Raw genomic sequence first — 244,152 nt, 5'->3', positions numbered from 1 at the left:
AAGAAACACGGCCATACTCGAAGACACAATCCACTGTTGTGTCGAGGAACAAGTGGCCATTTTCTTACAAATACTTGGTCACAGCGATAGGAACCGCCGTGTTAGGGCAGTAATTAGACGGTCATGGGCGACGGTTTCGAAGTATTTTAACAAGGTTTTGGATGCCGTGCTAAATATCCGCAACTTGTTCATCTTACCTCCTTCAACGAAGACACCACATCAAATTGCTGGAAATCAGAACTGGATGCCCTACTTTAAGGTAGCAAGCATTACCTCTGTATTTCTTAGTAATTGATTATGGCCTTAGGTTCATATGCTGACGTATCCTGATGTTTAATGTGTACATCGGGACTCACATACATGCAAGAGTAAGTGCAGAGTTGAATGTCAGATTTTGGTGTCGTAAGGGATACCCATCTCAGAATGTGCTCGCTGCATGTGACTTGGACATGAAGTTCACTTATGTGTTAGCTGGGTGGGAGGGGAATGTTGATAATCTCTGTGGAAATTAACATGGTCTTGACTTTTAGTACATGATTATAAGCTTGGCTGAGTTTTAGGCCTCAAAGTTGAGGATCTCATATCAACTTATTCAAGCATGCTTCTCACTATTCATTGTCCTTGCATTCACCTTTAGATCCAGTTCTCTCTTTAGTCTCTGGGCCTGCAGACTTGACATTACTGATTAATCCGAAGGGTGGTTATTGCTGTGAATGTGTATAAGCATAGCTATGATAACAACTTCAGAATCAGAAGGAAAACTTGTAATTCATACAGTTATTCTGTGATCAAATTTCTAATTTGAATTAATTGAAGCCATGCCCATGCTTTTAAAAAAGGTTCTATAGATTTACTGAATTATGAATGCAAGTGTACTCTGTTTTAATTTTCCTTTTATTCTGCCTCAACAAATGGGCTTCTCTGCCTCTTGAGAGGAGTGAGTGGGAGACATTTGGTTTATATGGCTCTAAAGGCCAAGGCATTGGAAACATATTGGGGCCCAAGAATATCAAGAAACAGAAGTGAAGTTGTTTGATCCAAATCCAATAGCTAAGACCATAACTTCCATGGGAGATCTGAGAATTGTATTTTTGAACTTGAAAATTGGGGATCTGCAACTTTGGTCGGAGGGAGGTTTTCTTTTGAAGAAAATTCTCTTAAGAGTTCGTATAAAGAGGAGGAGATTGTGGCTTATTTTTCAAGCTTTTCTTCTTTCTTCAGCAAATTCCTCATTGTTTGCAAGGACTTCTAGAAACGATTCAGGAAAATTATTGTTGTGTGGTTGATTTCCTCATTGATGCTGCTGTTCTTCTTTTGAGTATGTGCGTCAAAATCTTCCATTGTTGCACGACTAATCTGGTGACGATTCTTTGATCGAAAAGCTGCGTAGCATTTCAGTAATTCCAATTTACAATTTATTGGAAGCTAGCTCAAGAGATTCCTTCTGAAATGGTTCTGTAAGTGAAACACTCCCATTACTTACCTTGAATTTCATTCCATGTATTCTGTTCTATAATGCTTCTGAGACTTAATCTCCTACTTCATCCATATTGGATCTGTTTCTGAGGTCCAAAACAAGGAGAATTTCTAACATGTTTCTCTTCTGGCACATGCACGCCATCTGTTTGTGTTGTGAACATTTACTAGGCTATTTGATTTTATCCACCTGAGACTAGTTGGCATTCTAATTTTGATGATGGGAATTGAGTATTACTATGATTCTATTATGCTTGTTTGATGGGGTAGTAGTTAGCCTGCACTCTAAAATCTCTCTCCTCCCATCCTACCTACCTCTCAAATCTTTTTCTTTCTCTCACCCGCCCTACTCTCTCACCACTCACCACTTGGAGGCACTAATTTATCATTTTGGTCTAAGTGCCATAATCTATATTTGATTTTAAGTTTGGAAATGATAGGGATACTGGGTTCCAAAACAGGTCTTAAAGGTCTCTTTGGATACCTCTTAGAATCATTTACATATCTCACATGTAAATGATTTTGGAGTTTAATTCCCCTCCTTCGTGACTGAGTGTGTTGCCCGAGACAATATATTCGCCCATTTTCTTCCCCAGGCCACTCCCCTTCTACTGTAAAAAGATAGTCATAAATATACTACAGGGGGTGGCTTGGCTAAGAAATGGGTGCGAATAAATCACTTCTCTGTACATGATTTTATTGTGGGCTAGGCAATTTCGAAAAAAGTAATTTGATAAGCGCTCTTTTTACAGGAGAGGGTGCCAACTCGTATGAATTATTAGAATAAGACAATTTTATTATGATTATCACTCTTCTACCATGAAAAAGTGGAGCCACGAAATTGCTTACTATCTTGAAAAACAGCTCGTTAATTAAGGCAAAAATAAGGTGACTTCGTTCGATTGTCAAAACATGGTAGCTCTATCCATAGGAAAAGATGTAATATGGCTACTCCAATTTTAAGATTATTGTGCACGTTCTGTTAAAATAACATTGTCAAAATAATTAAAATATTTAAAATGATTTTTTATGTTTAGGTTTCCCACCAATGTTTAATTGGCAAGTGAGCAGGCGTGGGAAACTTTTTCCTGCGCAATTTTTCGGAATTTCCTGTGCAAGTGAACAGGTGTGGATACCTTTTCCTGCACAGTTTCTCGGAATTTCTTTTTCTTTTGCCACGTCAGATTATCGGGAAACCTTTTCTTTTCCTTTCCCGGGAAAACAAGTGAACAGAGCCAACGAGATTTCATATTTCCAGAGAAAATACAAGCAACTTTCCTTTCCATCCCTTTCTCGAGAAGGCAACTGAAGAGAGCCTAACGTTTTTTTCACTTTAGAGCGGTGCGAATTATCCTGCAGGGAGTGCGAATTTATCATCGACGGAAAAATATCTTATGTGTGATATATATACACATAGGGAGATGATATTTTCACCCCTCTACAGTACGCATTCGCCCCCTGTCAGACGTCAAAAAGCGTTAAAGTTGCCCACGGTTCACGTTATAAGGGGGCGAATGCGTACTGCAGAGGGGTGAAAATATCATCTCCTATATATATTGTTCTTCTTATTTCCATCACTGAAAGGGTACGGTCGGTTTGTTGCTTGTGCTCAGATCGAGGAAGGAGTTGTTCGAACAATACATCGCCTTTGGATAAAGCAATGGTTTGTTATTTGTCCCTTGCTCCACTTGTACAAGGCCCAATTGGCCATTTTTTCTTATTTGGGCTTGTACTGTGGATAAAAAATTACCATTTCCTTCTCAAGCATGTTTTCCCCCCCTACTCTCCGCTCACATCTTGTTTGATGAAATGCTTGAGAAGGAAACGGTTTGTTTCTTTGTTTGATTGTGGTCATGCTCAATTATGCCAAGGGTTTGAGGTATCTAGTAATTTACGTAGCACTTTTTGAATTTGAAGTTTTTCACTTGCTGATTGGGACTTTGAATGAAAATTCTCTCATCACAAAGAAATTCTTTGTATTTGAACTTGTTTTTTTGAATGAAATGAACTAGACCTTACAGAGTGCTTCTTTTACTGCAAATTGCTGCTACTGCTTCTCAAGGCAGTGGATAAACTACATTTTCCTTCGTTCTAGATAACCAATTTTTTTTCTAGTTAAATAACCCATCCTCTAATGTTTTTATGTGTAAAGTCCCCAGGTGACTCCTATACTACTAAATATTCCCAAACAAAATAAAATAAATGACAGCAACTGAACTACCCTTCACCTGACTGAAACTGAAATAATTAGAATGGACTATTTCTGAGGACTAGAACCCTTGGGCCTCTGCTGATATGTTTTTTTCTAAAAAACTGATCCTGCTCCTACATCAACTCCTACCACTCCATTTTGTGTGAATATAGTCTATGCATCAAGACTACTTTCAATCTATTCTGCAGGCCCTTTAAGAAACTGAACAGCCCATGAATCTTCTCCTCCATTAGACCCTTCCTCATCATGTCCCAGTTAATCATATAAATCAGCAACATAGAAAATAGGACCGATGTTGAGTTCAAATGGCAACTCCAACAAATAGGCATTTGGGCCCACCATTTGTAATTTTGTGCAAGGTTCAAACGTCTTCACTTTCAATTTCTGATATATATACCTTGTGGAAATCTCCCTTCCCCCAAGTACACCATTACCTGATCCCCCATTTCTTACTTCTTAGTTCGTCTTCACATATCTGCTCCCTTGTACTTGCCATTGTGGGTTTCAATCATTTTCCTACCTTCTTCATGCAATTGCTTTATATGTTTGGTCGGCTTTATGATTAATCTAAGAAATAAAACAAGTAGCATAGCAAAGAAAAACCTAGCTGAGTTTTTTTCCGAACAACGACTTTCAGTCTCCATTCTAACTGCCTATAAAGGTCATTTAACTACATTTGTGCATCACCTTCAATCTTTAGCTCGCATGAAAGAGAACTGTGAAAACAAAATGCCTATTTATTGAGTGTTCGCCTGCCATTGTTGAGCTGGTAGTCTTCAAACGAATTATGCTGTATATATTGTAATGCTTACTTTCTCATCAGTCCATTTGACTTGACTTGGTTGTGTTAGCTTTCAAATTAATACCTCTTTAGCCTAATAATGATTTCAAATCCTGAGCCACCAGTGATTATTTTCTAGTTATACTAATGATTGATTTCTGATTGGTCTAATGATGTTCTTTCCTTTTTTTTAGCTCATGGCCTGTAGCATGGGAGTGATGATGGTGCAGCCAAACATGCCGTTGATAGAGCGTGAAAGCTTTGAAAAGTTATTTATAGTTTTCACAACTTGTGGTAAAATGCAGAGATGGAACCTCAAACAAAGTTTCAGGAGAGGAAGTACAAAGTTTGGCATAAATACTGCATCAATTCTTGGAAAGAGGTCTGCTTCTTATTTTCTGAACAGTAAATTTTAAAATCTCATACACTGGGCTGCCCTTTTTTTATCTGGAATGTTGGTTAGTGGGAATCATATGTTCCATCGATTGATATCTAAAATACAGTGGGAATGTGTCATATACAAACATTTTGGCCTCATTTGCACCTCTTGGTTTGATGTGTATATCCAGGTTTTGAATATCAAACAGGATTAATGTGTTATCTCACAAGTCAAGGACTAATTTTCTTGACCCATATTCATGCATTGACTTTTTGTACTTCTCACACCAGTTATCTAAGAACCATGAATCATGGTTACTTTGGTACTTGCAACATACTCTACCATGGATTTCGTTTTTCTATTTTTTCTTACTTACATTCCATCCAATGCCTTCTAGTATGTTACCTAACCATGTGAACAAATTGGGCCGATGCATATGTTTCAGCCCTTGTCTGGTGTAAGATGGATAAGGGAAGACAATTGGATTTATAGCTCTGATACCAAATTGATGTAAATCTAGGGTTCACAGACTTAATTTCTCAGCCAAAGTCATCTAGCTCCAGGGGGTATCAAAGAGGGGAGAGAGAAGCTAGAGAGGGAGAAAGGAGGGGATGTTCACAGCCAAGACAAAGAGAGAAAAGAATAGAGAATAAAAATCAAGAAAGGAATCAGGATCAAGACAAAATCAAGACTAAGAAAGAAAGTAAGATCAAGAAATGAGAAAAATAAGGGTAGAAGGGGGCTTATGTATCCAACCATGGGGGTGAGAGAGAGGAGTAGAAGGAGGCGGCTTATGAACACAACCGTGAGGGGGTTAGAGAAAGGAAGGGTGAAAAGGATGTGAGAAGGGAGAATCATAGAGAGAGAGAGAGAGAGAGAGAGAGAGAGAGAGAGAGAGAGAGAGAGAGAGAGAGAGAGAGAGAGAGAGAGGTGAGAGGGTGTACCTTTAGGTGGGCCTCATAACTGGCCAATAGGATATAAGTTTAGGTTCACTTAAGGGTTGGAGGTTTTAGCCAATAGAAAATAAGGTATGTGGGTCATTGGTAAAAAGTCAATAAGCGTAAGTTGGTCATGGGGACAAAGGATATGGTGGGCCATAGACTGATGTGGACATCCCCGCGTCTAGGCTAAATAAATACCTCTAAATCAAAGTAAATCCTATATAAAAAATAACACGTGTCTTATAGAAAAATAAAAGACTAAATGTAATGACTAAGATAGCTAGATCACATCAATTTCCCCCTTGTGTGAAGAACTCGACTTCGTCGAGTAGAAGTTAATAGGGTTCTTGGCAGATAACTAATGGTACAGAGGAAGGGGATTAGATTTATAACATAGGATGGTTATAAAGTAATGTTTTGGGAGGATGTAGGGTTTAGCAGGGAAGCATTCTTTCAGTGTGTTCGGATTTTTTCGACATTATGTATGGGTAAAGGATGATTGTTTATTCTAGTGATTTTGCCTTTATTCCTGTATTTGTATTTGAGTGCTAGATTTCTGAAAAGGCGAGTCATATCTTCTCTACCTTTATTGTTGTAAGTATCCATGTCCTATAGAGGTGTCATAGATTTTTAAGGTGTATATTCCTCATGGTAGGGCTCAATAGAAGTTTGAATTTTGGGAAGTATGGGTGCTTTTCTGTGTGATTTTTCTTTCAGATGCTGATTAGTTGATGACCCTGGTTTCTTTATGACTAGTCTTTGCAATCCCTCTTCACTGATCAAACTTTATGCTCCACTAGTTATTCTTATTCATTACAGTTGCAATACAGAGTCTTTCCATTTGTAATTGGCATATTTTTATTTTTTCCTTTTCATTTGTCCCTACCAAATTGCTACTAAAGTCAATAATCTCTGATGCAGTACAGATTATAGCTGATTAATCTGTTTTGATCGATATTGCTCGAAAACAATACAACTGAACCAGTACAGATTATAGCTGATTAATCTGTTTTGATCGATATTGCTCAAAAACAATACAACTCAACCAGTTCAATCCTGAACTGAGTTTTTATAGCTTTCAGAAATTTCAGTTTTTCTTTTAATTTTTAATGCATGAAATCTAAGAAAAAAAGTGCCTCAGTCTGTTTCTCTCTTAATCTCTTAATGACATGCATATTGTTGTAATGAAGCTTCGTTAATTTTTACTTGTTATAACACACCTTAAATGGTCTCTCTGACCATATCTTGTACTGCGTAGTCTTACGTGAGCATCGTGTGTTTTGTTTTGTTTTGTTTTTGTTTCTTTTTTGTCTTATGCTGGTGTAAATTGAATGGAGTGGAGAGGATACAATCATATTGATGTCAAATTTATTGTCTCTATGTACATCGTGTAGTTATCAGACGAGAAGACATGGTCAGAGCATAGCCTTTGCTTTAGACACAGGTGAAGCTCCCGATAGTGGCAGCCAAGAGAGCCCTGATGGAGACAATGTGGGGCTCGGCAGCACTCGGTTAGGCAGAATAGTCCGTGCCGGCAGCAAACTACTTTTGGAGAAACTAAATGCAGCTAGAAGGAACTTCCCCATGAAAATATTTCTCCTCCTCTTGGGTTTCTACACAGCCAACGCATTGGCAACGATATTAGGACAGACTGGCGACTGGGATGTCTTGGTTGCAGGTGTTGTGGTTGCTGCCATTGAAGGAATTGGTGCGCTTATGTACAGGAAACCACTCTTTGTATCTTCTAGGAGATTACAGTCCTTGATAGTGATGATAAACTACTGGAAAGCTGGTGTTTGCTTGGGTCTCTTTGTGGATGCCTTCAAACTTGGGAGCTAACAACTCTACTGATTATTGGGTTTAATAAAGATTTTTTTTTTCTTTCAGCTGAATGTGGGCTAGTTTTGATTCTTTTGGGTGGGTCAAGCTTAGCGAATGATCGAAATTTGAGGCAAGTAGGATCTTATGTGGCCTTAAAAGATTAATTCCTTTGGATTTGATATTCGCATCCACTTGTTTTGGTAGATAACTGGTCACAAGTATGTCTTGAATGACCCTGAACCACCTCTATGATTTAAAGGCAAGGAAACCAGAGTTGATATATGCCCTCGCTTGATTTGATATTGGCATTCCTCTCTTTTCTTTTCTTTTTCTCTCTTATTTTTTTCTCTTTGATGGCACTCCTCTCGTTGTTGTTTTTTTCTTTGAATGGCACTCCGCTCTTTATTTGACACTTTTCTTGTTGGCTGATACAATATCTGATAAACCATAAATTGTCAATTGAGAAGCTCAAAATAAGAAAAACTTATTGTGATAGTACTTGTGGACATGCCATTGTTACCATGTATATAGATGTGGCAAGTGGTGAAAGAAATCAAGAACTCTAAATTATCAGTTGGGTGATAAACTAAAAAGTAACTTTATTACACTAATCAAAGTTTTCTTCTCTACATTACATTCACATCCATGACATCTCTTATATAAAAGGATTCTTGGTTTACTCCTCAAGTAATCCAACTTTCTAAATGAAAAAACCACTATAAATAAAGCTTCTAATAATCAATTCCTTAAAATAAAATGAACATAGCTTCTGATAAAAGACTCCTAGACAAAAAAAACTCTTTAACAATTAAACAAACTACTTCTAACATGAGCAACAAGACTTGTTTAAATAGAGTTTCAATTTTCTATCAAACTCCCATAAACCAAGTTCTTCTAGCTTCATCATGTTCATCATCTTCTTCAACTTGATAAATATTTCAGTTTTAGTAGTTTTGTTAAGATGTTAGCAAGTTGATCTTCGGAACAATAAAACCAGAGCAAGATCTCATTGTCATCCATTAATTCACCGTTGTAGTGAAACTTGATATTAATGCGCTTGCTTCTATCAAGAAATATTGAATTCTTTGTCAACATGATCGATGGCTTGTTGTCACACATGATCTTCGTCCGTAGTAAGTAATAACTTGTTTGAGATGCAAATCACCAAGGACACGATTCTCTGTATAGTTTAATAAAATTAGGTTTTAGTTTGGGAAATGATATCAGCACAACCATGTTTTAATAGTTGCACAGACCCAGCTTGTGTTTTTTTAATTGGCTTGTGAGAGCTTTTTGGGAACTGTAATAACCTTTTTCACAGCACTTCAAATACTAAAAGACAAGATGCATTAGTGAAAATATCAAAACATGGTTGTGCTGATATCATTTTCCTTTAGTTTAGACCATCTTCTCTCTTTTCAATTTATGTGTATTGCGTTTGCACTCTCTATTGAGTTTGTTCTTGATTTCTTTCCCATTTTTATTTTTTTTTTATCGAATTGGGAGGTGGGAATACTCGAAAGTAAGTTCTGCTAGCAAACTTGTACAAGTTTCTGCTGGGAGATGGGATAGCTTGCTGTAACAAGACAGATTATTAAAAAGAGAAAAATGCAGGTGGATATAGAGGACAGAGATCAGGTTCATGCCTTTCTTGCCAATGATAGATATTGTTGAGAAATCATCCGGGCAAAATTCGATCTGTTCATGTGGAAAGAAACAAAAAAGGAAAAAAAAAACAAATCACAAAATCGCAAGAGTTTTTATGTGCTTCAGCCAAGATGCCTACATCTTTTTATGTGCTTCAGCCAAGATGCCTACATCTACGTGCAAGAACACTAACTTCCACTATGAGAAAGAAATAAAAAGATTACATTGGATTAAGCCAATCTTACAGCCCATGAATTGTACCCTCTCTCTACTTGAAGATCGCATACGAAAAATTCATGAATTTGAAATTCCCATTCAATTTAGAAAGAGACATAATTTCGATCCAGAAAATGCAATCAACATTTTTTTAAGCACCTACACAATTTACAACAAAGGCAAATGAGATGAACAAATTACAATATCATGTCAATCCCTTAAAAGAGTTATTAAAGCTCCAAGGACTCCACCACCCTACGAGCTTGGATACGAAGGGCCATTTGTCTCTGCTCTGGGTCGAGGGTAGACCCAAACTGGCTTGCTGCCCGTACCAGTGACGCACATTTCTCACCCAGAAGTCGCCTTATATCCTTGTGTATAGTCTCCATGGGAGGCCCATCTCTTCCATTTACATGACCAATGAGCAGCAGCAAAAATTCCCCACATTTTAACCTGAATAAAAAAAAATGAAACCATAGTCAGATGTAATCCACACGCAGTTGATGTATTAAACTTCAAATACCCTTTTCTACATAACTAAGTCCTATGTGATTGATATATCAGGATAGAACAGAAGAACCAATCATGTCCAAGAGATGCAAATCCAGGCAATAAATTTTTTAGGCTTTTAAGTTTTATTTAAGCCTTCCACAGTAAGCTTTAAAATCTGTTTGTGACATATTCGAACGAAGCTGAAGTTAGAGCCGCATATTAAGGCATTTTGCTTTTATGGAGTGAGAGGGTGGCGAGCACTATCGTGGAAGGAGACTCCTTAAATGTCATTAGGTGGCTTAAGGGTTCAGTGGTTCCTCCTTGGAGATTTCTTCGTTTTTTCGATGAAATAAAGGATATAACGGTTGGGTGCTCTATGGCGCTCCAAAATGTAAGGAGATCAGCTAATGAAGAGCTGACAAGTTGGCTAAAGCGGGTGCTGTCAAGCAGGCTTTGGAGCTTTACGACTTTCTGCCCCCTTAATTTCTTATTGTATTGTTTTTCTTTTTCCTTTTCTCTTTTGTGTAATTCTGTTTTAGTGAGGGGGGGGGGGGGACTTTTTCGGTCTCTCCCTTTTTAATATTCTAAGTTACCATTCAAAAACAAAAAATATTTAAGATGTGCCACAATTGTCACAACTAAGTCCCTGTTTGTTTTGGAATTTGAGAACAGATTGTGACTCCAAAACTGATTATTGGACTCAAATCGGTTCTCAAAATCCAAAACAAACAGGGCCTAACAAATTATCTTCCCACCCCCACCACCCCCTCTTTTGAAAGGTAACAGTTGAAAATGAAGATGAGTGAAATAAAAGCTGGGAGAACGTCCCCCGACACATGAAAGAGAGAAAAAAAAATACTCTAAAAGTTACTATAAAAGAGGAAAAGAGCACCCAATAGAAAGAGCTACTCGATCAAAACCTTTTCTTGCCAAGGTATCCACTTTTTCATTGGCACGTCTCCTTGCATGCTTTAAGGACTGAAACAACTCTTTGCAAAGATCAATGATTTCTAATACAGCATTGCCTAACTTTGACGGGCCAGACCCCTTAACCGAAGGAATCATACAGGTATGGTCCCCTTGCACAAGCAAACTATCCACCAATTCACTCTTAAAAATTCAAAGGCTCGCGGAAAGCACCCATCACTTCGCTTTATTGGAATCTAATACCAATAGGACAGTAGAAAACCTCTAAGATCATCCTTAGATGATTCTCAAGCACCCCTTGAACACTATCTGGACCCGGAATACCTTTTAGAGCTTTCGCCAAAGTTAAAGAGTTTGATGCAATTGGTGAGAGGTCACTGATTTTCTCTAAGCAGATGAAACTAGATGCAATTAATCCTCAATCTGGAAACATGTATCCTACCGAAAAGGCCCAAATTTCTTTCACAGCCAACTATGAATTCGGATAAACCATGCAGTAATTACTCCGTCCAATGTTCAGGCAGCTTTACAAAGCTATGGTTTTTTGTGTGCAGTAATTACTCCATCCAACCTAAGTTACGGAGACATTGGATACTATGGGAGAAACATCAGTTCAAAAACATCAAGTGAGAGCAACACTAGAAGATTATATAGTAATTGTTATTAAGTAAACATAAAAATAACAAAGTAATAAAACATAGAGTACATGAGAGAACAAATATATCTGCCATTCCATTCATTTTTCTTTTTGAGAATGGTAACCAGATTCATTAAAGAAGAGCAACATACGAAAGGTAGAAACAGCCCATGAAATTTAATTACAGAATTACAATCGGGGCAAAGATTGCTCCTCAATGAGTGACTCCTGACTACCACCGTCTTCGGCCAACAAGTCAGCGACCACATTGGCCTCCCTAACAGTATGGGAAATGAGAAAGGTATAGTTGCCCTCCCTCACAATGTTGACATCTCAAACATGATGGTCCTTTGATCATCTCGGCTACGCAACAAACTGTGTTTTGAGTCCCCTTGACCACTGGAGGACCCTCAAATCTCAATGGCCCATGTTAACGGTGCCTTTGCTTCAACAACAATAAGTCAGTGGTACCAATAGGTCTAGAATACCCCCATGTCATCGTGTAGTTTCTGCCAAAAGGCCCAAACACTATGCCAATCCCAGCTGGTCTGGGGTAACCCAAAGAGGATTCATCAAAGTTTCGTTTGATGGGGCAGGAAGGGGGTGGAGCCCATGAAGGTAACCTCTTATTTCTACTTTTCTGTCTGCTAGAACCTCATATCATTTCCTGAAAAGATCAGAAGTAGAGATGCATCCAAAGACCTCATTGCCGAGAGCCCAATTAGCCACCAAAAATTTAGTTTCCCATAGAAGTCGCCTTATGGATCATCGAACACCTGCTGATTTCTGTCAGATCATATGGTCCAAAAGATCGCACAAAGGGACCAAATTTAAAATGAAAGCAGTCTGAGAGGAGAGCTTGGGTCTTCACCAACTTGAGAAGAGCCCTTTGAGAGTTGACTACAACCTACTAGCTAAAGGGCAATAGAGGAAAAGGTGTTTTCCCATCTACTCTTTCAGGTTGTGATGGGCACATCTATTGGCTAGACGAATCCCTTCTTCTTGAGGATATCTAGGGTATTTGATCCTCTCGAACATTGTTGTGCACACGAAAAACTGAATTTGAAAAGGATGCCTGACTTCCACATCCACTTCTAGAACACCTCCCATCCTCTTCCACAGGAGTAGAAAAGAGAGGTCTCACCGAATAATCACCATTAGTTTTGGCTGCCCAAACCCTACAATCATTTTCTCTCTTCTTTTTTTGGTATCTCCTCCATAAACAATTTGCCCGGGAACTGACGATATTCCTTGATTTCCATTCCCTTACCTAACACTTTAAAACCATTTTGTTTTTGTTTTACCCATCTCATCTCATCTTAAACCCTAAGCCACTCAATCTTGCCAAAACCTTTGCCTGCACCTTTCCGGCATACGTCTCCACCTTCACGACATTCATCTACACCCCTCTAAACCTACAACAAACCGTATAGAAATATTTTCCCAATCTAATCACATATTTTAGGATCCAAAACCCTAATATTCACTCATCATTTTCATCCCTATTCCCTACTACAACAATCTACTCATGAAAAAAAAAATTCAGATCCCTACGGCCTGGATAGCCTATTTCCTTTGCACATACCTTATTCTTCACCCTAGCCGACTAAAACTTGAGCCTAGTCCCTTCCACAGATCGTCCTGTGTCACCTCACCCCATTCCCCCTACCTAACCGAAACCTAACGCTCGACAAGACCACCTTTTCTAACTTGACAAACGGATTGCCATGCTCTCGACCCTTTGTTTTGACCTAACTCTCTAGACTCCCACCCTCCCCATATCTCCCTCATATTTACAATTCATATGGAAAGGGGGAGGGAGAATTCGTGAGTTACAATAAATATGTCCCTCATATTTACAATAAGAAGCATTTTAAGTTTTTTTTTTTTTTTCGAATGATAAAATATGCAAGCGATGAAAGGAAAATTAGGGGGTCGAATCTAAGTATTTAGTTTTTGTTAATAGCTAAATATACACGGTAAACAATATTATCTAATTGAGCATCATGTGCTAAAATAATTCTACTAAAATGTACACATTTTACATCAAATATATCCAAGTCATGTCTTGAAGGGGGAACACACAACATTTCTACAAAAATAGTGGGTTCCCAATCATAGTACCTTCTAACAGATTATAATAGAAAGATCTTGCAATGCCACATAAATGGAAATTATGAACTTGAAAAAACAGTTGATTGTCATGCCATGTCTAATAATAGGAGAAAAAATTGAAGTTCTACAATATGCTAAAACAAAATGAGTGAATAGAACAGATGGACCTTATACTTTCATCCGCCTTTTTGTCTTTTATAAGCTCTGTAATTTTCTCGATACCCTGACATGCCTCAAAATCCTGGATAAACAGCTAAACCAATCCATAAACCCTTGAAATAGAAAGGAAAGACAAAAGAAATAATCACCATCATTGCAGCACTGACTGGATTGTTATATAAATAGACATATCTAGACAAAAGTACACATTCACTTAATCTCATTGGAAAAAAATGGTTCATTCAAAGGACTTAAACATCACGAGAGACGCTACAGATATCTACACGACCATGTTTTGATAATGGGGCAAACTCAAGTTGTTTTACATTGTTTAACCAGCTGTCAAAGGCTATTACAATTCCCAAAAAGCTCTCAGCATCCAATTAAAAGTGTAGAAGAAGGTGAGTTCGCTCCATTAACAAAATAGGTTGTGCAGATATCAGTGGCCTTTCACATATGTTATTAACACCCCCATAAAGTTAGGCATTTGAACCATGTCAGTCTGTTTATTTGATTTGCCTTTACATTTTAACGTAGGACAATGTGACATGGTTCAACCCAGTTTTGTCTCATTTCATGAAGACTATTCTCATCATTTGATGGCCGGGTCAGCTTGGATCCTATAGGAGACTAAACATTATCAGGCACAAATGTTTTTCTGTCAAGCTTTAAGGGAAACATAAGATCTGGCCTTTAAAAACGCGTAGCTTTGAGGTTACAGCAGAATACTGACATCAAAAGATACTTAGCTGTTACCCTGTTACAAATATTCAAAAATTGATTTGAAACTTCCACCAGAGTATATTACACATCCAACAAAGAGACTGTAAGGACTAAGGACTCATTGTAACAATTCCTCTAATTTGAGCACATTCTTAAGTCCATCTAACGAAGGAGGAAAAACACACTGCAATTCGCATGAATCAGACATTTACTAAACCACAGAAGGCATAATGTGAAAACCAGAGCATGCATAACTAGTAGTTCATTAGGACTTGGGAGATACACCATACCATCTGATTGGCTGATGAGTCCAACATTATTGAGATAAAAGCATCTAAGCATGCACCTTGCTCTAGTACTCCCCGAGTTGATAATATATTTAATAGTACCTGCATGGATCAAACTGTTTACAGACTGCTCCACTTTACAGTGTTAACTTCAAAGCTGAAATAATTGAAAAATAGAACATACCAAAAAAGTGGGTAGTATTTTACAGATTCTGATTTGGAAGGGTGTGCAAATGCTGATTATGTGACTGTATAATTGAACACCAATCTTATGTTTCCTTTTATCCATTACATAAGTCTCTCTTCGAGCAAAAAGAAGCAAATTATTGCAGCTTGATCAAGGATACAACAAAAATATTCATGCAATAGTAGCAGCATCTACAAAATAACATGGCCAAACAAATTTTGAGGAATGGATTTTACATTTTATAGACAGCAAAGTAACAGCTACATTCTCTGATAATTACAAAACACTACAAACATTTGGTCAATCTAATGTATCAAATGAGAAAAGAACACATACTAATAGATGAAAACACTTATAAGTTCCAGCTGCAAAGTTATTTACGAATCTAAAGGAGGGAAAGTATGCTTCCCTGATGATCAAAAACATTTCCCTAGGATAATTAGAAGTGTGATGTTATGAAAGAGAACTTCTGGTAAGTTTATTTACATGATTTTATGCTATAGGAGAATATGAAAGTACCCTAACTAATGGATGCTACAGTATAATTTCTAGCTAGAAATGAAAACGAACTAAATGCAAAGCAAACATTAGAGTCAAACACTCAAACCTAAAACGACAGAACAATTAAAAATATGGAGAAAATGAAAAAAAATAAAAAATTATCCAGCATTTACCACTTACCAAACTATGCCCCTATTTTTCTTCTTGATTTTAGATCACCTAGGTTGTTGATATGAAATCTTTAGTCTTCTCCTTATGCACATCGAAACCATGGCTGGGCTTGGAGTTAAATAGCTGATAAGGATTCTCAAAATCATCTCAATAGCTGCCCCAGAATCATGACCTCAACCTAAGGTATTGTCCTAGAGATAAAAGCTTCTTAGAATAGCACAAATACTTATTCACGCCCTAAACTAGTGAAGCTGTAGTGGATATTGAAATCCTAGAAGACTAGAGAACACATGACATGTCTCAAATTGAACTGAACTTCTCAAATAATGTCTCAGTAAAACCATTTGTTTTTTGGCTGGTCTCACTGCTCTCAGCAAAACAATTTTTTTAGAGACTAAGCCAATATCCCTCTAATTTCTCCTCAAATCAGCACTCAATTGAAGAAATTAGCTAACAGCTGATTGAATGAAACAAAATGGGAAACTCCACTTGGATTTCTAGCACATGAAGACGCATATATCTGCTGTAATATTGTAGGTTATGCCTGAAAACCATCAAACTGAAATTTCAACAGCAGTCAATGTATTTGATTTTAAGTGCCATGTTATTGCATGGGAAACACTCAAGTACACCGAAACTCCTATGATACTGAGGTTGCATATAAGGTTATGTATTGAAGAAATCTCAGTAGAAAAAATCAAATAAAAAAAATGAGTAGCCATTGTTAAAGTATAAAAGATAAATAACGCCTTTCTCCAACAGCTTAAGCTTTTGGAGAAGTTGGTAAGTTAACACGGTATCAGAGCCAAAGGTCTCGAGTTCAAACCTCCCGGATAGCAAAAATCCACATGCGTTGGTCGGCACCAACCCAAAGTGGGAGTGCGGGGGAGTGTTAAAGTATAAAAGATAAATAACGCCTTTCTCCAACAGCTTAAGCTTCTGGAGAAGTTGGTAAGTTAACAGCCATTAAAAGGAATACCTTTATTGCATTATGCTGATGAGCCAAAATCGTGTTCTCCCTGTCAAGAAGACAACAGCCTTCCAAAACTCTAAGAGCAAGAGCAATTTCAGAGTCTGTAGCAGGACTAGATATCTGCATAGGCTCTACACTGAATATATGATTCATATTCAAAACGGGGTCACCTTTCGATTGCCTCAATGAAGTCTGAAAGAGAACAGGAACCACTGTCACAAAGCATAAATTTATTTTTGGTCAGCCATCTAAATTCCAAATTAGAAAGATTCCATAATACATAATAAAAGAAGAAGAAGAAGAAGATCCTTCCAAATGTAGAGAGGAATGATAGGAAAAAAAAACCTAAATTGAAATAGAATAAGAAGTAGAAAGCCTAGAATCCCAAAAGTAGTAGTTAAAAACCCTAGATCTGGGACAAAATAGAAGGAGGGAGATGGAGAGACCTTGGAATTGAGGAAGAGATTGGGTTTCGCGAAAGAGGCGAATGGTGGTGTCGGACTCGGCAACTGATCGGAGGAATTTCAAGATGTTGCGAAGACCTCGGAGTCTGAGGAAGGAGAAATCGGCGGTGGCGTCTCTGAGGCCGGTGCGGAGGGCGAGGGTTATCTCTCTGTAGAGCCTCTGCCTGTTGAGAGAAGAGACCAGATCTGCCACAGCAGGAGATGGAGTTCCCAAACCCTCGCCCCATTGAGCCTTCTTCAAATACATCTCTCTGTGATTTCAGTTTTAGGGTATTGCCGTTGTCCTTCTGTTCTCTGAGATTGGGATTGAGATTCTCCTTTCCCAACAGCAGCTCCTCTCTAGTAGCTGTTGGGAGGAATGCTTCCTCTGTAGGGCGCGACCGGTTTTACATAGTGGGACCCACATCTTGGTGAATCTAGAACGTCCATTAGTTCCATTTTTCATTTTGGAATTGATACAATCGAGTTTTTATTTTTATGGCCTTATAGGCTTATAGCCCATTATTTTTTCAAAAAGTACGGGCCCACATCACAGGATGATCCAAACCGTCCATAAGATGGGACTTGTAATGTCCAGTCCCTCTATAGATCAGAGGTTAGGATCAACATATGGAAATGATTTTTAGGGCACAACTTATTTAGATTGTGTCTCATTTAACGGACGGTTTGGATCATCCTATAGTGTGGGCCGTACGGTGCTTTTTGAAAAAAATGGACTATAAGGCCTTTCATCGTATAAAAACTCGTTCTGTTTTATATGCTGTGTGCCCGTAAAATCCAGTATTTTTGAAAAAGTATCACAGGTCCCACTATCACAGGTCTTGTATGATGACTCGAATGTTTTAGCATTGAAATAAGTAAATAACCGTCGCTGAAAGATGCGAAACAGTGAAGGAGCTTATTCGCTCCGCACCACGGCCAATTTCAATGGCTCCTCTATCCAAGCTATTTTCACTCCCCATCCTCCTCCTACTTGCACTCTCCTCAGCCGCTCTCCTCCTCTTCCTCTTCCTATCCTCCCTCTCCAATCCCTGTTCCTGCCCCACCATCAAACTCCAAAATCAAATCCCATCGACGGCTCAGATCTCCCCAACCCCAGAAGATCTTGCCTGGCTCAAATCCCAGCTCCAAAACAACCAACTCCGCGACCCTCCCACCACTCCAGATGCCTGGCATTCCCTCCGCAAGGGCATTAACCCCCGCACCAGGGCACACCAGCTTGAAGATCTCCTCAGGTTTGGTTTCTCGCTCTCTCTCTCTCTCTCCTAGGGTTTGTCTCTTTACTCTTCCTGCGTTTTATTGAAATCTTGGGTTTTTTTTTTCTCTTTTTTTGTTTTCCTCTCTTTACTTTTCCTGGATTGTTTTGAAGTCTAGGGTTTGGCTTCTTCTTTTTTAATCTCAGATTCAAAGGGATTTCTCTCTCCTAGTGTTTCTCTTTGTTATTTTCCCGCATTGTCTTGAAATCAAGGCTTTTGCAGTTTTTTTTGTTTATCTCAGCTTCAAAGGCATTTCTCTCTCCTAGGGTTTCTCTTTACTTTCCCTGAATTTTCTTGAAATCTAGGGTTTTGCTCTTTTTTGTTTATCTTCGATTCAAAGCCATTCCTCTCTCCTATGCTCAGTTCTCTCGTCGGGAAAGGAAAGGAAAGGGAAGTGAAGGGAAGTAAACCAAGGAAGCAGGATTCTTCCCTGGGAGCCTTCGATTCCCGCTTTCGATTCTCACTCTGGCAACCTTTAGTAGGATTCTTCCCAGGGAGCCTTTGATTCCCGCTTTCGATTCCCGCTCTGGCAACCTTGAAGTAAACTGATGTGGCAGAGGAAAGTGAAGGAAAAGTGACCTGACAGAAAACCTGTCAGATGAGCGTTTCGTTGCACAGGAACCTCACAGAAACTACAGAAATATGCGTTTTGTTGCTGGGAAACTCAATAGAAACCTGTTAAACAAAAACTGTGATAAGCTGACATGCAGAATGATGCCAACATAGAATCTAGTCTAAAATAAGTGGGTCCAACCCTCTGAAGTCAATCAAAATAAGAATAACAATAACAATTGGTACAAGCCCCAGACACGATATGGAAATGGGCTTGTAACACATAAGAGGAATAACAATATAACAATTAAACTGATAAATTGAGAGCAGAAAAATGACGGAAACAACCCAAGATCAAAACACAACACATTGTATTTAGAGATATACAAAATCAAATGCAAACAAACATATCCTTCTTGGAAAATCCTATTTCACATAAACAAGAATCAAATAAAAAAAAAACAAACAGACCATTGTTGGAAAAATCAAACAAACCCTTGTTGGAAATTCCATTTCCATTTCTGGTTTCATTCACAAAAATCTGAGTTGAACTCCATTTCGGGTTTCAATCAGAAAAACCCTATTTCACAGAAACGAAATAGGGTTTCAATAAATAAAAAATCTGAAACACAAATAATCTGTACCACCAAAACCCTATTTCACAGAAACGAAATAGGGTTTCAATCAGAAAAAACCAGTACCACAAAAACACCAACCCTATTTCACAGAAAACGAAATAAGGGTTTCAATCATAAGTTGTTTGTATAGAGAAGAAAAACGAAAAAGCAAAAATGGAACAGAGAGAGAGAGAGAGAGAGAGAGAGAGAGAGATTACCTGGTTTGCTTTTGAAGCTTGAAGATGATGAAGTTGAAGGTTGAGAGGGTACCAAATGCTACATCCAGACTTGCAAATGGTTGGTGGAGAGAGGTTGAAAACGCGAGGCTTTTTTTTTCTCTCAAACCCACGCGATGTCGGGGGAAACTCGGGAGAAAAGAGGAGTTTCCGATATTAGGGCTAGCAAAAGAGCCCCGAGTGAAGGGAAGGAAAGTCATTTTACCCGTATTTTTATTTTTATTTTACACGTTGGATTAAAAAGTTTCCAGGGAAAGTAAAAGAACACCCAAAAGCAGAGTTTCCGCTGAAAAAAACCCATGTTTCCGCGGAAAACTGGGGGAAAAGAAATAAGAGAACTGAGCACTAGGGTTTTCCTCTCTTTACTTTCCCTGAATTTTCTTGAAATCTAGGGTTTTGCTCTCTTTTGTTTATCTCCGATTCAAAGCCATTCCTCTCTCCTAGGGTTCTTCTCTCTTTACTTTTCCTGCATTGTCTTGAAATCTAAGGTTTTGCTGTTTTTTTGAAGCGACACTTTTTTCTCTCCTATGTGAAGGCCATAAAGCTGGTGATGGAGATTGTTGGAGTCGATTGATTGTGTATTCAGTGGCAATTTTGGGGCTTGCTCCACTGTGTAATTGTTGATTTATGGATTTCTTTGGAATTTTCACTTCTGGAGTTGAATGGATGCAAAGGTGAGATAGCTAACATTTACATCTGGAATGTTTCTTCTAGTGTAGCAAACTTTATTCCACTTGCTAATTGCAGTTTAATGGATTTGCATTCCTTTTTTCCGGTCCTTGTGTTAAGCTGATAATGTTGTTGTATTGTATTTCATGTTAAAACTTTTGGGGATTGATGGGGAAGTTTGGAGTTTCCGACATATAATCCATGTGTTTTCATTGATTGACTGATGAGGCTTTATAGTTATGTAGATCTCATTTTTAGGAAGATCTTTATTCTCTGAAGCCCTTACGACACTTGTGATGTGATAACAGCTCATGGAATAAGTCCAAGGAAAACTATTTAGGGTCTACCAGAACTCCTTCTCAGTGCATACAAATGAACATTTAGATCATGGTTATCATTTACGTTTGAGGGAGTAGTCTCCTTATGACCCAGGAGGTGGAGTTGTCTCCTTTGCTGAGTAGCTTGCCTGATTAGCCGAAGTCTGTGGTTTGAAATGCTGATCGTAGAAACAATCAACTGTATCATCATTTAAATAACAATGTGTACACGTAAGTTTCTCATATATACCACGACCACTGCCTCTCCCACAAACTTCATATGCCCTGTGGCCACCAAGTTGACCACTAGTCAGAAAACTACGTCTAGTAGGTGAACCGCCATGTCCCTGACTGGAGCCCCTACAGACCCAACCAACATGACTACGGCCAACCGAAATAGCCAAAGCTGAGGTCTCCATAGCAATAAGAGAATCTATAGATGAAGCAACATAGGTCTGGTGGTCTCTAGAATAAACACTATCAATGGAGGGCAAACCACTTACCTGCTAGAATTTGTCTTCAGATGGCTTGGAAAGGAGGATCTAGCCCAGACAAGAATTTAGCAGATTGAAACTCTGCAAGTTGTTTCTCCATAACCTTAGTATTTGAAGAAATCTGATGAAACAAGTTCAGCTCCTACATACCCATAAGAGTTCTTAAGTACTTGCTTCAGTGTTTACCATCATGTTTAGTCTAAAAGATCTTCTCGTACAAGTGTACAACTCATTTATTTTCGACACATTGCGTTCATTGTCATACCAACCTCTAACTTTGTCCCAAACACCCTTGACTGTATCCATAAACGTGCAATCAACACTAATGTTTGACTCCAGTCTGTTCCACACCCATTTTTCTTTTTTATAAATTAACTATTCATTCCATGAAAAATTGATTACAATATGGTAGGGACAAGATGTCCCACCATCGATCTTACATCGATTATATCAAAATAGTAAAAACAAGCCCCTACAATCCTATCCGGGAAGCGTCAATAATGACAGATGGTTCTGCCAGATTAACCCCCGCCTTGGCAAAACCGTCAGCATCGGTGTTTGTGGATCTCCGCATTTGTACCAATTTTGGGCGGAGAAGTGTCACGAGATCCCTGATTTCATCGAGGATGTCCCCAAGCCAGTCGCCAAGGGCCCGGGCATCGGTTGGAAGCCCAAGAGATGGCATTAGTGGAGTCACCTTCGATAATCAAGGGTCCCACGTTATGCACGTCACACCACTTCAGTCTGAATAGGAGTGTTCTTGCCTCAGCTTCGTTTGCATCACAGTTACAAAGGATCAAACAATATATATTTCAATATAATTACCTTTCATCCAATCAATATAGGAGGTATCTGTTAAATACAGAGGATCAAACAATATATATTTCAATTTTCTTATCGGACTCAAATATACGTTCATTGCTTGAGCCCATAACAAAATCATTTTTTCCATTTAATTTGACTGAAGTATACTTTATACCAACTCTATCATTGGGCACAGTGGAAACAATTTTCATCTCACTGGAAGTCGTCTATTATCTTTCGCACAATCTATTACAAACACTGTCATAATGTTGGCCAAACACAATAAGTATAGCCTACACAAGGCTGTCACAATACCAAACAAGGATAAGGGAATCACAACCAAACAGTCCCTTAAGGGCAACTTAACACAAAAGAGGGCCATAAGGGATTGCCATATGCAAACAGTGGCCTTCTTAGCCAAGCCGAACCACAAAAGGGGGCTATAACTCTACTAAAACAGTCAAAAAAAAAAAAAAACTCTACGAAAAACACTTCAAAATCCCACCACAGCACCTAGGATATATTCCCAAGGTAATAACGCACCCCATGGAAGAGATCCTATTCAGAAAATCAAATTGAATAGAATCCGATTTGAAAGCAACTTTGTCAAAAATCTTAATGAAAGTGCAACCAAATGAAACGATGAATGATGAAACAAGGACTACGACATCCATCCGGGCTTTGAGTCTTCAAACAAAACAGCCAAAAGGCATCACCTCCTCTGGGCACACCATCTGGCGTGACTCGACCTCCCAACGAAGCCCTATTGCTGATGTCATCAGTGGGAAGCTGATGTTGGCATGAAACAAATCACACCCCATCACGCCCCTCCTTCCCTTTTTCCCTTTCCTTTTCTTTTTTGGGTTTTATTTGATTTGAAATAGAAGAAGAGAATGAACAAGATGAAGAAATTAGATCACGAAGCCTAGGGCTCTTATACCATGCCAATGCCAGAGAAGAGAGTGAGAAATCGTTAGATATATGTGAGAATAAAAGAGACAGATAAATATGTCTAATAGAAAGAGGAGGAAAATTTTAAAAAAATACACCTAGCTAATGCTGTTATTTATAACAGTATTTGTCAATTCTTATACATATAATACATGTTTATATAATTTCTTTTATTTTGGTATTATATATATCTTGTATAGATAATTTTTTTATATTTTGGTACTATATATTTTTTATTTTTTATTTTCTACCATAATTTTCCAATCTAGATAAAAATATGAAACATACGTCGATAATTTCTCAAGAAAAATGTTTGTCTTTGTGCTTGGAGGTGACAGTTATGATTCAAATAATCTTGAGGAAGCCACATCTGACTAAAGTTCCTATGAAGGCTTTCGAAGCCCAATTAGTAACATTATAAGGGTTTTTTTTTTTGAATGGTAATTAGAAGGGTTATTGTTTGAAACGAAATAAAATAAAATAACATTAGAAGACTCCCTTCAACAAGTAGTCGTCTCCCACTTAAACTACAACTATAAGCCTTGAGCCTTCTGGTCAAGGTTTTAAATTTCGGTTTCGGAATGCGTTTCGGTCCTCACCGAAATAAAAAATTAGACGAAACCAATAAAATAATATTTTATCATTTCCTAACATTTCGTCCAAAATTTCAGAAATTTTGGTAATTTCGCCCGAAATTTTGGTAATTTCACCCGAAATTTTGGAAGGATATTAAATAAATGAGGAAAGTGTTAGTGCGCTCGAGCATACCAAGCTTAGGTGCGCTCGAGTGCCCCAAACTCATGTGGGCCCACTTTGTTAGGATGATCCAAAGCATTCATTTGAAAGGCCCTTACATAGATGGGGTATGTACCAAAAATTAGCTCCATAGGATCATCCTAACCTATCCATTTGTGGAGGTCAAAATGGACAGACTCTGTTTGTCCACAAATCTGCCCATTCTTGCCCTCCACTTTTGGAGGGGTTAGGATGTTTCAATGGACCTGATTTTTGGTACACACCCTAAGTATCATCGGGCCTTGGAAATGAATGGTTTGGATCACCACAAAAATTATGAGACCCATGTGATTTGGCACTTGAGCGCACCTAAGCTTAGATGCGCTCGAGCCCACCAATACTTTCCTCTAAATAAATTTAAAATTCCAGATTTTTTGGGATTTCCTTGAATTTCAGACCGAAATTTCGATCGAAATTTTGTAGGGTTTCGGGTTTATACAATTTTGGTTTCGTTCTCCATTGAAACCCGGCCGAAATTTCGGATTTCGGTCGAAATTTAAAACCTTGCTTCCGGTAGGGGATGTTCTTTTTCTTCATTAGAATCTTCTGCGCTTAAATGTCAAAATAGTGAATTTTTCATCTCCTCTATACTATCCACGCACACCCTCACACTATTGACCTAGTTTCCTCTCAATTCAATGTTTAAAACTCTACGTGTCAATGGTTATAAATTAGCCACGCACTACCTTCAAACGAAAGTGGCAAGACTTTGGAAGCGGGAGTTAAGTTCCAAGTTGTAGATCTCAATGGTGAACCCTTTTTTTTTGGGAATGGATCTCAATGGTGAACTTTTATCTCTTTCTTTTTAGTTGAGTGTTTTCGAACAGCTAGAGCTGGTGATCCACGGAGAATAGACGACTAATACCTGCTTGCAAAGCTTTGATCTCCGAATCTCCACACATGTTAGGAACGAATTGCAGTTGTACCAGTGTGGGTGCAGTTTCCTGGTCTTCCACTCACATTGGCATGCAGTGATTATGATTGTCATGGTTGCGAGATTGGAAGATCACTTAGAATCCATTTAAAAAAAAAGATCACTTAGAATTTTTCCTTCCACACTTCACATTTAACAGCCCAAATAAATATGGAAATCCAAACATCAACCTCCTCGCCTCTCACAACCAAAAGATGCTACAAACCCATCCCAAATACTCCCTCTTTCACAATAACAAATTCACAAGAAGATTCAGGCAAATGCTGCACAAAAACTACCTGCAATTTCCTCCTTGTTCCACCGCCACCTGAATCTCCATTTACAATCTCATCGTTCCTCGACAAGAACAACCTCGAATTAACGCAATTAGCCCATGAAACAGATGATCATAGAATTCCAGTTCCACAACAGATATGCAAGAATTTCAAGAATTTGTTCCTAAAAATCTACATCAGTATGTGCTATGTATACATATTTATATGAATTACATATGAAATGTGGTGTGCACTGAATTATCAGACATGCACAACAATGCATGTCACTAGGTGTTTTTGATGTCATTAAACCATTATGGATGGATGTCTTGTTTATATGATGGTTTCTAAGCCTATATTTGTTTTTATTCTAGAAATTCCTCGTGTGTCATCTTAAAATTCTATCATTTGCATGTTGCCATACGTTTCCTTGATTTTACAGGATTTCACCGAAATTTCCAGTTGAAATAGCAATGTTTCTGTTGACCACTATGAGTACCATATGCAGCTTGCAGCAACCAGAGGATGGGATGAAACATGGAAATTTTGCTGGGGTTTATACTGGAGTAGACCTAGAAAAACCTCTAGCAATGGGCACTTTCCTAGGCTCAAATGCAAGCGTAGATTGAAAATTTTCATGTATGAATCTATGCCCATCATCTGGTTTTGTGTGGTAAAGTTGGACGTAGAAAATATTCATGTCCTCGGTTAAGGTTCCATGGACCAGAGCCCAGCGGTGCGAAAAGCCACATCAGCGGAGAAAGATGTTTTTGGGTGCTGGATTCATATTCCATCCCTCAGAAAACGTCATGCAAAATCGAGCATGATAATGAGCAACAGAGGTAAGGAGTTGGTGCAAGTTGACACAAACATCCAAGAGGGGAGATGGCAAGTAGTTCACAGAATGAAACAAAACTACAAACCACTTTCCTGTAGGTTCATTATAACCAGATGAAGAATCAGTATGGTGAGACGCCAGAAACAAATGTTGCAGGAGATCTTCAAGATCGCCCGGAAATTTACCACACAACAACATGATTTTTTCCATTCTCTAACCTGAGGATGAAGTCACATTGGAGAATGAAAACCTGCAAGACATCATGCACAAAACATCAAAAATCATGCAGATGACATCTCAGCTGCCTCAACAAATCCACTTCCAATGGATCCAATTGGGTAAGGGATGAGGTAAAGCATGTGCTAACTGAGTTGTGCCAATTGCTCCTCATGGGGGAAGCCTACTGGAAACAACAGACATTAATACAATTACTCAAAGAAGGTGACCAGAACACTAGATATTCTTACACCACCACCATCTATAGAATCCACACAACTATCAAACTGAAATTCAAAATATGGCCCTCCAATTTTTCCAGAACCCATTCAAATCTCAAAGAACTAACCCGGACATTCTAGACATTATCTCAGTCAGTTGTCTCTAATACATAAACAAGAAACTTCTATCCAAGATTTCCAATGAGGAGATTTGGGGGTCATTAGGACAATGAACTGTTTAAAAGCTTGATCCTAAAGGTTTTCAGGCATGCTTCTATGAAGCTTTTAGGCATATTATGGGACCAGATATCATTAAATGGTTTGGAACTTCTTTGAATCAAGAGTGATGCTACCTAATCTTAATATATCTAATCCGCATCCCTAAAGTTTCTACTGAATCAGATAAATTAATGTTGACCCATTAGTCTATGTATTGTCATGCATATGTTCATATATAGACCTCACCTCCGATCCTTAAATCTCCCCATATCCCAAACGTCATCACATATAACATTTTAATACCCCCAATTGATCTCGAGAAAGCATAAGACTTACCATAATAGAATTTTATCCACAAAGTTATGGGGAAATTTGGTATCATAGCCATTGGATCAAGATAGTTGAGACTTGTTAATGCAGTGGTGTTGGCAGAAGGATGATGAAACAGGTAGGGGTGAAACCTCTGGCCAATGAATTAGCTAAAATGGACCTGATGCTATTTCACAAAGTTCAGAATTTCTGAACTAACTGTCAATTACCTTCTCTGTTATAAGTGTTTTCCAAAACTCCTTTTCAGACATTTTTTGTTTGTTTGTTTGTTTTTTTTTTTTTTTTGAATGGCTCCTTGTCAGATGGTTTATGTAAACAACTACCATTAAAAAAGGGGGGGGGGGGGGGGGGGGGGGGGGGAATATGGTTTAGGTAAACAACCCCTTTCCATCCACCTCAGCCAGGCAAGTGTTGATTTTTACCTACACAATGGTCAGCGTTTAAGTCAACATCCAAATCCGAACAGCCTTGCAGAACGCTGTCAACTCACTGTACAAAACAAGAGGATATGGAGCTCATTGAATAAAACTTGGCAATTGAGTAGGGGTGTAAATGGATATTCGAAAATTCGATTACCGTCCGCATCCGAATCAGTTTAAAGCGAATAATATCCGGATCCGTTTCAAGCGGATATTATCCGAATCTGTTTATGAGATATCCGGCTCTTAGCGGATGTGAATCTGGTAAATGGTATATCTGATCCGGTTAACATCCGAATCCGAGAAGTAAATCATTTTTATTTATTATTAATAATATCATTAATATTTATTTTTAGTAATGACACACTATCTTTTGTTTCTAAAAGAAAAGTGAATTTTCTTTTTAGAAAAAAAAAAAAGTGTTTTGGGTAGGAAATGAAGTAATCTCTCATTTTAAGGGCATTATTGGAGTTTGACATAACTTCTTTATGAAGCAACAAATGTGGCCTGTAGGATGAAAGAGACAAATGGATGATGATGATTGAAAGAATATGTCATAGTTTCTAGAGAATTCTAAAGCAAAAAGGCAATCTAGGTCATTGATGATAAATTGACGGCTCGTATCAATTTTCCAACTTAGGGTTATATAAAAATTCAAAATGTAATTAAAAGAAGGGACTTCTAAGGTTTGCAAGGAGAAACAAGAGAGAGGAGAAATGAGGAGGTTGAGACACCATCTTAGGCATTCTTGGTGCCTCCAACCCCACAAAAATACACCGCCGCCCGTCTCCACCTTCTCACCGCCAGTCACCTTCATCTCTAACCCAATCCCCATCTCCATCCCTATTTCTCTTCATCTTTCACAATCAGCACCCCCACTTCCCCTGTTCAAAATAGGCCAACCCATTCCATCATATACACACACAAAAAAGAAAGAAAAAACCCAACGACCACTACGAACACCATCATCCATTCCGACCGCCTCTCTTTCTGCCTTTGTTTTAAAAGGAAGAAGAGGATCTCATATATTTTAGGGTTTGAGAGTTAATTTTGTGAAGAGAAGGTAGAGGTCTGCTTTTAGGATTTGAAAAATTCATTTGAGGAGTAAAAAGGAGAAGAAAGATAAAGTGTTGCAATAAAATGTTCGAATTTACAGGATAAACGGATATGGATAATATCCGAATCCAAACAATATCCGGCGGATACGAATTCGGTAATAGATATTAAATATCCGTCAAATTCGAATCAGAATCCGAATTCGGATAGTGTATACGGTAATCGAATTCGGATATAGCCATATCTGATTCGAATTCGATCCGTTTACACCCCTACAATTGAGTGCCAATCCAATTGAAATGGCTCTTTAGGACCTTGACACGAGCCTCAACTATGCGTCCTCTGTAAGGATTTCAGCTTATACTCTTGTGCTAGACAGCCTTTTTAATTCAGACAAATAAAAAACTAAACAACTTGATGCAATAACCCATGCCTTATACTTCCAGTAAAGAAATTCCACTCAAGGCTTCAAGTTCCATAAGAGCACATTAAGACTGTAATTCGGCTTGCTTGTTTAGCAACCAAGGAATAGCACACTGTCTTGTACAAGTAAACCTCTCGGTTCAATTGAGTAAGAGAGAGATAATGTAACACAGTAATCTCAAATTTGAGGCTTCATTTTCATTCAAAACAACTGTTAACTTACCAAACTTCTCCAAAAGCTTAAGCTGTTGGAGAAAGGCGTTATTTATCTTTTATACTTTAACACGCCCCACTTGGTCCACTTGGCAAACACGTGGCACATGTGGTCCCACTTTGGGCCGAACATCGCATGTGAATTTTTGCTATCCGGGAGGTTTGAACAATCATGTTAACTTACCAACTTCTCCAAAAGCTTGAGCTGTTAGAGAAAGGCGTTATTTATCTTTTATACTTTATCAACAACAAATTCCTTCTAGAAATACCAAGCCCAATTAAGTCTTCAAATTTAAGCCACTCTTTCACTAAAGGACTAATGAGGACAAAAGCGCACAAAAATGATATTAATTTCACTTACCCCCTAATGAAACAAGAACAAACCTTAACTAAAGAGAAAGGAGAGGCTGATGTGAAGACTCCAAGGGAATGCTCTAACATCGCTTCTATTACCATGATCCAAATGGCTATGCTGATCAATGGAACTCTAACAGCTGTTTATTACATCTACCTCTAGAGGAATTAGACAAGGAGATCCCAGAGCAACTTTGAAATCGGCTGATCAAGAGGACTGGTTAGGGGAAATGCCGGATTCTGTTTCCCTCCCCGAGATTTACGGCCTGTAGTAGATGGCAAGTGTGAATAGTAAATGACAACTAAGGTAATTTTATCATTTACTATGCCCTCAAGATCACCAACAGTGCCATCCAGGCCGTCCATCCATCCATGGAAGAAACAAAAGCAAAAAGGTCCAAAACAAAGTGGCTTTTCTGCCTTGCTGATTACGTTCCATCGCATCATCAACATGCGCCTAATGATAGCGCCTTCCATAGAGATATCCACGTGGCAGAAGGATACGATGTGGGACCACCTGTGATTCGAGTGGTCCCCATTTCAGTGGTCGTTTCGACAGATGATCTTGAGGACTGAACCGGCCGGGTTCTTGTCTCCTTTACTAAATACACGAGAGACCGACTGCTGACACTTGTAAGTTACCTTCGACGTGTCATATTCCAATTGGTTTGACTGTGGTGACTGGACGAGCGAATTTTTGGGAGAAACATTTCGTGTACATGTGTACTGTTGACGTGGATAGTTGAAATTTCAAGAGCAGACATTCTCTGTCATGTTTCCGTTTTGCTTCATGGGGTAAATGATGTTTTTCTTTACTCTCTTGTTGGGCCCACGTGGTCCTTCGCCGGCCCCACCGCCTCGGCAGCCGTGAAGGGATTGCTGACGTCATCCGCAGAAATGTAAGGCTCCTGTTGGGAAATTTATTCGCCTATTCGCCCGCCCCCCCACATTTCTTCCTTGGGCCACGCCCTTTTAGTGTAAATTACACTAGCGCCTGGTAAAAGGCTGAAAGTGGTATAACTTATCGTCCATATAATTTCTCATCTTTCAAAGCCTAGAATACCCTCTTGACCTTTCAGACAGGAAAAATATGAGAAGAAATGTACAAATTACTTAGATAATGTGTTTTAATCATAATAATTTCAAGGAAATTAACTAAATCATGAGTATATGTTGCCGATTTTATTTTTTCCCGCACATGCGAGTAAAATGTTATAATTAAATGTAAAAGTTTGAAATTTCCAATCAATGGGTGGGGGGCACTCCAAGAATGAATAGTATAAAAGCCTAGGATACCCTCTTACCTCTTAGTTAGGAAAAAAATGAGAAGAAATGGACAAATTAGTTAGATCATGTGTTTAAATCATAATAATTTCAAGGAAATTACTTAAATCATGCATAAAGGTTTGCTGATTTTTTTCTTTTCTTTTCACTATTCTCTTCGCTTTCTCTTTGGCCTCTTTACCTGACTTAGAAATCGGCTATTATAACCCGAATCCTGGAATAGTTATTCCCATGCTGAATAACCTCAATAATAATAATAATAATAAGGGATTTGATAGGCAATTTCGCAGAAAGCCATTTCGCAGTTGGCTTTTGAATGAGAGAACGGCCACCTCATATGAATTAAATGACTGAGACAAAATCTGCTAAAAAGTGAGCCTATGTGGCTCTTCTCTCATGCAAAAGTCAGTGGACCTATGGAATTTCAAACCTCGTCAGAGTATAAGTATCTCGTAGTTCCCATGTTGCTTGTGCAGGGAGATTGTTGGGGGTTCCACGTGAAAGAAAAGATTTCACATCAGAAAAGTGAATGGATGTGAAAGGGCTTCTAGGGACTAGGCACCCGTTAGGGGTAAAATCGAAACACACCCTCAAGTTCATGACACGTGTCATATAGTCATCTAACGGCTCACACGGCATCACCTTTCGCTTTTTCCAGATAACAGACTCCACGATATGGCCTACCACGTCACCAGCAGCCATTAGAACTCAGGCCTCACGAGCACGCGCCGGACTTATACAATATATGGTCATAATCACCTCCCAACCAATCTCCGGGGGACATGTAAGAATTACACCAAACCAGAGAATAAGCCACCGTAGAAAAGGGATTCGCTCCGCTCAAGTTGGGGAACCGGAACTTCTTTCTCCGAGAAGGAGTTAGCTAGAAACTCCCCACCACCACCACAATACGCCATTGGTATACGGTGATCCATTGGTAACTGGACTTTAACCGTTATCATTCCAATTACTTCATCTTTGCTTGTAATTATCCTGTGATGCCTATTTACTGACCTGAGCGTCGGAGTGGCCCCCCCGAACCAAAATTCCGGGGCTCCTAACGCTTTTCTGTGAGGCAGGTCATAGACGGTGTACCTCTACCAGCCATGCGATCAAAGAGACAGGATAGAGCGCCGCCATCAGCACCTTCTCCTTAATGGCTAGCTTTTAAGGGTGAGTTGTACCCGGGGTCCCCACATGTTGGTCATAGACTTCATGACTAACAAAGAGATGGAGAATATAAAGTCGTAAGTTGGTATGTGGACTTGCATTAAAATCAAGGAAAATATGGTAAAAAAAAATATCATTTTAGAAACATATGAGCCAAATTTTATTCTTAAACCCTCTTTGACTGTAACATTTAGGCAAGAGCTTAACCCTGTATTAAAGACGAAAATTGATACTATGAAAAGCTCTTGATACCAGAAACACGGATGGGGTTTTCTCCTTCATCCGCATGCTCCCTCACAATGAGGGGACAACATGGACAACTGGTGAAAGGTAGGTTCACTAATACAAATCTACACTACAAAACAAGTTAGGCTACAATATTAGCCATGAGTCTGCATCTTGAGATCTTCAAAATTGTGGCAGATGACTTTTTTTTCTCTCTCTCTAGTTGTCCTTTTCTTCTTTTTCAGAATGGGCTCGGGGAATGTACTCGGCACTTTGGGCATGCTTGAAAACAGTGAAAAATATATTCCATGGAATATTTGTGGGGCCAGTTAATTGTGAGTCTTATGTGAATGTGAGAAATCGACAGGAGAGGGTGGGTGTGAGGGGAGCATGAAAAATCACTAGAAAATAGGAAAAAAAACCAATTTTAACTAGCGTCCTTTTTTTTTTTCCCACTGTTTTTAGGGATTTTTCATGGTCCCTCCACTCGTACCCTCTCATCACTGCAAGAAAAAACCCTTATAGCAATGGAGAAAAGGTTTTTGTACCAAATATCATACTCATAAACAGGTGGAAATATCATTTATCGTTTCATATAAACGGCTTTTCTTTCTCTTCCGTTCATAGATGTGCCAGCCCTCCCTTTCAGTAGGGGCCTTTAGTCTTTTGAATCTATTAGAGTAGGGGTCGCAAGAGAGCAGAGCATTAATTAATTTTGAATAAGGGTGCAACTTGGGTCAGGTCCGGTTGAGGTTTTGCTAAAAAAATGAATAGGAATCAACCCGAACCCGACCCGATTTTAAGGTAAAAGCTTAACCCGAATTCCCAAAAATCGACCCAGTTGCACCCCTAATTTTTGAACTCTTTGTAGGTCACTAGACGATGAAAATTTAATTTGAAGTTAATCTGTTGCCATGGACCCCACTCGATCAAATGATCCTAGCTACTTGATTTACCAGGCGTGGTTTGTCGTTCTGTCAAGAAAAGGTATACTGTTGATTTTTTTTTTCATAAGCCCTAATCTTACAGATGAAATTTGCATTTTACACAAGACGAGGACCATGTAGGCCACCTCATGATCAACGGTCTCAATTACACACGCATGGCTTCCTGCGGGACCTAAAATTTTGGTTGTTAAGATTGATCCGAACCATACTATTCATGTTGAAAATCACATAGCGGATTCTATAGCTACTGCTAACAATTATTTGCATATTATCTTATATATGCACATGGTTTGGAAGTTAAATATGACTATTTGCAAAGAATATGCTATGATAGTTTAAAGAGGAATGCTAAAGTGAAGGACACCTTTGCTGTGAAGTGAATCTAATGGGGACACATTGCCGCTGGTTGTTTGAAAAGGTGCCCTTCACTTTAGCATTCCAATATTTTATTTTCTTGGTAGGTGATTAAGCTGGGATTGAATTGTTTGGGGCTCCACTCAAAAGCAATATATCCTACATCAGAAAAGAAAAGTGAATGGATGTGGATGGGCATTTGGCCGGGCACCCTCCCGGCCTGCCCTAAATGGCTAGTTTTGAAGGGTGAGTTCTACCCGGGTCCCAACACGAACCTACAACCTCGAGATACAAAGCCTCAACCATTGAGCTACAGGACCAATTCCAGTATTTTAAAAAATGATGTACATGTCACATTAGTCATGGGTCTGGTAGTTTTGCTAGCAATCTTCTTTACAACTAAAATCATTTTTGGTGACATCCAAAGAGGCCCAAAGACAAAAGTTTATATGACTTTGTTGATTCTGACGTGGCAACCAAAGTGCACAGTCAGCTTTTCATTTTATTCCTTTTTATAATACTTTCATTAACGACAAAATTCACTTGGAGCTCTCCTTTCAAAGGATCATGCGCGAAAAATTGCACAAAATTGACAATATTTTACGTGATTCGGCGAATCAAAAGAAACAAGAAAATTACAAGGAAATTATAATATTTTCTCCTCAATATACATGGTGGTACAGGAAAAACAAGGAAATTATAATATTTTCTCCTCAATATACATCTAAATCAAATTCAAAACCTCTGAGGTATTCTTTTGTCAAACCTTTTTACTCACTATTGAATTCTAGCAAGAGACCATTCTCACTCTACAATCACACCCCTTAAGAATGTATACAACATTATTTACTGAAGCCTACCAGGTGGGAAACAAGGCAACTTTCCCAATGATCTCCACCTTGGCTTGTTTTCTAGCTACTTGAAGATTTTTTGCTAATGTCGTCACTGATCCGTTGTCGTCGCAAACCAGCATTGGCCTTTCAAAGTACCAACTGCACACCATTGAATCAGCGAAGAATAAGGCAAACAAAAACTCTATTTTGTGTAATTTTTTCCGTTCTCTATTTTCCAGTTACTTCTCACATACCCTCTCCTCACTCACGTCCTCTCAACTCTCTCCCCTTCCCACTCTCCTTGCCCCTTCCTCACCACTTATGAACAAATATTTCATAGAAAAAACTTTCATGGATACCAAACATAGCCTAAAGGTTGATTTTATATCAAAATTTCGTATTTTCTCCATAATCTATGTGGATCCAATCCTAACCATCCATTCCCTTGTCATATAAGAGATTTTATAAAGAAATTCTTATCAAATTAGGAAAATAATTTACAAGGGAAAATAAACATGTGGGTTATAAATTTACCATTTATGCAATGGAAATACACTTTCATATCTCATAACCATTTGGCTATACCCTTTTTATTTCCTTTTTAGTGAAAATTTATCCTAAGAAAAAGAAAGAAACACGGCTATAACATGGGTTATTTTTTTCAAGGTTGGGTTACCATGCTTTGGAAATTTTGATTTTTTTTGAGGATTTTTTTTTTCAGTGTAGCCCAACCAAGGTTTAAAATTTCGGTTTCGGTACTGGTTTCGGACCCTGAAATTTCTAAATTTCGGTCGAAATCCGGTACCACAAAGAAAATGGTATTTTATTTAATATTAAATTTCTGTACAATATTAAAATAAAATAAAAAAACTGGTATTTTGTGTGAAATTTTGGAAAAAACGAAATTTCGGCCGGATTCGGTCGAAATTTAAAACCATGAGCCCAACATGCCCTTAAGTCCAAACAGCTGGTCTGCAAGGCTCGACCTGACCCGACAATAGTAGGAAAGGAAAGATTTCAGTGGGATTTGTTTTACCAGTTTTGGTAGCCATTGTTGGGAAGAGTGGTGGGTGCATGGAGTTCAGACGCTGAGACGATAATCATGGCCCTGCTCCAAAGGCGACAAGAAAATCACCAAAATTATAGCATACAACTAGTGGAATAAGTGCATCTATTTCATTCATTAATCAGCTAGCAAAAAAACACATAATTTCCTAGTAATCATATGAAATTATGGCCATTTTCTCAAATATGCTATTCTAATTAGGATTTCCAGTCCTAACCCATCATACATCTCTTTTCTCATATGCATTAGAAGAAGAAAAAAACAAGATTCTTAACAAGCAATATCTTCCTTTTTTCCTTCTCTTGATCTCTTTTCTACAAGACAAAACTGAAAGAAGGGCTACTTTTGGATGCCATTGACTTAGGTGAAATCTTGTGTTGTCTTAGGAGACAAAATCATAAACTTTTCCTATGTAGAAATAAAGAGGGTGTGATGCTAAGAGTAATGGGAACAGCTTTGTGTTTGTGGGTAGTGATGGGCCCCTTTTTGGCCTTTCATGCAATCACAGCTTTACCAACCCACTAACTGGGGATGGGTTTCAAAGGCCTTCTGAAATTACTACGTAAATCAGCTAATTATTAACAAACAAACAAACAAATCAACCTCAGTAAAAATTCATCTGATGGTTTAATTTCCCAATCATAAGCACACAAGGATGATTGGATTAGCTGAATAAGAAAAAATAAACATAATAATCAAAAAAAAAAAAAAAAAAACGTGAACGATGAATTGCTGTAATTACCGCTGTTTGATCATGATTAGATATCCATCATGGCGGGTCCTACCGTTTACCTAGGTGCGTGTTCGATCCTGCCTGGTGGTGGGTTCCACACTTGATAACCGGTCCGCATCAAGATCAAGCACTGTTGATTTTGGAAATGATAGCGAAAATTCGATTAGGTTTACTTGCATTATAACATCATTACTGAGAAAAAGAAGATTAGGGGCCGCTTTTGTTTGAAAGCATTCAATTCAGGCAAAGGCACTTTGTTGTGGGGCCAAGTGACTAGATGAAAGTTGCAAAAGATGAACCAACTGTTGGTGGGTCCAATCGGAGATCCCGATTGGGTTTCGTGTGTCATGTGGATCTGGCTTTATCCTATTTGCCTGCTGAGATCAAGGAAAATCCGAAAAGGGGAGGCATGAGGTGTAAAGAGGGGATTTGGGTTTTGATAGAGAAATGTTAAGGCCCTGTTTGTTTTGGATCTTGAGAATCGATTTTGAGTCCAAAAGCGATTATCAGACTCAAATTAACTTTAATCTCGAGTGTAATAATCATTTTTGGACTCAAAATAGATTATCAAAATTCAAAACAAATAGGGCCTATCAATATTCTCATAGTAGAGAGAGAGAGAGAGGTGGCGGGGTGTTGGTAGGGGCTTACTTGGGTGGTGTCAACATCCTCTCCATGCATTATGAAGAATGATGGGTGCTCCCTAAGCTTTAGGGCATGGTCCTTGGATACCCTACACACATGTACATTCTAAGCTTTAGGGCATGTGATTCTTGGATACCCTATACACACTAGCATTCTAACTAGAGGATGGTTTGCAGGATTCTTAGTCATGGATACCCTATACACACTAGCATTCTAACTAGAGGATGGTTTGCAGGATTCTTACGATAGTAGGGAGCCACGTGAGCCACATTAAGGCTGTAAGTCATATGCTTGATGATAGTTTTGTAAATAGGAGGGGAAAAATCTTAGGATTTCCTTGCATTAAAGTTTATTGATTGGGTCCCATTAGATCATTGTTAGCTAGGATTGAATTATAATTATAAATACCTACGTCCCACCTATTGATCGTGCGAGTAGACCATTACGAACCTGGCCGCACTCTAAAGCCCTGTTCGTTTCAGATTTCAAGAATTGATTTTGAGTCCAAAACTGATTATTGGATAATCAATGCCTACAAAAATCAATGCTTTAGTTTATGTTGGCATAAGCTAGTAACAAGGTCTTATTAATCTAGTGGCTACGTTCATCTAATCAAGATGGGGCCAAAGGTAATTAACACAACATATTGATGGTGTAAAAAGCCTATAATTTCAATCCTATTGCTTTAATTTGGACTCTGAAAATCTAAAAAAGATCGGAAACAACTCTATTATAATGATTTAGGCTTTGTTTTACAAGTTTCAGTGGGAGTCTACGATCTTTAACCTTTCTTGGCAGTGCTTTTGTGCTTTGTTTCGTTGCATGAAAGAAACATATAATGGTGTTCTTCAACACCGACCCGTTCCACCCATTTCTTTTCTTTCCAACACTTGAACGAAAATTCACAGTATTTCCGACAACTTATGAAAGCAAAGCAGTCGCTTCACCGGATTCTCTTCCCCCCGTTTAGCCCTATCTGAAAAAAGAAAAATTAGTAGCGTCGAAGAATATACCTTAGGTCACCAACGACATGTTTGGCAATCATAAAAAAATTTCCGAACATTTTTTCTTTCGAAAACTATTTTCACCATGTGTAAATGTGAAACGAGAAGGCGTTATTTAATCTTTTATATTTTAACACTTGCCCTCACTTGTGGTCCCTCTTTCTTAGGGTTGGCCTACGTGTGGAACATGTGACCCTTCTTTTGGGTTCACCATTACATGTGAATTTTTAATATCAAAAAGCTTTTGACCCATGACAATTGCTCTGGTACCATTATGGAAACATCGTTTTATTTCATGGCTACCAAACACGTCCTCATCTTCCACATACCATGTGGTACACGAACCCATTGTGTCCTTATCTTCTAGAAAAATATACAAGATTTTATTCCATATACTCCGAATCCTCAAAATCAAGAAAATATCTAAGCAAAAATCTATTATCATATGACCCATGTAGGTCCGGTACCACATTTTTCTCCATTAAAGAAGATTTGATGCAATCCTCCAATATCTATGTTCGAAATATGTAGTTTCCCGAGGGGTAGATTAGGAAATAAAATTTACCCAGAAATATCATTGAAGAACATGGAAAAGGTATATAAAATATGATGTTAGGAATTGATATCCACACCCATTGTTCGAGTTGGGAGGCATCTGTGGTCAGAGACTGATCCCTACAGACCCCACACCCTCTGATAATCCGTAGGACCACTTGCTGCAAAGCGCTTCTCGAGGCTTCCCGAGGATAACGCCTCTTCGCATTGCCGGCGGTATATCGGCGCGGCCGGCGCAAGTTAGTTTTACCTTTTTGTATTCAATGTATGCGTACTTGTGTTGTAATAATTGTGAGCCGAGATAATGCTTCATACATCTCGTTCAAAATCTCGAGGAGACGTACTTCTCGCGAGGGGTTGGTATCATTGAAATAACGAAGATATTAAGAAAAATGATGAGAAATGATTTCTGCGCTCCAGTGTTCTGATAAACATGCGCTCAAAAAAATATTTAATTCAAATAATGTTGAATGCCGAGATTTTGCCGCTACGATTTATTAATAACCCATTTCTCCCGAGACGACAAACAGGAGAGAAAATGACCGTCTTTAGCCGGTAAAAACGAGTGTAGTAACCGGTCGATCCTCGCCCAAAATATTTACCTGTAAATGTGGAAGATTTGCAGTTCCCTCTTCATTTTTGGAGCATCAGATTTCTTTCGCAAACGGAAACTGCTTCTCCCCTCTTCCCTCTCCCCAAACCCTATTCTCGCATCGGAAAACCGCCTTTTTCTCTTCCCTCAAAACAATAATCTGTTAGCCATTTGGAAACTGATTGCCGGAAAACCACTTTACAGTGTAAAATACCGCTTGCTTTGAACTAGCTGAGCAAAACTACCTTTTATTTGTTTAAAGAGACCACAAAATCTGTTGAAAATCTCTTTTCTTTGTTGCATGCTCTGAAAATCTTCTGCTTTGAAGTGTGTAATACTTTGAATCATCTAGTTCTTGCCTCCTCAAATTGCCTTGTGTTCGATTTATTGTCTATTCTCGACCACAAAAAACACTCTTTTTGAGATTCCAGCTGCCTAAAACCACCTTTCATCAGTGTAAAATCGGTTTCAAACTAGAGATCTGATTCCAGCAGTTACAGAATCGATTTTGTGGTTCATTTTTTACGGATCTCATTATTAGCTTCGAGATCTCTTCTTTTTTTCTGTTCATGGAGAAAGGAAACTGTGTTTTGAGACAAAAACAAGTAGGCAAGGGATCTTGCCGCGGAAGCTAGAACTCTCTCTTCAAATTACTGATTTTTTCCCCCTTCAGTTCATGAGATTTGCAAACTAGAAATGGATCTGCAACTTAAAGACACGCTTAGAAATCTCTGTTGCAACAATGGATGGTCTTATGCCGTTCTCTGGCGTGTTAAATGCCCTGATTCCATGTAAGATTGAGCTGCATTTGTGTTTTTTCCCTTTTTCTATGATTCTGTTTGTTGATAGTTAGTGATAGTTTTTGGCTTGTTCTGTTGTCATGTTTTTTTAACAGATTTGTTTTTTCTTCTTCTTTATTGATTTTGTTTTCTTCTTTTTACCATGATTTGGTGGAGAGAGTGGTTGAGAATTCTAAAACATGTTTTTTTTTTTTTTTTGTCGTATTTTACTTCTTATTTGGCTGATGATACTGATGTTTTGGGTAGGTGGGGTTTAACCACAAAACTATGGTTTGTAGTTTAATCAGCAGTTCTACTCTGCAGTATCTTACTTCAAGTGTTGTTCTGTTTTTCATTTTGTTAAGAATCTTTGACCTCATCTTCTTGTTGCTACTCATTTATTTTTGTGGTATCTTTGCACATTTTGATATCACCTGTATCTTTTTTAAGTGAAACCTTTAACCTGTACACACACATATAATGTATATTTACCTATTGAATAACATGTATTTATATGTATAGTTACCTATCTGTTATCATGGGGACATCACATTTTTTATGGTGAGCATCAGAAGTATAATTTTCTGCATCAGGTCATATCCATTTATTTTGAGTTAGTTTTGAAAAGCTTAATTTTACCATGGCAGAGAAGGCCTGCCCTATTTTTATTAATGGCATAGGTAATGGTTTGAGTGTAACTAGGAATTGGATTTTATGCTTGTATGTGAAGGTTTTTCCTGCTGATCTGGAGTGATGTTCTGTATACCAGGTTGCTAATTTCGGAAGATGCTTATTATGAAGAGCAATTTGGGATGGTCATTGATAAGATGCTTCATCAGGTTCATGTGATGGGAGAGGGGTAGGTTACCGCTTCAGCTTGGTGATGGCTTTATTGGATTTAGCTCTTTACCATTCTAGATTTTTTTTTTGGAAGGGTTTATGCACAAATAAGTATGTAATATTGATACATATATATAGTAGAATCATAAATTTCACACTCATTATCTGCCAAATAATATCATCTCTTACAAACGAAGTCTTGTAGTAGGATCATAAATTATGTACCTAATTTTATCGTCTCTTACCCAAGAAGTCTCGAGTTAACAGGGCCTATGCCTTTTGATAATCATTTTTGTCTTGAGTTCATTATTAACACTGATTTTTTTCGGATGTGTTTTTTATATTCATTGTCTTCTAGATAATCATGTTTCTAACTCTTCTGTTCTGTAGATGATGCTTGTGAAGGCATATGCATGTGCTTCATGATTGATAGAATAATATTAGAAGTAATACCTCACCAGGCTAATTTTATCATGTTATTTTTATTAGAATCATTGGACAAGTTGCTTTTACGGGGAAGCATCGCTGGATTTTCTCAGATATTTGCTATGGAGAGTTGAGTCCAATAGGGCCTTTTGACAATCAAGCTGCATTCCAGGTACTTCAATAGTGACTGCTCATGTGTTCTCCCTATGTGATATTGGGTAGACTTTGGTGTCACTAGTAATGCAGTTGATCTGGTGGAAATGAGAGATGCTAAGCTTCATTTCAAAAAGAAAAAGAAAAAAAAGTGATGCTAAGCTTATTATACGCCTATTTGGCTGAATTCATAATGTTTTTCATTTCTTTCCCCAACTATTTATATACTGCCTTTATTCAGTTTTTTGAAAATATCATCATTGCCTTTTGATGACTTCTTTTTCGTGTTGGAAGCATTGGGAGTACACACATTGATTTGGTTTTATCCACTTGTGGACTTTTCTTTATCTTGTAACAGGATACAGCTGAGTCGTGCCATCAATTTTCGGCTGGAATAAAGGTCTGTGCTTATTCCTTGGATCATTTTTCTTGGTTTGATGCATGACATCTTTACCACATAGCTATTCAATTCGATATTTGAGCCTCAACGTTTGGTTTCGAATATCCTTCTACCACTATTTGTCACATTACATTTTGCATTCAAGTTGTATGACCTGGCTTCTGATCACTGGTCTCCATTTTGCAGACAATTGCGATCATTCCTGTATCATCGCAAGGCGTGATTCAGTTTGGTTCCAATCAGAAGGTTAGTATTAGGAAATGCATGAACCTCACTGCTTATAAATAAGCTCATATAGAGCTATTCCATGAACTTTCTCATACATTTAAAACTTGTTACTGTTCTCCGGTTTAGAATGTGTATGATTCTTTCACCTTCAGTTGTCAATGCAAGCGGTTTGGAATGCAATTATGCAGATAAAATTATGATTTTGAGTGAACTATACTTGACAGTATATTGGAGAGTAATATTGTTAGCTAATTGATTTCAAACATGGTATTCTTAATCTTTAATATGCCATGGTCTTTCTACCATTTTATAGTAACCTTTTAATGTTTGTTGTTTAAATCATGTAAGTATACACCACTTACAAATATGTTGTAAGAGAGGTCCGAAGTGATGATTTGGTTAGCATGTAAGTATTACTTATGTGTTGGCAAATATCATTTCGGAAATCTATGATCTTTGCTTGACTGTTCGCCCGGAGTCCATTCATATGTAGCGGCCAGCAAATGATCAAGCGGAAGCTATCGTAAGGAGGTGAAAAGGAAGCGGTGACGATTTATGCCTCTAAATGAAGGCTGTTTTTTTTTTTTTTTGTGTGAGGTTGGGTTGGTGTAAGATAGGCGGATAGGGATGTTTGGGGGGGTGCCACTTAATAGCTTTGTGGGATGTCTTGTCCCCATTGGATGTATTATGGCCGCTGTTTCATTACTGTAGTGTGAGAATTACCTGGGCATTTAGACCGTCTTATGTCCCCAGTATTTGTTTGCTTTAATTCTAAAGATGGTGTGAGGATTTTAGTTTCATACAAGTAGAACTGTACGGGTACTTCATGCATACAAGCATATTGAATTTCTTTTCAATCAATGTCTTTTATTGAGTTCACATGCATACAGTTTCAGGTCGGGGTTTCATTGCAAGAGAATTTCCTTAACTGTATATCCTTTTCTAAGGACGGAAATATTTAATTGGATTTCTATTGTATTGGCTTTAGCTTCATGTTTGGTATACTCCAAGCATGCAACATGTAAACTGTATGTCTCTGAGGAATTACTGGTATATTTTACATTTCTGGGCCACGATTCTGTATATAGGATGTTGTGTTTGTTTCCTATGCTTTCTACATGTCTATGAGGACATTGTGGATGTGGAGATATCATGGAAGTAGTCCTTATGATCACTTCAAGTAAATTTGGAGATCATGTCGTTGATTGAATTGAAATGGATAACCAAATAATATAACTCACAATTTCTCTCAACTCTCAACAACTTGGTTTATTTATCATCATGTATGTTCGAGAAAATCCTTACAACTAAGACTACAGTGATTCTCAAGTTATTTAGGTTACTTCTTACTTTTTTATATTTATTTATTCACAATTGTTCGTCTTTATTGGTTCACAAAGATTCTATATCAATTTAAATATTTTTGAGGGATACTATAGTTCTCATTGCGACTTATTTTTTGATGGTTACCTGTTTCTAGTACAGATTGTAGAGAGGTTGGAGTTTGTAGGTCACATTCGAAGTTTGTTTCGGCACCTGGAAAGTAGACCTGAGCCTTTCCTATATGGAACTGAACAGAGAGTTTTTAATAGTGAAATTTACGATCCACGTGGGACTTTTGCTTCTGTCATTTCATCTATCAATACTTGTTCCAATCATGTCAACGTCAAACCCTTGCCTGACAAAAGCTACAAAGAGCTTCCTTTAAGTTCAGGGTTGAACCATGGATGCCTGCAGCCTCAGACATTTGCTGTGCCACTATTCTCTAGTTCGACTCATGCAGACAAATATTCTAGTGGCTTACTTCAGGAAGGGAATCGGGATGTCTCTGCTTTGACACCAGGGGAGCAACAGCTGATGTCGGGAATTGGGACTGAAGGGCTTCCAAATATGTTCCCCCCAAGTTCACGTACCATTGGTCCTTGTGGGAACAAATTTCCAAATTTTCAAGGGGACTCGATCTTAACTCCATTATACCTCACATCTCAATCGCTGGATATAACTTATGCAATAACTAACACAAGGTATGGGGCAGGCAAGATGGTGGATAACCAGAATCCTTCATTATTTAATGTTAGTGATGGTGAACCATCTACTTGTAAATCATATTCTAGGGGGGCTTGTTTTGTTCCACAACTTCCAAAAGAATCACCTAGCTTTCAGATGCTACCTGGGGAGTTTAGGCCAGTAAATACTACATTGGCCCTTCCTAATCCAAACCCAGAAAATAATTTGACCCAGCGGACTGCTCCTCAACTAGAACAGGTGAATAATGGCATGGACATGCCACCAAATGGTGATCTGTTACAAGCTCTAGGTTTTGCCCCATTGCCATCCAGTTTTGTTGGATGTGATGTTACTAGCAGTGCCCTGGTCAATGATGTGGCTAGGCCTTTCCATAATCCTATCAGCTGTAGCATAAAATCTCTTGGTGCAATTTGTGATGGGAAAGAGAATTCTTTGAATGCACCCGAGCAACTGCCTACAGTTGATGGCTTCTTTGACAGTTTGGGTCTGGATCTTAGACAGAGCCAGGGCAAGGAATCTTGGGATGACATTATATTGCCAGTTGGGAGTGGTAACCACTCGAACTTGAGTAACAGTGTTTCAGAGTGCATCTCAGAGTTGGATATGGGTTCTCTAACTGGTAACGAGAATGGGTTCCTCTCGGGACTTGAACTTGAACAGCTATTAGACGCTTTTGTTAGTAATGTTAGCTCTGTTACTAATCTTAATTCGGATGATCAATCATCCACAACTACAATCAGAAGACCAGGAAGTACCTCAGAGTACAGTAATCAAGTACAGTTAACAGGTCTTTCTTGCTTGAGTGGGACTACGGATGCTTTGCTGCCTCCATGTAATTCAGAGAAGACTAGGCTTAGATCTGAAAAGAACATGCTCTCCAAATCCCTGGTCAGTTCATGGTTTGATGACAGCTATAGTATCAATGCTGAGAGTGCTATTACTGTGCAGCCGAAGAGGACTGATGAACAGACAAAAGTCACTAGGAAAAGAGCTAGACCTGGGGAAAGCACTCGGCCAAGACCAAAAGATCGTCAGCAGATCCAGGACCGAGTGAAAGAGTTACGAGAGATTGTACCTAATGGTGTAAAGGTACTTGCTCTAGCTCTTGATTTAATGCTTGCTTAGGTTATTGAATGGGAATTAATATTTTTTTTGGATTTATTGAATGAAACAGTGTAGCATTGATTCTCTGTTGGACCGCACCATCAAACATATGCTCTTCTTGCAAGGTGTGACAAAATATGCGGACAAACTTAAACAAGTTGATGAGCCAAAGGTGAGAAAAGTGTCAGCAATTTACTTCTCTTTTATCTTTAAAAACATTTTCAATGAATATTTAATCAGTTATGGTTGAGGTTTGGTCTAATGCAACTTGTTTAACGTATGATTGTATAGATGGTTGGCAAGGAGAGTGCTGGGGTCATAAAAGACAACTCAAATGGAAATATTGGTGGTGCTACCTGGGCATATGAAGTTGGGGGTCAAAACGTGGTTTGTCCAATTATAGTTGAGGACCTCAACCCCCCTGGGCAGATGCTTGTTGAGGTAAAATTTGTTTCCATACAAGCCAACATGTTTACAAGAAAGTATGACCCTTGTTTTGTTGCTTAAAGAACTCCCAAATATCCATCGTATTGAAATCTGTCTGGTCTCCTCTATCACAGATGCTCTGTCAAGAACAGGGATTCTTTCTCGAACTAGCAGACATAATTCGAGGATTTGGCCTCACTATCTTGAAAGGAGTATTGGAAGTTAGAGATGATAAGATCTGGGCACGGTTTGTGGTCGAGGTAAAATCTCCAAAGACTTGATTTTTTATGCAGAATCCTACTTGTGCTTGTTTTCTTTCATTTTATCAGAATCACAAGTGCTGTTAATTCTTCTCCAGGCAAACAGGGATGTTACGCGGATGGATATATTCCTTTCTCTAGTTCAATTTCTACATCAAAAGCAATGAGTAGTATCAGTGCCAGGCCTTTAAGCTGTCAGCCGACGAAGGTTATTGATAGTGTGGTTCCTGTATTTGCCGATTATCAACAAGCTCCTATGCCACTTCCAATCAGTTTACCTGATAGGTTGCAGTGATTGGTGACAGAGATCTGGTCTGGTACTTCCATGAGTGGGCGAAATGTTGAATGCCTGCCATGACTGGTAGTCCAGATTCCGAGCTCGAACGGCCCGTGTCAAGCTTTCAGATGATGCAAGTCTCTCTCTCTCTCTCTCTGACAAAGTGGGGATGTACATAGTCTCAGTTGTGTTTGAAAATGGTTCATGTGGATGAGAGAAACAGGTGGGAGACATGGATTTGGTTTAGGGAAATATTTCCAAAGGAATTGCTGGGGCTTTTCTTTTGAGCAGTTTCCCAAGAGAGGGAGATGGATAATGGATATCTGTGTGGGAACTGAAGGAGAGGAAATGGGGTCTGTAATTGTGTCACTGCAATTGAGGGAGGCTGTGATCTTGGAAAGGTGTAGGTAGTGTTGTGAAAATGGATGTTTGCTCATATGGGGTAAAAAGAACGGGAAATAGAGAGATATACATGGAGGATGTGGAGCTTGTTGTGGTTTTGTTCTTTTGATAACTTGTTTACAGGAAAAGCCGGTGGTGTTTACCTAATTCTACTCAGATTTGTTCTTAATAGTTCTACTTTTTAATGTTATAAATATAGTGAACCTCTCCATCTCTCCCATCTTTTAATGAACACAGACATTCATGAGACATTCAAGGCGTATCGTTAAGATAGACAGATAAGAACTTGTTATCATTTCTAGCAAAACAAAAGTTGGGATTGTTGTCTTGTTTCACGCAAGTGGAGAAGAGGTCATTTTCTAACCTAATGGCCAATGGGATTAGGAAATAGAGGGAGACTGAATTCGGACGCTTTTTATAAAACCATGGGATTTCTCTCTGGGTTTCCTAGTTAGACTAGGAGAGTGAGAGATAGACTTAGGTTTATGAGACCTAAATTAAACAAGATACTGTTGTACATCATCACAAGTGAGTGAAGAAGAAAGAGAACCGGTGGGAAGTGATTGTGGTTTCGTTTGGTCACTGGGTGTCTTTGGTTGGAATTTTCAAGCTGTGAAGATTGAGCGTTTGAGAATTGGCTTAAAAGATTGGCGATTATCTTCTTCTAATCTCTTGTGCTTGTTACCCATAGAAGGGAAGATATTTTCTTCTCTTAGATGTAAGCAATCTTGATGAACTATATGAACTTGTGTCTTCACTCTTGTCATTGGCGTCCTTTTTGTCTGGTGCTCTCACCGGCTCCATGCCATCTTGGCAACCAGGGAGACCAGCTTACCCAATTGCCTATTTTGATTTCTTCAATTTTAAAATGACCAAGGAATCAATGAAATAATATTTTTTTCTCACGTTTCTACATCTCTCCTTCGATTCGATCACTTGCTCCCCTGCCCGCCATGAACCTCTTTGTATGCATATATCTTTATTCTCATCACTTTTGCCAAGTGGTTTTCTGCTTTCATACTGTGAGGATTTCTACTCCTACAAGAAGAAGGTAGTGTTTCTTTTCATCCAAATATCTATGTACATGGATATATGTTTTTGATATCCTACGAAATAAGTAGTCCTATTTGTGATGTGGTGCAATACTTAACATCAATCCAGTCACAAGACCTTACCCCTCTTTTGTTTTGTTTGATTCGAGGGATAAGGTCTTTTGAGTTCTTACTTTGTCATGTCCACAATCTGGCATCCCGCATCCCAAAGAGTAACTAGGACCAATTCAATCATGTTTTTTTTCCCAGAGCCTCTGGTAGCACAGTCGTGACAGCGACAAAAGTCTTCGTGCCTTGTTGCCACTAAAATCTGGACTGATTCCCAGATCATAGTCCGCCCCGTTGAGTTGGCTATGGAGGAATGACCTGCGAACATAGAAATACGTTGGAAAGAGGGCAGGAATTGAACTCTAGGGGACTCTATGAAGATTTGGGATTAGTCCAATAACTGTATCCTCCTCAATACAGACCACAATATGATTCAATTAGAAACGTATCATGTACAAGAAAAAAAACAAGATAAACCAACCCCCCCCCCTCTATATTAGAGTACAAGGCATTATTGCATTCTCAAGCATTCTTTGGGTAAGTATTCACAATGGAGAAGAGAAGAGAAGGGAGGGGGGGCAAGATTTTAAATGGCTGGTAAAGCAAAGCAAAGAGTAAGTAAAATTCCTATTTGGATGCAAAGTTGACCGGTGGAGAGAAGAAGAGATAGAGAGAGAAAGTTAGAGCGAGAGGAAGGAAGGAGGATTACCTATCTCTTCCTTTTTTAGGTTTTTCATATGAAAGAGATATAGAGAGAAAGTTGACCCCCGCGGGGGGGAGGGGGGGGGGGGGGGGGGGGGGCGCAAGATTTTAAATGGCTGGTAAAGCAGAGCAAAGAGTAAGTAAAATTCCTATTTGGATGCAAAGTTGACCCGTGGAGACGAGAGAGAGAGAGAGAGAGAGGATTACCGAAAAGTCTCTTCCTTTTTTAGATTTTTCATATGGAAAGAGAAGTGATGGTGCGTCACTGGATGCATTAATTGCACCTTTTTCTTGTCTAGTAAGGATTTGAGTGTTACTAGTGTAAGTATACCACAAGTAAAGCAAAAAGTGTTTTTTTTTTGCTCGAGAGTACCTTTAATTTGGCATCCAAATATAGCCTTCATGGAATCTTGCTTGATCGCAATTTTCCTATTTGTTTCCAAGTTTATCCGGCTAAGGTTGCTTGCAGTTTCTAAGGTTTCGGTAGTGAAATTATCCTTCTGTCGCTGCTGCATTTAAGACTCATTGCCACGTGTCAGCATCCCATTGGTTGGTGAATTTTATCCCAACATGCCCAAATCCAAACTCTCCACTAAATTCAGAAACAACAAGTATGTTCAACTAGAACAAGCGTTGAGTGCAACCTAAGAGTACCGATAAATTGTTGAGCAAAGTTGGACAAGAGACTTTAGGCTGGATGAGCTTGCTTACACTGAACAGCCAGTTGGATCTAGCATACTTTAACAACAGCTAGGCCTGTAAATTGACATTTGAAAATCCGATTACCGTCCGCATCCGAATCCGTTTAAAGTGAATAATATCCGAATCTGTTTCAAGCGGATATTATCTGAATCCGTTTATGAGATATTCGGCTTTTAGCGGATACGAATTTGGTAAATGGTACATCCGATTCGTTTAACATCTGAATCCGAGAAGTACATCCGTTTATCCCGAATATCCGGATCCGAATCCGTATCTGTATCCGAATATCCTGAATATCCGTATATCCGAATCTGTATCCGGAATCATTTTATTTATATTTATTATTAATAATGTCATCAAATAAGATTCATATTTTTGCCTGAGGAACACCTCAAATATAATTAGATTTACATTTTTGCCATCGATGTATATATATATATATATATATATATATATATATATATATATATATATATATATATATATATAGAGAGAGAGAGAGAGAGAGAGAGAGAGAATAGAGTTCCTAAGGTGTCACCTCATATAGCTTATATAAGGTGGCGCTTAAAAACATAAGGGGGCCACTTTGTTTGGATGATCCAAAGCATTCATTTGATAGGCCCTCACATAGATAGGGTGTGCCCAAAAAATCAACTTCATAGGATCATCCTAACCCTTCCATTTGTGGAGGTTGAAATGGATGGGTATAGACCTCCATAAATCTGCCCATTTTTAACCTATATAAATGGAAGGGTTATGATAATCCTATGGACCTGATTTTTTGTAGGCACCATATCCATCTAAGGGCCTTTCAAATGAGTGGTTTGGATCGCCCTAAAAATGTGGGCCTCTTTTGTTTTGTGAGCGCCACCTCATATAAGCTATATGAGGTGACACCTTAGGAACTCTATTCTCATATATATATATATATATATGAGGAAAATGATTGTGAGCTTGAAGCTCATATAGCTTATATGAGCTTGAGGGCCCAAACACATGGGTCCCACATTTTTTGTGGTGATCCAAACCATTCATTTGCAAGGCCCCATCATAGATAGGGTGTGTACCAAAAATCAGCTCCATTGGATCATCCTAACCCCTCCAAAAGCGGAGGGGGGAAATGGGCAGATTTGTGGCAAACGGTGTTTGTCCATTTTGCCGTCCACTTTTGGATGGGTTAGGATGATCCTATGGAGCTGATTTTTTGTACACACCCTATCTATGTAAAGGCCTTTCAAATGAATGCTTTGGATCATCCTAACAATGTGGGCCCACATGTGTTTGGGCCCTCAAGCTCATATAAGCTATATGAGCTTCAAGCTCACAATCATTTTCCTCTATATATATATATATATATATATATAAGGAAAGTGTTGGTGAGCTTAACCGCCCAATCACATTGGATCCTACTTTGTTAGGATGATCCAAAGCATTCATTTGAAAGGCCCTTACATAGATGGGGTGTGTACCAAAAATCAGCTCCATAGGATCATCCTAACCCATCCATTTGTGGAGGTCAAAATGGACAGACATTATTTGTCCACAAATCTGCCTATTTTTGTCCTCCACAACTGGAGGGGTTAGGATGATCCTATGGAGCTGATTTTTGGTACACACCCTATCTATGATAGGGCCTTACAAATGAATGGTTTGGATCACCACAGAAAATGTGGGACCCATGTGATTGGGGCGCTTAAGCTCACCATAAGCTTGGTGAGCTTAAGGTCACCAACACTTTCCTCTCTCTCTCTCTCTATATATATATATATATATATATATATATATATATATATATATATATATATATATATATATATATAGAGAGAGAGGAAAATGATTGTGAGCTTGAAGCTCATATAGCTTATATGAGCTTGAGGGCCCAAACACATGTGGGCCCACATTGTTAGGATGATCCAAAGCATTCATTTGAAAGGCCTTTACATAGATAGGGTGTGTATAAAAAATCAGCTCCATAGGATCATCCTAACCCATCCAAAAGTTGAGGGCAAAATGGACAGACACCGTTTGCTACAAATCTGCCCATTTTTCCCCTCCACTTATGGAGTGGTTAGGATGATCCAATGGAGCTGATTTTTTGTACACACCCTATCTATGATGGGGCCTTGCAAATGAATGGTTTGGATCACCACAAAAAATGTGGGACCCATGTGTTTGGGCCCTCAAGCTCATATAAGCTATATGAGCTTCAAGCTCACAATCATTTTCCTCATATATATAGAGGATATATATATATGAGGAAACTGTTGGTGAGCTTAAGCTCACCAAACTTATGGTGAGCTAGCTTGCCCAATCACATGGGGGCCCACTTTGTTAGGATGATCCAAACCATTCATTTGAAAGTCCCTTACATAGATGGGGGGTGTACCAAAAATCAGCTCCATAGGATCATCCTAACCCCTCCATTTGTGGAGGACAAAAATGGACAGACACAAATCTGCCCCATTTTTGTCCTCCACAAATGGAGGGGTTAGGATGATCCTATGGAGCTGATTTTTGGTACACCCCTATCTATGATAAGGCCTTGCAAATGAATGGTTTGGATCACTCCCCAAAATGTGGGACCCATGTGATTGGGCAAGCTAGCTCACCATAAGTTTGGTGAGCTTAAGCTCACCAACAGTTTCCTTTATATATATATATATATATATATATATATATATATATATATATATATATATATGAGGAAAGTGAAGCTACACCGCCGGTGTAGCTAACTTAGCTACACCGCCGGCTTAAAATACAATGGGCCCACATTGTTTTGGTGATCCAAACCATTCATTTGATTGGCCCTCACATAGATAGGGTGTCCACCAAAAATCAGCTCTATAGGATCATCCCAACCCTTCAAACTGTAGAGGCAAAAATGGACAAATTTGTGAAGGTTTTTACACGTTCATTTTTGCCTCCACAAATCGTAGGGTTGGGATGATCCTATGGAGCTGATTTTTGGTGGACACCCTATCTATGTGAGGGCCAATCAAATGAATGGTTTGGATCACCAAAACAATGTGGGCCCATTGTATTTTAAGCCGGCGGTGTAGCTAAGTTAGCTACACCGGTAGTGTAGCTTCACTTTCCTCTCTCTCTCTCTCTCTCTATATAAATATATATATAAATATATATATATATATATAAATATATATATATATATATATATATATATATATATATATATATATATATATATATATATCCATAGATCATCCCAACCCTTCAAACTGTGGAGGCAAAAATGGACAAATTTGTGAAGGTTTTTACACGTTCATTTTTGCCTCCACAAATCGTAGGGTTGGGATGATCCTATGGAGCTGATTTTTGGTGGACACCCTATCTATGTGAGGGCCAATCAAATGAATGGTTTAGATCACCAAAACAATGTGGGCCCATTGTATTTTAAGCCGGCGGTGGGTGTAGCTTCACTTTCCTCTATATATATATATATATATATATATATATATATATATATATATATATATATATATAGATATAGAGGAAAGTGTTGGTGACCTTAAGCTCACCAAGCTTATGGTGCATTTAAGCGCCCAATCACATGTGGCCCTACTTTGTTAGGATGATCCAAACCATTCATTTGAAAGGCCCTTACATAGATGGGGGGTGTACCAAAAATCAGCTCCATAGAATCATCCTAACCAATCCATTTTTGGAGAATCATCCTAACCCATCAACAAATCTGCCCAGTTTTGTCCTCCACAAATGGAGGAGTTAGGATGATCCTAAGGAGCTGATTTTTGGTACACTCCCTATCTACGATAATACCTTGCAAATGAATGGTTTGGATCACCACATAAAATATGGGACCTATGTGATTGGGCGCTTAAGCGCACCATAAGCTTGGTGAGCTTAAGCGCACCAACAGTTTCCTCATACATATATATATATATATATATATATATATGCATTTTAATATTTATTTAATATAACTCCCTAGTTTGCAAAATAATTGGTAAATAGTCCTTAAGAATCACATAATATCCAATGAGTCCAGTTTTATTAAAATAGTTGCTAAGAAGTCCCTTTAACAAATGTGACGAGTGTTTTTCCTTTCCAAACTCTTCTACAAAATTACAAGTTTATAACAATCCAAACAGGAAGTTAACTTTAGATAGAAGCAATTTTCTTGGAAGTAATTCTGATAGAAATAATTTTCTTAGAAATAAATCCAAAATAACTACAATAGAAACAATTTTTGTGAAAATTATTTTCTCTTCACATTCTAGAGGGAAATTAAATAAATATGGTTACTTGGAGGGCTAATTATTTAATTTATTTCTATCTAAAGTTAACTAGCTTGGCCCTGTTGGATTGTTGTAAACTTGTAACTTTGTGGAAAAGTGTATAAAGAAAATATAAAATGAGCTTTTATATGGTGTAAGCCCGTAGTTTTCAAAAAGTACTGTACGGACCACATCTAGGATGATCCAAACCTTACATGTGATGGAACACAACATAAATAGGTTGTTCCCCCAAATTTAGGATGATGTAAGCCCTTTGATCTATGAAGGTTTCCATAATAAAGTGAGCCTTTACAGTCCCGTAAATACTGGAAGATCGTGTTTCTCCGGCTAGTGTTATATGGTGTAAGCCTTTATAGTCCTATATTTTCTATAAGTACTGTACGAACCACAACATAGGATGATCCAAACCGTCCGTGTGATGGGACACAAGGTAAATAGGTTGTTCCCCAAAAATCATTTCGATAGGATGATCCTATAGATCGGAGGGCTTGGATCACCATATGGAAATATTTTTGTATACATAATACATGTAACACAATGTTGTTATGTTTACATATGTATAAAAGGATAAATTATATGGTGTAAGGGCTTACAACAATAAGGCCTTTGTACGATGGAAGTACCATCCTTGATGTCTAATCCAACAACAGCTCCTCAAAAAGTGAGCTGTTGTTGGATCAAATATCAAGGGCGGTACCCCTGCTGTATTATTGTAAAACCCTTACACCATATAAAATCTCGTATAAAAGAAAGAATTTATTCTTCCCTCTCTCATTTGCTAAGACCCACTTCCCTATTGTAGACACCTCATTTTGACCTGACCCCAAATTCCCAAAATCAAATAAAATTCTGAAATCGAATCGAGTCCCTAAATTTTCAAAAACCTAATTCTGAATGCAAAAGAACCCGAAAAGTCAAAAATTCCCTCGTTTGCAAAACATTCTTGAAAATCCAGATAGCCTAGATGTTCCTTGGACCCTACTTGTACCCTTTGTTTGAAAGCCCTAAGCTTCCCTTGCATTTTCCCAAAATTTAAAAAATTAAGAAATACACCTGAGCTTTTGGTATCGACACTCCTTTATTTGCACCCATAAGGCCCTAAGTTTCAAATGATTTACCATAACCTTATGTTGATATTTTCGCCAACTCGCTCCGTCTTTTAGTGTGAGAAAAGCTGCTAGGAGAATGTAGCCATTCTTAAGATCATTCTTGCAAAATTTCAAATAGAAAGGATGAGCTGAGTTTGTGCCATTATCAAAACTGGGTTTGGGCCAAAATCAGTTCCTAAATGAGAGAGAAAGGAGGGTGAATTTGGAAAACATGGGTATGCTGATATCAACATTTGTTTCATTTGAAGAGACATGCTAGGTTTGTGTAATAATTAACATGGGAAATGAGTTGGTGCAACAATCAAAATATGGTTGTGCTGATATCACTTTGAAAGGAAATGTATTTCTCCCCCTATTCTTATCTGGACTACCCATTTTGCAAATAGCCATGTTGAACACATTTAAATGGGCTATCCTTGGAAGAATGAGGGTGTGAATTTAACTCCGTTTGGATGCCAGAATTATTTTGGTTCTTGGGACTTTTGTGGAACAAAAAACTTCCTAAGAGATTGGTGGGAAAAAAAACTGTCTGGAAGTATCCCGGTAAAATAAAAATCCCATGTTTGGTTGACCGGACTATGGTAGGAAAAAAAAATCCCTGTAAAATAAAAATCCCTGCTTTGTTTGGTTGCTTGAACTGTTGGGAAGAAAAAAGTTCTTCTTTTGGTTCCTCGGATTTCGTGCGGGATTATTTTGGTTCCTGGTTTTTTTTTTTTTTCAACTTTGGGTTTCGTGCGGGGGTTATTTTGGTTCGTGGGATTTTTTTTGGCCACTGTATAACTAGCAACCAAACGTGGGTGCTGCGGAAATTCCACAAAAGTCCCAGGAACCAGAAAAAAATTCTGGCATCCAAACGGAGTTGGGCATTTGAGCGGTGGGAGCCTCTTCATTTCTCTGCTCCCAACAGAAAGCTAAGAGAGAGAGAGAGAAGGTGTGGCCTTCTCCGGCAACTCCGATCACCGTCGGCCATCGCATTCCTCACCCCCAGATCTGTCACCATCGGCCTCAACCTCCACCAACTTTTCCCCACAGCCACCTTCTTCCCTATTACCTCTACCATCAAAACCCTCTTCTCAGACCCCATCTATTCAGCCACCTCTTCGATCTACTCCGCCACCATCAGATTCGTGCCTTTCCTCCACCATTTTCACCTTGATCCACCAACAGATCCCACTTCCATTAACCCAAATCCTTCAGACCCTCTTAAGCCCTTGCATTCCACCACTTAATCGACCACTCTATTCAGCCCAAGCCAGCACTCAGTTCAGTAAAACCCGGAATCCGGCAACAACCCCGCAAAATCCAAACCTCTTCACGGCCCTCCTCTACCTCACCATCATCGGACCCTCTTTTTCTAACCATTTACCTCTACGGCAATATGGCAACCCTCATTGTTCACGTCCATTTTCTCTCCTAAATCCGATCACAATCATCTCTGTTTTGGACAAAGTGTTGAGCTGCAATTAACCCTAGCCCAACTTGAGATAGCATTCACTCAACCCAAACCTGAGCTTACGGTCGAGGTTAACCTGACCCGGTCGAGGATTCTCAACCCTAACCCAACTCATCTCTTGTGTTCTTTTGATTCCATTTCCCCCGGTTTTCCGAGGAAACACCGGTTTTTTTCCGCGGAAACCTCGTTTTTGTGTGTTCTTTTAGTTTCTGCCTAAACTTTTTGAAATTACGTGGAAAAGAAAAATAAATACGTGAAAAATACCTTTCCCCGACTTTGATCGAGGTTCGTTTCGGAGCACTAATATCGGAAACACCTCTTTTCCTTCACCTTCCCCCGACTCTTGCTGTGCGTAAAAAACAAACAGGCGACTTCGTCTTCAACCTCCGAACGCTTGTCTCCACGCATCCTCGTCATCTCCACCCTCTCCAAGCTTCTTACCAGGTACGAATCTCTCTCTCTATTTCTCTTCTTTCTTCTCAATGTTTTTTTTTTCCCTTTTTTCATCTTCTAAAATCTCAGAAAATAGGGTTTATAAAAACCTGAACTAGGGATTGTTCTTCTTGTGTCTTTTATTGGGTTGATTTTGTGGTTCTCATGCTCTGATGGGTTTTCATATAACTCTTTGATTCGATCGGTTTCTTCAATACCCATTTGTGGATTGTTGCTGTTTGTGGATTGTAGGGTTTATCATTTTCGTTTTTAGAGTGGGTTTCGGGTATCATTTTCGTTTTTAGGGTTGGGGTTTCTGTGAACAGAGTAGTGGGTTTTTATGGGTGAGATTCTCGGGTCACGATTTCGTGTTTAGGGTTTTGAGTATCTTTTTCGCGTTTAATGCTCAACAGTAATTGTAAGCAAATAGATATATTTTTGTTGTTGTCAATTTTTGGGAGAAATTTGCTATTGTGTTTCTCATCTCTGAAATTTGGTGAGATTCTTGGGTTTTTGTTATTGTTATTGTTAACTCATGATTAATGTTTTAATTGGGTTTTGACCGTTCATGTTTTAATTGTTATTGTTAACTCATGATTTGTTTTCAGTACTATCTACTTGTTGTTAGATGGACGATAGGAGACTTAGAACCGAGGATGGTCGCCCCATAAAGTGGGCAAAGTGTGGCAACTCTATATTTGTGACAATTTGATTGGCATTGTTATTGTTCAACTTCTGTTTGTCATGGTTTTCTTATTTTGATCGACTTCAGAGGGTTGGACCCATTTATATTAGACTAGATTCTATGTTGGCATCATTCTGCATATCAGTTTGTCACAGTTTCTATTTAACAGGTTTCTATTGAGTTTTCCTGCAACGAAACACATATTTCTGTAGTTTCTGTGAGGTTTCTGTGCAACGAAACGCTCATCTGACAGGTTTCTTTTCCTTCACTTTCCTTTCTGCCACATCAGTTTACTTCCCTTCACTTCCCTTTCCTTTCCTTTCCCGACGAGAGAACAGAAATCTCTCAACCCTTACCCAATCCAACTAACCTGCTTTTTCCAAATCAGGTTGGGTTGATTTTGGTTAAATACAAAAAAAACAGGACAAAATTTGAGGACGGAGGTGGGGTCACGTGCCCAAGGCCTCAACCCTAACCGAACCTGAAATTAAATCGGGTTGGCTTTTCCCAACCCAACCCCAAAACGGGTTGAACCATCGGGCGTAAGTAGCTTGTACTCCCTCAACATTTACTCCCATAGCAGGGGAATTATGCGCATCTTCTAGTAAGTCTTTAAACGGGAACTTTCTCTCCCACCCTGGAAATATCATTCTCTTGCTCTCTCGGAGGTTCCCTATCTGGTAAGTCTACAGTCTACCCAACCTTCTTATTGCTATGTTTTCTAAAATTACATATTTGAAGAACAATCAAACATCCCCAACAGTTCAAATTAGGTTATTCGCAAATAACCAGAGTTCCTCCAAACCAGTCAAGCACAGTTTTTGTTAATCCCCAGTTTTATGCTCATTACAGATTGCTTTTTGCAGTTTTAATTAATTGAAGATTTGCATTATATATAAATTTAGATCAAACACGCTCTTAGCTGTTTGGATACATGAATTTTATAATCCAGGATTTTAGGATCTAAAACCTGGATTTTACAATCATGAAAATGTACAATCTAGGTTTTAGCTTATAAAATCGAGGTTTTAGCTTGTAAAATCCCAGATTCTACAATCCTGGATAATAAAATTCTTGTATCCAGACAGAATGAATTGAAGCTTAGATTTGCACACTCTGAAATTCTAGTAAACTTTAACAGGATTGCAAGACTCCACCATTTTGAAAATTCAAGGAATGTGTTCCTGGTGACCTAAAAATTCCATGTTGAAGAGGTAGCCTTTATTTTTAATCGTCAAGTTGTTGAGGATGGTGGAGACTGTGGTGACATCAGAGAAATCCTCACCGTTCCTTGTGACACAAGAGACCAGAATAATCTGTCATGTGTAAGTTCTCCTGATCTTCCAATCTTTCTTTTTTGTTTTTGAATGGTTATCTTCCAATATTTCATCATTTTCTTCTCCTATTGGTTCTTGATTTAAATGAGGTCAAAAACTGTTTGGTTAATGTCTTGTTTTTGTAATTGATTCTTCGTTTGAGACCTTAAGGAATGTAAGGGTGCAAACACTTTTCACTTTACCAGAGGCTGTTCTACCAGCTATCAAGTTGATGCTTCTTGTTTGATGTTATGCATATTAGAAAGAGAACAATGACACTACAGGAGAATTCAACTTTGCACTCTCCCACTTCTTAGGCACATGAATGTTGGAAATTGACATCCTTTCTTTAGAGGATGTAGGTAGTACTTGCTTCTAGCAGCTTTAGATTGCAAGTTTCATCCCAGCTTACATATCAAATTAACAAATAAATAAAGAGATACAGGCATGGGAATTGACAGCTGTTGCTGAAGCATCTTTGGAAACTTTTGCACTTGAATTTTGAACCAGATTAGGGATTGTTGAAACTTGTCATTGGACAAACCAACAAATGGTGACATTGTAAAGCAAAAATGTTGAATGGAATTCACACTGGTATCACATGGCCAGATGTAACTATACCACCCTAAGATCCGCTACTATAAGATGTATTGTTGTGAGAGCATATGAGCTCCACAAGGAGAACCATGAGGAAGTAGGGAGTGGGGAGAAGGGTTTCTTACTTTATTGTAGACGAGAGAATATATGGATGTATCTCCTTTGCTTTCTTAGCCAAAAGAAACCACTCAACCCGAAGAGACCAAACTATCCTGTTTACATGACTTACTCATGCTTATATTTACAGCTATTGCAAATGATAGTATAATGGCAACTGTTATATTTCATTTATTTAATTAATAATCTTCTAGAAGCTTCTTCTGCATACCTCACAAGCAACATCACTAAGCTCTCACACATTAATAGGCATACTCTTTCTGCTTTTTTTTTTCTTGCATAGGTGCCCCTTGATGCTTTCCCCCCTTGATACCTTAGGCCCCTAGAGTAAAAAATATCCTTTAAATATAACATATGATTAAGTATTTAAACCCAGATCTAGGGTATTTCATTAGGACAGGAGGATATTGGATGACCTGATATCTCTTCAGAAACTTCGCGCCTTGTTTCTGTGGGAAAGCGGTCGGATACCTGATAGTCCTAGAGACTTCACTCGTCGCCTCTAGGTCAGGAAGAGATTGGATGACCTTATATCCCTTCAGAAAATTCCCGCCTCGTTTCTGTGGGAAAGCGGTCGGATACCTGATAGTCCTGGAGACTTCACTCTTTGCGTCTAGGTCAGGAAGAGATTGGATGACCTGATATCCCTTAAGAAACTTTGCGCCTCGTTTCTATGAAAATGGAATGTGCAACAGGTGAGAGAATTTGACATTAATAGAGGCTCGAGGGCATGGTGGTCGATTTGCCCGGTCAGGAGTGAGTTTTCATCCTTGATTCGGTTTAGGTTGGGAATGTATGGGGAGATTATATTTTGGGATGATGTGTGGTTGGCTTGAGTTAGTCTCTATCATGCTTACCCAAGAATTTGTAGTTCATCTAGGGAGAAAGGATCTCGTGTTGTGGATTGTTATGAGAGAGTGGAGAGTAGGTTCATGTGGTGATGACAATTTAGGCGTAACCTTAAAGAGGATGAGATTGAGTTCATAGTCTCCTTGTTGGGTGTCCTGGAGAACGTGCATGTGTCAACTACCATTCGGATTCTAGATTTAGAGTCTAGATCCTCGAGGGGCCGTACAAAATTATGGTGAACATGCACTTGTATATACTCCTCTATATAAATTTTGGATTGTTCTATCTCACTGTGATTGTTGTCATTCATCAACCAATTTGTTCCCTGTACGTATTTTTGAGCAAATGTATTTATTATTGTTTATTTCTTGCAGATGCCAGAAGCAATTCTCACAATACACTTGCCCTCGATGCAATTCTCGGTACTGTTCCCTTCAGTGCTACAAGGTTAGTTGATATGTCTAGTAAAGAGCAGTTATGGAGAGTTGGAATCAATGATACCATTATGATTGTGTTGTTAAACCTTGGTGTTTGTCAGTTTGTGGACTATCTCATATCACTTAGGACATCATCATAATTGATTTAATCTTTCAGTTAACCTTCTTGGTTTTCTACTTTTCTTATTATATGATCATACCACCAGTTAATAGATTTTAGAGTTCTAAAATGTTTCCCATCAGTTTTTTTTCTTAGATTATTTCATTTCCATTTTGGGTTCTTATTTGGTTGGTTTTTCGAAATGTGTGCTTGCACGCTTGTCTGATAAGAGTAGCTCAGCAATTTCATTAATAATCTCATGGGTAGTTCATGTAAATTAATCAACTACTTATGTATTCAAATATTAGCAGTGAAAATTATCATCAGTATTACTGTAGTACTATTATTTGTAGAAGGTTTTTGGCGTTTACTATTTGTTTATTTATTTGTTTCCAACAGACGCACAGCATTCGCTGTACTGAATCTTTCATGCGGGAAAATGTTATGGAGGAGCTTCGGCAAATGCTACCAGAAGATGAAACAAAACAAAAAATGATTGACATACTCAAACGATTCCACTCAGAAGAAGAGATGGATTCTGTTGATGAAGATGGTAGGTTATCTGAACTAAAATTTGTACTTGGAGTTTTTGTCCATTTTATTTAAAGTGGAAACATTTTATAAAACTTCTGGTATCTTGACAACTGTCTGGAGAATCTTGGAGACTTTTCTTGTAGTTACTTTATTATGTTTTTTTTTTTTCAATCCATTGTTTTTTTATTTTTTTGAATGGTCAAGAATTGCATTAATAAAAAACCGAGATGGTCCAATAGAAATACAAAGACGAGAATAAACATAAAAGACAACAGATAAGCACAAGAAATAGAAGAGCCAAAACAATATGAAGCTCAAGGTGGAAGGAAATCATAATACTCCAAAGCCTCCGACTGAACTTCTCTCCTAGCTAGATTATCCGCCACCCCATTTGCTGATCTTCTAACATGGAAACAAATCATCGAGGAACGTACAATATCATGTATCTCATTGAGCAAACCACCATGGACAAACTTGAGTACCACACAACCAACGGATCACATTAAATCTTTGTTGATTAAATCTTTTATACATTGGCAGGGTGATGCTGTGTTAGCCAGAAACTTATTTTGATTAAATAAATGCCAGTTATCGGATATGAAAGTGCCGTTGAACATGTTACTGGATGGATGATTTAATGAAATCTTTTACCATAAAAAAAAACATGTTACTGGATGAGGTCAGCCAGAAGATAGTGTAATGCAGAAAAAAAAATGATGACATGCCACTTCTAATTTCTATTTTTTTAAAGATAATAATTTATTAATAAAAATAAAAGGGTCTCATGGGGGGCAGAGGATGCCCCTTACAAAAACCACTTCTTATCTTCTGATTAATTAATTGCTCAATCATTTCAAGAACTTGTATAGACACATCCATTTAAAAAAAAGGAACTTGTATAGTCATACCCTCCATGAGAAGTTGATGTACTAACATCCAATTAGATTGCTTGCTCTTTCGCCTTCTAGATGCATTCACTGTCAAGTGTCAGGTAATATCATAACTCATTTTCTAAACTGTTATCAGAAGTCACTCTCCTGTCTGAGCAGTACAGTTGAAGTGCCTGGTTGTAGGGACTATCCAACTTACCGACTTGATATCTTTGATCCGTTTTCTTGTATAGTCCATTGAAGAAGTATGCATTTATGGTCTTAATACAAGAGTATTTAGTATTGTTTTTGATTGTTAGTGGTTAAAAGAACTTCTGTGAGGTCGACCACTAGTTGCCGGACTTCTCTAGGAAAAGAATTAAAGATTTGAACTCAATGTAATAAATACAATGTTACATTGCAGAGGCAATACTCTTCTAACTCATCAGATGATGACTTAAGAGTGACCAAGATCAAAGAGATAATTGTTGTAATAAGGCACGGTGGAATATGGATGCATTCATTTTGTTACTGTAGATGTGCTTCATGCTAGCGCCACTTGTTTGTAAGCTTGAGCAGCTTTTTTTCCGACTATAAATTTGAGTGCATAACTTTTAAGCATTTGAATAAAGATGCTTGAACATTGTGGGAATAATTTATTCTTTTCTGTTTCCGACAGAAGAAGAGAAAACATATTGAATATAATTTATTCTTTTATGTTTCAGTAAATACCACAATTCACACATAATTCATATAAATATTTATAATTAATACATATAAATATGCATGGGAAGTGGTTGGAGAACAACCTAGAGGGAATACATTAGATTCTAGACTTTATTACATTTTGAGATGTGGTCGATGTTTGAAGGTTAGATTTTATTCTTAAATGAATGATGATTTATGCTTTGGAATGAAGCACATCTAGATGTTTTTTCTTAAATGAGGCTTGTAACTTTCCCCAAAAAAAAAGAAAAAAGCTTGAGGCTTATGCCTCATAACCTAAGAGGGCTAAACGCCTCACTTCACACTTGCTCTAGAAGTGGATTTCCAAAAGAAGAATTAACAATTATAAATGAGCTAGAGAAGTCAATGGTCATGCACTTCTCTTAATTTTTGAAATGGAAAGAACTGAACTTTTGCTGTCTAGTCTCTGGAAGAATAGAACTGTGGGTCGGGAGCTGTGTTTAGTTAATGAAAGATGTGGGTAAAGTTTGGTCTGAGGACCATATAGAAACAAGTTTTTTTTTTTTTTTGAAAAAATGAAAAATACTGATTTTGAGAACAAAATTCTGTGAGATTTATTCCATTAACTTCTTTGGACTAAAGACATGATTACATCAATGAAGATAAATATTTGGTGGGTCCTTGGTCCTAGACAAAAACATGCAAATGCACATTATACACAACTGTCCTGATTTCTTGTACCATATCTAAAGTGATTTCCATCAATGTTGTGTGAGATCAATCAAAGTATATAATTAACTTGGTACTAAGCTGTTACTGTGGCTATACTTTACCGCAGGAAAGAGAGACCACACCTATTGTTTCTCAAAAAGTATAAAAATGAAGAAATAAAAGAACGATGAAATAATGTACCCATTGCGATGTGTGAGTATAGCGGTTACGGTATAGGATGGATCAGTGTTTGTGATCCCTTGAATGGCAAGAAATGATTCCACTCAAAAAAATATTTCTTGATGTTGAGTACTTTCTATTATTTTGATGGATGTTTCTGTTCTCAGTTCTTTCATCCCATTTATCCATCTCAAAACACATTCATTTACTTGGAAGTTTTGTGTATGAAAGAAATTTATGGTACTGCTACTTCTGTATCATAGGCTAAAAACGGATCTCGCCTGGAAACATTGTTGGTTTTTGGTCATTGCTGAATCTAGTTATTTGTTATTGATTTTTTTTTTCTGCAGATTCCATGCTATCTGAGGAGACTATTCAGAAGTTTTTGTCTGGTACGTTACAGTTCTTTTCTTGGATTATACAGGAATTCAAATTGTGGGCATCCTTCGTTCATCCTGACATAATCATGATGTTGATTATCGTGATGAGATAACTAGGAAAGATCGTTTATACAAATAAGGAATTTCTAACCAAGCTAACAAACAAAGATATAATCCAAGGAAAGGTAATGTTAGCAATTGGAAACATCATGAAAGAAAGATCTATTTTATATATTAGTTCCTTATTGTATTTCATATAACTAATCTTAGATATCATACTCCAAAATGGTGGCAGCCAAACTGCTGATTAATATGTCAGCAAAGGGAGGCTAGTATTTTTATTTTTATTTTTGAAAATTGACAAATATATTCATACCAGCAAAATTTACAATGGGGACCATCCACCAGTAGTCCCACCAGATTTACATAGTATGAATTGCCCAGGAGCATTCTCCTTGGCCCAAAAGAAAACCCCGTTACCCCTTGTATTACCCAATAGCCTCAATTGTATCGAATCCAACAAAAAGTGCCATATTGTGGGGCCCACCAAGTCAAGGTCATGACCGCCACGTCACACAGACTTCTCCACCACATTTCGATTTTCAAAAATCCCGCTTGAAAGCCCAGAGCTATTGTGCGCCCCTAACCGTGCATGATAGCCAACCACCCAACAACACCGTCGGATCTCCGGCGGCCTCCACCTCGTACCACCACCGGCGGGTCATCCTCCCCGCCAACGACCACCTCCTTCTCCATGGTCACCACCTCTAGCCCTCCTACATCTCCTCCACCAAAATTATCTCCGTCGGGGGGATCTCAGCCACCACCACCGTCATCAAGAAATCAGCAAACTCCATTGCCACTGGCCATCACGCCCATCCTCAGGTCACCACCCACACCACCCACGTTCTTGATTCCGAAGACCACAGCCTCCTACGGCCAAACCCATTAACCCTATTGCTAAATTCGGCGATCCACAGCCTCCTACGGCCAAACTCAGTAACCCTATTGCTAAATCCGGCGATCTACAGCCTCCCAGATCCCCTACGGCCTCCAAATTCGATAATCCACGGCCTCGCCCTGCCTATAGCCAGCCTTCCATGGCTCCAGGTCCAGCAACCCACGGCCTTCGGCAACCTCCACGGATTTCCTCGGCTCTAGATCCAGCTTCACGGCCTCCATGGCTTCAGATCCGGTTTCCATGGCTCCCTATCCAGCCTCCATGGCCCCATATTCTGCCTCCACAACCCTAGATCTAGCGACCACAAAAGAGCCATTATTTGCACCCTCTTGATATATTAAACTTCTTTAATTAGCTGTTGCAGCTCCTAGGGAATTGTAATAGCCACTAAGAAAACTTCAGAATTAAGTACAGGTTATGAATATCAATTCCCGAAATACTTTTTTGAGGTGGAAGAAAGGGGATATTGGGTTTAGTAATTTAGTTTTACTTGCAGATGCTATCATGTCACCATTTTGGTTCATCTAAACTCATTCTGCTTGTTCTGTAACCTATGCCAAATCCTATCTCAGTTGTGTGGTTTTTCAGGAAATCAAGTCAGTTTGGATGACCTTTCTCCTGAGGAAATGAAGCAATTCCAAAGAGCAGTGGCATCTGGAGAGTTAGGCAAAATGATTGAGCCGTGGAACCCATGGTGGTTGAAGCCCTCTGCAAGAACTATCTCCCTCAGTCACAAAGGAACACAACTTGTCAGTCCATTTCTTGATGGGCAAGAAATGGCACAATTGAGCGAAATCCCACCTGGGCCTGCATCTCCTCCACAGCCTGTTAGCAAGCTCATTTCCACAGAGCCCTCACCACTTTTGTCTTTTCACTTGATCGACATTGTATATAGTTACTGTTTTACCCTTCGTCTATATAACGGGGATTGGCAATCTGATGCCTTGGGTGCAGCCATAGTGGCACTTAGCATGTCATCTGTCTTGGGCGAAGGTCCCCAGCCAGAGACCGTGGCAGAGGCTCTGGTTGGTTGCTTGGAACGGACGTGCTCACCTACTTACAAACACGCAGGTGGCTTGCGATTTGGGTTGGGTCTTATTGATGATACTGTGAGCCTTTTTTCTCTAGGAGGAGCTGCTTTGGTTTGCTTGCTTTGTGATCTACAGAGGTTGTTACAAAGTGGAGAAAGGGAGCTCAAGTCTGATAAACAGAGGAAAGTCAAGAAGGGCGAAAGAAGTAAACTTAGGCTTGCAGATCGAAAAGTGTACTTTATGATGTGTTGGGCTTATGAGCAACCAGCTGATGTTTGGTCTTCATTGTCTGCAATTGTGGGTATTGAAAAAGCTTCTTTTGCGACATTGGAGCTTGGAGGTAAACCTGTGAAAATGGAAGGGGAGGGAGAATGTAAAGGCAAGGGTCTGATTGAAGAGGTTTAGTAAGTTCTTTGTGTATTATACACACAAGATAATGCTTCTGATTTGTCGTCATGAAATGCTAATATGATTTGGCAGATGGGAGAAGGGTTTGCTCTTAACAATATCAACTGATGCTCAGTGCAGTGTTTGTATCAGTTTACTGATCACCTAATCTTTGAAACACTAAGGTATGCCTGGTCTAAATCAACCTTATAACTAGTCTTGTTGTACTATATAAAGTAAATTTTATTTTATTATGGAGAATGGTTTATTTTTTGCAATTCAATTACACATTTGGGAAAAGTATTGACTTCATGTTTTAAAATTGAGTCATTTTATTAATATTTTGAAGTGGAAGTTATCCAAGTAATCAACCCAATGTATAAGAAACCTGACCCCACCCGACCAGAGATTGTGTCGGGTTTTTTCAAACTGAAAACCAATCCAACCCAAGACCCATGATTTTTTAACCGGGCTTAGGTGTTTTCGGGTAGGGTCGATGTTTCCTGATCTCGATGCGGGTGAAGTAAAACCCAACCCAACTTGCAACATTGTTTCCACCACATTTAGATGATTCTAAGCCATTGATCAATATCTTGATCATACCATCCAATGAATGTGAGGCCAAAGACGATGGACTAGAATAGTGGTGGCCCACTAGATCAACAGAAATGATCACTACAAGGTGTCACATGGAAGGTGCATAGGACAATGTTATGAAAAAAATGGTACTTTGATACGGTCTTTCTAAGTTCTAACAACTACCTTAAATAATTATGATATTTTATTATCATGCTCACCCACCTATTCTGAAAATACTCCTGACCATTCATCTGGTAGACCTCACCATAGACATGCTATATCCTAATACTTGTCCTCACAAAAGAATATATGCTGATTTTAGCACTCCACTGCTTTGATAAGTCACGAAAGCTTCTTGTCTTTTAGTGTTTAAAGGACCTATAAATAGCTACCTACCTATAAACTGAATCCCCCCACTACTTACGTTTTAAGAGGGCTAATTAAACTCGGTTTTTCTAAGTTGGGTTGCAGAGGGACGAACCGACCAGCTCTGTCGCCTCTTAACTAGGGGGGGGGAGGGGGGCAATAGAAACCTGAATGGATAGGATTTGGGCACAAGAGTTGAATTTGAACCGTGTGTATTGGATCCATATCCTTAGGTTAAAAATAATTTGGTATCATGAGCCAGAGGTAGGCTCAAAATCCATTAGAGCTTCCTACGTCCGAATAGAAGATGCTGATGTACAAAAATATGTTCATATTTTCCTTCATTTTCCATCATCTACTACTTTTTTTCCCTCGTTCATCTCTTAATCACAAATCCCAATTATTAATAGGACACTCCGATGGACGGCTGAAATTGAAATGGATATTGACTTAAATTCAATTTAAACAGAAATGAGTACCGAGGGTATTGAGGGTTGCGAAATCACAACTCTGGTCTCTTGATCATTATCATATGATTGTGGGCCCCAAAAGTGTCCAATAATCGGGGGTTTGGGGCCCACAATCCGTTGTAACAATCTAAAACGAACAGGGCCTTCATCTCTATCTCTCATCGACTTATCCATCCATCCATCCATCCATCTTTTTCTATTTTTAACCGCAACGAGATATTCATCATTTTGCTAAAAATATCCATGGCATTTTCGTAAATCGAGCATACCACAGAGACCCGTATGACAAAAGGGAGAACGGTGTAGTCAACAAACAAGGGTTTCGAGAAAAAAGCGAAATCCCCCACTTCTTCAACTTCTTGTTTTTCCAAATTACACTCCAATCAGAACCAAAACCCCCATTTTCATTCCCTCCTATCTCTCCCTCTGCTTCTTCAGCTTCAACTAGGAAAGAGAGAGAGAGAGAGAGAGAAAGAAATACATAAAAATGGGGGATTCTGTGGGAGGTTCAAACGACAAATTATCGTATTTCCAAGCAATCACAGGCCTCGAAGATCCTGATCTCTGCACAGAAATTCTCGCCGCTCATGGATGGGATCTCGAACTCGCAATCTCCTCTTTCACAAACCCTAATCCCTCCCAAAACCCTAATTCCGATTCCTGGCAACCCTCCGAATTCCCTCCGGAAACCACTACACGCCAAGATTCTGATTCCAATCCGGTCGTTGCTGACGTGGCGCCCCCTCCCGGATTGGCATGGAAACTCATAACCCTCCCCTTCTCCGTGATCTCTGGCAGTCTAGGGTTGATTTCCGGCGCGATCGGTCTTGGACTCTGGGTCGCCGGCAGCGTCTTTTCTCAATCTCGCAACATGATCGGGTGGGGCCGCGGTGGAGCCGCCGAGGAAGGTGTTTCTTCTCCTCTTGTTTCCCTCTCGGCCGCGGCATCGGAGGCTTTGGATTTTGTCTCAGGGTTTGAGAGGAATTACGGAGCGGTTCATCCGAATTTCGTTACGCAAGGGTTTATGGACTCATTGCAATTGTCTAGACAGGCGTTTAAGTTGTTGTTTGTTTACTTGCATTCGCCTGATCATCCTGATACGCCGGTGTTTTGCGAGGGTACTCTGTGTTCGGAGGCGGTGGTCGCGTTTATTAATGAGAATTTTGTGTCGTGGGGAGGGAGTATTAGGTCTAGTGAAGGGTTCAAGATGAGTAATAGTTTGAAGGCGTCGAGGTACCCGTTCTGCGCTGTGGTTATGGCGGCTTCGGATCAGAGGATTGCACTTCTTGAGCAGGTAATTTGTAGAAGAGATTTTGTGTGGTTTGTGATTTGAGGGTGTTTATTTGGCTGTTTTGGTTATTGATTCTAATTTATATGCTTTTAGAAGAGATGGGTTTAGGATGTTTGAGAATTCTTATATGTTTGCCATGTAATAGATGATAAGGATATGGTGGGAAGAATTGGTGTTGATTTCATTTGAAGTGAGAAAATAGTGTGATCAAACTAGATGGGTTATATCCTGAGAGTCATATTAGGCTCAATTAGGTTGGTTGGGATTGGAGGGACTTTACTTTAGCTATTTTTATTCTTATAGAGTGAAAAAAAAGTGTCTTCTACATGGGTACTTGAAGGGCTTGGATTTGTCAATGGTCAGCTTTTTCCTTTTTGGTGCCATTTATCTTCACACCAAGTTCCAAGTTCATGTATATGTGCTTAGGGTGGGTGATGCCCTAGACTGATACACTTAACTATTTGGTTACTATATAGAGAACGAGGTGATGCAATTGTGGGCAAGAAGCATCGGACTTATGGGGAGCTGTCACAAGAGGTCATGAGAAAATGCAAATAACAGGTTAAGCCTAGAGGTGGTGTTATGTAGACCACACACTGTAGTTGTAGAAAGGTTTTAGGTTTTGGTTTCAGTGTGTGTTTCGGTCATGAATGAAATGAAAACATGTCGGTTTTGGATAAAAAAAATTCAGTGGAAATCCTTTAAAATTCATGAAAATGTGCGAAAACATATGCAAGTGATGGACGTTTAAGATGACACTTCTGGAAATGTTAGAATAAACGCAAATATACACAAAAAAAACCATCAAATACGTAATAAAACAAATCATACTGGTTTAACAACATCAAACACCTAGTGACATGTGTTGTTGCGTATGTATGATAATTCAGTATATACCACATTTCACATGTAATTCATATAACTTTTTGAATATATGACATACACCGCATTTCACATGTAGTTCCTAGGCGTTCTGTTCTCCCAAAAATGCTGACTGGGAAGTTAAATAGGAGCGTAGGGGTATTGAGACGCTAGCCATTGACGATTTGATGAGTGTGATCATACCTCCTATAGAGATGCAAAAAGTGAGCCAAGATAAGAGGAAGGAAGATGGCCCCACCTACACCTTGGCACAAAGATCAACTCTCCCTGACTCCTCGTTAACCTTCATATGCATCATCGCCGATTTTGTGAAATTTATCCTGTATGACACCACCTTAAAACATCTTAGAATTTCTTTCAAGTGATTAGCCTGCTCAATGGAATTGTCACAGAAGAGGACGGTATCATTGACGAATTGAAGATGCAATAATCGTTGTTTGGAATTATCCACTTTGAAGCCCTCAATCAGGCCAGGATTTGAGATTCTTTCCACCAGTCTACTTTGCGCTTTCGCCACCAACGTGAACAAGAAGAGCATGAAAAGGTAGGGATATGGGATCCCCTTGACGGAGGCCTCTAGTACTCCTAAGGAATCCTTCGGGTGACATTTTCACCTGAAGTATTATATGTATATTGATGACTAATCCACAATGTCATAAGCTTTCTCCATATCTAGCTTGCACACCAGGCTTGGTTTACCGCTTTTGTGTCTTGAGTTGATGCATTCGCTATCAATGTTCCATCACAATTTGACGACCACGGATAAAAACCTCTTGGTTCGTGTTTACATTGAAAAATGATACCCCCAGTAGTGCCATGCGCCATTAACTGCATGGCCATGTGTCATTTTTTAGTATTGCGATGTGTTACTATTGTAAAACTACTTTATTAGCTATCACGTAAAAGAAATATTTAGATGGTTGATGTAAGTACCATGTGAAAGAAAAGATCAAGTGGTTGATGTATTTACAATGTGAAGGAAAACTAAAATCATTGATGTAATTGTTACCATGTGAGGAAAAAGGATAAAGGAAAATCATCATGTTTGGCTATAAATAGGATGGAAAAAAAAGGATAAAGGAAAACTATCATGGTTGGCTATAAATAGGATGTACACTGTCTGGTCTAAAACAGTGACTGCCAATAGACCTCTTCTGCAAAAAGACATATTTTACTATAGACATTTTCTTTTCTTAAAATTTCTTTCGAGATCCTTTTAGAAAGCTCTTCTCTTTAAAGGCCCTTTGGAATCTTTGGCAATTCACTTTTGAAAGCCTTCCATTGGAATTTTATGTGTATTTCTTTCTCTGCCACTTTCTGCCATCTTTTCTATTTATTTCTTTCTTGGTCTTGTATTGGTCTAACCAACAGCATTTATTTGAAGTTTTCAACTGGATTGTTTTTGTTGGACCGGACATACTCTTAATGATTTATTGAATGACCTATAAATCATTATCATTTGGTTTAGGGAAGCATTTGTATCTCGGACTATCTATGATATCTCAAACATTCTATTTGGGTCTGTGGAATGGTTTTCTTTTAATTTCTACCAAGTTTAGACCAAACATAATCTTAATGATATATTGAATGACCTATCGTTTGTTCTCAAATATCATAATCATTTGGCTTAGGAAAGCAATTATTGGGTTAGGGAAATCATGTCTATCTTGGACTATCTATTTGATATCTCAAACATTCTATTTTCATATTTTGGGTCTATGGACTGGTTTTCTTTCAATTTCTACCTAGTTTAGACCAAAAAGGCCCTTTAGAATCTTTGGCAAATCACTTTTGAAAGCCTTCCATTAGAATTTTTTGTGTATTTCTTTCTCTGCAATTTTCTATCATCTCCTCTATTCCTTTCTTTCTGGGCCCTGTGTTCGTCTAACCAACAATATTTGTTTGAAGTTTTCAAATGGATTTTTTTTGGACCAGACATACTCGTAATGATACATTGAATGACCTATCATTTGTTCTCAAATATCATTATCATTTGGTTTAGGAAAGCATTTCTATCTCATACTACTCTTAATGATATATTGAACGACCTATCATTTGTTCTCAAATATCATAATCATTTGGCTTAGCGAAGCATTTCTATTTCTGACTATCTATTTGATATCTCTAACATTCTGATTTTGGTCTATAGACTTTTAGGGCACGTTTGGCTACCTTGAATTTTGTTTTTCATGATAAATCGGTGTCTCCAAGTGGAGATGGGGGTAAAGTGAATAAAAATCAGGAAACAAAAAATAGGAAACTAGTGTCTACAAGTGATGAGAAGTGGCAACAAATCAGGAAACAAAAAACTCTACTCAAAATTGGATTGAATTTTTCCTTATTTTTAGCCACTTCCCAAGCTCATGTCAATCGTGCCCCCTTCTCATCTCCCACTGACCTACCCCTCTCACCACTTGGGCCATGTTTGGCCACTAGGAATTTTTTTTTTCATGATAAATCAGTGGAATCTAATCATTAGTTCTTCCCTGCCTTTGAGAAGCGGGTTATCTTCTTAGAGTATGCAAGCGATTATTTTGTCCCTACGAACAAACCAATCAAGCTATGAACAACGTCAACCATAACATAGGAGGAATGGTTAGCCTATCCCTCGGTATGAAATTTTCTTGTCCTTCCCGAATGAAAAGGAGAAAAAAAAGATTGGGCCAAGGGAAAATGCCATTTTGGAGACCTAACGATTTTCCACAAAGTGGTGACGAAACGTATAACTTGTATAAATCCTTTTATGTTGCCCCTGTATTCCTTCTGTACTTTCAATTCTTTCTATGATGTATGTATAGCCCTCCACGGTCTTTGTTTTCTTTTAATGAAATTTCTCACCAATAAAAAAAAAAAAAAAAATGATGATGAAAGACAACAACCTGTCCCAAACCATAGGGCGACTACTAGGGCTGCATTAGGGAGGAATGAGGTGCCTCAAATCACTAGGAGTGATGAGGTGTTTGATGTTTGAACATGACAGATATGAATATATGGATTCCATGGGAGATATCACAAAGGAATTATGTAGATGTCCACGATTTTGGTGGGTACAGACATCCTGAACTAATTGTTTATTTGCTTTCTGCGAATGAGGAGTAATTTGATTAGAGGGTCAGATTATGGTTTAAACTTTATATCCATAATTTGTCAGGAGATGCATCTCCTTCTGGGTCGATTCTCTTATATACATGCTTTAAATCTTTAGATCAAACAACCTGCCCTCTATAAAGCGAGTGGAAGGAAATGCCTAATAATTTTGGAACTAATATGTTTTCAATGTGAGTGTAGTATTGAGTGATTCTCTAGCAGGGCAATAATTCATTAATTTTTTCACTTTATAAAACTTTATTCTTTTGTCTTTAATCTTGTTTGAAATTAGGTTTTTATGTTTTTGGTACCAAAATGATCTTAATTTGTTTACTTTCTCTTCACTTCAATCTATATTTTCATACAAGAAAAGATAAAAATTCCATCTCTATGCGTACTTATTGTCTTTGTTGTCTCTGTATCATGCCCTACAGATCGAGGGACCAAGGTCTCCTGAGCAAATGCTCTCAATCCTACAAAGGGTGCATGAAGAGAGTGCTACTGTTCTTGTCACCGCTCGGCTTGATGCAGAAGAAAGAAGGAACGCCGTGCATTTAAGGGAGGAGCAAGATGCTGCATACCGGGCAGCACTTGAAGCTGATCAAGTATGTTGTTTTTTGAGCATTAGTATTTGTTGCTTTGAGTACTTGGTACTTTGGTAGTTTTCCTAACCAATCTGTATCTCCTTCTAATGCTTCTAGAAAGAACAATGTCGATATTGTTGAGATCCTTATGAGACATTGATGTATCAAATTTTTTAAAAACTAGGCTAGGGAACGCCAAAGAAAAGAAGAGCAAGAGAGGTTGGAAAGGGAAGCTGCGGAAGCTGAGAGGAAACGAAAGGAGGAAGAAGAGGCTCGAGAAAGAGCAGCTCGTGAAGTGGCAGAGAAAGAAGCTGCGCTAGCTAGAAGGCGGCAAGAGAAAGCAATGGCTCTCGGAGCTGAACCTGAAAAGGGACCCAATGTTACACATGTAATCCCTCTAGAACTTGAACTTTGTTATTTTTTACTGGAAGTATGTGCAATTTTTTTTTTCCTTTGAGCTACTTTGGGATTTTTGCAAACTTTTCCTGCTTTTGATATATTTTGGTCTTATTTGATTTTGTTAATGTTGATGATAAATTTCTCCCTAAATGTTATCCATGAATTTTATTTTTTATTTTTTTGGTATTGTTAAAGAATATGCAAGATCCTCTTATTAATGACAAAAGATAGTCTGTTGAGGGTATCTTCTTGTGAAACTATAGCTATAAAAATACATAAAACATGTTGTATTTTAACTTCCAAGGTATGTCCTTTGAATATATGTAGCTTTGCTGTAGATGCATGCAAATTGAGCTGTATTAGTGCTTGTTTTACATTCCTTCTAATTTGATTTTGCTAATTTTGATGATAAATTGCTCCCTAAATGTTATCCATGAAAAAAATTATTGGTACTGTTAAATATATGCAAGATGCCTCTTCTAATTTGCTTTCTTCCAAGGGACGTCCTTTGAGTATATGTAGTTTAGCTGTAGATGCATGCAAATTGAGCTGTATTAGTGCTTACTATACATTATTTCTAATTTATATTGTTATTTATTCATTGCGAGACCCAAAGCCAATTTTCAGTATTTACATCACCTTGTATTACAGCTACATGCTCATGTAGAGAGCGTGACTAAACTGTCTAAGCCACATTGAAGAATAGGCTACTCCTACATGCTTGTGTAGGGAGTGCAACTGTGTCATGCTGTGGGACCCAATCGAGCCACTGGTCCCACACATGCTAATGTAAGGAGTGTGCGGAAATATGTCTAAACCAATTTTCAGAAATTACAATTTCAGTTTTTAAATTTGTTGGGTAAATAACTGAGGTATACAATGAACTAGTTCTCTAAAATTTGATTATCCATCTTTAACTCATGAACTACCATATGTAGTGTAGCTTGTGCCTAGTGACTATTGCATACGTAGTGGGACTGATTACTTGTAAATTTTTAATTTCTTGTGCAGTTGTGTACTTGTTAGTGACTATTGTGACTATTGCATACCTAGTGGGACGTATTACTCTTGAAGTTTTAATTTTTTATGCAACGGTAAGGTTGCTCCAACGGTAAGGTTGAGCGGCGGTAAGGTTGCTCCATTGTGACCTTGGTGGTCACGGGTTCGAGTCACGGAAACAGCCTCTCTGCTAAGTAGGGGTAAGGCTGCGTCCATCTAGCTCTCCCCAGACCCCGCAATGGCGAGAGCCTCGTGCACTGGGCCGCCCTTTTTTAGTTGTGTGCTTGTTAGCACTTAAGTATATTTATTGTTTATTTGATCATTTCATCAGTTAAAATACTTTTTTGTACACTTATAGTTCAAATTGTAACAAAACATTTTTTTTTTTTTTTTAAAGTGACATATTTCATTAATATTCAGATAGCATTTGGGACCAGGAGTCCCAGCCTGCAATACAAAATATTAAGGTGAATTGGCACAGGCATACCCAAGACCAATTTAAAAAGTAACCAAAATAACCAAAAATTATAGTAGGAACCAACATTCCTTTCCTCTATTCTACAGAATGTGAACTTTACATCTTCTATAACCATATTTTAAAACTATCCCCCGTATCTTTTCGAGACTGCGAATAGTTACGTACTCCTAAACAAAACCTCTTGAAACTTCAAACTGATTGGATCATCTGAAACTACCAAAACCTGCCTCCGGGATCTCTAGGATTCCAGATGAAAAGAGAAACTTCCAAGAAGATATAGCAAAGTTAAAATATCCAGATAGGAAAGCCTAAGCGAAAGAACGAATCTCTCAAGCTATAACTATGGAAAAATGACAATTTATGGATAGTGACAGACAATTCACAGTGCAATTAAACGATAGAAATCCTGGAAGAATATGAGACAGATTTAACCCTAGAAGACCTATAGACCCTATTTGAAACTCACTGATGAGAAACGAACCTGTAGCAAAACATTTTTGACAAGCAAATAAATAGACAGGTATGCCGATACACTCGTCAACGCAATAAAAGTATCCAATGATTTTTTTTGAAAGATGACAAATTTCATTAATATCCATGAAGCATTCGAGACCAGTAGTCCCATCCTGCGATACAAAATATTAGTTTGTACTGGGCTGGGCACACCCAGACCCAGGATAAAGTGGAAAATTAAGATACATGACCCAATCATTCCTATCCTCAATTCTACGACAAATGATTCTGGAGCAACCCGTGGTCCTATTCTGGCCCTAAATCATCCCTCTGGTCCCCCATCTATTCCTTCTTGAGTAACAACAATATGAAGATCTCCCTGGCCAAAAAACCTCAACTAGCGGAAAGACCATGGGCTCTCAAGCTAAGGAGAAATAAAGGCTACTCTCAATACACATAGGGTCTGGGATTACGTCCTTAGAAGCAGGAACCTCCTCTCGGGGTGCCGCTCCCACCTCGGAACCTCGATTCCACGCTCCTTAGGAAGGAGCTTCCAGGGAGCGCGACCCCAGAGAGACAGGAACTGCTCTAATGACGCTCACAGCTTGCTTCTATTACTCTATAAGTCCCACGATCACCAACTTCCTTATATCAAACTCCTCCAACTCTTCAAAGTAATTCGTTGGAGAAAGCACAAAGGCTTGTGCATCTTCAGAAGGCACGAGGAACGAGTGCACACAAATGAAGATGGTGAAGATGGTTAGAAATTAGCTTTTAGATGTACTTAAATTTTGAAAGATACATATGAAAATGGTTAGAAACTATTATTTTTTGATGTGCTTGAATTTTGAAATATTACATACACGCTCCCATGGCGCTCCCAAACTTAGACTTTTCTAGAACCCACGCTTCCCCGCCCCCGCCCCCGCTCCCGCCCCCGCCCCCGCTTCGTGCTTCTAAGATTACGTCACCCAAATTAACCAATGCACCACAATCCTTTCAGCAAGCTTCCTTTCCCCGAACCTATAAGAATGGTACCGACATCATACGTTCCTCCCCCATACTAAATACCCAACTTCCTGTGGCCCACTTCTTCCAATTTGGCTCTGATGCTGATATCAAACAAAAATTTCATGACTAAATACATTCCCTGAGAAATCAGATAAACAAATCCACAACTTACGGTTTAGCCTTACTTAGGATCTTTACTCGGCACTGCAAGCTACATAAAGCATCAGATCGAAGCAACATCTCAAGAAATTCCTCTAACTCTTCACAATTTAGGTTCTATTTCATTCGCCTTTTCTCTAACTGTCTGCGACTCTGGATTGCGCTCCAAGGAACATCTCTCTGGTCTTGCCTAAATCCTCCTAATACGAGATCCCAAGAACATCTCCCATCACTAAGAAATCGTTAAAACCCTCCGGCTCCAAGCACCCAGGATCATCAGAAGCTGGCGGTAACAAATACCCTTACCCTTATCATGATTACCATTAAGCTGCATTATTCACTACGTGTCTTCCATTGTTGGGGAACCCTCACTCCCGATCCTAGCCCGAGCCCAGAGGTTCACGCCTAATTTACAATGATGAGATCGCTGATTGCTTATCCTCCTCCCCCAGGCGCCTTCGAGTTTGCCTCTCCTTTTCTAGGATCTTATTAAAGATAGGCAAATTACGAAGGGTGGTGTGAAGTTCCTCCTCACTATTCAAAGTGGTCTGGGAAGGAGACATCCCCGAATTTCGAGCACCTGCAATGCTTTCTTTCAGCCATTGTTTCTTAAGAGGGGAGAGCAAAACCTCAGCCGGTGTAGGCGATTCCTTCCTTGCCAACTTTTCGTTATATTTAAGATTTTTTAGAAGCTCTAGATCTTCATTTACCAGGGTAATTACCCCATTGGCTACTATGCTTGAGTCTTCAAGATGATCGTTGCTAGACATACTTGGACTAGGCGATTTTTTAAAGTTTCGAAGGTGGAGTTGACTATCGAGACCACGTTTCTTCATTCTGATTTCCTTTTTTCTATACAGGCACTTAATCTTTCTATTGAGTACTAATAAGCCTCCACGTGTCGCCAAGAGACGAATATCCTTCCCTGGGCCTTTCCTGAATTTACCTTTACTCGAGCGTGTGCTTTTCACATCGTCACTTTTCCCATCCGCAAGAAACCTATTTTTTAATTTTAAAACCTTTAATCCTTTGCCGACTTTATGCCAAAAGTATCGACAGCCTCTTTTCCTGAATTTACCTTTACCCGATCGTGTGCTTTTCACATCATCACTTTTCCCATCTGTGAGAAACCTATTTTTTAATTTTAAAACCTTTAAATCCTTTGCCGATTTTATGCCAAAAGTATCGACATCCTATTTTCTACCCGCCTTCCTTTTAGTGCCACGTGGATGTGCCAAAACTGATTTTCTTACAGTTGGCAGACTCGCAGGACCCCTAACCTTGGCCTCCCTACTTTCTGACGAAACATGAGCGATCACAGAGTGGGTAGGTGGGGAATTCAAAATTTGAACTGGGAACCACCGCCGGCTTCGATCCACATTCACAGGCCTCTGCCACCTTTTCCGGTGGAGAAACCGCCGCCGATGAGCCTATATCATCAGGAATCTGAACGGATCCCTCAAAAAGTGGCAAATTGTCTTTACTACTGGCCTCGCCCACCACCGGAAATGCCGGAGAATTCATACTGTCCTCAGAAACCACCTTAACTCTCACTGAATAAATGTTAGAATCTACCTTTAAGTTAATGGACTGAGGAATAGATTTCCACAAAGGGGATATAACCAAGGCAGAGGCAAAAGCCAAATAGTGAGCCAAACAGTGAGAATGATTCCCAAAAAGCTGGGATTCTAGGACCTGGCCCAGGTGTGATCCCAGAATCTCCACCGTGGTAGCAAACCATGCATGAAGAGGAATATTATAAAACCTCAACCGAACCGTTCTAGCACCCGTATTGTAAGCAAGGGAACCAGGGTTGGAGGGAAGAAAGATAACCCCCAAAAGCCTCACCTCCACGACGAAGGATAGAGGTGGCCTGAAATTCAGAGTCGAACCAGAATAAAATATCCACGGTACTAATGGCAAAAGGCTTTTCCAACTCTAGCAGACCCTAGAAATGTTTAGCCCAAGCCCAAACATCTTCCAAAAGCCAAGAACCAGATTTTAAGGATCCAAGAAGACAGCTCTTAAGGTTTTTCTTTCTATCTTCTACTACAGAATCTGGTACATCCAAACATCGATCATCATCACAAGGTGCAACTTGGATCATTTTAGGTCTCCAAACTAAGGTAGTGTTCTCTCTATGTCAAGATTCGGAGCACTTCCTGCACCAGGTGCGAGAACCAAAATTTCTGTAATTGCATTTTAAGCACATCCAATCGCTCCCATTCGGTAATGGTCTTCGATTTGATTCCACTGCTCTATGACCAGGAGTTTTCCTAGCTCCGAATTCCAAACTTCTCTCCCTGGAGTCCCAATCTTCCAAACTCCCCAGAGAGCCAGCATGCGAACGCGGAGGGGGCCAATGAGACCAAAGAGGTCTTTCTGCCATGGCTCCTTGCCCAAGAGAGCTCTTTTGCAGCAGAGATTAAAAATCCCGAGGGATTCAAAAATTTCCAAGGTGGAGTAGCCTCCATCTAAGCAAGACAGATAAGGATCTGAAAGTCGCTCAAGGTTTGTACCACAAACGCAGAGAAAATCCAGCGATTGGGAACCTCCCATTGGGATGTTCCGGCGGCTTCTAAAAACATCCCTGATAGTCTTCACTCCTCCTCGATTTGTTTCTTAGTTTGATATTTTCATGAAACTCCCATCCCTAATAAAACCTTTTCAAAATGGATTTCCAAAAGTATCCAATGATAGTTCTTGCTTGAATTAAATATTCCATAATCATTAAAATAAATGTAAACTACGACGATCAGCTAAAAAACTTCAGGAAAAAAACAACAATGACCAACTTTCTAAGCATTCCAATGGATACATGGGTTCATGTTGTGAGTTGTCTTGAGGGACAATCAATTATGGTGACTTACAATGATACTATAAAGTATAAAGTCAGCTTTGGCCATTTAGGGAAGACTAGTGGTATTGTGCATTGGCTCACGGTATGACCACGTGCCTTGAGTGGCCAAGTCAAAGGACTTGGCAGATTGAAACACGACATGAGTAGCTCATGTCCAACTGGGGGTTCAATTTGGGCAAGTCCAGAGGGCTTTGCATAATTGCATCGACTAGCTCTTGATGTAGGATGATCACAAGTTTTGAGCTTATTGTTAGGCATGATAGGGTGGGCTAGTAGCAAGATAGTGTTTGATGGGTTCACAATTTTTCATTATTGGATTGGGGCACAGGAGGTTTCAAGTGTGGAGGGCCTTAAGGAGCCTTGTACTTGAGATTATTGGCCTCGTCATACAGGTATGTGGGGGTGAAGCATGGGGTTATCACAATGAAAACAGTGAAATCTTATGAAAATCAGCATCAAATCGTAAATATGGGCATAGTGATACCTAGACTTCGGATGTCATGTGAGTTGGTTGTTACAATGGTGGCCGTTAACATGATTGGTTAAAGGAATTGAACATGGTTGCAATGGTGGACATGACCATGGTTAATGCATCCTCTAGGGTGTGGAAGTTGAAGATGGACATGATCACGGTATAGTTGGATTGGAGCTGAAATATTTGCTTGCTAGAACAGTTTGTCCACATAAAGTAGTGATGTTGAATGGTTCAATGCATAAGCAATTAGAGATCTGATGATTGAATTGTATGTGAAACATGGGGAAGTTTCCATTTGAAGCATAGGGGCATGATTTTCTTGATATTGAGAGTCAATATCAAGCCGTGTTTGCAACGTGAGCTGCTTTGAAAGCGAGGCAGCAATGAGCTGAAATGTGAAGTTGTATTATGCATGTTTATTGATTACTTTGAATCTGTCATGGCTATTGTCTGTAGGGCATGTGTTACTTTGAGTACATGGTAGCAAAGAGGAAGCTTAGTGATGTGAACTCCTTGTGCCAAGTGGGCTAGCACTAGAGTGTGTGATCCTATATTTGAATACTGCACTTCTTGCTAATTTCTATCAGTGTTGATGTAAACATTTTTAGGAGGATTTGCTAAGATCTTGTCATTCTTTATGTTGAAGTGAAGAACTTCAACCATATAGGTCAGGTTGGCCCAACCCAATGACCATGAGTTCCGAAACTTGGATATAGTCCTTAACAATGTTGTATAAGAGACTGATAGAATTGTGCTGCCAGAGAGCTAATAGCTAAATGAGTGGGGTGGCTTTGTGGTGAAGCTTCCCAAAGAGATCTATGCCATAAACAAGTTGGCACTCAACTCAAGAGAAAGCAATAAAAAAACCATGTAGCCTCGAGCTGGTGGCCCAAATAGCATGTGCACCAAACAAATTGGCACTGGAGAAATTTGAACAATGGGGATTGCAAGCGGATGACTCTCATGGATTGGAGTACCAAGTCCATGTCTAAAGTGAATTTACCCTCTTTGAATCCTTCATGAAAAACTTAGCCAATATCTTTTTCAATATTAGTCTGCTTAGTGCCATTCGAAAAAAAAAAAATAGTCTGCTTAGAGAATCTAAGCACTACATTCTTTCATTCTCTAAATAATTTGAGATGTAGAATGTAAGATGCTTCTCCCAAGTCCTTCATACCAAAGAGACTCTAAAACCAAATCCTCGTATTTGACAACATTCTTACATCACTCCCTTATCATCGAAATACAAGAAAGGGTACTGCACTCACACCTTTTTGTAAACACACGCTTCGTCCTGTTTTTGTAAGAAGCCGAAATCTACGACTACCTCATCAAAAAGGGAGGGATGGAGAGGAAGGAGGAGAGGAGAGGAGAGGGGGGGGGGGGGGGGGGGGTGTTGGTTTGAGTACATGTTTTTTTTTTTTTTGGAAAGATAGTAATTTATTTCAGATAAAGATAATTAGAAGCGAAAGGGACAAGATGTCCCTGTGCAGTACAATTGATCACGGGAGTCTCGCTCCAGGATCATTAAATACAACATTCGTATCCAGTAGACCAACTCCCTACTTCTCCAACCAATCTCCCAAAGTGTTAGCCGAATACCATCGATGTACCAATGACGGCTGTATAATGCGAATGAGATCGCGTATCTCATTGATCAAATTTGTGAGACGCCCAAACGATAACGTTAGCGGAATCGCCTTCCACAATTAGGAGCCCCATATTATGTGTAAGAAACCAACGAAGTCCAAAAAGTAATGCTGGCTGGTATGGGAAGCCACAATGGGCTCTGTGTGCTACAATTTAGTTGAGGTAGTAGTGCGCAAGATGACCAAATGACCATACAATCTGAGAGTGATTCTCGTGGGCAGCGATGCCTGGAAGAGCATTGATGGATCACAACAAGTGTCCCGAGTGATGGACTTTAAAAGTTGCAGTGTCAACTAAAACTCAAGTAGACCAATAGTGTTTATTGGTATGTCCCATGTGAGTAGGTTGGCAATAGTGATGATTGGTGCAATGCCATGTGTGAGGGTTGTGTATTCAACGAAGGAACTCTCTTGCTGTGAGTAAGTGAGTCTCTCAACTGGTTCCTTGTTGCACGAAGGGACAAATGGAACGGTTGAAAGTTATAGGGCAAATTACCCATTGGAGATTCTGAGTTTAAAAGCATGTGGCTGGTGGCATGAGTTGGGGACGAAATTGGGTAGATTTTGAAAGTTATAGGGCAAATTACCCATTGGAGATTCTGCCAGAGAATCAGCCCATGTATCCGTATATTTTTTTTGAAAGATGACATATTTCATTGATATTAGAATTACAGCGGGGACCAGAAATCCCGCCCTGTATTACAAAATATCAAACTGGATCGGGCATATCCTTTACCAGGAAATAGTAAGACGGGAAGAACAAAGCAAAATACAGTGACTTTTCTTCCTTCATCCTTTACAATCTAAAATTTACAACCACCAGGTATGCCACACCTGCTCTTACTTCCAAGCCTCCGGTGAACAAATCGTAAAGTAGAAAGATCCAAACAAAAATACAGTCTTAATGAAAAAACTAATCTTTCAAACCAACCTCGATCGTGGATATAGCCCATATCCAGGACACCTAAGCCGCACACTTCTCCAATTCGTCCAAGATATGTTGAATTAAAAAGTCCAGCATTTTCGATGAGAAGCTCCTCCGGAACCCGCTCCAAGCGACTTGGGATTTTTCTGTCAGCAATCCTCTCTTCCACTTGTCTATACCAACCACCTTATTGGCTTCCCAATTTAGCCTCCTATTAGTCCTTTCTTCAGCCAATAGGAATTTAATGAAAGGATAACCTCCTATTTATCCGTATATTTTTGCACATTTTAAGGGACAAAAATGAGATTTGATGTACAATCCATGCTGGAATGGTGAGACTGCAATGTGGTCTTGCGTTCAAATATATTGACAGCTGCATCAAAGGTGTTTGATTTTCTCTTCCACAGGTTCCCTACTAAAAAATTCAAATGATATGGAAATGATTTCATGCGTTGGAATGTTTTTTTCTTCTCGTCCCTTGTTTTTTCTCTTCGCGAATTTTCATTTATTAGATTCTGTTGAAAAACCTATCACCAAATTACTAACAAATACAATTCTGTGTTTTTTGAACTAGTAATATATTAGAGAAATTAGAACATGCAAATCAACCCCAAACCGGCTAGCTAAAAGCAAACGACAAGAGGAAAACAAGACACTGCTCCAAGGCTACCTACAAATAGGCCAGCTAGCTAAAGGCAAACAACAAGAGTAAAACAAGACACTGCTCCAAGGCTACCTACAAATAGGGCATCTCAACCCACACTTTTAGATTAGTACAACCAGCCCTATAAGTTGTTATAGTTTTATCAGCTCCAAAGTTTACTTCATGGTGGATATGGGACAAATACTACTGTGTTTTAAAGAATAGTCTTCACAGATTTTTCCTGGTTTTAGTTATAAATTGTATGGTGGGAATTCTATCACTGAGGTTCGCAGTTCTTATATGTACTTTTTATGCTATTAATAGAAGGGAAATGTTATCAGCACTATTGTATTTTGATGAGGGCACTCCTCACTTTATTAAAAGTACGGTATGGCCCGCACCATAGGATGATCCAAACCGTCCATTAGATGGGCCACAGCCTAAATAAGTTGTGCCCCGAAAATTATTTCCATAGGTTAATCCCAACCCTCCGATCCTATAAAGGGTTAGGATCAACCCTCTAACATTCAGATCGGAGGGTTAGGATCAACCTATGTAAATGATTTTTGGGGCACAACCTATTTAGGCTGTGGCCCATTTAATGGACGGTTTGGATCATCCTGTGGAGCGGGCCATACCTTACTTTTAATAAATTGAGGAGTGCCATAGTGCTGATAACATTTCCCTAATAGAATATTTTCGACATGTCCACTTTATGCCAACTGCCTCTGTTCTCAGCAGGCATTTCCATGGCCAGCACTGCGTTAGTCTACTACACACTCTTTTGAAGTCCAAAGCTAATCCATGAATATCTCAATTTTTTTAAAAATAAATGCTGCTGTTCTTAAAAAAACATTTAAATTGTTTTCAGGTACTTGTGAGGTTCCCAACTGGAGAGCGCAAAGAAAGGAGGTTCCATAGTTCAGCTACCATCCAATCTCTCTATGACTATGTTGATTCTTTGGAGTGCTTGAAAGCTGAGAAGTATAGCCTGGTATCAAACTTTCCCCGGGTCATCTATGGCCTCGAAAAGCACTCCTTGTCGTTGAAGGAAGCGGGATTGCATCCCCAGGCGAGCCTTTTTATTGAGCTGGACTCATAATCTGATCATCCTAGTGATCTGATCTAACAATATCCCGTGTTGGGAACAGGAAATGAAAATTTCATTCAGTATTTTTTGTCTATTTCTCAGTAGGATGAAATTGATCTCTGCATTGTCTTAAGGTTACTTGGATCTACTTTTCTTTTTCAGCAACCCAACTCTAAGGTCATGTTCTTTTTGGATATTCAGAATTGATTTCAATTACGAAACTGATTATTGTACGTAGAATTAAATGCAACCATGGCAGATTTGAGGTCTGTGCAACTGCAAATCCCTCCTATCATTTTTGGGTTTTCCTTCTTCGCCATTCTGAACATACACAAACAAACATATTACACAGCAAGGAAAAACCAGACATGTATACGAGAAAATCAATTTATTAACATTAATCCATTCCTTATCAATAACCTAACCGGGCACATGCCCACACACAACTACAGCGATGCCCACGTGCGAATCCATGTTAACTGGATGTTTGTTCCAGAAGCCCACTCTTGGGGGCTTGCCCTTGCCCATCAGAAACCTCTGATTCCTTGTGAGCTTGCTCTGGAGGCTCCACCCACCCAAGATTTACAGCCACGTCTTCCACTGCCACCTTGATCACATCTGTTCTAACTCCAATATCGGTCGCATACCTGCTCACACAGTACATCCCTGCAGTAACAGTGGCTACCCCAACAGGACCAGCCATGAAAAGATTCAAAGGAGATGATAAAAGGGCTGCTAGAGGGGCGCCAATGAGCGAAGAAGCTTGGCCACTCCTTCCCATGCTTGAATTTTCGATGATCAAAAGTCCCGTCTTGCAGTAGAGAGCAAAATCCTCGCAGTTGTTCTGGAACACATCATAGTTCCCAAACCCATTCTGGAGGAGATACATAGCTCTATGGATTACTGTTTCCGGTGGGTCCGATGTCGCAGTGGTGCATGTTCCTCCCCGAACTTTGGCGAGAAAAACCGATGGTGCTACTCCATATTCGAAGTAGTAGAGGGATCCATTGCCGAGGAAACAGTCCAAGCAAGATAGGACCACCCCACTGTTAGGCTGCCTGAATCCGCAGTCAGGGAAGGTCAAACAGCCCGACGGTAGCTTCGAACCAAAACTGGAGGAGTCAGGTGATGTATCTGTGTTTGAAGATGTATCTCTCTCACGTGTAAAGTGCACCACTTTGTTGCCTCCAACATAAATGCCTGTATTGTTTGCAATCGAATGAATGCAGAACATTAAAACGTTGCTTCTGTGTTTTGAGAGTGGGACTAGAGGAAACAATGTGCTGTGAAGAGGTTTCTTGATGCTACAATCTAAAGGTCTAAAGACAAGATATTTTACGAAAAAGGCCGCCAAGAGATTGGTAGAGGAAACAACGGAAAATTGCAGGCACATATGAGTCATTCAGGCCCAAGACAAACCAAATTCCAGTTCCAAATGAATTAGTCAAGAAAATGCATTAACTTATTATTCCAAATTAGATTGTTTTTGGTGATCCCATTGCAACTAAGGCAGTCCTTCAACAATCCATGAAAGAGAAATTTGATGCTCTATATTGTCAGAGTAATGATTTGAGATAACAAATCATGAGGTAGGTCAACAGACTATCCATGTATAGTGGGAGATTATCCACATGATGTCTATTTTTTGTTTATTTTCTTTTGGATGGTCCCCATTGTATGTCTATAGATGGGTCTCACCAGGTCATTTACTATGTTTCTCGTGCACATGAGAATCTGTTGTTTTAGCATCATAGCCACAGGTAACAAAAACAGCTCTCTTTTTGTATCCATCACAAGCACCATGTTTTTCAACAACATAAATCCTTAAATTTTAAGTTTTTGGGTAAAGGAGATGATATCTCCACTCCCCTGTATTGATATTGACAGTTATTTTATTCTATGCTCTTCTTATTGGCTCTTAGAATTCCAAAGAAGTTATCAGCAGCCAATCACTAAAGCTTAAAGTAAAAGTGTGGCATTCCTAGATAAATTCCGGGTTAAAAAACGGAGATACGTTCCAATATCAAAATAAGACACTGGTGATATCATCTCCCTTCTGATTGCTTATGCATGGTTTTCCAAGGAGGATCAAATGCAAAAAGCTACCTGGCTACTTTCTACAAGAAAATAATCAGCAGATTTACTCAAAGGTGTCTAATGGTCAACGAGCTCCAAATTAAAACTTTCATGTATTGGATATCCAAATAACATTAATAATCACTAAGTACAAACCCAATCATATCACGAACTAAGGTATCAACATCCAATCAGAAACAGAGTAATGCTATGGATACTATATGACATCATCATAACACTGTCCAAATGAAAGTATGAAACAAAACAAGTTCAGAGATGATAACTTCATGTTTGAGTTGGGAGCAAGCCAATCATATCACGAACTAGTCGAATCCATATATACCTAAACTTGACAAACTTTTAGGATACAAAATTGTTAATCAAGCAAAACAATGGACAAGTAATGTCACTTGAGGATGACACTTGTAGAACCAACAGATATATTGCAAAAGATGGTTTCAATTTACATATGGGAAGAGATAGCATGGAGGCAACGCTCCCAAGCCACTTGGCTTGAGGGGGATAGAAACACTGCTTTCTTACATCGTATGGCTAATGGAAAGAGGAACAACCATATCAGATGTCTTATAATTAGGGGGAATCCTATGGAGGACCAAAAGGAGGTAGATGATGCTACTGTGGAATTTTACAAGAAGTTGTATGCAAAGGAGGATGAAAGAGTTCTCTCACTACTCTATTCAAGATCTCTATCAAAAGTGGGATGAAATAGCTGAGATGCAGTAGGAAAAGGGAAAAGTAAGATGAAATGGTCCCCTCCTATCGATACTATAAAATTCAATTTTAATGGTGGCGCTATTGGTAATCCAGGTCTTGTGGGGATCAGAGGACTTTTTAAAAAGCATGTGGGAGATATCTTGCTAGCTTTCACTAGCGAATTGGTAGGAGGGACTCAAATAAGGCCCTGTTCACTAGAGACACCTCTTGAGGGGGATACTACCCAAAACTCTCATCCACTACCTGAGATACATTGTCCAATCCTGCAAGCCATTCGGCAATGAACTTACCCCCAAGTCCTAAGAGATGAAATGCAATCTCACATGGGCAGTTAAACACATGAAATTCAATCAGGAGCTACAGTGCTAAGGGTGCTTAATTCCCAACCATTCAGTGAACAAAACTGAAAAAAAAACTATGCGACTAGAAAGTCTAGACACACAATTCTAACCAATGCAGGCAAAATCAAACCGAGAACAACAAACATCTAGTCATAGGAGCAGTCTCAAGAGCCTAAATTTCAATTCTATTAGTGGTAGTGGACTCCAGAGGATGCCAATTGTTCTGCTTGACTGTCAATTGTTCTCAATATTAACAAATGCACCATGAAAAAAATGGAACATGACTTGAATGGCAACTAAAATTAATTTATATAAAACTTGGGTTCAAATTTTACACAATTGCCACGAATTTTACACAATTTGTGTTTTTCCCTAATCAAAACATCATCATGCATTTTGGACAAAGCCCAAATTAGAATCTCCCAAATTGAGGCCAACCCAAAACCAAAAGATCATAAAAATTGCCAACTTGGCCAGGTTTGATTAGTCTTGGGGGCGAAAACTTCAGGGTTTATTCTTTAGATTATTGAGAGCTTTAATCAAGGAATCAACTCCAGATACTCTCAAATAAGACAAGCCAAGAAAGGCATCACCATCAAAACACTAAACAAAGAATTGAAACACAAGAAAACCACAGTACCCAAATCTTCCCAAAACACGTCAACAACCCAAAAAATCTGAAGACAATTGAACAGAAAACGGGAAGAAAAAAAAATGCAACCCCAAATTAGAATTCATCCAATTGGAAAATCCGAAGAAACCCAATTTTTTCTTAAGATATAAGAAGAAAAAAAATAAGTCAAAGCAACTGAACATGGAATTAAGAAAAAAAAAAAAAAACCCTAGTACCAAATACCACAACAAGAAGACTGCATTGCAAAGTTCTGGGGAAATTGGGGTAAAAGAAGGAATTGAATTACCGTGGTGGGAGTATGTATAAATGGCTCTCCATGAGTAAATGTGATCACCTGCCTTAATTTGGGATTTCTCCACTTTGTTAGAGAGAAGACCCATCATCTTATTATTCCCCTTTTCAACCTCCTCTGCCAAAAAAAAACAATAGCAAGAGAGCAAGTGAAGAACAGGAGGAAATAACCCAGAAACTTTCTTTATAAATAAACAAATCCCAAATGAAAAGAAGAGGAATAAAAGAGAAAATAAAAGACCATAAAGTCTCAATCCTAACGCACCTGTTAAACAACTACCAACACACCTTGCAGCAGTCCCATGTGGCCTTTTTTCAAGACGTGAAATGATGATTGGGTAGAGGTCCTTTTTCTTTTTCCACCGTGGCTCATTGACTAGCATATAAAGTCTTGTGTTTGGATTCTTGTGGCTTTGTTTACTTGGTTTTCAAGTTTAGTTGAACACGATAGGAATCATATTAAGGCTGTGACGGACCTGACAGTAACAATAGGGTGGTTGTTTAGATAGACCAAAGACGGAGACTTTTATAGTTTAATGTGCTTTCTTCTCTCTTTGTACATCATTACCTTCCATGGTGCTATTTATTCCATGGATTTGGTATTCTCTTTGCACTTCCTCACAGGTGTAGAGGGTTTATTTCTCTCTTTTGTACTCTTCGGTTTCCTTAGCTGATAAAAAACAACTAATTAGATGGCTGCTCTCTCATGCAACAGCCTGTCTGCGATGGTCCCTAGCAAATCCCTAGAGAAAGATATAATTAGATTATTTGAATGAGTTAAGAGTATCTAATTACAAAGAACACCATTGAGATCCTTTGTCCATGTGAATGGTCTAATAATATTATAAAGATTTTAATTTATTATTTATACTTTTGTCACATGATGAGGAATAGATGAATTATGGGTGAACTAAACACAACTACACCAACATAATTATGAACTCAACACAATTACACCAAATCTCTCCACAATTTATGCCAAAGCAAAACTTGCAATCATGAATTAGTTGACTGCTATGACCACTCACCCCAGTGGAGAGGGAAATCCACTGCATACATCATGGGAATCCACATTTATACAAGCCAATGACGATATCACCCCTCCTTCTGCTCATGAGAGTGGAACTAGCATTCACAAATAATACTTTTCAAATGGTGCCTGTTCACCACGGGAATAGAAATCCTTTCATAAGCTGTTCCTATCATTGACTATCCTGCTTGGATAAGTTTATCTTAAAATTTGTCTTTCTCCACTCTGTTTTCATAATATTTTATCCAAGAACAAAGGTCGACTTGAGCAGAGGATAGCAAATCTATCCAAGGTTAGAATGAACCCCAGCTTGCTATCCCTATGGTGAACAGCCCCAATAGTGAGTATTGTTCTAGGACACCATCAAAGTTCAATGATGTCCCTGTTGCCCCCATATCTTTGATCACGATCAGGCAGTAGCCCAATCATGCCTGACATTTATATCGCTTATACTTAGTGTTCGTCGCTCATATGTGCTGAGCCTTGGTTCTCCCTCTCTCGCATGTTCCGAGTTAGGGTAGCTTTTGTGCCTTATATTATATATATATGAGGAAAATGATAGTACGCTCGAGTGCACAATCACATGTGGGCCCACTTTGTTAGGATGATCCAAAGCATCCATTTGAAAGACCCTTACATAGATGGGATGTGTACCAAAAATCAGCTCCATAGGATCATCCTAACCCATCCATTTGTGGAGGTCAAAATGGACAGACACTGTTTGTCAACAAATCTGCCCATTTTTTCCCTTCACTTTTGGAGGGGTTAGGATGATTCAATGGAGCTGATTTTTGGTACATACCCTATCTATGATAGGGCCTTGCAAATGACTGTTTTGGATCACCACAAAAAATGTGGGACCCATGTGATTGGGCACTCAAGCGTACCATAAGCTTGGTACGCTCGAGCGTACAATCCTTTTCCTGTGTGTGTGTGTGTGTATATATATATATATTCCCTTTCATTTTTTGAAAATTAACGATTATATTGCATGAAACAACAAAGTAGGTACAGGGGACAAGACGTCCCGCAGAATGAGAATGTCGGTACATGCAAGAAACAAGAAAAAAAAAACCCTACTAAAGGGAATTCTCTACAATGCAGAGGGAATCACGATCTACGCCCTCCTTGGCCAGATTGTCGGCACAGAAATTGGCAGTCCGCTGCCTATGAGTGATCGATGGACGTAGCAAGGACACCAGATCACGGATTTCGTCGATCTTATTGGCCATCCTCCATGGCCCACCATTCTTGTTGAGGGCCCAAGCAATCGCATTGGTCGAATCACCTTCGACAATTAACAGGCCAATGTTGTGATTTACATACCATCTCAGTCCCTGAAGTAGCGCCGATACCTCAGCCTCGTTTGCATCACACACCCTGGCCGGGCCGGAGAAGGACATGAGCACAGCGCCATTGTGGTCACGAACGAGACCGCCAACACCCGCTTTCCCCGGATTTCCACGGCGCTTCCATCGAAATTTAGTTTGAACCACCCTTCAGGTGGTGACTGCCATTCTGGAGAGACATTCGATTTGGCATTTTTCTCCTTGACAACCGCGGTTCAGTTACGTAGAATTTCGCCCACAGAGTAAGAGATTTTTTCCAGGTGCTAGGTACCATTTAATCATTGAAAGCTTAATTTCCAGGAGAATATGTGGCCTGCCGCGCTTTTTGTCACAGAAAATGCAGTCGTTACGCTCGCGCCATACATGCCAGGTGATCGCGTAGGGGGGCGGATCTCCAGAGCGACTCTCCGTAGCATCCGAAGAAGGCTCCAGACCAATTTAAGAGAAGATCAGATATTCTCCGGGGGAGCACCCAGGAAATTCCAAAAAGTTTCATGACGCTCATCCATACCTGAACAGTGAAAGGGCAATGGAGAAACAGGTGGTCAATAGTTTCCTCAGATTTTCTGCACAAAACGCACCAGCTTGCTAGCGGGAAGCCACACCTTTTTAACCGGTCGCAGGTATTGATGCCACGCCGGGCCAGAGTCCAGAGGAAAGCTGAGACCTGTGGTGGGGCGAGAGTTTTCCAGATGCTGGAAAATATGGATGCTTCACACCTTCCATCATTTAAACTCCTGAAGAACGACCGGACCAAGAAGCCCCCTTGGCTATCTGGCTTCCATACCCATTGGTCTTCCACGTTATTGGACAAATAACATGAGGAGAGTTTGCTAATGAGTGCATTAAATAGGGAAAGCTCAGAATCTTTTAAATTCTGCCTCAATCTAATGTCCCAGAAGTTATTGCCAAAAACCTCATTGCGAATTAAGTCTTCAGCAATAGTAGACCCCTGATTTTGAGCTAAGCGGAAGAGGGCAGGATACTCTTCTGCGAGGCACTTCTCACCTAGCCATACATCAAGCCAAAAACGAACTGCATCTCCCTTCCCTGGTCGAAGTCTCACAAGGGTAAGAACAGCCTGCGAGATGTGGAGACAGATTTCCATACCCCTGATCCTTTGTTGGATGAAGAGTTGCAAACCCATTCCCCCCATCCTTTTCCGTATTTATCACCGATGATATTTCACCATAGAGCGTCTTTCTCCGTCCCAAAATGCCACCACCATTTACCCATTACTGCCAAGTCCCAGAGTCTGATTTTACCAATGCCGAGTCTGCCTCTTCGCTTTGATTTGCATACCTTCTTCCATGCAATTAGGTGTTCTAGCTTTTTCCCCTCCTCTTTACCTTCCCATAGGAAATCCCTTCGGAGTTTTTTGATACGATTTGCAATGCTAGCAGGTACTTTGAATAGTAACATGTAGTACACTGGCATATTTGCAAGGGTGGATTTTATGAGTGTAATTCGCCCCCCAAGAGACAAGTATTTTTTTTCCACGATGCCAGTTTTCTTTCAATTCGTTCAACCACCAGATCCTAGAGTGAGGCTTTTGGAATTCCATAATCTAATGGGAGTCCGGGGTACTTGATAGGAAACAATGCAACTTGACACCCCAAGGTTTGAGCATACCCGGCAACTTTGTGCGGTTCCAGGTTGACTCCTACCACGACACTCTTGTGCAAATTGATTTTGAGTCCAGAGATAATTTCAAACCATTGGAATAGCCTCTTCACATTGGCAATGTAATCCATTCCATCAGCTAGAAAAAGGATGGTGTTGTCAGGGGTCCAACCAAACCCCAGCTTATATTATATCATCTTTCTCTTTATCAAATAAACCGGCAGGGGTCCAACCAAACCCCAGCTTACCCATAAAAAAAAAATGTAACTTCCAATTTGAGTCATGCTACTCTTCTTTTGCTAATCCCTGCAAATGCTGGTACAATTACAAATACTTGAAAATGGCCATGTCTAGATTTTTCAGATTTTTTTTTTTTTTTGAAATGATAATATATTAAAAGGGGCCGAGATGGACCACACGAGATAAACAGAGATTCAAGAAATAATAAAACAAAACAGCAAAAATACATCAACAAATCGCACACTTCTCACGGAGGAAGGAAATCGAACCACTCCAACCCTTCCTTAAAAACTCCAGATCGAGCGAGGGAGTCCGCTTCCCCATTTGCTTCGCGACGAACATGCTTACAAACGATGGAGGATTCCTCAATAAGATCATGAATTTCCTCAAAGTAGTTTAAAAATCGCCACGGAGGAACCACTTGCCCCGATAACCAACCGATGACATTTGAAGAGTCTCCTTCCACAATTGTCCTATCATAAGAATCCAAACTGAGACGCTTAATCCCCTGATATGCTGCCCTTACTTCCACTTCAGTCGAATCAGATATTCCAATTGGTCCTGCGAAAGCCCACGACACTACTCCTCGGGAGTCCCTACAAAGGCCTCCGACCCCCGCTGGACCCGGATTCCCAAGACAGGACCCATCAAAATTCAATTTAATATGACCATCAGGAGGGGCTTCCCACTTTAGGCTTGGCTTCTCTCTTTGCAGACCTTCAAGGCACACAATGTGCCACCCCTCCCAAAGATCGATTATATCCTTATCTGAGCTACTAGAATTACAAATAGTTGAAAAATGGCCACGACTAGATTTTTCAGATAACATTCAGGCCAAGAATATAAAATCAATGAAATAAAATAATTAATAACACACAATGCTTACTCTATCTACGAAGCTTTAATCTGAATAGACGCGCCAGTTGTATACTTTAACGTCGAAATCTGAAGCTTCTTCAAGCAAATGTCTTAGCTCCTTCGCAGAGTCGACATCCTTGGCAAGGAGCAAAGCGAATCCGCCGCCACCAGCACCCACAAGCTTGTAGCCACAGCAGAACCGATCAGCAAACCCAAAGAGCCTGTCAACGAATTCGTTACTGCAGTAAGGGTCTAATTCCTGATGCAGTGTCCAAGCCTCTAACATAATCTCTCCAAGTTCATCCAAGTCACAATTCATCAGAGCCTCTCGCCCAATTTTTGCAAGTTCGGTGAGCCGCTTGATACTAGAGATAAGTAGGTTGTCACGTTGGAGATAGCGTGTTACCACCTTTTGTAGAACTTCATTCGCAAGCCGAACCTGCACATGAGTAATTGTAATTGGTTTTAAGAGGTAATTAGAGAAGGTATAAGAGAGAGAAGTGCCCCTGTTAAAACAAGGTAGCGTGGATATCATCTCCTTGAATACATGATACATATACATTGGAGAGAGAGAGAGAGAGAGAGAGAGAGAGAGAGAGAGACGCTCTCGCTGTATGGATCGATTCCTCTTTACATGGTTGTCCTTCACAAGGTAATAAAATTGGAAATTGTTACCAGCTAATCGTTTCAGAACTGCTTAATCGACAAGATGTAGTTAATGGAAAAGCCTCTTTTCAAGAATTTTTTAACAAATTAGAGGAATAATTACAACTGGAATTGGAAACTACTCAGTGAACAAACAAGTGGATAAAACAGTAGCTTGCTTATATGAGACAATAAAATGAAAAAAATAGAAATATAACATTTTTGAAATACTAATTTCTTGGCTTATTTTGATGCATCATATCAAAAACTGATGATATGAATTCCAATTCATACAGAATTGGATGCATCTGAATCAAATTGATCAAAGACATTAAGACCCTGTTCGCTTAAGATTATGACAACCGATTGTGAGTGCCAACAGGGTCTTGATGTCTTTGATCAGTTTGGCACTCACAATCTGTTATCATAATCTTAAACGAACAATGCCTATTGCCCTGTTTGTTTGAGATTGTTGCAACGATTGCCACCCCCCAATAATCGGATTGGGGGGTGGCAATCGGTTGTCATAATCCCAAACAAACAGGGTGTAAGTCTAAGTGGATCACATCAAAGTTTCAGTGACAGCTAATGATGAATTTTTAGGTTTCAGTGCTTCCACGTGATGATCCAAAGAAATGGAAAGCTTCGGCAGGGAATGAAATGCCAGTGATCCTAATTTAATTAGTACGAATAGTACTCTAGTTATTTTCTGCATGAAATGCTACTTGAGTTGATTTCCAACATCCAGGGACACTTTAGTCCTAGGAGAGAGATTGGCTCGCCACATTGCCAAATTGTTTGACAAGGCAGAAGGATGGGAGAAACAAATAGCTCGCCAACATCAAAAACAAGAAAGATACTCACTTGCCCAGTAAATGCCACCAGTAGACGTTGCTCTAGCTGTGACACCAACTGAGGTGAAGCCGCAAGGGGAATGACCTGTAGCCGTAACGGTTTTCCAGGAAAACTGGACGTACATTTAATTCCAGGGTACAATCCTCCAATTTGATCTTGCCAGCCTCCTCCAGTACCCATGATCTGTTCCAAGACTAAAACAAGTCTAGCCACATTTTCGTTACTTTCATCTTCCTCCATTATATGGAGAAGTCCTTTCACAATAGCTGCTGCTAAGATGCTGGAAGTCCCTAAACCACTACCACGGGGAACATTTGCCCATGTCTTGATTTGTAAGCCTGCGGAAGATAAGAGCTTATCCTGAATAATACCAGTCACAAGCAGGGCCGATTTGACTAGTCGAAACACATCATCTTTATCAAAGGGCGTAGTGATTGAGGTAGGATCTTCAATGTATAGATGATTTTTGGCATCATCAGAAATCAATATTCCTTGAGTTGCAGTTGTCTCTATTATGGTGCCAATTGGAAGAGAACCTTCCAAACTTATTGCCATATTTAAAACACAGCCCGAACGCTCCAAGCTCCAAGGAGGGGTATCACTCCAACCCCCGACAAAATCCAAACGGACTGGCAACTCTACTCTTGCCTTCCTAAGGTGAATAGGATGGTGACTTATGCTGCCATCAAGATTTTTCTCCTCAGTTGCTGAAAGAAAAACACCATCGGGGGAGTCCAATAAGTAGTCTGATGCAGAAACACAGAAACAAGGTAAATGGAGCACAAAAGCAATAATCATAACTGATAGAATCTGAATTTAAAATGGAAAATATATAATATGTTGAAGTATAAATAACACCAACTCTAATGGCTTAAGCTTTCGGAGTAATTGGTTGTTTCACATGGTATCAGGGCTATTGCCTCACGGCAGGTCCTGGGTTCAAAACCCAACAACCCCTTGATGTTGAAAATACACATGTACGGCCAACCCAAAAAAGAGGGGCCACACGTGAGGGGGAGTGTGGGAGTATAAATGATTAAATAACACCAACTCTAACTGCTTAAGCTTTTGGAGTAATTAGTTGCTTGTTTCACATAATAAATATTGAATTGCATGTTCCCCTAAAATATTAATATTAAAAGGAAAATAACATAGAAAAAATAGAATAAATAAATAGAAACACAATTTGAAATTCAATAATTACGAGGATTTCCAAATATGAACAAAAGCATGGTTGCCAACAGAGTCTGAATTACCTCCAAACCCATATTTTACCGCTGAGGAAGTTTCATTCGCTACCGCAGACCATACTCTCTGCTCCATTGTGTATGCATTTGTTTCATCTCCGCATGCCTTAAGAAGGTCAGCATGCACCTGATAAGCCCTGCTTTTGGGAAGAATCCCCGAGTTTTGAGACTCAAGGTTAGGACAAAGTGTAAGAAAGTTTTTGCAAATTTTAATTCCTGATATTTCTTTTTGCAGAATTTCATCACACAACCGAGACAAATTGCGCCCTAGCAAGCCATAGCTAATGCAAGCCTTAGCAATTCCAGCAGCAAGATCGGCCTGATGATTGCTGGACCCCACGCAGAGGTTCGGAAAGTCTATTGATCTATGTAACTCCTCCAAACTGAGACGGTTAGAACTTCTCCACAAGGAAAGCATAGATTCATTGATGTGTTCACTCACGCCCATGAGCCACATAGCTAAGCTAAGCATCTCAAAAGGAGGCAGAACAGGAAATATCTTCGCATTCCATAAGCATTTCTCTTGGGTGACAGGGGAACTCCATAATTCGCTTTGTTGAATGCCTAGGTCGTGCAAGACATTCTTCCATGGTTTCCCACAAAAAGTCCCATCCTTTGAAAATGGACTTTTTGGGTTATCGCGCAGCCCACAATAGATAAGCACTCTCCCCTTATGGCCTACTAAAGGAACTTCCCAAAGACAATGACGATCGGGTAGAATGAACTGAACATAATTTCCTGTGGCCCCACATTCACCTTCTACTTGAATATTAACCCCAACAACAATGGATTGGGAACCAATCTGTAATCCACCTGAAAGCGATGAATCATAAATCAAAGAATCTTCTCCAATTGAAACCCCAGGTGCAACTTTGCTTGACAGAATAGTAGCAGAAGCTGCTATGTCACACACAGTGGTTGCTGGAATGGAACACAGATGCCTGCGACCCACAAGCACTGAATGAGATCCATTTAAGTGATCCAAAACTTCACTAGAGGTGCCAAAATGTAAGAATGACAAGTCATCTGCAGGAAAACCAAGAAAATTAAGAGTGATAATTTGGCGCACCATCTCTAACAACCCTAATATACATGTGATGCACATCTTATCAGTATGCGTCCAAAGAAGAAAACTAAACAAAATAAATCACAAATTAAATATAAATATGTAACTGCTGAAAAAAATACATGGAATAGAAGCTAAATAAGATATCAAAGAACAGCTACAGGAAGAACAAGCCTGATAAATAAACGGACATGAGATAACCAACACTATTCGTGGATAATGTTTTAATAGCTAATTTCAGCAACTTCTCACCCATGAAAGAATTGAGGCATGTCAAGTAAAGAAAAAATTAATAAGTTCTACCATTCTTAGTTACTTCGAAGTTCAGATCTAGTAAGAAGAACCAAAAATACCCAAGAAAAAGCCTAAGAAGTTTCAAGACCAAAATTTCGAAGTGTACTTCATGGCATATTGCCAAAACCCTAGCTCGGTAAACAATTCTAAGTTGACATGTATCAGACATTGATTTTTTTAATGCCTGTATCAGACTGACAAATACTAATAGTTACATAACAGTTCAATTAGAAAACAAATACTACTAGTTACACAATAGTTCAAGTAGATGAGAATTGGAGACCATAATTCAGGCGAAAAAGCTACGCCAACAATTAAAGCATGAAATATGCCAGGATCTGTTAATTACTGTCATCTTAAAAGTACATCAGAATATGGCTGGAAAAGCTGTAATAGAAAATTGCCAGATAACTCATTGCCAAATGAAACATACAAACACAATAGCTGAACATCCTCTGATTCCCCAATCCATTGATAAGTTCTTTCCCTAAAGGGCGAGACTTCAACCATTCATGTTTTGCAGGTACCCAAGCCGCCACTAGATCTTCATATAAACTCATCTGTGCAGGTCAAAAGAAATTTAGTGCAAAATTAAAAAAGTCAGCACCTAAAAAGCGTTGCAAAAAGTGTTAAAAAATATAACAGAATCATGTAGAATCATGTATAGTACGAATTCAGGACAGTGAGAATATGGCATTTGATGTTAAAAGATGTGTTTTATGGGCATCACAACATGCACAATACCGTATAGTTTCCGGTCATCATTTCACTTCGATCCTATTCCAGTCATTATTTCACTTCGATCCTATCCCAATGTGCTTAGTTCTTTAAGATATTGGAAAGAAGAAGAAAAAAATGATATGGATGATATGCTAGTAAAACTGATAAGAAACAAAGACATTGGGAAAATAATTTAGTGGATTGGGCGGAGGTACAAGTCGTCCAGGAATAATGAAATTCCAAGCCGGCCTTGGGTTTTAGCACACCCCCTTGGCGGTAAATGCATCTTCTTAGACCATGATGTCAGGAGGCGGAGTGGCTATTAAGCACGTCGTAAAAAGTCCCTCATGCCCACTACCTATAGACGAGGGTAGTAGAACGTATTGGGGGCGTGACAACAAGCTAAGGGAACTTGATTGTCTTGGGTGAGTCGTCTCATGCATTAATAATGATAATAACAAAAATATAAAATTTTCACTTGTAAAACGTTGTTGTGTTGTTAGAATAGTAGTTTTAAATTGATTTATGCCGTAACATGTCCCCTATTACTGTTCATGATTTCTTTATAAATAAATTGTGTTACATATTCACCTATAGAATTAAGTTGTATGCCTTTAAATTCAAAAGTTGTTTAATTGTATTTGTTTAGGTACCGGATGAATCTACATAGTTCTTTGAACTAACACCAAAAATCCCCACAGGTTTTACTACAATTGATGACATTGAGACAAATGCTAATGAAGAAATCGATAAAAGGGGGTGTGCAAGAGCGAGGATAGAGTAATTGGTGTGGCCGTTCCAGGTTTATTTTAAGTAAATCTGGTTGTGGAACATGCTAGGGTTTGTTCTTGAGCTCAAATAAGAAGCACTTCCGTCTTTAGATGAGTGCCACATAATCAATATCCCTCTGCATTCCAGTGCAAGATATTTTCTAGAAATATTTTGGATTATTGCTCAACATAATTACATAATTTTAGGGAAATGATATACCCTCCCCCCCCCCGCCCCCCCCTCTCTCTTCGGATAAAATCCCCCCTATAACGTTATCCGTTAACTTTCAAAGGTAAGGAAGAACGTTAAAGGGGGTGAATTTATCGTCAAGCAGTGAACCATCCTCACGGAAAACGTTAACGGGGGGATTATTCCCCTAATTTTATCATCAACATTCTGCCAACTACAATCAATATAGCATACACATTTGAAATATCAGTTCCACATGGCACATATTGAAGATTCATCTTGGCCCTGAAGGATAACACCATGGACATCCATCCTGGAATGATTAATTCCCCCATTTTATTTTATTTTCTATATAAGCATTATTTTCAGGAATTTCTTCAGTAGATTAATGTATTGTACGTCAAATGCTTGTAGTGAGTTGGATTGATTAAGGAACATTTTGCATATAAAAAATTTCTACTTTTTAGGTATCAGCATTTCTAATTATAATCTCAGATAGCACTGAGCACGTTGAACAGTGTCTCCTACATAATTGCTGTTGAAGATAATAAGTTAGATAAAGCCCACTATACTAAATGCGTGTATATTCATTAGAGTGAAGTAGTTTGTGTTTATTTGATAAAGACCATCACAGGATGGCCATAATGGCACACGTGTAATGGTGTTTAGTGAGGAATTATACATATGATGAATTTGAGTGGTGGCAGCTTAACCCACAAGAGTTATTTCCTCCACTTTTCATTTCTTCTTCCTCTTTCTTTCTTCCACTTCTTCTACCTTTGAACGTTCATGCAAAAATGAACTTTTTTCTACATTATACGGTAGGAGCTGCACTTTAAGATACAGTATAGCCTAATAATATCTGCTTTTCAATAATCAAAAGATGGTAGCTCAGTTAAGATACATAATAGCCAAATAATATATGCTTTAAATAATCAAAAGATAGTAGCTTGCCTCTTTTCTGCTTTTCAGGAGTTCCACAATCATTGTTTGACTTGAACTTGCAAGCATAAGAAGCTCATCCCAAGCTTTACCTCTGACTGCTATAACACCTGTATCTAGCAGTGTTCTACCATCATGTTGAATGGCCTGGTTCTCCATGAGCTCCTTTAAACTGGGCTTCTGTAGGAGATTCTCAACCAAATTCAGGGTATAGATTTTATCCCGACTTCCAGTTTGTGACGCCACAATAACACCATGATTTGAAGCGATATCTAGGGTGATAGGAACCGTGATGATGCATGACATGTCATCAGGAAGAACAAGAGTGGAGGTGTCAAAACACGGAAGAACATCCCCAGTCATGATGAAGATACCGCCTGCCAAGACACAAAATTTCTATAATTTAAATTTATAAATTTAAGAAGGCACATTCTATGACACATTAAACAGTAACTTTATCATGTGAATGGGTAAGCAGCCAACAATTTAGCAGTGATACCAAAGAAGGCACATTCCATGACACATTAAACAATAACTCTATTGTGTAAATGGGTAAGCAGCCAACAGTTTAGCATTAATACCAAATCAAATATTTTGTATGCATCTCATGAACAGTCCCATTGTGGCAACTGGGAAGTAGTGCACTGACATGAGTTATACTTCCATTCAGGAAGTGTCGTCATGAAAAGGTTAGAGTGTGAAAAACACAAAACTTAGTTGCAGCATATATTCAATTTTGACCCTACTTCTCAATTTGGGTAAGGCCCACAGGACTTAAACAAATGAGTAATAACCAGATTTCGCCACATACGGTGAAGCAGAACAAGTTAACAAGATATGGTGATAAGTCACAAATAAAATTAAATTAGAGCTTAGCCTATTAATACCTAAATGTGAGATCTAGTATTTCCCACCTCCATTAATAAGGCCCGTGATTTAAAAATAATAATAAGGCCCGTGATTTCAAAGCAGTTAAACTACACCTTCACTAACCTACTGTTGATATCTGTAGATAGATGGATCTTAAAGGACTATAAATCAATAAGCAGTAAAACAGCCAGGTCTCCTCAAAAGATGTGTTGTCAGTTAATGTAAAGAAGCACATTGGCGAACAACTGCATTATAATAAAGAAAATTATGCATAGCAGGATTTCCCAAATGATTGCCCTCAGGGTTCAATATGACTTTTTAGCACCATAAACTTTGCAGGAAAGAAGTTTATATCAATACCTACAAACAAGGTTTTAAATTTCAGTTTCTGTCGCCGCGGAAGCGGAAACGAAAACGTGTAGAAACATATGCAAATGATACAATTTAATTATGAAACTTCAAGAAATGCTATAATAAGTACAAATACACACTTAGAAACCATCACATAAGCAAGACAATCATCCATAATGATTTAAAAACATTGAGCACCTAACGACATGCACTATCACGCATGTCTGATAACTTAGTAATTAGTACATACCAAATTTTACATATGATTCATATAAATATTTACACATAGTGCATGCACTACATTTCGCATGAATTTCATATAAATATAATTATGTAACACATACTGACATAGCGTACCACTTACGATTTTGGTTTATGCATTTCGATCGTTCCCAAGGGATTCGTGCTTCTCTAAGAAGGGTATAGAATAGTTCGGCATGTTTTGGGGAGGTCTGAAGAAGTACTAAGATGGAACAATGTGTGTTAATAAGACCAAATGTGTGCTTTTAAGTCATAGGTAGGGATCTGGTAATGTCCTGATTCGTGCTTATCTAAGAACGGTATAGAATAGTTCGGGGTGTTTTGGGGAGGTCTGAAGAAGTACTAAGAGGGAAAAATCGGTGTCAATAGGAGCACATGTGTGCTTCTAAGTCACAGGGAGGGATACGGCAATATCTTGTTGCGGTCACATTATGAGTGATGTTTGGTGGAGGCCCCTAAAGCTTGTTCTGGTGTTTCATAGGTGGATCTAGGGTTCCTTACTGCCTGGCCCAATCTTCCAAATCAAACACACAGGAGATCCGGACCTATTTTTTCTGATTCATTCTTCAATAAGAATAGGAGGTAGAACCCATAAAGAATGATTTTTCGATTCATCCCTGGCCCCCTTCAAGAATTTGTTTTTATGGAGATGTATACTCATACAAGGATCTGAAAGAGAGACTGAATAGTTGGACACAAGTATATGACACAGAAAACAATCACAGAGTGACAGGGGACAGCAATTCATGAGAAAATGAACAAGTGATTCATATAAAATTATAAATATTTACACATAACATAATACATGCATTACATTTCACATGCAATTCATATAAATATAACTATGTAGCACATACTGACATAGTATACCACTATTACACTTACGATTTTCGGATTTTGGTTTCTGCATTTCGGTCATTCCGGTTTCAATTTTGATGAGGATGGAAATGAAAACACTTCAGTCATTTTGTGTCGGTTTGGTGGAAATTTAAAATCATGCCTACTAATTCCTTTCTTCATGATGTTAGTAACTATCTCTCCACTGTTCACATGTTAAGTGTGATCTCTCCAGCTAAACTTCCTTCCAAACAAAATGATACCACAAGAATTCACTGAAAGCATGTTATGTGACAAAATACAAACATACAATATGCTCAAAAAATTTCCAGGTTTTCTACCATCACATGTTCTACTGTAAGTAGAATTTGCTACTGTATATAGAAAAATATTGTTTTGCAGTTGATATCTGCACTACCATATTTTGATAATGGCACTACTCACTTTGTTTTACACTTTTCTGATTGGATGTTGATAGCATCTTGAGTGTTGTGACAGCAGCTAAAAGCTAATTAAAAAAGTATAAAAAATGTGAGTACTGCAATGATCAAAATATGGTAGTTCGTATATCAGTCCCCTATTATTTAACTTGTCTCTAATATTGTTTTTGAATGGCAGAAGGGAAATCTTTTTCTTGTCTATAGAGAGAATAACGTCCATATTAAAACAACGGAGTGTAAAAATCAGCATCAACAATTCCCAAGAAAAATAGCCTCCCCACAATTCCCTGTAAAAATACTGTAATTAAGATCTCCAGCCACAACTATTTGAAGCACCTTAACTCTCCTGACTATCGATGCTATGGCCCTACTTGCGGTATGCCCACATGCTTGCGAGCACATAGATGACAATTACATCTACACTATGCAGTGTCCCTTCCATTTTTCTTCAATTAATGTTTTAGGGGTTTTAAAATTAGTGGTTATTACACCAAGACATATTTTTTCACACTGCAGATACATTGAGCTAGGGCGGACTGAAACAAGACCAAGATCTTTGCTTACGGGAGCTATAAGAAGGTACAGCACCATGAACTTCAAGCCGGGGCTATATACATTGCACTCTTATGATTCAGTGGCTATGACATATAGATAAGATTTTAACCTTATGACTTTTTAGATCCATCTGAATTTTCCATGAATACTAGAGCCAAGTTTAATTCAAATGTAACAGGAGGATCACTGGCATAGTAACCTTTGCTCTTAAAAGCTTGTCTTGCACCAGAGGAAATTGCAAGTATATGGTCAAAAAGCAATGGAACTGGACCATCAGGGTCATCTGCTGCCAAATACGGCAGTGGTAGGAAAACTTTCCCCATTGGATTTGCCCAAGGAACCCTTTTAGAGTCACCGCCAGCATGAAGCAACAGTATATGTCTTTTGGCCATAAAGTCAGCCATTGACATAACTTCATCGTCGGATATGTCTTGTGATGACAATGATTGTGTGTTCCCATTCTCTGCGTTTGATACCTGTGCATGATGTATATTCAATCAAAACCAGCAAGTGGAAGAGTTCCTTTATGACAGCTAAACAGCTTGAAATTTTTTGAACACCCCAGGCTCTTGTCTAAAATCTAAAGAATTTTTTATGATATGTGAATGCAACAACAATGATCATAGACAAGTGATTTGGGAAAAGTGTAAAAAAATGGCGATGAAGCTATGCTGGAAGTGGTTTTGCATAAAAAGTGCAGAATACACCTTTCAATGTGAATCAAGTGTGGTGTAAGTTTTTGAGATAAGAAAAGAATAAAAATTTAATTACAAGGATCTCAAGAAAACTTCTAATTAATAAAATAGGCGTAGCACCTTTTATTCTTTGATCATTATTACGGGTGATTCACACAAAGTAACTTATTTTATACTGGCTTACAAGTTTCAACAGCAGCAATAGAGAAAGTAAAATGGATGAGGTGGGATTATACTTGGAATAAAGCCAAAGGTATGATTGGAGTCCATTTTCTTGACTAGGCAGGATATCTAACAACAAAATTTGAAATTTCGGTTTTGGCATATAGTTCAGACCTAGCCGAAACCAAAATTTCGGCCAAAATTCAGTTAAGGCGCCCGAAATGTCGGTTTTTTGGGCCGAGATTTCAGTAATTTCGGCTGAAATTTTGTAAAGGAATAAAAAATTAATATTTTTTCTGCAATTTCGGCGAAATTACCGAAATTTCGGCCGAACTGAAATTTGGTACATTTTGCCATTTTTGGATTTCGGTCATTTCGGTTTCGGTGTTGACCGAAATTTCGGATTTCGGTCGAAATTTAAAACCATGTCTGTGTTCAATAAATGTTCCCAATAGAAGTGGTGGTTGTGGCTAGTAAATGGGAAAAGCAGCTGACGTGTTTTAGATGAGGAGGCAAAGTAGACACATTTGGTTTGGGTTATAGGTTGGGAGGCAAGAAGGTAATGGTCTCTATCATTCTAGGAAGAGGAAAATGATATATGGAATGATGGGCATGTAGCATTGATGTCATGCGTCCACAAGTATCTGACACAACCACTTCATCAAAATACAATGCAAAAAATACATTCAAAAATAATATTCATAGAAACAGATAGAAACTTTGACATAAATAAAATAAATACCCTAGAGAGAAAATAACCCTTGCAAAGAACCCTACAAATCAGCGAGACGTGTTGTCCGTGAAGGTTTAAAAGTATCATGCATGGAAGTAAGAATAAGAGTCTAGTAAGGTTCAATGGGAACGAACTGAGATCTCCTAATGACACCAGTCACTTTAGTAGTTGTGCTAGTGGTGCGCTTAAGAGGTAGAGGCTTGGCACAACGGTAAGGTGGTCACGGGTTCGACAGCCTCTCTGCAAAATCAGGGGTAAGGCTGCGTACATCTAGCCCTCACCAGATCCTGCAATGGCAGAAGCGTCGTGCACTGAGCCGCCAGACTTGATTTGATCTATATATCCGTTATCGAGTTTTTTTTCAATGGTATATACATTCTACAGTTACAGCATAACAACCCTAGAATTAAATCAGAGATACTCATTTCAAATCAAAAGAAAGAAGCAGAAGCAAAATAAGAAGAAAAGGTAATTGACGTGCCTGGGGAGCAGCGAGACCGAGCCGATAGAAATGGCGAGAGAGCTCATAAATGGCATTGAGGGTTGCAGCACCGGATCCAATTCGGGCCCCTTCCGGGTCGGGCACGGCAAGAGTGACGGTGGAGTCCGCAATCCGGCCCATCCTTTTAGCGCGCTTCAGTTGCCATTCGTAGAGCTGGGCTTGTTCCGGGCTCGCCGCTGTAAGGACGATTGCGTCCCATGTCGGAACCCTAGATGGATGCCGAACCGATAACCGTAAATGATACCATGATTTTCGTAAGATAGCCGCCAAATCGGCTTTCTCCTTCTTCTTCCTCGCCGATCTCATGATTTCCATCGCTTCTCAAGATCTATCACTGCAAAAACCCTAACTAAAAGCTGAGAGTAATTTTCCGTACTATCCCACCACTGTTAGAAATACAAGGCAAGATCAGTAATCAGAGAAGAGACAAGTGTGAAGAGTTGGTTGGATTCATTTCATTGTGAACAAGAAATTGTGACCAAGAAAAGCACCCTCTCATGAGGGTGTCGGGAAGGTTTTAAGGTTAATTTGGTCAATTTCTTGATAAAGAATCGCTTGCCGGCAGAATTTAGAGGGTATAAGAGTTATTTCATATGTAGAGCAAAAAGGTCAACAAAAATGAAAATATGGCTTCGCCCGGGTTCGAACCGGAGACCTTCAGTGTGTTAGACTGACGTGATAACCAACTACACCACGAAACCTTACATGATACTTCGGCTTCTATAATAATAATATTCATAATAAAATTATAGATTTCTATTCGACCAGCCTTTATAGTCCCTTACTTTTCACAAAAGTACTGTACAGACCACACTATAGGATGATCCAATCGATCCATATGATGAGCAATAACGTAAATAAGTTGTGTCCAAAAAATCATTTCTATAGGATGATCCCAACCCTCCGATCTATTGATGAACTGCATATTATGAAAACCTCTATAGATCGGAGGGATAGGATCATCCTATGGAATATTTTTTTTTGGGTACAACCTATTTATGTTCATATGGACGGTTTGGATCATCCTATAGTGTGGTCGATACACTACCTTTTGAAAAATAAGGGATTATAAGGGCTTACATCGTGCAAAATCTCACAAAAAAAGAAGGGACCGTACGGTACTTTTTGAAGGCTAAAAAAATATTTTAGCACTAACCAATCGTGCTAAAAGAATATTTGCAATCAGATAGTCCTAACCATTATTATTGCCGTGGGTGATCCCTTTTTGCGCCCCTATGCCTTCTTTTGCGGTGACAATGGGCAAAAAGAGAAAAGAGAAAAGAGAAAGAACGGGACACGACCCAGGGATAGAACGCACTACATACATTGCTTTTGAGAGAGATATATACCTATATGGTGTCCACACCTATTTCTTATTGGCCTCACAAGCACAACTGGGTCTGGTCTAGTGATTTCATCTATTGGGTCCCACATAAAGAATAAGTCGGAGGCTAAAAATAGGGTGATGATATTTTCACCCCCTGCAGTACGCATTCGCCTCCCTTTTAACATATTTTTATAGAGTGGAGTTCACTCCGTCGCGACTGTCACTCAAAATTCGTCCTTTCACTTTGGATCCTAGGAAAGAGTATATTGGAATCACTTATTTCGATGATATGAACTATTCATATGGTGGTTCCACACTTCCACTATGGATAAGTTTTGGCTAAAAAATCTTCTCCCCGAGATGATTCTAACATTTCAATCTGTAGAGGCTTCTACATCGCCGGTGGAGTAGGTTTAGGTTTTACGGTTGATACATCTGTAGTTAGTTAGACTACATCGACAACCAAAGGAATAGAGAAATTGCGGCAAATCTACGATGTGCCATCCGCCACAAGCAACCAGAATAGGAAATGTGTAGATGGAACAAACCTGGAAAAGGATCTTTCAAAATCATCACACATGTGTCCCTGTGATAGGAAAATGCATCCATAGGAGTATCATGCAAAACCCATTTGGACAGATAATTTTCATGTTTTCTATAAATGTTGTCCATAAGAGGTATCATGCAAGACCCATCTGGATATATAATTTTCATGTTCTCTAATTTTCATGTTCTCTATTAATGTTGGGGGAAGAAATTTATGCAACAGAGCTAAATGCCACCCAACAAGGACTATTTAGGTGGAAAACTTGTGGATTAAATCATATATTCATATTCAGGAGTGGCGGTTCAAATCATTAGCAAGTTAGCCATGCTTCCAAATATTGTAGAATCTATACAGAAGGTCAAGAGTTGGAAAATCTCTAGGTTATAGAGGGAAGCAAATGCTGTGGCAAATTTTCTTTCTAAGTTTGAATGCCCATATAAAGGAACCAATATTCATATTTACCTTTCACAACCCACTTACTACCAAATATTGTACATCATGAAAGGTGAAGGAAGAGATTATTATGTAAGACTGTAACTTTTATCTTTTCTTTTTCTTTGTTTATGTTTTTTTAAATCCATCTAGTAGGGTGTTCTTCCGTTCTTCTGCAACCCAAATTTCCTTTCAACCAAATCTTCCATATTTCCATTAGGGTGTTCTTTACTTTTCTGAGTCTTATTCAGACACCCTCATATTGCCTTGTCACCCCATTTGTCACATTCTCATTCTCTCTTTACATCGATCCTGACATGATTACGCTCTATAATTTGTTTCTAATTCTGGGGCTTTCAGGCCGTGAATAAGGTTTCCGTGTTTGGTTTCAAGATAATAAGTTCTCATGTGATGGAAGGTGAGGTTATGGATTTAAAGTGTTGGGAAATGGACATTGTCGGATGCCAGTTCCGTATGCGGTCGGCGTTCGATTCGTTTTCTGTTGCTTCCGAGGCGTTTTCTGAAAAATGTCGTCAGATTCCAATTGATGGAGTCAATCAACGGCTTTGAAAGCTTCGGATTCTCTATTGTGCAATAGCTGTTTAGGTTTGCAGAGATGAATGGGTTTCGCGCTAAAACGGATCCTTCCGAGGTTGAATATGTCGAGCAGGATCCGACGGGCCAATACGTTCGGGTATGTTTTTTATGTTTGCTCTCGAATTTCTAATCTAAAGGCTTGTTTGGATTGCAGGAATTTTATGAAAAATTTAGGGAAAAAAAAAAAAACTTTTCCAAAATTTCTTGCTTTTTCATAGCCTGATTACACCATGAAAGATGTGATTTAAACACCCACAATCAAGTTTTATTTATCGGAGCCTTCAATTTATAACATTATCCCTCTAAATGAGTCATAACATTATCATTTCACTCTAAATCAAAGAAATGAAAGGAATTTTTCCACCAGAAATGTTATTCCTTCGATCCAAACAGGTAGAAACCTCTAATATGCACCTACATTGCCTTAGAGCTTGTAGATCAAATGTAGAAATGGTTCTATTTTTTGTTCTTTAAGTGGGTTTTCAGACTTGTTATTTAACGTTATTTGTTTTATTTTGTATTTTATTTTTTTAATCTGATTATTCTAATCTTTTGATGAGTTGATTTTAATTTTTGTTACCCTTAATTCTCTGGCTGGTTTTGTAGAAAATGGATGCCAATTGTTGTTATCATCACTGTTATTATTATCTAATTTTCCATTAATATGTAAAATTTTATTCTGTGGTAGAATGACCCAAGTAATTGAATGCTATGTAACATTAACTCTGTAATCTGTTCGATCAGCATAGTATCTGTATTATTTGTTTCTTTTTTTTCTTTTTTTTTTTTGAAATGTATCTGTATTATTTGTCTAGCGGTTAATTACCCAAACAGTGGAATTTCAATATTCATCATTAATTTTAACTTTAATTCTGTGGTGTGAGGTTGTATCTCATAGTTGGAATTATCTTTTGTGATATTTATCATCATATATGTTTTCCTGTATGATTTTATTTGATCCAGTAATACAAATGGTTTTATCATTTTATATTATGATCCTATTGTTTCTGTATTATGTCTGATTGTGTACCTGTTCTTGATCAGTACAAAGAAATATTGGGCAAAGGAGCATTTAAGACAGTGTATCCTTCAAAGACATTTCTTTCTTGTGCCTTGTTTGATTTTTTTTGTTTTAAGAATTACTTTCTCCTTCCTCTCACATCGTCACATTAGAAAGTGATGGTTTTCTTGTTAACCTAAAATATGTTCACTTTTGTGCTCCCTTAATACATATTCATAGTTACAAGGCATTCGATGAAGTTAATGGAATCGAAGTTGCTTGGAACCAAGTGAAAATCGACGATGTGTTGCAGTCGCCAAAAGACCTAGAAAGTTTATATTCAGAAGTTCATCTGCTGGAATCATTGAAGCATGAAAATATAATTAAGTTTTATAACTCGTGGGTGGATGATAAAAAGAGGAATATTAATATCATCACTGAGTTATTTACTTCTGGGAATCTGAGGCAGTAAGTACTTTTTTATTTTCTACAATTTCCTTCTTTCTTCTGTCTTCGGTTGGCTACCCATATTAATGTTGAACAATTTTACTCTATCATTAGATATCGTAAGAAGCACAAAAATGTCAATCTGAAAGCAGTAAAAGGTTGGGCAAGGCAGATTCTCCGAGGTTTGCAGTACCTCCATAGTCAGAACCCACCTGTTATTCACAGAGATTTAAAATGTGATAACATTTTTGTCAATGGAAACCATGGAGAAGTTAAAATCGGAGATCTTGGTTTGGCAATTGTTAGGCAACAGCCTACCGCTCATAGTGTCATTGGTAAGCACCAGAAAATTTTGTGATTTTCTTCAATGAGAAGGAAATGCACATTATGGTTCTAATGATTTTCTTATAGGCACTCCTGAATTCATGGCACCAGAGCTCTATGAAGAGGAGTACAATGAAATAGTTGATATATATTCTTTTGGCATGTGCATGTTAGAGATGATTACTTTTGAATACCCATTCAGTGAATGCAAAAATCCTGCTCAAATCTTTAAGAAGGTTACCTCTGTAAGTTTATACTTTGCTAACCCAAATGTCTTATATATAGGTGACGGAAGTTTTAGTTTTTTGTTAGCTTATCCTCGTGAGTTTTCTTAACGCCATGTTTGTTTGCAGGGAATAAAACCTGCTTCCCTTGATAAAGTGAAAGACCTCCAAGTAAAGCAGTTCATTGAGAAGTGTCTTGTTCCAGCTACTGATAGATTGCCTGCAAAGGAGCTCTTGAAAGATCCATTTCTCCAATGTAGGAATCCAAAGGAGCCCATTCGCGACCCTCTGCAGCTACCTAATGTTGTACCTAAAATTGTGAATGTACCAAAGTCGACCTCTATCCATGGACATAGACTCAGATTACAAGCAACTTTCTAATAGTGGAAGCACAACCAGCGATGAAACTCCACAGTTTCCAACTTTGGAATTTCAGAAGATCATTAGGAATAATGAATTCAGATTGAAAGGGGAGAAGACTGATGAAAATTCAGTATCACTTAACTTGCGGATTGCTGACCCATGTGGTAAGTGAATTGTGCTGATAATTCTACGTTTGCGAGTTAGTTGCATTATATGAATTTGGATTGTGTTTCAAGCTCGCGGGTCATGTGAGGAACGTCCATTTCTTCTTCTTCCTCGATACAGATACTGCCTTTGCAGTGGCAAGCGAGATGGTTGAACAACTTGACTTATCCGATCAAGATGTGGCTTTTATAGCCAAGTTCATTGATTTCTTGATAATGAAACTTATACCCAGTTGGAAACCTTCAATTAACCATTCTTCAAGTGGGAAAAGAAGCCTATATAGTGAGTCTCAAGTTCCCAAATTCGATAGCTTCTCTGCTAGTTATCCCTGGAATTCATTACCATGTGGTGTTCCTGTCGAAACAATGGTTGAGCAAGATGTGCTCTCTCAATTGAATATGGGAAGCTCAGTCGAAGGTTCAGTACAACAAGTTGATGGAGGTAATTTCTACAAGAAGTTGGATGAGATTATTTGTAATGGTGATCTTAATTCACCTTCAGGTCTAACTAATGGAGAACATAAATATTCCCGAGTATCACTTGTTTCTGAGGTCTTGCTTGAAAATGGTACTGTCATTGACTCAGATACCAATCACAACAGAATATTAACATATGGTGCTTACAATACAACTGAAAGCTTGATTGGGTATGTATCTGAGATCGATCCTGGCGATGTAGATTATGCTGGGTACAAAATGGAAAGAAGTGATAGTAATGTTGGCGAGAGCCTTAGGTCGGATGCATTTACAAAGAACTTAGAGATGCATGGTTTTAATTTAAATGACATATCTAATTTCCAGAGCTTGACTAGCAATTCTTCCTCTTCATCCCTAAATGATAAAGATCTGGATGAGGAGCTAAAGTTGGAGCTTGAAGTACTTGAATCACAGTATCAACTTTGGTTTCAAGAACTCAAAGATGAGGGAGGTGGAGGTGGAGAGTGCAAGAAAGAGGTGGTTGATTAAGCAGAGGATAACAGTTGCTTGATTATGAGGATTGATTGAGAATATGTATCATTTTCTTGGCACTCATAATAGTTTTTGCTACTCGAAATGTACATCGTCTCATTGCTATCTGAAATTCTAATGCAATTGGTTAAGATTTAGCTCCTTTTGCTGGAAGTTTATTGCAAACATTGGCAACTAAAATTAGACGCAAATTCGGTTACTAACTTGGTATTAATAGAAGGGAGTTGAAAATGATTTAATAGTTGTCACTAGTGTCCGTAACAGACTAGACAGTGGAACCTGATGTTATCATCACCTGTGTGAGTAAAGGCACTAGACCTGCATTGTCATTGTGGTTGCCAGCTAAAGTTGTGCCCTTACATCCTTTTGAGTTCATTGTCAGCAGCTGACAATGAACTTGAAATATTGCAAAACTCTTTAACATCTCTTTGGAAGATTTAATAGAGAATCTTATAGCATGAAAGTCATAGTTTTTATTTTATTTTTCTAGATTGCCCTATTTAATTCAAGGGCATGTTAGGAACCATAAAAAATTCATGGAATACTTGCTTACCTAATGTGAGGGGCAGACTGCCGGGAAAAACAAGAGAGATTTGAGGGGTGGTGATCGAGGAGAGCATGGGATGGGGAGTGAGATTAGGTAAAAACAAAAGTCCTATTTTAAACATGGATTTTTTTTTTAATTTTAATTTTATGTGTGCGTGTGTGTCTTACTCCACCTCATGCTCTCCTCACTCACCGCCCTCTCAAATCCCCCACTCACCAGCCCTCTCTACCATAGTTAGCAAAACGTGATTTAGCAAAAAAAGAAATGGGACAGGAAAAATTGTTTAAAATGGTGATTAAGAAAAATGAAGCAAAAGGCGCCAAAAAAAAAAAAAAAAAACTAAAAGGGGAACACAAAAAATGTGTTTTACCCTTTGCTAGCGTCTATCGAAGGCATTTCGCAGATGGCATGTTGCATGTCAGAGCAGCCACATCGGCTCACTTTTCAATTTAACTGTTGTAAGTGAAATGATATTAACATTCTCTAGTTTCAATAATGGCAACCCATCATCTTACCTATTCTAGTTAGCCACTTAGCCGTCAAGAAGGTATCCTAGGGTCAGATAGAGGTCTTGCTAGGGGCCCTGGGCCCAAGAGAGCAAGGAATGTAGAATGAGGTGTTCTTTAGTTTGACGTTAACAAGTTTTAATTTAGGGATTTGCCATTTCGCATATGGTCTCTTGCATGTCAGAGTAGTCACATCATGCATGAAGACAAAATCTGCTGAAAAGCGAGCCGATGTGGCTGCTCACATGCAACAGACCATCCACGCGGATGGTCTGTTGCATGTCAGAGTAGCCACATCATGCATGAAGACAAAATCTGCTGAAAAGTGAGCCAATGTGGCTGCTCTGACATGCATCAGACCATCCGCGAAATGCCTTCTACAATGGACCCTAGCAAATCCCTTTCTATTATAAGGTTTTTTTTCACCTCCGTCACGACCAAGTGTGTCACCCAAAAAACAGCCAGAGATTAAAAAACATGCCTTTTACTGAGATTAATCTCGGACCTTCACGAAAGAGTGACTTCTAGGCGGCAATGGAGGTGAAACTGCCTCTTCTCTTATAATTAGGAAAGAAAGAAAACTTACATGGGCAAGGATTATCATTTTGTAGTGCAGTGGACCACTAGACCCCTCTAATTTTTTTACGAATACTTATACTGGGCACCCATTCAGTGGGCCTCGCTGTAGGCACGCATTTAGTGAGCCCCACTGTAGATAGACCAAGTTACAGAATTATTAGGTCATTTTTTTAGACATCAGGTTGAAGGCTATAAAAATACCATCACATTGCAGGGCCCTGTTTTGAATAAGACAAGGAGATGAACAAAGTGATAAGTGCCAAAATATTGCATGAAACTTTAGGCTGAAACAAAGTGATAAGTGGCTAACACAGGAAAACAAATATTGCATGAATTTTTTTTCATGGTTGCCAAACATGCCCTAAGAGCTTTACATAAAATTTGTTTCAACCTAGCCAAACATGACTTAAGGTAACAGATCTATTACTCCCACATATTTTTCATCAATCAGATAAATTTTTGTTGGATCCTGGATAGTCTGTATCTGAATGGCCTTAAGATCCAAGCACCTAAAATAGGATTTGAGGATCAATCCCCAAAGGAATAATTTTTATTTTTTTTAAAATAATGTAAGCAACACAATTCCTTCATCTTCTTCGTCATCAATCTGCGTAGACTTACATTTGTAAATGTAGTGCGAATAACACATCAGTCTTCTTTCCACTTGTGTTCGCAGCTACAGCACTTGTAAAATGTCGACATGGGTTCATCTGCCGACCTGGTTTGCATCTGGAAGAAATAAGCCTCCCCGAAGTTGCATTTTGGGCAGCTTGCTGCACAAGAGGAGATGCACAAATACAATTACTACGAAAATATGCTTTGCTGCCTGTCAATAAACTTTGCATTCTCTATTTAAATTTTATTTGGTAGATGAAATTGAGCCCGTAACAAATTTTAATAGTGACATTGAAAGGCAATACTTGATGGGATTCTTATTGCAAATGAGATCCTTGACTCTCTAAAACGTGAAGGCGAGAGCGGTATAATTGAAATATGGAGAAGGCATACGACCATGTCGATTGGAATGTACTGGATTACATTATAGATAGGATGGGATTTGGTACTAAATAGCGAGGGTGGATGCACGCTTGTATCTCCTCCGCTTCTTTCTCTATACTTATCAATGGATCCCCCAGATGGCTTTTTTGGTTCTTCTCGGGGATTCCGCCAAGGCGACCCTCTCTCGCCCTACCTATTCATAATGGTGGTTTAAGCTTTAAGTATCTTGCGCAACAAAGCGGAACAAAAAGGTATCTCACTGGGCTCAAGGTTTCTTGTAACTCCACACCCGTATCTCACCTACAGTTTGCTGATGATACGCTAGGCTTCTTAAAAGAAGGTGAGACACAAGTGACTAACTTAAGGCGTCTGTTTAGGTGGTTTGAGATAACGAATGGCCTGAAGATTAATCTCTACAAAAGTGCGATTGTAGGGATAAATCTTGATGACCACTCGGTCATTGCCTATGCTGATTCCTTGGGGTGTATGGCGACCAAGTTCCCTATTACTTACCTCGGACTCCCACTGGGGTTTGGGATCCCAACAAAAGCACAATGGGACCCGGTCATTGAACGAGTAGAAAGGAAACCGGCATCATGGAAGAATAAATACTTATCATTTGGTGGAAGAATCACTCTTATCAAGGCCGCGCAATCAAATATGCCCGTTTATTTTATGTCTCTTTACAAAATTCCGGTAGTTGTTGCAAAGCATATTGAGCGGATACAAAGGGATTTTCTATGGGAAGGTTTAGAGGAAGGAAAAAACCTCAAACACTTGTTAAAGTGGAGCAATGTTTGCAAATCCAAAAAGAATGGCGAGCTCGGTATCGGGAAGCTAAGACTGGGTAATAAATAAGCTAAGACTGGGTAATAAATCGCTCTTGGGCAAGTGATTATGGAGATTCGGGTCTGAGAAGAGTGCATTATGGCGAAGCATCATTGGTGGAAAGTACGGCCATGGATGGGGAGATTGGATGTGTCGGGATCCGCCACACGGCAAGGGCTCGGGGGCATGGAAGTCTATATGCTCTGTTCGCACTCAATTTCTGCCTCTGGTTAGATTTCGGGTGGGTCGGGGGGACAATGTGCGTTTTTGGATGGGTTTATGGCTGAACTCCGTCAATCTAATCAAGGGCTTCGACAAATTTTTTTTTGAAAGAACTTCGACAAATGGTGAATGATCTTTTAGAAAGTTGGGGGATTCTTGCCCATGTGAGACATTTCCGGATCTATTCCATTTGGCATCCAACCCGGATGCATGCGTGGCTGACTACATGGTGAGAGGCGAGGGTTTTGGGAATATGGTTTGGGATATTAGACTGCAGCGGAACCTTATGGATGAGGAAATAACTAATCTTGCGAACTTACTTCACTCCTGAGCCTCATGCTATTTGTCGTTTCATGAGGTCAACCAGTATCTGTGGACTCCAGATCCACAAGGGGGTTTTTCTCAGTCCAGTCCTTTTTCCTCAAGCTGAATAATGATTGTGGGACTGCATCTCGTTGTGCTCGTATATTGCGCATGTCCATTCCACTGCGCATCTTGGCTTTTGCATGGAATGCCTCGCACCGATGCACCAACACTTGCGAGCGCCTAAAGAAACGCTCTTAAGACTTGATATGCGGTGTGTCCTATGTCGTGTGGCAGAAGAGACATCGGAGCACCTATTTCTACATTGCCCTTATTCCCATAGAATCTGGATGGGCATTTCCGTTTCTTTGGCATGACGTGGGTCACCCAAGGAGTATCACTAAGGTCATTTTTAATTGGTGTGGTGTTCTCCATGGCCGATTGGGGCAGTCCATGTGGGCGTCCATCCCATATGCCATCATTTGGCACATCTAGAATGAGAGGAACAACCGAATCTTCATTGGTAAGGAAAGGCACCGGAACCATATTGTCTTTGATACAAGGATATCTATCATTTCTTGGTCTAGAGTGACGGGATCTCTACCGTACTCCACTGGGGCTAATCTTAGAAATTGGACGACTGTGGTTTCAGAAAGGAGAGTGTGGGATCACATCTCACCGCAGTGGATTGCACCAACGGAGGGCTGGTTCAAACTTGATTTTAATGGGAGCTCGTTTGGAAACCCGGGTAGGGCTGGGTTTGAGGCGAGGGGCTTACTTTTTGGGCTCAAATGGTTTGGAGCGCACAATATCGGGCCCTGGATTGTGGAGGAGGACTCATCCAATGTCATTGGAGGGGCGTCAAACAGCTGAGGTGGGCCGTGGCAGCTCTATCACATTCTCGACGAGATCTGTGGCCTGATTCGCATCTTACACCCCCAGATAGTGCATCGGAGAAGATCTGCTAACACTCTGGCGGATTGTTTACCAAAAGGTGTTGGTCTCCCATCAACAAATGTAATCTGCTCTGACATCTTGGGGGTCCTGTAGGAGTATAGTCTCTATCTCTTCTTTCCTAGCCTCTAATATGGGCTTGTATAACTTCTGTAATGGGGACACCTTGTCCCTTTTTGTATGGTGCCCTAATCTATGAAATAAAATCCGTTACTTTTTTTAAAAAAAAAAAAAAAACACAAATGAGGTCAAACAAGCATAGAAGAGAAAATTGAGGATACAATAACAGATACAAGAGTCGATCAGGTGAATACTGTCATATGAGAAAATGCATCAAGAAATCATTCAGAAAGGGGAAAAAAGAAAATGCATCATGAACAATAACAAGGCTACACACTAGACATCACCGGACCTCTACCGGTGAGAGAATGACACTGAATGGAGGTTATGCATCTACTTGAATATGAGGGGCCAGATGATACGTAATGTTCCCTTATAAGGAATCCATGTCCTTCCCCATCAGTCCGGACTTTGGGGAGAAATGGTTAAGATCCTTATATTGGTATCAGAGGTCTGTAGACGGGTATAAACCTCCATAAATCTGCCCATTTTTAACCTCCACACATGAAAGGGTTAGGATGATCCTATGAAGCTGCTTTTTTGGGAACACCCTATCTATATGAGGGCCTATCGAATGAATGCTTTGGATCATTCAAACAATGTGGGCCCCTGTGTTTGTGATCTCTAGCTCATATAAGCTTATATGAGCTCTAGCTCACAAACGCTTTTCCTATATATTCGATAGGTCCTCAAATAGATAGGATGTCCCAAAAAATCAGCTTCATAGGATCATCCTAACCCTTTCATTTGTGGAGGTTAAATGGACGGGTATAAACCTCTATAAATCCGCCCATTTTTAACCTCCATAAATGAAAGGGTTAGGATGATCCTATGAAGCTGATTTTTTGGGCACACCTTATCTATACGAGGGCCTATCAAATGAATGCTTTGGATAATCGAAACAATGTGGGCCCCCTGTGTTTGTGAGCTCTAGCTCATAAATCCAAGCGATCTTTTCGTAGGCGTTTGCCTCCAATTGGATCGGGGGATCGAATTGATTATAGAAATATGAGTTTAATTAGTCGATTTATTAGTGAACAAGGAAAAATATTATCTAGACGAGGAGACTGGAATGAAAGTCCCTTTCTCACATTTGTTCTCCATTGCATTGGTGGAACAAAACTATCTGGTGTATCAATATGGAAATATTTGGTACATGAAGCCACCCTTGAAAGAGTGCATAATAGCTCACTGATCAAGCGCTCTTACACCGAAGATGAATGGGGCTAAGCGATCCGCTGAAGCTGTGGGATGTAAAAATGCATCGGTAGGGGAGCGTTTCGCTTATAATCCTGTTATACAGAAAAAGTAGCTATAATGCCTTTTTCTAGTGAATCACATATCACTCCCAACTCTTGCTAAAGAATCCGACATCACATTCGCACTCCAATGAGTAGAGAAACTAAACTTATGATTTCTCATGAAATCCTCTAGGCGGCATTCTGGCATACATCTTTTTGGTGCGTTTGGATCACCAGAATCAGAAATCGGTATCGGTATCTGATACAGCTTTGGTCAATTCCGTCATTTGGTTTGGCTTAATAAATGGAATGGGAAACGTGGCTTGACTCCTGGCGGAAATAACACGGGAGTTTTGGGCGCATTTTGATACCCGCCGTAAGGGGTGGTATTACGATTCCCGGAATCATAGAGAAAAAAAAAAGCATGAAATCTCTCTCGATATTAGCTTCCTTGTTTCCTGCCTAAACATCCCTCTTTCGTGTCTTCCTCTCTCGACATCAATCCCTCGTCTTTAATCCTGCTATATTGCAAATCAACACCAAGCAACCTCTCTCTCTCTCTCTCTCTCTCTCTCTCTCTCTCTCTCTCTCTCTCCCCGCTTCTGGTAGAAACCCAAATAGGGTTTTTTCGATCTCCCTCCGCTTCTGGTCGAAACCCAGATAGGGGTTTCTCTCTCTCTCTCTCTCTCTCTCTCTCTCTCTCTCTCTCTCTCTCTCTCTCTCTCTCTCTCTCTCTCTGGAGTAATTGCTTGTTTCACAGGTTGTGGCTGCCAGAAATCTCGAACACCGAAGATGAATGGGGCTAAGCGATCAAGCGCTCTTACACCGAAGATGAATGGGGCTAAGCGATCCGCTGAAGCTGTGGGATGTAAAAATGCATCGGTAGGGGAGCGTTTCGCTTATAATCCTGTTATACAGAAAAAGTAGCTATAATGCCTTTTTCTAGTGAATCACATATCACTCCCAACTCTTGCTAAAGAATCCGACATCACATTCGCACTCCAATGAGTAGAGAAACTAAACTTATGATTTCTCATGAAATCCTCTAGGCGGCATTCTGGCATACATCTTTTTGGTGCGTTTGGATCACCAGAATCAGAAATCGGTATCGGTATCTGATACAGCTTTGGTCAATTCCGTCATTTGGTTTGGCTTAATAAATGGAATGGGAAACGTGGCTTGACTCCTGGCGGAAATAACACGGGAGTTTTGGGCGCATTTTGATACCCGCCGTAAGGGGTGGTATTACGATTCCCGGAATCATAGAGAAAAAAAAAAGCATGAAATCTCTCTCGATATTAGCTTCCTTGTTTCCTGCCTAAACATCCCTCTTTCGTGTCTTCCTCTCTCGACATCAATCCCTCGTCTTTAATCCTGCTATATTGCAAATCAACACCAAGCAACCTCTCTCTCTCTCTCTCTCTCTCTCTCTCTCTCTCTCTCTCTCCCCGCTTCTGGTAGAAACCCAAATAGGGTTTTTTCGATCTCCCTCCGCTTCTGGTCGAAACCCAGATAGGGGTTTCTCTCTCTCTCTCTCTCTCTCTCTCTCTCTCTCTCTCTCTCTCTCTCTCTCTCTCTCTCTCTCTCTCTCTCTCTCTCTCTCTCTCTGGAGTAATTGCTTGTTTCACAGGTTGTGGCTGCCAGAAATCTCGAACACCGAAGATGAATGGGGCTAAGCGATCAAGCGCTCTTACACCGAAGATGAATGGGGCTAAGCGATCCGCTGAAGCTGTGGGATGTAAAAATGCATCGGTAGGGGAGCGTTTCGCTTATAATCCTGTTATACAGAAAAAGTAGCTATAATGCCTTTTTCTAGTGAATCACATATCACTCCCAACTCTTGCTAAAGAATCCGACATCACATTCGCACTCCAATGAGTAGAGAAACTAAACTTATGATTTCTCATGAAATCCTCTAGGCGGCATTCTGGCATACATCTTTTTGGTGCGTTTGGATCACCAGAATCAGAAATCGGTATCGGTATCTGATACAGCTTTGGGCAATTCCGTCATTTGGTTTGGCTTAATAAATGGAATGGGAAACGTGGCTTGACTCCTGGCGGAAATAACACGGGAGTTTTGGGCGCATTTTGATACCCGCCGTAAGGGGTGGTATTATGATTCCCGGAATCATAGAGAAAAAAAAAGCATGAAATCTCTCTCGATATTAGCTTCCTTGTTTCCTGCCTAAACATCCCTCTTTCGTGTCTTCCTCTCTCGACATCAATCCCTCGTCTTTAATCCTGCTATATTGCAAATCAACACCAAGCAACCTCTCTCTCTCTCTCTCTCTCTCTCTCTCTCTCTCTCTCTCTCTCTCTCTCTCTCTCTCTCTCTCTCTCTCTGGAGTAATTGCTTGTTTCACAGGTTGTGGCTGCCAGAAATCTCGAATAGAAGGGGCGGAGGAAAAGTGTAGAGACCTTCGAGCTTGTTCAATAGTGTCGGTGATTTGAGGAGGGTCAAATCGATAAATGCGTTCCTCTCTCTCTCTCTCTCTCTCTCTCTCTCTCTCTGGACGAAACAAAGAGCGGGGTCTATCTCTCTACAGTACAGAGTCTTTGTGTCAGTTTCGGTCTTATCTCTAAATAATGCACATAGAATGTTGATGTCTGCTAGAATTTGTTCATCACAACCATCCATCTGTAGCTAGTCCATTGACTAGCTGCTGGATTTTTACTACAACCATCCATTTGTGGCTATGTTTAGATCATCCGAGCCTTGTAGTCTTCTAAATATAATATATCAAAGGTAGGACCCACCCAAATTAATAATGGATGTGAAAGGCTAAAAATGAAGAGAGGAGTGCCGTTATTAAACCAAGAGAGTGTGATTATGCGACTAAAATGTAGAGAGGAGTGCCATTATTGAAGCAAGGAATGTATGAATAAAGAAGATGTTTCCAAATTGACCGCAGGGTGTCAATGTCTTTGCATTAAATATGGTTTAACATTTTAGTTAAAAAAAAAAGAGCATTATTGATTGAAATATTCATTGAAAAATTGATTCCATTCCGATGTTGATCTGAACCGTACCAAACATTAGAATCGAAATCACGATTGATTCCTTAGAAAAATTCTCATGCTTACGCAGACACTAGAATTGGAATCGTTATCCGTTTACAGAGGGAATTGGAATTGGATTGGAATCTGATATCTATACCGATTCTGGATTCCAGTGATCCAAACACACCCTTTAGGTAATTGAGGTCTTCATCAATTAAGAGCGGGTGGGAGAACAATCATTCACTTCCATGGTCATGGGATCACATTTGCTAGGACAAGGAAATGGCCAGTTTAGGACTTTACGTGCACACCAAATAAAAAAATAGTTTGGTCATGAGATCACATTTGCTAGGACAAGTAAACAATGAACCTACGATAACAAATCTTCATTATGTTTCTGTAGTTTTACATGTTTCAAGTTCAACAATAATGTTTGCAAAATCTTCCATCAAATATATATACTTCTTCCAATTCTATAAATCTTGCAAATTCAAACCCACATAAAAAAGATGAGAATCAGAAAAAAAAAAAAACTCAATAACCCAATTCAAGATCAATTAATCAGACCACAATCATAACGTAAGGATATCAATTCAAGTCCCATTTCAAAAAAGAAGAGCAGCAAAGGGAAATAAAGAAGGAAAGTGACAATAGACGCACCTTCCGTTTTGGAGGCGTTTTTCTTAGCTTCTTCTCCGCTGAAAACTGCGTCATCCTCTTTCTTTACCAGAAATTTCTTTCTACTGATCTGGAAATAAAGAAGATGGGTTCTCTGTCATTTTTTTTGTTAAATTTCAGGGAATGAGAAAGACATATTATATGTAGAGAGATAGAGAGAGAGGGGGGGGTTTGGTACCTCGTTGTGGATTTGGGAGACGTATGGACAGGTAGGGCAGAAGAGCCTGGATCGGCGCCCCATCTGGGCTTTTTCTATCAATAACATGTTGCCGCAGAACGGGCAGAACTCCATCCCCCTCCAATTCCCCACCAAAACCCTCTCCTTCAAAAACCTTGCAGCAAAACCCAGACCCTTCTTTTCTTTTGGGAGTGCCAAAGCCAACGTATGTCTATATTTCGGTAAGGTAAGGCCGTCAGGGCCTTAAGAACATGTATTGGCGTATTGCAAATTGGTGGGCCCACCTTCGATCAATCCCAATCATTCATTTGGTTGAATAGCCCATTTAAAATCTCACGTGACCCTAGTGATCGATTTTGAGTCCAAAACTGATTATTGCGGTTAAAAAATATGTTAAATTGGAGTCCCTAATCAACCTAATCAATTTTGGACTCAAAATCAATTCTCAAAATCCAAAACAAAAGTGAACGGGTAATCGGTCCAACTCATATATTCTCTTTGGAAAAATATTTGAAGATCATCCCATTGTTTGTAAAGGAAAATGATCGGGCAAGGCATGAACCCACTGCCACGTGTACGGGTGAATGGTTCAATCGCCATCTCAAATGGCCTTGGTCCCATCCTCATTACATGATTCTAGACCATTGATCAAGCATGATGAAAAAGGTGTCATAAATAGTAAATTCCCATTAGTCTGCCATTTTACAATTACAAAAGAATAGCGAAATGAAATCCCCCTTCCCCCCCCCCCTTTTAACGGTTTCTGTGAGAATGGTTCACTACTTGAGAATAAATTCACCCCTTTAACGTTTTTCTTTGCCTTAAAAACTTAAGGCAAAACGCTAAAGAGGGGAGGGCGGGCCGGGGGGGTGGTGATTTTATCCGTCAGAGCGGGGAAAATATCATTCCCCAAAATATTAAAATCAAACATAAGGGACTCAAGGAGTGATTTCGAACATACACACATGTTCTTCTATAATAAGAAAATTCCACATAGTTTTTATAGTTTATATATACACTCTTTTTTTTAGATATACTACTCTACTTCGGCATTATCAAAAGGAGAAAACACTCCGGAAGGAAAAATAATAACGAAAATAGGAAGTGAACTCTTAATTAAAGGAAACATGTGGGACTAGTATAAAAACATATGCTTCACATAAATTTGCGATGCTGGAAGAACTTAGCTTTCAAAGCGAGCTTCTTCACATGAATAGGAAGCTCCTGATAACTATACTAAAAATTACAAGAACTGTTTTTTTTTTTTTTTTTTTTTGACAACGTCAGGCTTGTTCAGCTCTTGTTGTCGTCATCGGGGAATATCAAGATCAACCACCCTGGTTTATTAAGGGAATTCATTTCAAATTGTCAAATTCATTTTTGAGATCATTCACCCAGGTAAAGGTTGTGGAAACATCAGTACAAGAGATTAGAAAAGGCTAGGCACAAGGGCACATGGTTGCAGAGGTAAGAGTAGAGGCAAAAAAGAAAAGGCTCTCATTGCAAGAAATGGATGTCTTCCACTTCAAATCCAAAGGCAAGTAAAGGAATCGACAACAAACTTACTCTCAGAACCACAGATGACTACCAAGGGATGCAAACACCGGGAAAATTTCCATGTCAAGACTCAAGAGTCGAAGCACATACGTCATATGCCTGCAAATGCAAACTTACAAAGAAAAATAAGTAAACCCTCAAACTTCCCAAGGAATTAACACTAGTGAAAAGATTCAGCGACCCCTAATATGCCATTCAACCTGCAACCACAAAGAAATGAACATTTGCATAACAGGTTGCAATAGTGACAGATGATCAAGACCATAGTTTCAAAACCCCCCTGCATCATCGTGCAGGTCGATTACCTTGTCCGCATTTTGGCGACCCCTAATATGTCATTCAAGCTGCAACCACAAAGAAATGACAATTGCATAACAGGTTGCAATAGAGATAGATGGTCAAAGTGTCAACTGAGTACTAGGCCGCACCACGCAGAGTCGACTAGGATTTAATTTACTTTAGCCACATTTCAGTCCCCCATCCACATTTTAAAACACCGGTCAAGCAGCAAATATAAAAGGAAGCAACCATTAGCAACCCAAAAGGTGTGCACATGATGTAAACCATGTACATTTTATAGACATAAAAAAAGACCAAAAGAGCAACACATATGCTTCCAAAAGCAGCATTGAATTACAGGCGCTCATGAAAGATCAAAATATACACTATTTCAGGGATCATGGTTGCTAAGATGGGTTGTATGGTGAATATTGGAGGGTAAAAATGGCAATGGGTTATGGAAACAACCACCTGGTGTCCCCTTTTCCGGGAAAACAAATTACAAAAAACCCTTAAATGCATTTAATGCTTTGGGATGAATACAATTAAAGGAGGATTCAGCACCACACTTGGAACTTCAATAGAGCACTGCCATGCAGTTGATACAAGTGAATAGAACAATGCAAACTCAATACTATATTGCTGTTTGAAAGAGCAATAATTGAAAAGCGCCTTCTACATGTAAAGTAAACCAGAGGACAAGGACACCCAGACAGAAGGAAGTGCATCATAGGACAATCATTGCTAAATAAAATAAATAAAAGGGTGTTACATAACCAATAACCTAACATGGAATTATGTAGTCAGTGAGAACAAGAGAGAAGCCAATATGAGCTAACCAGTTTGATTTCCTGGCAAAAAAACCATCAAATGCATTCTGCAGAAAGATTTTTTTTTTATAACAGATGACTATATTAATAAATAGAAAGACTACATGTTCACATCAACAGGGAGAGGGGGCCCAGAATAAACTGAGTCCCTCAAAGCCCTGGACTTAGCCAACCGATCCGCAAGATCATTCTGCGAAGACTATAAATGTCCACCAGGTTAGTAGGCATAACAGGAACGTTGTTCTATGAAGAGGCATCTCCCTTCAATTGGAAGTATGGAACCACAGAAAGGTTCAAAAGGGAAATTGTACATGTAAAAAAACTCATAAATGTGTCTAGGACTTCTACAAGCCTGAGAAAATATTAAGCTTGCCTTACATGTATTTGTTTCCCATATAATTACCAGGTTTGCAGCTCCTGCCACAAATCATAAACAGGTTGGGAATAAGCAGATTAATGAGTGTAAAGTACTTTTCTCCTAATTCCACTGAGAATCAAGCCACAAACCAGGTTATTTACTCGCAATCATTATTACCGTCACATACAATTTTTAACAGAAATGGAAGTATTCTTCATCAAATAAATAAGTAATGGGAGAAAACAATGGACCTTGTCCATAAAAGGAACTTACAATGACCTTCCAAATCTTATAAACTGTGTGCAAGGGAACCAATAATTGAATTGGAGTAACCTCACTCCTCTGTGGCACAAAATTTTCAGGCAAAATGCCACATTAGTAACTCGCCACCCCATTTTTACAAACTAGGCACAACACTACTGACTGGAAAAGTCAGAGAGATTATTCCTCTTCCCTCGATTATAATAATGTGCATTGGGAACATGCAATTCTCATGTCTGCCAATATCCCAACCAAAGATGGGGGGGGGGGGGGGGGGGTGTGTGTCATTGTTCACTCTTTATCTATGAATGTTAACTTCCCAACCTTTGCAGTGTCAAAAGGATAACCATTATAGTGCAGAAGCTGAAGTTTGTGCATTTAAGCAAGACAAGATTTTCAGGAAAAAAACAGACACACAATTTATCTTATAACCATGACTTGCAATATTCAGGTAGTAGAATATGGCTTTCTACAATCCTTAAAAATCCTAGAAATTGTATTACATTCAATTACTTGCATATTTGGGTCCCCTCATTTCCTTTTTCCTAAGTTAGTTGTCAATTATCTGAATCAACCATGCAATAGACCTTTGATTAAATCTATTGTCATACAGCTGGTCATCATTGCTATTGTTCTGCCAGCTATCCTACGATAAAAAATAAAAAAAAAGGACAGCCCGGTGCACGAGGCTCCTGCCATTGCGAGGTCTGGGGAGGGCTAGATGTACGCAGCCCTACTCCTGCTTTGCAGAGAGGCTGTTTCCGTGACTCAAACCCATGACCACCAGATCACAATGGAGCAACCTTACCGTCGCCAAGGCTCACAATGGAGCTATCCTACAATCAAAGAAGTCGATATTTATTTCAGTTGAAGAGATAAAAAGTTTCTTAGAAATGTATGTTTCTCACTGCCCACACCATCCCATCTTTCTGAAATCACTTCTTGAATCTGTAACCATATTTGCAACTCTATTTAACACTTCACACAGAAGAGTTAATGTATTAGACAAGTGGATATTAGTATTATTGGCAATGAACTCGTGTTTTATATGCATAAACACACCAGAGCTTCAATTTGCAATTTCTATCCTGCAAGAAATTGGCAATGCCAAGCACATGACCAGTTGACCACCACCCACAAATTTATTCACAAAGAAATCAATAGTCTCCAATACACAGATTCCAGACATGCCATGGCAGCAAGAATGCACAATCAGAAACAACTGAATCTATTTCCAATTGATTGGGATTTATGTACATGATGGACATATGGATGTAACAACATATGCTTAGATCACTAAGGAACAGTCCATTCTTAGGAACCGAAGGATTGCCGACACTAAATCAATGGTGCTACCAGTTTTCTTTGACAATCTTTGACTTCTCAAGTATGAACTTTCCTTCTTTGTACTTTTGAGTTTCCTCATAAGCTCTTAAATACTTCCAACCCAACACCTCGCGACAATCACAGCATTGAACATCAGCAACCGTGTGCAATCCAGTGACGAGTTGCCTGTCTTCTTTGGACCCCATAACTATGTTCATTGCATGGGAAAACAGAAAGGCTCGACCATCTCTCCCCTAGAAAAGTTTTAGAGAATGGTTGGAATGTGAATGGTGATTCTCGACAAAACGAAAGCATCTAAAAAAATGATATACGATCAAAGATATACGATCAAAGAAAAATATACATAAATGGCATTCAAAAAAATATATACATAAATCATATACGAATACAGATCAATTTTTTTGAATTTGACTCCATGACCACTTTGAGTGTAACCTGTTTATAAATGTATAGTAGAGTATGAAACAGCTAAAAGTAAAAAAACCTAGAGAACTTCTGATTGGCAGCTTTCGAACTTCATAGCCCAAACTATCTTCAATTTCAAGAACAGTTAGTTTCTTAAATTACACTTTGTTTTTCTTTTTCTGTTCTTCGTCGACAGATTCTATAAATTCATCATTTCATCCATCAAAAAACCATATAATAAAACAAAGACGAATCAAAATATTAGGTAGCAAGCATTATCAAATTCCAAGAAGATGATTCAACATATTACCAAAAGGCTCTGATTGGATTTCAGGAATTCTTTTGGAAAAGTTTAGAAGGAAAAAATTATTTCTTAAAATTCCTAGTTTATTTTACTCATGAAACAACAGAACTTGAGCCAACCATATTTAATTTTTATTTAGAGCGACTATGAATTTATGATGATATCCCTCTAAACTAGTCATGATCATATTATTTTCCTCTAAAGTAAGGAAAACAAAAAAATCTGAGATTAAAAAAAAAAAAAAAAAAAAAAAAAGGATCTTGACCCAAAAATCTCTCAAAAACATAGCCCAAAAAATAGGAAAGTAAGAATCAATTGAGAAATAATTAGTTAGGAGATTGACCTGAAAAGCTTTGGAAATGACGTCATCATGAAGTGAAACATGGTTTCGGCAATTTGAACAGCAGTATAATCTAGGGCCGACCAATTCCCCCATCAGAAAAACCAAACTGTGTGTGTCCAGAAAAGGGCTCTAAAGATATCAAAATGAAGAAAAAACACTTAGATTGACAAAAGACAGGGGGAAGGTCGGAAAGAGTAGTATAGCACGGTAAAAGAAATAAAATTAAAATAATATTAAAGTATAAAAACTCAACAAACGCAACAAATTTTCTTAATATTTTAATAGAAGCGGATGAGGATCGAGCTGGAAACTTAAATTCGAAATTTTTAAAAGCACCTAAGGCACGTTTGGATACCCCTTGGATTTGGATTTGGATTTGGAGGTGAATTTGGATTAAATTTGGCAAGCCTTTATGACATCTGGATTTGGATCTGACAAGATTTACAAATTCCTTATGTTAGTGTAATTTTTTGGATTTATAAATCCTTTCTGCGAGAGGTTATTTATAAATCTAAATCTGACCTCTAAGGGATTAAAATGACCAAAATACACCAAAAAAGTGTTAAATGACTTAAATACCCACGTGACATTAAAAACTAATCAAAATACATCGTATTTGGTAAAATGACTAAAAAACCTCGAGTCAGGCAAAATGACCAAAATACTCCTATACTAGGTAAAAATGACAAAATACCCTCGAGTTGTGCAAAATGACTAAAATACCCTAATGACATAAAAATGATCAAAATAACCTCGTACAGGGTAAAATGACTAGAATACCCCAATATCATGAAAAATTACTAAAATACCCTTAGATTAAGTGAAAATGACCCATAGTTCATAAAAATGACTAAAAATACCATCATGAGATAAAAATAAATCATATTAGGTAAAATGACTAGAAATACCCCTATACCAGGTAAAAATGACAAAATACCCCCGAGTCGTGCAAAATGACTAAAATACCCTTATGATATAAAAATGATCAAAATAACCTCATATAGGGTAAAATGACTTCAATACCCCAAGATCATGAAAAATTATCGAAATACCCCTATATCAAGTAAAAATGACCTATGGCTTACGAAAAATGACTAAAATGACTTTAAATACCCTTATGAGATAAAAATGATAAAAATATGCCATATTAGGTAAAATGACTAGAATACCCCCGGATCATGCAAAATGACCGGAATACACCTATACCGGGTGAAAATGACCAAATACCCTGAGTCATGGAAAATGACTAAAACACCCTTACGACATAAAAAATGATCAAAATACCCCCATATGGGGTAAAATGACTATAATACCCCTGGATCATGAAAGCTAAAATGCCCCTACAACAAGTATTTTAAGCCTTTTTGGTTTTGTTGGATTTCAAATTCAAATCCAAAGAGCATCCAAACAAAACAAAAAAAAAAAGATTTGAAATCCAAATCTATACGTGTCATCCAAACGGCATTATTTATAAATCTGAGAATTTTAAAATTATTAATTTCAAATCCATGGATTTTGGAAATCCAAATTCACCTCCAAATCCAAATCCAAGGGATATCCAAACGGGCCCTTAGGTGACAATTAAATGCTAAAAGACAAGATGGTTGTGCTGAAATCACTTTCCTTAAAATAGTCAGTAAAATTAAATGTGGGGTGGGGGGGGGTTAACAGAAGAAGGTGAAAAGATTGAAACCTAGATGACCCCACCAAAATCTAGAAAAGACGTAGAAGTGATCCAAACCGTCCATATGATGGGCCATAACGTAAATAGGTTGTGCCCAAAAAATCATTTCCATAGGATGATCCTAACCCTCCAATCTATAGAGGTTTCCATAATATGCAGTTCATCAATAGATCAGAGGGTTGGGATCATACTATGGAAATGATTTTTAGGGCACAACCTATTTACGTTATGGCCCATCATATGGACGGTTTGGATCATCCTATAGTGTGGTCCGTATGGTACTTTTTGAAAAATAAGAGACCATAAGGGCTTGCACCGTATGCAATCTCTTATAAAAGACCCCCTAGCCCATTATCTAGAAAAAAACAAAAGGGACAAAAAGTGAGGAAATATATGGGTTTTACAAAAGACGGCCTATCCTAATTCCTAACCACCTAACATCTACAACTATTTTTTATCCCAAATAACCACCCGCACTTAAGTTGGTGACCGAACCCAAATGGCAAGAGTCTTTCTAAGAAAGCAAAAAAGTGTATACTTGGAGTTCTAAACTGAAGGGTGCCCTTGCAAAAAAGGATTATAGGGCACCCTGCACATTGCTGATTTACAACCAATGGGGCGCCCTTTCATCCCTTTTTCACAAGAGTGCTCTTCAGTTTAGAGCTATGAGTGGGCCGACATGCTCTACCCTCTTGATATTTGATATTTTAAGAAACTGTTGTTTGGATCAAATATCAAGGGCAGCACCTCCAACATCTGCATGTCCGCCCACTCAGCATATCAAATCTCTAGGTTTGCTAGGAAATTGATATCCCATGATGAAAAGAAACAAGGAATCCTCATCGTGACACGTGCGCATAAAACAAAAAGACGCGTGTGCATAAAACAATAAAAAGTGGTGTGTATCTCGAAAAATGCAAAAACCACATTAAAATTGCCACCCTTCTTTATTTTGCAGTACGGGATCCCGTTTTGGAAGTGTTTTCCTAAAATTTCAAAGAAAGCAACCAAAATACACCTTAGTTTTACTTATTAAAGTTTTAGGGCGATGATAAATTTGCACCCCTTGTAGGATAATTCGCATCACTTTAATGTCAAAAAGTTGAAGTCTGCCACATCAATTCCCGTTGAAGGGGTGCAAATTATCCTACAGCAGGCGCGAATTCATCATCACCCAAATTTTATTATGTTAAATAAAATAAAATACCCTTTGACAGAGATTAATTTTCTACAAGGGTGCCCTTGTAGAATTAGGGTGAAACGACGCCCCAATTGGCTGCAAAGAGTAGTTGTGCATTTATAATGGCTCAAAGTCGAAGTGCATTAAATGCATAACCGCCCCTTACAGCCAATGGGGGCGCCCTTTCACCCGATTTCTACAAGGACGCCCTTCAGTTTAGAATACCACTTTTCTTAATAGAACTTTTTAAGTGTAAATATGTGATTTATTAAAGGAAACTCAAAATAATAAAAATCTCAAAATCTCTTTCTATATCACACACATGTGCCCATTGTACCCGCTCGACCCAGCTCTGTTTGGTTCAATTCAGTCATGCCTATGCAATTTTTACTTTCGTCACTTTTATTTTTGCATAAAAATTAAATTTATATTTATTACTGAACATTACCATTGAACTTCATTAAGATCCAACCATTGTTTCTTGAAATTCAACCATTGTATGCTGTCACAATTGGACTTTCAATAGTTGTGCCAATCAGTATAGGCATTTTTTCATGGTGAAATGACCTAATATGGCTGCATCATTTGAAAATCCTATGGACACCTACAATGGTTGGATTTTATTTATATAATGAACTCTTTCCATTGGGTTTTTTTTTCACAAAGAGAAAACTCAATTATAAAGTCGGGAAGTCAGCAGGTTTCTCAGAAAGATTTGAGCCTATAAGAGTAGAGATCATGGACTTCTTGATCCTTCTTTAGTGTTTTTTTTCGATGACATGGGGTATTCCCACGCCATTTTAGCGTGGGACTAATTCCTATGGATGTGTGCAATCACCACTAAACCACGCGCATCTGGTTTACTACAAGGGCATTCGAACTCTTGTCACTGGGGAACATACCCGTAACCCCATTTGATCCTTCTTTAGTGTTTATAGCTAAAAACTTAAAAGAATCATATAAGGGCAACCCGATGAGTAGTTTTTTTTTTTTTTTTTTTTTTTTAATAAAGAGAAAACTCAAAATTTTGAAGTACAATGCTTTTGTCTCATTGCATAGATTCATTATTTTATTTTCCATCTTCTTCAACTAGGCAATTAGGGAAGTTCTATTTTTCTGTAACTCTCTCTGATCATGCAAATCGTGGAAGTGATCGACAATGTGGTGGGTTGTTGTATCTTGGGGATAATTGTACCGAGATCTGCTACACCAAGATTATTTTTGTAGAGGCTTAAATTCACCTTAAAGAGAGTGGCATAGTCCGTACATCATCTCGTGCATTGCAAGTTATACATATCTACAGTTGGGATCTAATAATTAATGCTCTGTAAATATATAATCTTTTATATCTCATTGTTATTGTTCATGTGTTGATAATTTATACTCTCTTTTTTCTAATACTTTAGTGATATGAGATATAAGAGAGTACTTTCTTAAGAAATATTGTTTAAAGTACATACAGGTGAACAGTAATGCTGTTAGTTAATGTACTTATTGTATATAAGTGTACACTAAGTAAGTATATTTGATACATTCTTCAATTTCTTCAGTAAAATTCGTTGTGGTATCACAACGGCTATGGACTCTAGCGCGGCAGTGGTAGCAACAGTAATGGCTAATGTAGACAAGGCAGTAGTATTGGACTCCTAGCTGACAATGGCAGTAAGAGTTGCCACATATTTTTCTTGCCAAATAGATAGGTATATAAAACCAAGTGCACCACGTAGGTAGGGCAAAGACAGAGTTAGACAAAGCAAGTGATGTGTGGAAAGAGGGAAGGGGATGGAAAACACCTATCTAATAATTAATAATCTCTAATCCCTCATATAAAACCAGGGCACCACTAATCATTAGAGCACCAATTGTAATGTAGAAATTAAGGCACGCCTAATTTATTGAGAACTAATGGCAATAACTGTCTGCCTCATTTCATTTGTGCATGCCCACTACACAAATGATTTGAAGAATATTAAGAAGGGTGCTTAATTAACAATTGATAATGAACAATGGTACGAACTACGAAGACTTGCTAGAATAGGGTGCTTAATTTCAAGTCTTGACTTTTAGATTTAAGGGAAAAATGCACTTAGATCCCCTGTGGTTTCTGATACATTCAACTTAGCCCCTAATGTTTAAAAAGTTACAAGTAGACCCCATGTGGTTTCAATTTGTATAAGGTAGGCCCCCTCAATTGACGGTTCGTCCACAGATTGAATGAATAATGGATCCGGTGCCCAAAAACAATAATGCTTTTGAATAGGCATGAGAAATTAAATGGACTAAAGCAGCTCGATAAGAACCCATTCCTGGAGCTAACATAATATAACGAAGGGTTAGGATGATCCGATGGAGCTGATTTTTTGGGCACACCCTATCTATGTCAGGGCCCATCAAATGAACGCTTTGGATCATCCAAACAATGTGGGTCCATACCCGAATCCAAACACAGTGGGTCCACATTGTTTGGATGATCCAAAGCGTTCATTTGATGGGCCCTGACATAGATAGGGTGTGCCTTCAAAATCAGTTCCATCGGATCATCCTAACCCTTCAATCTGTGGACGAACCGTCAACTGAGGGGGTCTAGGGGGTCTACTTGTAACTTTTTAAACATTAGGGGTTAAGTTGAATGTGCCAGAAACCACAGGGGTCTAATTGTATTTTTCCCTAGATTTAAATAAGACATTAGGTTGGGTGTAGGGTCTAATTGTATTTTTCCCTAGATTTAAATAAGACATTAGGTTGGGTGTAGTAGAAGGAAATTGCGTTTGGCTGGGTTTCTTGTGGTGCAAGCGAATTTGGTTTTAGTATTTGTCTCATAAATCATAATAGGGTTTGAATAATCCCCGGTCGTTAAACGTTATTCATTCTCACTAAAGGAGGTGAATTTATCCTAAAGCGGTGATCCATTCGAGTGATTATTCATTTTAGAGCATTGCTCACTCCACGTAATTCTCACTAGCGAGTGGTTGGTTGGAGGTGGGTTTTCTCAATGTTGCCCAACTCTCCCGTGTCACTTATTTTTGTCCACAATGGCTTGGAGATGATTTTGCCGTTCTCCAAATAAGAAGTTGGGGTATTTTTGTTATTTGATTGATTGAAATCTTTTTACCTTATTACTAGCATTGTTGAAAGGGCACTTAAAGTAATGGATGAGCGAAAGTACAATTCGTGGCCACTTGCTCAATGACCCAGACCACTCATTATAAAGGCCTGTTATGAACGGGACCATGGTCCATATTCCACCTGTGTTGGACAAGAAAAAATTTCTACATAATATCACCCACGATAAAGCAAAAAGAAAAATAGGAACAAACAAAAGCATAAAACATGGTGCAGAAAAGATGAAAGGAGCGGAAAAAAAAAAAAAAAAAAAAGAGGCCAGGAATAAGATAAAGATCACATAGTTCATATTTATTTTTTTCGATTTTTCTATCTTTTTCGTATTGTTCTTCTTCCCCAAAAACCTAACAGAAATATGGAGAAAAACAGAAAAAATAAAAATAAAAAAATGGTAACGACCCCCCGCCCCTTTCCTCTTTTTTTTTTTTTTTTGAATGGTTGAATGGTAAAAACCTTAAACAATGATAAAGAAGAACAAAAACTGGAAAAAAAATTCTTTCAAGTGTTGCACCTAAAACCCACTGCCTGCTGCAAACCCCGAGAGCTAACCAACCACACAGCTCGATTCGCATATGCATCGAGTACATTAGGCAATTTGGTTAAAGAATCGCTGTTAAAATACAAGTTCTGCACAACAATCATGAAAAAGAGAACATTTGCACAGGGAAAAAAAGAAATTGGAAAAAACAAAGAATAAAAAGAAAGGCAAAACACCTAAAAGGAGTGAGTAAGAACGAAAAAATGAAAAATAAAGAATGATGATGATGAAGAACAAGAGTAGGCCAATGTATACCTTCCCTAACCCAAATACCCATATATTAAAATAGCATGCCATTTAGGTTGGACATCGTGCAACATTTCGACCCGGTACAGAAATGAAAAATGATTTAAAGCCAGTAGAAGCAAGCACACTGATAGACAAGAAAAATATAAAGCCAATGCAGCCCAACATGCAGTAGCTTCATGACTCTGCTACTCTAATATAATAAACTTTACATGACAACCACAGGTCCACAGCCACTACCTCTACTCTTCTAACCCACAGCCACACACATATTCTATACCCACAGCAAAAGTTCTTGTGTTCTACTACTGGTAAGAGCCCATAACAGAGCGAATGACATATAGCTAAAAGTAAACCAGTAACATTTAAATAAAAAAACAGAAAACGCAACACCTGTTAGCCATTCGAGTTCCACTCCTCATAAAAGTTCCTTCTGGCATTCAAGTCCTCGACCTTGGAACAGGTGATCGGCTGTTCACACAAAAAGCAAAGAATTACTACTATGGTAAACAAACCAGAAATAATAAAGAACAAACACATCCCCGTAAGCACTCACAACTACAACTGAGATGAAGTCTCCATTTGCCGGAATAAAAAGATACATGGGTTCTGATCTTTTCTCACCTTGGATATCTACCATAATTGGGACTGCGGTTGCCGCCATATGCCGATCCATTGTATCTATCATAGACAGGACTGCGTGCCCGGCCATAATCAGGGCTGGGTCGACCCGGGCCCCTGCGTTGCACAGGACTAGCAGAGCGATCATATGGACTATCCCCACCACGCCTCCCATAGCCACCACCACCTCTTCTGGGGCTGTCACGTCGGTCACTCTGCTCACGATCATCCCTCAAAGCATATTCAACAGAGACAACCCTGTCTAGTATCTTGCTGCAAGATGGAAACCGAATGAAATTTAGAGAAGTCATGCAAGTTTTACACCTTTCCCTTCACATAAAAATCCAACATCAAACTGCACAAATAGACAGAAAGTCCCAAACTCATGCAACAAATCCAAATGTTCCACAACTAACAAGCTACTTCTGAATGCTCTCACACACTCAAACACGTACTTCAAGTATAAGTAAACTAATCATCGAGCTGATCAACGCGCTGGACAGATCAAGGAGATAATCTTCTGGGAAATGAAGATAGCAACCTTGAATATTTTACAATTCAAAACATAATTGAATGTTTCGATCTATGTAGAAAATTAAATATTTGAATAATTGGCCGAGAGAGAGAGAGAGAGAGAGAGAGAGAGAGAGAGAGAGAGAGTCCCAGTTTAGCATTCCTCATATACATAATACATGTATGTAGAAAATTAAATATTTGAATAATTGGCCGAGAGAGAGAGAGAGAGAGAGAGAGAGAGAGAGAGAGAGAGAGTCCCAGTTTAGCATTCCTCATATACATAATACATGTATATACATAGAGAGTGAGAGGGGTTTGGAGGCAATGCTCTAAAAGTCTAACTAAATTACATGAATAAAAAACATATCAAATTGGATGTATCACAGGCATAAAAAGTAAGGAGATGCAACAAAAGCACCCAAAAGGATTATGAGCAGGGTGTCTATGAAAAATAAAACTGATTAATGACTATCACATATGTGATCAATAAAACAGCAGCTTAATAATAAATCAATTTTATGGATTGCCATATTGGAACAACCTTTAAAGACTGCAATATCAGAGGTTCCAAAACGTCTAAGAAGGATACTTTGACGAGTTATTTTGTGTCAACAAATCAAGTTCATGGATTGCCATATTGAAACTACCAAACATGTTAGAACCTGATATCAGAAATTTGAATTTTTTTTTTTTTTAAAGGTTCTAATTGTTTAAAGTTTATACACCACAACCACAACCAAATGTTAAAAAAATCAACAGTTAGGATAAAAAATACATGATTAACGACAGGGAAGGATGGCACAACTTACCTCATGTGAGTGCACTCCAGGGCCTTCGTGGCCTCTTCCTGTGTTTCAAACTGGACAAATGCAAAGTTCCTCCGAATCCTCACATGTAAAACCTTCCCATAGGGTTCAAAATGCCTCTCAATGTCCCGAATCCTAGTATGTATTGGATCAAAGTTGATCACAAACAAAGTTTTGGTGGGCCTCATGTTCGCCACTGCCTTAGAGCCATCACGGTGCCTTGGTCCACGGTCACCTTGCTGAAAGAAAATAATTCCGTACAAAATAGTTCAGTACACGTGACTCTCACCATCCAGTTTGAAATTTGGCCCACTGGGTAGGACCCAATATCATAACAAATGATCACAAACATTAAAATGGAGAGGAAAAAAAAAGAATATGGTTCATCAATAACACTAAGGAGGAAATTGGTGAGAACAACAAAATACATTACCCTAGACCACTCAACCGAGAGCCTGCGTTTACTGTAACCAAAAGGTATATCATCAAGACCCTTAATCGCATCTTCAGCATCACGCTCATCATCGAAATAAACAAATGCAAAGCCTGCAAAATTATATCATAATTAGAGAGAGTGACAAAATAGGAAGTTCTCGCCATTGTTTCCGTTGACCAGGTTATCAGCATGACAGCCAAATTAGGTTTATTTTCGCATTGAAAACAGAAGGATACAACACCTGCAGTTACGAGAAGGCCTGATGCACATATGGATGATGTCAGTAATGGAGGCCTTGCATGATGAACTAAAGCATGTCATAAAAGATAAATCCAAAGAACTCAGAAGTCATTGCCGAGTATGCTTCACCATTCGTAGAGCAAGCGTACAGTATGGACATGATGATTTGACTGCTCAGATGTCAATAATGGAGGCCTTGCATGGTGAATTAAAGCATGACATAAAAGTTAAATCCAAAGAACTGATAAGTCATTGCCGAGCATGCTTTGCCATTTGTAGAGTAGACATGGATTAGGCATGGGCATGACGAATGGATTCCTCAATGATCATCATTGTAAAATTGCAACTTTGGGCAATGAAGGATTGAGTGACGGATGATGGTGTGGAGAAAACGAAGGATGCCAGTTGTGAATGGAAGGAGCATGTGAGCTGGCACTAAAGTTTCCTTCGACATGGAAGGTTTTTGCACAGGAGTTGGTGAGCACAGATAAAGCTCGGTTTTCCTTAGTAGTTCCTGCGTCAGAACAAATATTTAAATACAATTTTTCCCTTTTCTTCATTTTATAGAAACTGTAACATCACTGTTAGCGGATTTCATTCTTTGTCATGAAACAGACACAGGATATACAGCACCATGTGTAGACACCCAAACCAAACTCAGTGAGCTGATTTTATTGAAGGATTTTTATTTTTTTTTAATGGTAGTGATGTTACTGAAGGATTAAGATGTTAAAATTTAGTAGAAGATAACTTTCTTTTAAAAAAAAAAATAGAAGAAAAAGAATGTGCTGAAAATGAGCTTAAACAAGAAGTCTATATATAATAATTGGAAAAAAAAACCAAGCATACTGGTTAAATGAGTAAGCCCAACTGGGTGGTTCTCTCCAAACTCAACTAGCTGAATCCAAAAAGACACCAGATTTAGTTCTAGTTGATTAACAAGCATTTAGAAGTTTGGAAGAAACATTTTGTCATAGGGTTTTTAGTTGATAAAAAGCGATGTTCCTGATAATTTGGAGTTGAGTACATATAAATTGGAGAGGTGTGCTAGAAAAAAAGATTAGAATAGGTGCAGACAAATCCGGAACAGTTCGCCTTGATAAATCAAAGAGATTCATCCTATTGCAGGAGAACTAAAACAGCTGGGACAAGTTTTAGGTTTTAACACTTTTTTATGTGAAAGAGGCAGACATAAAATTTGAGAAACTTCATAGGATAAGAATAGCCCAGATATGCAGAATGCAAACATCCATGGTAACTTATAATTAAATTGCCACACTGCACAGGGGGGGGGGGGGGGGGGGGGGGATCATTATTTACTCAAACGAAAACACGAGGAACTTGCAAATGCAAATGCAAATGCAGCACACAAGTACATAGAGGACAAAAAAAGGGAAGTACACTCTAGCTGCTATAAACAAACAATACGCATAAAATATCTGCACATAGTTCCAAAAGAATTCCCTTTGCCCCTATCTAGTAAATTATCACCAAAATGACTATATACTAGAGTCGAAAAGTAGCACTCAAATTAAATTTCAAAGGTTAAACCATCCTTCAGAAGATCAGCCGGTCACAAGAACAAAGACAAAACAAAAGATGAAACAAGTCAAAGCAGGATCACAAGTCATAAATCATCAACATCAAGAATTCATGGGTAAAAGAAGGCATGTATTGGAAGAATCAAGGAAATGCAGACACCCACAAAGGCAACTCTCCAACTACATAATCTTTTTGGGTCTGTCCCTTGTATAGTTGAAAGATACAATCATTAAAGACACAAACTTCAAAACCATATACACCCACATTGGACAGAAACAACAAAAGCTAGCCCTTACAAGAAAATTAAAAAAGTGTACAAAAAAACACACTCTCACATAAATCAACCACCCCGATGCCCAAGTAACTTGAAATTAGGGGTGCAACTTGGGTCGGGTCGGGTTGACCTTTTGCTAAAAAATGAATTGGAATCAACCCGAACCCGATTTTAAGGTCAAAGCTCAACCCGAGTTCCGAAAATGACCCAAACTGTGCCCCAACTTGAAATGTTGAATTGCATCAAACACGTGATTGGATTCTCAAATCTATTCTAGACAATCAGCACTATACATATACCAGATAAAGTTTAGTTTTATACAATCTCACCACAAAACCCCAATTGATGTGACCATATTTCAATTTATTCAAAAAAATAAAATAAAAATAAATCAACGGACAAGATGAAAAATTAGTAAAGATCATGTCCTCCAATCGATCGTAGATCAAAAGAAAGATTTACCAGATTTCATATCCACACGATCGACCCTTCCGTACTTGGAGAACAAACGCTCCAGGTCAGATTGGCGAGTCTCATACTCAAAATTACCACAAAAGACAGGCCTCATTTTCCCAATCTCTCTCCTGAAAAATACCTGGAGAAGATCTAAAATATAAGAGAAAAAGAACATATAGTGCGGAAAAAAAACAAAGAAAAACCCTAACCAAAGATGGAAGAAGAAATAATAACGGGTCTAACAAGGGCAATATAAAAGCGGGACAAAAGAACACAAATAACCCAAACCTAAGAACACAAACAACCATGTGCCATAGAAAACCGGAAACCGAAACCCTAGCTCAATCGCCATGAAAATCCTATAAAAATCGTAATTGAAAAGGTGAAAAAAAAGAGAGAGAAATCGAGAGAGGGAAGAGCGTACCTTAGTCTGGAAACAAAACCCTAATCGCCCAAAAGTTCTCGTCGAGTGAATGAGGGACCAGATCAGTTTAAATAGCCGTAGGAAGCTTACTTGTTGACGCTATTTGACGCGATGTTTTTCTCGGGCGTCAAAATTTACTGAAGTGGTATATTCACCCCTGCTTTTAATTGGGACAGCTTCCTAGTATATTTATGAATTATGATAACTACTCTTTTACCATAGAATGGGCTGTCTCGAGTTAAAAGGGGGCAGATAGATCATTTTGCTTTTCTTGTGCGTCAAAATCTGCCTATGTTTTTTTACGCTAGGATGAATGCCGGTTGTTTTTGCTCCATCAAACAACTTCTATGCCCTTTCTAAATTGCAAGAAAAACATTTTTGATGAAAAAACGTTTTCTTATGTGTAAAAAAAATTACTTGAAAATTTTTTCTTTGCATAGATTAAAGGGAAATGATATGATTATGACTCATTTAGAGGGATATTATCATAAACAAACGTAGCCATTCAAAATTATTATCACAAAGTGAAGCCCCCTCTAAGTTATAATTGAATAGGGTTGGTTCAAGGTATCTTTGCTTCATGTGTGAAAAGATATTAACTTTTTCAAATAATTTCCCTTTTTCAACATTTCTAGAAAATTCATGTAGGGATTTAAAGGGAAATGATATGATTATGGTTAGGACTGTCAATCGGGCCGAGCTTGGGCGGGCCTGAGGTGCTCAAGCTCAGCCCATGTCTATACAACGGGCTTCGGGCCGAGTTCGGGCTTGCCCATCACCTCTTATTTTCTGCACGAGAAAAGACTAAGGCAAGCACAGAAAAGCCAATTTCATAGAAAGCCATTAAACTTGTTGGCTTTGGCATGTGAGAAAAGCCACACCGATTGATTTTTTGCCAGATTTTGTCTTATTCATTTAATAAATCTGAGGTCGAACTATAGCCTATAGGATATGATGATCCAAACCGTTCATATGGAGTGGGCTGAAGAGGGGCAAAATAAAGAAAGAAAGAAAACCTATTTTATGTTGAACTATAGCCTATAGGATATTAATATTTAAGTAACCTATTTAATTAATATCTACTGATTTTTAAGGGCATAAAAAATCGTAAAAAATTATATAGTAAATATATTATCGGGCTTGGGCCTATAATGGATTGGACGACCCTTGATAAAGTTCAGCCCAAATTAGAGTTTGGGTTTCAACTTTTGACCAAGCTTGGTTTGGCTTGTTCTCATTTTAATTATGGGCGGGCTTTTAGCGGGCTTCGAGCTTGCCCATCCCGATTAACAGTCCTAATTATGGTTAATTTAGAGGTATATTATCATAAACTGAGGGTAGCCATTCAAAATTACTAACACAAAATGAGGGCCCCTCTAAGTAAAACTTGAATAGGTTTTTTTTACGGTTATGCCAAATCTGTTGGGAAAGTTGCCTTGTTTCACACCACCACTAGTTACCTAATATAATTAGGTTTTTTAATTGTGGCGGAAGGAAGAACAGGAAAGTATATTTTTATTAGGTTTTGTAAAACCTATGGGCATATTCTGCAACCAACGCTAATATGGTTTTTAGCGTGTTTGTAGGTGCATAGATTGAGCAAAGCTAAAAACACGCAAAATTCCCATTTGGAATGCGCGGCTTGCAAAGCTTGTTTCTGCCTATTCTCATTTTTACGCGCACATGAGACATTCCCCGGAGCGATTCGGAGTTGCTTCCGCAAATTCTCATCTATCCGTTTCTACCCAATAAAACAGGCTACAATGAGAAGCCTTGCTAAACACTCCCTAAGATATAAAGAGGCAAGAAAAAGGTGTTTTCATTCGGTGGGAGGCTCTTTATATGGTGGCTATACAAGACAGTGAAGGCAAGAGTTAGGGTGACGACAGCTAGAGAAGGGCATGAGAGAGAGAGAGAGAGAGAGAGAGTTTTCCTGTGTGTTTTCTCTTGGGTTTTTCTCAGGATTCATCTTGGCATAATCTCTCGGGTCATTCTCATGTATGATCTTGGTTGAGAAGCAAGGAAAGGGTTTCTAGATTGTGGGTATCATGTTAATCTCACCGTAATAACTATTTTCCCATATTGGAAGATCGTGCTATCGCACGTGGACGCAGGCATCTTTGCTAAACCACATAAAATCTTGGTTGTCTTCTTGTGGCTTGCTTTTATTTTTACTTTTTTTATTATTTTTGCATGTTGTAATCACATTTTCCCAATGGATTTTCTCAACAAAATCAATAGCATCCATGATTAAAATCCCTTCGTAGCATCCAATAATCGATCGTTATGTTGATCACTGGGACCAATTGTTGGCTTGTTTTTCTCTTTTGAATAATGATGTGGTTACTGAGTTGGGAACGGATAATAGAACCGGACAAATAGCGTCTTCTCACATACCAACCCCTCGATTTAATTTGTGGAGGCAAAAATGGACGGGTATAAACCTTTACAAATCTGTCCATTTTTTTGCCTCCACAAATCAAAGAATTAGGATGATCATATGGAGCTGATTTTTTGGGCACAACCTATTTATGCGAGAGCCCATCAAATGAATGCTTTTGACCACCCAAACAATGTGGCCTCCATTGTATTTTAAGCCCACGGAGTAGATAAGCTATCTACTCCGGGTAGTAGGGACTCTCTTCTCTAGTTAATATCATGTTTACAAAGGAATGATAAATGCAAGGGCCCTCTTTATGGAAGAGCGGGATAAGGGCTCTTGAATTGATCCACGTCATTTTCAAAGTCGTCGAGAAATTGAATTCGGTTACACTTGATGACGTGGATCAATTCAAGAGCCCTTATCCGGCCCTTGCATAAAGAGGGCCCCTGCATCTATCATTCCTCATAAAATTAATTTAAAATTTTTTGTACGCAAATTATGACTAACTATTGCTTCTCAAAACTAGGGCTGGCAACGGGGCGGGTCGGGGCCGGATGTTGGGGTCCCCTACCCCTTCCCCTTCCCCTTCCCCTCTGCGGAGAATTCCCCCCCTCCCCCTTCCCCTCCCCACTGCGGGGATGGTGGGGAATCCCCCTCCCCTCCCTGCGGGGAATATCTAATCTCCATCCCCTCCTCTTCCCCTCCCCACTGCGGTTTGGATCATCGTATGGCGTAGCCCATACATTACTTTCTGAAAAATAATGGACCATACGAGCATACACCATATAAAATCTCATCACTCATAAGAGAGATGTTGCCTTTATTTGAGGGAAGGAGATTTTCAAAGGATTTAATGTTGCCTTCCAGTGATGTTTCGATGGAGAGATTTTAGGGATTTATGGTAATATACTAATATAATGAGGCCAATGCCCAATGGGTTATGGGTAAAAGAAAATATAAGATGCGGACAAAACTGTACTAATGGTAATTATGAAAATTTTGGGGGTAGATATGTTTCAATCCAAGGGGTTTCTAGTGGTTAGGGCTGGCAATTTCACCCGAAAAAGCGGGGATCCGCCCCGCCCCGCCCCGTTTGGGGAGGGGATTCCCCGATTTGAAAGGGGAAGGAGAAGGGGATGGAGTTGTCCCCGCCCCGCCTCGTCCCACCCCGACCCGCCCCGCTAATCAATGCCATTTTTTTGTAAATTTTTAAGTGTTTTTTTTAAGGAAAACTACTAGAAACTCTGTGGATCGGCTACAAGATTCCCCCAAACATAAACTTAACTTGTCTTTTCCTTTTAATTAGCTTCTGAGAGCATTTTGGGAACTATAATAACCTTTTCACAGATGTTGAAATAATAAAGACAAGCTGAGAGCCTGAGACGCTGAGTGTATGCAATTATCAAAAAATCGTAGTGCCAACAAAATTTTAGGGTTGGATTGCAGGTTTTAATTTTCAACAAGAAAAATTTAGCTACTAGAAATTTGTTTCATGTCAGCACTAGACTGAATTGCAGTTAAAGAAATAAGTCATTTGTTGATTTTGTTATCTTCTCCATTCTCATTTCTCATGCTCATCTGGGGGTTAACATGCTATACAGAATGAACTAATGAACATTATTTTGCGTGTGTGAGCGCCCACTTATGGACTTTTAAAGTTCATTGTGACTACTGAAATAGTTACTTTTTGCACATTGGCTGTCTGTTAATGAAGGTAATCCTGGTGCTCATTTCCTATTTATCATTCCATAATTTATGCAGAAAATTGCTGAAAGATGAGGTCCTGTTGTTATTTATGTTTGTTGTCTCATCCATGCATTTCTGATTTTGTCCATCTGTTTGTTGATCACATGAATAGAATCATAGCATTCATCACAATATTGTCTGTAATGGACGTAGAAGAAAGAAGCTCTGTTTGCTGGTTTGATTGGGTTCCAAAGAGGGGGCGGGGCGGGGATTTGGTCCCCGAAGGATGCGGGGAGGGGAAGGGGAAGGGGATTAGATATTCCCCGTGGGGAGGGGAGGGGGATTCCCCACCATCCCCGCAGAGGGGAAGGGGAAGGGGAGGGGGGGAATTCCCCGCAGAGGGGAAGGGGAAGGGGACCCCAACATCCGGCCCCGACCCGCCCCGTTGCCACCCCTACTAGTGGTTTTCCCCAAAAAAACACTTAAAAAAATACAAAAAAATGGCATTAATGTGGGGCGGGGCAGGTCCAACTCCATCCCCTTCCCCTCCCCATCCCTGCACCGGGGAATTTTTTAAATCCCCTTCCCCTTCCCCTGCTCAAATCGGGGAATCCCCTCCCCAAGTGGGGCGGGGCGGGGCGGATCCCCATTGTCCCGGGTGAAATTGCCAGCCCTACTAAAACGGCCTATTTCTTTTGGACTTTGAGAACTGATTCTTAGAATCATAATCAGTCTTAGACTCTCATAATCGGTACTCAAAAGCCAATTATAACTTTATATTCGCCAAACAAACAGGGCCTACATAAAAAGAAGGGAAAGCTTTCTGAGAGAGAGCCTATATTAGGGTTTATAAGTTATAACTTTATATTCGCCAAACAAGAGCAAAGCGAGGTGAGAAAAGAAAGGGTTTCGATATCTCTCTTGCTCCTTCAACTACTCTCGACCATGGCCGACGGTTACTGGCGATACAGCGACGCGCGACAGCCACTGATGCCTCCTCCAGCGGGAAAGCGTCCCCGCTCTGACTACGGTACGCACCCTTGGCGCACGTTATTATCCTTCACACCCTACCTTTTTTTTTTTCTTTTCTTCATTAATTTGTATGCGTTTCATTCCCGATCAAATTAGGGTTTACAGTTCAAAATGTTGAGAAGATAAACTATGAGATCTGATACTTCTTCTTCTTCTTCATCGAGATTGTATTGCTATGATTCGATTGTAGGTTTCTAGGGTTTGTAAATAATTCGATTTGTTTATTATTTCCAGTTTTTTTGTTCGTCATTTCCAGCTTTTTAACTATTTTTTTTACTGCCTGGAAGTATACGTGGATGCATTTCCGTGTTTTTATATCTCACTCACACGTTCTTGAAAAATGGAGTTTTTTACGGTGAAACATGAAGGGATTTTTTTCCTGGTGGTTTTAGTTGGGTGGGATTTTTTTTGCTGCCGAAACATGTAATCATAGAAATCTGCTGTGTAGATTAAAACAATACTATTGTTAAATGCAAAGTGATGAAGTTGGAGACTGCCAAGAACATGCGGCGTGGAAGAAGTTCTATTTTTAATTATTATTTTCGTCTTTTTATTTGTAGCCTCCGTTTTAGGCATCAAATCGCATTCATCTGGCATGATTTTGGTATCTTTAGAAAGGTTTCTCAATTACTTATCTAACGAGCCCAAGATCACACGATTTAAGCTAGTTATGGGCATTTTACGGATATGGTATATGCTTATTACGGGATTACTATTTTAGGTGAGTATTAGTCAAGATTTTAGGATTTTAGGTTCTATTTATGTTATTTTAGACTGACGGCTATGATTAGTTGCTTGAGTATTAAGTTAGCTTTAGGGTTTTCTTTTCTTATAAATAGATGTTGTTGAAGCATTGTAAGAACATAATTTCTTTGATTATTGAATATCAATACGTGCTTTTGGGTTCTTTGAGAACTTTATATCTGAATTTTATTTGGCTCGATCTCTTAATGTTCTACTAAGGATCTAAGCACGTATTGATCGTGGTTTGCTTATTTGTCTAATTGTTTGTTTGAATTTTAGAATATATTTGGGGAAATCTAACGTTTTACTAGATTTGCCGAAGTATTTCCAACCTCATTTGAGTTTGATTCGCTTCTCATCCTGCGGTTTTGTTGCAATCTCTTCCGGGATTACATCACATAGTTACCATTAAAAATGTATTGTTTCAGTATTAGTTTCACCTCCACCGCGACTTTGTGGGTCTCCCAAAAATCAGCCATTCATTACTTTGTGAAGGGCTAAGATTAAAAAACATGCTTTTTTGTGAGATTAATATCATCCCTTCACAAAATAGTGAAATGCTATTTTTTCCGGGCGACACACTTTGCTGGGACGGAGGTGAAACAACCTCATTGCCTCAAGCTATCTAGATGTTGTATGAGATTATACGGATTTAATAGAATAATATCTTTTTGGTAGATTATGAACTTGAAAACATCTTTTTGCTTGATCTTAAAATGGTTGCTATAGCTGTACGGAATCCATTCATGCAGCTAACTGGATTAAGAGGATCTGACTTTGCTTTTCAATCAGAGATAGAAGTGAGGCAAGGAAAGATGCAAAGCTCCAGTATCCTTCAAAGTACCACTATGCATTAGCTCCTCTGCCTCCTCACATAGTACATAGTCGTATGACTTAAAAAACCCTACAACATTGTTGGGTTGAATTAGGCATCTTCTACTGAGCTTTTCTTATTAAAGCCTTGTGTGGCATGCATGCCACTCCCATAGATGGTTTACTAGTGGTTTATGACTTGGCATACGACTTTGAAAAACCATATCACGTAGTGTGATAACCATAGTTACCGTAAACTTCATAACAAGGTCAGAAGCGCACTTTGGAAGTAAATCCTTCCTGTTGGGAAAGTTGCTTTGTTTCCCACACAGTTTCGTTGTGGCCATAAACTAAAAGTAGAAGTTGGTGTGTTTAGGTTTTGGGAAAACCCTTAGAAGCAGGAATCTTCCCTCGGGGTGCTGCTCCCGACTCGAAACTGCGATTCGGTGCTCCTTAGGAAGGAGCTTCTAGGAAGCGTGATCCCGAAGAGATGGAAACCGCTCCCATGGCGCTCCCAAGCTGCTCCTTTTACTCCATTAGTACTACTATCACCAACTTACTTGCATTAAACTCCGCCAACTGTTCAAAGTACTTCATTGGAGCAACATGGAGGCATCTTCAAAAGGCATGAGAAAAGAGGGCATGAAAATGAAGACGATTAGAAATTACTACTTCTAATGTGCCTGAATTTTGAAAAACATGATGATTTGTATGAAGATAGGTAGCATTTACTATTTTTTGATGTACTAGAATTTTGAAAAACATGATGATGAAAATATTGCATTAACGCTCCCACGACGCTCCCTACCTCTTCTAGCCCCCGCCCCCGCCCCCGCCCCCGCCCCCGCTCCGTGCTTCTATGAGAAAACCTAAAGATATAACAATGCAAACCCTAGGCTTTGGTACCAAATTGGTGCAACCTTAGGGTTCACAGGGTGACTTCCGGGAATTTACTATGCATGAACTTAAACTATTTCATACCTAAAGTTGTTGCAAACATAGTGAAGTGATATGCACTCTTAATAATGACACTCGTCTTTGTTCTACTCTTTCTTTTGTAGCTGCCAAAGACTTATAATTCTAGAAAGGTTATCAACTGCTTATCAAAAAAGTGTTTAGTTAAGTGAGGAGTGCCATTATACATCATTTCCCTTTATATTGCACATACATAGAGCATTAGTACAATAGTACTGATGCCTCGCATCATGTCCTTTTTGTTTTATTAGTTTTGATATACTTTTTTACTGAGAGGACAAACAGACATGGTTGTTATTCCTAATATTACGGCTGCCTGGATCTACCCCTATTCACGTATTTTTAATTATTTATATATAATGGCAGGATACAATTTATCTCTTTTGGTGTGATGGTACATGATTTCCGTGGTGTGATGCTACCATACTTAAGATTTTTTTAACCTTGGTGCAATTTTCAGATTACTGAATGATATGGTTAAAATTAGAGCAGTTGCTAATTGATTGGAAAATATAGTCGTTTTTTCTTTGATTTTTGCTTCTAGTTTGGGTTTTTCTTATGGTTCTGATTTCCTCATTCAGTAAACTTGTAGTTCATTCCCTTCGCTTTATAATACCTTGCTACCTTTTTTTCTGCTTATATTTTTTTACCCTAACTGTGGAGCAACAGAAGACGTTTTTTGTCTTTTAAACAGATTTTTGATACATGGAATATCTTGAAATCTTCCTATTTTCTTGTCTTTAACATGGAAATGCTTTGGTGTATGTTTACTTGTTTGTTTTATTGGTTTCTACTTATGTTGCTGAAGGCTATTTGCTAAACCTTTTAGATATCCCTGGTGGTCATGAGTTGGCCGGTTATTTCCCTCGCGACGATGAAAGGGGTGGGCATCGTGTAGCTAGAGATACTGATTCCATTGGAGCATCCTATGATAGTTACCTTCGCAATGGGGTATTGCTCACGCGTATTGGTCTTTTCTTCCCATTTCTTGTGATCTTTACATCTTGTTTCGAGAGCTAACATGTTTGCCCTAATTCATCCTGCAGATTTCTTCTTATGTTGCTGGAGATTCTGGTAGGCCCCCTCTGAGTGGAGTAATGACTGGTCATCCTGCCGACGATCCACGTATGATGGGTGTTGTGGGCATGGATCCAGGCTTTGCCGGAAAAGGCCGAAACATGGGGTTTGGAGGTGGAAGACCTGAGCCACCCCCTCTTCCTCCCGATGCATCAAACACGCTATTCGTGGAGGGTCTTCCTGCAAACTGTACACGGAGGGAAGTATCTCGTATCCTTGTGCCAATGCTCTAGACCTCTAATGCTACTTGCTTAATTCTCCAAGCTATGGTAAGAAGAGTCACCTGGTTGACTCAGAATTTGGGATTGATGAGATTCCTTTCTGGTTAAAATGACATTAAAGCTTCCTAGAGTTCTGAATTTTGATAACTTTAACGAGTTCTTTTTTAACTTCTCCATAATGCTTAATTATTTTTTTTGACATCAAATCCTATGAAAATGTTGGCCAATGAGCAAGCCAACAAGCTTGCGAAAGAAGGGGCTGACATGGAGGCGGAAGTACTATTCATCTGTAGCTAAATCCTTCCCTTTTATCATTAACAAAAAAACTGATTCGGAGTCGTGATTTTTCAAATGTATTTACGATTTTCTACTAGTGTTCCTTCACTGGACTTTGCAGATATCTTTCGTCCATTTGTGGGTTTTAAAGAAGTGAGACTTGTAAACAAGGAATCTAGAAATGTAAGCTTATTCATATGCTCTGAAAAGATTATTATTATTTAGTGATCTGATCAAATGTTTACCTCTCATTTATGAATTCATCCTTTCTGAATTCTTGCAGCCCGGTGGAGAGCCATTCGTCCTGTGTTTTGCTGATTTCTCGACTCCTAACCATGCCACTATTGCACTAGATGCATTACAAGGTGAATACAATATACTCATTTGTCTCTGTTCTGTTTTTGTAAATTATAGCTCCATATGTTTTTGTATATCTTATTTGTTGCTAGTCCCACTTCTTTCCTTTTATGCCACAGGCTGCCTTAGTTGTAACTTTATGTTCTTTCTATCTTGTAAACTAGTCGCCTTGACTAGATTATTTCTTTCGAAGCAACACAATAGCCTCATCCCATTATTATTATTTAATTGCATCTTTGGTGAGGTTGCTGCCTCAACTACGGTATGCCAATGGCCAAGTGAATTGCCGGTAATTTAAGATGGTAATTTCCTGGTTTGATACAATTAAGTGATGGTAAAGATGGTTTAAATATTTAGGACCATCTTATACTGTGAATCATGTTGTAAGTGGATCTGTGACGTGGCATTTGTTATGAGCATGATCGTAGTGTTGACAACACTGAAACTTCTTCCAAATAATAAACCAATTGGTTCGGGTTTATTTAGTTAAGACGTTCTAGGATATGGCACGTGCTATACACAGCTATGGCCTGAGTAATTAATTGATTAAATTTGAAATAAATTGAGCTATGCTTAATCTGCAAACATTCTTCTTCCCAAGAGTTTGAATTTGATTAGAATTGGGCATAGGTTTGTATAGTGATTAGTAAAACCGTAGTTTTAAAACTCCCCTGCCCCGTCTACTACCCCCTAGTCGACTCCCTTTTACCTTGGCTGTGTTCCTTGCGCTGCATCCGTGTTCCACGTTTTGCCCTAAGTCAATAAAAACTCCTTCGACTCTCCCGAATTTTGATAGCGTCAACTGAGTACTCAGCCGCATCAACCGAGTACTCGACTGCGTCTTGCCCAGTCGACTAGGATTTTTGTCGGCCGCGTTCCACGCCGCATCCGCATTTTTAAACACTATATAAAACTAATTCCTGGCTGCATTGATATGGCTCGGTGCAGTTCCTTGAAAGGGAAGTTTGCCCTTGTTTTCCTTATTCTCTTCCCTTCTATGACTTCAAAAAAACCGGCCACCCTTTTCAGGCACGGCGTCTGTTCTCCTATTTATAGCCATGTCCTTTTTGGCACTGAATACTGACTTTGCCCCCCATTTCCTGAAATCTTATCGCTGCACACGTTCTACAAACTGATCCAAGAGGACCAACTAACAGCTCTAGTCCACCCCTTCCAGTTCATTGTAAGCATAGTGGAGTGCAAAACCATGCGGAGGAAACATACGCTTGAAATGGGTGAATGTGTTTTCGATCTAAAGGATGCATGGCAGGTCATCAAAGACCATTCTTTGGGCTCTGGTTAGAGGTAGGTTATGGGTGAATGACTGAAAGTTAAGAGGGAACAGGTTGGCAGAATTTATCGGATCCACCTTTAAGCAATGGCGATATTTTAGACGCATAGTTTTAAAATGCGTCCGCGTCAACTGCCTTGAGTCGACTCCCTTTTACCTTGGCCGCGTTCCGCATTGCATCGGATCCGCGTTGCATCGCATTCGTGTTTTGCCCTATGGAGTAACAAAAAAAACTCCTCTGATGCTCCAGAATTATGACCGCGTCAACCGAGTACTCAGCCGCATCAACCGAGTACTCGACCGCGTCGTGCCGAGTTGACTAGGATTTTCTTCGGCCGCTTTCCGTGTCGCATCCACATTTTTAAACACTAGAAGCTTAGAGCAAGTGGCTTTGAATGCTTTATGCAAGTTTGGTGTGGACTTCCATTCGTTATATGATAATTACACGTTTCATCTTTACATACGTTCGATCGTGGTCACTTGCGCAGTGTAAAACCGTCCGATTCGATTTTGCAGGTTATAAATTTGATGAGCACGACCGAGACTCAGCCATTTTAAGGCTGCAATTTGCTCGCCATCCTGGCCCTAGGTCAGGTGGGGGGCCTCGTGGCAGGCGTTGAATCCCTTCCCCTTTTTTGAACCAGGTGAGGAACGTGACCCCATTCAATCTATGCATTTTTCCTGGCATAAAATCTACTGCGGATCAGCGCTACCAATAATGGTTATGCTGATATTGTTCTCGTACGGCAATGGTTTTGTAGGCTCGGTCAAATCCTCGTTTCAGATAGTGAGGGGCGATCTATAGAATTTTCGTGCTCTGGTTTATCTTTCGCTAAAACGCTATGCTCTCTGGTTTATCTTCCGCTAAGACACTACAAACTTAGTAGTAGTGGCACATCTAGCGTTACATTTCTTCAGCCTGCTGTATCTGTTATGCATTTTGTTAGATTGCTACTATGTCTAATTGTGTTTCTAGAACGACAAAGTGAAGTATGGGAGGTCTCTGTTTATGTTCTGACTTCTGAGGACCAGGATAAGTATTTAGACGCTTTAGTTATAAAGACGATAAATGATTTGACGTTTAAGCTTTGCTTTTATCTGCCATTTCTTTAGACGATGACTTTATATTTTATTTTACTTTCGAGGCTGAATTTAGTCCCAGGATCATTATTGGCCTGTTGCGGATAGCCGTTGTCCAAATGTCTCTCTGATGAATGATTCTAGCCTCTAGTTATTGTCCTGTAAATGGATGTTTGAAACAGAAATACTGTGGAGACATGCGAAAGTCTGTGGATTGGATGGTTAGTATTGCTTTATCAGTGATACGTTTGGGCAAGTGGACTGGGTGACTAGTTCCAGTTTCTCAGGTTGAGATTGGGATGGTATACCCACTTACCATCCTGACCGCTTGTGTTTTTTTCCTGAAAAATGTTATAGGAAAACCGTGATATGTTTGTCAATTAGTTAATATTTTCATGGTACCAGGAAAAAAACGTGCGGTCAGGAGACCTCTAAACTGGGGTTGAATTTATTTCACCATGGAGTTGTCTAATGGAGAAACCATGGAAAACTGTTATATTTTTTTTCACCCCAATATCGAATGTTATAATAAAACGGAATGGAATCAATACAGATGTAAAATCATATGCTGCTTTATGTGGGTTCTTCATCCAATTTTGTTTGCTTTGTAATTCGGCTTTGAAGTTTCTAAAGTGTGCAATTATGCATGTAGTTGGGTAATACCCATTTTAGTAGTGCCGTGGTGAATTTATGTGCCTTTGTTTTTCTTCTAGTTTGTTCTGATCATAAAAACTCAAACAAAATGGCCTTGTAATATGATGCCCTATTTGCAGAGCCTAATTTTAATCCCTTGAATAGAGTGTTAGTTTAACAGGGAGACAATTTATTTATTTATATTTATATCAAGGCTATTATTCATAGCATATTTCTATCCAATGGTGAGGGTCATGATAAGAAAACTTGTATTGGGTTTAAATTAGCTGTGTTTCAAATCTTATATTTGGCTGAGAACTCAATCAAGGTAATAATGAGTCAACTTGTGCAAGTTCTAGATTTTGAGTTACTTGGTACGGCAAAACATGGGACTTATACAAAACCTGGGCTTGGGTGAGTCGATGATTGACACTGGAGTTTTAAAAGAGTGACTAACAACTCATTTCCTACATTATTGTGTTAATAACTTAATATGATTTTGATTGATATCAATTAGAAACATGTAAAGTATTAAGTGAAAAGAAGAGGCAACATCATTTGCATGTTTGGTTGCACAGAAGCCGGGATGGCTTAGGGTTTTGCTTAGCTTTTTGGTGCCACGCTAGCAAAACTCTTGTTTCGTTGCCAACACACTGAACACAGTATTGAGACACATAACTTAGTATTGAAATATAAAGAGACTACTAGGGCTGTGACTGTCTCCTATTTGTGTGCCGATGTGCCACGCTTGTCTTTTCCCAACAAAATCCAAGCCAAAATCTACAAAAGATGTGTTTTTGCTTAGGTTGGAAGCGGGACTTCAAAAGGCTTTCTTCTCTTTCAATTTCGGGGCAGTGTTTCTTTTGTTTTGTTCTAATAAATTTTTAGCTAGTTTTCATTAATGAAATAAAAATTCCGTTATTATGTGGGATTTGCTAGGGGCCATCGCACGAGGCATTTTGCAGAATGCGGCTGTTGCATGAGAGTACAGCCGCATCAGATGAATTGAATGAAGACGACAAAATCTGTAGAAAAGTGAGTCTATGTGGCTGCACTCATCCTACAGTCGTTCTGTGAAATGCCCATGGTCCCTAGCAAACCCCTTGTTATGTATATTAAAATCTCTGATTTTAAATTTGTGGTGCTCAAATCCAGTCTCGCGTTGATCTAATAAGAGAATACTAGAGATCGGAATGAAAGACAAATTTCTCACTTCATTTCTCAGCAATTCAACCCCTTATAAATTTATTTAGATACATGGGGCCTTTTGGGTGCCACCAAAGTAAATCCTTACTTTTGAATAAAATTATTTAAGTCTCATTTGCAAATTAGACATCAAAGGCTTCTTTGAATACCACCAAAATTAGTTGTTATTTGCAAATAAGGTTCTTTTAATTTAATCTTATTTGCTAATGAGGCATGAAGGCCTCTTTTGAAGCAGCCACTATTTCTAGATCATTTATAAGAGTACAGTATCAGAGAGGGGGTGCAACTATAGAAACAAGTAGTAGAAAACACCTCTAGACGCTCCCATCTCTTAGAGCTCTGCTATTTTGGCAAAGCCTGACACCAGGAAAAAAAAGAAGAGGGAAAATGACACTAATCAGTATCCTTGGACTATTAGGGTCATGAGATCCCCCAGTTTTTGACATATTATAACTGATCTTGTTAAATGTTAAAAGAAAGGAACTGATATGTTGTAACTTATAAGGAGTATGCAGAAAACAATTTTCAGAAGTAGTAATTTTCATCGGAATTTTTTTTTCTTTCCATGATTTAGATTTAAATGATATTAATATGGTTAACTTTGTATTATCATAATTTGAAGGTCCCTCCAAGTAAAAATTGAATAGGGTTGGTTCAACTAATCTTTTCTTGGTGAAAAAAAGTAGGAAATTTTATAGAGTAAAACTAGGAAACCGAGAGTCAGACCGGGAACTGATCTAATGGGTTTCTAAAAAGTTGATTTTTTTGCACACGTCACCAGGGACGGAGCCGGAGGGGCGTGGCGGGGGCAATTGCGCCCCCCCCCCCCCCCCCCCCCCCCCCTAAAAATTGAAAAATTCTCGAATCTATATACGTATGGACAAAGTGAGGGGATGAGAACGTAGCGTTTTTTTCAACTTCCAATAATCTGTGTACAGAATTGTCCAAATTTGTAATTGTCAGAAATTCTCTCTCTCTCTCTCTCTCTCTCTCTCTCTCTCTCTCGGATGAGAACATAGCCTTTTTTTCAACTTCTAATAATCTGTGTACAAAATTGTCCAAATTTGTAATTGTCAGAATTTCTCTCTCTCTCTCTCTCTCTCTCTCTCCAGCGAACTAAAAATCTCCTATGACATTCTAGATTTGTGGCCCCCAAATGAATGGTTTGATCATCCTCTGAATTGGGACCCAGAAGAAAACCGGAATTCACGCATACACACACCATATAAAATCTCCACTGATACGCTCAAAATATATCAGTTATAATATGGTGTCAGCTCGTATAGTTCAAATTATTTAAAAAAAAATATTGTATAACTTACCATAGGATGATCCAAGTTGTTCATTTGATGGGCCACATCGTAAATACATTATACCCCAATGAAAATGGTTTTTGGGCTGCAATGTATTTACGATGTTAGGGTCGTAGCCCAAAAACTCATTTCAATAGGATGATCCTAGGCCACAACGTAAATACATTGCACCCCAATGAAAATGGTTTTTGGGGTGCAATGTATTTCCGATGTTAGGGTCATAGCCCAAAAACACATTTCAATAGGATGATCCCCGATGTTAGGGTCATTAGCCCAAAAACACATTTCAATAGGATGATCCTAGCTCTACTAGCTGTAGTGGAATTGCATATTATGGAGACCTTTCATAGAGCTAGGATCATTCTATTGAAATGAGTTTTCTGGCATAGCCTTACATTGTGGCCTATCAAATGAACGGTTTGGATCATCATATGGTAAGCTGTACAATACTTTTTGAATGATACCAGACTACACGAACTTTCACCATCCCAAAACAAATTACCCATGCCATGCTAGGAGTGTTTGTCGACAGCAAATTTCGCGTAATTCATTAACACAAAATTTGGGGACAAATTACAAAGAAATTGTAATAAAAATGAAAATGGTACAACTTTCTACAATCCTCTGATTAACGATCAAAGTGTTGAATACAAAGTTGAGTTTGGTGAAGACGAGGGCCTTTGTGGCGTGATTCTCGCTTTCGTCGGTGTTTGAAGATATTTGGGCTGGACTTCACTCCGGGCTTCGCGCTTTATCGGTTGTGAAGATGTTTTGATTTACTTCAATGAAGGGCCTTTGTTTGGTGGCTTGATCTTCGTGGAGAGTTTCTTCAAGTACTTGATTGCCCTTTTGTTTTGGATGGAGATTTTCTCTTCACTTGGGAGCTTTCTTTAGATCCTTCTTCTTTTTGTCCGTGCTTTGGTTTTGTTCTCCTTTTGCTTTCTCTCCTTGGTTGCCTTTTTTGATATGCCTTGAAAGAGAGAGGAAAGATCCATTATATACTACTCCCACATGCAATAACTACCCATACAACCACTTGCATAGTGGTGTAAGTGGTTGTGGGACCCACTACCTCCTTGTTTTGGTTTTGGTGGTGGTGAGTTGTACTCGAAATGGTGGCCCTTGGGATTGCCACTTAGTGGGCCTCCCATTTGGGCTCAAGTGGGTCCATTTACATTTAGATACCTTGTTTTAGGGATGTATGGCCCACTTAGGGATTTGAAGGGCCATTTTGTAATTTAATATGGACACTAATTTTTTAATGCCCACAGTGTTAAATAGTGGGCCCAACCCATCAAAACATGTGTAATGTAATTTGGCCCCACCACATGAAATGTAAGGGAAAAGTTATACTAGCCCCCTTTTTTCCCTTGGAAGAAACCCTCTAGTGTAAAAGAGTAATGGGCCTCACCCATGTTCTGCCCCTCAAGCAAATTCCTGGCTCCGCCCCTGCATGTCACAATCTCATTGCTGGTCTCTCCCACCTAGGGGTGTCAACGAATCCACTTCGGATCGGATCCACCTATGTCACGGTCACGATCCATTCAAATTCCTTATCGTTCGGATCAGATTCGGATTGTTCTTCGGATCCTACTTTCTACGTCACGATCACGATCCATTTTAAATCGGACCATCCGTCGGAGTGTCATGTTATGTCCTACTAAGCTTAGTACACAATTAATTTTTTTAAAAAAGAATTAGAATGTCAGTCCACCATAATGAAAAGTAGTGATCGACTTCAAAGAAGTGACTAAAACCAGGGAAAAATATGTATCCACTATCCAGTATTCTAAGAAGATAATAGAAACCAAAAACTTAGCAGGAGTTTTCCGTGCATACTGCTTGGATGCTGGGAAGGCAAGGGTGCTACGATGGCGAGGGTGAGAGCAATGACTAGCGATAGCGAGGGTGAGAGCAATGACTAGGGACAGAACATTAATTAATGTCAATGGAGTAGATGGGTTATGGTTACTGATAGGTAGATGAGATGTTCGTTCCAACTAGCGATAGCGAGGGTGAGAGCAATGACTAGCGATAGCGAGGGTGAGAGCAATGACTAGCGATATCGAGGGTGAGAGCAATGACTAGGGACAGAACATTAATTAATGTCAATGGAGTAGATGGGTTATGGTTACCGATAGGAAGATGAGATGTTCGTTCCACAAATGGGGAAGGGATACTTACACGGGAAGGAAGAGGAGATTTCATTCAAAAAAGATGGAAACCGGTAACTACTAAAAGAATATGACTATTTTGATGAGAATACCCCCACTTAACATTGATGTTGTAACGATTTTGAGGGTATTTCTGTAAGATGATTTCGGATTGTGACTGTCCCTAAGGACTTTCGCAGCATGCCTGGATCCAATCCAAAAATTCTCGGATCATATGATTGGGAATCCGAAATATGCCCATGGACCCTCTTGGTATGCTTATATCCCGTTCATTAATGTTCGGATTCGGATAGTCCATCGGACCGTTTGGATCCATTGACACCCCAACCACGAGTCTTCTTACTCACCATATCATTTTCCTTCTATAAATATTTTAGCTTTCCAAATTTTTTCATAAAATTCATGCAATCCAAGCAGGGTTGTAGGGAGTTTCTTTTTTTTCTTAGAAATTTTCCATGAAAAATGAATTTTTAGTGTTTAGTAAGCTCATTTTTCATTGAATTTTTGTTTCCGAAATAAAAACTTTCCATGTTTTCAAAGAAAACTGCAAACCTACTTGACCTTTTAAGTCATGGGTCCTAACTCTGGTTTGGTAATTTGCTCCGATACTAATGGGTTTACCGGTGGACAGGAAATCATTCTAAAGGAAAAGATGGTGATGGCCTGCATTTGACAGTCGTTGGCACATGGGGTTGGCTGATAATTTTGGGGGGCTACCAAATTTAACAATCTATGGTTTAGAAGGCATGAGGAGGGTTCAACCCAAATAATCAAATTTTGATTGGGCAGGAGATGTGAGCATAGGTGAGAAAAAATAAAAATAAAAATTCCCCGATGATTTATCAACATGTTGGCAATTTGCTAGGCAATTTCGCGGATGTCCTAAGAAGCCATTTTTGTGTTACGGTCCTGAGTGGGGCCTTGCCTAACACGTTCCATCAGCTCTGGAGCTTTTGGCGTATTGGTAAGGTATCTAACATTTGGTATCATAGCAGCTGTCATGTCCCGTGCTCGAGTCAGAAGGGGCGACCTGCGGAAAGGGCGACTCGGAAAAAAGGCCAGAGTGAAAGCCGTCGCAGAGTGAGCCTCCGATGATGGTAGATGCGGATGCGTGGCGGTATCTTGCGGTCCCGAGTGGGGTCCTGCTTAGGTTTGGTACTGGGTGGGACCTAGCCTGGTATGGGACAGGTTTAATGCTCTCGAGCTTTTGGGGTATTGGTAAGGTACCTAAGATTGTGACTATGTTTAAAAAAAGTAAGAGAAAAAATAGTGTGGGCTTTTGATAGCTTTTCTATAAGCAGACATGGAAAGGAACAGAGGAAGGAGAAAGTAGGGAAGAGAAGGATTACCAAAGCTCCTAACTTTTCAATGCTAAGTTTGCGGTGACTAGCTGGCAGAGATTCAAACTTGTGGAAATTTGAGGTGTCATTTACTAAAAATAAATGCAGTTGAGCAAAAATCTGGTTTGATATTTTCCACCCTTTCTTTTGTTTAGAAAGTATGAAGAAGAAGAACCACAGAAATGGCGTGAACGTGGGATGCTTAGCTGGAATATACTGAACAACTTGACTTTCTAATTCTATTTATAGTAAAATGTCTAGCTATGTTAAATGTGTAGCTGTAATTAATTACCATAGAAAAGGAAACGCCTCCATCTCTACACCCCCTTTAAGAACATTCCTCCATTTTACTTCTTCCATGTGTTCATCACCCTCTCCTGGTGCTCAAGGTCAGTTTTTTTTTTCTTTGTTTTTGGATGTCTAAAAGGGAGATTGAATGAGTTTTTTCTCTCTCTGTGTTTTCATGGTTATACTTATGGGGGTGTTTTTTTTTTCTTTCTGTTTTGTTTATGCTTTATTAGAGGTAGAATGCTTTCATCTGTGTTACCACAATGAGGGATATTAAACACAGTTTGCAATCTTTCTTAAACACTGTAATTTTTTTGCAGGGTTGATGATGTCTTAAAGAGAAGGAAGATAGAATAAAAGGGCTTGGTTAATCTAACAAACTACACTTTGCATTGCACCCAGGTTTGACAAGTTTATTATCTATTTTTTATCTTCTCAACAGTTGTAAATCTTTCTCTAAAACTGAGAGAGAGAGAGAGAGAGAGAGAGAGAGAGAGAGAGGCTTGATGGATCAATGGCCTAGCGTTGTCCGATCAAGATGTTCTTTCTGCAGGAGAAAAGTAGTCCTCCGTTTAGTATTTTCCAAATATCTTTCTGGTTTCTTTAATATTTTTCCCATCCTATTTTTCACCAATGAAATATAGTGATTAACAATAATTTACGATGATTTTAGTTGAAAAACTTGAATGACGGGTTTCTATTCATTTTTTAGCGAAATGATATATTCACCCTTGGGGTTTTTTTTTTTTCTTTATAACTTTGGATAGCTCCCTCTAGTGTAAAAGATTGGTCGTAAATGTGGGAAAAAAGGGTTATTATTGTGGAATTACAAGCCTTGATAATATTTTTCATGTGAAAATTAAATGAGATAAAATAAATATGTAAGCCAAAAATAAATGACAAATAACACCAAAGATTAGCCAACATCCACGTAAATCTTCACCTCTTTTTTTAATTGGTTCTTCTTTGCACCAGGCTTTTCCCTAACAGTTTTCATCTATGCAGCTCAAAACAACAAACCATCATTAATGGCTGAGAACGGGTTAAATCATAAAAATTCAGAGAATGAGAACTCACCGATCGAGCAGGTGGCATTGACAGTGCCCATCACTGATGACCCAACTCTCCCAGTTTTAACGTTTAGGATGTGGGTTTTGGGAACAATCTCATGTGTTCTTCTCTCATTCGTCAACCAGTTTTTCTGGTATCGAGCAGAGCCTCTCTCGATCAGTTCCATCTCTGCTCAGATTGCAGTTGTTCCTCTAGGACGCCTTATGGCCTCAACTATCACTAAAAGGGTCTTCTTCAAAGGGAAGCGATCGGAATTCACTCTCAATCCAGGGCCATTCAATATAAAAGAACATGTTTTGATCACCATATTTGCCAATTCTGGTGCAGGGAGTGTTTATGCCATCCACATCGTCTCTGCTGTTAGGCTCTTTTACAAGAGGGAGATGACCTTTTTAGTCTCTCTGTTTGTGGTGTTAACAACCCAGGTGAGATTTCTACATAGTTTTTTCCATGGAATATTAGTTTATCTAAGTTTTGGGAGAGGAGAGACAAGGAGGGTGGGAGAGAGTGAGAAGTAGCTGAAAAACAGGGATAAGAAAAACCCCTCTCCATTCTCTCCCTCTCCCGTTCTCTTTGACCCTTTCTAAACACATGGTTAGACCCGGCAAAAGCGACCCGTGCCCGCGGGTCGACCCGACCCACCCGCAAATTTGCGGGCATGGGTCTAAGTTTTAGTGACCCGTCAAAATCTAACCCGCGGGTGACCCAACCTGCAAAAACACGGGTCGGGTCAGGTCAACCCGCGGGCACCCGCATTTTTACCGTATTTTTTAATTTTTTTTTAGAATGTTATCAGCACTACTGTTTTTTATGAGGGAACTCCTCACTTTATAAAAAGTACGGTATGGCCCGCACCATAGGATTATCCAAACCGTCCATTACATGGGCCATAGCCTAAGTAAGTTATGCCCCAAAATTATTTACATTGGTTGATTCTAACCCTCCGATCTATAGAGGGTTAGGATCATCCTATGGAAATGATTTTTTGAGCATAACCTATTTAGGCTATGGCCCATCTAATGGACGGTTTGGATCATCCTATGGTGTGGGCCATACCATACTTTTAATAAAGTGAGAGTGCGCTCGTAAGAAAACAATAGTGTTGATAACATTTCCTTCTGTTTTTTATTTTATAACAATTTGCTACCAAACTTCTCCTATGGCAACTTCTCGGCATGTGGCCATCGGGGTGCAAAGATGCGCACATGGCAAATGTTGCTAGCAAACAAAAAAAAGTAATCATTAAAATAGCTAAAGTTTATAAAGTTTTAAATAAAAAATTACCTAGAAATGGTTATAAAGTTGTAAAATTACAAAAAAATACCAATAAAATATAGAAAGTTATGACAATTACCGGAAAACAGATACGGTCAAATCAGGAGAATTATTACAATCCCCATATTTGCGGGTGACCCGTGGGGTCACCTAAATTCTGACCTGCAAAAATGCGGGTCATTTCCTCACCCGACCCGTGGACCCGCACCCGCATCACTCGCGGGTTGACCCGGCCTGACCCACCCGTTTGCCAGGTCTACACATGGTAGACTAATATTTCATGAGAAAAAAAAATCGTAGTGCCCAAACAATAAGGGGTGCAACTCGACCCCAAAAAGGGTTTGGTCGGGTCGGATTGAGTTCGGGTAAGGTTCGGATTCGGGTTGAGGGTTGGCAACCCGACCCGAGTGAAACCCGACATTTTTTATGAAATTTTCTTTTGTAAGCTTGAAAACTCAGGCTGGGTCATGTTTGGGTTGGAAAAAAAGGGTTCCTTGGGTCGGGTAAGTTGAACCTTGTCGGGATGGAAATGAGGTCGGGTCGGGTTCTGGTTGGAAAAAAAGGTTCCTTGGATCAGGTTGGGTCGGTAGGGTTGGCCTCGACCTGACCCAACCCGACACGAGTTGCACGCCTACCAAACACGGCCTTATGAGAAAAATATTTCTACTTCAACTCTTCTTATTTGTAATATTTTTGGGGAAGTATAGGTGTTGGGGTTCGGATGGGCTGGAATATTCAGGCGGTATCTGGTGGAGCCCGCATCTATGTGGTGGCCAGGAAATCTCGTTCAGGTGGCGCTGTTCAGGTATATTTGTATCTCCAACATTTATCTCGTGGGCCCTTTGTGGCCTTACGGCTTAAAATCCAAATGATCCCTGCCGTTTGATTGACAAACTTTTGGAGAAGAAGCAGGGAAGCTACCAAAACTGCTCTCTTTGAAAGCTTATGGCTTCTTACATACAGGAGTCTTACACGTTTGATTTTGGTGGGCCTTTCATTGGCTTACATGAATGAGTCGTTTTAGGTTTGGTTTTGTTGGGCCTTTCGTGGTCCTGACCTTAGTGATCTGGGCTGGGCCTTTTCTGTTGCCCGCCCCATGCATTGAGATATGGAATGATGTCAGCTTAATCCAAAAGCTGAATGATTGCCAATGATGAACTACTTTGATCAATTTTAGCACGATTGGGTACTCTGAATTTTTTCCCGTGAAATTCATATTTTCCAACGTTTGATAGCTCATATTCTTTTTTTCATCTTAGGTAGCTCATATGTATGACATTACTGCAAAGATTTTCCTTGGAAAACAAATTTTCCAAGGTTTGGTAACCCATTTGTTTTTCTTAAGTTTTCACTGAAAATCTTTGAAAGCAAAACTTGGTTTTCATGTCCTTTTTTGCTTCTTTCAAATGACACTTCACACTTTCTATGTTATGTTCAATTCACGGACATTGAATGTGCTTATATTAAGGCCCTGTTCTTTTGACATTATCACAACTGATTGTGAGCCTCCAAACCGATTATACACTCCAATTACATTAATTTTAGGTCCAATAATCGATTTGGGGGTCACCATTGGTTAGCATAATCTCAAACGAACAGGGCCTTAGGTGGCTCAGTTGGCAGCCCTCTATTCTAACTTCTTTTATTGGCTGTTTATAGCTTGTTTGGGTCAGTGAATAAAAAGTAATTTCGGTGGAGACCCTTTTTGGATTGCAACAAAATATCTTTCTTGCAATATTTTTTTTTTCCCTAGGATAATTTATTTCATTTCCCGAATTTAGACCCTTATGATATTGTTATGGCTTATTTAGAGGGTTGCCATTATAAATTGAAGGCCTCTGCAAATAAAACTTGCACGGGGGTGGTTCATGTTACATTTTTTATGTGTAGTTTCCCAACTTTTCACAAAATTCCAGTAATCTAAACAGGGAGAGTAAAATTGCTTTTTTGTTTTTGTTCTGATCACTAATACAAGAATTGCAGGGCACTGCACGAGAAGGAAGAAAGGCCGAAAGGCGGAGTAACACGTAACCAGTTCTTCCTTATCGCCATTATATCCAGCTTCGCCTACTACGTATTCCCTGGCTACCTCTTCCAGATGCTAACCTCACTTTCATGGATATGTTGGATCTTCCCCCACTCTATCCTAGCCCAACAACTTGGGTCCGGAATGAGTGGGCTCGGAATCGGGGCTGTTGGCGTTGACTGGTCCACCATCTCGGCCTACCTTGGAAGCCCACTCGCGAGCCCATGGTTCGCCACCGCTAATGTTGCCGTCGGGTTTTTCTTGATTATGTATGTTTTGGCACCAATTGGGTATTGGTTCAACATCTACAAGGCCAAGACCTTTCCTATATTCTCAGGTGGCCTCTTCAATTCTTCTGGTCAGGATTACAACATTTCTAGTATTATCAACTCCAATTTCAACCTCGACGTCAAGGCCTACGATAGGAATGGCCCTCTTTATCTTAGCACTTTCTTTGCAATGACTTATGGTGTTGGTTTCGCCTCTCTCACCGCCACAGTGGTTCATGTCCTCCTCTTCCATGGAAGGTATTCTTCAAAATGCCATCTATACGTACACAATTCTTCTTGGCTACCGATATTTGCACTCCATGTTTTAATAATTTCACAACAAACACAACACTACCATGTTTTAATAATGCCATCTGTACTCAATTCTTCTTGGGTTCCAATTGGGTCCTACTTCCTACCACACAGTTAGCAAAACGTGATTCAGCAAAAATACTGGGTAGGAAAATTCGAGTTTAGTAGTCATTTACAAACTATAGCGGACGTAAATTTGGAAAGTTAGTAAACGAAAAATGAGTTTAAACATTTTTAAAATGCATTTTATATGTTTTCCTAAACAAAGTTGAGTTCTTTTGCTGTGAAAATTTTAATAGAAGTATTAAAGGGCGAACCTAGAAAAGGTGTTTTAAAACGCAGTTTTGTTGACTGTGGCTCACCTTCCATAGTTTATGATCAAAATTGCTGGAAGATTTTATTCCTTGATTACTCTCGAGGTTTCAGATGGTTAAATCACATGAAATCCACTTGAATATTCACAGTGATATATGGAAGTTGAGCAAATCAGCCTTCAAAGAGAGGAAAATGGATGTGCATACGAGACTTATGAGCAAGTACAAGCAAGTGCCCGAGTGGTGGTTCATCTGCATCCTTATTGTCAACATTGCCGCCACGGTATTCATTTGCGAGTACTTCAATGACCAACTTCAGTTAAAATGGTGGGGCGTTATGCTTGCATGTGCGATCTCCATTTTCTTCACTCTCCCTATCGGAATCATTAGCGCTACAACAAACCAGGTATCCTCTTCGTATATTCTCTCTCATTATTGTCTTCTCTTAATTTTTCTTACTCATAGTTGAAGCCGTATAGGCAAATGATACAGGTACAACCGTGTTTTAATAATAGGCCCGAACTCACCTCATAGTATATGCTTTATCGATCTGTCAGACTCTGCTAACAGCTTTTTGGGAATTGTAACAGCTAGCTAATGCCCTGTTCGTTTCTAACTGTGACAACCATGGTTTTAAATTTCGGAATTTTGGCAAAAATTTAGCTATTTTGTCGGCCGAAATTGAAAAACAAATTTGGTTTCAATAAGAAGCGAAACCGAAACTGAAATTTAAATCCATGGTGCCAACCGATGGCTAGGACCCAACCGATTTTTGGCCAAAATTAAACATAATTTTGGGCCAATAATCAGTTGGGGCCCTCACTATCGTTTGTCACAACGAACATGGCCTAAGCATATAGGTCTAAGGTTGGTTCATTCCTATTATCAACTCATTTCCCAAAATTTATAATTGTAATTTTTGGAGTTTTGATAAGGCCGTCCCCATGAAGTTTCTATATTGTAACATCTTTTTAACCTATAATAATAATTAGTTCTTTGATCCTACATGATTTCAAAAATGTTTAAATTCAAAAAGTACTGTATAGGGCATCATATATAGACATTTTAAAAATGATTGGCACCATATTCTTGACGTTGGAACCATTTTTTTTTTTTTTAATAAAAAATGCTGGCTAGGTCATTTTGCATGTGCGAAAAATGAGGGACCTTACTAAAGGCTATGATCCTTTTGGATTTTGAGAATTGATTTTGAGTCTAAATGTGATTATTGGACTCAAAATTAAACATAATTTTGAGTAATAATCAGTTTTGGACTCGTCATTAGCTGTCATAATATTAAACGAACAACTAAGTGTGGTGTTTCCGGTGGTTCTATTATGTGGTTCGACTACCTTCCGCCTTGAGAAGGGGTTTTTTCTATATTTTGTTTTTTCTTCTTTCCTGTTTCTTTCTTGCTTCCTTTTGTAGATATGGGTGGTCTATCTCAGCCTCCTTAATTTGCTATGATATATAATTATTACCATTTCAAAAAAAATATTTAACGAACAAAAGTGGATGAAAATGCTGGAGAAGGGGTGGAAATATAATTTCATTTTTTACATGTTCTATATGATAAGACCATAGATGACCAACGAAAACCAATTTCATCGATGTACAGCAACCGGGGTTGAATATAATTACAGAGTATATAATTGGGTATTTATACCCAGGGCGCCCTGTCGCGAACATATGCTTCAAGACCTATGGATATATTAGCATGACACAGGCCATCACATTCGTGGCAGACTTCAAGCTTGGTCATTACATGAAGATTCCTCCCAGATCAATGTTCATGGCGCAGGTTTGCTCATTTTGTCTTCTTCTCTTTCTTTTCCTACCTTCTGTTGTGCTAAATTAACTAGGAGTCTGTTAAAATCTACAAAAAAATTCAAGGTGTAGTTCGGTTAAATATTTATTATAGCCAAATGGTCTCTAATCTATAAAATTACCAAATACCTTCATCCCAAAACTAATTTCCCAGGAATATGTTTATGCAAGGAAAGCTGAGGAAGAGATTATCTACGGTATTCATCGAGAGTCTCTTATTTGACTTGGATTTTTTTATTACGAAAATCTAACATATGCATTCACCCAAACATGAACGGGCCTCCATTATATGAATCCCAGCTATGGAAATAAGCTTCCGTGGAGCGCGAGCTCACCTATGATGATCTGAACTGTCCATTTGATTGGCTCTGCTTTGGATCTCCAATGGCTCAAATATCATGTGGCCCATTATCCAATTCAAACATCCAATGATGTGCCTTTTTGGGCTGTCCATGCTCAAAGATGAACAGACGACCGTTATTGGATGTGTTCATTTTTTATGATTTGCTTAATCTTTGGACCATAGGAGATCCAAAAAGGTGTCTGCTTAGTGAACAGTTGCAATCGATCAATATGGGTCTTTTTTTAGATAGAAAAATGGAACAGAGAGGAGGACTAGCTGCCTTGCCTCGAGAATTAGTTGTTACTTGCCTAATTGGCCATAACACAGATAAACAAAGAGAAAATAGAAAGGAGGAGGAGGCAACTGGACCTCCTCAATATTTAATTTGACGTAATTATGACTTCTGAAACAAAGTTTCCTTTGTTGCTGTAAAATTCTCTACATTTTCCTTATATCCAAACAGAAAGGATTGTTACATGACTACCCTATTAACCCCCTTACATGACACAATAACCAACATCGACAACCCAACAACACATTCCCACAACTATATAATAACTACATTGCAACTATCCCACAAACACCATAATTATATGCACATATCAATAAAGGAAAGGAAAATACAAATCCCTCACTATTGGGTCTTTAATGATGATGATGATGATGATGAATGCGGATGAAATGAAACTGAATCAGGTGGTGGGGACCTTGATATCGGCAATTGTGTACTTGGGAACAGCATGGTGGCTCATGGAGAGTGTTCCCAACATCTGTAACAAAGCTCTACTTCCCCCAGACAGCCCATGGACTTGCCCCATGGACCGTGTCTTCTTCAGCGCCTCAGTCATCTGGGGATTGATAGGCCCACGACGAATCTTCGGTAATCTTGGCTTCTACAACAATGTCAATTGGTTCTTCCTAGCTGGAGCAATCGCTCCTCTCCTCGTATGGTTAGCTCACAAGGCCTTCCCCAGCAAAAAATGGATTCCTCTCATCAACATGCCTATCCTAATAGGTGCAACAGGAATGATGCCCCCTGCCACCGCCGTTAATTTCACAAGTTGGATCATTGTTGGATTCCTTTCGGGGTTCGTCGTCTACAGGTATCGGCGTGACATGTGGCAGCGTCACAACTACGTGCTCTCGGGTGCTCTTGACGCCGGTTCGGCCTTCATCGCAGTGCTCTTGTATCTCTGCTTGCAGTTTCAGGGTAAGAGCCTCGCTTGGTGGGGAAATAACTATGATGGCTGCCCCTTGGCTTCTTGTCCTACTGAGAAAGGGATCATCATCGATGGGTGCCCCGCCTTTTCCTAAGCCCTGTTTAGCTGGCAGATCACTCAATTCCATGATTGTAGAAAAATAAAATTTCGATAGGCTAAAGACAGTTGTATTTAAACTCTATTTCAATCTATAGATGTATTGCTCTTTTTTAAAAAAAAAAAGTGTAAATCACTGAAAGATTACTGTAAGGGTTTGGCAGGAATGGTGAGAACCCTTTACGGATCTGATCGAGGGAAAGAAGCAATGCAGGCAAAACGCAGGCAAAATGCATCTTTGGATATAACTAAAATTTATTTGCAAATGTGAATATTTGCAAATAATAACAGTAACAGTTTTCCAGCTCATTCAGATGTGCAATCTAATTGGGTTTTTGGGTTACAACCTGTGTATCGACTTCTAATCTCAATTAGGCCTACAAAAGCAGGGCATCTCCACTCAAGTTTGGCTACCTTAAAACATAATCCATGGAATATTTTTGTGGCCATTTGTGAGAGAATGAAGTGGGAGAAACTAAAGAGGGTCGGCAAAACAAAAAACCAATTAGTAATTTTCAGGGATTATTGATGCTCTATCGCACTCACACTGACTCAAGTCTTTCCCCCTTCCTTCTCCACCATCCACCCTTTGGGCTCTAACATTCTATAGCATATTTTTTCATAGTTACCAAACATGTCCTACATGTTCCCTGGTAATTGTGCCATCAAAACTTTATACTTCTGCTTGTATCCTACGACACTTCTGTAACTTAATTGGATTAAAGTCTTAAAAGAAAAAGACAAGCTATGGAGGAAATTTACATTAATAAGGTATTTAATAATGGGAAATGATAATTTCGCCCCTTTTCTTTACATGGGTCAGCCCTCATTCATTAGATGACCCAACCCTTTGTTAAGGTGTGATGAAAGATTGAAGGAAAGAATGGGCAATTGGACTCAGTCATAGATCTAGCCAGAAGGTGAATTGCTTGGATACTGTTGCACCAAAATAGATTCACATTTTTTGTTGTTGTTGGGGTTCAAGTTCAATACATTACCCAACTATATGCATCTTATTATTTTGTAATTGAGATTTAGTCTCATCATACCTTTTTAATAAGGGAAATGATAGTTGCACTCCCTTCTGATGGCACAACTCGTTGTATTAAATATTTCTTGGGAAGGATCATATGTGAAACATCTCTATTTTTCTCCCTGTCAACCTTAGCATGCAAACTAAACTTTGGACTGTTCATCTTCATTCACCAAGATTGATGAAAATCAATTGTGACTTAATCAGTTCCGGACTAAAAATTATGTTCTCAAAATCTAAAAGCCATGTTTGTTTTGGATTTTGAGAACATAATTTTTAGTCCGGAACTGATTAATTCAAAATTGATTCTCAATATCCAAAACAAACAGTGCCTAAAAATAATCTATTAATATTATATTTATGTAAAACAGAATCCTGGATGACGTGAGTGCACGTGGCACCCCTTCTATTCACGTTTCCTTTCCTCATAGGATTCTCGAATAGAAATCTTCTATTTAAACTCTAATATCTGAAAGACACAATATTAGAATTGCGGCCCCTTTGGTTTGTAGGAAAGGTCTTTCCATCTTTTTCTTCTTTTTCATAGTTTGGTACAACAAATTGAAATAGAATGCTTTTTCCTAGAAAGGCATAGAATGGTTCTTATAGCATGTTGGACCCACCATTTTACATTTCATGTTTTAATAGGTGGGGCCGACTATCTCCCGCTGACCCATGCATAAGGAGTCCACAATTTACAATTTACACCTCATATTTTGATCTAGTGGGGTCCACTATTTACACCCCGAAACCCACCAATAAAAAAGGAACGCTTTTTTACTTTGAAAATCCCAATAGTTTTCAGGATTTTATATGTTTGCTCATGTAGTCTAGTATTTTTCGAAAACAACTATGGGCCCATTTCATAAGATGATCCAAACCGTTCATCTATTGGGCCATAATGTAAATAGGTTGCCCCCGCATAAATCATCTCCATAGGATGATCCTAACCCTTATAGATCGAAGGTTTAGGATCATCCTATGGGGATGATTTATACGGTGCACATTGTGCACCAACAAATGAACAGTTGGATCATCCTGAAGTAGGCCATCTCAAAATTAATTAATGAGTGCTACTATGGATACCGAGAGTGGGACCTAAGCTATCCCCACATGCCACATGACATGGGAGGGATAGTTTTGCCATTTGCATGAAGAAAACAGCCAAAAATCAAGGGAAAGATTTCAAATGTGTTGTGTACTTGTGGGTAGCTATTTGTTCAGAGAGAGAGAGAGAGAGAGAGAGAGAGAGAGAGAGAGAGAGAGAGTGGAGATAATTTAGAAAAGATAAGAGTTTGGAAACCGATCATCACAGAGTGGAGATAATTTAGAAAAGATAAAGAGTTTGGAAACCGATCATGACAGATACCCTTACCAAAAAATCACCCTTTGAGTGGCTTTTTTATATGGAAGTTGTGACCAACATTAGAGAGCAGTTCGTATTTTTGCAAATAATTAGGCATACGATATTTACCCCAGTTAATGCCGCCCCTGGTTAAGTGAAATTCCGTCTTCTACTTGGAATTACAGTTGTCCTTATTTTGTGGGATAAATACGTTTGTTAGGATTGTTTATATCTTGGGAAAGTGTTCAACAAATACTGAATAACTATTTATTCGAAATTTTGTTTCATCCCAGCGAACCTAACCCCAAATGTTGTAATCCTCCGAGGTGTTCTTCATTTCTGTATTTGATCTCTCATTCAATCTCTTAAATTTTTTTTTTTTTTTTGGGTTTTTCTTTGTTTGTTTTCTTTAATACTTTCATCAATGCAGTTCAAAACAACACACTGTCATTAATGGTTGAGATTACTCCAATGGATCAAAGTTCAGAGACAGAGAACTCACCGATCGAGCAGGTCGCATTTGTTGGAAAAAATTGTTGAGGGTACTGTTGATGATAGAAAACAGAAACTTGTTGCTTCAAGGCGTGATATCACTTTCCTTAATACAAGATTCGCCCCCACTAGTAGTGTGCAAAGGGGATCCGATTTGAACCTTCACTTAGTGAGGACATATCAAAGTTAACCAGAATTGCATAGTAGACGTATCTTTGAACTAGCTATTCTATTTGGTTAACCGGATACGTCTCACACACAAGATTTCACCTCTTTGGGCAATTTCTAAAACCGACACATGTACTGGCCTTGTGTCTATATCTTGGTTTCATGAGCGCTCTAGAGACTAGCCAGGTCTCATAGGAAGCGGCACCACTTCCACACTCACATAGGTAGGCTTATCAAGAGTGCCCCTGTAACTAAAACACTCAAACACTATGTTATAAGCCTATTAAGAGTTTAAATACTCAGCCTTCTCCTTTTAAACATTACAGGTACCAAGCACTTTACCTTGGGATGGCAAATAATACAGATTATAGTGCTTGCAATCACTCCATATGATGTACTTGGACTCATTGAACTCAAGACTTGATATTTTTTCAAGTGTTGAGTTGATGTTCCATCATTGGTGACTATTGGTTAATGGCTTTAACCCCATCCCTAATGATGTTTTACACACCAGATCTCTTGCAAGAGCTTTAGTGAATGGATCGGCCAAGTTTTGGCTCGATCTCACAAAATCAATAGTTACTACTCCATTAGTAAGTAACTCTCTTATAGCACTATGTCTAAGTCCTATATGACTGGACTTACCATTATAAACATGATTATATGCCCTTGATAGTGTGGCCTGACTATCACAATGGACATAAATCGATGGCATTGGTTTAGACCATAACGGAATTTCCAATAACAAATTTCGAAGCCATTCCGCCTCTTTACAGCATGCTGCCAGAGCTATAAACTCTGCTTCCATAGTTGAAGTTGTTATGCATGTCTGTTTCTTAGAGGCCCAGGAGACTGCTCCCCCACCAAGGGTGAAAATCCACCCATTGGTTGATAAATGGTCTATACGCTCAGTTATCCAACTAGCATCAGAGTATCCTTCTATTACAGTTGGATACCCACTATAACATAAACCATAGTCTATAGTTTTCTTTAAATATTTTAAAACTCTATAGACTGCATTCTAATGAGAAAAACTAGGATTACTGGTAAACCTACTAAGTTTACCTACAGCATATGCTATGTCTGGCCTAGTACAAGTCATAGCATACATAAGACTACCAATTACACTAGCATACCCTAGTTGAGAGATAGTCCTGCCAGTATTAAGATACAACTTTATATTTTGGTCAAAAGGTGTTGAAATGGGTGAACATTCAAAATGATTAAACTTTTTAAGAACTTTCTCAATATAATGTGATTGTGTTAGAATAAGACCATTGTCCTGTCTTATGATTCTAATACCCAAAATCACATCAGCTTCACCCATATCTTTCATATCAAAGTTTTGAGAAAGATATGATTTAGTACTTTGAATGCTTGCAATATCAGTACCAAAAATTAACATGTCATCAACATATAAACAAATAACAACACTTTTGCCGCCCTTAAATTTACTGTATATACATTTATCTGATTCATGTATCTTATAACCATTTGACACTAAGACTTTATCAAATCTTTCATGCCATTGTTTAGGGGCTTGCTTAAGCCCATACAAAGATTTGATAAGCTTACATACTTTATGCTCTTGGCCTGGCAGAATAAATCCCTCAGGTTGTTCCATATACACTTCTTCATCAAGTTCACCATTTAAGAATGCGGTTTTAACATCCATCTGGTGAATGTGAAGTTTGTATATGGAAGCAAGGGCAATCAATACTCTAATGGTAGAAATCCTAGCAACAGGTGCATATGTGTCAAAGAAATCAATACCGGGTTTTTGAGTAAACCCTTTGGCAACTAACCTTGCCTTAAACTTTTCTATGGTCCCATCTACATTGATCTTCTTCTTGAAGATCCATTTACATCCTATAGGTTTAGACCCAGGTGGAAGATCAACTAAAATCCAAGTTTTATTACCCATGATAGAATCCATTTCGTCATTAATTGCTTCTTTCCAAAAAGCAGCATCTTGTGACTTTATGGCTTCTCCATAGGTTTGAGGGTCACTTTCTATGCTTAAGTTTAACAAGACAGAACCTTGGAGTTTTTCCCTTGTCCCTTCTACCAGGTAGGTTACAAAGTCAGGGCCAAAACTCCTATCCCTTCTATCTCTTGAACTTCTTCTTATTTTACTAGGTTGTACACTAGGTTCACCAACTTCTGTTTGTGATTCTAAAGGATGATCTACAGAAGTTGTAGGTTCAATTTCTTTAGGAATTGCAGTGAACCTATTTTCATAGAAAAAGACATCTCTAGATTTAATTATGGTATTGACATCTATGAAATCATTAGGTTCTATAACTAATAACCTATAGGCCTTACTATGACTAGCATATCCCAAAAAGATACACTCAATACCCTTTTCACCTAATTTCCTTAACTTAGGTTTAGGGACTTTAACTATAGATCTACAACCCCAAACTTTAAGGTAACTTAAGTTTGGTTTCCTTTTCTTCCACAATTCATAAGGGGTTATATTAGATTTCTTACTTGGTACCCTATTCAAAATGTGACAAGCTGTAAGTAAGGCTTCACCCCAAAAACTTTTATTTAAACCAGAATTAACAAGCATAGCATTAATCATTTCAGTAATGTAGACACCCCATTTTGACCGTGTCCTAAACCTTTCAAGTTTGAGCAAAACCCTATCAAAACAATGCTTTAGGATCCCAAATTTTGCCTCAAGGTAGGTTAGGGTCCCAGCTAGGTCCCCATAAAATTACGTCGAAATCGGAGTGTGTTTGCCTAGCGAACGAACCGCGAGAAGATCATAGTGCAAACCGGAAGAGGGGGGGTGAATTTATCCTGTGAGAGACGTGCCCGAGCCGAATAAACCAGAAATGGCGCGCGCGCAAATCAATTTTTTCGCGCGCTTCATCCATCTGGGTGCGGATATCAATCCCAAAATTTTATATAAATACCATCTTAAGTTCATTTTCGAAAAAAAAAAAAAAATCTCTACTGAAAGAGAGAGAGAGAACGAGAGGTTTTTCTTGTTTTTCCGATTCCGATCATCTTCTCCGTTCAATATTCCGGTCGAAGCTCCAGCCAAGGCTTCTTTTCTTCGTTTTTTCTATTTCTTTCTCCTCCTGATCTCAAAACCTAGAGAACTGGATCTCGTCTGATCCAAACCCTAAATCCTATTTTCTTCTTCCTTCGATCGTTGTTTCATCTTCTCTGACTAAGTTCTTACCTGATTCCGGTCTAGATTCTAACTAGTCATCGTTAACAGCAATCTCATCTCTTTCATCCTCTGTTAGATCCTTACTTTTTGGCACTTCTTCTTCTCCGATTGACTTCTGCTTCAAATTCGTTGATCTCTCATATTCAAAACCTCAGATCTGCTCATCAGAACCGTAGATCTGTTCATACAAAGCCTCATATTTGTAAAAAAAAAAAAGAGAAAAGAAAATTAGAGCATCAGAGAGAGAGAGAGTAGATCAGAGTATTGAAACGCCTAACCTTCGTGATTTTCTTTTCCCAATCCTCTCCTCCGGTGGATCTGGTAAGGCTCTGCCAAAAGCCTTCTTCTCCGAGCAGATCTGCTAGCTTCGGTGAGCTCCGATCTGGATTGAGGATGAAAGCGAATTTTTAAGAAATATTCAAGGAAGAAATTACAGCAAATTTTGATTATAATCTCCATCAGGTAATCTTCTATTTTTAATTCGCAGAAGGAATAGATGTTTGAATGATGAAAATTTGTTTTAGTACGTTCGATTGTTCTACTATTTGAGTGAAAATTACTTGCCTCGAATTATGTTAAATAGCTAGATTGTTAAGATTTTATTGTTAAAATGATTTTTCAATTTATCTAAGAACTAATTTTATATTAGGTTCTGTATGCGAAGAGATGAAAATTTATTATTTACTAATTTCCTGTTTGAAGAGGTATTTGCACTTTATTAAAAAAAAAATCGTGATTATCTGAGTCCTTTTGATTTTATAATTTGAAATGTTTTTTGTAAATATGATTCTTTATAGATCTATGTTTTTTTTTAAAGCACTGGTTTTGGTTCTCTAGGTTTCAATTTCTCTCATGTTCATTTGATTTGAATTTCTGAGTATTTATGTACGAGAGAGAGTTTATGCTATTGATTTTTTTTTTTTTTAGTTGCAATGTTTTCATATTATTTATTTATTTATTTCTATTTTTATTTTTATTTTGCTAATGATGTAACTCTATAGAACCCCTATGGATAAGGCCAGGATAAAACTTCTAGAAATTTGATGATTAAGCTCTTTAGCCTTAGCCTGTGTGATTGTATATATTTCTCTTGTTGTACTGAAAATTGTTGCAAGTTCCAGCCCCAATTTCTTCTATATTGTCTTTAGTTTTGGATCCACCCCAAATCCCTTTTAATTGGATATCATAGCCATCACAGGTCTCTTGATCTATCATTTTTTATTTTATTTCAATGTTGATAGGTTTACAGGCCTGTACTTTTAAAACATGATATCTGTATAACTTGTTGTATAACATGTTCATGTGTTTTGACCATTTTTTTTACATTAGCATGCTATGTATAGGTTATCACTGTAGGAGTTGATGGATGAGTTTTGCACAGATAATTTTTGCATGCACAGAATATTTTTTTACATGGGTTAAAGGATAATATAAAGCTCTAAATTGGTCTGATTATTATGCTAGTATATGATAAAATTGAGTACTATTTGAGAGTCAATAGTGTGACTGTTGGTTATCCTCAAAAGATAGTCATGTATTTATATTTTGATGTGAAGAACATGATCTGTAATGGGTATGTCTATGGTCTTTGTTAACGAGTTCAATGATTAGCTAAAATAGTAGCATTGACAATTATATTATTTGTAATCCTCTTGGGTTTAAAGAAATCGAATAGCTGTTAGCAATGGTGTTATCATGTTTGAAACAGTAAGTTATTAATGCCCTCTTAAGGAGTTATCTGTCTAATTGGACTTTATATTCCCTGTTTCTCAATCGTATAAAAAAAATGCTGGTTATTGAGGTTAAGGCATTAACTTGATATTGTATGGTCAATGTGCTTCTGTTAATTTGTTTGGGACACATAAAATAAAGCTGAGATTCTATCCGAGACCTATTAGGTTGACATTTTTGTAACCTCTAGTGATATTTCCTTTGTCAAGGAATTATGATTTTGTGAATTTTTGTCAAGTGGCCTGAAATAAATGTGCTAGACAATTTGGAATAACCTCATCTGTATGCATTCTTTTGATGGGTTTTGATGCCGACATTTGTTGATTTTGTCATAAAAAAAAAATGAACATAACCCCTGCTTAGTTCTTGTGAAGTCTTTTCTCCTTTTTTTTAGGTTTGTCTTCACATAGATAATTCCCCTTATTTTGAAATGATAACTGTGCTGGTAAAATGAGTTAAGTTCCTTAATAAAGCTCTTCATTTTCATTCCCTAACTCAGTCCTTAGTATTGAGATATGCAGGTTAGCTCCTTTTCATTTGTTCATGACCTGAGTTGCTCATTTATTTTACTAGTTTTTCTTTTTAGTGAGTTTTGATATGTATTAAGATGAAAATTTGAAATACTAGAAAATTTGATATTAACATAAGAGCAGGCAAGAGAATGTGATTTTGCCGCTTTTATTTAAATTGTGATGTTTTAAATGTGTGTTTGAGTGGGCGATGAAGGCGCTAGCTTAAGCCCATTTTTAGATGTTTTTATTTAAATAAATTGTTTAAATAGGAAGAAGGAGATCAGATGACTACTCTATTCGATATTATCGACATGAGTACTGTCTGATTTCAAGGCGGGATGTGGAAATATTATCATGTGTATTATGATATCAGATGATTACTTTAGCATCATCTGATTTCATCCCCATATTGGGGTGGTGTGTGTGGTTGGGAATAGAAGTGTTGCTATTGTTTACTTTTATTTTATTAGGCTATCCAGCGGCTGGTCTGGACTAATTAATGTTATTTATCATTTTATGATTGCTATTAGATTGTATATTTTTCTTTGCTTGGCAATTGATTTATTTTTAGAATAAAATTTACGATTATCTGATAGCCTTTTCTTCTCTTTTTGATAGACTAACACAGTCTTATAGATTTCTGTTAAGATTCTTTGATATTAGAATTCCCTCTCGTTGAAGGGGCGATGAAGGCGCTAGCCTAAGCCCATCCTAGGAGACTTGCCCAGTCTTGCTAGCATTTTTCTCTGTCTCATCCTTATGCTGAGGAGATTTGCCCAGTCTTGCTAGCATTTTTCTCTATCCTACCTCTGTGTCTAAGAGACTTACCCAGTCTCATTCTCTTGCTAAACCCCCTCTTTGTGCGTCATTTGGTTTTGGGAGAACACCTTACTCGGCTTGGCAACATACCCCTTACCCTTATGGGTATTGGGTTGCACATTTGTTGCACCCTAGGGCTAGGTAGCTGTCCGGCCCGGCTGGATGTTTTACCTTTGCTAAATATGCGCAAGGTCTCTTTTTTCCTTGTTACTTGTGAGCTTTATCTTGGCTTGATAGTCTCACTAGCACCCTTCTTTATCTCATTTTCTTTTAGGAGACAGGCTTTGTCTCATTAGCACCTCCTTCTTAGAATCCTATTTTCAGAGTTAGTCCTTTGCCTAGGAGTCTGTCCTTAGCTAGAGAGTCTGTCTTTCTTTCAGGATTCAGTCCTATCATCATAGGGGTTAGGATTTTATCCAACCTCTCATCAAATCTTGTGTTTTTCTATCCACTCTTGCAAGGTATAGGATGCTGTCCAACCCTTGCAGAGCTGTGTTTCTGTTCTTTTTCCCCGCAAAGCATAGGATGCTGTCCAACCTTTGTGGGATATCAGGAGTCTGTCCTCCCCTTATGATGATAGGATTTGTCCCCCTTGAGTCAAAAATACTTAAAAACAACAAAAACATCTAAAAAACCAAAAATCTCAAAAATCTTGAGTCATTAGGAGTAGTTAGGAAATCTGTTCCGAACTACGTTGGCTTGATCCTCTTCCACGAGGTACGTAGTGCAGCTAGGGATCCACATCCCAAGTCCAGCCAAACCTTTAAAAATAAGCATTTTAAATCTTTCAAAATTACAAAAATCTTTCAAAATATTATTTTTTCGAAAGGATCTGCCTTTAGAGTTAGGCGGTTGTCCTAGTTAGAGAGTTTTTGAGTCGGGAGTTGCTCCCTCATTCGTTGTTTGTTTGTTGTGTGTTTTATTTGTTTGTGATAGAGTTAGGAGTGAGTTGGCGATCCACATCGCCAATTGATGACTAGGTCTAAGATACGATAGATCCTACTGTTTTCCTTAGGATATACAGCCTAGCTACATATAGATTATAGGAACCACCTGCATTAGCTTAGAGCTAACCTGCATTTAGTTAGAGCATATAGGGTGTCCTAAAATCTACAATCCATTGGAATTTAAATAATCATACAAGAAGCTTTAAGAACTAGTCCGGTCTTTTAGATCGAGTCTAGGATAGAGGTCTAGATATCTTAGGCATCATAGCTTAGAATAGGTGCGAAGAACTACGTTGCCTTGATTCTCGTGGAGGCGGGGATACGTAGGCTTCTTTGGATGAACATCAGATCATCTAAAGACTCGGGCCTAGGTATAGATTAGAGTCTTAGGGTCGTATGGTATCGAGTCATTTTCTATGTTTTGCAGTGTTTTCTTACTTTATTGCGCAGACCTTATACTTTTTTGGTATGTCATGCATGTGTTTGCACACCAGAACTTAGACACCCATTAGGCATGACATTCATAACCTAGTTATTCTCAGGTGACACTTTTATTTCTTTTATGTGTGTTTATTTTTCCTCCGAGACATGCATGATTAGATAGAAGTCTTCTCGGAGATTTGTGTTCCCATTTCATATGATTCTCGTCCAAAACTCTTCAAAATTATTAAGTAAATGGCATAAGAGACCAGGTGCTTGCACTTGGGCGGATGAGGTGCTCTTCAGACCTTCCGAATTCGTAACCAGGCACGAACCTTTTTTTTATAATCTCTGGTTATCCGTTGCAACAGAGCATAGTATGGGATCCTTGGCCCATTTCCTTGGATGACGACTCTTCTTTGTTTAAGGTACGCCTCAAATCTGGGCTAGTCCCCGAATCGAGAGGTATCTCACCTTTTATATCGCCACTCATGCTGTGAGAGGCATTTTCTTTCGAGAGTTCCTTGGTAGAGCTCTCCATTCACGTGGATGATCCAGAGACTGTTAACGCGTGGGGGCTCGTCCCTCACCGCCGCTCCCTCTCCCGGATCGGGGTCCACAAGTAAGTGTCATATTCTTCCTTTCTGCTACACCATTTTGTTGTGGTGTATAAGGGGCAGAAGTTTCATGGACTATGCCTACCGATTCACAGAAATGAGGAAAGTGATATTCACCACCTCTATCTGATCTGAGACATTTAATGCTTGTTATACATTGGTTTTCTACTTCAGTTTTATAAATCTTAAATTTTTCTAAAACCTCATCTTTATGACTAAGTAGATAAACATAACAGTACTTAGAATAATCATCAATAAATGTAACAAAGTACTTTTTACCTCCCTTTGTGGGAACACTATGAATGTCACATACATCACTATGAATTAAATCTAACAAGTTAGAAGTTCTATCTACTTTAGGAAATGACTTAGTGATTATCTTGGTTTGCATGCATGTTTTACATCTATCTACTAAGTCATTTTCATATTTAGGAAGTAAGGTTAACTTAACCATATCATTCATTTTCCTAGTATTTACATGTCCTAAACGATTATGCCATAAAGATAAAGAAGAATCCAAAACATAAGCAAAGACATTCACTTTATTGATATTAAGTTTGAACATCCCTTCATACATATATCCCTTCCCAACAAAAGTACCCCCCTTAGAAAGAATGAACTTGTCAGATTCAAATACAAGTTTGAAGCCATTCTTGTTGAGAATGCTTCCAGACACTAAGTTCTTTCTAACTTCTGGTACATGGTAGACACCGGTTAGAGTGAGTCGCTTGCCGGATGTGAACTCAAGTTCCACCTTGCCCTTCCCTTTGACTTCTGCTGTCGACGAATTTCCCATGTATAACACGCTTCCATCTTCAACTGTTTCATAAGTTGAAAACAGGTTCCTGTCTTTACAGACATGCATCGTCGCACCAGAGTCAATCCACCAATCATTGCCATCTTCAAGCATATTTGCCTCTGAAATCATGGCGATAAACTTTTCTTTGTCTGTTGGTGCACCCGACTTCTTATCCTTAAGAAGTCGGCACTCACTCTTGTAATGGCCTGGTTTGCCACAGTTGAAACAAGCACCCTTTCTTTTCTTATTCTTATTAGTATTCTTTTCAGGGTGTTTGTTTCTCTTCCAATTGCCTTTTCTTTGTTGGTTCGAATTCTTGACATTTTCCACCAAATGGATCTTAGAGGATACAGTTTCATTTTCTTTCTTATCTCTGATTCTTGACTCTTCCTCAATCCTGAGGCATTGAGCCAAGTCTTCAATAGACATTTCCTCTTTCTTGTGTTTTAGACTTTTTCTAAAGTCTTTCCAATTTGGTAAAAGTTTGTCAATAATTGACGGGACAATGAAGGAATCATCAAGAAGGATGCCTTGCAAATGAATTTGATTAATTACATGTTGTATTTCATGTAATTGATCAATAACAGACTTATCATCTACCATTTTAAAATTTAAAAATTGACTCACAGTGAATTTCTTGCTACTGGCATCTTCCGCCAAGTATTTGGCTTCAAGTGCATTCCAGATTTCACTTGCTGATCCCATGCCTTGATATATGTCAAATAGTGTATCTGACATAGCATTTAGGATGTGCCCTTTGCAAATGTAGTCATCATGTTCCCACTTCATCCTTGCACGAGCCTCCGCCAAAGTTTCATTTTCATTTGCTGACGGCTTTAGAGTAGTGAGAACATGGACCACTTTGAGTGATGTCAAAATGAAGTGCAACTTCTTCTGCCAGCGCTTGAAATTTCCTTTGTCGAAACGTTCGAGTTTGACAAAGTCTTGGGTCATTTGACGAACTGAATAAAGTGCCATTGAAACAACAGTAGTAAAATCTTGTCTTAAGATTGTTGGAAAAATTTGTTGAGGGTACTGTTGATGATAGAAAACAGAAACTTGTTGCTTCAAGGCGTGATATCACTTTCCTTAAGACAAGATTCGCCCCCACTAGTAGTGTGCAAAGGGGATCCGCGAATTGCCTCCAAGATACAATGAAGCCTAGTAGGGAAGCCCTACTAATGTTTGATGACGCGTAGCACTAGCGGAATCAAACCCGAAATGCCCTTCGGAAATTTCAAGCCTTAGAGAAATCTCTAGATTCTGTTTCTGCAGAAAAACAGTATCTAGAACAGTATACAAAAGAAAAAAACAGTATGTAGAAATACTTGGGGATTTTTGTAGGAGTGTAGAAGAGAGTGTAAAATCAGTCAGAATTGCCAATTCGATTTCTGTATGAAATGACTGAAGTTTGCACATTTTTTATAGACCATCTGGTGTCTTTTCAGTGTGAAAAACACCTCTACAGGGCACCTTTCCAGAATGTTTGAAATCTGACCGTTAGATCGCACCCATTGATATTGAACGGTCCTGATCGATCCTAGATGTGACTGTTGGCTTGAGTAAAACCTCTCTCCAACCCAGTCATCGTTAGATCAACCATCTATGGTGTGGATCGCACCCCCTTGGCACATGACCGTTGGAAGTGCAAAGTGCGCCTAAAAAAGCGCCAATAAAGCGCCACTATGCGCCCTATAGCCCATTGCCCACGCCGCGCGCGCGCGTGTGCGAACGGTGCGTTGCACCGTCCCGCGGGTCCAACTATGGGTTCAACCCAATGTGCAATCAACAAGAGTTAGAAAAGGTAGTGCTTTATAAGCCCTTCTCTTTCTTTTCTCTCATCCGATGTGGAACTATCTTTTCAACTACACTTCTACATCCTTTTGTAAAAGCAAATATTTCCAAGAAAACATTTTCTTTTTCCCAAACGCTTTTGATAAAACATTTTTCAAAACACTAAAACATGTAATATACATGATTTTGAAAATGCAAAATCACTAACAGCATTAACAGTGCCCATCATAGATGATCCAACACTCCCTGTTACAACATTTAGGATGTGGGTTTTGGGAACAATCTCATGTGCTCTTCTCGCATTCCTCAACCAGTTTTTCTGGTATAGAAGGGAGTCTCTCTCGATCACTGCCATCTCTGCTCAGATTGCAGTTGTTCCTCTAGGACACCTTATGGCCTCAACCATCACTAAAAGAGTCATCTTCAAAGGAATGGGATGGGAATTCACCCTCAATCCAGGCCCATTCAATCCAAAAGAACACGTTTTGATCACCATTTTTGCTAATGCTGGAGCCGGGACTGTTTATGCCATCCACATTGTCTCTTCTGTTAAGCTCTTTTATAAGAAGGAGATGACCTTTTTAGTTTCTCTGTTTGTGGTCCTAACAACCCGGGTGAGAAAGATTTCTACATTTTTGTATGAGAACAAAAAAATTTCAATTTTCTTTTAGTTTTTGTTTATTTGTAATTGTAATTTTTTTTTTTGAATGTTCAGGTGTTGGGATTCGGATGGGCTGGGATATTCCGGCGGTATCTGGTGGAGCCCGCATCTATGTGGTGGCCCGCAAATCTTGTTCAGGTGGCACTCTTCAGGTATTCTTTTCACGAACCATTTGTCTTGTGGGCTCCCAATGTGGCTTTGTGGATTAAAATTGAGACGATCCTAGCTGTTTGATTAACAGACTTATGGTAATGTAGCTTGTGGCTTCTTCTATACTAAAACGGTTTGGTTTTAGTGGGCCTTTCATTGGCTTACAGAAGGAAACTTTAAGGTTTGAATGTGGTAGTGGACCTTTCATTGGCCCGATCACTGGGCCGGGCCTTACCCCTTTGCCATTTTAGCTTAATCCAATGGTTGGATGATTTCCATGTAAACTGAGAAACTGCATATAAAAAACGGTTGCTTACAGAAACTAAATGCTGTGATCTGTATGTTACAATAACATAAACAAATACTGAAATCTGTTTTCATTAAACTGATTCAACCATAACCAGAATATATGAATTCCAAAGACCAATCTTCCTCTTCCTGTCCCTTTTGCTTTGTCATAGATGAGCAAAGACTTGAGCCCGAGTTGGGACCCGTTGTTAAAAAACTGCCTACTAACTAGATGGAGGTGGTTTCCTAGTCTTTTGTTGGTCGGGGTCACAAATTTCTTGTGGATTCAGGGACCCATTTCACATTCTTGCTTGAACCGGTTTGTACCACTCCGAAGATTGAATTCTTGCAGCAGTTGGCCTGTGCCGAAACAAGAGAACAATTTTTTTCTCCTTTTCTTTTCTTTTCATTTCTTTTGGCCACTTCATTTCCTCAGGTTTTCCCAGCTGAATGGATTTTCCCATCCAAATGCGTGGCTCGATTATTACTTATGTTGTGTATAGTCTGTACCTGATTAGCGGGTGGACCCCCCCCCCCCCTCTTACATTTCTAATTTAGCCCGATCAAAGCCGTCAACATACGCAAGAATGTACGGTTGCCTTTTGTGTTACGTGGCGGAACCTCATCCCCCCGATTGGTTCCAGGAATCGTGGCCATATATGGCAGAAAGGCAGATGACGACAAATTCCACGAATCTGCTAAGGGTAGCTCATACTCGAATCCAAAGAATCTTATTATTTACAATTGTTAGATTGTGACAGCTCGAAAATTAATGAAAAAACAGGTGGCTTTGAATCTTTGAACCGAATTATTACCAAAGTAAGTTTAATACCCGAATTGTACAATCCGAGGCAACAATTCTACCCCCTTTTTTTGGCATGTACACCCTATTACGTTGTATTCCATCATATGGACGGTTTGGATCATCCTATGATGTGGTCCCTACAGTAGTTTTTAAAATTACGGGACTATAAGGGACTATATGTCTTTCTGTACTGTTTCCCTTGTATGAGAGAATAGAGAGAGAAAGAGAGAATCTTGTATAAATATCTATTTAATCCCAACAGTGAAGTTTTTAATCCCAACAGTGAAGTCAACCGGATTCCGGATTTGCCAGGCTTTTTTCTTTTTCCTACAATTCCTAAAATTCCCACCAAAAATTTAGGGATGTCATTACCAAATATGGGAAGTGAGGAGAGAGAGAGAAAAGATAGAGAAAGAAAGAGGACATTATTTCCTAGGAAAGAAAAAGAGGGGACAAAGAGTCCATGCCATTCTCATAAGCAATCATTACAAGAGTGGGATTAAAACAATTCTAGTGCTAAAAAGCAACCAAACATGAGATGGGACGAAAATTTTACTAAAAACTTCCTAGGTTTTAAATTTTACTGGCAATCAAACGGACCGGTCAAACTATTTGAGAAGGGAAAAGAGAATAGTTCTTTACTTGCAACCAAACAGACCGTCAAGCTATTTGAGAAGGGAAAAGAGAATAGTTCTTTTGAATTTTTTTCTGTATCCAGTCCAATCGTAGGATGCCTTCATTTATTTATTTTCAGGAAAAGAAAAAGCAAATGTACAAATGATCAAAGGCAATTTTCACATTTTTTTAGTCTCCAAATGTTAGGCAAGATGAGTACAATAAAGAAGTATCTAACATCAGAGGAAAACGATATGTAAAATAGAACTTCTATAACACCCTGCACATTTTTTTTTGACAATTTCTCTTTCCTGGTTTTGTTAGACAGAATCAGAAAATGGAATCCACTGATCAAATCACGACTTCTCTTCGTAAGAATCCTTCTCTCTTCCTCTCTTCTTCTTCCTTTAATTTATCCTCTCTTAATCAAACTTTTTTACACGCGTGCAGTTGAAAGCAGCAACGACCCATCATCATCAACGGCTGGAATTTCATCGGAAAAGTCATCAGAGGCCGAGAATTCTCCGATCGAGCAAGTGGCTTTGACAGTACCGGTTACCGATGACCCCACCCTCCCAGTCCTTACATTTCGGATGTGGGTCCTAGGGACTCTCTCTTGTATCCTCCTCTCATTCCTTAACCAGTTTTTCTGGTATCGAAAGGAGCCTCTAACAATCACCTCCATCTCTGCCCAAATTGCAGTTGTGCCACTCGGCCACCTAATGGCATCAACGATTACTAATCGGGTCTTCTTCAAGGGTAAAAGATGGGAATTTACTCTAAATCCGGGCCCCTTTAATGTGAAGGAACATGTTCTTATCACCATATTTGCTAACTCTGGAGCTGGGACTGTTTATGCCATTCACATTGTCACTGCTGTCAAGGCCTTCTACAAGAAGGAGATTACCTTTTTTGTTTCTTTGCTTGTTGTATTAACAACCCAGGTGAGATTTTTCTTAGATTTTTTATTGAAAAATTTAATGGTTTTCTTCAATTTTTTTTTATTTTTTTTTATTTTTTTGAAAGTGTAGGTGTTGGGATTTGGATGGGCTGGAATTTTCCGGCGTCATCTCGTGGAGCCGGCGGCTATGTGGTGGCCATACAATCTTGTTCAGGTTTCTCTGTTCAGGTATGTGCTATCTTCTTTTTTCCAATGAGATTCACAATTTCGAGTTCTGCCATATCATTAAAGGTATAATCCGAAATTTCCCATATCCCTAAACAACAAGACCCATAGGTATTGATCTATTTTAGACAAAATTATTAAAATGTACCGATTGAATTTCATTTTTCTATATATTTTTTTCCTCCACCAGCTCTCATTTTGAGGGTAGTTGAAGTAAATTTGACCTTTTCTTCTGTCGTGTAACTTTTGTGATCTTAGACATGACAATCTAGAGCTAATATCGCTAGAGATAGATTGAGGAACACCACCCAAATCGGTGGTTAATTAGCTGCCGTAATAGGAGCCGTTGATCGGGTGGGCCCAAACATTGGGTTAGTGCTTACTATCCGATAGATAGATCATTACCGTTGGACAGACAGACTTTTGTCATCTTACCCATTGAAGAAAACAATTTGGCTAATTCTCTATTCCACCAATCGGACGGTTAGGATCAACCTGTCAGCTAAAAAATAGTCTAGATTTGAACAGTGGCCCCACCGGAGTAGGGCATCCAAATGAGGACCAACCAGTCAACGAGTGGCGGTTAGGTGTGCACGTTCGGAGAGGGAGAAGGAGAGATGAGAGGAGAAAAGAGCCTTTTAGCAGGCAGAAAAGAGCAAAAGAGGTCAAAGAGCATTTGGTTTTCTAAAAGGGACACCCAGAAAGAAAAGATAATCAGCATAGAGGGGCCGGGGGCGCCTAAGGACACACTCATCATTTTCAGGTTAATTATTTGGGGAGCAAAATGATATCAGCAGACCGATGATGGCATCCCACACCCCATAAGGAATGGATATTTTAGGAGGAATGCCGGACTCAAGGGCGGTCTTGCAAAAATCGGATGAAAGGGCGCCCCCATTGCTGGAAAGTTTGCAAAGGGCGCCCCTCAGTTTAGCATTCCTCATATTTTAATTTTTTTTCCCTGAATTTTAGCTCACGTGAACTCAACCCTGCCCTCTAATTTTAATACAGTTTTAAAAATCTTTGGATGATTTTATTTTTAATTTTTTATTATTTCTAAATCTTTTTTTTTTCCTAGTTTTAGCTTGGTGTGACCTGACCTGACCTGACCTGACCTGAACTCAACCGCCTTCTAATTTTATTACAGTTTTAAAAATCTTAGCATGCTTTTATTTTAAATTTTGAGCAATGATAGGTACAAGGGAGCCCCTGTATAAAGAGCCAAAAAAGGGCTCGCTCCCTTGTATCTATCATTGCTCTTAAGTTTTTTATTTTTTATTTTTGCCCTGGGCGAACCGCGAAGCCCGAACCCTGAAACCAAACCCAACCCGACCCACCGGCCCGAGTAGCACCCCTAGTTCTAGTAGCCAGCTAACAAGACGAGTCTTCTATTAAGAGAATAGTGCCATTATCGAGACACGTGATTGAGGAGTAGGGCTGGCAATTTCACCCGAAAAAGCGGGGATCCGCCCCGCCCCGCCCCGTTTGGGGAGGGGATTCCCCGATTTGAAAGGGGAAGGGGAAGGGGAAGGAGAATATAAAAATTCCCCGGTGCGGGGAGGGGAAGGGGAAGGGGATGGAGTTGTCCCCGCCCCGCCCCGCCCCGCCCCGCTAATCAATGCCATTTTTTGTAAATTTTTAAGTGTTTTTTTTAAGGAAAACTACTAGAAGCTCTGTGGATCGGCTACAAGATTCCCCCAAACATAAACTTAGCTTGTCTTTTCCTTTTAATTAGCTTCTGAGAGCATTTTGGGAACTATAATAACCTTTTCACAGATGTTGAAATAATAAAGACAAGCTGAGAGCCTGAGACGCTGAGTGTATGCAATTATCAAAAAATCGTAGTGCCAACAGAATTTTAGGGTTGGATTTCAGGTTTTAATTTTCAACAAGAAAAATTTAGCTACTAGAAATTTGTTTCATGTCAGCACTAGACTGAATTGCAGTTAAAGAAATAAGTCATTTGTTGATTTTGTTCTCTTCTCCATTCTCATTTCTCATGCTCATCTGGGGGTTAACATGCTATACAGAATGAACTAATGAACATTATTTTGCGTGTGTGAGCGCCCACTTATGGACTTTTAAAGTTCATTGTGACTACTGAAATAGTTACTTTTTGCACATTGGCTGCCTGTTAATGAAGGTAATCCTGGTGCTCATTTCCTATTTATCATTCCATAATTTATGCAGAAAATTGCTGAAAGATGAGGTCCTGTTGTTATTTATGTTTGTTGTCTCATCCATGCATTTCTTATTTTGTCTATCTGTTTGTTGATCACATGAATAGAATCATAGCATTCATCACAATATTGTCTGTAATAGACGTAAAAGAAAGAAGCTCTGTTTGCTGGTTTGGTTGGGTTCCAAAGAGGGGGCGGGGCGGGGATTTTGTCCCCGAAGGATGAGGGGAGGGGAAGGGGAAGGGGATTAGATATTCCCCGCGGGGAGGGGAGGGGGATTCCCCACCATCCCCGCAGAGGGGAAGGGGAAGGGGAGGGGGAAAATTCCCCGCAGAGGGGAAGGGGAAGGGGACCCCAACATCCGGCCCCGACCCGCCCCGTTGCCACCCCTATTGAGGAGCCCAAGAAAGGTTGGCGCTCTCATCCTTAAAATTAGGCACTTCCACCCATTTCCGCTTGTCAAAGGTCAAAACTTAAAAACGTAGGTCAGATATGAGGAAGTGCCCTAGACTTACGGGCAGTTGAAAGGTAGATGGTACTAAGTCGTTACTCCCTATATCCTTTGTTTGAAAACGTTCTAGATACGTGTTTGTTACCCTAATGGGCCAGTCCAAACGGGCAGTCAAAAGCTAAAATAACCAACAAAATTTCCTCTGTTAACAAAAATATTTAGGCCTGATTTCTACAGACATCTCCAAGGTGGGACCTAAATAACACCAACTGTCAGGATTAAAATATATGCAGGGAATGAGCAATTACATTAGAACAGATTCCCAGTATCCAATAACAGAGGTCGACGTGGATGGAGGATAGCTTTGTACTAGGAAGTTGGTTCCTCTTCCTTTAACAAATGTGGTGCGGAGGTGACTTGCACGGAAGAAGAACCGATCTAGAGTTCAATACCAACACGAAAGCAAAAGAAAATATACGATAAAAGCAAAAATTCAAAGCTTAAACGTGAGTATACCTGGCAAACGGACGGGTAGGGTTGGGTTACTCACAGGTCATGCGGGTGTGGGGTCAAACGGGTTGGGTAAAAAATGACCTGCATCCCTACGATTCAGCACTTAGGTGACCCGCACCCACTGTGGGTGGGCTGGGTCGACCTGTGGGTGACCCTCAATATTTTGCCACCCGACCCAACCCCTGTTTTGACGGGTTGGGTTACCTGTGGGTCAATTTTGATGGGTCACTCAAATTTCAACCCGTACCCACAAATTTGTGGGTAGGTTGGGTCAACCTGCGATTTTGTCATGTCTAAACGTGAGACAACATCGTAGGCAAAACATCGGACACAGTTTTCAACTGCGTGCAAAATTCAGGGTCGCTCTTTCACCTCAAGAACTCTCGCTTATCTTACATGAGGGATATTTCTTGTGGCTATATTTTTCATGCTGGAAAATCAAATGGCCGTCCTCCTATTACCAAACTATGATGAGATGCGATGATGGGGACCACAAGCTCACACACACGACGTTAGCATGATTTGGACTGTTTGTATTATCACATTAGGAAAATGGTATATTTGCCGGCTTTTCTTCCCTGGCCACCCCCATCTAGTGTAAAAAGTAGGGGTGCAACTCATGTCGGTTGGGTAGAGTTGAGGCCAACCCGACCCAACCTCCGACCCAACCTGAGGAACCCATTTTCCCAACCCAACCCGAGTTCCAACCCCGCGGATTTCAACCCAACCCAACCTGAGGAACAATTTCCTCAATCCGACCCGACCTGATTTCCATATTGAATCGTGACCATCTAAATCATGTTTCATTTTCTAATTTTCGGGAAAGACAGAGAGAGCCGAGCGTACTTGTGACTTTCCCCCAAAAGTCTTAACTATTAGAAGTCTACAAGTAAAAGACTAAAAGTCTAAACCGTAAATATTACTAAAATTTAAAAGAAAAAAGAAAAAATAAAAAAACACAGCAGAATATGGTCGGGTTACAATTCGGGTCTGGTTGCCCGATATCCGAACCGATTTTCAGTCGGGTTATAAATTCCCAACCCGCAACCCAACCCAATCAGCCCAAAAATCAGGTTGAACCCAACCCGAGTTGTACCCCTAGTAAAAAGAGTAGTTATAACTTATAAATACACTCTAGAGGTTGGCATGGGGAATAAAAGGGAACGAATAATCACTTCCCATCACAATATATCATAAAGAAACAAGTCTCGCTAATGGCCATCGAGAATCTAAGAATAGTAAACCGTGGAACCTTCTCCATTAGTTTTGTTGGGCAACAAAACAAAAGATTGAAATCGCTTCTCTACACTGAGAAAATGACGTTCTCGGTCCAAAGTGGGAACATACCTATGTATGGCACTAGGTGGCACCTAGCCTGGTATGGGATAGGTTTAAATTGCCTAGGTTTAAATTGCCTAGCCTAACGCATTCCAACGGTCACGGCCTTTGGGCAAATTGGTTCGGACCCCAACGAGAGGATTTGATTTCTTGACATAATGAGCTATGGCATATCCGTGTTAGGCTCGATGGATATAGATCATTTACCATTTATTCCATAGTAATTTTCTCTCTATATTCCTGTAACAAAGGACAATAACCGAACATGTATCATCTCAATTATCACATTTTCTTTCGTTCTACAATTTTCCCCACCTTCAGGCTCATGGTTTTGTGCTTTTCTTACTAACATTAATAAAAAAATTAAGGCAAATTAAGCCCTTTTAAAACCTAATGAACTTGGAAGATTAAATACCATAACAAAAGTTCAGAGACTAAACACAAAAATCAATGCAATTTAGACATTAGTTTTCTCCTATGTATTGAACTTCCAATTGCTAATATTCAGTCTACACTAATCTAAATGTCAAACATAAGTGATTAATTAGTAGATAATAACTCATATAATTGGTGACATTTTTTTTTATGGAGGTTCAATCTGTTTCCTCACCTAATATACTTTTTTTTTAATTGGTCTCTATACTTTGTTGGCCTAATATACTTTGCTGCTGCTGGGTGCTTGCTTTGTTATAGTTCTGATGGTCACTTATCCTACAATGACAGGGCATTACATGAGAAGGAAAAGAGGCAAAAGGGAGGACTAACACGAAACCAATTCTTCCTCATTGCCTTCATCTTCAGTTTCGCTTACTACGTCTTACCTGGCTATCTCTTTAGCATGCTAACCTCCCTCTCATGGATATGTTGGATCTTCCCCACTTCTGTCCTAGCCCAACAACTTGGGTCAGGACTTTATGGGCTCGGAGTCGGTGTTTTAGGCCTAGATTGGTCCACCATCTCCTCCTACCTCGGCAGCCCACTCGCCAGCCCATGGTTTGCTACTGCCAATGTAGGTGCCGGATTTTTCTTAGTTATGTATATCTTGACACCAATCACTTACTGGTGCAATGTATACATGGCCAAGACCTTTCCTATATTCTCCGATGGTCTCTTCACAACTTCTGGACAGGAATACAACATCTCGAGTATCATCGACTCCAATTTCCACCTTGACGTCGAGGCCTATGAGAAAAATGGCCCTCTCTATCTTAGCACCTTCTTTGCAATGACTTATGGCGTTGGTTTCGCCTCTCTCACCGCCACAATTGTTCATGTCCTCCTCTTCCACGGAAGGTATGATTTAATATCTATTGCTGCTGAAACCTAACCTAAGATTGAATGGGATCCCAACTGGAAGTACGCTTGAGGAGATGACCTGCGCTCATGAACAAACGATCAGAAAACCATCTGGAGTTTGGACTCCGGGAGGCTATCTGATGCTCAAGTCAGAACCGGCAACAGTAATATGAGCTCTTTCTCTCATGAGAATTTTGGAATTGACTAAATGCAAAATGGTTAAAAGTCTTGTACCTTGGAGATTGTGCCTCTATTTATAGGAAAGATTAGGGTCCTTAATTTCCATTGGTCGGGTGTCCGCCATGTGTCCATTTTCAATTGGATGCCACATGTCCACTCCCGATTGGTGCCACGTGTCGGCCTCCCCCATTGGGTGCTAGTTTTTAGCCCCCAACAATATCACTTGTAGGAAAATTGTCCATGCTTTAATATCACATGTTGGATTGAATTTCAAACAGCCTCTCAAACAAATGACAAGAAGAATGTTTTTCATTAAGAAAGTTCCCTTATAATCTTTTATATCATAAACAAAGTCCGAGAGAGAGAATAGATGGGTGGTGAAACAAGATGCGTGGTGTAGTCTGTAATCTTTGAAAAAAAAAAAAAGGATGGTTGGTGATGAAAGACTTACTTTAAGGTGCGTGCAGAGAAATATGGGAGCTGAGCAAATCGGCCTTCCAAGAGAAGAGAATGGATGTGCACACGAGGCTGATGAGCAAATACAAGCAAGTTCCGGAGTGGTGGTTTGTGTGCATCCTGGTGGTCAATATTGGTGCCACAATATTCACGTGCGAATACTACAACGACCAACTTCAATTGCCATGGTGGGGCGTCTTGCTTGCATGTGCTCTCGCCATTTTCTTCACCCTCCCCATTGGAATCATCACTGCTACAACTAACCAGGTATACAATATATCTCACATCTTCTTAACTTCTAATGTTTTATTATTATTATTATTATTTTGCTACGGCAAACCCTTGGTTTAATAATGGCAGACACCTTTCTAGTTGTTAAAAGCTGGTACATTTCTCAAACGGAATGTTTGGCAGCCATGGAAAAAAAAAACTCCACAAGCCAAAGGGTTTATGATCATCCACATAACATTTTCTCATGACAAAAATGCCTTCATTTTTTTTAATAAAATGATAAGAGTATCCTTAATAGAGTTTTCCATATTATTATCTGACATGGTGGGATTGTATTGGCAGACGCCGGGGTTAAATATCATAACAGAGTATATAATCGGGTATTTATACCCAGGATACCCCGTCGCTAACATATGCTTCAAGGTTTATGGGTATATCAGTATGTCACAGGCTGTCACATTTTTGCAAGACTTCAAGCTTGGTCATTACATGAAGATTCCTCCAAGAACAATGTTCATGGCTCAGGTTTGTGTCTCTCATCTTCCACCTTTCCTCTTTACCCAATTGAACAAATTAATAACCAAATATGTCATCCTAACAATATTTTTTTTCTTCTAAATAATGACAATGAAGATGAATGGAATGAAATTTTCAGGTGGTGGGTACCCTTATAGCAGCACTGGTGTACTTGGGAACTGCATGGTGGCTCTTGGAGACTATCCCAGACATTTGTGATACTGAATTATTGTCCTCAAATAGTCCATGGACTTGCCCAGGGGATCATGTATTCTACGATGCCTCCGTCATCTGGGGTTTGATAGGGCCTCGCAGAATCTTCGGAGATCTCGGCACATACTCCGCCATAAACTGGTTCTTCCTCGGCGGTGCAATTGCTCCTCTCCTTGTGTGGCTTGCCCACAAGGCCTACCCTCACCAGAAATGGATCCCTCTCATCAACATGCCTATCCTTATAGGTGCCACAGGAAATATGCCGCCGGCCACAGCTGTTAACTACACTAGCTGGGTCATTCTTGGATTCCTTTCGGGCTTCGTTTTGTATCGGTACCGGCGAGATTGGTGGCAGAGGCATAATTATGTGCTTTCTGGTGCGCTCGATTCCGGTCTGGCCTTCATGGGAGTGTTGTTGTATCTGTGTTTGGGATTGGAGAATATTAGCCTCAACTGGTGGGGAAATGACTTGGATGGGTGCCCCTTGGCTTCTTGTCCTACTGCGAAAGGCATCGTAGTTGAAGGCTGCCCAGTTTTCTAAAGGTGGAATGAGTTCTCATAGTTGAAGGCTGCCTAGTTTTCTGAAGCTGGAATGAGTTCTACCTTGCAAGCATTCTTGAAAGAAGTTTTTCCCTGCTGCTAAAAAAATAGATCAACAACTGGAAAAGAAATTTGGTTGTATATATATAAAATCCATTTCAACTGAATCAATTCACTTTCCAGTGTAAATAACTGAAAGAATACCTGTTTACTTGAAATTTTTTTGATGAGTTTCAAATGCTCTAAATTTTAGTTATGAATTCGATTTCGTTTTTCATTTTGGAGAATGGAACAAATAGCCAAACAGAACTTTCTGCCAAAAATCTGGACGAATACAGAGAGAACGGGCCAAAAAAAGTTCATCATTTTGCAACATTTTTTTTGGGTTTTTTCTTTTCCTTTTACCATATTTAGTGACCTTTTTTCGTTCGTTTGAAGGGCATTGATGTCCCAAATAAATGGAGCATTAGAACGTATCAAAATCCTTCATTTTTACACCTGTACAAAACCTATTTCTTTCCTAAAATACGAACTGAAATACAAAAAATCAATAATCATAGTGTATTTTTTTCGAAACGGCTAAAGCATTAGAATGTTTCATTCAACTAAGCAAACGAAATCCCCACCAAAATAGAATTAATCGAGCTCCATATACAAGTGTAAAAAGAATAGAGTTTGACCTCACTGCCTCCTCTTAGATGAGACTTTCAACTTTTGTCTGAGCATCCAAAAGCATTTACCCTATTAAGGCATCGATCTTATCATGGTTTTCAAAGACTTGGGGGTCATTTGGGGCCCTTTCAGACAAAGTCCTAACATTTTCAGCTACAATATAAATATAAATACCCGGAAAAGCACAAAAATCAGAGATCCCATTGCCAACTCTGAGGATGAAAATAATAACTAGAGAGAATAACCAAAATTAAATACAAATAAATCATATTTCCATCCAATACAAATAAGAATTCCCCCAAAACTTTCAGAACAAATATTTGATGATTTTCAAAGTCCTTTAGCATATTTCGCTATGAACCCAATGCCACAACCACCAGCACTTGACAGAACTTGATTTTTAATTAGAAATACAGCGAAAATTGAAACTCTCCTGTTTTTTACAAATGAGACTATGGCACATCAATCTTGCTTCTTTAGGACGGAAGACGCTCTGTCTACGCTTCTCTCCGCGTGCAACATGGGTAGGGAAACACCAGCTGTTTAGCTTCGAGATGTACATGATAAGATGATGAAATTATCTTTCAAAAAAAAAAAACTAATAATAATAAGATTATGAAGTTACACGTCTTAGATATCCTCTTATTTCTTTCTTCCAATGACTCCAAAACAAACGTGGGAACACAGGCTTCATACGATTCTGAGACAGCCTACTATGTTAAAGGAACATTTTTTTGTTTTTAAAGCAACACAGGCTTCAAACGTGGAAACACCAGCTGTTAAAGCAACATTCTGTTCAGAACGCAGCCTTCCTTCAATTTTCCCCCTGGCAGATGAATTATATGAAAAGTTATCGATAAACTCACCAAAATGTCTTCTCAGGTTCTTCGTACATGGTTATGCTTCATCCACGTGTAATAGCATTCAATTCAATTAAACTTGAAGGCACTCCTTTTCTCTCGCCATTAGAAATAAGAAGATTGATCATGAAGCACATTCAGGTGAGCCAATATTTGGGCGGCCAGAGACTTCATAGTACTAGTTCCCCTCATAGTTATGTCAACTAAAGACATCTGAGCTGAAGCTCCATACTTCTGCTTGTATTCCTCCAACCGAAAAATCCTCTCTAAAATGCGCAGAGCCTTCTCCTGCAACTCGGAAGAATGGGAGCTCAGTAGTCTTATGATCGCCGCAATGCCATGAGCTTGAGAGATCACCTTACTTCCACTCTGTAGCCTTTCGGCATCAATCAGTGTTGAAAGTGCCTGTAAAGCAGCCTCACAGGATCCAACATCTGGGTCCCCAAGTAGCCTCACCAGCGGCTCCACTGCCTCGGCCTCAACGAGGCAAAATGATGACTCCACTGAACACACACCCATGTGCACTGGACATCCGGGTTCAGGTGGCGCTGAGAAGCACAAGAAACCTCGGTGCCTCGCTACTGAAATGCACAAGTTAATCGAATTATGTGAAAATTGAGCGAGTGAAATGGCCGCATACTGCTTTGTTAAAGCCAAGCCAGATCCGAGCAAATGGACCAGGACCGGAATAATGCCGGCTCTAGCCGCTCTCCTCTGCCACTCGATGTTTGTTGATACAGTGAAACGGCATAAAGCTCCAACAGCATTCTCTATTAGCTGAGATGAACTATTATGCTGTCTATCAGTGAGAAATTTGACAATGATGGGAAGTGCACCGTCATCAAGAAGCCACTGAGTGATCTGGTTATGGTCCTTTGGGAGTCTAGAGATGATACCCAGTACGGCAGATATCTCTTCGTTGCTGTCAGAAGTTCTCATGATCCTTACTAAAGTCTCCAAGTACCTCTGGCTCACATGCTCCACTAAAGTATCATTATCGCCATCTCCTATCAAACAAAAGAATAGCTTCACAGAACTTGCCCGTATGACGTGGTTGTTGTGCTCATGGTGCTCACATATTTGAACCAATAAAGGAATCACAGAACACTGAAAACATGTTAAAAAATAAAAATTAGCAATAAATTCAAAGGGAAAACGGTTAAAAATAGAAGCCTTCTAGTATTTGGAGGGAATGCTTAAGTTTTTTTGTTTTTTTTTTAAAGGTGGAATATTATTTTACACTCCGCCCGTGTTTTTCACAGCATGTCCCAAGCCAGGATAAAGGAGGGTTCGCGTCAGGTTGGCAGCCAGCCATAAACTTTGCCACTTTTCTATGCGATGAATCCTATGGAAAATTCGTTGGGGCGTAACCCTCTTAGCGACGCGCTGCATCAGCAAGGATTCATTAGCTGACCCCAACTAGTTTGGGACAAAAGCTTAGTTGAGTTGAGTTGAGTGGAGTGGAATATTATTTTACCTTTCAAAAAAAATAGTGGAATATTATTAATCACAGCAAAGAAAGCCCACGGCCATGATGGTCATAACAATACAGAAGAAAAGCAAGAACAACAAGAAGGAAAATACAAGCAAGAATAATCAAGGGGGGAGCTCATCAAAAATTTCCATGCTATGTCTATTAACACTCGAGCGGGCTAAGCAATCCACCTCTTCATTTGACGATCTCTTCACATGCTGAAACTGAACCAGGAAATCCTCCAATCTAACCCGGATCTCATCAATCAAGGGAGCGAATCTCCAAGGATGGGGTCGGCTCCCATCCATCCACCTTATAACATTACAGAGTCCCTCTCCACTATAAATTGACCCAAACACTGCTATCCGAGAGCCAAATTGATGCTGAAGCATCCCCATGCTCCATCAGCCCCTGGCATTGCTCTTTTGGTGTATTGCCTTTGTTCCATGTGCTTACTAGTATTAGCAGTGATAGTTTAATCATTTGTCAAATTTTAAGTTCCTTACTAGTCCTTTTAGCATTAGGAGGGGTAATTCTGTCATTTCACATTGTATGGGCTGGTTATATAAAGCCCTTTCCGTCACTTTTTTGAAACTTTTGGGAAATTTGATTTTGAATAGAATTTAGATCTAGTCTGAGAACTAGAGGTTCTTGGAGAGTTTCTTCCTTGCTTTGGAGAAAACCTTGCTGGAATTTTGTTGGAAGAGGGACGTTTGCACGCTGATTGTTTCAGCATTTTTTTATTTTTTTTTGAAATGGTAAGACATTTGTTAATTAATGAAGATGAAGAGCCCGACCGAGGGGGTCGGAGCTACAAGATAGAAGAAGTACAACGATGAAAAACAAAAATCACATAATAACTACAATGATCAGGAGGGGATATAATCGAATAGCTCCAAACTATCATGGTTGAACCCCGTCTGAGCCAAGCGATCCACCTCGATGTTGGCCGAACTCCTAACATGCTGAACTCTAACTAAATCATGTATCTCGTCGAAAAACGATGCAAACCTCCACGGAGGCAGGTGAGTTCCATCCAACCATCTAATGACGTTGAGAGAGTCCCCATCAACTGTAAGATGGTCCATGTTAGTCCTATCCATGATCCGTATAGCTTGCAGAAGCGGCCTTACTTCCACCTCGTTCAAATCCTTGAAGCCAATGGGGTCTGAGAAAGCCCATCCAGTGTCTCCCAAGTCCTGAACCATATCTAAGGAGCCCCGCCAATCCAAGCCGGACTGGGATTACCCAAACTGGAACCGTCAAAGTTAAAGCTTTAAGCCACCCTTGTAGGGGGGGCCATCTTGGAGTGACTTGCTTCGGCGTTTCTTCAATTCCTGCAATCCTTGCCTTGTAGATCAAGATTTTCTTCAATGATCTGTAAGTCAGCACCCCCTCGCTGATGATAGAAACTATACATTCTTGAAATCTCAAGAAGAATTGACAGGATCTGCTCCGTGCACGCTTGAAAAAATGCCCCTAATGATGCTTTTGCTGGGAATATCACATCAGTTGCTGGAATCCATGAAAATTCATGAGTTTTTGGTGAGGATTTCATCTTCAATTACGATCTGTAAGTGCAACAACTTTTTTTTCTTTTTACTTCCAATAAGGTCTCGGAAATTAAGTTGAAATTGCAGTAATAATAAGTAAAAGAAATGCAGATGTGTTCTGAATTGGAAAAATTCAGATCAGCTAAATTTAAAGACCAAGATCTGGAACTCAATTGAGTTTTCCTCCTAATCTTGAGCCTTCCTCAAGACGTTCATGGAATGAATAAGAGCTTTAGAACAACAAGGAACCCCCATTTCGACATTAAGTTCAGATCGTGGCTTGAAAGAACCCAGGAATTGTCCTTTGACGTAGATCTAAGACTCTCTCCAGATTGGAACATTTATTTGAGCTCTACAACTGATATGAACTAAGGCTTTCCTTCCTGAGCAGCAACTTCCGTAGAAACAGTCAACCAAAAGATCCGAGCTCTTGTTACTAGAAGGATACTTGCTGGAACCGAGCATTGCCTAGATTGGCAACTGGTGTGTAAAAATAGAAAAATCTCATATGCAGCTCTGAATCTCGTGGATGATTTGGATTCCAACATGAAGTTTAGTAACGTTTAAGCTCATGCTCAAGTCGAATACTCTAGATCAGATTTCTGCCAAAGCAGATTTAGATCCAGATATTCAAAATCTAAGACTGTTTACATGTTGAAATCTGGATACAAAACCGAGCTCTGAATCTGTTTAAACGAACTGATTATGAGGTTTAGAAGTAACTGATCTGAGTATCACAAGTTAACCTTGCATCAGCAGCTTGAAACCGTCAGATTTAGAAGGGAAATCTAACCTAATTCTGAGGCCCAAACTGCTGCTAGTTTGAGTCACTTAAAAATGTTTGAGCATCAGTTTCTCATGTCATTGATGAACTTGTGTTGGAATTACAATTGGGATTTCCCATCATGAGAAAATCATAGTGTTGGAAATCCTAATTTCCATCCAGAACTCCTGCAGAATTTAATTTGAATGAGAATAGACTGTGATTAGTGCTTAACTAGGTGCATTATTACAACCTGAGAATCAATTGGTTTAAGTTCACTTTGGGCGTGCGTTTTCATGAATTGAATTTTTATCCTAACACCAGTACTGTGAGTTGAAGTCTTGAAGATCCTCCATTGCAATCAGCTTCCTTGGACTGTTGAATTAACTAGTACAATACCTGAATCCAATCAAGACCAACATTTAGCCTGTTAATCGTTTTGGCAGAAACCATTTTAATGCAGTCTTAAAATGCAACCAGAGAGCAGGATTGTTGCTTGATAACGGTTCATTTCTCTTTTAAGTGTTCACTTTCAGCACCTTATTGAAGCTCATTCCTGTGCTCTTTCTTCTTGCTACCACTGGATTAATTCGCTTTAGAACTACCGCTAAGAAATCTCATTGGTTTGTCAAAAGCTAGAAAATCAATAATTTTCAACAGCTCTTAGATTCTCGATACCTAGATTTGTCGTTCACAACTGGACTCCACATATCCCCGCAACCTCGACATTGCTTCCGCATATTTGCATTGCATCACTAATCCTTGCGAAAGTGTTCTCACTTTCACTTCATTAGAATCCTTGATCCCAATCCGACCAACCCCGGATTGCCAATACTCGTTCCGTCAAAATTTAGTTTCAACCACGCTCGCCATCTAATTATAAAACCAAATCCGGCTGAAGCTGTGGGCTACCACAGATCCCCGATAGAGACTGAGTCTTTGTCTTCTAAATTCTTTTAACAACTTCTCCCAAAGGTAATCCAAGGTTTTATCTTAATCATTGTTATTATCTGGATTAATCACGCCCTTAAGCACCTTCGAAGCCGGTCTCCTCCCAAAGGTAATACAAGGATTTATCATAATCACTGTTATTATCTGGATTGATCACATACTTAAGCACCTTCGAAGCCAGTTTTTCAATTTTGACCCCTGATTTTCGATCATACGGTTCCAAATCCATGCGATGAACTCCCGTACCTTATTATTAACTTGAAGCATGAACATCCCAAGTCCACAAATTATGTTGTTTGCACCTATCAAACTTGTAAAGAGCTATCATCTCCTAGTTCTAAAATGCCATATTGAACATGATCAGAATGCACAAGTGGAATACAGTTGACCTTTCTTATTGATTGTATTCTGATTTTGCAGGAGTTATGAATAGTGAATTGGGACAATATTGAAAACCTTGAAAGATAATAATGGAACAAATAGGGAACCAAAGGCTCAAATAGCCTAAACCACAATTTACCCACCAAAAGCAACGTAAAATAGTAGATGTATCACAGTTAATTCTAAATTATCAAACATTTCTCCTTTTAGGTCGGTACCTCTGCTGTTCTTTTTTGCTTTTGTTTTTCGTTCCTGTTTTTTTACTTGTTTTCTGTTTCGAAAGGATTTTATTGAGTATATCGGCAAAAAAATCATTGATTTCTTTCCAGGACTGGTTAGCAATTAATCACCAGTTATGAATTCCTATTTTCCGATTCATATGCACAAGTTACCACTGTTGCAACACCAAATTCCGAAAGTCCAAACTTAAAATTTTCACAAAATTGGGGATCAAATCAGTGTCTGATCATCACCAGTTAGGTCCAGCACAGGGAAATCTCACTCTCGATACCATATAAACATGCATGCAAATGTATATGTTGCATTGTTTCAGGAAAAAGAAGAGTCCTCACAAGGATGCCTACCTGTATTAGCTTCGCTCTCATGTCCGTTGGTGAGGGAATTTGGCACATGGCATGGAAGGTTTGAAGAATACTTTGTTGTACATCCGGTCCTGTCAAGGTAACTAAGGAGACTAGTCTGAAGATGTCTTCATCTGATTGCAGCAACTGTACTGGTGTCCCATCAGCTTCTGGTGATGACGCTGATACTGCTAGGTTCATAATTGTGGCCGCCACCTCTTGTCGCAAAATTGGAGATGATGCATTGTGAAGGTAGAGGAGTCTAAGAAGAGGACAAACTGCCCCTTCTCTAATCATCTTCAAGCCATTCCTGGGTAAGCTTGAGAGGTTATGAAGAGCTTTAACAGCCGCTTGGTTCACCTCTACATTAACATGCGAGGTCAGATGAAGAAGTGGCTCCAACACCCCATCATCAAACAGAGAGGATTTTCTGTGATCGGTCAAGTCCATCTCAGCCAAAGCTGTCACCATATTTATCTTCGATTCATCTGATCCTGCATCAACAACAACCTGAGTGCTTGCAAATAATTAATGGAGAAAGCATTTTTCCACTTTTTCAGGAAGTCATACTTGGAACCATTATTTGTGCATAGAGATATCTTGTAAACATAATAATATAGATATCTTGTAAATAATAATAAACAAAGTCATTGGGTTTTTTTAATTGTTATAGCTCAAATCATTGAAACATCTAGGCATCAAGTTCCCTGACACATAATTGTGGCTTACCCACAAGAATAAAAAATACTCAACTAAACTAAGCCTTTGTCCCAAACTAGTTGGGGTCAGCTAATGAATCCTTAAGAAAATTTTCATGAAAAAGGTGAAAGAATCTACCCGGCTCATATTGACTAAGTCTAATCCTGACACTAGTTGGGTTCGTCTACATGGATCATTTTCTTCCATTCTCTCCTATCCAAGGTCATGTTCTCTGTTATGTTCCTAGCCATCAAGTCTTTCCTCACTGTTTCTACCCAAGTTGTTTTTGGTCTGCCCCTACCTCTTTTTACTCCATCAACTTGGCACGAGTCACTTCTTCTCACTAGAGCATCCAAAGGCCAGCCGAAACCATCTTAAGCAGTGCTCTCTCATCTTCTCCTCAATTGGTGCCACCCCCACCTTTTTACAGATGTCTTCATTTTTAATTATATCTAACCTGGTGTGGCCACACATCCATCTAAGCATTCGCATCTCCGCTACACTCTTCTTATGCACATGTTGCTTCTTAGTAGCCCAACATTCTGAGCCGTATAGCATAGCTGGCCTCACAGCTGTCTTATAAAACTTTCCCTTCAACTTGGTAGGTATTTTACGGTAGCACGGAACTCCTGAAGCATGCTTCCACTACAACGAACCTGCTCTTATTCTGTGGTCACATCCTCTTCAGTCTCTCCTTCCTTATGTAGGATTGACCCAAGATAGAGAAAGATATCCCCCTTAGGTACCTCCTGTCCAGTCATATTTACTACATCCTCGCCCCGCCTCCTTACATTGCTAAAGTTGCACTCCATATACTCTGTCTTAGTCCTACTCGGTCTAAAACCTTTGGATTCCAAAGTAGTTCTCCATAACTCTAACTTAGCATTAACTCTTACTTTGATTTCGTCAATTGATACTATGTCATTTGCAAATAACATACACCATACACCTCATCCTGGATACCCTCTATGAGTTCATCCATAACTAGCGTAAAAAGATAAGGGCTTAGAGCTGATCCTTAATGTTGTCCTATTGTAATTGGAAACTCACTAGAATTGCCATCCCTAGTTTTGACACTAGTTACTGCTCCATCGTACATATCCTTAACCACCACAAGAATTAAAGATAAAAAGGGCGGCCCAGTGCATGAGGCTCTCTCCATTGCGGGGTCTGAGGAGGGCTAGATGTACGCAGCCTTACCCCTGCTTTGTAGAGACGTTGTTTCCGTGACTCGAACACGTGACCACCAGGTCACAATGGAGCAACCTTACCGTTGCGCCAAGGCTCGCCTTCACAATAATAATAAAAATAATAAGAGAAAAAAAATTAAGTCATAAGAAAAACAAAAATCAGATTTAGTTTTTTCTTCTTTTTAATATACTCCAACTTAACATAACTATTCATGGGTTTATTCAATTAAGCATGCAATCTTACTTAAAATTATTGGAAAATCATACTAACTTCATCCTTGCTTTAAAGAACTTGAGTGGAGAACTACTCCACATGAGTAATTAGATCAGGAAAAAAAATCAGATGTAAATGATGAAAGACTTAACCCAATTAAGATCAATAAAAAGGCAAAAGATAAGAGAAGAATGATCCATCTTGCTTGGTTGAGGGCCTCTGATATTTTGTGCTCAAGCTTAAAGAAAAGCACTCGTGTCTGGGGAAGAGGACTAGGTAAAATCCAATAGCATTTTAGAATTGATGCTAGTCTGATAATGAGAGGATCTGTATCCAGAACCCTAAGATGCAAGGGATTGATAAATTGACGAGCTGTCAAGGTTCAATTTTCCGAACTGTTGGTGCACGTTTTATATTCCGGAAATGGGCCCATCAATGTTGTTTCCAGTCAAATATTTTTGTAAAAGATATTCGGGGGAGAAAGATGAGGTTCCATCAGATTAATCAAAAAAAAAAAATGAGGTTCCATCCTAGTTGATGTGGGGAGGGGAGTTCTGTTGTATTGGCTCAAGAACAACTAGGATGAAAGGTTGTGATTGTATCCAAACTGTGCACAGTTGGTCAAGAGGAGGTTGCCTTATTTAGACATATGCCCTCTCTGAGGAAGATGGGGAAATTTTTTTTTTTTTTTTGGAAGGTGGGGAAATTAAGCCATCCTATATTTAAATATGTATTCTCTCTCTTCTTCTTTTTTTTTTTTGAAAGATTGCAATTTCATTCATAGAAAAAGAGAAGACCAAGATCGTCGACTACAAATTACAAAAAGAAGAAACAAACAAGAAAAATAATAACAATAACCACAATCATGGAGGGAGGAAGTCAAACATCTCCAACCCAACCAACCCCACTCCTTGTCGAGCAAGGCTATCCGCCACATGTTTGCCGATCTCCTAACATGGTTGAAGACAATAGAAGATTCGCAAATCTTAACTTGAATCTCATCAAAGAAATGGGCAAATCTCCAAGGAGGGACAATAGATTTTTTCAACCACCGAATGACATTCAAAGAATCACCTTTCATAATAGCGATATCCAAGGAATCTCTCTTAAGACTTTTTATACCTTGGTGGGCCGCCCTTACTTCTGCCTCACTAGCATTTGCCGTCCCAACCGGACCTGAATAGGCCCAAATAACTTCCCCCATAGAATTCCTTAGGACTCCACCAATGCCTGCCGGCCCGGGGTTGCCCAAGCTAGACCCATCAAAATTAAGCTTAAGCAATGTATTCTATCTCTTCTATTGTGCGTTTCCAGGTTTAGGTCCTGATTCTGCAGAAGATCACAATGTTTGATCTTTTCATAGAAGACCGGATATTACACATTATCAAGAGACTCCGAATGGGATTATACCTCACATTTTAGCACAATTATTGATATGAAGAATATGGACAGTGTGGACATACTGTATTTCTGTTAATAAAGGTAAAAAGAAAGAACAAACAACGAGATTAACAAACCAACATACGGGAAAATTGTGTTAATGTAACTAGAGATGGACACAAGAGAAAGCGGGAGAGAGGAACTTGGAAGGCTCCAGATACAATAGCAGCCCTGACATATAGAGTTCATCTTATCTTCACTGACACAGTGAAAGAAATGGAGGAAACATTATGAAAAAAGAGATTTAAAAGAAGTGAAAGAATGGCATTGGTAGCAATATTGTAATTTTGCAAAGAAAATTTAGAATTAGTTATCTTCAAGAGTTTGTTCATGTATTCCCGATGCTTGGAATTAACAAAAAAGGAGGAAACATTATGAAAAAAGAGATTTAAAATAGGAAAAAGTAAACACTCTACTTCTCTTTTTGTAAAGAATGCAAAATAGAAAATTAGAGTGGAGCTGAGAAAACCAACCACAGGATGAGGGTGTAGATAAGAATTTCTTCAGTCGGGCATCCATGCATTTTTGGAACCTATTTCATCAACCGATACCATGGTTCCAGGGGGAGTATAAGATAATATGTATTTGCAAATATTTTAATAGGGTCTTTCAGGGTTTATGTTGTAATCAAATTACATTATATGACTAGCCCTAATTGTGCTAATACATATTCTCGTAAACCAACATCTGACAAACATCATCTGTATTGCCTATAAACAGGGTTTATGTTGTAATCAAATTACATTATATGACTAGCCCTAATTGTGCTAATACATATTCTCGTAAACCAACATCTGACAGACATCATCTGTATGGCCTATAAACTGCCCTTTTAATCCCTTTTTCTCCTAGATTTACTCATGGGTAGGTTCCAATGTATAATAAATAAAATATTGTAGTACAGTTCCATAAAATTTCACCAGAATGCTGAAAATGCTGAAAATAATGACATTATTAAAGAATGACCTGAGGAAAGCCGCTGCAGCAAAGGTTTGAAATAATTTGCCATTGCCATCTGTAAGACATTCTGATCAAGGAAAGAAAGATTCTCCAGAACCTCCATTGCATCTTCAGCAGCTTGAGGATTTTCACTGTTTGAAAGATTCACTATAAGGAGTATACAGCCCCGCACCTCCCCAATATGGTTACGAACAACATCAATTTTTGATAGTTCCAATAGCAATGCCACTGCTAACTTACTTTCCCCAATACGCCGTCCAAGAGAACGAACAATATAATCAATGGCATTATCCGCTTTGGCAATTCTTTCCTGCAGGTACCGAATTCAAATTGTTCAACAGCATGGAAATAGGAACTCCTACTACTTTGCTGATCAAAGCATCTCCTTGTTGACTAGACAAGACATTGATATAATATATCAATACTCGGGATTAATCTATTTCAAACAGAACACAATAACTTCAACTTTGACTTGTAGATCAGGTAACAAGAAACTGATGTAAATTTCGCCATTAGGTCCTACTAACAAAAGCAAAGTGACAAACCAAAGTAATAAAGGTGAAAATTTTACGGAAGATACCTTGACATCATCGCTATCCTTTGCCAATATGCAAAAGATGGATAAAACACGATTCCTTATAAGAGAATTGCTTCTCCCAAGAAATCCAACTAGAATTGATATGTAATTCTCCAATACTACCCATTCTCGGTGCGAGTCACTTTCTTCACAGAGTTCTTGGAGCTGAATCAGACACTGAAGAACTTCTTCCTCATCACCTGAGGAGAGTTTAGACTTCATTGAAGCAATCACAATCATTGTGTTCCTATCCTTCCATTCTTCAATCGATTTCCGAAGTGTAATGTTTGGCCGCAGAATTTCTCTGTTTAAGGGGATCTTGGTCAAGGGGCAGGTGGTGTTCCCATCTGCAAACCACTTCTCTATCGCACTTCTCTCAAAAGTTCGATCCGAAGAAGTTTCCACGGGGTCTTCCATAACTTCATGAGTAATCGGACAACAAAATGAGTCAAGAGGTTCCAGTGGTTGATTACCCAAAGACTTCCGCTTACTGAAATATTTCCGCTCTCTTTCTTCGAGAGATAAAGTGGCATCTGCTCTCCCAAGCAATGCAATAATCTGATCCATTTGTATAGCCTCTGCATGATCCTTTCTCACTCGTGCATCCTCTATTTCTCTCTTAAATTCTTCAAATTCCCTCTTCAACGTCGACCGCTCGGTTGAGATTCCAACAGCTTCTGCAATGAGAACGAGCAAATTATTTGCATAAGAACGATTGGCATTCCTCTCTTGTATTCCCGATTCAATTCTCTCCAAGACTTCCTCCTCAGCTATGGCCGCCCTGAACTCCACTTTAAGCATATTATCACACAAATTGTTAACCTCGTCATTTATATCTGACGAGAGATCCAACGAGGCCAAAGGGATAAGTTTAACTGCTCGGCTGATCTCTCTCGTTGTGTCCTGTAAACGCTGAACAATTTTCCTACAATTGACTAAGAGATAGACCTTGTTTTGCTTGCTGCAGTCCAAAGTTAGCTTATTTGCAGCTCTGACCTCTCTATTGAGAATCTCAATGACGTTGTTTAAGCTCTCGAAATTGAGGGTGTTCTTCTTGTTCAATTCTTTTAGAACAGGAACAATCCTATCCAAGTAACTTGAGACCGCTGCAAAGCTCTCCTTCTCAACAAGGACATCCCGTGCGGCATGTGCAGTGGCAACCATCTCCTCTACGATTTTCGAAAGGGCTTCTGAAGCCGGAACAAGCGATGCATTTACAATCATTGCTGTTGTCATCTCACTGCCAGGATAAGCTACAAAATAAACGCTTTCGTGTTCATGATCATATCATACTATAAAAATGGAGGAAGCCTATCATAGAAAGATTTTCAGGAAATTCAACATGACCAAACAAAAGGTCCCTTTCAAATGCTCCATCTAGATTCATCAGGACTAGAGAAAAAACTTCAGAACAATCAGGATCTTTTAGGGCTAATTTTACATGTAGTAACAGTTTCAGCTATCTCCAACACCCTAACAATCGAATCGTCTTCAATAGAAATGAGGTCAGAAAGTCCGATTTTCTAGTGCTTTCGAATTCATGAGAATGAATCGACAAACTTGTGAAAAATATCTCGATTTTAATGATGAGATAACTTCAGAACAAGCAATTCAAAACAGATTCTCGAGCAAATTACACGAATTTCCCACAGTTTCGGTCAGAATTTCGTGCAAATGAATCGACACCGATGAAACTGTAGGGTTTCAACTTTCAAGAACTTCCCCTAAATTAGTGAAATCCACCGAGAAATTAAAAAAAAAATCGAGCTAGGTGGAGGAGAAATATCCACTCTGAATTTTTTTTACAAAAATGGAGAAAACGTACCATTTCCAGACGAATCTCTTTTCGAAGCGATCCCTTCCCTTCTTCTTTTTTTCCGGGCTTTTCTCCTTTTTCCGCGGGTGAATCTTAAGCCGCCACGACGAGTAAAAACTAAAAAGACCACACGAGAGTAGTCCGTCTTCGACTCTCTCTCTCTCTCTCTCTCCGTTTTGAAGATTTTCTTTCGCTCCTTTTTTTTTTTTTTCCTGTTCTTTTTAGCCCTCCCTCTAGGATAATGCGCCCCCACTTTTAACATGAACTGTGGGCCCACAGTTCAAGTTAAAAGTGGGGGCGCATTATTCTACAGCGTGGGTGAAAAATTCATCTCCCCAAAAGATATAACAATAACACCCCTATTTCATATAGGCAAATGATATCAGCCCGAACCACGGCTTAATAATTGCACAAACTCGGCTTGTCTTTTTTATTTCTTAATTGGCTTGTGAGAACTTTTTGGGAATGGTAATAACTTCAACAGCTCCTTAAATAATAAAATACAATATGAATTAGTATAATTAATCAAAACATGGCTGTGCTGATATCATTTCCCCTTCATAAAACAACCAAAATACCCCTATTTTTGTAGAAAATAACTAAAATACTCGGGAAATGATATACCCGCCCCTTTTGATCACCAGGAAAGCTAGGATCCTAAAACACCCTTATTGAATATATGAAATGATAAAAATATCAATCTCTCATAGAAAATAAGGTTGCTCCGGTTGCACTGAGTGATGTGGATCCAATGGGGGCACCCTTGCCGTTAGGCTCTTGTAAGGGGGCCCTACACTTTATAATTCCTCTAGATAATTTATTCCTTCATAATATAGTACAACATGGAACAAATGATGGGAGTACTGATATGTGGAGAAATTATTGCAGAAAGTTAGTAAGCCCCCCCCCCCCCCCCCTCCTCCTATTGCAGGCAAAGTGTAAATTAGTCCGGTCCCCCCAAGTGTAAAATCCTGGCTCCGCCCCTTATTAGGGTGATACCTCTCACTAAGGCAATAGCAGGTTGCACCTTTTTGATTGATATGAACTGTCTGGGTCTCAGTTGGTCCGTGAACTATTCCAATCATCCAATCTTTAGATTCATTGGAATGTATTTTTTGTCATTGAACATGTATGCCTTGTCAGTTGTCAATACCTTAAGTCGTATATATGATGAATTTGATGGTGTTATATCTAGGCCACTGATATTTGCAGTACCTATTTTGATAATTGCACTAACTCAACTTGTCTCTTTTTTTAATTGGCTTCCGCTTTTCAGGAACTGTAGTAGCCATTGACAACTGTTTAAATCTTTTTTTAAAAATTGGCTGATTTTTGGGGAACCTAATAACCTATTAACCTTTGACAGCTGTATTATTTTTTCTTTTTTAATTGGATTCTAAGAGCATTTTGGGAACTGTAATAATCTTCCAGGTATGTTTAAATAATAACTGCACAAGCTGAGTTTGTGCAATTATTAAAGCATTGTAGTGCCAATATCAGGAAGTCATATCGATTGCGTATACTAATTTAAGTGAAATAGCAACCTCACTACATTTCATTTTGATAATGTCACGCTTCGCTTTATTAAATACCATTATGATCGGCACACTACTCTTTAGAGTTGGTTTTCGTCATTTTTTTGGCTGTTCAGGTGGTATAAGGAATACTACTCCGAGATTATTTAACATTACAATTCCTTTTTTTATTTAATATATTGATAACTACATTCCAACGATTGTAGAGACGGGCGTTTGATCTCGCTTTTGAGTTTCAACGCGTTTTGGGCTACCATTTTTTTTTTTTTTTTTGGCTTTTAGCCCTTAGACCCGAGAATATAACATGAGACTTTGTCTTTTCCTCTTTGATTTTTTCAAGGAAATTTAGTCAACCGGTACCTCAAAATATCTAAAATAGTGAGATCGACCCCTTGTCAAAGGATTCCATTTTGCTTTTCCTGACAAGGTTTTTGACCGAAATACCATTCTACCCTCAAAATACACGTTAAGCCATAAAAATGGATAAAAAGGCGTTCCCTTCTTTTTTCTACCAACTATTTACTTTCCCCAATCCCCATTAACGCCTGGAACAAAAAAAAATGAGAAAAATGTGAGTTTTATTTTTGTCCTCTTAGAGTTTGTGCTTGTAACCTCTAATATCTCATTTAATGTGTTTGATAATTCTGTCTTTTTATGATGGTGTATAAGGGTGTATTAAGAATTTATAAGGGTTCATAAGTGTTATTAATGTTTGATGGCCCTACCGTTGAGTTGAACTCTTACTATGTATTTCATAACTGCTGTGATTAGGGTTGTCTAAGGGTTTATAAGGGTTGATAAGTGTTATTAATAATTGATGGCCCTACCATTGAGTTGAACCATTGCTAGGTATTTCAAAACTACCGTGATTAGGATTGTCTAAGGGATTATCCAAAAAATAATTTTTTGGCTTTGATAATCCCATAGAAAACCCCCATTTAGGTACTCGAAACCATCTTTTACTCCATGACCCTATTTTATTCTAATCTGTCCAATTGAAAACACTCTAGATAAGCTCCATTAAGCCACAACTTTATAGCCCCTTTTAGAGCCTTGAAGTTTATATTAGAGAGTTTAGAACCCCTGTGTAAAATTATAGAAAAATGTCCGAATCAATGGGTTCTCTTCTTTTACACTATGATGGACATTTGAAGGATGAGGTTTCTTGGGACTATGCCAGGGGGAAGAAGACATTGTTATCGGTTTCCCGCCGAATTAATTTTGATGAATTTCAAAGTACAATCCAAAGAAGAATTGGCATAACAGAAATGAATGTTTTACTATCGATCAAATGTCGATACGTTGTTGATCCATATATAATCACTTTAATCGACGTTGATGATGATAATGTCCTTCAAACAATGTTGATGATGTTTGACAGAGACATGTTCAATTCTGTGATGATATACATAATGAAAACCATAAGTGAGAACAGTATTAATTCATTGAATTCGTCAATGCTTCCCCCAAACAATGTTTGTATTAGTAGAACCTCTATTAATCTTAACATTCCATCTACTTCGATTCCGCTCCAAGAACGTGCACGCGAACGCGCACATAAGTGGAAAAGTAACATTCCGAAGAAAAACTGGGCTAGTTTTTATTTCAAGGCGGATATGTATGATGCATTGACTACGAATAGATCGGAGTGTTTCAACGCTGTCTTGAAGGATGCTAGAAAATTACCGCTTGCATCATTGGTAGAGCACACTCGACATCAGACTACCTAGTTCATTCAGAAGCGTCAGAAATTAGGTAGTAGTTGGCACACAAAGTTAACTCATTACGCAGAAGAACGTATGGAGTTGTCACCGAGGGAGAGCTGCCAATATACAGCTTATCGAGTAGGGACTCATGAATTCAAAGTAAAGTCCCTTGAAACTACAGATTCCGTCGATTTGATAACTCGAACGTGTAGTTGTCGTGCCTTCCAAACATATGGACTTCCGTGCCGACATGCAATCACAGCCATTAACATCACAGACTTCGATCCGTATGATTACTGCGATGAATGTTTTGATGTAGAGAGGTATCGGAATACATGCGCTGAGGTTGTGCACGCAACACTAGATCGGACACAGTGGCATGAAAGTCCCGAACCGTTGATGACAATATTACCACCGCTTGCGAAGCGACCGCCTGGAAGGCCACGTACGAGAAGAACGGATCGCAAGTTGAAAGGTGGATTACATTACAAGTGCACCCGATACCGACAATTTGGTCACAATAGAAGAAGTTGCAAAGAACCTCCCGTTGTCGGACCGAACCTCGACCAAACTGCTATTAGACATTCTGCACAACTCACGAGGTCGGGCTTACCTTGTCAAGCTCCCTTCTCTGTGTAAGGGAGTGTATTTTTTTTAGGAGAAGTTGTATATGATTTTTTTTATGTACTCATACACTCTTACGAATTTTTTTGTTATTTTGAAAACAGTGGCTGTATTCAGATACACTTATAAATTTTTTGGAGTAGAAATCACCCTATTTTTGAAACGGTAACAGATCAATTGATGAGTTATTACAGTGGGTCCCACAGTTTGGCATAACTCGGCCTGATATGGTCAAGTAATAATAGAGGTCCCCTTCATCCATGGTAATTTCTAAATTTTCATATGTGATACTCACATTTAATCTCTTGGTCACCCTATTTTCATATGTGATACCCCCATTTTCCTTGACCTGGTAACCCCTTCCAGGCCCAACAGACATGAACCGAAAATCTTCGAAGTGTGATAACCCCATTTAATCTCTTGGTCACCCCATTTTCATATGTAATACCCCCATTTTCCTTGACCTGGTAACCCCTTCTAGCCCAACAGATAAACACCGAAAATTTTTCAGGTGTGATAACCCCAGTTTCATATGTGAGAACCCAATTTTCATATGTGATACCCCCATTTTTCTTGACCTGGTAACCTCTTCCAGGCCCAACAGACATGAACCGAAATTTTTTTAGGTGTGATAACCCCATTTCATCTCTTGATCACCCAATTTTCATATGTGATACCCCTATTTTCCTTGACCTTGTAACCCCTTCCAGGCCCAACAGATAAGAACCAAAATTTTTCCAGGTGTGATAACCCCAGTTTCATATGTGAGAACCCCATTTTCAGTTGTGATACCCTCATTTTCCTTGACCTGGTAATCCCTTCCAGGCCCAACACACATGAACCAAAAATTTTATAGGTGTGATAACCCCATTTCATCTCTTGGTCACCCTATTTTCATATGTGAAACCCCCATTTTCCTTGACCTGGTAATCTCTTCCAGGCCCAACAGATAAGAACCAAATATTTTTTAAAATAAACAAAACCGCCTGAGGGGTATTCAGGTAAAAAAACATGCCAGGAAAAGTAAAATAGACCCATTTCACAAATTTGAAATGTTATTTCCACTATTTTTTGGACCCTTGTGACCAAATTTTCATTTTTCAAACTTTCGTGAACTAGTCTAAAAGAAATCTCGCTATTTTCCCCCACGTGCTTTTCACTCCTGTAAATAAACATTTGCCGCGTTGGTGAGGGAAATAAAATAAAATTCTTTTGTTTATACTCAACCAATGTTTTCTTCTTTATTGTACCAGGTTTTCCATAAAGGGTTGAACCGGTGACATCAAGGTTGGGGACTTTAGTAGCTGAGGCAAGATCCTGATTTTTGTATTGTTCGGGGCATGTTCTCATTTTCAAATGTTAGTCCAAAACGAGTAGAGAAAAGAAATCTTTTTGTGGCTTTTTCGAAGTTAGGACTGGAGGAGAACTGGGCCAAGGTAAGAAGCAGTTGACTCGGGCGAGTAAAATATTGGTAGGGTCAATTTTCATTAACTCGGGGAGCTGAAGGAATTTTGATTTACTTGGTAGGGCAAAAATTAGAGTTGAAAGAGTGAGTCATGATTTTTCATTAACTTGGGTGAGTGGATAATTGACTCTAAGAGAGTTTGTAAATGGCGATTGTTCCTAGAGATGGTCGTGCTATTATATGCCCTACCATACCTTGGGATTTGCTAGGCAATTCTCGGAAGGCCATTACTTTTGCCCGAGAGATCAGCCACCTCCTCAGGTGAATAAAATGAATAAGACAAAATTTGCTGAATAGTGAGCTCATGAGGCCATTCTCTCGTGCAAAAGTCAGCCGTGAAATGGCCTTCCTTAAAATTGCCCGGCAAACCCCCCATATCTAAGGTGGGACTAGCATAGATTCGCGCTTGGGGCCCACCCAAACTGACCAAAGTACTCAAGAGCCAAGACTCAAACGGAGTTGAATCCAAGATGGGTCGAACCAAACCCAACTCAAAAGTGGACCCCTCAAACCCATCTTGGTGAGATTGTTCTCAGATCATTAGTGTTTGACAATTTACATGTTCACCTCTACTTTTTTTTCATTCCAGTATCCATGACATTTTAATCTCTCCAATTTGATAACTAGAGCAGAGTTTGGTATGCTAAAGAATTACATGATCCTACAGGGTTGGTTATGGGGTAAGTCGACCACACTATTTTGGTTTATCCGTAAATTAATTTCGGTTGTCCCAATCTGTGAAGTAAGATAAGGCGTAGGGGAAGGGGTACTTGTTTTCCACTAACTTGACCACAAATTTCAGAGTTCAGACGTCCATTTAACAGCAAAATGCAAATATTTGATTGGAATGACCAAAGTTCCTCCCTCCAATAAAAACATAACAAATATACTCATATCTAATGAAAAAAGACAAAAAAAAAAAACTTTAAGTACCTCAATCTCGTAAAATTAACCAAAATATACCTATCTCATAGAAAATAACCAAAATACCTCTTTCTTGTAGAAATGATTAAAATACTCGTACGGCATAGAAAATGAGTAAAATACCTTTTTCTCATGGAAAGTGACCTTTTTCTATGAGATATGGGATTATTAGTCAAATTTAATGCGATGTGATTATTTGTAGGGGAGTGATAAATCGACTCCCCATGTGTCTTTCTCTCTCCTCTAGGTTAGAGAGAGAAAGAGGAGAGAGATAGACATCTGGGGAGTCGATTTATCACTGCCCTATTTTTATGACGTAAAGGAATTTTGGTTAGTGCTTATGAGATAGCAATATTTTCTTTTCTATGAAAAATCTAAACCCGGAAGGGTGTGGCTCTTTGGCGTAAAGTCATGGGTTTGCTCCCCAGTGACAAGCGTTCGAATCTCCCCTTGCTTAGCCGGTGCGCGGGGTTTCCGGGTGATTGCGCGCATCCGTAGGGAAATAGTCCTACCCCCGAAGGGGGTGGGGACTAGGGCTGCAACTCGGGTCGGGTCGGGTCGGGTTTTTTTTTTGGAAAACCCACGATTCCCAAACCCGGCCCTACCCATGATAAATCTCGGGTCGGGTCGGGTTTTTTCACGTTGACGCAAATTTTTAAGGAAAATTCTTGTTTGGCAAGGCAATTCAACTCACAGAAGCATAAATTACACTCACATTACACTTGAATCAAACAATGATGTAATTACACTCACATCACACTTGAATCAAACAATGCTGAATCAAACACTTGAATCAACTCAACTTATAGAAGCAGAAATTACACTCACATACAGTAACAATGGGTGCGTGGGTTTTCACTTTTAACTTTGGGATAATTACATTTACACCCCCTCTAGTTTCTGACACATCCACTTCCACCCCTATAGTTTAAAACGTGACAAATACACCCTTGTAGTTTCAATTTGTTTAAGGTTTGCCCCCTCAGCTGAAGGTTCGTCCATAGATTGAAGGGTTAGGATGATCCGATGGAGCTGATTTTTTGGGCACACCCTATCTATGTCAGGACCCATCAAATGAACTCTTTGGATCATCCAAATAATGTGGGCCCCTACCCAAATCCAAACACTACCAAAAAATCATCCAAATAATGTGGGCCCACATTGTTTGGATGATCCAAAGCGTTCATTTGATGGGTCCTGACATAGATAGGGTGTGCCCAAAAAATCAGCTCCATCGGATCATCCTAACCCTTCAATCTATGGACGAACCTTCAGCTGAGGGGGCCTACCTCAAACAAATTGAAACTACAAGGGTGTATTTGTCACGTTTTAAACTATAGGGGTGGAAGTGGATGTGTCAGAAACTAGAGGGGGTGTAAATGTAATTATCCCTTTAACTTTTAACTAACAATAGAAAAAATGTACATACTATAACTTATGTAACTCGGGTCGGGCCCCTTCAAACCCGGCTCGACCCGAGATTCATGCGGGCTTTTGAACGCTGAACCCGGCTCGACCCGAAACTCATGAAACCTGAACCCAACCCAGGCTATTTTCGGGTCGGGTCGATGCGGGTCGGGTAAAACCCGGCTCGAGTTGCAGCCCTAGTGGGGACACCCTTCGTTACCCAAAAAAGAAAAGATAGTGAAAATCAACAAAAATACTCATATCTCGAGAAAAATGATTAAAAATAAAAATAAAAATCCAAACTCATGAAAAATGACCAAAAAAAAATCCTGCCTCATGAAAATCGACCAAAGTACTGTTGTATCAAAAAAATAATAAAAATATCCCAATCTCCTTTTTTTGATACAAAAATTATAAATTTTTAATATGAAATGGAAATGACTCAAATACTCATATCTGATGGAAAATGGTCCTTTTCTAATTAGAGATGGGTATTTTTTTGTCATTTTAGACATGTGATTGTGGGACCGGCCCCACTGCTCGGGCATACGTTTCTGCTTCGTTTGTGGCTAATACTTGTGCTTTCTAGCATGGATCGAAATTGATGGGGACTGAATAGAGTTACCACCTAAGATTGGGCCTAGGACCCATAAACAACTCTGTTAGGGTTATTTCTCAGTGCAGGAGGGTTCTAAGAATGGTCTATTTTATTGAATTATAAAGAAATTTCACAGAAGATAGTCCACTAACAAAATAAATTCCATGATTCTCTATTGATTTGATGTGATAAATCATGGGAATCAGTTTCCATTCCAATTCTAATGATTTTAGCTACAATTGCAGAAGAAATTATAGAAAGAAAGAACAGAAGAAAGGGATTATGAGATTCAAATTATCTTAAACCTATACTATCATTAATCCTAAATAAATTATGGGGGATGCCTTGAGATTTAGGGTTTGAAAGACCCTAATTAATTCTCATGGCTTCCCCTCTATTCCAAGATTAATCAAGCAAAATTAAAAGAAATTGAATATGGGGAGAAGAATACTTGTCGGTTGTTGGTTTTTGTGCTTAACTCCTTAATGAGTCCTATCCAGAAGTCTAATCGGAAATACCTTGGGTAGGGTTGGAACTTTTAATTTAGGCCCCACCATCTTTACCAGTTTTTCCCAGCTAGAATCCTGGTTAGATCTAGGCTGTTTCAGGTGGTTCTTCTTGCAAATCCAACTCCAAAGGTAGCAGGGGCTCTTTTTGCATAGTTTTTTAATTTTCTAGAGTTCTCCCCTTTCATCATTTTCTTCAGGGCCTTTTACAGGCATGAAAAGTACTAAAAATCTCTTTCATTTCTTATATTGGATGGAGGTTGCAAAAACTATGCGATTTCTAGCCAGATCTTAAGATGGCAAGATGTGTGTGTTCTGCAATGAGTAGTGTTTTCTGCTACCATTGTGGATTTTCACTGGTATTTGGGTTGGTTGGTTTTTTTTTTTTTTTTTTGGATTTTGGGACTTGGTATTTGAAGTGTCATTTGGGTGAGTCAGTTTTTTCTGCGATCATTGTGGATTTTCACTAGTTTTTGGGTTGGATTTTTTGTTTTGGATTTTGGGACTTGGTATTTGAAGTGTCATTTGGGTGAATCAAAACATAAAGAATTTCTTCACTTTTCAATGCTACAAAGGTCTATTCCTTGAGTTGGAACAATCAGAATCTTCATTGGGTTTGAAATAATGGGGTGTTTACAGATGCCCATCTTTGAAAGAGGGTGCTTGGCACATGAACGCCAAAATAAAAAAGACAATGGAATTTTGACAAACCAGTTTAACGATAGGGTGCCGGTCTACTTGTCCTAAGACTCGATTCTTCGCTAAGAAGTTAGAAATCTCTCGCTAACACTAAAACTTTTTAAAAGCTTAAAGATTGACGCAGTTACATGGGTCCCTGAGAGACCTCTCTTCTACTCTAAAACTTAAACAACTCATCCACCAAGAAACATTTTTCCAAATTCCTTGAATGCATTTTCCAGACAGCCCATGAGAGCATATTTCCATACTAGCTGAGTTCTTCAACGTTCCTTATTTTCCCAACAGGAACAGAATCGCTTTGTATGACTCTGCTTAGGAATTCAGCTCAACACGAGCCAATGCCACTCCCGAATAAGTAAAATAGCCGCAACAGGCCCTTATCCTCTTTTTCATTCTCCGCAGCAAAAAAACATAAAATCGCTGCCAAGAATGGAATCTAAAAAAAACAGATTTCTATAAAAAAAACAAAGCAGTGGGGCCCACTTACCTTCACCGTCGATGAAGATCGAACGGCTATAAGGAATGCTGTCCAACCCCGGATCATTTCCCAATAATGCTACCGACAAGCATTAGACGAGGGTATGCAAAATATTCCTTATAACACAATAGGGTCACATTAGAACTTAAAAGTTAAAACACCCCTTTCTCTCTGATAAAAAGAGAGAAAAATCTCTTATTCGGCATTCTCATTTTTCACCAGACCAGAGAGTTGCGTCCATGGAGATCTTTTACTACCTCGTGTTTGGAGCTCTCTCTGTCGTCGTTGCAACTCTGGAGCTGAGCAAGAACAGCAAAGATCGCATCAACACCTCACCTGCCTTCAATGCCTTCAAAAACAACTACCTCGTTGTCTATTCTCTCATGATGGGTAAGCTCGATCTGAGATTTTTATCCCCAATTCCTTTCTGGGTCCTCATGATTCCGTGTATAAATAGTGAATTTCTTAAATTTGTGTTGATTTCTGATCTGGGTCGGATCTGGGTATGTAAGAGATGCTGGTTGTTTTTGTTTTTTTTTTTGGTCTGTGATTTGAATCTGGCTTTCTTGTTTTCTTTGAAGGATTTGGTTAATTGGGTTTGTTTGGTTGTTGGAATTTAGGGTTTAGGCATTCTTCATTGTTAGGGGCATGGGATCTGGATGTTATTGGCATTTTTTTCTGTAATGGGTATGACAATGTTGGTCATGGAATTATTTCTAGGGTTGCGTGGGTTGTTTGGTTTTCATCTTTTCTGTCTTGTGCTTTCACTGATCTGATGATTATGTTTTTTTTTTTCTTTTTTGGTGTGTGTGTGTGTGTGTGGCCCTGATTTTTTTTTTTTTTGAAATGGCACTGATCTGATGATTATTTTGTTAAATTGTAATGTGGGTGTCATCTGGTTGTCTTTTTAGTGTCTTTCTTTGATGGGTCTTTATTGCTTCTGGTTTTTTGTTTGTTTTTGGACTATAATTTCATGGATCCCTCATGTAGATCGGTCACTGCTATAGTATAGATCAGGTTAATGATATTGCATTCCGATTGAATCAATTTAAAATTTCGTTGAATTGGAGATCTAATTGCTTAAGGCCCTATTTGTTCAAGATTATGGCAACCGATTGTGAGTCCCAAACCCAATTATTAGACTCAAAATTATGTTTAATTTTGAGTCCAACTGGTTTTGGACTCACAATCGGTTGTCACAATCTTAAACGAACAGGGCTTATCAATTTTCGAGACTCGATCACTCATAATTTCATTGAATTGGAGACCTTATCACGTAAAAATGTAAAATCAACCATTTGTAGTTCTTGAAGCAATACCCAAGAAATGTATCACTCGGAAAGTTATCTTTAAGGTTTGCCTTGATTTTCGTTATGGGGAATAAAATATTTGAGTTGAGTTGGTTTTTGTTTTGATCTGATTACTGTTTCTTTGGGCGTAGCCGGGGATTGGTTGCAGGGTCCTTATGTCTACTTCCTCTACAGTCAATATGGTTTTTCGAAAGGGGAGATTGGCCGGCTCTTCATTGCTGGTTTTGGATCTTCTATGCTGTTTGGGACGATAGTTGGATCTCTGGCTGACAAACAGTGAGTTCTCCCTGAAAACAGGATTTGTTCATCATTATTTAGTGATCAAATCGATGGATTTTTTTATTCGTTTCTGATATCTTCATATGCAAAATACAGGGGTCGGAAAAGGGCGTGTGTAACTTACTGCATAACTTATATTCTGAGCTGTATAACCAAGCACTCTCCTCAGTATAAAGTCTTGATGTTAGGCCGTATACTGGGAGGAATCGCAACATCTCTTTTGTTCTCAGCCTTTGAGTCATGGCTGGTTGCGGAGCACAATAAGGTGCAGTATCTTACCGTTTCTTAAAAATGTCAAGCAGTCTCATGAGATCATTGTTCTTGATTATCCCACATTCCCACCATGATAAATATGAAGCAAGCCAAGTAGCTGCATGTAGCTCAATGTTTCAAAATTTCAGGAGCAGAAATTGATTAGACACAAAGGCCCTATTTGGATTGCTGGAATTTTCTTGAAAACTTTAGAAACGAAAAGCTTTTCTAGAATTTCCTTCTTTTTCAATGTTTGATTGCACATGGAAAAAAAAGAGTTAAAGTTAAACAAGCACAATTCATGTTTTATTTAGAAGAACCTTCAATTTGTGATGATTTCCCCCAAAATTAGCCATAGCCATATCATTTTTTCAAATGGTAGCAAATTTGAAATTTCATTAAAAAGAGACGACCAAGAAAGTGAAGCCCCAAAGATACAAGTGAACAAAAACATACAAAGTACGGTAGGACATTCAAAATTAGTCATAGCCATATCATTTCCCTCTAAAATGTGGAAAGGAAAAAAAATTGCTAGGAAAAAATTTTCTGCCAGAAATAATTTTTGTACAATCCAAGCAGGACCTAAGGAAACCCTATTGTAGCTAGGAAATTCCAAGTATTTACAGAATTTCTTGCTATTTCATTACAATGTTTCATGAGCAGCTTTTACTTATTTTATATACAGTTTAGAAGCTTGTTTCTTTCCCCTATGATCTGCTTTAGTCTTCCTGCTTAGCTATTGGTTCCATATTGGGGGTTATTGTGCCTAATAGAACTTTGTGAATTAATATTTATTGATTTCAAAAACTTCCATATGATTTCCCTATGAAAGATTGATGTAGTTCTTGTAATATGTTTTCCATTACCTCCATAATATTGGAAAATAAATCAATTTGTATGCATTTTTGTCAAATCACAGAGATAAAGTACTGGTTTATTCTTTCCCCTATGCAGGTGTCCAAGGAACAAGACTGGATATGTACACATATACATACATAGAGTACTACTGATGAATTATAAATTTTAGTATATCGAATTGATATCAATGTTCCTTAACTATATTATTTTAATTTTCTCAAACTCGACATGAATAATATAAAAGAAAACCTTGGATTAATACTGAGAAACTAAGGCCCTGTTTGGTTCGGATTTTGAGACCATATGTGAGTCCAAAACTGATTGTTGGACTAAAAAATTAAATGCAAATTTGAGTCCAACAATCAGTTTTGGACTCAAAATAGGTTCTCAAAATCCAAAACAAACATGGCTTAAGAAATTATAAAATGCAAAGAGTTCTTAAAATATAGCAGATTTGCAAGTTATATAAAACAACATATCTTAGAACAAAAAATTGGATTGCAAGCATGAAAGAATTAGTCCATTAATGAAATAACTTCTTTAGTTTTTAACCCTCATATACAGTCATTTTTCCATAGTTAAGGGAGAAATGAATTTTCAAGGATATATAGGGTTTATGAGCTCCTCATCTGTAGTCACTTTATGAGCTCCTCATCTTTAGTAAAATAATCTTTTAGTTACTTAGGGTCGTACGTATTTGTTCCTACTGCTGTCCGACTGGCGTTGGGGTAGGTTGTTAGGTGTTGAACCCTATTCAGATGCCTGTGACAATTACATTTACATGTTTACATGCATGATATAAATATGAAAAGCATGTCACCACCTATTCAACTACTGTGTTTTATCTGAAAACTTTTTTTTCTTCTTACTCTGCATATTTTGTCATGATCTCTGCAGAGGGGTTTTGACCAGCAATGGCTCTCTCTAACATTCTCCAAGGCCATATTTCTTGGCAATGGTCTCATTGCCATTGTCTCTGGGTTGTTTGCAAACATGCTGGCTGATAATTTAGGCTTTGGCCCCGTTGCCCCCTTCGATGCTGCTGCATGCTTTCTTGCTATTGGCATGGCAATTATCTTATCATCATGGAGTGAAAACTATGGAGATCCTTCTGAGAGCAAAGACTTGCTTACCCAGTTCAGGGGTGCCGCTGTAACCATTGCATCTGGTGATTCTTTGACCTCTTTTTAGTATGCTTATTAATTTTTTGTAGAAGCCCTTCTAGCTTTATGGTCAATAATATTTTCTGTTAATCATCTTGTGCTATCAGATGAAAAAATTGCTCTGCTGGGTGCGATACAGTCATTGTTTGAAGGTTCTATGTACACCTTTGTATTTCTGTGGACTCCTGCATTGAGCCCCAATGATGAGGACATTCCTCATGGTTTCATTTTTGCTACATTCATGTTGGCTTCAATGTTGGGAAGCTCCATTGCATCTCGGCTGATGGCCCGTCCGGCCTTGAAAGTTGAAGGCTACATGCAGATTATTTTTGCAGTTGCTGCCTGCACTTTTTTGCTTCCTGTTATCACCACCGTATGTCTCAATCTCTTCATTGACTTTGTTGTTTGCCGAAATTCATTTTGTTAGTAATTTCAGCTAGCAAATGCTAACATAAAACAGTTCTTGGTAGCACCATCGTCGGTGAAAGGTGGGAGCATTTCGTTTGGGGGATGTATCCAGCTCTTTGGGTTTTGTATATTCGAGGCCTGCGTGGGGATATTTTGGCCATCCATCATGAAAATGAGATCCCAGTACATTCCTGAGGAGGCCAGAAGCACAATCATGAACTTCTTCCGCATACCTCTCAACATTTTCGTGTGCATTGTTCTTTACAATGTAAGCAAGACATCATTTTTTTTTAATGGTAGCAGGACATCATTTTATTGCTTGATATCTTTTCTGCATTGGATTTATTTGAAATTTAGGGTATACTGATGGAAATAAAAACATTAGTTTTACAGGGAAACAGCAGGTTTAGATTTTTAGTTATTTAAATTCCGGTCATCAATACCTGCAAGCCCGAATGCATGAAATGTTTTTACTTGAAAGTTTATTATATGTAGTGATGATGGGTTGAAAGTTTTATGGGCACAATTTTTTGATGGTCTTGCATTTTCATGACGGAGCGTGAACGAGATAAACCAAATGGCCTTAAAGTTATTGCATTAATTGTATTATTTCAAGTTCATCACAATTTGATGTCTTTGTGCACTGGTTCGCTGATTTTTATCTGTTCATTTTTAGGTCAATGCATTCCCTATCACTGTCATGTTTGGCATGTGCTCGATTTTTCTCTTCATGGCATCAATCTTGCAGAGGCGGTTAATGGTAGTTGCGGAGATCCACAAGTCAAGTAAGTTCTACATAGCAGTTGCCTCATACTACCACAACTAGTAATTAACTTCTTTTTTTTTTAATGGTCAGTAATTAACGTTTTGTCACATCTGCCTATGCCTTTGGTCATATGGTTTTATCTGTGCAGAGACACAAGAATGGACAACAATGAAGGAGAGAGACACTGAGGCAGAGCCCTTAAACATCTGATGTCAGGAAGGTTGAATAACTGAAATTCAGACAGTTCTTGATTATTACGACCACCTTTCACTATAAATGTTGCAGTTGCATCGTGCCTGCTATTGCGACTGATCCTATAAATAGGGGGAGTATTTACTAAATAACTCCCCTTATTTGTAGGATCTTCACCCAGATGATTCCCCTTAAAAGGAAACTTGCGCCGAAGTACAGGCAATATCTACTAAGCTGTTGTTTTTGAATTATTCAGTCACATCTGTAATCTTTGGTATTCCTTTTTTATCCGGGTTAAGGTTTTATATGGAGTTTTAGGATTCATTTTCAACTGTGTTTTCTTCATATTATGTATCCTTGCAGTGCCTTGCAAAGTTTGATCGTTTGGAGATAGAGAACATCTATTGCTAACAGTTAAATATGTAGTAGCCACTTAATGAATGTTGCATTTATTGATTTCTCATAATGAGTATGCAATTGCTTCATAGATGTGTATTCTAAATGTCAGAGTAATTAGATAGCTTATATTTAAGAGACACTAGTGGCCGGACCAGGAACCAATGTAGGACTGGGTCTCTGCTCACCAAGAAAGAATCGATTTTCATTCTTATCTGCCTTCCCTACTTAGGCCCTGTTTGTTTAAGATCATTACAAGTGATTGTGAGTGCCAAACTGATTATTGGACTCAAAATTACGTTTAAATTTGAGTTCAATAATCTGTTTAGCACTCACAATCAGTTTTCATAATCTTAAACGAACAGCGCCTTGCTTTAATTTTGAGTCAAATAGTAGGTTTGGGAATGACAGTCGGTTGTCATAATTTAAAAGGAACATATTTTGAGAACCAATCAATTTTCATTCCTGAACCCAGCCGGGGTTGGCATGTTGGCTAGCGCCGTGGGTTTGCTCCTCATAGATGTGAGTTCAAGTCACCTCGGAGTAACATGATGCACGTGGTTTACGGGTGATTGCGTGCAATCCACAGGGATTAGTCCCGCCCGTAAATGGGGTGGGGATACCCTATGTCATCAAAAAGAAAAAAAAAGATTTTGAGAACCAATTGTTAGCGTTTTTCAGTGTTGTGTTTTCTTAGGCCCATTTCGTTTTGGTTTTTTAGATCTGATTTTGAGTTCAAAAATGATTATTTGGACTCAAAATAAAAGCAAATTTGAGTCCAATAACCAGTTTGGATTGGACTGGTAATCAATTCCCAGAATCCACTAAGAACAGGGTCTTAATAATTGCGACTTACCATTTTAAGATATCTGCAATTGATCTGACCCACAGTTGAGGAGCCATGCAACTGCATTCCTCAAATCCATTTTATGAGATTGGGGTCTTTTTGAAACACCAGAAGCACTTCTACTGTTGGAAACAACCGTAGAGCACTACCTAGAGTTGTTCTCTTTCCTCTCTAGATTGAGAGAATAAACCACAGAGAGATGCAATCATGCAATTACAGCTCATTAATGGCGTTGGGTATTCCTTCTCTCCCATTTGGCCATTTGATGCGATCGGGACTCTGCACCCATTTGATGTGACAGTGACGAGCCCGTTGTTTTTTTGTATGGTTGTCTTTTCAAACAACTTGACAATTTACTGTTTTATTTCTGTTACTAAATCGAAAGATCTAGTGATAGCAGATATCAAAGAGTACTTTCTTAATGAAAACATCATCTCCATATTAACTTTCATTGCATGAAAGCAGGACCGGAGAAATTGAGGGTGATTCAGTTGCCCTCTCATTAATAAAATATCATGGGAAATGGATATCAATACTATAGTATTTTGATGATCGCACTCCTCACTTTATTAAAAAATACGGTATGGCCCGCACCATAGGACGAACCAAACTGTACATTAGATGTGCCACAGCCTAAATAGTAAATAGGTTGTGCCCCAAAAATCATTTCCATAGGTTGATTCTAACCCTCCGGTCTATAGAGGGTTAGGATCAACCCTCTAATGTTGCTTCAATGGATCTTTGTTTTGATTTTTTCCATTAAAATAATCTTGTTCAGACCACTGATCTCTCTCTCTGCAGCCAAAGGGATGAAGAGACGGCAATTATCTGGGTTTGGAAACATGTCCTTCTATCTGATAATTAATTCTCTCCGATTCTTTATATAATAAATTAAAGCAACTTGGAATATTAATTATTAGAGCACCCACTGTAGTTATCACTTGATTTCTCCATTTTTTATTCACTGATGGCACTCCTCACTTTTATTACAATTTCACTTAGGCATGATCAGCTAATAAAGGGATATTATTTCACTTAGGCATCACCAGCTAATAAAGGGATATTATTTCACTTAGGCATCACAGTGGAGATTGTGGATATTATTGCACTTAGGCATCACCAGCTAATAAAGGGAGGTGTGTCATTATATGAACAACAGAATATTGATATCATTTCCAGCAAAACTTACCCTAGATGTAAAAAACAAAAAACAAAAAAACTACCTATGAGAACCATTTTTCTGTGAAAAGCAACATCTTTTCTCATTCGAAGTCATCAAGGGTAATTTAATGATTATTATATTCTTGGTTTGGCTCAGGGCTTTAATTGGTCTTTATTTGTAAATTATGTCATTTTGATTGAAACTTATATGAACACTAAGGTGGGTTATAGGCAATGGACCTGACAATTAGGCCTGACATGTGGTCAAAAGAGGCCTTAACTCGAGACCACATGTCAGGCCCATTGCCTTTAATCCCACCTTTGTTGGATGATCTTTACTAGTGTTTCAAAACACAGTTAATGGTCAAAATACAGCAAAAGAAAATCCTAATTTGACTCGACACGATGCGATTGAGTACTCGGTTGACATGGCTGAGTAGTTAGAACAAGGACTCAGACAAGAATGTGACCAAGGGAAGAAAGAATCAACTCGGGAAAGTCCCCAATGAAGCGGAGGAGTTCCGAAATTATAATATTAACCCTTGATCTATTAACCATGTGAGACCCAGGTTGATCAATGGATAAAATACAATAATGGTCGTCAGGGTTAATCAATCTCATACAATTACAATAAAATGCTTACATCCCAAATTCATATTCCCCGCACCTCACCTCTTCCTGAGGTTAAAGATGAACAAATCACAGGTAATATTAACACAAATCAGGTTCATATTAACACATTACATACACAAAAGCTGCATCCATAATCAAGAGCTGCTTTCCTTCAATCAACTCGACTTCGTTTAGCATCTCTAGTTGCGAATTCCAAGTCCCCAACGAAGAAAAGAATCTGATCTAATATACCTAAGCATGGTCTCTCCTTTTCCTCCAAACTTACTTCACCCACAGTTCCTCTCTTTCCACCCATCCTCGCTCCCAAGCACTGTTGGATTTCACCCTGGTGAACAAGATAATACTCACTGCCTTCTCTGACAATCTTTAATCCCCTGAAACATATATACTAAACTCAGTTTCCTACACAAAGACACCCAACATTTAGAATTTTAGAATTCATAAAAATATTGAAAATGGAAAAATAAAATAACCATGATGTGCCATGGTAGAGCATTTTGAACTTTCAGGTGTCTTCAAACCCGAATGAAACGGGTTTAGATTCATGCATCCGTTGCTCAAAAGTCACACCGATGAAAAGAATCCCAACTTTCCAACCAGTGCCTAACAAATGGGCAGTTTGAAATATTGGCAATGATCCATATTCAATTGTTTTGATGGTATGGTTAGGGTTGTCTTATCGGCGGAATTTCAGGCTGTGGTTTTTCCATGATGAGTTCCACAATTCGTAGGTATCAAACTGATTGCACATGTGCATTGTGCCAAACATAGGTCAGCTTGGAGAAGGGAAAAAAAAAAAAAGTCTTTTGGCTACTGTCCTCTACTGTCTTGGTCTGCTTTCGTCTGTCTCCCCATAAAGCAGGGCACTTCTTGGAGAAGACACCTTTTGCAAATATTAATAAAGAAAAGTAGAAATTTTGTTTGAATGCCCAAGATCCGTAGGGGCCAAGATACCATGGATCCTCCGGATCCCCGCAAATACTCTCACTCATTGCAAAGATCGAGAGAGGAACCACTCGATCCAGGAAAAATTCAGGCCTTGCAAACCCTTAAAGAAAACGAATCCTCATGGCCGATGCAGAACCAGCCGGAGAAAAGTTTTTTTGATCATGTAGCTGCCATCCAAGCAATCCCTCCAGAGGTAAAAGACCTCGAAAAAGAGTACTTGTCCTCACACGACATTGTGGAATCCTCTCCCGAAGACCTCTGCTCCGTCGATAATGGAAAATCCATCTCCAAAAACCTTGAGGCATTGAAAGCTGGTTTATCATTTTGATCCCTCAACTCACTATAAAAAGGGGACTCGATTCACAAAATCCTTCCTGGTAGATCATCAGTGTCTCCCCCAAATCAGCCAAACCCAGCCCAGAAATTAGCTCCGGCTCTTAAGTCTCCTCCCAATCCCTTCATAACACCGGATCCTAACCTAGAGATCGCTTTCAGGCCACCAAGAAACCCAACCCTAGATGAATTCATCCAACCCAATCTTCAATCGCTTGAGTCTCACTCACTGAGTCAACTCAGTCCACCAAGCCAATTCGCCCATCCCAACCAAGACTCGCCCTCCTCCTCGGGACCATCAAAATTAGTAAGGGCAGGAAAATTCAAAATCCTTACCGGGTTTGGAATTGGAAGACAAGCGGACCAAAACTCAAATGGGTCTTTCACGGAAATCGAGGTTCCCCGCCTAGAAAATTCAGATTTGCCCGCTCCCCCAAGCCCAAAAAAAACCCCTTTTCATACATCAAAATCTCCCGCCCAGAGAACTCAAAGCTCAATCCCTCCCTCTGTCGCCCCTACTCAAGCAAACTCCTGGCCTTCCCTCCCCTCAAATGGGAAATGGGCTGGTCTCTTTGCCTCAAACCCAAAATCTGCTGTTGACACCAAAATCCACTTCTTCTCCCCAATCTCCCCGGAAGAAGGACCTCAGGGAGCTCTGTTTGGAGAAGAAGACTTCGATAAGGCTAAGAATATGTGGGAATATTGCCTTCTAGGTTATTTTCTGGGTCGAAGACCTTATTACCTAGCTCTAAAAACCCATTTATCCAGGAAATGGAACCCTAAGGGAGACTTCCACCTTGTTGCCCTTCCGAACAGTTTTTTTTTTTCCTGTTCAAATTTTCTAATGAAGAAGACTGCAGAAAAGTCTTGGAAACCCCTACCACTTATGGAGGCAGAACTCTGATTCTTCAAAAATGGTCTCCGGATTGTGCATTGGAAAAGCTGAAGCTAACCTCCATACCCTTATGGATAAAATTCCCAGCTCTCCATCTAAAATTTTGGACACCAACTGGTCTTGGAAAGTTAGCAAGCCTGGTAGGACAGCCACTCTACATGGACACTCAAACTGCAGAATGCACAAGACTCACATACGCTCGAGTATGTGTTGAAATCTCTGTAGAGGACTCCCTACCAGACATAATCCACATCCAAACCCCTACTGGCTTCCAAGCTGTAGAATATGATTGGAGGCCAAGAGCCTGCCAAAACTGCAAAGAATTCAGCCACAATTCAGACAGATGTGCCCAAACTGCCCAAAGGCCGACTCCTCAAGGGAAAAAGAAGCAAGAATGGATCCCCAAAAAGCAATTGGGAAACCAGGAAGCAGGAAATAGTTCGGTTGCACCTTCCCAAGAAGAAAAGAAAACCTCCCAACTATTGATATCCAAATTAATAACCCATTTGACATTTTGGTTTCAATGGAATCTGATGAGAACCCATCCTATTCAGAGAAAGACCCCAGCTCTCAATCCTCAGAGATCCAACCTCCCAAAGAAAACCCCCTCTACTCCAGTCAAGCCCAAGACCCTTCTCTTACTACATCCCCAACCAAGGCCCAAACCCCTTCACAAAATTCAAACGGCAGCCCCATTGCCCCCAGTCAAATTAAGCCTTCCTCTTCTGGACCTGGTACCCAACCTCAACCATTTAACCCTCCTCCCAGACCAAACAGCTCCCAACCCCCAGCCCCCATCACGGATAATCATGATGTCTCTGGTGGATTGTCAGTCCCAGCCGATTCGAGGCCTGAGAAGGAACAAAGTGAACCTTGTCATAGTAAGGAGGAGGCAATTAGGCCTGAAATAGAGTACTCCTCCAAAGAAGAGTCGGAAATGGAAGCTGATGAAGAAGAACACCCCCATCTGAAGAAAAAAGAAACCCTCCATCAAAGGAAAACTAAATCTTCTAAGGTTCAGAAGCTGAGGAAGAGCCAGAGACCAATGTATTTTAGCCAGAAGATGAAAGACGCCTTGGATCATTAGTGCCTTAATCATGAGGACTGGCTCTAGATTTCACATGTTTTCTCTATTCTCTTTCTTGTTTTGTCATCAAGGGTATTATTATCTTTGTTGTTTCTCCCTCCCTTAGTCATTGTTCTCAGGATTGGGGAGTGGTCTTGTATCTTTCATTGTAATATCTTTCTTTAATTAATATACTGGTAGGGGTCCGCCTAACCCCAGCTTACCGATCAAAAAAAAAAAAAAAAAAAACATAAGTCAGCTTATGTGAGACCACTTCATTTTTTTTTTGAAAAGAAACAAATATATATATATATATATATATATATATATATATATATATAATTCAAAACGAGGACTACAGAAGATAGGGACCAGTAGTCCCTTGCATATTTACAACGTCTGAGATCCGAGATCTCATCTCGGTCATAAGAGACGTCAAAAACCAAAAAATCCAAAGAATCCTTGCCAGATTTCATTCGTCAAGAACCATCCTTCAAGACCCAAAACAAATTACCACTAAACCACTATCCATGAGTACCCTGGGATTGACAAAAATTGCAGTACCTCTTAATGGGAGGCTCCCCTTAAGATGAACATTTTTGTAAGTCCAACAAGAGCCCAACAATCTCAGAGACGAAGACCTCCCAATCAAGACTAATGGCCGAGAGTTCCTCATAAGATGGTTTTTTGTCTCCAGATGCCCTCTTCCTATTGATCATAGCCTCCAATCTTTGGATCCCCGACTCTTTATCTTCCTCCCACCGGAGAAGTCTCGAGGTCTTTTCATCCGCCAACACCTTGTTAAAGAAAGGATGCTTGTGCATGGGTGAATGAGTTTCTTTAACGTTACGTGACCCTGTCACACTAAAAAATACTTCCGGCGTTCTGTTAGCCGCCTCTTTGAATACCCTCCATTGTTGCTTCAAAAAATCCCTAATGACTTCTCTGGGTGTGGGCGATAGTTTGGAAGCTCATTCCTCATCATACACCATAGCTTTTATCCATTTTAAAGAATCCTCCATCTCCGGTAAATCCACAGATCGTTTCCTCTTCCGGCCCAAAACCAGGGGGATCGAGGAGGAAGGACGAGATGAGGACGATGCATTCAGATTTTCCATCTGGTGTGCAGGTGTGATTGTTTTTCCTTCACTCTTATAATTTAGAGGGAAAGTGAAGAGGCCATGAAGTTGGCTATTTTGATGATACACCACTTCGAGAGGACTACTGACTATAGACCAGGTGTCTAGACTCGCATTTAATATGGAGTGCAAGGATCTCCTTCTATCATAAATGAGTATTAATGGCGTCGTAGTAGCCATTTTCATCCATCCCAATACAAGTAAATCTTTTCGACTTCCCACAATATATTAAGGCCTCAAAAAATGAATAGTTTAATCAAATCTTTTAGAATTCCTCGAATGTTTGTTCCAAAACAGATGTCTCGATCACTCCTTTCATTAAATGAGGATAATCATTCCTCCAATTGACAACATCACTGCATTGCAGATGTCAGGATAAAAAATATTACCTTCCCAGTCGCTTTCCCGTTCTTCAAGCAATTTCAACCTATTCCCAAGTCTAAAGCTTGGGATACCCCCTCATCCACAAGCAGCACATACCTTGGATAGCAGGAGGGTTCCACCATAGCTCCCACTGTTTACCTTTAGAACTTCAAACCCTTCCGATGTGAGTTTCAAGGGAATGTCTGCTTTGTCCATGGATAATCTTCCACAAGAAGGCCCCCCATGGGAACCAGATATATCCACTCTGGATCCTTGCTTCCCTGGGAGCACAGATTTCGGCTTTCGAATTTCCGGAAGTGCTCTAGGAATGGATAGTCCAGAAGTCTTAGGCGTGAGGGCTCCCAGATCCTTCCTTAGCTTCACAAATCTACCATTCTGTGTCATTTTACGTGTGGAGCTGACATGTCTAGAGGGTTGTTTATGATGATTCCCCTTCATTCTGACCCGCTCTTAGTAGGATCCGATAACGTGGGTAGGGGGCAATCTAGTCTAGGATGGTTATTTGAAAATCCCAAGGCCCTGTCACCATTCAGAGAAGGGGACAAAAGGAAGGAGGAACAATACCCTGCAGGTGACTTGACGCTTTTGCCAAGGGATGAAATTTGAAATTTGAATTTGTGGGCCCCATGGGTCAACGGTCTCCCTACCCTGGTTTTCCGAGGAGTGTGATAGCATCGTCACCGGCGCCGCCACGAGTTTTTCCTGATTCTGAGTACAGATCTTTGAGGGGCCAAACTCCGGGAAGGGAGGAGTCTTTCCAGATTCTAAAAACAAATTCTAATTATCGGCGTCAGAGCCCAGCTGACATCTATTGTTCTGTAATTCAACTCCGACGATGTAACACGGACCCAATATTCGAATCTGAATAAGGGATTGGGGTAACTTCCACCATGGAGCGAAAATTTTAGCAGATACGAATGTCATACATTGGTTGTGGCTCCCTTCCATTTTCACTTCCAATACTCGACCAAATAAATTGCCTAATGCTTCAATTGTTGATGTGGCCCATACATGAAGTGGAATGCCGTAAAAATTAACCCAAAGCGCCTCCACACCTTGAACATACTCTGTACTCCAAGTAGAGAGAGAATTCAATTGGCTACCCCACACCTCATTTCCTTTAGCCAGGATCATGGCGGCTTCCTCCTCCAACTCAAACATAAATAAAACTTCATCCTTTGAAAAGGAGCATGGACAGGAAAGCGAAGGGATATTCCAAGATCGCTTAGCCCACTGCCAAAGGTCATTAAGGTTTCCAGACATGTCCTTCATCTTCCTTACCCAAGATACTTATGGATGGAGTACCTTCCTCGACCAGTGAAGAGATCATCCCCGAGTCAGGCCATCGATCAGCTTCCTTATTAGCGTTAGCCAATGAGGCTTCCGGATTGATCCGTTTCTCACCAGAAGATAAAGTACCTCCCATTCTAGCCAAATGGCACCTCTGGCATATGTCCCTCCATATGAAGTTAAGGTAGTTCCAGGATGAGCAACTCCAATCCCCAGGTCTCCAGTTTAATTGCTCCTTATTAACTCTTTTCCATGACCCCCTCCGTGGATATGAATTTGTAACTCCAGATAGGTGATCCCGATTGTTTTGCTTGCACCATCGACAGCAACACCGCCATTTGAAGTTCCAATAAGCACAAGCTAAGCAAAACCAATCCGCCATTTCTTTTTTTGACCACTTCATTTTTTTGAGCAAATGAAAAATATATTAAAAGAGAGAAAAGATTACAGGTGCAAGTCAATGGGCAAGGGTTGTCCAACATACAAGGAATCTCACAAGGCCCCTGATTTGGCCAATCAATCTTGTAGATCGTTGGTGCTCATAGGTGTTGAAATATAAATGATTAAATAACACCAACTCTAACAGCTTAAGCTTAGGGTGCGTTTGGCGTCGTTCTTTTAGAGCGTTTTTTGTGTTTTTTTTCAATTTCCGAAACAAAAAAGTAAAAAAACAGCGTTTGGCGTAATTTGGGAAACCGATTTTCTCGAATTCGATTTCAATCCAGAAACAAAATTTTTGGAGCAAAATTTTGACGTTTCCCGTAAGAAACGAATCGCAATCTCAAGTTTGTTTCTCCTTTACAAAAATGGCTTTTTTGGTCTTCTTCTAAAGGCGAGCGCGTCCATCTTCTCCAAATCGAATCAGAAGAAATTGCGACCAGCGGAGCTCTCGGATCAGCCAGCCTCTCTCTCTCTCTCTCTCTCTCTCCATTGACCATTGCAGCTGCCATCAAGATATGGGTTTTTTCGTTTTTGTCCCTCTCTCAACCCTTGTAGCTGCAAATCTCAGCTTTGTTTCCTGTTCCTCTGATTAGAACATGGTATTTTTCTTCCATGAGTGCTCTCTCTCTCTCTCTCTCTCTCTCTCTCTCTCTCCATGAACCCTTGTAGTGGCATCCCGATTTGGGTTTTTTTGTTTTCGTCTCTCTCTCTCTCTTCCTTCAGACCATATGGGGCCTTTTAATGCTTCCTTTTGAGTTGAACCCCATCTCTTAAGAGTATCTGTTTATCAACAAATTCAGAAATTGTGTAACTTTTTGCCCTTTGATATTGTTTCATTTCTGCTATTCCACATTTGACTTCTTGTTTTCAGGTTGTTTCATTTCTGCTATTCATGAAGTTTCTTTTACTGAATATAAAAAAAAGTGAATATGGGCAGCAATTGGGAGAGGGTTTGATTAATGGTATTGGGGGAGGGTTTCAGCCAATGGTGATTCTGTTCAAGAACAAAAAAATGATTTTTTATGTGAGTTGCCAAACGTGATTATGTTTTTTTGAATCTGAATCTGAATCAATAACAGAATCAAGAAAGAAAATCAAAATTAGGAAACAGAATCAGAATCGTTGCCAAACACACCCTTAAGCTTTTGGAGCAATTGGTTGTTTCACACTAGGAATATGACAAAAGAAAGAAATCTGTTATCATACATTATATAAATTCCATCTAAAAACCTAGCTAATCTCCTAGGACCTACATTCTTACCTTGAGCCCAAAAAATACATTAGAGGAATCACCTGCAACTCACCTTCCATCTGCTCCCTAAATATGCTCATGCCAAGGTGGATAGCCCGAACCTTAGCCTCCATGGAGTCTGTTAAACCAATGAGACCTGAAAAAGCATAAATGATGACGCCATTGCTATCTCTAAACACAACTCCAATTCCCGCTTGGAAAAGGGAGAAACTGTCAATTTTGAGTTTGGGGGAAGGAGGTTTCCACAAAGCTGATGTCATCTTATTAATGGACCAGAAGGTCTTCAATTTCCTAATAATGCATTCCTCACAGAATTGGAGACCACTTCATTCAAAAGATAGAAAGATAGGAAGCAAGGGCATTCAATTGTTTTCATGGGATGGTCAGGGTTGTCTTGTCGTTGCAATTTTCAAGCTGTGGTTCCTTCATGATGACAATTCATAGGTATCAGCCATCTAAAAACATGTGTGGTGTGCCACACAGTCAGCTTGTTTGAAACACTTCATTTAAGAAAAGAAAAACAGAGGAAGCAAGGGCATTCTCCTTTACAGGAATAGAGATCTGTCAAAAAACCAAAGTCCTGATACATAATGATGTGTTTCTTTTTCAAGGAGTAGCAATATAGAAACAAGAAACGATGCAACAATCAACAATATAATGTACGAAAATAAATTGTGCATTATATGATGGATCCCCCCATGTATGACTTGACCACTTCGAATTTTGTCTTAGTGGAAAATGTAATCGACATTAGTATTGTTAATCTAGTGGGAACCATGAATACCAACATGGTTTTGGTTCCATGCGGAACAGATCTCAGCAATATCTACCTACAAAAATAAGTGACTTAACTCTAGGATGATATAAACATGGTGGGACCAGCCAGAGTTGGGGGTATATTTCTTCTCAATTGGAAGTGGATGATTTGGGAGAAGGCAACAGTTAAAATCTCCCCTAGATGGTGTCCACCCCAAAGCAATACTAAAAAGCTGAATTTTGACGGTAGCTCTAAAGGTAACCCCGATCCTGCCGGAGTTGGGGATAGCTTTAGAGATCAAGAAGGTAGAACTCTCAAGTGCTACTCTGGTCTGTCTGGAGTAACGAATTCAAACTGGCCTTCATATCTTCAAGGACTGATTTGGTGGAAATTTTGTAGTGGAAGGGGACTCAAATGTAGTGGTTTCTTGGTGTTAAGGATTTCCGGAAGGGTGATAGAAGCTTGCATTGATCATATCGAAAGTCCAAAGACTTGTTCACCCTTATGGCCTTATCAACCCCCATTTAATTCACCAATGGAGGTCAGCCAACTTGGAAGTGGACCAACTGGCTAAGCAAGGGGCTAATCGAAGCACACTACGTAAGAATTTTAATGGACTTAAAATCGGATTGTAGAGAACGTATGATTATAATAAACAGCAATCCAGATCGGCTCATAGACTATTAGTTATCAATAAGGTTTTGAGCAAGGAACACCTTAGTCGTGTGTTCACGACTTCACGTTGGAAGGGGTATGGTAATGGGTTAATAGTGTATGCGTGGATCTGGTGTAAGCCCAAAATCACCATGCCAGGTCACAGTATCCAGAGAATGATAAATTTCATTGATTATGGACTTGTTGGTTGGGTAAATACCAGGATCTTTGGGCAATGCCAATTAGAGTACTGCTCTGTACTGAGTTCTGTAGTTTCATGTTTGAAGAGCAAAGATTGGTCAAATCTTTGGTGAAAATCAACTGGCATAAGAAAACTAAACTCATAATCTGCAGATGGTGCCTTATGCAATGTGACTGAATCAATGAACATGAACAAACCATTTTTTTTATTGGAGATTTTTTTGGTCATCCCATTCATCATCTTCGTTGTGTTTCTTTACATGTTTATTTGCTGGTGTCATTCAGAAACGAAATATTTTCGCATTTTTTGTCATATGATGCTATTGCACTCTGAATAACAGTTTCATAGAGAATAGACTTAAGAATCTATATATAATTTCTCGGTGTTGGAATGATTTTTTTTAATAGGTAAGCTGGGATTGAACCTCTGACCTCAAGGTTGAAACCCAAGGCCTTAACCAATTGAGCTAGAGGCTCAACCCCTGTGGTGGAAAGAATTGTACACTATGACTCTCTGAATAACAGCTTCATAGAGACTGGAGAGGGAGACTCAAGATTCTAAGGGCCTGTTTGGATGCAGAGAAGATTTTGATTTGGATTTCTCACATTTGCAGCCCTTTTTGCATTGTAATTTGGATCCGACAAATTCTCGGATTTCCAATTCAGCAATTGACAGTGAAAAAAATAAGATTTCCAACTAAGCTGTGCAAATAAGAAATTGGAAATCCACAGATCTGGCAGTTTCCTTCACCCTCTTTGCTCCTCAACCTCTCCCCTCCAATAAGAAGTACCCCCTATCCCCTCTCTCTCTCTCCCTCAACATGAGCTGGTGGATCTATTCATTTTGTATTCAAAACTCAATTCCAAATCCAAATACAAAATATGAGGTATCCAAATGGGCAGATCTGTGAATTTTCAATTACTTATTTCCACAGCATATTTGGAAATTTGATTTTTTTCATGTCAGTCACTAATTTGGAAATTCAAGGATTTGATCCAGATCCAAATCACAACACAAAAAAGGCTGCAAATGTGAGAAATCAAAATCAAAATCTTCTCGGCATCCAAGTGGGCCCTAAATAATTTCAGTGTAGCGGAAGGTAAGTCACACTATAGTTCCTCAACTGAAATGTTCATAAGCTTTTGGTTCACTTAATTATAGTGGCTTGCTCAACTCATCAAAGAGAAAGGGAATTAAAAAAGCCCAAAACATAGGAAATGCACTAGGCAGTGTAGAAGCTTAAACTTACAATCCAACGCGATCACAACGATCTTGCACTTCGTAGGCATCCTTCCAGGATTTGGAATGAAGAGGGGCAAAGAAGGCAGCATGGCTCTTGCCCCATCTCTCCTTAAATAGTTTGCACCACAGACTGTTGTCAGAAGCTAAGTCCTTCCACTTCCTGCAAACTAGTTTGAAACACCAACATCTCATTTCATCAACAGGTGGAAACTAGGATGACTAACAAATATGATGACAATCTTGTGGAAATGACTCAAGGGTGACAATATTATTAAGTCTTGGGCTTGAACAAAATTTACTCATTAGATAAATAATAAATAATATGGTCATGAAAATGAGAAGACCCAACAATTTTCTTTTCTTTTTCTTTTTCCGGCTACAAATTTCTGTTTTTCTACGGGTGTATAGATGAATTATGGGAAATAATGTGTAAGATTAGGAAAAATATGGGTTGCGATATCTAACTCTAACCACCAATTAAGACTCTTAAAGTATAAAAGATAAATAAAGTCGTTCTCCCTTAAGCTTTTGGAGAAGTTAGTAAGTTAACATGGTATCAGAGCCAAAAGTCTCGAGTTCAAAACTCCCGGATAGCAAAAATCCACATGCGATGGTCGGCCCAAAGTGGGACCACATGTGTTTGCCAAGTTGGCCAAACGTTCTGGAGAGTGTTAAAGTATAAAAGATAAATAACGCCTTTCTCCAACAGCTTAAGCTTTTGGAGAAGTCTCAGAAAATATAAAAGAGAACCCTTTTGCCATTACAATTATTAAGCAAAACACACAAATTAAGTGGGAAGTCTCAGATCTGAGAGCTGAAGAAAATTGCTTCTTCTTTTTAATTAAAAAAAAAAGAAAAAAGAAAAATTGAGGAAAACTAAAATACTTCAACATAAATATTACAAATGAGAAGGTGCACATTTTGATGCAGCTCCGGAGAAGCCAATCCAATTCTCTTTGCTACGAAAAAGACCCAGATGTTTAAAACCAAGGAATCAAGATCTAGGTCAAGAACTCAACAAACAAACTCCAGAATAAAGAAGAAAACAGAGTAAAAAAACAAAATAGAAAGATACCCAATTCAATTCTCAATGCCATGGAAATAACATAACTGCATAATTAACAGAAGAGGAAAAAAAAAGAAAGAAACGAAAAGTCAAATTAAGAAAAAAGAAAAAGACATTAATCTGATTCTAACCTTGTAGAGCGGCTGCAAGATTCTGGTGATCCAACATACAAAATATCTTAAATGAGATATCTGATGGTAATCTCTCCATTCAGAGACCGGGAAGAGGAACAGAGGAAAGAATGCCCTTTTTGTTTTTTTTCCGTGGTTGACGTGGTATTTGAAATCCTGACATCTGTCTTTCACGTGTGCAGATCAGCACCGCCAAAGTTAAATTCTTTTCCGAAACGCACGCCTCATAAAGCCGCCATTTTTTTCTAGGAATTTAAAATTTAGGGTTGGGGGGAGGGAGAGAGAGAGAGGGCGTCTTTTTGTAATTAACGTTCCAAATGCGTACTAGAGGGGAGTGAAATATCATCGCCCTAACTCCAGCTTACGGGCGATGATATTTTCACCTCCCTGCAGTACGCATTCGCCCCACTTATAACGTCAACAGTGGCAACTTCAACGCTTTTTGACGTCGAATCACCATATAAGGGGGGCGGATGCGTACTGTAGGGGGGTGAAATATCATCGCCCTAATTATAAGGTAGCAAACTTGGCAACGGCATTTCAGTAGTAATTGTAATCTATCATTCCTGTTGTAATTAACGTTACGAATAATTATAAGGTGGGGGCGCGCGGGGGGGTGGGGGGTGCGAGGGGGGGGGGAAATAAAAAAAATTATAAGGTAGCGAAGTTGAAAACGGCATTTCAATAGTAAAAAAGGCACTTGAATAATGATGTAGCCCATATCTCCTGCAATACATCTCCTTACTAGATGATAAGGATTTGAAAAAGAACAATCTCAGACAAGTGATTTAGCCGTCCGTCTTATTTTATGTTGGGAGTTTGCTGGCATGACATGTCACCAAACAAAGATGAGACAACCGGGAAACAGATAGACTTCAAGGATTTCATTCCTCTAATGAGAACCAAACATAGATTTTTTATGACCCAAAACCTAATAAAACCACTACGAAGCCTGGCATTTGTGCAACCAAAGAGGCAACTTCAGATTTTAGATAGGATCCAAAATTTGAAGTGCCGACTTATTGGCCATATTGGACCTTCATTCAGCCGACGTACTCAACTCAACTCAACAAAGCCTTTTTCCCAAATTAGTTGGGGTCAGCTAAATGAATCCTTTAGAAAAAATTCATGAAGAAGGCGAAAGGAATCTACCCGACTCTAATCCTAGCTATAAGTGGGTTCGTCTACGTGGATCATTTTCTTCCATTCTATCATATCCAATGTCATGTTCTCTGTTATGTTCCTCGCTATCAAGTCTTTCCTCACTCTTTCTACCCAAGTTGTTTTCGATCTGTCCCTACCTCTTTTTACTCCATCAACTTGGCACGAGTCGTCTCTTCTCACTGGAGCATCCAAAGGCCTACACTGGATATGTCCAAAACCATTTTAAGCAGTGCTCTCTCATCTTCTCCTCAATTGGTGCCACCCCCACCTTTTTACGAATGTCTTCATTTTTAATTCTAACTTTGTGTGGCCGCACATCCATCTAAGCATTCACATCTCTGTTACACTCATCTTACGCACATGCTGCTTCTTGGGGGCCCAACATTCTGAACCGTACAGTATGGCCGACCTCACAACTGTCTTATAGAACTTCCCCTTCAACTTGGTAGGGATATTGCTGTCGCACAGAACTCCTGAGGCAAGCTTCCACTTCAACCAACCTGCTCTTATTCTATGGTTAACATCATCTTCAATATCTCCTTCCTTATGTAGAATTGAACCAAGATAGTGAAAGATATCCCTCTTATGTACCTCTTGTCCATTCATATTTACTATATCATCATCCCGCCTCCTTACATTACTAGAGTTCCACTCTATATACTCTGTCTTAGTCCTACTCAGTCTAAAACCACCATGATATTAAAAACTATTCTTGGATGGTGAGTGGGTGGAAATTGTGGCATAACAAAACGGGTCTGTAATATGGAATTTGCACAAATTGGACAATCATAATTGTCTGGAATTATACAAATTGATTAGTTTGTTGCTTGTTGCTGCTCGAATTCGGCTGAGTGCTTGAACGAGTCACTCTTGGTCCAGCTATGGTAGAGGAGCAGTTTACTGGGTGATCTGCAGTGAAAGAAGGTTAGGAATATCCGGAGTCGGAACTCTGTAAAAACCCTTCGACATTCAAGTCAGACGAGACAACAAATAGAGCTAAACGCAAAGAGGAGAAATGTTCGGTGCTCGGTATGCGTGCATGGGTGGTAGCCACTTTGTCTCTTGGTGTGTGGTTTTCCTTTTATGGCAGAGGTTCCGTGACTTGTGGGGAGAAGGTGGCGTGGCGTCAGAGCAATCGATGGCATTGGTACCTCTACTAGCGCTGCTGGGTTATCCAATAATTGCAGTGAAGGGCATGATTGGCGATAGGACGTCGAATTAGTGCCGTGATTGGTACTGATGATGCTGCATTAACCAGGGGGCTTCACTGCAGTGGCCGATTAGGCGACGTGGTGGCACATGGCTTCTGGATGCCGTGTAGGCTGGAGATGTTGTGTTGGCCAAGAGCTTCATCATTTGCCATGTCTTGTGGCGGCATTTGTCTGGAGGAACAAGATGAAACAATAGTAGGAACAAGACCATTGCCAAATCCTAGTATATTAAATAAATAAAGATGATACACTAGCAGGAACAAGACCATTGCCAAATCCTTAGAACAATGTTTAAGGAAAAGGGTAGAACAACTAGATATAATAGTAGGAACAGGTCCACTGCCCATTCCCTAGAACCAAATTAAGGAAAAGGGCAGAACAACTAGGGTCATGATATCCTTAAAGACAAACTCAAAACAAGCAAGAGGAAAGAAATACTTGAGTTGGATTTGTGTAATTTTTTAGGCTTGGGACACACTTGTTCCATAGAGCAAGATCTCATACTCAAGTGAAGCCATGTTTTCTGTGATCCAGGGGGTCTATCATCTTCTGGCTATACTTCCTTATTCTCTAGCTTTTCATCAATTCCTGAACCTATAGGGGTTCTGTTTTTCCTTGATGGAGTTTTGTTTTCTTTTGTTTGGGGTGCTCTTCTTCACCATCTTTCTATTTTTCATTTTTCCTTTGGACATTTTTCCATGGGTCTTCTTCGGTGGGATTGGATTCCAATTGGAAGGACGATCCTTCCATATTCCGCTTTCCTTCTTCGGTGAACATTGCCCATTCTTCTTAGTATGTCAAATCTCATTCTTTTTCTTTTATTTTTCTTAAGCAAGGTTAATCTCACTCATCCTATTGGGGCACACCTAAATGAACAAATCTAGAAGCACATACACCTCGAACATTTTGGGGGCGAGTGATGTTGCACATCATGACCTCTTAAAACAAGCTTTCCTCTGTGATTTGTACAGATTTCATTACAAAGTGTTGCGTTCTTTAACCATTCTTATGATTCTCATACTAAAAGTCAAAATCCATTTGTATTCTTTGGAGTTATTCAGAATTAGAATTATATTTTCAAATACATTTCTAAGAAAACCATAGACATATTTGCAGCTTTTTTTTACCTACGACAGCCCGTCTAGTGTAAAACAGATGTCATAAACACACTAGAAAGGGCTGTCCCAAGTAAAAAAAGGGGGCGAATATACCATTTCCCTCAAGAATCACTTTTCTATTTTGGGAAAAATACAGATACACACCCCTTCAACTTTGTGACACATTCAACAATAAACCTAGGTTTTCAAAGTCATCAACGACCCCCCCCCCCCCCCCGCGGCTGTTACAATGGTTTTTTTTAACGTAACGAGGAGGAAATGACCATAATGCCCATACTTGTAAACCGAAAAGTAACGTTCATTTTTCCTCCACAACTAGGGTTTCACAGTTCGGCAATGAATATTATATTACATGGAAAAAAAATTCTCGGTTGCAAAACATGGCCTAAAAGTGCATTTGGGGATACCCAAATTGCAAGTTGGGTATACATCCAAATCTATGTTACCACTTTGGGCTTAAATCCATAAAATTAAATGAAATTCACTGTAAAATTGTCGAAAACTCTCCTTGTAAGCTTGACAAAAACCCATTACAAGGTGTGAAATTTTGAAAATGGAACCTTGCACCGGACTATTTGACTTTTACAAATTGGTAAAGGGCAGTGATAAATCTATCCCCCAAAATGATAAATCGACTCCCCATTTGTCTATCACTCTCCTCTTTCTCTCTCTAACCCAGAGGAGAGAGAAAGACACATGGGGAGTCGATTTATCATATTTGGGAGTCGATTTATCACTCCCCAATGGAAAATGATACATTCGCCCCTGTTTTTTACTTGGGACAGTCCCCTGTAGTGTTAAAGGGCAGAGCGCCAGAGCCCAACCTCCCTCCGAAACCTTCATAACCCGTTCTAATTCCGAACCCAAAACCAAAGAAGGCGCATAAAAAAGTAGAAGAAAACAATGCTCCTTCGTTCCCTGCAATCTCATTCTCACCACCTCAACAAAATTCTTCCCCACCTCTCCCCACCTCCCTTAAGCCGCACCTCTCACACCCTCTCCACCGTCGATCCCATCCTCCCCCCTTCCCACCACAACATCCCCACCATCCATTCCAAAGCGGACCTCCTAAAATCATACACCGTCACTCCGCCCATCAAACCCTGGCCCACCCGCCTCTACCCCAAACGCCTCGTCTCCATGCTCCACCGCCAACAAAACCTCGACCTCGCCCTCCAAATCTTCCACCACGCTGGCAAATTCCACCCCAATTTCTCCCATAATTACGAAACCTACCACGCCATGATCGAAAAACTCGCACGTGCCCGCGTCTTCGAACCCATGGAAACTCTCCTCTCCGATCTCCGCCGCACCGGAATACGGTGCGGCGAGAACCTCTTCGTCTGTGTCATTCGAAACTACGGTCTCGCCAATCGCCCCAAATGCGCCCTCCGCACTTTCATTCGAATCCGACAATTCGGAGTCGAAACCTCGGTGAGATCACTCAATACCCTCCTCAATGCATTGATTCAGAACAAGAAGTTTGATTCTGTGCATTTATTGTTTAAGAATTGTAGGAAGAAATTTGGTATCATACCCAATGTGTTTACTTGTAATATTCTCATTAAGGCTTTATGCAAGAAGAAAGATGTTGAAGCTGCATTCAAGGTGCTCGACGAAATGCCTAGCTTAGGAATGGTCCCAAATGTAATTACTTATACTACGATTTTGGGGGGTCTTTGTGATCAGGGTGATCTTGTTGGGGCGAGGAAGGTTTTTGATGAGATTTTGGATAGAGGATGGATACCTGATGCGATCACTTATACGATATTGATTGATGGGTATTGTAAGATTGGGAGATTGATGGATGGTGTTAAGATCATGGATGAGATGGAGGAGAATGGTGTTGCGCCGAATGATGTTACGTATGGTGTTGTGATTGAGGCTTATTGTAAGATGAAGAAATCTGGTGAGGCTTTGAATTTGCTTGATGACATGTTGGAAAAGAAATATATACCGAGCTCGGGGCTTGCTTGTAGGGTGATTGATGTTCTCTGTGAAGATGGTAAGGTTGAAGATGGGTGTGATATTTGGAAGAAGCTTTTGAAGAAGAATTGCACTCCAGATAATGCAATTTCGAGTACGCTTATTTATTGGCTTTGTAAGAAGGGGAAGATATGGGAGGCGAGGAAGCTTTTCGACGAGTTTGAAAGGGGGTCTATTCCGAGCGTTATGACTTATAACACTCTTATTTCGGGGATGTGTGAGAATGGGGAGTTACAGGAGGCTGGGAGATTGTGGGATGACATGGTGGAGAAGAAATGTGTTCCTAATGCATTTACGTATAATATGTTGATTAAGGGATTTTGTAAGTCGGGGAAGGTAGGGGAGGGTGTTAAGGTTTTGGAGGAAATGTTGGATAAGGGATGTGCTCCAAATAAGGTCACGTACTCGATCTTGATCAATGGGCTTTATGGGTCAGGAATGGAAGAGGAGGTTATAACAGTTCTTCACATGGCCACATCGAGTGGAGGTGTGTTCATTGATATAGATTCTTGGGGCGTGTTTGTAACGAAGGTTGCCAAAGATTCAGATGGGTGGAGGGTTGCTCTTGACAGGGCATTGGAGAATGCTAGTTAGAGATGGATTATTTGAGGTCAAATTATCTATTATTTGATTCAGAAAATGTGTGGGATTTGTGGTAGATTTTAACTGTGGGATGATGATTTTGAGCTCCTTATCATTGTGCGGCAAGGTTAACGGTTATACAATTACAAATACAACTGAAATTATAAAGCTTCCGAACAATCTCTCCTAGCATTTTTCTTTTTTGGAAATGGTCAAGACTCCAAAAACTATCCACCATACTTCAACAGTTATTCCCACAATTTAGAAGCATTAGATTCCTATTTTCAGTTCTACGCCGTATTTTGAGTCATTCCTTTCTGACCTGCTTCTAAGGACCCCACTTGTGTGGAACAACCATCATAGCATGGTTTGCTAATCAGTTCATCTGGTCAGTATTTATGATCAATAGTTTACTGGAATGGAGAGAGCTAATTGGTTTCCCAAAATGTCAAGGGTGGCGTTTGTGTAGATTTGGTAATTGGTACTATGAACTCATTAGATCAGACCTGAATTAAAGTTAGCATCCGAAGTTCCAACTCAAAAGTTCCATAAAGTCTGCTGTGAATGGGTCATGCCCCAAGCCTCTGCTTACCACAGTAGTCGGTAGTAGCAAAGAACATACATGTCCTTCGTAACTGTTATACTTGGATGAATAGAACGAAGCAGAGGTTATCAAAACTCTACCTACCATGAAGCAGAAAAAGAGAAGATCGATAATAAGCTATTGGATGAATAATTCTCAAGTAATTTCAATGGTTTTACTGCTTCTGTATATACTTTTTGCTGGTATGGTTCTATTCTTAAAGTAATGGATAATGTTTCATTTTGTTGTGCCTTTCAATTGTTGTATTTTGACACTGCAAAGCTGAGCCAATAACAACATATCTCGATTGTACCATCTCTGTCATGAATTGGATTCCAGTTATTTGAGAACCACTGCTTCAGCTTCGTTCAAATACTTCTAGCCAATTGTACCTGAGAAAGCACAGATGATGTCCCAAACTGATTTCTGAACCACCCCCCACCCCCGCACCCCACACACGCATACACCACCCCCACCCCACCACCCAAAAAAAAAAAAAAAAAACTAAGGGACATGGGTTTCCAATGAGTGCACCATCAAAATCAGTATATATTTTCCATGCGAAATGAGTCGTCTTCAAATCATTTCTTATCCATTGGAAGCATTAGAACGCCAATTTCACTTTTGGGCTATTTCCTTTTTGACCTG

At 39.2% G+C, this 244,152-nt stretch overlaps 19 protein-coding genes, 1 long non-coding RNA gene, 1 other non-coding gene and 2 pseudogenes across 32 annotated transcripts; 13 read left to right on the top strand and 10 right to left on the bottom strand.

The window, feature by feature from the left end:
- The first annotated feature begins 2,925 nt into the window (after positions 1-2,925).
- Positions 2,926-7,675, top strand: NPQ7 (antigen receptor-like protein (DUF565)). Of its 2 annotated transcripts, none has more exons than XM_077391406.1 (3): positions 2,926-3,139; positions 4,664-4,851; positions 7,184-7,675. In XM_077391406.1, the coding sequence occupies exons 1-3, from the start codon at positions 3,137-3,139 to the stop codon at positions 7,626-7,628; spliced, it is 636 nt and encodes a 211-aa protein (XP_077247521.1). In that variant the 5' UTR covers positions 2,926-3,136; the 3' UTR covers positions 7,629-7,675. The 2 variants fall into 2 exon arrangements, with proteins under 2 accessions (XP_077247521.1, XP_077247520.1); XM_077391405.1 differs by lacking the exon at positions 2,926-3,139 and adding an exon at positions 3,199-3,355.
- A 1,781-nt stretch (positions 7,676-9,456) lies between these two features.
- On the bottom strand, positions 9,457-17,487 carry ISI1 (binding protein). The gene is made up of 5 exons (XM_077392401.1): positions 17,092-17,487; positions 16,652-16,857; positions 14,817-14,915; positions 13,812-13,885; positions 9,457-9,926 (listed from the first exon to the last, which is right to left on the bottom strand). Exons 1-5 carry the CDS (start codon positions 17,354-17,356, stop codon positions 9,704-9,706), a joined length of 867 nt encoding a protein of 288 aa, XP_077248516.1. The 5' UTR covers positions 17,357-17,487; the 3' UTR covers positions 9,457-9,703.
- A 421-nt stretch (positions 17,488-17,908) lies between these two features.
- LOC143887294 (uncharacterized) lies at positions 17,909-27,063 on the top strand. The gene is made up of 3 exons (XR_013254124.1): positions 17,909-18,344; positions 20,306-20,444; positions 25,431-27,063. It is a non-coding gene; the product is annotated as an uncharacterized LOC143887294 (long non-coding RNA).
- An 11,653-nt stretch (positions 27,064-38,716) lies between these two features.
- On the top strand, positions 38,717-46,259 carry LOC143888100 (transcription factor LHW-like). Its single transcript, XM_077392400.1, has 10 exons — positions 38,717-39,476; positions 40,234-40,323; positions 40,794-40,902; positions 41,242-41,283; positions 41,470-41,529; positions 42,997-44,628; positions 44,714-44,815; positions 44,935-45,084; positions 45,204-45,329; positions 45,428-46,259. Exons 1-10 carry the CDS (start codon positions 39,382-39,384, stop codon positions 45,494-45,496), a joined length of 2,475 nt encoding a protein of 824 aa, XP_077248515.1. The 5' UTR covers positions 38,717-39,381; the 3' UTR covers positions 45,497-46,259.
- An 8,440-nt stretch (positions 46,260-54,699) lies between these two features.
- Positions 54,700-65,924, top strand: LOC143888099 (HIT-type Zinc finger family protein). Of its 2 annotated transcripts, XM_077392398.1 has the most exons (6): positions 54,700-55,795; positions 57,610-57,793; positions 59,722-59,794; positions 60,284-60,437; positions 63,216-63,257; positions 64,795-65,924. In XM_077392398.1, exons 2-6 carry the CDS (start codon positions 57,717-57,719, stop codon positions 65,640-65,642), a joined length of 1,194 nt encoding a protein of 397 aa, XP_077248513.1. In that variant the 5' UTR covers positions 54,700-55,795; positions 57,610-57,716; the 3' UTR covers positions 65,643-65,924. The 2 variants fall into 2 exon arrangements, with proteins under 2 accessions (XP_077248513.1, XP_077248514.1); XM_077392399.1 differs by lacking the exon at positions 57,610-57,793.
- A 1,419-nt stretch (positions 65,925-67,343) lies between these two features.
- Positions 67,344-84,269, top strand: LOC143888097 (UBX domain-containing protein). Its single transcript, XM_077392396.1, has 4 exons — positions 67,344-68,333; positions 72,734-72,904; positions 73,068-73,271; positions 83,806-84,269. Exons 1-4 carry the CDS (start codon positions 67,527-67,529, stop codon positions 84,034-84,036), a joined length of 1,413 nt encoding a protein of 470 aa, XP_077248511.1. The 5' UTR covers positions 67,344-67,526; the 3' UTR covers positions 84,037-84,269.
- Positions 84,270-84,397: 128 nt separating this feature from the next.
- On the bottom strand, positions 84,398-88,313 carry LOC143888098 (NC domain-containing protein-like protein). The gene is made up of 2 exons (XM_077392397.1): positions 88,097-88,313; positions 84,398-85,224 (listed from the first exon to the last, which is right to left on the bottom strand). Exons 1-2 carry the CDS (start codon positions 88,191-88,193, stop codon positions 84,500-84,502), a joined length of 822 nt encoding a protein of 273 aa, XP_077248512.1. The 5' UTR covers positions 88,194-88,313; the 3' UTR covers positions 84,398-84,499.
- Positions 88,314-90,140: 1,827 nt separating this feature from the next.
- FKGP (L-fucokinase/GDP-L-fucose pyrophosphorylase) lies at positions 90,141-105,818 on the bottom strand. 6 transcript variants are annotated; one of them, XM_077392391.1, is made up of 8 exons: positions 105,316-105,818; positions 103,444-103,720; positions 99,943-100,307; positions 97,742-97,868; positions 95,958-96,974; positions 94,711-95,447; positions 93,230-93,640; positions 90,141-93,119 (listed from the first exon to the last, which is right to left on the bottom strand). In XM_077392391.1, the coding sequence occupies exons 1-7, from the start codon at positions 105,649-105,651 to the stop codon at positions 93,245-93,247; spliced, it is 3,255 nt and encodes a 1,084-aa protein (XP_077248506.1). In that variant the 5' UTR covers positions 105,652-105,818; the 3' UTR covers positions 90,141-93,119; positions 93,230-93,244. The 6 variants fall into 6 exon arrangements, with proteins under 6 accessions (XP_077248506.1, XP_077248507.1, XP_077248505.1 ...); XM_077392392.1 differs by having other exon boundaries at positions 90,141-93,116; XM_077392390.1 differs by having other exon boundaries at positions 90,142-93,640.
- On the bottom strand, positions 92,591-93,172 carry LOC143888774 (uncharacterized). Its single transcript, XM_077393184.1, has one exon. It carries the CDS (start codon positions 93,170-93,172, stop codon positions 92,591-92,593), a length of 582 nt encoding a protein of 193 aa, XP_077249299.1.
- Positions 105,819-105,963: 145 nt separating the features above from the next.
- On the bottom strand, positions 105,964-106,037 carry TRNAV-AAC (transfer RNA valine (anticodon AAC)). The gene has a single exon. It is a non-coding gene; the product is annotated as a tRNA-Val (tRNA).
- An 883-nt stretch (positions 106,038-106,920) lies between these two features.
- On the top strand, positions 106,921-111,863 carry LOC143888093 (putative serine/threonine-protein kinase WNK6; annotated as a pseudogene). The gene is made up of 7 exons (XR_013254477.1): positions 106,921-108,336; positions 109,284-109,321; positions 109,480-109,707; positions 109,801-110,021; positions 110,098-110,255; positions 110,364-110,761; positions 110,883-111,863. The product of XR_013254477.1 is annotated as a putative serine/threonine-protein kinase WNK6 (transcript).
- A 1,754-nt stretch (positions 111,864-113,617) lies between these two features.
- On the bottom strand, positions 113,618-122,198 carry LOC143888094 (DNA-directed RNA polymerase, subunit M, archaeal). Its single transcript, XM_077392388.1, has 3 exons — positions 121,888-122,198; positions 121,692-121,779; positions 113,618-114,135 (listed from the first exon to the last, which is right to left on the bottom strand). Exons 1-3 carry the CDS (start codon positions 121,999-122,001, stop codon positions 114,011-114,013), a joined length of 327 nt encoding a protein of 108 aa, XP_077248503.1. The 5' UTR covers positions 122,002-122,198; the 3' UTR covers positions 113,618-114,010.
- Positions 122,199-126,270: 4,072 nt separating this feature from the next.
- Positions 126,271-127,925, bottom strand: LOC143888095 (protein yippee-like At4g27745). The gene is made up of 3 exons (XM_077392389.1): positions 127,908-127,925; positions 127,572-127,700; positions 126,271-126,752 (listed from the first exon to the last, which is right to left on the bottom strand). Exons 2-3 carry the CDS (start codon positions 127,662-127,664, stop codon positions 126,525-126,527), a joined length of 321 nt encoding a protein of 106 aa, XP_077248504.1. The 5' UTR covers positions 127,665-127,700; positions 127,908-127,925; the 3' UTR covers positions 126,271-126,524.
- A 6,550-nt stretch (positions 127,926-134,475) lies between these two features.
- LOC143888092 (serine/arginine-rich splicing factor RS31-like) lies at positions 134,476-139,705 on the bottom strand. Its single transcript, XM_077392387.1, has 6 exons — positions 139,658-139,705; positions 139,240-139,372; positions 136,719-136,831; positions 136,289-136,524; positions 134,967-135,236; positions 134,476-134,813 (listed from the first exon to the last, which is right to left on the bottom strand). Exons 2-6 carry the CDS (start codon positions 139,343-139,345, stop codon positions 134,783-134,785), a joined length of 756 nt encoding a protein of 251 aa, XP_077248502.1. The 5' UTR covers positions 139,346-139,372; positions 139,658-139,705; the 3' UTR covers positions 134,476-134,782.
- A 4,867-nt stretch (positions 139,706-144,572) lies between these two features.
- On the top strand, positions 144,573-158,891 carry LOC143888091 (RNA-binding protein 2-like). 2 transcript variants are annotated; one of them, XM_077392386.1, is made up of 7 exons: positions 144,573-144,756; positions 148,120-148,241; positions 148,337-148,577; positions 148,986-149,047; positions 149,148-149,229; positions 151,029-151,156; positions 158,867-158,891. In XM_077392386.1, exons 1-6 carry the CDS (start codon positions 144,672-144,674, stop codon positions 151,130-151,132), a joined length of 696 nt encoding a protein of 231 aa, XP_077248501.1. In that variant the 5' UTR covers positions 144,573-144,671; the 3' UTR covers positions 151,133-151,156; positions 158,867-158,891. The 2 variants fall into 2 exon arrangements, with proteins under 2 accessions (XP_077248501.1, XP_077248500.1); XM_077392385.1 differs by lacking the exon at positions 158,867-158,891 and adding an exon at positions 151,274-151,597.
- Positions 158,591-167,606, top strand: LOC143888090 (oligopeptide transporter 7-like). The gene is made up of 8 exons (XM_077392384.1): positions 158,591-158,647; positions 158,867-158,948; positions 159,552-160,042; positions 161,600-161,697; positions 162,876-163,445; positions 163,964-164,219; positions 165,432-165,614; positions 166,680-167,606. The coding sequence occupies exons 3-8, from the start codon at positions 159,575-159,577 to the stop codon at positions 167,295-167,297; spliced, it is 2,193 nt and encodes a 730-aa protein (XP_077248499.1). The 5' UTR covers positions 158,591-158,647; positions 158,867-158,948; positions 159,552-159,574; the 3' UTR covers positions 167,298-167,606.
- Positions 167,607-181,426: 13,820 nt separating this feature from the next.
- On the top strand, positions 181,427-182,058 carry LOC143888773 (oligopeptide transporter 7 pseudogene; annotated as a pseudogene).
- A 1,724-nt stretch (positions 182,059-183,782) lies between these two features.
- Positions 183,783-192,994, top strand: LOC143888088 (oligopeptide transporter 7-like). 2 transcript variants are annotated; one of them, XM_077392382.1, is made up of 8 exons: positions 183,784-184,053; positions 184,133-184,277; positions 184,385-184,626; positions 184,714-184,811; positions 190,014-190,583; positions 191,234-191,489; positions 191,796-191,978; positions 192,109-192,994. In XM_077392382.1, the coding sequence occupies exons 2-8, from the start codon at positions 184,244-184,246 to the stop codon at positions 192,721-192,723; spliced, it is 1,998 nt and encodes a 665-aa protein (XP_077248497.1). In that variant the 5' UTR covers positions 183,784-184,053; positions 184,133-184,243; the 3' UTR covers positions 192,724-192,994. The 2 variants fall into 2 exon arrangements, with proteins under 2 accessions (XP_077248496.1, XP_077248497.1); XM_077392381.1 differs by having other exon boundaries at positions 183,783-184,053; positions 184,133-184,626.
- A 645-nt stretch (positions 192,995-193,639) lies between these two features.
- On the bottom strand, positions 193,640-207,022 carry LOC143888087 (U-box domain-containing protein 44-like). Of its 2 annotated transcripts, none has more exons than XM_077392380.1 (5): positions 206,863-207,022; positions 205,041-206,290; positions 204,467-204,770; positions 199,961-200,445; positions 193,640-195,361 (listed from the first exon to the last, which is right to left on the bottom strand). In XM_077392380.1, exons 2-5 carry the CDS (start codon positions 206,271-206,273, stop codon positions 194,360-194,362), a joined length of 3,024 nt encoding a protein of 1,007 aa, XP_077248495.1. In that variant the 5' UTR covers positions 206,274-206,290; positions 206,863-207,022; the 3' UTR covers positions 193,640-194,359. The 2 variants fall into 2 exon arrangements, with proteins under 2 accessions (XP_077248495.1, XP_077248494.1); XM_077392379.1 differs by having other exon boundaries at positions 199,961-200,451; positions 206,863-207,021.
- Positions 207,023-210,187: 3,165 nt separating this feature from the next.
- Positions 210,188-210,733, top strand: LOC143888772 (uncharacterized). Its single transcript, XM_077393183.1, has one exon. It carries the CDS (start codon positions 210,188-210,190, stop codon positions 210,731-210,733), a length of 546 nt encoding a protein of 181 aa, XP_077249298.1.
- A 6,196-nt stretch (positions 210,734-216,929) lies between these two features.
- LOC143888086 (uncharacterized) lies at positions 216,930-222,512 on the top strand. Its single transcript, XM_077392378.1, has 8 exons — positions 216,930-217,185; positions 218,237-218,381; positions 218,481-218,649; positions 220,392-220,662; positions 220,765-221,030; positions 221,118-221,333; positions 221,742-221,850; positions 221,980-222,512. The coding sequence occupies exons 1-8, from the start codon at positions 217,035-217,037 to the stop codon at positions 222,039-222,041; spliced, it is 1,389 nt and encodes a 462-aa protein (XP_077248493.1). The 5' UTR covers positions 216,930-217,034; the 3' UTR covers positions 222,042-222,512.
- Positions 222,513-224,914: 2,402 nt separating this feature from the next.
- LOC143888085 (uncharacterized) lies at positions 224,915-237,131 on the bottom strand. The gene is made up of 3 exons (XM_077392377.1): positions 236,861-237,131; positions 235,671-235,830; positions 224,915-225,434 (listed from the first exon to the last, which is right to left on the bottom strand). The coding sequence occupies exons 1-3, from the start codon at positions 236,937-236,939 to the stop codon at positions 225,212-225,214; spliced, it is 462 nt and encodes a 153-aa protein (XP_077248492.1). The 5' UTR covers positions 236,940-237,131; the 3' UTR covers positions 224,915-225,211.
- Positions 237,132-241,172: 4,041 nt separating this feature from the next.
- On the top strand, positions 241,173-243,762 carry LOC143888084 (Pentatricopeptide repeat (PPR-like) superfamily protein). The gene has a single exon (XM_077392376.1). The coding sequence runs from the start codon at positions 241,257-241,259 to the stop codon at positions 242,931-242,933; it is 1,677 nt and encodes a 558-aa protein (XP_077248491.1). The 5' UTR covers positions 241,173-241,256; the 3' UTR covers positions 242,934-243,762.
- The last annotated feature ends 390 nt before the right edge of the window (positions 243,763-244,152 follow it).

Source organism: Tasmannia lanceolata, unplaced genomic scaffold, assembly GCF_043159265.1.
Source record: "Tasmannia lanceolata isolate RefF3 unplaced genomic scaffold, GAP_Taslan_0.1 ptg000012l, whole genome shotgun sequence".
NCBI lineage: Eukaryota > Viridiplantae > Streptophyta > Magnoliopsida > Canellales > Winteraceae > Tasmannia > Tasmannia lanceolata.
The sequence above is the reverse complement of the archived record's forward strand: the minus strand, read 5'-3'. Positions and strand labels throughout refer to the sequence as shown.

Excerpts from the sequence above, each read along its gene's own strand:
- LOC143888090 (XM_077392384.1), top strand. The coding sequence starts at position 159,575 with ATGGCTGAGAACGGGTTAAATCATAAAAATTCAGAGAATGAGAACTCA. Across the intron at positions 163,446-163,963 it reads GTCCTCCTCTTCCATGGAAG|TGATATATGGAAGTTGAGCA; the intron begins GTATTCTTCAAA and ends GAATATTCACAG. Across the intron at positions 165,615-166,679 it reads GATCAATGTTCATGGCGCAG|GTGGTGGGGACCTTGATATC; the intron begins GTTTGCTCATTT and ends AAACTGAATCAG.
- ISI1 (XM_077392401.1), bottom strand. The coding sequence starts at position 17,356 with ATGTATTTGAAGAAGGCTCAATGGGGCGAGGGTTTGGGAACTCCATCT. Across the intron at positions 14,916-16,651 it reads ATCAGCATAATGCAATAAAG|GTACTATTAAATATATTATC; the intron begins GTATTCCTTTTA and ends TGATCCATGCAG. Across the intron at positions 13,886-14,816 it reads ACTCATCAGCCAATCAGATG|GATTTTGAGGCATGTCAGGG; the intron begins GTATGGTGTATC and ends CTGTTTATCCAG.
- LOC143888087 (XM_077392379.1), bottom strand. The coding sequence starts at position 206,273 with ATGACAACAGCAATGATTGTAAATGCATCGCTTGTTCCGGCTTCAGAA. Across the intron at positions 204,771-205,040 it reads AGGATAGCGATGATGTCAAG|GAAAGAATTGCCAAAGCGGA; the intron begins GTATCTTCCGTA and ends CGGTACCTGCAG. Across the intron at positions 200,452-204,466 it reads GCTGCAGCGGCTTTCCTCAG|GATCAGATGAATCGAAGATA; the intron begins GTCATTCTTTAA and ends TTGTTGATGCAG.
- LOC143888085 (XM_077392377.1), bottom strand. The coding sequence starts at position 236,939 with ATGGAGAGATTACCATCAGATATCTCATTTAAGATATTTTGTATGTTG. Across the intron at positions 235,831-236,860 it reads TCTTGCAGCCGCTCTACAAG|TTTGCAGGAAGTGGAAGGAC; the intron begins GTTAGAATCAGA and ends GTTTCAAACTAG. Across the intron at positions 225,435-235,670 it reads CGTTGTGATCGCGTTGGATT|GGGATTAAAGATTGTCAGAG; the intron begins GTAAGTTTAAGC and ends TATATGTTTCAG.
- LOC143888772 (XM_077393183.1), top strand. The coding sequence starts at position 210,188 with ATGGAGTTGTCACCGAGGGAGAGCTGCCAATATACAGCTTATCGAGTA.
- FKGP (XM_077392391.1), bottom strand. The coding sequence starts at position 105,651 with ATGGAAATCATGAGATCGGCGAGGAAGAAGAAGGAGAAAGCCGATTTG. Across the intron at positions 103,721-105,315 it reads TCGGTCTCGCTGCTCCCCAG|GTATCAAACGCAGAGAATGG; the intron begins GCACGTCAATTA and ends CATCATGCACAG. Across the intron at positions 93,641-94,710 it reads TGGTGGCATTTACTGGGCAA|GTTCGGCTTGCGAATGAAGT; the intron begins GTGAGTATCTTT and ends ACTCATGTGCAG.
- NPQ7 (XM_077391405.1), top strand. The coding sequence starts at position 3,281 with ATGAAATGCTTGAGAAGGAAACGGTTTGTTTCTTTGTTTGATTGTGGT. Across the intron at positions 3,356-4,663 it reads AATTATGCCAAGGGTTTGAG|CTCATGGCCTGTAGCATGGG; the intron begins GTATCTAGTAAT and ends CCTTTTTTTTAG. Across the intron at positions 4,852-7,183 it reads GCATCAATTCTTGGAAAGAG|TTATCAGACGAGAAGACATG; the intron begins GTCTGCTTCTTA and ends TACATCGTGTAG.
- LOC143888098 (XM_077392397.1), bottom strand. The coding sequence starts at position 88,193 with ATGATGGGTCTTCTCTCTAACAAAGTGGAGAAATCCCAAATTAAGGCA. Across the intron at positions 85,225-88,096 it reads TTATACATACTCCCACCACG|GCATTTATGTTGGAGGCAAC; the intron begins GTAATTCAATTC and ends CAAACAATACAG.
- LOC143888774 (XM_077393184.1), bottom strand. The coding sequence starts at position 93,172 with ATGTTATCTGAAAAATCTAGTCGTGGCCATTTTTCAACTATTTGTAAT.
- LOC143888099 (XM_077392398.1), top strand. The coding sequence starts at position 57,717 with ATGGTGGAGACTGTGGTGACATCAGAGAAATCCTCACCGTTCCTTGTG. Across the intron at positions 57,794-59,721 it reads ACCAGAATAATCTGTCATGT|ATGCCAGAAGCAATTCTCAC; the intron begins GTAAGTTCTCCT and ends TATTTCTTGCAG. Across the intron at positions 59,795-60,283 it reads GTTCCCTTCAGTGCTACAAG|ACGCACAGCATTCGCTGTAC; the intron begins GTTAGTTGATAT and ends TGTTTCCAACAG.
- LOC143888092 (XM_077392387.1), bottom strand. The coding sequence starts at position 139,345 with ATGAGGCCTGTCTTTTGTGGTAATTTTGAGTATGAGACTCGCCAATCT. Across the intron at positions 135,237-136,288 it reads CTGGAGTGCACTCACATGAG|CAAGATACTAGACAGGGTTG; the intron begins GTAAGTTGTGCC and ends TCCATCTTGCAG. Across the intron at positions 134,814-134,966 it reads AATTATGGTAGATATCCAAG|CCGATCACCTGTTCCAAGGT; the intron begins GTGAGAAAAGAT and ends TTGTGTGAACAG.
- LOC143888095 (XM_077392389.1), bottom strand. The coding sequence starts at position 127,664 with ATGGGGGAATTGGTCGGCCCTAGATTATACTGCTGTTCAAATTGCCGA. Across the intron at positions 126,753-127,571 it reads TCATTTCCAAAGCTTTTCAG|GGGAGAGATGGTCGAGCCTT; the intron begins GTCAATCTCCTA and ends AAACTTTTCTAG.
- LOC143888094 (XM_077392388.1), bottom strand. The coding sequence starts at position 122,001 with ATGGAGTTCTGCCCGTTCTGCGGCAACATGTTATTGATAGAAAAAGCC. Across the intron at positions 121,780-121,887 it reads TCTCCCAAATCCACAACGAG|ATCAGTAGAAAGAAATTTCT; the intron begins GTACCAAACCCC and ends CTTTATTTCCAG. Across the intron at positions 114,136-121,691 it reads AAACGCCTCCAAAACGGAAG|CAAGCTGCCCAAAATGCAAC; the intron begins GTGCGTCTATTG and ends CCTCTTGTGCAG.
- LOC143888084 (XM_077392376.1), top strand. The coding sequence starts at position 241,257 with ATGCTCCTTCGTTCCCTGCAATCTCATTCTCACCACCTCAACAAAATT.
- LOC143888088 (XM_077392381.1), top strand. The coding sequence starts at position 184,020 with ATGGAATCCACTGATCAAATCACGACTTCTCTTC. Across the intron at positions 184,054-184,132 it reads TCAAATCACGACTTCTCTTC|TTGAAAGCAGCAACGACCCA; the intron begins GTAAGAATCCTT and ends ACACGCGTGCAG. Across the intron at positions 190,584-191,233 it reads GTCCTCCTCTTCCACGGAAG|AGAAATATGGGAGCTGAGCA; the intron begins GTATGATTTAAT and ends AGGTGCGTGCAG.
- LOC143888097 (XM_077392396.1), top strand. The coding sequence starts at position 67,527 with ATGGGGGATTCTGTGGGAGGTTCAAACGACAAATTATCGTATTTCCAA. Across the intron at positions 68,334-72,733 it reads GGATTGCACTTCTTGAGCAG|ATCGAGGGACCAAGGTCTCC; the intron begins GTAATTTGTAGA and ends CATGCCCTACAG. Across the intron at positions 73,272-83,805 it reads AGGGACCCAATGTTACACAT|GTACTTGTGAGGTTCCCAAC; the intron begins GTAATCCCTCTA and ends AATTGTTTTCAG.
- LOC143888100 (XM_077392400.1), top strand. The coding sequence starts at position 39,382 with ATGGATCTGCAACTTAAAGACACGCTTAGAAATCTCTGTTGCAACAAT. Across the intron at positions 41,284-41,469 it reads AATTTTCGGCTGGAATAAAG|ACAATTGCGATCATTCCTGT; the intron begins GTCTGTGCTTAT and ends TCCATTTTGCAG. Across the intron at positions 45,330-45,427 it reads GGGCACGGTTTGTGGTCGAG|GCAAACAGGGATGTTACGCG; the intron begins GTAAAATCTCCA and ends ATTCTTCTCCAG.
- LOC143888091 (XM_077392386.1), top strand. The coding sequence starts at position 144,672 with ATGGCCGACGGTTACTGGCGATACAGCGACGCGCGACAGCCACTGATG. Across the intron at positions 148,242-148,336 it reads ATAGTTACCTTCGCAATGGG|ATTTCTTCTTATGTTGCTGG; the intron begins GTATTGCTCACG and ends TTCATCCTGCAG. Across the intron at positions 148,578-148,985 it reads TACACGGAGGGAAGTATCTC|ATATCTTTCGTCCATTTGTG; the intron begins GTATCCTTGTGC and ends TGGACTTTGCAG.
- LOC143888086 (XM_077392378.1), top strand. The coding sequence starts at position 217,035 with ATGGAGATCTTTTACTACCTCGTGTTTGGAGCTCTCTCTGTCGTCGTT. Across the intron at positions 218,382-218,480 it reads GGATCTCTGGCTGACAAACA|GGGTCGGAAAAGGGCGTGTG; the intron begins GTGAGTTCTCCC and ends TGCAAAATACAG. Across the intron at positions 218,650-220,391 it reads TGGTTGCGGAGCACAATAAG|AGGGGTTTTGACCAGCAATG; the intron begins GTGCAGTATCTT and ends TGATCTCTGCAG.